The sequence below is a fragment of the Mauremys reevesii genome, linkage group 9, assembly GCF_016161935.1.
Source record: "Mauremys reevesii isolate NIE-2019 linkage group 9, ASM1616193v1, whole genome shotgun sequence".
Lineage (NCBI taxonomy): Eukaryota > Metazoa > Chordata > Testudines > Geoemydidae > Mauremys > Mauremys reevesii.
Genome location: NC_052631.1, coordinates 20,617,603 through 20,905,960, shown reverse-complemented (window position 1 = coordinate 20,905,960; position 288,358 = coordinate 20,617,603). Strand labels below are relative to the sequence as shown.

The 288,358-nt window shown below is 41.5% G+C and overlaps 4 protein-coding genes, 1 long non-coding RNA gene, 1 other non-coding gene and 1 pseudogene across 43 annotated transcripts in view; 2 read left to right on the top strand and 5 right to left on the bottom strand.

Moving 5' to 3' along the window:
* The window catches only part of KPNA4 (karyopherin subunit alpha 4), a 102,306-nt gene extending 23,780 nt beyond the window's left edge, over nucleotides 1–78,526 (bottom strand). For 2 of the 11 annotated variants that reach the window (XM_039488666.1, XM_039488671.1), the window contains exons 1-13: nucleotides 64,352–64,455; nucleotides 45,213–45,334; nucleotides 23,139–23,183; nucleotides 20,820–20,909; nucleotides 20,702–20,731; nucleotides 20,563–20,615; nucleotides 16,916–17,011; nucleotides 16,641–16,726; nucleotides 10,807–10,893; nucleotides 9,050–9,219; nucleotides 8,898–8,942; nucleotides 5,315–5,446; nucleotides 4,914–5,042 (exon numbers count right to left, since the gene is read on the bottom strand). In XM_039488666.1, coding sequence (XP_039344600.1) covers nucleotides 4,914–5,042; nucleotides 5,315–5,446; nucleotides 8,898–8,942; nucleotides 9,050–9,219; nucleotides 10,807–10,893; nucleotides 16,641–16,726; nucleotides 16,916–17,011; nucleotides 20,563–20,615; nucleotides 20,702–20,731; nucleotides 20,820–20,909; nucleotides 23,139–23,183; nucleotides 45,213–45,290 — 1,041 coding nt within the window. In that variant the 5' untranslated portion in view covers nucleotides 45,291–45,334; nucleotides 64,352–64,455. The other 9 variants (XM_039488669.1, XM_039488668.1, XM_039488674.1 and 6 more) reach the window with 9 other exon arrangements.
* Nucleotides 561–873, bottom strand: LOC120372748. Its single transcript, XR_005585168.1, has one exon.
* Nucleotides 10,603–10,715, bottom strand: LOC120372720 (annotated as a pseudogene).
* On the top strand, nucleotides 34,783–48,127 carry LOC120372024. 3 transcript variants are annotated; one of them, XR_005584704.1, is made up of 6 exons: nucleotides 34,783–35,167; nucleotides 40,234–40,316; nucleotides 40,455–40,616; nucleotides 42,354–42,478; nucleotides 47,426–47,625; nucleotides 47,759–48,127. It is a non-coding gene; the product is annotated as an uncharacterized LOC120372024 (long non-coding RNA). The 3 variants fall into 3 exon arrangements; XR_005584705.1 differs by having other exon boundaries at nucleotides 47,423–47,625; XR_005584706.1 differs by lacking the exons at nucleotides 47,426–47,625; nucleotides 47,759–48,127 and adding an exon at nucleotides 46,362–47,088.
* ARL14 (ADP ribosylation factor like GTPase 14) lies at nucleotides 75,751–83,579 on the bottom strand. 4 transcript variants are annotated; one of them, XM_039488703.1, is made up of 3 exons: nucleotides 83,566–83,579; nucleotides 78,410–78,524; nucleotides 75,751–77,933 (listed from the first exon to the last, which is right to left on the bottom strand). In XM_039488703.1, exon 3 carries the CDS (start codon nucleotides 77,704–77,706, stop codon nucleotides 77,119–77,121), a length of 588 nt encoding a protein of 195 aa, XP_039344637.1. In that variant the 5' UTR covers nucleotides 77,707–77,933; nucleotides 78,410–78,524; nucleotides 83,566–83,579; the 3' UTR covers nucleotides 75,751–77,118. The 4 variants fall into 4 exon arrangements, with proteins under 4 accessions (XP_039344637.1, XP_039344634.1, XP_039344635.1 ...); XM_039488700.1 differs by lacking the exon at nucleotides 83,566–83,579 and adding an exon at nucleotides 82,781–82,809 and having other exon boundaries at nucleotides 78,414–78,524; XM_039488701.1 differs by lacking the exon at nucleotides 83,566–83,579 and adding an exon at nucleotides 82,781–82,801.
* On the top strand, nucleotides 83,421–101,939 carry B3GALNT1 (beta-1,3-N-acetylgalactosaminyltransferase 1 (globoside blood group)). 22 transcript variants are annotated; one of them, XR_005584700.1, is made up of 6 exons: nucleotides 83,546–83,682; nucleotides 87,457–87,611; nucleotides 90,709–90,849; nucleotides 91,251–91,390; nucleotides 97,409–97,496; nucleotides 98,787–101,939. XR_005584700.1 is itself a non-coding variant. In XM_039488691.1 (6 exons), exon 6 carries the CDS (start codon nucleotides 97,503–97,505, stop codon nucleotides 98,463–98,465), a length of 963 nt encoding a protein of 320 aa, XP_039344625.1. In that variant the 5' UTR covers nucleotides 83,546–83,682; nucleotides 87,457–87,611; nucleotides 90,263–90,362; nucleotides 90,751–90,849; nucleotides 91,251–91,390; nucleotides 97,409–97,502; the 3' UTR covers nucleotides 98,466–101,939. The 22 variants fall into 22 exon arrangements, 18 of the variants coding, with proteins under 18 accessions (XP_039344614.1, XP_039344630.1, XP_039344625.1 ...); XM_039488691.1 differs by adding an exon at nucleotides 90,263–90,362 and having other exon boundaries at nucleotides 90,751–90,849; nucleotides 97,409–101,939; XM_039488685.1 differs by adding an exon at nucleotides 90,263–90,362 and having other exon boundaries at nucleotides 97,409–101,939.
* A 7,225-nt stretch (nucleotides 101,940–109,164) lies between these two features.
* PPM1L (protein phosphatase, Mg2+/Mn2+ dependent 1L) lies at nucleotides 109,165–272,092 on the bottom strand. Of its 2 annotated transcripts, none has more exons than XM_039489823.1 (4): nucleotides 271,827–272,092; nucleotides 159,997–160,171; nucleotides 118,513–118,674; nucleotides 109,165–110,638 (listed from the first exon to the last, which is right to left on the bottom strand). In XM_039489823.1, the coding sequence occupies exons 2-4, from the start codon at nucleotides 160,031–160,033 to the stop codon at nucleotides 110,292–110,294; spliced, it is 546 nt and encodes a 181-aa protein (XP_039345757.1). In that variant the 5' UTR covers nucleotides 160,034–160,171; nucleotides 271,827–272,092; the 3' UTR covers nucleotides 109,165–110,291. The 2 variants fall into 2 exon arrangements, with proteins under 2 accessions (XP_039345757.1, XP_039345756.1); XM_039489822.1 differs by having other exon boundaries at nucleotides 270,885–272,091.
* Nucleotides 272,093–288,358: the final 16,266 nt, after the last annotated feature.

The following is a 288,358-nucleotide window of genomic DNA, read 5'->3' as shown; positions in this document are numbered from 1 at the left end:
TGATTATCCTCCTACTTTCAGTGAAGTCAGCAGAAGTTTGTCGTCGTTAACATGAACAAGAACAGGCCCCCCATATACAGATGCAGACACTTTAGTTCATAAGCAGCAATTTTACTTTACATTAAGTATCGACACTCAACCCAACCAAGCTGAGTGCCCAATGTGGTATAGTTACAGTTATGTTAAACACTGTCACATAAAACCCTCCATAAGAAAGAAGATTGCAGATGACAGTCACAAGAATTACAATGTAGGCTCAAACGTTCATGCAGCTTCAAGATTTAAGCCACTAGGACACCCAAAGTCAGAATGCTTTACCAAACTTTATTCAAGGTAACTATTAGTCCAGCAGAAGCAATAATTTTGTAGATAAGTCATTAAACTGAGGACTACCATCATTATTATGGTTACCCATGAGCTATACCGGTTACTTTAAATAAACTCTTCATTTTATGTATCTTGGTGCGATAATTTCATTGGAAGCTGCTTATTCAACTTAAGAGCATGGAACAGGGTAAATGTGACTTGCAGATTTTCTGACTTAACATTCTGCTGAACTCTTGGATCAAATCATGGGATCATTTATGTCAATGAACTTGTTAGAGATCTTTAGATCGTCTATATTCAGCTGGTGAGCTTATTTTGGGCACTTATCACTGGCAATGTGCAAAACAAAACAACACCCTTCTCAAAATTTCAACATGCCTCAGATGCACTCTAAAATCAGCATTTTATCAGTGCCCCCATGTAGCCTTTGTACATTCCTCTCTCTCAAAAACACATTATAAAACATTATTAAGTGTTAAATTAGAATGTTTCCAATCACACAAACACCCCCTCAAACAAACATCCAATTACCTTTCATAATTTCCAAGAGTCAGTTCAATCAACTCTATTCCAAGTTGACGTTACTTTTATTAACACACAAAACAGCATTACAGTGTTTTTAATTTTTAATGTAAACACAGAAGACCATTTATTTCATAGGTAAACAAGCCTAATGCTTACAGACAGGGATGACGTGGTATTTACCAGGGGTGGTTTTTACTAGGTAAAATCATGATTTTTACCATCCTAGGAAAAAACAGTTAGAAAATGCCTTAAACTGGGATTAATTTGAAAACTGTTTCATTAATATACACCACATTACACTTAGTTTTAGTTACATATTTAATTTGTGATTATGTAAGGCAGTAAATTTGTAGATTAATTTAGGGTTGTACAAATAAATTAAACTGCAGTAGGAATACTACTAATATGTAATTATAATACTGAACACTGGAATATCTGTATACATTTTGGTTTGTTATTTTCTCAAGGATGTTATAAATGTCAGAACTCATTTCAGTTTCCAATACTGTATAAACGAATGTAAAGAAAAACTGATTATATGAAAACAATAATACAGAGTTGTAGGATTGAACCATCAAGCAATCAGAAGCATAGATTACCAGTCCAGGTCCATTTGGCCATGTAACATTTTGTAGCAGAAAATCAACTTTGATGTAATGGATAGACCAAGCCTATAGGATTTCATTTAGTCCTAAGTGGAGCCCAGGATCTGGTCCAAGAGCTGGACTGCCTGGTAATAGAGACCATAATATAATTCAATTTAATATCCCTGAGGCAGGAAAAACACCACAGTGGCCCAATACTGTAGCATTTAATTTCAGAAAGGAGAACTACACACACGAGGAGGTTAGTTAAAACAGAAATTAAAGGGTACAGTGCCAAAAGTGAAATCTCTGCAAGCTGCAAGGAAACTTTTTAAAGACACCATAATAGAGGCTCAACTTAAATGTATACCCCAAATTAAAAAACAAAGTAAGAGAACCAAAAAAGAGCCACCGTGGCTCAACAAAAGTAAAAGAAGCAGTAAGAGGCAAAAAGGCATCCTTTAAAAAGTGGAAGTTAAATCCTAGTGAGGAAAATAGAAAGGAGCATAAACACTGGCAAATGAAGTGTAAAAATACAATTAGGAAGGCCAAAAAAGAATTTGAGGAACAGTAAGCCAAAGACTCAAAAAGAAATAGCAATTTTTTTTTTTTTTTTTTAAACAGTACATCAGAAGCAGGAAGCCTGCTAAACAACTAGTGGGGCCACTGGACGATCAAGGTGCTAAAGGAGCACTCAAGGACGATAAGGCCATTGCGGAGAAACTAAATGAATTCTTTGCATTGGTCTTCACAGCTGAGGAAGATTCCCAAACCAGAGCCAGTCTTTTTAAGTGACAGATCTGAGGAACTGTCCCAGATTGAGGTATTAGAGGTGGTTTTGGAACAAATTGATAAATTAAACAGCAGTAAGTCACCAGGACCAGATGGTATTCACCCCAGAGTTCTGAAGGAACTCAAATGTGAAATTGCAGAACTACTAACTGTATTCTGTAATCTATCATTTAAATCAGCTTCTGTACCAAATGACTAGAGGATAGCTAATGTGACGCTAATTTTTAAAAAGGGCTCCAGAGGTGATCCTGGCAATTACAGGCCTGTAAGCCTGACTTCAATACCGGACAAACTGGTTGAAACTATTAAAAAAAAAATACTGTCAGACATAGACGAACATAATTTGTTGAAGAAGAGTCAACATGATTTTAGTAAAGGGAAATCATGCCTCACCAATCTACTAGAATTCTTTGAGGGGGTCAACAAGCATGTGGACCAAGGGGATCCAGTGGATATACCGAACTTAGATTTTCAGAAAGCCTTTGACAAGGTCCCTCACCAAAGGCTCTTACACAAAGTAAGATGCCACGGGATAAGAGGGAAAGTGCTCTCATGGATTGGTAACTTGTTAAAAGATAGGAAACAAAGGGTAGGTATAAATAGTCAGTTTTCAGAATGGAGAGAGGTAAATAGTGGTGTCCCCCAGGCGTCTGTTCTGGGACCAGTCCTATTCAACATATTCATAAATAATCTGGAAAAATGGGTAAACAGTGAGGTGGCAAAATTCGCCAATGATACAAAACTACTCAAGATAGTTAAGACCCAGGCAGACTGCGAAGAGCTACAAAATAATCTCTCAAAACTGGGTGACTGGGCAACAAAATGGCAGATGAAATTTAATGCTGACATACTCGTTCATTAGCCTGTTCGTTTATAAGCTGACCCCCCCAAAATGGAGAGGTAAAAATAGCAAAAACTGTATGACCCTTTCATAAGCTGACCCTATATTTCAGGGGTTGGAAAAAACTTTGGCTCCCGGCCCTTCAGGGTAAGCTGCTGGTGCATTGGGACTTGTGTTTACCTGGAGCGTTCACAGGCACGGAGCCCCTCAGCTCCAAGTGGCTGCGGTTTGCCGTTCCCAGCCAATGGGAGCTGCGGAAAGTGTCGCCACTTCCTGCAGCTCTCATTGGCTGGGAACGGCGAACCGTGGCCACTGGGAGCTGAGGGGCTCCAGGCCTGCAGATGCTCCAGGTAAACAAAACAACAATGTATTAGATATTCAATTACATGATTTCATAGAGTTTAAAATCATCACCCGTTTATAAGCCGACCCCTGCTCTTTGATGCATCACGTTTTTACCAAAAATATTCGACTTATGAACGAGTATATATGGTAATGCACATTGGAAAGCATAATCCTAACCATACATATAAAATGATGGGGTCTGAATTAGCTGTTACCACTCAAGAAAGATCTTGGAGTCACTGTGGATAGTTCTCTGAAAACATCCACTAGGACTTTTCAGCTTGGAAAAAAAGCAAACAGAATGCTGGATGGTACGCCCACATCTGAATGCTGTGTGTGTGTGTGGTTGCCCCATCTCAAAAAAAAATATTTAATTTGGAAAAAAAAAGAAAAAATGGCAACAATAAATTATTAGGTGTATTGAATGGCTTCGGTACGAGGAGAGATTAATAAGACTAGGACTTTTCAGCTTGGAAAAGAGACGGCTAAGGGGAGATATGATTGAGGTCTATAAAATCATGACAGGTGTAGAGAAAGTAGATAAGGAAGTGTTATGAGAAGGAGTAAACAACACAAGAACTAGTGGTCACCAAATTAAATTAATAGGCAGCAGATTTAAAACAAACAAAAGGAAGTATTTTTTCACACAACGCACAGTCAACCTTTGAAACTCCTTGCCAGAGGATGTTGTCAAGGCCAAGACAATAACAAGGTTCAAAAAAGAACTAGATAAATTCATGGAGGATAGGTCCATCAATGGCTATTGGGCAGGAATCGTGTCCCTAGCCTCTGTCTGCCAGAAGCTGGGAATGAGCGACAGGGGACGGATCACTTGATGATTACTTGTTCTGTTCATTCCCTCTGGGGCACCTGGCACTGGCCACTGTTGGAAGACAGGATACTGGGCTAGATGGACCTTTGGTCTGACCCAGTAGGGACAGTCTTATGTTCTTATTCCTCAGATTTCAATGATATACCCAAAGTTTGAAAAGATTCATTCTATATTTGCTGAACACTGATGCAATTATTTTTCCCAGTTTAAACCAAGTTTAAGCCGGTATTTACCAGTGCCCTGACCTACATTAGTTTTCCCTGGGAAATTGCCAACCTTGCAGCACAAAATAAAGATCAAATTTCATACAAGGTCAAGAACTCATTGCCATATAAACCAGTATTCATCAATCTGTAATCCCAGCATTCTGGAATGCCCAGATATTGATGAAGTTATTACAAAGAATTACTATATTTGATAAGGATATCTATGAAGTTCGTTAGATTCTTTTAGGATACTAATGGCTTAATTTAAATAAGTAACGGAAAATATAGCAAGATCAAGACTTGTCAGCAAGAAACTGGTATTGCAACAAAGACGTATTATCAGGTTACATTATTTGGGAAAAACAGTGTCATACTGACATTTGTTCAATAATATTTACAATACAGGGCAAATAACTAACTATTCCTATGGGTAAATTTCACCCCAAAATGTATTTACATACCTTATTAATTTTTTCTTTGGGATGTGTCAGCAGTGCTGGGAAGTGTGAAAGAGCTTCACAATTCAGAACTACTTGTGTCTGTTCATCAGTACCAGTAACAATGTTGCCTACAGCTCTGAGTGCAGCAGTCTGAAACAACACACTGTATTTCAAGACTTGAACATTGAGAAAAAAAGTTAAGCATAAAAACAGTGAACACAGCAAAATATTATTTCATTCAAATGTTACCACAAATTAGATAAGTGAATTTTGATAACCTAAGTATTTTGCAAATAAATGTTTGCTGATAAACCTTTAGCCAATTATCAAAGTGATAACTAAACTATTTAAAAAGTAAGCCACTTCAGTACTGTATATTACCATATTTTGAAATAAATTAAGATATTGCTAACTAAACTTACTTGCACTTTAACTTCTTGGTGGCTGAGAAGGGGAACCAAATAAGGGACTATTCCAGAGTCTATCACCATCTGGATCTGTTCATTGCCAGCATCCGTTAGGTAGGAGAGGGCCCAGACTGTATCTACCAATATCTAACATTTAAAAAAAAATACAGTGTTAAACCCATTAAGAGAGAAAGGTCTAAATAAGATGTGCCGAGATCTATGTTATAAGGCTATTATATTTAAAGATAGGTTTTTTGTTCAAGACTTGCTGTTAGAGTCCATTTAAATGTTTCTAGTTTTGTAACTGTCTCAAGGCAAGGGTTTTTACATTGAGAGGATTTTGTTGTTTAACATCTTATAAATTAGAAGGAAACTATTCTGCTGTTTGACATATTCACTTTAAGAAGTCTAAAATGCAGCCACTTCGTAATTTGTTCCTTGCACCTTCGTCTGCTGCCTTCCAGGTAGCTAGAACATAGGACAAAATATCATTTATAACCATAGTCAAGAATATGAAGGATACAATGGTCAAACATCATACCTGTCCTCATGAGAATCTTTAAATTAAAGTGGACAATATGAGAAAAAATAAAGATTGATTGTTGGGGTGACAACACTTCAGGGAACACAGAATAGGCAGCCTCAGAATGATGGTTCACATTTCACAGGAGACTAACTACTCTCATTCACAAAGCAGAGTTCCTTCACAGAACTTTAAAAAGCGTAAAAGCGTTTGAAAGGTACTTAGTGGAAACTAGAGGCAATAGCACTGCATGCTGAAATAACTAATTTTTTAGTAGCACATTTGAACCGCATAAAAAGTATATTAATACAATACAATACGTAAATACAAGATGTAAATTTATTAATGCCAGAAAATACATTGAAAGCAGTCTATCTGAAAAAAGAAAACTAACAGTTCAGATGCATGATTACAAAAATATAAGCAATTCGCAGAGAATTAAGAGGTTCACAATCATTTCAGCTACAAGTGTGAATGAATTGATCTATAGATAGAGAAGTTTCAAGAAACTCCACGTAAGTTTTGAGTTAAAGGACAGGCCTCATCTACATTGGACAGTTATATCAGTACAAGTTAAAATGTGAATTTAAACTGGTATAGTTATAATGGATATCAAAGTGGACATACTCCAGCAAAAGTGTGCTTTTTTTCAGTTTGCCTTAGACCCCTTTCCAAGCGACATTAGCTAAACCAGAAAAAAAGGACACATACCACAATAAAAATGTTCACACAAGGGGTTATGCTAATATAACCATACTGGTATTGCCAGTAAAATCTTCCTGTATAGACAATGCCTCAAAAGAGATCCAATGGTGTAGGTCACCACAGTTTCTCATTTAACAATATGTGGAGAGTCACCAGAATGGCCCTTTGTATTCACATAAAAGATAAACAAGAATCAATAATTCAAACCTTCCTTTAACTCTTCCAAAAGTAAACAGGTGAAATATATGAAAAGATCTCCACTAAAAAATAAATCAATCACTACTGCAATTCTCTTTGATTTTTACTCTTACAGTCATTTAGTCAAGAATAATATTGTAGTCCACAATTTTGATTCTGAGCCAAAAGGATCATTGCTTCAATGTTGCTGTTATCATGGAGCAGATTCTAAAACCAGAGCTATTCTGGGCATACAAGTACCAACATTAAACATTTAGGACACAACTCAATACACTTTGGACATCCTATAATACCAAACCCCTGATGCCAGGGACAGCTATAATACAAGTATTCAAATAAAACAGGATTAGGACGAACAACAAATGAAAAGAACTGATTAGTAATACACCTGCACAAACATCTACTTTATTCCTGGGGTAAGCCCACTTGACTTCTAATTGTAGTCAATGTCATAGATCAAGTTGGCCGAATATATATTTTAACCATTAGCAATATACAGTAGAACCACAGAGTTATGAATACTACAGTTACGAATTGAACAGTCCACCACACACCTCATTTGCAACCGCAAGTAAACTATCAGGCAGCAGCAGAGACACGCACAGAAAAACAAAACAAAACAAGAAGAAGCAAACAGTTAAACTAAACTACTAAAAAAAAACAAAGGGAAAGCAGCATTTTTCCTCTGCATAGTAAATTTAAAGCTGTATTAAGTCAATGTTCAGATGTAAACATTTGAAAGACAACCATAACGTTCTGTTCAGAGTTATGAACATTTCAGAATTACGAACAATCTCCATTCCCAAGGTGTTTGTAACTCTGAGTGTCTACTGTAGGTAAATTTCACTCGATATAGCCTATTTTAACCATGAAGCAAAGCGTTGATACATTCATATTGCAAGATATTTAAATACAACTAGTTAACAAGTCTTATTTTATACTTTTTAAGTCATTTGTCTGTAGCTGGACATAGTAGAAATTGCTACTTTTCTCCATTTGCTCTTCCACTTTCTTACAAAAACAACTAAAACCCCAAAACACTTCAGGTACACAAAAGGACCAATAAAAGAAGTATGTTTGATTTTGCCTATCATTTATAAAGGGCCAAAAGTATGTTCACTGATATGCTGAACAGAGAGGGGACAAAAGCAACTCAGATTACTGTTACAGTGAAATATAGTCACCTCCTACTTAGTTATCTAGTGAGACACAGGCATTGGCGAGACCTATTTGGAAATTTTCAAACAAACCTTTATTTACTTGTAAAATGTCAATTTGCTGGACTGAAATTTTTCACAAAGTTTACTGCAGATTTGAAGAAATTTTTACCGAAACACAGACCGCTTTTCACAGGAAGTTTGTTGGTGTTCCAGGTACAAAACGCCACAGCAGAAAGCCTGCAAGCTCCAGACACCCCGGCGAAAGCTGGGGTTGCTAGGTTTCCCATTCTGTAGCAAATAGCCTGCCAGCTCCCACAGCCCTAGCTGAAGTCAGGATACTCAGGACTGGTAGGCTCCCTGCTATGCAACAAACTCCCCAAGCACACTGCCCCAGGGCCAGATCCAGTACTTTCAGGGTCAATGGCTCCAGGGAGGTACCACCATGCCAGAACTTCCAGTCTCCCCACTGTAGAGCCAGGAGCCTGGAATCCCTGGGACACTTAACTGGAGCCAACAAACTGCTGCAAGAGCCAGGAAGTCATAGGATGGGCTGGGCTCTCAAGGTCTGGGACTCCAGGCAGCCCTGCATATGGACTGACCCAAGAATCTGGGAAACCCTGGTGTCCCTGACCCCAGACCCTGACATCCACAGCAGATGCTGAGTACTCTGGTCCTGGGGAGCAATTTTAGAAACACCATCTGGTGATAGGTCTGAAACAAAATATTTCAGGTTCTCTCTTTTGGAGAAAAAACCTGAAAAAAAAAATCCAGTTTTGGTTCAATCCAAACTAATTTTTTTCCTTCTGACTTTTCAGTTTGGTCCTCAAACAAAAAAAATAAAATAAAATAAATCAATTATTCACTCATATGTGCTTATGGATAAGGCTACGTTTTAGTCATTGATATTTTTAGTAAGTCATGGACAGGTTATGGGCAGTAAACAAAAATTCACGGCCCATGACCTGTCCATGACTTGATCACAAAATAATTGGTGGAAAATGTTTTTACTCACATTTACATCTGTGTGGTGAATTAAAACACAGAGGGCTGGAAGGATCTGGGGGGAGAGACACAGAGTGTTAATATTAAATAGAAATACTCAAGATATTTAACAATTCAACTTGTTTAATTTAATTAAATTTATAAATGAATAATTTAATTCACCTCCTGAATGGTTTCCATCGGTGGAGGTGGGTCTTTGTGACGGCATAAGTTGACCATGACCCAAGTAACATTCCTTAAGAATGTTATGGGAATAGATGGACTGATGAAGGACAGCAGAGGTTTCACCACTCCAAGACTAATAACATAATCTCGACACTGGGGTCCATCACCTGTGTAAACATTAAATGATTTTATGAAGATAAAAACTATTTACAAGGGATAGTGTTGTAGAACCACGTTCCCATGTTAAATAACCAAAAGGGCCTAGTTGTTAAATGACCCAAATGACTACTCTTCCAGTTTCCCCAAGCACAATTTGGGCATGAGGTTGGGCCTCAGTTCAGCTGTAAATCTGGTACCAGGAGTATAACATTGATTTCTACACACCTCCAAAAGGAAAACATCTCAGAACAGACAGTTTCCCCAATAGCCACTGTTTAGTATTATTAAATTGTTCAGTGATCTGAGTAGAAGGTAGTCAAGAAACTATGAGTAACTTCTTTACATGCTACTTTTGTCAATGCAGAGACTAGCTCATCCAATGTTCAACATCCTGGCAAGTGACAAAGTCAGCTTTCCAGCATGTCTTCATTTTTGTAAATTTAAACCCTTCACTATTAAGATTTATGTAAAAATGTCTAAGCCTTTGGATGCAATAGACACCATTAGTCAAAATGTGACTTGCCAACACCTGACTGTACAAGAAACACCTCATTCAACATGCAGTAAGTAACTGCTCCCCTTTCTGATTCACATTAAACATACTTCGTGCTAGCAAAAAGTGATTTGCTGAATTCTGAAGAGGTAGTTATCCATGATTAAGAACACATGAAAAAGATAGCGATTAATGACCATGAGGACAAGGTATAATGGAGGCCCATCAATCATAACAGGTTACTGATCCAGACAAAATACTCTGTGACAAGTTCTATTCAGTTTCAAGAAATATGGAACATTTTCAGTTTATTATGATATCCCCACAGTTTGATGCGTATTGCATCCACTTAGATACTTATACGGTCCTCAGCATTGTCGTATCCAAGCTGTATTGTTAACAGGGAAGGAACAGCGTCACTCCTAGGTCCAAATAACAATACCGTACGAATATTTTAAGAAAAACTAGAATCAGAGTTTTTGAAAACTTAGCTTATTGTCAAACTAAGCAATATCTAAACCCACAACATTTCAGTAATTTAAGACATGGTGGGGCGGACATTTTTAAACTACACTCACCACTATGATATTTGAATATCTCTGTGGTGTATCACTTACAACAATAATCAAGAAGAGAAACGAAAGTTTTAGGTTAGCCAAAAGCTTGGCCAGAAAGATTAAATGTGTACTATGAAAGCTCTGGTGACTGAAGTGCGAGCTCTGATGGCGATCCAGAGCCTTTATAATGAAAACTGTTTTTCATTATAACATTATGCATGTGATTTGTTTGCCAGACATTGTTTCCTTTTCTTGTACCTGGATTGAAAGATGTACATGTTAGAGGAGGAGCAAGAGAGAAAGCAGAAAGAATTAAGCAAAGGGCATTTTGAGGGAAATGAACTCCATGTATTTGAGCCAATCCCATTGCTCTTGTAGTTAAGCAAGGTCAGACACTTTCAACCACACTTCTCTAGTTACAAACTATAGAAATGATCCCTGAAAGTATAGTTTATTATTTAAAAAAAACCAACAGAATCCAAATTGGTTTATTAATTTGATTTCAAAAGAAACTTTTGAATTTTTATATTAAGAGTAACACAAACCTATGATATTGCCTAAAGCCCATACTGCTTGCTCACACACATTTTGATGGGGTGAATGCAGCAGCCTCAGAAAAAGTGGCACAGCATCTGAAAAATAAAGCATCTGTTACTCAAAAAGTCTTAGTTTTAAAGTGATGTGCTCATTATTATAGTTAGCTCTTAAGTTAAAAGCTGACATTCCATTACCCTATGATATGAAGATTTTCTCCGGCTATGTGTTTATTCTGGTTAATGAAACTTCACTCTTTTTCCAGATGATGTTCAAATATAAACATAGATCATAATACAACTTTTCCTTTCATACCATTCTTTCACAGAAGGGTCTGCACTTCAGACCAATATAATGAGAACAAAAGATTTAAGGTAGTTATTTTTATATAACTTTGTATGACAAGTTTAAATTATAAGTAATTATTCTTAATACATGGTTAATGTTGAAATTCCATATTTAATTCTACTAATTACCATTGAATTTCAACTGTTTTATCTATGTAGTTATCACTAGAGCTGTCTGAAATGGAATTTCAACACTTTAATGTCAACCCAACAAGCACAATTAGTGACTTTTTTCAAATTAACTAATCATCATTAAGTAGTTCTATATTTTCTACATTCTTTTCCATCACTGGTTATTAATAGAAGTTTTAGTTAGCAACTTTTAATAGGCAAAATCTTGAAAATTCTTGACGTATTTGTACAGCAACATAAGCTGTCACCTATATATCCTGTCTTCTCTTCCTAGCTCTTGAAAGTTTTAGATAAAAGGGGCAATCCAACTGATTACCACAAAAGAGATTCCGATGTTTCAAATACTGTCAATGAATGACTGGCAAAAAGAGCAAATTGATCTGTAAGGAAGGGGTTTAACAAAAATCACTCACCAAGAATAAGATACTTACATCCCTGCCTCATATATGGGAACATTAGGAGCAGGAGGCAGCTCCCAAGCACAGTCACTGCTGAGTCAACATTTAACATTGTGATATTATCTGGAAGATGCTCTTAACTCCTACTCTTACAACTCAAAAGCTAAGGGACTTGTGCAACACCGCCTGAAGAAGCTTGGTTGGGAGGAAGGACTCAATACTCGTTAACGCTGAAGGACCTGTTTACTTTAATTACTTGGTCCCCAATTTACTGGGTTTAGGATTTTACTGAATTTACATTAATTTGGGGGGCATAGAGGAGAAGGTTTCATTTATAATTTGATTTTATAATCAAACTGTTTTCTAAGCAGACACATCACACCACTATCCCTCATGACGCATAACGGGTCAAATATTGGTTTAATTCTTAAAACATGTTTATTAGCCACTGACCTTATTCAATATTAAACAAGAGGATTTACAAAGCGAGTGTAATAATAGGTAAAATACCCCAGGCAATTACAATGGCTGGAAGTTTTGGAGAGATGTTAATAGGCCATCTTCTTCATTCAAATAAATTACAAGAGAGTACCCATACTTGCATAACATTTGAGTACAGAGTAACTTCAATGAAACTAGGTGTGTTTACGTTGTTTCTAATCTAAGTCCATCAGTAGAAAAATCTGAACTGCCAGACTCAATCCTGGCTTTTGATTCATTGAAAAGTTAGCTTTAATATAGCAGAAATAAAATGATTCTAATTAGGGCTGTCAAACAACTGAAAAAGTTAATCTTGATTAACCACGCTGTTAGAGTTTAACAGAATACCATTTATTTAAACATTTTTGGATGCTTTACACATTTTCAAATATATTGATTTCAATTACAACACAGAATACAAAGTACACAGTGCTCACTTTATATTTATTTTTTATTACAAATATTTGAATTGTAAAAAACAAAAGATAGTATTTTTCAATTCATTTAATATAAGTACTGTAGTGCATTTTTTTTATCATGAAAATTGAACTTACTAATGTAGTTATGTAAAAAACCTGCATTCAAAAACAAAACAATGTAAAACTTCAGACCCTACAAGTCCACTCAGTCCTACTTCAGCCAATCTCTCAGACAAACAAGTCTGGTTATAATTTGCAGGATATAATGCTGCCTGCTTCTTATTTACAATGTCACCTGAAAATGAGAACAGGCGTTCACATGGCACTGTTGTAGCCGGTTTCACAAGATATTTACGTGCCAGATGCGTTAAAGATTCATATGTCCCTTCATGCATCTACCACCATCTCAGAACACAGGCATCCATGATGATGGTGGGTTCTGCTCGATAACAATCCAAAGGAAAGCGGACTGATGCATGTTCATTTTCATCATCTGAGTCAGATGCCACCAGCAGGTGGATTTTCTTATTTGGTGGTTCCGATTCTGTAGTTTCTGCATCTGAGTGTTGCTCTTTTAAGACTTGAGAAAGCATCCTCCACAGATTTTGGACAGCACTTCAGATACTTAAACCTTGGGTCGAGAGCTGTAGCTATTTTTAGAAATCTCACATTGGTACCTTGTGTTTTGTCAAATCTGCTGTGAAAGTGTTCTTAAAATGAACTTGTGCTGGGTCATCATCCAAGACTGCTATAACATGAAACATATGGCAGAATGTGGGTAAAACAGAACTGGAGACATAATCTTTCCCCAAGGAATTCAGTCACAAATTTAATTAATGCATTATTTTTTTAACGAGCATCATCAGCATGGAAGCATGTCCTCTGGAATGGTAGCTGAAGCATGAAGGGGCATATGAATGTTTAGCATATCTGGCATGTAAATACCTTGCAACGCCAGCTACAAAAGTGCCATGCGAATGCCTGTTCTCATTTCCAGGTGACAGTACTGCCTGCTTCTTATTTACAGTATCTCCTGTAAATGTAAACAAACTTGTTTGTCTTAGTGATTGGCTGAACGAGAAGTAGAACTGAGTGGACTCAAACGTTTTACATTGTTTTGTTTTTGAGTGCAGTTATGTAATAAATAAGCATTTATAAATTACACTTCCACGATAAAGAGACTACACTACAATACTTGTATGAGGTGAATTGAAAAATACTATTTCTTTTGTTTATCATTTTTACAGGACAAATATTTGTCATAAAAATAATAATATAAAGTGAGCACTGTACACTCTGTATTCTGTGTGGTAACATACAAAACTGAACCTAGATACACTTGCAGCAATCTAAATTGTATCGAGAGGGGGCATATCAATATTAGAGAAAACTGCTCTTTGACAGTTCAACCCAACTGCTTTGAACTCAATAGGATCCTACATTGATTTCAGTGGACTTTAACAATGCCCCAAAAGAGAAGGATAATGAATTTTGTAACCAACTGCTATTTCACAACACAGATTCATTTTCTGATTAAACACAAACTCTCTCAGATGAAGAGCTGAAGACAAAGTAAAAAATTTGTTTAAAGATCTGGGATCTTTACACTGGTTAATTCTGTGAAATATTTGCCTTGGATTTGCTTACGTAGTACTTTAAAATTTGAAATTCAGGATTAATCTATTACTTCTATGGAAAGATCTTTTTTGCCCTCCAGCATTTTCTCGGCTTTTTGTTAGCTCTCAGCTTCCCAGACCAAGAAGTTGGCTCTAAATTTTGCTACGAAATTCATATTAACAAACAAACAAACTTTAAATAAAATCCATTTTAATTTTGTATTTTAAAAGCAAATCCATTAGTTAACAGATTATGTTATTGTCAAGTGGTCACAGATTTATCATAATAAAGAAGGATTTTATTTCTATCAAAAGATAAAGCAAATAAAAAATTAAATTAGAATTATCTATGCCTGTGTCAACCTAGTCATCAAGCGAACATATTAATTTCATCACTCAAACCAGACTGTAGAGTTTCAGCACAGTACTTTCCCTTATTGCAGCGGTTTTCAAACTTTTTAGGCTGTGTACCCGTTTCCAAATAATATAGTCCAGTGATTCTCAAACTTCTGTATTGGTGACCCCCAAAGCCGTCCCTAGGGTACAGTGAATCAGGGCGACCACTCCAGGCCCCACGGGCCAGCATACATGGGCATTGTGTGAACTGCTGGCTGGGGGAGGCTAGCCCCCAGCTATGCCCCTTCCACCCGAGAGCACACTGGGAGGGAGAGCTTGCGATGGCACCACCCTAACCCCAGGGTCCCAGCCCCCTGGAGCCCAGCGGCACTGCCAAAGGGAGGTCGGGGGGGAGCGCGCGCGTGGAGTCACGCATGGCTGTTTGGGGAGGCATAAGACCTCCCCTACCTGGCAGCCGGTGCAGTGGGTCCCAGACGTAACTGATTCGTCACTTCCCCGCAGGCCCCGAACCGCCCTAGGGATGGCCCTGGTGACCCCTTTCACACAGCAAGCCTCTGAGTGCAACCCCCCTTATAAATTAAAAAGCACTTTCTAAAATATTTAACTATTATAAATGCTAGAGGCGAAGCAGGGTTTGGGGTGGAGGCTGACAGCTCGCAATCCCCAAGTAATAACCTTGTGACCCACTGAGTGGTCACGATCCTCAGTTTGAGAACCCTTAAGTAGTCTATTGCATAGTTGGGATTGGTCCTGCTTTGAGCAAGGGGTTGGACTAGAGTACCTCCTGAGGTCTCTTCCAACCCTAATCTTCTAGGATACCCCCATCTGACACTGGGTCATAATATAGCTATGAAAACAGCCAGAGGGGTGGGGTGGGGGCAGGGAAGGGAAATGGGAGAGAGAAGGCGGTCTGTAAGGGATAACACATTATCCACCATTACAGGATTTTTCTTGCGTACCCCAATGAGAGCTCATGTGTACCCCAGTTTGAAAACCACTGCCACACTGAGTCAATTCTACATTTTGATTAAATATTTAAGAATAAAAACAGTTTTTAATGTGGGGTTTTCACACATTAAATTTCTTGAGTGGAAAAGTTTCCCCTGCCCTTTCACACTGTTGGCAATTCAGCATCTCCAGCATTCACAGTTTATAGTGCAGTAAAATTTGATCACATTGTCTCTGGATTTCAATAATATTTTGATACTTCCTGTTCTGTTTCTTAGTTGTGTGGACTTCGTTTTTTTCCTTGTCTGTTTATAACAACCTTTTCCTTATTTACAATAGCAGATCCATGAGGAATTAGAAGAGAATAGGAAGTATATTTGATTCAACTACAAAAATTTGCTTTAACATGGCAGTGATTCTATATTCAGATCTCAAGCAGCACAATTATTTTATTTGGCAAATTCAAAACTAGAGAAGAGCCCTGTTCTCACAAGTTGATGTTCAAGTAGATTTAAAAGAAATATGTAGGGCACAGAACCATAAAACAATTTTCTGTTTCATCTGGCAACATGGATTGCAAGTACAAAAAACTTCCTAACTTCAGTTTCCCAAACATATGGACACCATTTTATCTTGTGTGAGATCTTGGACGTAAATTCCCTCAGAGGCACCCTCTGGACTTGGACTGTACCTTTTGCTCCTCCTTCAAAATTAGGTAGGGAATCCCTCTTAATTGTGAAGAAAAGTTAAAAAATAGCGTTTGAAAACTGGAAAACCAGCAGATATTAACTCTGCTAAAATAGTGTGAGTTCCCACAAGAGATTACTCACCATCAGGAAACCCAAATGAATATAAAATCTGAGAAAATGAAGAACAAAAGCAGATGTGTGCTTCAACTGATGCTGCTTGCCAGAGAAGGGGTAGAATTTCTGGCAGGAGACTTCCTGGGCAGGTCCTTCCGCGATGTGCCTGTGATTGACAATTCAGTTTCAACCATCCTGACTATCATATAAAAGTACCAGACCTACATAGTGTAGATTGGTGAATATTTGAGGTGTAGGTGCTTTTTAAATCATCACTTGAGCTTCATATTTTTGAAGAAATTATAGCGTGCACATGAAATGCATCATCAAAACTGATCAACTTACTAGATTGAACTACAGCCTGTGTTTGTTCAGAGGTTCCAGATGCAATGTTTGTCAAAGCCCATGCAGCTTCAAACTGTAAAGAAGGACTACAAATAAAAGTGTAAAGTTAGAAAATGTTCTGTATTACAATAAAACTATCTGAATCTAACACAGTATCTTAACATGAGCACTTGCAAATGCTTGCATCAATTGTTTTGTCAAAGGATTTCTATGAAATCATCCCAAAACAATTAACTTTTCCTACCAGTACTTTCTTTTAAAAAAGTAACACTCACTTGTCATCTCTTTCAAGACAGTGCACTAAAATAGGTAGTATTCCAGATTTTATTAAGTCATCAATCGGTGGATTGCGATCACTGGAAAGAAGCTTCCTGTTTAGGAACAAAGAAAATATGAAATTTGCAGACAAATCCCCTAAAGTCAAATAGGAGTTTTTAAAAATGAGTGAATTTAGCACTGCTGAAAAGTTGTGTACTTAGCTACTATTTCAGCCAATCCCACCACCTCTTCTGCTACTACTCTAAAGAGTATGACTGTTGAGTTGAACATCTGTTTTGTCCTCCTGGTAAACCCATGACAAGAGTAAGTCAGTCATCCACATGTCCCTCCCCTGCATTATCTTCCCAGCTGGAGCAGAGGATAAGAGGCAAGGTATTAGCTGCCAGAACATGCTCACCTCCCTCTTCCTCACTAAAGAGTCAGTGTGTGGGGGATAAAAATTAGGGCAGTCATGCAATTAAAATAAATTAACCGCACAATTAAAAAAATAGAATACCATTTATTTTAATATTTTTGAATGTTTTCTACATTAAAATATATTGATTTCAATTACAACACACTTTATATTTATTTTTGATTACGAGTATTTGCACTGTAAAAAACCCAAAAGAAACAGTATTTTTCAATTCACCTCATACAAGTACTGTAGTGCAATCTCTCATGAAAGTTGAATTTATAAATGTAGAATTATGTACAAAAAACTACAATAAAACAATGTAAAATTTTAGAGCTTGCAAGTCCACTCAGTCCTACTTCTTGTTCACCCAATCGTTCAGACAAACAACTTTGTTTACATTTGCAGGAGATAATGCTGCTGGCTTCTTGTTTACAATGTCATCTGAAAGTCCGAACAGGCATTCTCATGTCGTAGCCGGTGTCGCAAGATATTTACGCGCCAGATGCACTAAAGATTCGTATGTCCCTTCATGCTTCAATCACCATTCCCAGAGGACAGGCATCCATGCTGATGACGGGTTCTGTTCGATAACAATCCAAAGCAGCGCGAACCGACGCATGTTCATTTTCATTATCTGAGTCAGATGCCACCAGCAGAAGCTTGATTTTCTTTTTTGGTGGTTCTGGTTCTGTAGTTTCCGCATTGGAGTGATGCTCTTTTAAGACTTCTGAAAGCATGCTCTGCACCTCGTCTCTCTCAGATTCTGGAAGGCACTTCAGATTCTTAAACCTGGGGTCAAGTGCTGTAGCTATCTTTAGGAAATGCACATTGGTACCTTCTTTGCGTTTTGTCAAATAAGCAGTGAAAGCATTCTTAAAGAACAACATGTGCTGGGTCATCATCCGAGTCTGCTATAACATGAAATATATGGCAGAATGCACGTTAAACCGAGCAGGGGACATACAATTATCCTCCAAAGAGTTCAGTCACAAATTTAATTAAGGCTTTTTTTTTTTTTAAACGAGTGTCATCAGCATGGAAACATGTCCTCTGGAATGGGTGGCTGAAGCATGGAAGGGCATATGAATGTTTAGCATATCTGGCACATAAATACCTTGCAATGCCAGCTACAGAAGTACCATGCAAATGCCTGTCCTCACTTTCTGGTGTCATTGTAAATAAGGAGAGGGCAGCATTATCTTCCATAAATGTAAACAAACTTGTTTGTCTTAGCGGTTGGCTGAACAAGTAGGACTGAGTGGACTTGTAGGCTCTGAAGTTTTACATTGTTTTTGAGTGTAGTTATAGAACCAAAAAAAATAAAAATAAAAAAAATCTACATTTGTAAATTGCACTTTCATGACAAAGATTGCACTACAGTACTTGTATGAGGCGAATCAAAAATACTATTTTTTATAATTTTTAGTGAAAATATTTATAATAAGAAATAATATATACTTTGATTTCAATTACAACACAGAATACAATATATATGAAAATGTAGAAAAACATCCAAAATATTTAATAAATTTCAGTTGGTATTCTATTGTTTAACAGTGCAATTAAAACTGTGATTAATCACGATTAATTTTTTTTGAGTTAATCACATGAGTTAACTGCGATTAATCAACAGCCCTAGTACAAATGCACATGCTGCTAGGAAGGAGGGAGTACAAACCCACTTGAACTTTAACTCCTTCAACCTCCCTTTTCAATACCCATGAGGTGAGCGAAGGCGGCCTGTAGGGAACCCAAGTGGGACTGCTTCAGACAAACAAAGGGGGGGAGGGGATATCAGAAGCACATTCCTTTCCTCATGTCCCAGCCCACACCAAACTGTCTCCCTAGAGGGGGACCGTGGACATGCTAGACAAGAAAGTAGCTGTGACTGACTGCTGCTGCTTCCAATCCTGAACACTACCAGTGGACACTGCCTTAAACTGGCAAGTAAAAAGTCTGCACAGTGAAAATATCTTAATACAACCTGGTCAGGGGCTTTGAATATTTAAAGTCTGTAAATGCTGTTTGATGTTACTGCAGATGTATATTTATATTGCCAACTAAGAAGAAAAGCTTCCTTTTTAGGAGAGATGTAGATGGTCAGACAAGATATTAATAAGTTATCCTAGGATTGATTACAATACATACCCCTAGTTCCTACAAAAAACCACCAATATTCACTCTTTCAATGGCAAAATACAGCTCAGTTTAGGTTTACTCAAAAACTACAACAAATTTATTTTCTGTCCTCTCAGGTAACTCATGACCCTGGCTCCAAGAATCAGTTAACTCCAATTATTTGTAACTGCTTCTGTTCAAACAATGCTCTGTCCTTGCCATGTGTTTCAGGAAATTACAGGTAGATCACAACCTCCCTTCTGCTCAAGCTTCAGATGCTGTCTAAGGTGGCAAAGCAGTATAAGAGAAAAAACTAAATAGCTTTCACACCTTATTTTAACATTAAAAGGACCTCTGCTTGTAGGCCTTGTCCACATGCACAAGTTGCACTAAATTAACTTTAAATTGTTTCTAAACCAATTTAATCAGTGCAAAAGACTACGTGGACTGCCTTATTTCCATTTAAACCAGTCATGTTTCAGTTTACTTCAAATACATTCCTTCTCTGGTTTAAACTGAATAAGTGTCCATACAGCCATGCACCAGTTTAACTAAATAGATTTTAAAAATCACCAAGTTAAACTGGTGCAACTTTCTCATGTAGACAAGACTTTACAGTAAACAGCTCAAAAACTGCTACTTGACTGGTTAAGAGGTTCAAAGGTATCATTACATTAAAGTGTCTTCAAGTATTTGCCAATTAGTCTAACTTGTTAGGAATCTGGTAGTCTTGTAATGATTTAAACACCTTCTCGGAGAAGATGTTCTCCGCCTTATTTAAATTACAGGCAAATTGTGTCCAATGACTACTTATACATATGAAATCAATTAGGATCTTTACTCCATTTTTTTTTTTGAAAGTCAGGAGTATGGCATTTACTAAAATCCTAGAGTTCACATGAATATTTATTAAGAGAATTCAACCTTAATATCTACATTATGTCAGTTTGGTTTAATAAAGTTTATACACAGGTTATTTTATTGCATCACTAATATTTGGTGAACTTGATCCATAGAGGACATCATCATTCTATCTACTAGTGCAAGGATTCACGATTTTCTTAATTTAATAGCACTATATAAGCTGCAAGGGTAGAAACAACAAAGCTGAATAAACTGTGCTCTTACCTTGCAGCCTGCACTGCACTTAACTGGATACCCTGGTTGTCACTTGAAGCATTCTACAATAAAATCAATAACTTAGAATTCAGCCATTTTACATTTGTCATTAAGCCAAAAAAGTTCAGAGAAAAATAAATATTTTTACCTGAACTATTGCCTCCAATGAGGTGTTTTGCTGGGGGGTGAAAAAAAACCAGTTAGATTTATTTCTTAACTTTTTAAAAAAAGTATAGAAATAAACTTCAGACAGTGTTAATTCTTACCACTCTGAAATCGCCATCTATATCTGAATCTTCACAGATATCTTCATGGGGTACATTTCTTCTCTTTAACAGGTGTTCATCTCTCTTATTCTTTAAAGAAAAATAAATTTTCTGGGTTTTGCAGCTTTATTTTATTTTTTTCCCTGCAAAAGCTGAGATGACACTTTTTTTTAAGTTGTAAAAGTAAAAAAAGTAAAAGTAATTCACTGGTACTATTAATGCTCAGACATTCAAGCCAAGCATCGAAGTATGTGACTAAGATGATCGCTCCCCATTTATACCTTCCCAAGGAACAGGACAGCCATCTCTTGATTATTGCTACAGCCATGTAAGATTTTACTATATGTGACATGACCTATATACAACTCATTTGTCTATATTCATCACTGAAACCACTAAATTCACTGCATTTAATTTTCTATTAATCTTAAAACTAGTACATTTTGTCCTAAGATTTTTTTCCCCTCAGAGCTCTAATGGCTTATACTCCCCCAGTCCCAACATCCAGAGTTTTAGCTTCTACACCTTTTGCTTCATCTAACATTATACTAAACTGAACACTATTTTTATTTTGTTCCAAACTTGGCACTTATTGCTCTCGTACAGAAGGAATTTGAAGACTTTCCTCCCAGCATCAAAATCTTTGTGGAAATGCTGTTCACATTTCATAGCAAACAAATCAGTAGTCTGGTATTGCAAAATATGTCATGACTATAATGGAGCATCATGGGGTTTGAGAGCCCGAAAATATGGATTCAAGTGTTGAAAAAGCAAAGCTTGGCAAATACTAGTATTCCACTTGAAAAAAGACTTAGACATCTTAAATTCATTTCCATGCTTAAGTGAAAGTTAACATACTTTCCAAAACATATTTCACTATCCCAATGCTGTGTAAACATTCTGCATTTTCACAGCAGCTACTTAACAAAACAAAAAAAATAAATCCATGTATTTTTCAATGTATGGTTTCAAATCTTTTGCTGTCACCCGCTAAAAAATATTTTATAAGCTTGACTGCTTTCCTAATTTTTTTCCATCATATATTAGCTTATTGTAAGATGCTCATTCTAGTTTTAATTTTTTAATACCTGCTAACCGCAACAGGACAATGTTGTTGCCATCCTCCTTTCCTCACCATGTCCAAGTTCTAGGTACCCTAACAGCCCTGATCCATGGGTGTGATGCTTGCCAGTTCAGTACACTGGTCTCCAGGGCTGCCCAGAGGATTCAGGGGGCCTGGGGCAAAGCAATTTTGGGGGCGCCTTCCATAAAAAAAAGTTGCAATACTATAGAATACTATATTCTCATGGGGGCCCCTGTGGGGCCCGGGGAAAATTCCCCCCCTCCCCCCCCCCGGGCAGCCCTGCTGGTCTCCTCCCCAAGTGGGAAGACAAAATAGTGTACACATTTCTATCACTAAAAGGTCACCCCAGCCATTTCTCCCATAGTGATTTTATTTTGCTTAAGTGGCAACAATATATGTTGAAGGATTACAGCTTTTAACTCTTGCCTCCCTGTATGTTTTGGGCTACAGATGACTGCTGATGTCAGGAATATCTTTCCTCGCTATAGAATATGGACATTTTAGGATTTTTTGCCCTTCCCATAAGCATATAGTAGGTTTGACTTGATTATCTATTTGCAAGTGTTAAGGAAAAGCTCTGATCCTTGGTAAGTTACAAGTAAAAAGAGTCCACTGTCATTCTTGAGAATTATTAGGACCAAAGCTTATCCAAATCTTAAGACAAGGAGGAGTGAGATCAGGATTCACAGTGAGTATTGGTAGAGGATGATTTCAGCAACACAGAGATTGAAATATTCCTTAAAGCCCTAATTCTTCATGTGAGGAAGAAACCAAAATTAATTCGCCTATGTCACTGAAACCCAGTAGATGGGACGGGGCTAGTGGGAACAGCCCAGTGATTAGTATTATTACGGACAGGAAGCAAATAAAAGGTAATGCAGGGACTGGTTATCAGTGAGGCAACATCCAAGGGGATGTTTCAACTAAAAGATCTTTGTGTAACTAGTTTAAATGAAATGAAGTTAGTCATTTATTTGTAGATAAATAACTAATGTGCATTTTAGTTCCTGACTTGGTAGCATCTGCTTTGAAGCTTCCCTCCCCACCAAAAATGTGAGTGTCTCTAAACAGACCCTGAAAAGACAAATAATATTTGACAACATCCTTTTAAATGGTCTATAAAAAAAGCATGCACTATGATTGTCTTTGCCTCATACACAAAAAACTTCTGTAATTTCTACTCAAATGCCCGAGACACAGAAGTTATATTTAGTAAAAACACTAATCCATCTTACCTTTCTTAACTCCACGACAACTTCATTTCGTTGTCTTCTCATAGTCTGAAAAGTTTAAGATAAAATAATTACAGCATATTCCTAATCTGGACCAAGTCATTGTGATGTGATTTAACATGCTTCGACAGCTTTCTAAATATTTTACTTTTAGAAGACATCTTTAATTTTTAAAAAAAATGTAAAAAGAGACTAAGTAACTACTTTCAATTCATCAGTCTGGGATTTTATTTTGAAATAGAAAACTAGCATTAAATACTGATATCTCTCTGTTTCTATTACTTAATACAATACCTACATTATTTTTGCTGTATAATATCTGCTCAACACTTGCATAAATTTCCTCAGTCCTATTTCTCCAAAACACAAACTAATAAAGGGACGATCCAACAACAGGGAAAGTATATGGAAACAAAGGAATAAATTACGTAAGGGAGGAAGTGAGGGGAATAAATTGTTTATATCAGAAAACATAACAAAACCCCATTCTTATAAATATCATTACATGCCAATAAAGAGTATGATAATTCTGTACAGAGCCTTTTAATTTATTTCACAATTTTCCAGATAGAAATGTATAGCCCTTTCTGGGTTTGGGTTTTCAGAATACGTTTATTTCAGAGTTAAACTGGACTAGTTGTATTAAAATATTCTAATGTTAAGTTACACTTGTGAAAACTGATGTACCACTTGTAATTATTCACCAGTACTCAAAGAGGCACTTAAAGATTTACAGTAGTTCTTGGGACAAAAAGACTAATATAACACGGGGAAATAGCTGTTTAAATCAGAGGCTATATCTATGCTACAAGCACTACAGAAGCACAATTATGGTGCTGCAGCTAACAGCATTGTGGCGCTGTAGTGCAGACATTTGTTTCAGTAAGGGAAGGGTTTTTTCCATTGCTGTAGTAAATCCACCTCCTTGAGAGGTGGTAGCTAGGTCAATGAAAGAACTCTTCCCATCGACCTAGCAGTGTTTATATCAGGGCATAGGACAGCTTAACTACGTATCTCTGAGCTGTGAACTTTTTATACCCTTGAGTGACATAGCTATGTTTTAGAGCAGATCAGGCCTGAGCTTTAATTTCTTTGGTTGTGCCATGAATACAGCACCTGGTAATTTCTCAGGAACAATACTTATAAATAATTGTATATAATTACAAAATGGTGTGCTTGACACTTTTCTGATTTACCGATGGCATTAAACAACAGACAACATTTGAAAGTTTAAGTTGCAAATGGAATCACTCAAATGTCAGGCAATGCAAATGTTGAGGTTGCTGACACAACTTTAACTATCCTCTTGTGCATATGCATTATGTTTTTATTATAGTATTGATACTATAATTCAACACCTTGAACATACCTTGGATGGTACATTGTGAATGAGACAAAAATTCTACTTAACTTTCTACTAATCCCTGCTTCACTCACTATACATTGTCCAGCCTGTGCAGTGTCCAAACCTACTTTGTTACTGATTTCACAGCTGTGTAAGTCCATCAATTCAGTGGATCTATTTCTAATTTATATTGCGGAAATGGTAAATAAAATTTGATCCATACTTAACTATCTGAAGGACTGTACTATGTTTTTTTATTATGTACACCTTCACTATACAGATACTATTACATATGTAGAATGTCTGCCTTGTTGAATATATAGATTGGCAGATGATTGTGTAATTAAAATACTAGCATACACACAGAGGTAAAAGTGAAGGTTGTGCAGGCAACCTCAGCATTAGCTTTTCCTGGCCAGAATGCTTCACTTTGCAACCTTAATGATTTATCAAGATTTTAGTAAAGTAAAAATAGAGATTTTTAAAAAGAAAAACAAATTTTGTAATATAGATCTATTTATTAGACAGAAGTAGAATGTTCTGTCCTGATAGATACTTGGCTGAGGCCAGGGCTCCTGTAGACCAGGCATAGCCTGAGTGCATGCAAAGGCTTCAAAGGAGCCTGCATCTTTCAATATGTATTTGTGAATGTGTCAGATTTTTCCAGATGTTTAAAGTAAAAATTCAAAATTTCACACACTTGTGCATAAACAGATATTAGCATAGGAGATTATTAAGTAGTTTGGTTATTAAATTACTGCACACATGAACAGTTTAGAATAAAGGGCATTGACAAATATTCAACTTAGAAAAAACATTTGTCTGAAAATGGTTTACAAATACATTACAAATACAACTGAAATTACTATACTAGAATGATTAGAGAAATTATTTTCAGTTTACTTTGAGCATTCAATCAGTACTTTGTGTGTAGTCAGTTTCACCACATTTCCTGATAAGTCAATTCCTTGTTTCTTTGCATCTTTCACACAGTCACAGAGGAGAGAAACAGTTGAAAATAGAAAATGTGATTGTAAAATTACAGAAATTGGCAGGATGATCTAGGTGCTAATGCAGTACCTGAAAATACTTGTAACTCTTCATTTCATGTTGAATGTCACTAACTATAGCTACATATTTTATAAGATCTAGCAAAAATGACAAGATATCAGTTTTTGTTTCTTTCTGTAATGAGATCTCAAGCTGTTTAACAATTTGTTTCTACGATGAATTAGAAAAGGAGAATTGAGAACTGTTTTAAATGAGAGAATTGAATGAAGAAAGAATGGTTGACTTGCTCAAGAAGCTGAAGACTTCCAAGCATAAGAACAGAGTGGAAAAGGAGAAGGAAACCATTGGGAGTAAGGTTTATGCAGAGCACAGGAACTGCCAAAGCTTTAAAGACAAGGACTTGAAGTTTGAATGAGACAGATACAGGTGATTATGGTTTGTATTCTTGGAAAAATAATACGTTTCACTATAATGTACAACTATTTCAGAAGAGCTGGGTATGACACATGACTCAGTTTGTCACCTGTTACTGCTACAGAATGACTTTTCCTTTTTGGCCAGCCAGATGAACAAAACAACGGGGAAGAAAAAATTGCATCACTATTTCCTTCCCATTCCAAGACAATATAATCAAGATCTCTTTGGCCTTTGGATGATTCTTTCATTGCCTGTGGACCAATTCAGAATGAGGCACACAATGAGACGCAAAAAGCAAAAATCATATCTAATGCAATTAAACCATTTGTTCTATTCCCTGCTTCAACTCTCAGTTAAGTATGTTACAAAATGTTGTGTTTAAAAAAAAAAAGATTTTACAAGGAGGTAGAACATAGGAAAGTTATTTTACATATTTGTGTACAAGAAATGAACACTGATAAGAGCATAACAGACATCGGACAAGGATTCAGAAACTATATTGGCTTAATATATCAAAAACACAGCAGAAGACCCTCTGGAGTGCAGCTGCATCACCCAGCACAACTGAACAAGAGCCACAGTCTATAAGTACACTGTGTCCTACAACATAAAAGCACCATAGTCTAGGAACAGCAAGTAGGCAGTATATATTTAGAAAGCTTTAAACATATAATAGGGCAATCAATTAAAAACAAGGATTTTTATACTGAAGTTACTAAAATAACTGAATAGGAAATCCAGTTGTACAGCATGGATTTATAGAAGAGTTGATGTGGCAATCCTCAAGGTTAAGCCTACAAAAATGCAATGCCCTATAAAAATAGACCAACAATAATATTTGACCTTTAACACTACCACTACACTGAAAAAGGATGCTAATTTCAGGAATATATACTTATTAAATAACTCCAGCTCTACTATCGAAATAAGCTTTTCTCAGCTATTCCACATGACATTAAATGGTAAAGAGAACCAAAGGAAACTGTCTAAAGCATACTGCAAATAGAGTAAAAGAAGGTGACACCTCAATGTGTTTTGAGAACATGAAGCAACAACTTTACTGGACATGTAATACTACTGATAAATTAGCATATGTAAACAATAGTTAGAATTCCGTAACATGACCTAGTAAGCGGAAAGACAAGAAACAACTGTCAGTTTGACAAAGAATTTGGGATTCTCTTCTACATCTGAACTGGTGACAAATTAAAACAACATACAGGATGAGGAAGAATTATAATCATCCATTTACATGCTTTTATGGGAATATATGCACAATAGTTGTGAATCAAATATAAGTGATAGCTGATTAAAACTTAGAAAATATATACAGTGTTTAGTAGTTTGTAACAGTTTTAATTCAAATTTCTTTATTGACATGACATGATACACAGGCATTGACAAAAGTTTCTCTTACAAATACAATCATTTGTTAAACTGATACTAGCACTAATGCAGGTGTCCTCGTCTGGTGGTACATCTCAAACTATAGCTTTCAAACATGCCAATCACTATGGTATCTAGGTGCCAAATTCCTCCCTGATTTGCAGATGTACACCTTCTGTGATATTAGCATTACTCTGCTCTCCTGCAGCTCTATTACGTCTGTTGGAAAGCCAAGACTATACAAGTGATCTCAGGCAGAAGCAGTGCAGCAGACTTTGAGTTCAGGAAATTGGAGGCCAGATCCTCCTGTCGAGTCACTTTATGCCACACCATTGACAAATTACAGACTTAAAGAAGGCATAATTGAGGGAAGGGGGCAACCTTATTTCATGCTGATCCCCAGCAACTATAGCTAATGGAATTTAGAGTAGTTTGCTTTAAGCTAAATTATGGGACTGACCCAGTTCAGAACACAAAAGCCACCTTTGCAGTCCCTTCCTTAACTGTGTGCTTCTAGGCTGCAGCACAGGATCTGGGACTGAAAGTTCAATCTCCAATTTGGGGAACATTTTTAATTTTTTATTGCATATACTTACATATTAGTAAGAAGCAAACAGACATCTTAAAAGGAAAGAAATTTGCCTCTGATGGTTCCCTGATGCCTGCTCCAAATCCAGGATTCAGTTTCCCCATCCCTGGCATCTGCCTCCTACAGACTTTTGCCTGCACTCTCTGTAGCATACTCAGGATTAATGTCACTCTGAGGGTGTGCTATGATGGACAATCCCCTACTATCCTCTTGTAATTAGCCAGTTTTCCCCCTCTCAGCCTCAGATATCAGTATTTCATGGGCAAATTATTTATCTGTGTTCAAGATGCTGCTGTCTATCCAGAGATAAGACAGGCAAATAAAAAAAAAATCACAAGTACTTGCACTGACAAATCTTACACTTAGAGGCAATAGTGGCACCGCTAGATCACACCTCACAGACATGTTCAGACAGCATGATCCCAACACTGATGCCTGACAATTTAAGAGGTTCTTCCTCAAACAAAGGCGACACAATCTTGCCCATTTGATAAGAGCTCCAGCTGTCATTTAACAAGCTAAATACCAATCAAGATCCTACAGGCAGGTGATTATAAAATTCTGGGGTCTTCTTGACAAGAGATCAGGGAAATTTCCATCCATACTCTAAACCACGGATTTCAAAACAACACAGTCTCCCTATGATCTCATTGGGACTGTTAATAGTTACAATTCGCTCTATGTGCATAATAATAAATTAGGTCCTACAAACTAACCAAAGCAATGCTACATTGCAGGAAGAATAGTATCATTATCCAGAGTTGGATACTGTCAACAATTCCAACACTGGCTTACTGTCACCAACTTGGAGTAAGACCCAATATGTAGTTTCAAGAAATACAGGGCTGTACACTGTAGGAGTATCCTCTACAAACGAAGAATTACGAAGGGTCTAAATAGCTCATCCAATACCACCATTAGGAGAGAGGAACTTAAAGCTTTGTTTGGATCTAACCAGTTTATTGTTGAAAGACTCTCAGGTCTTGTCTACAGTCAGTCTGAAACAGTTTAATGCTATTGTGGACAGTGGACTCTGCGATAGCACAAATAGCTCAAACTTTTCTATTACCTATTTTATTATTGTCCCTCAGTAAACCACTGACTTTCAAAATTTTCCACAAACCACCAATTCTGGAAACTGCCACAGCTGCTTACAGCAGTGGTCTGAGTGGGGTTTCTTTTGTTTCTGCGCTTGGGGTGGCAAAAATGGTAGACAGAGCCCTGCGGCGCGGCAGGAGGTGCGTGCGCTAAAATTTTTTACTGATAGAGGTGCGCGATCCAAAAAGTTTGGAGACCACTCACTTAGAGAGCAATGCAACTGTGCTAGCACAGAGTGGACAAAACTGTAGGGGGTTAAAACATGAATCAACAGAGCTAGCATGGAGACACTGAACTATTTGTACTTAACCTGGTTCTAGACCACTGGTTTAATCCTTTAGGGAATACACAGCCTCAAAATGGTATTAATGGGGTAAGACCCAACGTTTGGTTTCAAGGCTTACAGAGCTACATCCAGAGGAAGTGCCAGAAATAGAATAGGCTGGTATTTCATCTATACTCACAGTAAATGGAAAAGCAGCTCACCTCTCTGACTCAAAGAAAGCATAAAAGAAAAAAAAAAAAGAACAGGCATATGACCCATGCTTCCAGTACAAAAGGCAGGATGACAAGACTAAGGAAGAAGCTTATGTACTGGTTTTACCCGGCTTCCCATTTCATTCCTGGCAGATAGACATACACAGTATATATATATATATATATATAGTTTTGTTAACACGGCTATGGAGAAAAAAAGATCAGTGTGATAAAGCTTGCTTTTCTGTGAAGGCTGACTTCTTCCTGTAATTTTAAATATTGTCTGCACAGATCCAACTTAACATTTAATAAGCTTTTTCAAGATTTAGGAATTATCGATTTATTATACTTTGTACAGTACTCTATTACATATGGCTAATATTGAGACGGTATGCACAAGTAAGAGCTAATATGCTATGACCTCTTTCAGTGGACTGATTTTGAGAAGAGAGATAAGGATGACATTGACAGCAGACTAACTGGAGGAAACAAGCAGGCATAAGTAAAAATCTGTGCAAAGATGCATTTTAGACACTTTCTGAACAATAACAGTGTTATGCATTACTCCTTACAGTCACTAGAACTTCAGCTGAATATGTAAACTGCACGTTTTGAATCAACATCATACATGCATGCTTGTATATGAAGGACTTTATGAAAGTTTACAAAACACAAATAAAAACCTAGTGCCAACTAATTTTCTGTAGTACTTGAAGTTCATAGGTATAAGGAGCACATGGTTGTGTAACATATGTACACATGTAAGCATGTGAATTAGATATTTTAAAGTTTTCTTTTATTGTCTATCTAAAACACAAAAATGCTATAAATAAGAAGCCTGTAACTTAAAACTTTCCAATTAAATACAGTCTAAAGTTACTGGGGATTAACAGCTGTACCAATGTGCGACTCTGAACAGAACAAAAGCACAAACTTTTGAAACTGAATCACAAATAATCTTTATTCTCTATTCTTTCCACTACTACATCCTGAACGGTACTTATTCCTTTAGTGGTCTCTACACCTACCTATTAATCTGGCATTCACTGAAACAAATGCAAAAGGTAGTTGTGCAATCTGCACAAAACTTTTGGATGTCTTTTTTTGGGTGTTCTACTACGGGACAGAAGACAGACTGAAATTCTGTAATAAAGAAACTAATGGATAAACGGCTAACTGTAGCAGGGGACTACAGTATTGGAATAATCAAATCATTTCTGATGTGAAGAGATGTTTTTCTGCTAAAAACAATGCAACATCAAATATCAATAAGAACGGCCGTACCAGGTCAGACCAAAGGTCCATCTAGCCCAGTATGCTGTTTACCGACAGTGGCCAATGCCAGGTCCTCAGAGGGAATGGACCTAACAGGCAATGATCAAGTGATCTCTCTCCTGCCATCTATCTCCATCCTCTGACAAACAGAGGCTATGGGCACCATTCCTTACCCATCCTGGCTAGTAGCCATTAATGGACTTAACCACCATTAATTTATCCAGTTATCTGTTAAATGCTGTTATAGTCCTAGCCTTCACAACCTCCTCAGGTAAGGAGTTCCACACATTGACTGTGCGCTGCGTGAAGAACTTCCTTGTATTTGTTTTAAACCTGCTGCCTATTAATTTCATTTGGTGAGCCCTAGTTCTTGTATTATGGGAATAAGTAAATAACTTTTCCTTATCGACTTTCTCCACATCAATCATCATTTTATATACCTCTATCATATCCCCCCCCCCCCAGTCTCCTCTTTTCCAAGCTGAAGACTCCTAGCCTCTTTAATCTCTCCTCATATGGGACCCGTTCCAAACCCCTAATCATTTTAGTCGCCCTTTTCTGAACCTTTTCTAGTGCCAGTATTTCTTTTTTGAGATGAGGAGACCACATCTGTACACAGTATTCGAGATGTGGGCATACCATGGATTTATATAAGGGCAATAATATATTCTCAGTCTTATTCTCTATCCCCTTTTTAATGATTCCTAACATCCTGTTTGCTTTTTAGATTGCCTCTGCACACTGCGTGGACATCTTCAGAGAACTATCCACGATGACTTCAAGATCTTTTTCCTGACTTGCTGTAGCTAAATTAGCCCCCATCATATTCTTGTATAGTTGGGGTTATTTTTTCCCAATGTGCATTACTTTATATTTATCCACATTAAATTTCATTTGACATTTTGTTGCCCAATCACTTAGTTTTGTCAGACTTTTTTGAAGTTTGTCACAGTCTGCTTCGGTCTTAACTATCTTGAGCAGTTTAGTATCATCTGCAGACTTTGCCACTTCACTGTTTGCCCCTTTCTCCAAAACTAGGTCCAAAAAAACCCATCAACAGTTGCTAAAGCAGTTGCAGCCATTACCAACATTTCACGCTGTAACGAAAAAATGTGATGTATAAACAGTTAATAAATAAGAATGATAGTCACAAGCCTGAGCTATTGTATGAAAAATGATCATCCACAGCAGTTATTTTAAGTACTGAGCATATGTTCCAAGATTTGCTAGAGAGATGTCAGTCTCTAAAATTTAACAAGACTTAACAGCTTAACAATGTTTTCATTTTGCACAAGACTACTTTAACAGTAGATTAAAAAAAACCTCCATCACACTAATGGCACAGTCTACCTGAAATTAATAATTTTTAAACTATTTTTAAACTCTGTACAGTATTACACATCTCACTAAGTCCCTCTGCCAATTTTTGTGGTTTTACAAATTTTCCTAATTTAAAATGTTTCTCTCTCAAAGAAGAAAAACAGTGTTAAATTATTATAAAATGCCGAAAACAAACAAGCTAGAAGAAATATTTTCCTCTAAACGCTTTCAATAACAGAAATCTTACTGGTTACTTGAAACAAATATAGGTCAAAAGTTTTCCAACAAGACGGTGATCTTTAAATTGATGCGTCTCCAAGATTTAATCAATAACTAAAACTAGACAGGCTATCACATTCTATTTCTGTGTATTATCCAAATTATAAAGGCCTATGATTTTTGTGGGAAGGATTCAAGACTAACATATGTACAATACGACTTGAGAGAATCAACATTAAGATGCAATGTTTAGGCATCAAAAGTAGTAGTGATTTAAGAGAACTCTGAATTATACTTTTTCATACTAAACATACAGAAGAGAATGAAACACATGTGGTTTGTTTGTTTTAAATAAAAACCTTCACAACAACACTTCTGGAATTATAATACAGGTGTGTGTGTGTGTGTGTGTGTGTGTGTGTGTGTGTGTGTGTGTGTGTGTGTGTGTGTGTGTGTGTGTGTGTGTGTGTGTGTGTGTGTGTGTGTGTGGAGCAACCAGTGAACACCTCATTGGGGAAGGTACTTTCTACACAAAGACAGCAGAACCCCATTTTCTGAATCCCTTAATATTAAACTAATCATTTATTCCCTGAATGCTTTACACTCAATTATTTCATTATTTGACATCCCCAAACATTTCACTTAAACAAAAAAGTACAAAATTATATTGGCATATTTCATTGAGTTCAAAATCTAGACATTATTGGATCCTACCTCCTACAGTCCTACCCATGCCTTTGTGTCATTTCAACATTAGATTATGCTATGCTCTACCACACGTTGAGCCCATTCAGAAAGTTAGGGCAGAGAACAGATGCCCACTCATGTGGTGTTTCATGCAGATAAGATGCCAGAACACTGCCATAATGTTAACTGGCTCCCAATAGTTTCTGTGTGGCGTTCATAAAGCATTCTCTATTAAAATCAGCTCCTTGAAAAAACCCTGAATTGCTTAGGACTGGCTTACTTGACTAATTGTCTGTGTCCCATATGATACTGATGCAGCAGCTCCCATAGCTTAAACAAGGATCACCAACGGCAGGACAATAATAAGGGTCTTCGTTGGTCTTCACTACCCAAACTGGGAAAAGCCATATCCTGAATTTGTTAGCCAAACTGTAAATCAGAACTGCTTTCATCACTGTCTGGGAAGGGGATGGACTGATATCCAGATGGTACTTGACACAAATCATAACAGTGCCAAACCAACGTGAGGCTGTACAAAATATATTTCACTGTACTTTAACTGTTTCCATAGTGCTGTAGCTGAACCTGTGTTAGGGCAACGAACAGTTTATAAATAATATTTTGTATTTTAACTATGCACTGCCCTGTTGATACTACACAAATACATTAAATATTGAAACAACTCGGCTGCCGCGCTGGCTGAAGCCTTCCCTCGGGTATATCGCATGTTGACAAGGAGCAGTAAAATAAAGTACGCGAAGCCTGAAGCAAAGACATAACACGCGCACTAGGCAGAGCTAAGAGTCAGAGCAACTCTCTCCGTGTCAGCGGCTACCAGCTTCTTACAGAGAGAAGGACGAGAAAGGTGTCTCCCCCCCCACCCCCATATCCACACACCCGTCAGCACCCGCCCTGTTCCTCTCCCTGGTGTACAGCAAAGGGAGACACCCAGGGAAGGGAAATGCCGAAAGGCGTTAACTCCCCTGTCAGCGCAGACACTCCCCACTCCGGGCAGCCACCCTCAGCCCCACAGCTGTCCGGGTGAGGAGGGGAAGACAAGCCCGTTCCCGGCTGGGGAAGCGAAGGGCTCAGCCCGTCCGCGCCCACCCCACCTCAGTAGCTTCCCTTCGCTCGTGAGGAGAAAGGGGAAGACACCCCCGCCCCTCCTCAGCCGGCAGCGCAGGCCTCAGCCCCAGAGCAGGCCCTCGGCTGATGCAGCAGCAGCAGGGAGGCGGTGGTGCCGGGCGCGGGATTAGGAGAGACGCCAGAGCACAGCGGCCCAGTCCCGCCGCCATGCCCGGCCCCTCCCGCAGGGTGCTGTGGGAACTACCTCCAGGTCGCGGCCTTTGTTCTTGAAGTTCTTCAGCCGTTGGTTATCCAGTTTCTCGTTGTCGGCCATGGCGGGAGAGAAGGAGCGCGGCCTCCTCCCGGGCCTGCCGGGATCCCCTGCCCGGCGCCGCCGCCGCCGCCTCGCTCGCTCGTTCACTCACACTCCCTTCCCGTCCGCGCTGCGGCCTGCGCCACTAGGCCGCCGCTGCCACTGCCGCCTCCGCACTTCCTGGCTTCCTTCCGGCCGCTCGCTAGCTTCGGCTGCCTGGGCGGCGAAATGTGCCGGTAACCAGCAAAGCGACAGAGCCGAGGGGGGAGGGACGAGGGGAGGGGAGGGGAAAGGAAAGGAGGAGGTAGCCTCGATCTAGCCGGCCGAGGCTACGCCCACCCCTACCGACCGCGCCCTCTGATTGGCTGTGGAGGCAGGGGCCGGCGGCGAATGGGAGAGAAGAACTTGGGGGGAGGGAGCTGAGTTGTGGGAGGGGAGGAGGGAGCGGTGGAGGAAGAGCGGTTGTGACGGGACAAGGCGCTCGATGTGGGGAGCGAGGGAGGCGGAGACCCGCAGGGGGAAGGCACCGAGGGCGAGAAGGGAGAGGGAGCGAGTGCTTCTGTCACAGCAGCCAGCGGGGGTTCCCACTAAGCCAGACAGCCATTTTGAGCCCCAGATTTTTAGAGGTGGGGGCGCGGGGTCCCCTACTCCTCCAGCAGCTGCTTCTTCCGTTGTTGGCACAAGTAAAAGTCAACAACATCATCCTTCCCGCCCCACTCCGCTGCTGCGCGCGTACCTTGGGAGCTGCGGAGGCTTCTCCCTCTGTCTCTAGCCTGTGGGGCAAGAGACTGTGTGGCACCCGCTGCTGAGGGGGAGGAGGCAGATAAGCGGTTAGTAGCTGCTGGTTTTTATTATTTATTAACTGTTACAAAACTTTTCACTATGTTTTCTAAATAATCACAGGACAAAACTGTGTCTTTTGCTTATTCTAGCCCTGCGTTTGTGCAGAAACCAGCACTTGGGGATGACTGGGTACTGGGGCTCTCAGCTTTCACTGTTTCACTTATTTTTTCCCAACTGAGTCACTTCCTCTACTTCCATCCAACTCCCCTTTACCCTCCATCAAATTTGCACCTCCCTGTTGTTGCCGGCACAGAGGCGACAGCAACAGTGGTTCGTTGCCCGGAGTGCCTCGCTCCAATAGACACACCAGGGTGGAGAAGCAAAAAAAGGTTTATTTGAGCCCAAATAAGGTGCAAGGGAGACATAGCAATCTCAAATCCTGCACACAGATACAAGCGGTTTTCCTCTCTTTATACATAACTTCAGCTAAGCATTCCCATCACCCCCACACTCCTCCTCTCCCCCCACCTTTCATTCCCATGCAGCAAATACACTTTGCAATAGCAATTACGTTAAGCAGTTAAGTCATACTTGGCAAAAACCACTTTAGCTCGTTAGTAACTCTTCTGTGAACAGTTATCTTGTTTTATTTCTTTGATCTGTTATTCTGCCCCCCTCCCTTAGCCAGGTGTAAGCAGGCCCCATCATTATCTCCTGGCAGTACCACAGTTGAGCTAGCTGTTGTACATTCCATTCTCGGTTACTGGCCTGCTAGGTTGATTAAAGTTCAAGCATAAACATGGAAGCGCTTTGGTCAGACATGGAGTGACTTTAGTTCATTCAGGCCTACTACAGAAGGCTTTATTGACACTTATGGCTTTCCACCCTCCTGAGTTACCTAGGGTTATGCCTAGTGACACCAACACTGTCTACCTCCTTCTGTCACAGTGGGATTAGTTTGAGACAGAAGTCAACAGTAGCTTCTTTGGAATCAGTGGATTCAATCTCTTAGCAGGTTTTCAGTGTGTGCAACCTTCAGTAGTGTGAAAAGTGAACTAAATTTTTGGCAAAAATGGAGCAGACCTGAATCCTTCAGTTTGGAACAGAAATTAGCTAAAAAGTCTCTGAGGTTAAGTCTACATTACAGTTCAGAAATGGGATTCCCATTTCCCATACACACATTTGCATGTGAGCTAGCATGCTAAAAGTAGCAGTGAAATCTTAGTGGCGTGGCACCGCAGGCTAGTCTCCCTGAATACAAATGCATCTGAACCCCATGGTTACATGCTCAGAGTGGCTGGCCTGTGCTGCCACTTCCCCAGTTATGCAACTAGTTTTAGAGTGGTAGGGTAGCTCCAATGAGAACTAGTGCAGGTATGCCTACTCAAAATGGGAATCAGACCCTAAGGTTGTAGTGCAGATATACAGAGTTATTCCCAAATAGGGCCTCTCTTCCTCAGGATAGACAGACAGCAGGGAAGTAAATTGAGGGTAGCTCATACTAGTTAATTCTATAGCACAGACATGTCTACACTGCAGGTGTAAAGTGTGATTGAGCATGGACATACTTTATCTAGCAGAGCTAACACTAGCAGTTTAGACATAGTGGCATGGTTTTCATTACAGAGTATCAGCGCTGGGTATGTTCGCTGGTTGCTATTTCATGCTGAAGCCTGTGCCACTACTTCTACACTACTCTTGTTATCTGTGCTAGTTAGATTAAAGCAAGCATGGGTATGCCTGTGCTCAGGTTCACCTTTCGCCTGCAGTGTAGACATGTCCATGCTACAGAATTAACTAGAGTGATCTATCCTCAAGTTACTTCCCTTGTATCAGCCTAGCATAAGCGAAGAGAGGCCACACTGGAGAATAAGAGTGGAGGGCTGGGGCTCTTGCTATAATAGTCTCAGGGCTTAAATTCAGCCGGAGTTGTCAGGAGCAGAAGGTGAGCAGCAGTAGGCAGAGAACTTCTGCATTAGCAAGGCCACATTCCTGAAGCTGCATGAGGAATTCTCTCCAGCCTTTCAATAGCAGGAAATGAGGAGGAGAGGGACCATACCAGTCCACAAGAAGGATGCTATTGTCCTCTGGAAGCTAGCTACCCAAGATCGTCAGATCTGTGTCTAATCCATTCAGTATTGGCAAGTCAACTAGATTCTGTAGTGATGAATTTGTCAGACAATGATTACTATGGTTCATCCGCAGGTGGCGAAGGTGGGCAGTGCCCCTAAAAAAAACTGCAAGCTTTCAGTAAATGGGCTTCCTGAACTGGGGTGGGATCATCAATAGCACATGTGTTCATTATCTGCCTCTCCACTCCCATGGTTCACATGAGTATATAAACAGAAAAGTCTATTATTCATTCATTATGCAGGACATGGTGGACCATAGAAGGAGGCTAATGGATACCTACGTTGGCTGCACTGGCACAGTGTGCAAAAACAGGTTATTCTGGAGATGTGGTCTATTTGAATATGGACAAGCAAGTAGTTTGTGCCCAAGAAATAATGATACCAAGAGGGTGTCTGTCCCCCTCACCATTACTATTTTGGAAGACTCAGCCTATCCTCTGCTTCCCTAGAACATGCTTCCTATTTGCAAACACCTGGGAAAAATAAGGTTTAACTAAATACATAATAGGTGTTAGGATAGTCATGGAATGTGCCTTCAGTTTATTGAAAGCAAGATGGTATGTGCACAGAACTGTTTGGATAAAGTGTGTCTAATACAATTCCATTTAATAATATTCTCCATAAGAATAATGGAGATTGGTCATTAGCTGGTAAACCACCACCCCCTTAAAGTACAATATCCTCCATAACAATAATAGAAAATAGTGGCATGGATCTTTCCAGGCTGCAATAATCATTCCTCCACTGTGTCCATGCTGAACTGTTCTGCCACTTGGGTCTCATCTTCAAAATAGGTCCTGTTACTGCAGGCTAAGCTTGGACTCGCTAGATGCAAAAGCTGGCTCCTATTGCTTCAGTTTGCTGTTCTCTGACTCTATTCACTTCCTGTTGTCCATCCAACCCGCAACCCTGCCTGGATCTCTAAAAACATCCAGTATGAAATCAGGGTCTGTATTTGGGGTCCTGCTAATTATGTGATCCATCTTGGTATAGTATGAGTACATTCTTGGGAAATTACTGTACTGGGATTTATGGTACTTGATCTTCTGGTAGAGCATCTTAATTCCTCTAATTTTTCTCCAAGTGCTGAGGTTCTATTCACTGGAGTCCCTGTTCGGTCAGCCAGTTTGAAATATCATGGCATTTCAGTTCTTGCTCCCAAAATCATGGTCCCTACTAACATTGCACCACAGATCCACCAGTACCTTGGTGTTGGCTTCTAGCTAGCTGGTATTATACAGAAGCAATGTTTCTTGGGGGTGGGGGCTGTTCTAAAAAAACCACAGAGCTCTGGGCCCGAGATGGAGGAGTACAATTACCGGTACTGGAAACCACATACCAATGTAAGAAATGAATGCTGAGTAGCCCTATATGCAGAGGTAGGTGACTTCTGGTCAGGAAACAGGTAATATATAGATGGCAAGAAAAGTCCACATGGTGTGGGGCCTGCAGATATTGGGGGAAGGCAATGGAGGATTGGCGACCTGGATTGGTGAACTTTATGGCCTGAGGGCCACATCTGGTAAGGAAATTGTAAGGCGGGTCATGAATGCCTGGTGATGGAGGGGGACTTTATAGAGTGTGGCATGGGGGGCTCTATAAGGGATGTTACTGAGGTGGGGGAAAGGGGAGCTCATGGGGTGTGGCGTGGAGGGGCGCTACCAGGGACTCCTAGGGGCCCTGCTGGTAGTGACACCAAGGCAGCCATATCAGGCACTGCCACGGGCGGAGGCACCCTAGCCGGGATGGGTGCAGCCTCTGGGCAATTTTGAGGCTCTTGAGGGTGTGGCCATAGGAGATCAGGAGGGGATTGGGTGCACTGCTGGGTGTGTGTGTGTGAGGGGGGGCTGCCATGTAGGGGTGTGATTCCAATCCCAGAAACAGCATGGTGAAGTTGCGCCTGCGCAGTTTGGCCCTGCATGCCAGAAGATGGTGCTCATCAAGGGAATTGTGAATCAGGCTCGGGAGCACCAGGCGAGCAGAGCAGGGCAAGCCAAGCCATGCTTCCTGGCAGGAGCTCAAGGGATGGATAAAAATATCTGACAGACCGGAAGCGGCCAGCGGGCCATAGTTTGCCCACCCCTGAGTTAGAAGCTGTTGAGGGAAGTTCATTTGAGGTCTGCCCTATTCACTAAGTCACGCCAGCCAACTCAAGTTACTAGTGCTAGCAGACTCAAGTGATGGTTTTTGTATCAGGAGTCCAGGACAGATTTGAAATTTGATTCTCTGTTCACTAGGGAGATAATGTTGAGTAGTGGTGGGCAACCTGCGGCCTGCAGGAATATGATGGTCACCGCTTCCTGCAGCTCCCATGGGTTGGGAACAGCGCACTGTGGCCACTGGGAGCTGCGGCTGGTCGTGCAAATGTAAACAAAATGTCTGGCGGCCACCAGCGGACTACCCTGATGGGCCACAGGTTGCCCATCACTGATGTAGAGAGAACAGCACTGGGATGATGGGCTCATAAGAACCTGTGTTGTTAACTAGATACGTGTTTGCATTTTGTATGGGTTGGAGCTTTTTCAAAATAAGTGGTATTTATTCCTACGTACTAATAGTTGTACTAATCATGTTTAACTGTCACAAATGTGTGGATGACGAGTGCTGCTGAATCACACTTAAAAGAGTTGTTTTCTTTTCACGACTATTAACAGATTAGAGAGAAAATATTTGTATTTAGTTTCCATTATTTATGCAGGTGTTTGCTACAGGAATGGCCTAGAAAAAAAATAGGACAGTGATTGTAAAACCACAAGAAAAGGGCAGCTCTCAGAGCTTATTTTTTAAAAGCGATTAAATTTCAAACTGATGTTTTCCATTTTGAGTCAGAGAAACAAGAGACTCCATCAGTGTTTTCAGTTCTAGCTCATTTTTGCACTGTTTCTGCTGAGAACAATCATAAGCTGAACAATTAGAATGTGGCTGCATCATTCGAATAGGAAAAGGTCAATGAGTAACAGTGCTTTTTCTTTCTTTGCTAGTGTGGAAAGTTCCTCCCTTGTTTTTGCTGAAGCTTCTGCTGCTGAGTTTCTTGTACGAAGCCCGCTGTTCATACACAGAACAGGTTAAGTCTCTGAAAGAAGTCTCTCTCAGTTTGTTTTAATTTTCAGACAGATTTTAAAGCCTCCTATTGTGATTAAGGATTGTGTTGCATGTTTCAATGGTACACTTACAATTCCTCACACTCTTCCCCTCTTTCAAGTTGTCCTAGCTTAAAATGTCATAATCACACACATTGACATGATGGAAAGAAGATTGCACTGGCAACTATATTCAGGGACTTAAGACACTCAGGGTACGTCCGAACGGCGGTGGCGGAGTCGACGGGGGAGCCGCGGACATTGATCCCGCGCCGTGAGGATGGGTAAGTAGTTCAAACTAAGGTAGTTAGACTTCAGCTACACTATTCGCGTAGTTGCGTACCTTAGTTCGACCCCCCCCCCCAGTGTAGACCAGGCCTCAGATGTGCAATTATTGCCCACTGTGTACCAGGAGGGCAGAATACAGAAAAAGTTATCTAAACAAATCAAAAGTGTGACTAAAGGCCATGGTAGCAAAAGACTGAAGACTTCAATCATACTGCCTTGATAATGTAGTTAGTATATTTAAAGTTCCAGTGTTTCAGAGTTATTGTTCACTGAAAAGGCCAACATCTGAAAATTTTAGAGAGTGAAAAAGAAAATTTATGGAAGAAGCTTTACAATCTTAACCATAATATCTATCTGTACAAATACTACAAAACATGGAAGAGTTACCACTATAACACCAAGGCAATAGTCTCATAACTTAAAGGGAAGGCACTTAAAAGCACATTATTATAAATAGTTCTGTATAAGTGCTTCCTAGTCACTCCCCTTGTGCACCTGGGAGATCTGGGAAGCAGTGTGCAGAATATTTCTTGGAGTTGTGCAGCTCCAAAAAGCCTTCAATATGGGCCAGTGTCTTAAAGCACAATTGAGCCCCCCCTTGACTGGCAGAATGCAATTATCTTTACTGAAATTTATTTATTGAAATTGAAAATATTGGGGTTTAACTCACATTTTACAGACAACGTCCTGAGATTAAATGATCACAAATGGTCAGGCCCTTGACTGATGGTAGTGGAAGGGGAAAAGCAAAATTATATGGTCTAGGACCCAATGGGAGCCTGAGGAAAGAACACCTTGCTCCCTCCTTACTCTCTCCTGCTGCTGTACTGCCCTTTTCATTTCTCATCCAAACACATGAGAGCTGAATCCCTCTCTTCCAATTTTCACCACCACAATTAAGCTCTGACCTAGGATCAAATAACCTGTGGGTGTGAGAAGAAGGGTAGGGGGGAAAATAAGCCAATATCTGTACCAACCCCAATGTAGATGCATTAGCCCCACATCTACCCCTCAACCAGTACCAATAACCTATAATAGCCCTACAGAAAGTCTTCCCACTCCACTGCCCTGCAGCACCCAAAACTCTCCCACTGTTGCTTCCTATGACCTTAATCCCACATTATTTTGCAACAAACTGAGATATGGAGGACTGTGCAATAATTTTTCCATCATTTTGTGACTTGCAGTTTGAAAATTGAGAACCACAGATCTAGTGTTCCCTGGAGGATTCCCATTCAATCCAGACCTGTCCTGAACTTTCAAAGCTTCTAAAATTGTCGGATCTAGCATAACATTCTTATGGGTGTATTTTTTTCCCCCATGAATCACATTCTTAGCTCCCACTAAATTGTGTGTTCATAGAAAGGAGCTTGTCCTTCAATAGTCTTTGATGTGTCTTTCTGGTCTGTTATCATTTGGAGAATAATTCACAGAGGACATAGTCATGCTTATTGTAACTCCACTGACTTCAATTGAGACATCAGGAATGAAGCAGGTCTATTATGTTTAACTGCAGTCTAATTTATCTAGCTGTCAGAGATACCATGGTAATTGTATTTATTTCTTCATGAGGGCACTATGGAGAGTATTTGCAATAGTGTTAAAGAGTAGCACAAGTAGCCATTCCACGTATGATAACCATAACTAAAGCAAGGAACTTAAAAGGTCACTATCAGTGATTTCTTCAAGCAGTTTCTCACTCTTCCTCACCATTAACTTCATTTTACCCTCAGAGCAGCACTGCTGATAGCCAAATACTTAGAAGAAATTATGGATTTGAAGGATTGACAGCAGACTCCCTTTTAAATTGTTGGTTTCCTGGCATTATGCCATCTTCCAAAAAAGTCCAGAGACTCAGGTACTTTTAGTTTCTCCAAAAAGGGTGTACTTGGATGGAAGTATTTCCAGCATAAAAAAATATGTACATTACACAAGTTTAATAGGTATGATATATTCTGGGATGATATATGTGATGTGTACAAAACTATGGCTTTAATATATTTGCCCTTCTCTCAGAGTGGAGTTCTAAATGCAAATGCCCAGAGACATGGAACTAGAGCCTAGTCTATATTCCATCCATTGTTGCATTGCTCAAACAGGGGACTGTGAGCTGGTTTAAACAGTCTTTAGGTGGCATGAGGTCATTGGACATGGCTCTACACTACTCACTTATGAAGTGGCCTGCCTGGTCCTTGATGTAAGTTAAACCACCCTCAAGGTTACTCCAACTTATGCCCTGCTTCCCATGCCCCTCCCCCCCCAATGGGTCCCAGGAATCATCAGAAGCTGTAGAGTAGTGCAATACAGTTCACTGTACTCTGGCCACACCCCAACATCTCCCTACCTCCATCCATCCCTGAGGGCTTGGAGTGGGGCCAATGTAGAGCCCTTCCACCAGCACATACACTGCCTCAGAGGGCCTGCTCCTGCACAGGAGATATTCTCAGGAAACAGTTTCTGCCCACTTTAAAGCACCTTTACTCTGCAAGAATGGTGTAGAGGGACCTTAGTGTATCTGAGAATCAGGCCCCAATATTTTTTAAATGTTAGATTATGTACAAATACTTTCTTTAGCTGATAAATTCCCATTATAAAAATGTGTACTTTTTATTTCCAGGCAATCTACTAAGTTTGCAAATGGGTTCTTGTTCATCATTTTATAGATTTTTGCACTGTAACTTAACTTAATGGTTGATTAGCAAGATGTTGATGTCTTAAAACCCTCTTTCAGATAAGCCCATAAAGTGATTTAACTCCCTCTAACTTTCAGCAGGTGCTCATGTTTATGGTATTTTTTCCAAATGTGCACTGATGTACAATGATTTACTGAAAATGGATTTTCAGATCCAGTAAACCTAGCCCTCATTTTATAAAAAATAAATAAAAAATTACATTTTAAACTGAGAAGATAAAAATTATCTGCAAAAATACTCATTAATCCTGGGGTTTATATGCCATTTCAGACTTGAAATGGAACACCTAGAATTAAAAAAGTGGATTGTGGGTAGGATATTTTATGATCTTTCATCTGGTATATTATAATATACCAGATGAAAGATATAGCTATATAGGTAGATATACACACAGAGATTTGTTTTAATTTTACACCGAGTGTCCGAGCCTTGGAACCCAACTAGTCTTGCTGACACTGGCCATATCAAATATCTAAAGTTGGTATCAAAACACAAAAACCAATAAATATATTAAATTGAGTTATGTACAGTATAACAAGGTGCAATATTTAAAAGATTCCCATGATCATTTTCTAAGAAGAAAATGTATTTACTAGGACAGCCCCACAACAAGCTATAAGCTTTATTAAAAAGGACTATGGCCCCACTGTAATACCCAAAAAATTCAGTGTGCAACCTTATCTTTCCCCACTCTTCTCCCACCCCCCGGTACCCCTCCTCCCCTCGCTCTGCCATGGCAAGCAGGTGAGTTTGGAAACATCAATGATATATTTCTATGAAGCGTTAGTGAAGTGTGAGTGGAGGTTTGCTGTTAGATGGAAGGATGGAGGAGTCTGCAACGTGCTCATGTCAGGACTGATGAGCCAGTGGAGATATGATTCCAAGGCAAGTCAGCACAGAACTCTCAACACAGTGAAGCTCAAATTCTATACCATACAGAAATAGATCATGACGAGTGCAAAAAAAAAAAAAGTCTAACATTTCCTTGGTGGTGTAATAACAACAGAGTTGGCTTCAGTGGAGTTAATCTGGATTCACATGTACGCAACTAAGATCACAGTTTATATGGTTAAACCTAGGGAAAACAAAAGCAAAAAAGCCACCTTGATTTCTATCTACAGAATACCAGGGTGTCCCTTTTTAATCACACCTGCCCTCCAATGTTCATGTGTTGGAACTGTCATGGTTCTGCTGTATCATTGAGCTACTCCAACCTCCAGGATTTCACCATTAAGGGTGGGGCTTGCTTTAAGACAAGCCTCTTCATCCTCTTCTGCAGTTTTATTTTCCCCTGTACCGTTTGAATCAGATTCTCACTTTTGCTTATTTAAAAATGAAAATGTTCCCACAAAGCAGGTGGTCATCTTTCCTGGGCTATTTGCTGTTGATGTTGCCTCGCTGGCCAATGCTAAGCCACTGGTTTAGATTTTCTCTGCTTGTTGTCAGCTTGTTTTCAAATAAAAGGCTGTGCACTCTGAGCATCTGCTCCCGCCACAGCAGCAAAGTCTCCATGTGAGCTCCTGCCAGAGCTCCCACATCCATCCTTACTGAGGTCTGTATACTTGAAGGAAGCAACATGATGGAATATGCATTGAAGATGCAGACCATCCCATTTGAGCTAGAAATGCATTTTAATTTTTTTTGCACCTTAGAGGAGTTTTCTGCTCTGAGCCCCAAACCCTCTGATCCTCCAAATTTAATTTTTAAGAGAATTTTAATCTTCTAGAACAAAAATTGACATTTAAACTGATGTTTAAAATTTGAATTCCATATTCTTACATAAAGTTACCAGACCAAATTAATCCTTGATGTAATTTAGCTATGGATGATGGGGATACAATGGGGATGATTTGACCCTTGGTCTCTAATGTTAATTAAAATAGTTTCAAAGTAAATTACCTTTGTCAAGTGTCCTTCATCACATGCCTGTCTTCTTTCCCCTAACTGCCCCAAGCACAGATGTCTCTGCTGCTCCATGGTGGGTAACAGGTAGGAGTCTGGGGTGGATTCTGATAAATAACCTTTATTTAAAAGAGAGCATAGCCCAAGTAAACTGTAGTAGCAGCTACTGCTGGTTATGAGTAGAACTAATATTCAGGGTTCCTTCCTGAGGTACAGCTCACAGACCTAATGCAGTATTACCAACCTCAAGAAATCAAAATCAAATGGGATTGGGGCCAAAAATCATGAGGTTTTTTTAAAAATAAAAATAATGCTTTTAGTCTGTCTTTTGATTTTAATTCTCCTCTACTTCTCTGCCAGAGTATTTGGGAGAATTTCAGGTTGAAAAACGAAAAAACCCAAAACAACCTTTAATGCACACAAAAATGCATGCCTTTCTGTGGCTGCTCAGATGGAGACTCCACTCTACCATCCCCTCACCCCTAAGATAGGGGAACTGCCAACCCTATGCTCTTACTGTGTTGACCCTTTCCCCTCCTAGTTTATTTCCTTTGATAACAGAAGGGGTGGATAGTAAATAATTTGAGAACCACTGACCTAATATATCATGATTCACACTCATACATGGAAATTATATTACCTTTTAGAGTTGATAAGATATAGATATACATATTAAAGAACTTTAAACTTATAGCAATCATTTTATATCAGGGGTTCTCAAACTTCATTGCATCGCAACCCCCTTCTGACAACAACAATTACTACATGACCCTAGGAGGGGAGAACCAAAGCTTGAGCCCACCCGAGCCTCACTGGCTTGTGGGGGGAAGACAGGGGGCAGAAACAAAAGCCCAAGCCCCACCACCCCAGGGCAGGGAAGCCAAAATCCAAGAGTTTCAGCCCCAGGTGGAGATCCTGTGACCTGAGCCCTGCCACCCAGGGCAGAAGCCCTCTGGCTTTGGCCCCAGGTGGTGGGGCTTGGGGTTCACCTGCAGCCCCAGTTCCCAGCAAGTCTAAGGCCAGCCCTGGCAACCCCATTAAAATTGGGTTGTGACTCACTTTGGGGTCCCAACCCACAGTTTGAGAACCCTTGATTTATGTAAATAATTGCTATGTCACAATAAAAACAACATGGAATTGATTTAGTCTTTCACAAGGAGTAATGCTTCCTCGACACCCTGCCTCCCCCTCTCCCCAACAACTTCTCTGGCCAAGACTGGATTGCACTCCCCTCCTGCACTGCTCTCCTGCCTCCTACAGCTCTGGCTTGGCCAGGAGGTAGGGACTTGTAAGGGGCAAGGCCTTGTGGCTCCCCCATTTTTAAGGAGAATCCATTGCCCCTGCCCCTGATGCACACTTGCCTCTGCACCAGAGGAGCTTGGTGCTGGCTGGTGAGACCCCCCTAGAGCTAGCTGCTACCTATGGAGCCTGGCTGCCATAATATGCTCCCAGAGGAGCAACCTGAAGTACTCATGCCCCTTGGCCACCTGCCTCTCAGCAGCTTGGTCACACCATGTTTGCCACCTAGGGATCTGCCATTGAAGCTGGGTCACTCTCCCTATGGTCCCTACACACAGAGTGGAGCTGCTCCTTGCTCCCCTTGGCTGCTCTGCCCCAACTCTGTGGCTGACAGGCTTACAGTCGCACAGCCCGAGTTCTGCCATGTGAGCCCAGAACCCAGTCCAGGTGCTGGGGGCAGGCAGCTGCTGCTGACAGACAGACTCACTCCTGCCAGCTCCGGAAACCCAGGCCATGAGAATACATGCCTCTGCTCAGGCCCATGGTCAGGCAGCTGGCAGCACTCAGTGCTCTGCCTACCTGCTGCCACCATGGTCCTAGCATAGCAGGGAGAGCTTGCTTTGGCCAGGGTCACTGGTACCAATCCTGCCAGGGGCCCCACTGAGCACCCTGGGCTCTGGCTGATGCTACTGGGCCCAATCCTGCATGGAGGAGATAGGGCTGAGTACCCTCTGCTCTGGCTGATGCCACTGGGGCTGATCCTTCACTGCCCCATTTTTCCCACCACTACTGGCTTTGTGCCCTGGGCTGCTGTCCCATTCGACCTGCCCTAGTTATGGTCCAGGCAGAAGGTGACAGAAGCCCTCACTGGCCTGGATGAACCCCAGAGTGTTACATCATTCTATACCAGTTTTAGTATTGCTAATATATAACAACTTTGTTATCCGGTCTATGGCCGTCCCAAACAGCAGAAATAAGATGCAACCCTGTTTCGCACTACTGCTAACGTGGCTGTGAGAGCTGGCGATCTACCAAAAGATTAGACCAAAAATTAGACAACTGCTAAATAGAGTGCCTACGAAAAGATCCTGGGCATTGGATGGAAAGACTTAATTACCAACAAAGATCCAAGAAATGACCATCCAACAGCTTGCCTCCACTAGAATCAGAAGTAAGTACAATACATACAGTCAAACCATGTTTATCAGATCTTCCCTTACCCATCTCTCTGCAAACCCCAGAAGCTGGTGCTCTCTCCTTTGGCCACTAGATGGCACTGCAGCATCTAATTTTCCCATTCTCAGATTTATCTCTAGTATCTGATCTGGCAATTAGACTGGATAAATGGAGTTCTACTGTATTTGGGGCATGTACTCTGGATGCCAACAGAGAGATATTCCCATATAAAGTCATCAAGTGGAAGCCAACTGGTGTGAGGAAACAAAGGCACCCAAAAGAAACCTTAAGAACCCCCCTTTGTTGGGAGAGATTGATCTCAACACCATACAACAGATGGAAGCAACAGCAAATTACAGAGAAGAATGGAAGATACTAATGTTGGTGCACATTACAGAAATTGATTCAGGAAGGATGTGAAAACCCAAATCAAAACAAACCCCACCTCTCGATCATTTTTGCTTGTCTCTTATACTGATTAAACAGCTTGAGCCAGATTCTCATTTTTTATCATTTTACTGACCTTATTTTCTAACCTTACATGCCTCTGCTATTGCTACCACTGCTTGGGCAGGGAAGGGATTTTTGTTTCCACTTAATGGCAGGAGCAGTAGGGAGAATTTCCTCTTTTTAAATAACTGCCTTTTATCAGTAAGAATGGTGTTCAAAAGTCACTTTCCAGCAGCTCAGCTCTGCAAATTAATAAGCTACATGAAATTGAAAAATTATTGGATAAATCCTAAAATATCCACAGCCTCAGGGGATTTAATGCCTTTCCACTTATAGTGTTGAAACTATGTTGTACTAGCCACTGGAGTCACTGAAAGATGTTCTTGAACATTGCTTCAATACATACTCAAGATACTGATAAAGCCAAAGGTCTATTGATGTCACTGCATCAGTTTAGTTTTGTTGCTGAAACCAGGCTTCCCTCCCAACTCCCTCCCTTCATATTGAGTCCCTAAGGATTTTGTTTTCCAAGATTTCTCTTCTTTTTGTATCCCTGAACTCGTGGCCAACATTTTTCTATCAACAATGCACTAGATTGAAAAGGGAAACTATCTATTAATATCACTCCATAATTAGCTATAAAGTAATGCAAGGTACTCCCTCGCTTACTGCATATAACGTATTCCCCAAAGTCTGCCTTCACAGGGAGTAAAACACTGTATGCCAGATCCTCTGATGGCATAATGGAGTTGCACTATTTTGACTTCTATGGAGCATTGCTGATTTACACCAGCGGAGGATCTAGTCCTCTGATTGGAAACCAAACCCATATCTCCCACATCACTGTGCAGAATGAGGTCTACCATGAAGTCCTGTTCTAATACATTACCATGCTTTCTAAGTTTTGGTTTTTTTTTTTTTTTTTTTTTTTAAAGAGTATTGGGTTGAATTCTGATCTCATGGACACTGGCTTAATGCTATCACCCCATTTAACTTCATTGGAGTTGTTCCCGATTTACACTGGTGTAAGAGAAATCACAACTGGAGTATTATGTCCCCACTGGGGTTTGCACTGATCATTGACTATGCCATGATGCAAGTAACTGTAGAAGGCAAATGAGGAATTTTATGGACAAATTATAAAGTACAGTTGGATGAACTTGTTTTTGCTGGTAACATTGTCCTGCTTAGTTCAACACATCATTTAATGGAATTGGTTTGTTTATCAACAAAGAGCCATATATTTTGTCTTCTATCAATGTCCTAAAAGAAATCACAGTAGACAGAGAAACGCTAATAGTAAGTCATTTTACTTATTTAGGGAGCTGTGCATTGGTTATGACATGCTAATGTCAAGTGAAGAATATCAAAAGCAGCAAACAACTTGTGTAAACTTGAAAAGATTTTTAAAAGTAGCATGATTGGCACTGAAACAAAAATATGATTTTTTAACATGGCATTATGTCTATCCTTTATGGAGACGAGTAATGGAAATCTACAGCGGAAATTTATAAGATCAGCTCATTCCAAAGTAATGCCTGTGGAAGATGTTCAAAGTATTACATCTTTTAGGAACTGCCAGGCCCCTTTGACTTCTTTTCTTCCTAATTGGTCTTTCCATGGGACTTTGCCTACTATTTCTCTGAGTTGTTTGAAATCTGCCTTTCTGAAGTCCAGTGTCCTTGTTTTGCTGTTATTTTGTTTTGATAGGTGCTGAGTGCCCTCATCTACAACTGACTTTAAAAGGAGCTGAAGATGCTCATCATCAGAACAATGTTGCCAAGTCTGTGGAATGCCTGCTGCAGTATTTTTTGAGAAGTCATGGGTTGTGGTATTTTGGGCTAGTTTGTTTATAGGCTGTTACATTTTGGGCTGCCTCAGCTGTGTCCCCCAGCTGCCCTGGAGCCGCAGAGCCTGGGAGCTCAGTGCCCTACAGGCCCAGCCACAGACTGAGGGGGTAAGAGCGGCCCCTGGTTGCATCCCACCATGCGTATGATGGGAGGGGGCTGGCACACAGGGAGCCCATTCCCCTGTTGGAGACTCCAGGACTGAGTCTCCCTGCCCTGGTCAGTGGGTGGCAGAAAGGGAGGCCTCCCAGGAGCTTTGCTCCCTCTGCCCCCCACAACTTGTGGGTACTCAGCCGTTGCCTCTCTGCACCCCAGCTGCCAAGGTGCTGTGAGCACAGAGTAGGCTGTGGCTGAGCTGGGGAGCAGCAGCCCCCTGCACACATGACACCTCCCTGTTTCAGTGCTGGAGTCATGGCCTTGCTCAAAGAGCTCTTTCCAGCACAGCTACTCAGTGGATTCACGAGAGGGTAATGGCCTCAGTCTCTCGCCGAGGCCTCCACTGAAGCTGCTTTATCCAGACACCCCCTAGCAGCGCATGGAGCGGTAGAACTCTTACTAAGGTTTTGTGGTCAGCATGGGCACATCAATGCTGAGATCCTGATCACAGTGTGACTGCTGCATGCATGTGCAGCTCCAGTGCAATCTGCCGGGCTCTGCAGGGGTTCAGTAGGCTGCCTGTGTACAGCAAAGTGCTTTCATCCAGACCACATCACACAATCCATTGTCTACAGCCAAGCCCTAAAATACAACCGCATTTGCTTCAATCCCTCAGACAGAGACTAACACCTACAGGATCTCTGTCAAGTGTTCTTAAAACTACAATACCCACCTGGGGAAGTGAAAAAACAGACTGATAGAGCCAGAAGGGTACCCAGAAGTCACCCACTACAGGCCAGGCCCAATGAAGAAAGCAAAAACACCACTAGCCATCACCTACAGCCCCCAACTAAAACCTCTCCAGCACATCAAGGATCTACAACCTATCCTGAAGGATAATCCTCACTCTCACAGACCTTAGGAGACAGGCCAGTCCTCGCTTATAGACAGCCCCCACCAAGCTGAAGCAGATACTCACCAGCAACTACACCACACAACAGAAGCACTAACTCAGGAACCAATCCCTGCAACAAACCCCGTTGCCAACTCTATCCGCATATCTATTCAAGGGACCTAACCATCACAGGACCTAACTGTGATGGTTAGGACCTAACACCTAACAGGACCTAACACCTTCAGGGGCTTGTTCACCTGCACATCTACCAAGGTAATATATGCAATCATGTGCCAGCAATGCCCCTCTGCCATGTACATTGGCCAAACAGGACAGTTTCTATGCAAAAGAATAAATGGATGCAAATCAGACATCAAGAATTGTAACATTCAAAAACCAGTAGGAGAGCACTTCATTCTCCCTGGACACTCAACAACAACAACAAAAAACCTTCAAAAACAGACTTCAAGAAGAAACTACAGAACTGGAATTAATTTGAAAACTTGACACCATCAAATTAGGCTTGAATAAAGACTACGAGTGGCTGGGTCACTACAAAAAATAATCTTCCCTCTGTTGATACTCTCAGCTTTTTGTCAACTGTTGGGAATGGACTACATCCACCATGACTGAATTGGCCTCATTAGCACTGACCTCCCACTTGGTAAGGCAACTCTCATCTTTTCATGTGCTGTATAATTTATACCTGCCTACTTTTTTTCACTCCATGCATCTGATGAAGTGGGTAATAGCCCACGAAAGCTTATGCCCAAATAAATTTGTTAGTCTCTAAGGTCCCACAAGGACTCCTCATTGTTTTTGCGGATACAGACTAACATGGATACTCCTCTGAAGCAGAGTGCTGGACTCTCATCCAGTTCCCCTCTTGGTCTCCTCCTCTTTGCCTTTAACTTCCCTACCCTTGAGCTCACTAAACCCTCTCTTCCACTCCCTGCTAATCTAAGAACTGATCACAGAGCCCTTTAAGGGACACAACTAACATGGTGCTCACCGTAGGCTCCCAAAAGAACAATATTAAAGTGTGCATTTATTACTTTCCTTCTCTAGGGCTACTTTACTGCCCATTATTATTTCAGTGGGGAAGGTAGAAATTGCTTGTTTCATTCAATAATAGAAGTGAGGGGTGTGTATTGAAGAGTAGAGAATGGGGAAGAGAGACTGTTTTTTTGTGATGGTGGTCAAAGAGCTCCAGGCTCTGGCTGGTTGGGTGAGGTAGTTCTAGTTTAGGGTGTGTGGAGTTCCTGCTCCTGCCAGGCCTCAGCCTGCTGCAAACACACTTCTTGTTTTGGAATCAGAGTCAGATGGAGATTAGGCCTCAAAGGAAGGAAAAAGCAGAAGTGGTGAAGGGTCTGATTTTGAAACCCAGTGTTACTATTACTGACAAAGGGAAATGTTTATATAGAATGACATGCTAATGAAGACTTCTGGTTTTTGGATGGGTCTTTGGAAGCAAGAATTGATGTCACCAGGGGAATGACTAACTGTTAGCAAATAACTACATTAAGTTAGGCCTAAATTATGTGATACATGCTGAATAGGACATCTATACTTTTTCTAAAGGAGAGCTCCTGGGTACAAGTCCCACTGCTTTCAAGTTACTTTTAGGGCAACTTCTGGAGTTGTAAAAATGCACATATTTGAAGCAGTCTTTATTCAAATAGAAAATCAAGAAAGTTAAGTGAAGTTTGTTTTAATGTCTCAAATCTCTACGGGAAACATTTCTTTAATGCTGGAGCAACTTCATTATTGGTATGGTATTATTGGTATTGACACGAGAGCAGAACATAAAGGAATACATACTTAAGTAGGATGGGATAAATTCAGTCTGACCCATTTTTATTTTCCTTCCCCCCCACCCCTTAGCAAAGGGTTTGTGTTTTTAAGTCAAGTCAAATACCCAAATATGACAATTTATGAAAAACACAGTTGTTTCAAGTATGTTTAGTTCTATTTCTCCTTTTTAATATTTTTTGAAGCTTGTAAACTCCTGTCTTTATTTTTAATTTACAAATGTTTGATCACAACATGATCTTCATCTTCATAGATAGCAAATTGAGTCTTCCATCTCCAGCTTAAGTGCACTGCTTTAGTTTAGTAAAATCTCTACTTTTTCTAGAGTGATAGGATTAAGGTCTGTTAAACCTTGTAACAGATTTGATTTTTAAAGAGTGACTATCATTTGTACTATGAATTTAATGAAAGCTCTCATTTGTTATTTGATGTACAGACCAATGAGTTAAGGAAACTTTGTTTCAATAAACAGAGTGGGCTACTTTTGAGCTAGTTTATGTGCCTTTGGACTATTAATGCAGTAGAAATCTAGTAACCCTACTGTACATCATTTGAGCCCATCTCTAGATTAAGCTATAGTTTTTCCCCTCTTGCTTACTGATTCTGCACTGAAGCTAGAGTACTGAAAGTGTCACACACAATAGCACTTATTTCTCTGGCAATAGAGTACATTGTCATACACATCAGATTATGATTTCACTACAGCCTCAAGCTGAGGCAGAAAAAATTTGGAAGGGAAAAAATGCTTATTTGTGCACAAATTTCAGTAACACTCTAAACTACAGGAAAAATAATTTCTACTTTGCATAAGTGTTCTTTCTTTCAAATTTGTCCTAATGTGGAAGTCCCTTTTAAAGTTACAGGCAATCACAAAGTCTAGCACAAGTGTTAGGGATTTATAGAAGCTCTTTCATCTGATAAAATATGAACTATTACCCTTTTCTTAAGAACATAAGAATGGCTATACTGGGTCAGACCAAAGGTCCATCTAGCCCAGTATCCTGTCTTCCGACAGCGGCCAATGCCAGGTGCCCCAGAGGGAATGAACAGAACAGGTAATCAAGTGATCCATCCCCTGTCGCCCATTCCTGGCTTCTGACGAATAGAGACTAGGGATACCATCCCTGCCCATCCTGTCTAATAGCCATTGATACACCTATCCTCCATGAATTTATCTAGCTCTTTTTTGAACCCTGTTATAGTCTTGGCCTTCACAACCACCTCTGGCAAGAAGTTCCACAGGTTGACTGTGCATTGTGTGAAGAAATACTTCCTTTTGTTTGTTTTAAACCTGCTGCCTATTAATTTCATTTGGTGACCACTAGTTCTTGTGTTATGAGAAGGCGTAAACAACAGTGATCTACTTTCTTCACACTTGTCATGATTTTATAGACCTCTATCATATCCCCCCTTAGTCAGCTCTTTTCCAAGCTGAAAAGTCCCAATGTTATTACTCTCTCCTCATATGGCAGCTGTTCCATACCCCTAATCATTTTTGTTGCTCTTTTCTGACTTCCCATGCAACTTTTTTGAGGTGACCACATCTGCACGCCCTATTCAAGATGTGGGCATATCATGGATTTATAGAGAGGCAATATAATATTTTCTGTCCTATTATCTGTCCCTTATGACAGAACTGGTCATTTGACATAGGGTTGACTGCTCTCAGTCACTCCATTACAGCTCCTGGAAGAGGGGTATTCCAGAAGCACAGTTGGGATAGGATAGACATGTTGTGGGAATCAAGAGGGTGTTGCCAAGTCAGGTGGCATGTTTTGGAAACAGAGGGAGTGTGGCTAGAGTGCACTGCAATCTGTCTGGTGGTTTCCAAGATGCTGGAGCCACTGCAGTAGAGCAAGTTAGAGTAGCCTCATGGGCTGATCTAACATCTGCCCCAGAATTTGGGAGGTGTCAAGGTGATATAAAAGCAACTTTGCCCAACTTCCTTTGCGTTCTGGCTTGATGAGAACACAATCGAAGTTCTCAAATACACCAGTTTTACACAGGTATAACTTCACTGACTTGAGGTTACTAATTTAAAATTTTATGAGATCAGAATCACACACAATAATCAAATTCAGCAGAGCCATGAAAAGTTATGCTACTAAAAAAAGTATACTTTTGCTCACCACTGAAGTCACTGGAACTATTTGCAGAGTAGAGTACTATTCATTATGAGTCAGGGTGATAGAATCAGGCTCAGAGTGACTAACATTTAAAATGAGAAAAAAGGCAGTTACTCACCGTAGTAACTGGTGTTCTTCGAGATGTGTTGCTCCTATCCATTCCATGTAGGTGTGCGCGCCGCGCGTGCACGGCTCTTCGGAACATTTTTACCCTAGCAACTCCGGCGGGCCGGCTGGCGCCCCCTGGAGTGGCGCCGCTATGGCGGCTGTTATATACCCCAGCCGGCCCGTCCGCTCCTCAGTTCCTTCTTGCCAGCTATTCCGACAGTGGGGAAGGAGGGTGGGTCTGGAATGGATAGGAGCAACACATCTCGAAGAACACCAGTTACTACGGTGAGTAACCACCTTTTCTTCTTCGAGTGATTGCTCCTATGCATTCCATGTAGGTGATTCCCAAGCCTTACCTAGGCGGTGGGGTCGGAATGAGACGTGGTGGAGTGTAATACCGCGGAGCCGAAGGCTGCATCGTCTCGAGACTGCTGCACCAACGCGTAGTGGGAAGCGAAGGTGTGGACTGAAGACCAGGTGGCTGCTCTACAGATGTCCTGGATGGGAACATGGGCCAGGAAGGCGGCCGACGAGGCGTGCACCCTCGTCGAGTGTGCGGTGAGTCGGCACGGGGGGACGCGAGCAAGCTCGTAGCACGCTCGTATGCAGGACGTCACCCAGGATGAAATCCGTTGTGAGGAAACCGGCTCGCCTTTCATCCGGTCGGCAATTGCCACAAAGAGCTGGGAGGAACGCCGGAAGGGCTTCGTCCGGTCGATGTAGAAAGCGAGGGTCCTGCAGACGTCCAGCGTGTGGAGCTGTTGCTCACGAGGTGAGGCGTGCGGCTTTGGAAAGAAGACCGGGAGGAAGATCTCCTGGTTGAGATGGAAGGCTGACACCAAAGGCCGGGTGCGGTCGAAGCTGCACTTTGTCCCCGTGGAAGATGGTATACGGGGGACCCTCCGTCAGGGCGCGGAGTTCCGAGACTCGTCTGGCGGATGTGATCGCCACGAGGAAGGCCGTCTTCCAGGTGAGATGGAGCAGAGAGCACGTGGCCAGGGGCTCGAAGGGTGGGCCCATCATCTGGGCGAGAACCAGGTTTAGATCCCAAGTCAGAGCAGGAGGACGCACTTGAGGGTAGAGACGGTCTAACCCTTTAAGGAAGCGGGCTACCATTGGGTTGGAGAAGACAGAGCGACCTCCTATAGCGGGTCGAAAGGCTGACAGAGCCGCCAGGTGCACCCTCAAGGACGAGATCGCGAGACCTTGACCTTTCAGGTACCAGAGGTAATCAAGGACGGTCTGGATGGGGGCCGAGAATGGGTTAAGACCTCGCTGGTCGCACCAGAGCGCGAAGCGTTTCCACTTCGCGAGGTAGGTAGAGCGCGTCGAAGGCTTCCTGCTTTCCAGCAGAACTTGTTGCACCGCTGCCGAACAACCCCTCTCTGCGTCGGTCAGCCACTCAGGAACCAAGCTGTAAGATGCAGCGAGTGCAGGTTCGGGTGACAAAGCCTGCCGAGGTCCTGAGTGATGAGGTCCGGCCATAACGGAAGGGGAATGGGCTCCCGAACCGACAGCTCGAGCAGCAGGGTATACCAGTGCTGTCTTGGCCAGGCCGGAGCGACGAGTATTACGCGGGCCCTGTCCCTCCGAAGCTTGAGTAACACTCGGTGGACGAGCGGAAACGGGGGGAACGCGAAGAGGAGGGACTCCGTCCATGGCAGGAGAAACGCATCCGAGAGGGATCCTGGAGCTTGACCCTGGAAGGAGCAGAACCTGTGGCACTTCCTGTTGGCCCGGGAGGTGAAGAGGTCTATCTGGGGAAACCCCCACCTCTGGAAGATTGTGTAAGCCACATCTGGGCGAAGGGACCACTCGTGGGAGGCGAAGGACCTGCTCAGACGGTCGGCCAACGTGTTCTGCACTCCTGGTAGAAAAAACGCTTCGAGGCGAATCGAGTGGGTCATGCAAAGATCCCAGAGGAGCATTGCCTCCTTGCAAAGCGGGGAGGATCGAGCTCCGCCCTGCTTGTTGACATAGAACATGGCTGTGGTGTTGTCCGTGTACACCGCTACACAGCGGTCCTGAAGGTGGGTCCGAAAGGCGAGACACGCCAGACGGATCGCTCTCAGCTCCCGGACGTTGATATGGAGGGAGAGCTCCTGGGCTGACCAGAGACCCTGGGTGTGCAGGTCTCCTATGTGAGCCCCCCATCCAAGCGCCGACGCGTCTGTGGTCAGGGTGATCGACGGTCGAGGAGGGCGGAACGGAACCCCTGCGCAGACTGTCTCCGGATCCAGCCACCAGGTGAGCGTCTGGAGAGTGGGTCTCGGCACCGCCACCACCATATCCATGGGGTCGCGATGAGGGCGGTACACCGATGCCAGCCACATTTGGAACGGGCGAAGTCGCAGCCTTGCGTGCGCGGTCACAAACGTACACGCTGCCATGTGACCTAGGAGACGTAGGCAGGACCGCACCATTGTTGTTGGAAAGGCCTGCAGTGTCCGTATGAGGGAGGCCAACGTCTCGTGCCGAGCACGAGGGAGGCAGGCTCTGGCCAGATTGGAGTCGAGGACTGCCCCTATGAATTCCACTCTTTGCGCTGGAACGAAGTGGGACTTTTCGGCGTTGATAAGTAGGCCGAGAGACCGGAACAGATGCAGTATCTCGGACACCTGAGCCGCCACCAGCTCTTGGGTGCGGCCACGAATCAGCCAGTCGTCGAGATATGGGTACACATGAATTCGACGACGACGGAGGGCTGCGGCCACGACCGCCATGCATTTGGTGAATACCCTCAGTGCGGTGGAGAGGCCGAAGGGCAACACCGCAAACTGGTAGTGGGCCTCGTTGACCATGAAGCGCAGGTAGCGTCTGTGGGGGGGATAAATTGCCACATGAAAGTAAGCATCCTTCATGTCGAGGGCGGCAAACCAGTCTCCCGGATCCAAGGAAGGGATAATGGTCCCCAAGGTTACCATCCGAAACTTGAGCTTGCAGAGGTACTTGTTGAGCTCGCGGAGGTCTAATATGGGACGAAGACCTCCTTTCACCTTGGGGATGAGAAAATATCTGGAGTATAATCCCCTGCCCCGCCTGCAGGGAGGCACCTCCTCGATGGCACCCACGCTCAACAGAGACTGGACCTCCTGTAAGAGGACTTGCTCGTGAGAGGGGTCCCTGAAGAGGGACGGGGAAGGTGGGTGGGAGGGAGGGGGCGAAATAAACTGTAGGCGGTAGCCGTGCTGGACGGTGTTGAGTGCGGGACACTCACCGGCATGGGCCGCTGGTAAGCCACGCAGGGCTTGAATCCCGGTGCTCCGGGCATAAGCCCGCACCGGGGCGGAAGAAGAGGGCTAACCCCTCTAATTCCCTAACTACTATATTATACAACTAACTATACAACTATAACAAGAAACTTAACAAATTACTAACAACTATATACACTAAATCTATGGAGAACGCTAGGGCTGTGGAGGTAAGGGAGCACTCCACTGTTCCTACTAGCCGTCACGGGCGGAAAGAAGGAACTGAGGAGCGGACGGGCCGGCTGGGGTATATAACAGCCACCATAGTGGCGCCACTCCAGGGGGCGCCAGCCGGCCCGCCGGAGTTGCTAGGGTAAAAATGTTCCGAAGAGCCGTGCACGCGCGGCGCGCACACCTACATGGAATGCATAGGAGCAATCACTCGAAGAAGAACTACCAGTGTAACTAACAATGAAGTGTTCCGTAAGCCAAATTCTACCTTGCATATATGTGTACAATTCCCATTAATTTAAGTGGGAGCCTCAGGCACATTCACCCATTGTTTTTTATTCCTGGCCCATTATTCAAATTAATCTACCCTTGATACAAGAATTCTCACTCCAATTTGAATAGTGTGAAGGGATTCTCCTGAGAAATAAACACAGTACTTAGTTCTTTCAGTATGTATTCATAATACAGTAAATCAACCCAGAAGATATTTATCTATAACCTTAGGCTATGTCTATACTACAGACCGTACAGCGGTAGCTGTAAGGTCTCCCATGTAGCCACTGTATGCTGATGGGATAGAGCTCTCCTGATAGTATAATTAAACTACCCCCAATGAGCTGCGGTGGATATGACAGCGGGAGAGCATCTCCCACTGACATAGCACTGTCCACACTGGCATTGGTGGTGAAACTTATGTCGGTCAGGGGGGTGTTTTTTCACACCCCGACCAACAAAAGTTTTGCTGACAAAAGTGCAAGGGTAGATAAAGCTTTAGTCAGTGTTCTTGTGTGGTGTGATATATATTTGAATATCCCAAAAGATTTTAATGGGATTTTATTAAAATATGTACAAAAGATCTCTCTGCCCTCCTGGTTAGTAGCGTTCAGTCAGTGTAGAAAAAAACAAAGGTTCAGCAGGTCCCACCTACCAGGGATTCACTGAGAACACAGGACCAACCACACAGAAGAACAAAATAGAAACTTTTGGAAACGTTATAGGGCAGATTCTCTGGTGTTAGTATAGGGAGTTGTAAATTACACCTCCCTGTACCAACAAAGCCCCCTTGAGGAGAATTCTCCCCAAGAGGGCACACTTACCTTCCCTGGAATTTCTGTTGGATTATGAATAGAAGCCCCATGAACAAAAGTTGGCAGACAACCAAGAGGAAAGTTAATGCAGCCAAAAGCTGTATTAATATAGTGTGGACTGGAGCCTCCTCTGCACTGAGGACCCTTTTTGAATGGCGAGAGACCATGTGCAAGTATTGGTAAGGGAATCCTTGACAGTGCAGCTTCAAACAGAACCACATACAGGGAAAGCTGCAGGAGGCTGAGAGGTGGTGCAGAGATACAGGACTTCTCAGTGAATTCCTGATATTTGGAGGCTGCTGGACCTGCGTCATCCTTCACATGGAATAAACCATTGTTCATCCTTCCCCACCCCTCCCAAAAATTAGAAGAAATTCTACAAGAAAAGTCAATTTCCTGGCCCATCTGTGATTACTTCCACACGGGGAAATGATCTGGCCTCTAGTTTGTATTTAATTCTGACTCAGACTAAAGTCCTAAAGAAACTAATGGGAGTTCTGCCTGAGTAGGGCCTGATTATAGCTGACCAAGGATTTGGTCCTACAGCTGTCTTCAGTTACTCTGGCATTTTGTGGCCTTGTCTATGCAAAAGAACTTTTGTAAAAGTTTCACAGTGTTAACAGAATATTAGCTCCACAGGTGGAAACAAAGTTGGGAGCCTTACTACAGACAGGGTCTCAGTTCCCACTGACATTTTAGGCACTATGTTACCTAAAACTTTAGAGCAGACCTAATTGATGTGCTTAAAAGGGTGGCACAGCAGCTGGCAGCCTATCACACTGGCCCCTTTCCCAACATTGGTAATGCTGGTGAAGCTGAACTGGGAGTGGCAACAAAAGGAAATTTTTGCAAAAATTGTCTACAGGGCTTGTGAAACGATAGAATGGTTATGTTGCTACAAGCGAAGTTCTCTGTACCTTCATAGATCAATCAGGAAGAACTGGTTGGAAAAAAACTATTGATGACTTAGGTTTCACAATACTTGTCAAAAGAACTTTTTAAAATGTCACTTTCAGGTCAAGGTCACATGTATACTGTGTACAATACAACCCTGTCTTTCTAAAGATAATATGTACCAACCAAACTAGTGACTGATTCCAGATTCAACATATAATAAAACAAAACACAAAGCACAGCAAATCTTCACATTACCATACAAAATTACAATAAAATAAACAGATCTAAAAAATTAGTTTCTATTTTTTTCTCATTTGAGTGATCTCAGCACAAGCAAAATGTAGTTACCAGAACATGACTATATAGAGTAAAGATTAAAGGTAAACTATAAAGCAGGAAACAAAACAAAGTGCCTTTTTTTGCCTCTTTATCCTGAATAGTGAAGCCAAAGAGTTTTTGGTTTTCTGCATGTTTTCTACATTAGAAATTTTTTAAAAAGTCTTGACTTCCCAGTTTTTGGTGGCAATGATACTCTCAAAGGCAGTTGTTCATTTGTCAGATTCAAATGCGGCATTTCTATATTTAGGGAGAGAACTTCTCAGCTGTAGATGTTTAAAACAGTGGGCCTGGGGTGGAGTATACTATCTCTTGAGCGCCTTAAATGTCAGTCAGGTAAAGTGAGATAGCCAGGACCTCATGTCATAGGCTTGTTCACACTTTAATGGCCTGTCTAAACAGAACATTTAGCTTAATTATAAATAGACTAATTTTAGAGAGGAACTTTTGGTTAAGGTGTCTCAAGTATGTCATTCAAAAACTGAAACAAGTGTACACTTTTTGAAAAGTTACACTTAAAGGTCATAGAAAGCCTTTGACAGAATCAGGACTAGAATCCAGAACTCTAAAGTCTGGATCAACCAGAACAAAAACACAAACAAAATCCTCCCACCTGTAATGATAACTGACTAGAGCATTAGCAGGTAGAATTGGTTGGGAATTTTCCATTGGAAAATCATTTCAATGGAAAATTCACTTTCTACATCACCATAATTTTGACTTTTTCATCAGGAAAATTTAAATATTTCATTTTAGTTTTCTAGACAGAAAATCCAAAATATGAAATTTCATTTCAGATCAGTTTAACCTGAATCATAATATTTCATTTTATGAACTGACCCAAAACCTTTCATTTTCAATCAGTTCAACAAAACATTTCTTTATCATGGCACATTACCTTATGGAAGTTGTAGTTTGGGCCAATGTCTTCTATATGGGTTATATATATGGACTACATCTCCCATTAGGCAATATAGATTTCCATCTGACTGAGCTCTCCAGCTGGGCCACTAAGTAGTTCAGATCTCCTTCTGGGGTTTACATTGTACAATTGTAGACCACTTGCCCAGTGGGCTACAGGGGTGGGAAGGGGGGAAGACTTAGGCTCACCCGCTACTCCAGGTCCCCATCCAAGGACCCTAAGAATTGCAGCCACACACATCCACATCATGTAACAAAACTGCTTTCAGTTCCCTGGGCCATATCCTCACAGGCCCAGCCTTCACTAAAGCTTCACCCCTACCTCAGGGGTCTTTTATGTTAGGTCTAGCAGCCAGCCAGGAGCTCTTCCTTGCTCCCCTGGTCCCTGCCAGCACTGAGCTGTACATGCTGCAGTTCCCTTCATCCAGCCAGGGACCCTCTTTGGCTCCAGCAAGAAACTGACTGTTGCTAGTGCTGCAGCTCCTTTTTATAAGGCCATACTGGGCCCTGATTGGCTGCTCCCTACAGCGTTTGATTGTTTGCTTCCCTTGCAGCCTCCCCTCCTGATTGGCTGCTTCCCACACATCCTCTCTAGGTTGCTTGGAGAACTTAGCTCCCGTACTCTTTTCCTGGGATGGGTGTATCAGGACCTTGAGGCCTCCAGAAGGGGGCCTCTGGGCCTAGTCTATCCTGTCACACAGACAATCATTATCTTGGACCATGGTATTTTGGTTAGACACAGAGTATACAACCTAAATACATGGTTTTGCTTCTTATTGAAGGTGAACTGCAAAGCAAAAATGAAAGTGGAGTTAAGCCCAGATTGCCTGCCAACCCAAATTAGATTGTGGTTGACATTCAGCATAGAAGTTTCAATTTAACTACTGTTTAAAAGAAAAAGAAAAGCCCTCTGTGAAAATATCTTGTTTTTCCCAGTTTACAGAAGATATCCAGAATGTCACATCACAAATACCAGTAGTCTTGCTAATTATAAATACAGAAGTCTTAGTAATTAATTGAAACCACAATATGTGTAATGTCATAGAATTATGCCTTATTGAATATTGTCAGTGAAGCTAGAAATACCAAAAGGATTAATGCAGGGTTAGTTGAAATTTGTTTTGGTGCTGAAATCTTTTTCATAGCCAATTTGGTGGGGACATGTAGTACATCAATTTGAGCTAGATTATGGTGCGAGGCACAGCATTGTGTAAACGGGAAGGAATTTTCCTCCAGGGCAGATTGGCAGAAGCCCTGGGATTTTTGCCTTCCTCTGCAGCATGGGGCATGGGTCACTTGCTGGAAGATTCTCTGCACCTTGAAGTCTTTAAACTATGATTTGAGGACTTCAGTGGCTCAGACACAGGTTTGATACAGGAGTGGGTGGGTGAGATTCTGTGGCCTGCATTGTGCAGGAGGTCAGACTAGATGATCATAATGGTCCCTTCTGACCTTCAAATCTATGAATCTATTTCAAACTAGAGTGACCAGATGTCCTGATTTTATAGGAACAGTCCCTATTTTGGGGTCTTTTTTCTTATATAGGCTCCTATTACTCCCTACCCCCTGTCCCGATTTTTCACATTTGCTGTCTGGTCACCCTATTTCAAACATACAGATAAGCCCATCCTGGCCCTTTCTATCCAGGGAGACGATCCTAACTTCCAAACTCAAATGGCTCCCACTACATAGAATAATAATAATCATAATTATATAAATGTAGGGCTGGAAGGAACTTCAAGAAGATATCTTAGCCCTGTTCTTGTAAACCTCTAATGATGGGGATGCCACAACCCTCCCTTGGAAGCCTGTTCCAGTGCTTAACTATCCTTATGTATCTAGTTCAGTAGTGCTATATGTTATATTTTAAAAATATGTATGGCTTCAAAATTGCTCTCCATGGAGCAGTAATGATTTTTACAGCACTATTTTTCTTTCAGCAGTGCCATTTTTATTTACATACACCTTGCGGCATTCACTGAATAAAATGAAGCCTATTTGTAAAAATCGTTGTTTAAAGTTACTGCAAGAATTTACTCTGTTCCTATATTTTGTACAGTACCTGTCTGCTAATGTTGCACTTTGCTATTTGAGATCCAGTCCTGCTAACATACACGAGTAATTTTCTTCATGTATGTATATAGTTCCATATGTGAGAATGTCTGTACCAGCAAACTCTTACATTTAACAGTAAGGTTTACTAAAACGAAAAGCTTGCAGTGCAAATGACAAAGTTACATGCATATAGTCACTGACAGAAATGTGATGTTATGATTTTCCCCAATCAAAAGACTTTTTTTTTGTACATTTAAAAGATGAATTTGACCAAATCTCTTATTGAACCCCAGCTAGAATATCATGTCAAAAAGCTGGAAACAAACAACTATCCACTCTGTTCCTGTGAACTACATTAAGAAAGATTAAATTCAGGGCCTCATTTTCTACTACATGGATTACTGCCATACACTGGAGTGGAACTCCTAGAGGTTCCTTCTACTTCTTTCTTCAACCCCCTCAATTCCTTGTGCTTTCTTCCTCCAGCAATTCTAATCCAAGTCCCTTATTCTATATCAGTCCTTTCATTATCCTTTTACTTGTCATTCCTTCCCTATTTTGATATTGTAACTTTCCCTTTTCTTACTATTCTCCTACAATATATTCTTTCCCCATGCCACTCCATACTCCATCTTCTGCCTGTTTCCTTACTGTAGTTTCTCTCTCACCTGATAAGGTTCTCAGCCCAGAATATTCATCTGCCCAACATTCAAATCAACAGATACTCAAGGTGTGGTGGAGAGAACTTTTCAAAGTGCTGCTTGTTTGTGTTGTTGAATGCTTTTATATATGTTGACATCATCGCTGCATCATAATAAATTGGGACTTGGTATTTCCGATGGTTGGGAAAAGGAAGAAGAGGTGAAATTACAAACTGTATATACAACTTAGAGTCAATTAAAAAAGGAAATAAAATGTGAGGCAGTGTATAACATTTGTTGTACTTAGAACAATTTTCATTCTTCTATCTCTAGCTTTAATTTTTCTCCTAACTGACAGTGGACCCTCCCTATTATGATTTATTTTCAAGGTGATTACTTATTGGTGCAAAAAGAGAGCAAACATTTCAGTGCAGATTTACAGGAGTTGTGTCAAAATCAAAACGGTGGCATTGTTTTACTTGATGTCTGGGGCGGCTCTAGACATTTCGCTGCCCCAAGCATGGCGGCATGCCGCGGGGGGCGCTCTGCTTCCATCGAAGCCGCGGGACCAGCGGACCCTCCACAGGCACACCTGCGGGGAGGTCCACCGGAGCCGCGGGACCAGCGGACCCTCCACAGGCATGCCGCTGAAGGCTGGCTGCCTGCCGCCCTCCCGGCGACCAGCAGAGCGCTCCCTGCAGCATGCCGCCCCAAGCACGCGCTTGGCATGCTGGGGCCTGGAGCCGCCCCTGCTTGATGTCAACTGAAGGGACAACGTTAATCTTTCCTTATTTAAAAAATTAAGATACCGTTAAAAAGGAAGGTAGAAGCTAGTTTTTTTTCTGATTCAGTCTCTTCTACTGATATTGGCTCAGGGGGAGGAGGACCTCATCTGAACCAGAACAAAATAAACCTAAGAAAAAGATTGCTTAGAGATTGAAAACCATGAAAAAATGGTGCTGCATAGAGGGAGGTTGGTCTGCCAGCCTGAGTAGTACTGAAAGACAAAGGAATCCTCTCTCATAAGCCAGGGAGTCACAGTAGAACTGTTCTGCTGCAACTGTAGCCTACTGGCAATAATGGTCTCAATTGTCCTTGTCCCTGGAAATCCACAGAGAGGTGTGGTGATTCACTAGGCGGTGATAGCAATCATACTCTTTTTCTTTCAGAGTGGTAGCCATGTTAGTCTGTATCAGCAAAAACAAGGAGGAGTACTTGTGGCACCTTAGAGACTAACAAATTTATTTGAGCATAAGCTTTCGTGGGCTAAAACCCACTTCATTGGATGCATGCATAAATTTGTTACTATCTAAGGTGCCACAAGTACTCTTCGTTCTTTTTACTCTTTTTCTTGGTTCTTCAGGTCATTATTGTTGTCTGTATGGCTGAATAAACATAGGGAAACTGCAGGTGACAGATTTCTAATTAAGGTTATGCTTAACCATAGTAGGCAAATAATGTGACATATTTGCAGTTCATGTATAGTTTTAATTCCATTTGTCAGAGTTCTCCTTAAATTCTAACATCATAGTTTCATTAGACTGTAATGCAAAAAGTTAATGGCTACAGGGAAATGTTCTAAGGTGAAAGTAATTGCAGATATGTATTTCTAAGTAGGTAGCTGATGAACAGAAATATATGACCTGATTCTGCTCTTAAGTATACCACTTTTGCACTCCAGTAATTCCACAGACTCCAGTAGAGTCACTCCATATTTACACTGTGAGAATTAGTGGAGAATCAAGAGGAGAATCAGGCTCAGGGAATGCAGCGAAAGTATGGGTGAATGATGGAGGAAATATCAGTATTAATTGAGCATTATTAATCAAAATAAAGACAAGGAGTTTGATTCTGTTCTTACGTCTTGTCTAGATGAGAAAGTGGCAAGTGAGAAAGTTTAAACTAGCTCAAAATAAGCCACTCTGAACAAAAATAAAAATGTCCACACAGGGTTTGTATTGGTTTAACTGAATTGATTTAAAAAACAATTTAAGTTAAACTGGTGGGACTAGTGGCAGGCAGGATGAATGCACCCCTTGTGCAAGCTTCAGGAAATTAGGCTTCATCTGAGTACTAGAACCACCCCAGCACAGTTAGGGTATTTTGTGCCTTTGTGGTCACAGAGGAAGGGGCAAGACTCACTCCTTTGAGCATTTTTGCCTGATTTCTGCCCATTTTGTTGAACAGGTTGCGAACTTTAATGAGATAGAGTATGTTTAGTGGTTGAAGAAGGAGGCAGGGAGATGGATTATCTGGCTTCTATTTGAGCGCCCCAACTGATCTTATGATCTCAGACAAGTCACTTAAAGAAGCTGAAACACAGATGGATTATTTGTAAAATGGGCATAATAATCCCTTATTAAAGAAAGTCTGTAGTATACTACAGTAATAATTTGGAGACTGCATTTTACAATACTGATACTTCAGAATTGGGAGGGGCTGGAGGAGGGGGTGTTAGTGGTTACTGTAGTGTAGAACACTGTAGTATTTATATAAGGGTTACCTTCAACCCAGGGGGGTTGTAAGGTTTAATTATTGGTTGTAAACCACTTTGAGACCTTGGATGCCTCAGAAGTACAAAATTATGAGCTGAGAGATTAATTTCAAATACAATAGTTAAGTATAGGCAAAATGTCATTTTTTAAAATGTGTATGACTTGCATCAGTATCACATGATAGGCTCTTGTGTGAATTGACTGCAGCCCTCAATACAAACATGGCTTCCCAGAACGATAAATCAGAATGAAAACCTTGGGAGACTAACATTTTTTAGTATTTAATTTATGTGCCCTAGATAAAAATATAACTGAAAAGTATTGATTAAGGCATGATTGTCCATAAACAGTCAAACACAAATATTGTAGGCAGATTACCTTTCCTTCTGTTGGAATCAGTGAAGTTGCTGCAATATTCCTCAACAAATGCCAAGTATAACAAATCATACTTGTTAGAAAGAACATACAGCGTTCCATTTTCAGAAGCAGAAGTTGAAAGCATCTCAATTGTATGTGAAAGGTTTTGAATGCCCATTTTTAGGTGCCCCAGTACATTTGGATTGATGCATAGTTTGTTTTAATTCTAGGCACTCAAATTTAGAGGTTGGGTTTTGTCATTGTTTCATAAGTTTAGGGAACCACCACTGCATTAGGTGCTAGGACCAACATTTTCAACAGGGGCCACTAGTTCAGGCCACTGAGACACCTAATGACATGATTCTCTTCTAACTTACACAGGTATACATCAACCATATGTGTAACTCCATTGAAATCAATGAATGCACATTGGTGTAAAAATGGTTTATGTGCAAGGAGAAACAATCCAGAGATGTCTCACAATGAGCAACCAAAATCAGTGGCCACTTTTGAAAATGTTGGCCTACACCTATTGCCTCTCATATATAAGGTGTAGAGAGGGTTCGTCCCTCTCTGGGGCAGTAGGGAACCACACTGCCTCCCTTAGTCCTTGCATGGCCCCTTGGGGAATCAGTTGGGCCGCAGGAGTCCTGGCTCAAGCTGTCCGGCAGGGGGCTGAGTACACACAGGTAACAATTAACAGATAACAAGCCCAGGCTCTGGGTCAGGGCGGGGCAGCAAAGAGTCCAAGGCTCAGGCCCTCAGGCAGGGGCTGAGCAACCACAGGTAAGTAGCACACCCAGGCTTCAGGCTCCAAGCGGCCTGGGAGAGGGGGAGACTGCCACCCACACATTGGGTGGCAGGGGGGGCACAGGCCCTCCCACTCCACTGCGTCCCAGCCCGGGGCCCTAGCAGCAGCCACAGGCCTGCTGCTGTGTCAGTGGGGATCCTGGCCGGAACACACTGACATGGGTTCCGGCTGTTTTGTAGCCAGACTCGGATCAGCTGCCACGCGGCTACTTCCTAACTCCCCTTCTGGAGGTACCTGAGTTGAGGTGGTATCCTCAGGGGGGGTCGATCACCACTGGAGCTTTGGGGTAGCTGGTGAGGGGTAGGCTCAGCGCCTCTTCTGAGTAGCTGGTGAGGGGTAGGCGTGGCAACTCTCCCACACGCTGGCCCACATCAAGTGTCAGCCAGTCAGGCAGTCTCCAGGTCCGTTGCTGGAGTCTCTCTAGGGGGAGCTGGGCCGGAGGTGTCTGGCCTCTCCAGCGGCTGCCTCCCAAGTGAGCTCTGGGGTTGAGCTCTTATACTTCCTGTCTGGCATCTGACCCTCTGGGGGGCAGGCTTGGAGTGTTCTGGCTCCGCGCACTCTCATGTCCGGCCCAGCTCGTCCCTCTCTGGAACACCGGGGAACCACACTGCCTCCCTACATAGGGTCTGATCCTGCTTCCACTAAATGAATGGCAAAACTCCATTTGAGTTAATTAGAAGCAGGATTGGGTCCACAGAATCCTGGGAGTTTTTAGTCTGCAGAGAATGCCAGATCAAGGCTATAATACTTTAAAGTTGAATTTTTTGGACTAGTTTTATAAATAGTTTGTTGAATCAGGAGTTTTTAAAGGATCATTTGGGATTTAATAAAATGTTGTAAGTGTAATCAAGCATAAAATTTAACTATAAATAAAATGTTCATAGTACTAATCTACTTTTGTGAACTTGAAATCAAAAGACAATCACTGACACAAAGAAACAAAAATGTTCTCTAGTGAGAACCAAACAATAATCTTTGGACATTGATTTCAGCAGGAGGGCTCCTTTGAAATTTCCACAAATGAGGAAGGTAGGCACTGGGACCAGAACAGAAGTGGATGGCTGTGAAAGAAGTCTACTGTTAAAAAGATGAAGAGGAGCTTGTAGTGGCCTGTGATACAGGGACAGAAAACTTAAACTCCATAGAGAATTAGTGTATTATTTTCACAGTAATCTTAGTATGATGCTGTTCAAGCTCCAAGTCACATGGTACAGGGGCACCAGCAGTATCCCTCCCGCATTACAGTCTATCCCTGGTGGAGCGGGACACTCTAGGAATACAGTACCCTGAAATGTCTGGGTTGGCAGCATTTTCTGACCTGGCCCTCCCTAGGTTCCTTTAAGTATTGTACAGCATAGAAAAAACAAAAAATAATTACTTATGTTGCAGACTATCAAGTGATGAGAATCACAGATAATTTCTTATTCTTTGACTACAGCTTTAAGGAAGACATTTTCCTCAAATCAGTTTCAGTGTGTCATTTTGTCTAATTAGAGAAATCAGTGCTAGGGTGACCAGATGTCCCGATTTTATAAGGACAGTCCCGATATTTGGGGCTTTGTCTTATATAGGCTCCTATTACCCTCCAATCCCTGTCCCGATTTTTCACACTTGATGTCTGGTCACCCTAATCAGTGCACTTATTAAAAGCAATGTCAGTAGGAGCAAATGTCCCTGAGGAGGTCCTCAGTCTACTGAACTAGATTAAGGTTTATAAAATCAACATGTAATTAGATTAAGGTAAATGCCAATAGTTTATACAATGGGAGAATTAAACGTATGTCAAATGCACTTACAAATACTTATAAAGCTCTCCATCTGGAATGTTACATTCTTTCTCTATTTAACATTTATTGGGATCACATTAGAAAAAAGAAAGCTTCTGCTTCTCATTTCTCAGCATGATTGGATCAGAACCTGACATGGCACTTAAAAGGACTGGGCCAGACCCTAAAAGGGCCTGAAAACTTGCAAGTCTCTGCGTGTAGAAATGCAAATGTTCAGCATGACTCAGGATCTGGCCCACTATCATTAGTATAAGTTTTAATAGAAAGTTCTGTTAAGAAACCCTCTTCTGTTTACCTTGGTGACTTTTCTTGAATATTTGTTGAATGAGTCAACATGTTATTGCTGGATGCTTTCCTTCTTGCTTAGCACTTGTGAAATCTGATATTCCAAAGGTCCTGTAGTTCTACCTGTTTTCATGGTAACTTACATGTAGGAAGAACTGAAATAATCTTTTACACATGAATTACTTAGTGCATAAATTTTGCCACTGGGGAAAACAGGCACATTGAAATTGGCAGTAGCTTTCTCAGAAGGGGCTGTAGGGAAGTACATTTTATCAGTGGGGAACAGAAGCACAAAGAGACTAAGGGTTTGGCTACACTTGTGAGTTACAGTGCATTAAAGCAGCCCTGGGCGCACTAGCTTACTCCCTGTCCACACTGGCAAGGCACTTAGAGTGCTCTGACTCCGTGGCTACAGCGCTGCTGGTACTCCACCTCGGCGAGTGGAATAATGTTTGCTGCGCCCCTGCTGGAGCACCGCAGTGTCAGTGTGGACGAGGTGTTGCATTACTGCACTCTGATTGACCTCCGGAAACAGCCCATAATCCCCTTAAGTCAAGTAGCCACTCTTCTCATTGTTTTGAACTTGCTGTAGGAATGCCGATATGCCATTTGAAAGCTCCGTTTCAGACAGCCGGCTGATTATCTGCTCCGAGACAGATTAGTGTGGAATGCTGTGTGTGTGGGAAAGAGGCAGGGGAGTGGTGGGGGGTCTGCTGCTGTCTGAACTTACAGCATGCTGACATGCCCCAAAAACCCACTCTCTCTCCCCCCACATACATACAACACACTCCCTGTCACACTCCACCCCATTTGAAAAGCACGTTGCAGTCACTTGCATGCTGGGATAGCTGCCCATAATGCACCCCTCCCAATGCTGCTGCAAGTGCCACAAATGTGGCCATGCCAGTGTGCAAGCAGCTGTCAGTGTGGACAGACTTCAGCACTTTCCCTACTGCACTCTCCGAAGGCGGGTTTAACTCACAATGCTCTACATCTGCAAGTGTAGCCATGCCCAAAGTGACTTGCTCATGGTCTGAGAAGCCTATGGTAGAAACAGGGAAATGAAACCCACCTCTCCTGGGTCCAAAGCAAGCACCTTAATCACTGGGCTATCCTTCCTTTCCTCCGACAGGGCTGCAGATTGCTCAAAAGGGCTGGGAATGTAACATTATTTAACCTATAAATGGGCTGGGGTTACTGCTGGAAATATAGGAATAATAATCTCATTATGCCTCTTCTCCCTGCTGACAAGGCAAGTTACCCATGTAAAATGTCTAGCATAAATTAAATCTGTCACAGGCACCATTACTTTTTTTAGCCTTAGAAGTAAATGATGTTAAATTCACAACATTGGGGAAAGGGTGATTTCAACTATTATTGTTTTAATTGAGTATCTATCTTGAATTTTTAACTGGTTTGGCCATGGAGGATTATGGATTCAATGAAAAAAATCAAGCTTTACTTTGCTCCAGTTATCAAATTGTTAACATTCCCTTACTGGAATCCCCAAAGGTAAAAGTACATAAGAAAAAGATACTTGACTGTGCTTGTGTTCTTTATTATGTTATTTATGTCTTCAGTAAGGATTCCTGCTATGTATTCCAATAAAGTGTGAATGGGAGATTCTATGATCAAGTGGCATTTTATATCTTTAGTGAGTGTATGTATATAACAAATATATGCTGTAATAAAATATATAGAGAAAAATCATAACATTTTTCAATGGCTGGGCAATTAGTTATCTGCATTAAAAAATTAGATCTTGTTAGTTCCATGGCAGATTTTAAATGTGTCCTGAAGAAGCATCATTATATAATATGCTACAGTGTAGCGATGGGTCCTAATAAAAAAACCAAGCTCTAAATGCCTCCAAACTTTTTGGAAGATTGTATCTAGATCCAAATGTGACAGACTTGTCACATTTCTACTATTTAAGGTTTTGGTGCTTAATCAAAATTGCTGTGTCAGAAATTAGGCCTAATTGGTTAACAAACTAATGCGGGGATGGGCTAGTCCACCCATTGCTCTCTTTTGAGTTTTTGTTTGTTTTTAAAGGCTTTGGTCAAAATTTGAGGATGTATGTGGGCACTTGCTAACTAAAAAGCAAGAAAAGGGGAAGGAGTGAGATTCACCCTCATGCCTGTCTTCCCACCGTCTCCTGGGACCCACTATGACATCACTGAGTCTTCAGCATCCTAATTCCAAGAAAAGTCCTGACCAGACTGGGCCAAAGAAAGAGACTTTGTGACATTGCCACCTCCACCAGCTCTGCCAAAATCCTAAACACCATCTGGGATGTGATACTTTGTCACACACTGCTCACCCCATGTGTCTTTTTCTTTTATCACCTTATTTCTTTTCTTTCCTGTCCCTCTTCTTTTGCCTTCTGTCTAGTACAAGTTTGGCTTAGCAATCTTGGATGATATAGTTTGCAACACTGCTGTAAGCCCATGACCAGACAAACCAATAAAAACAGTATCAGTATCAGGCTGCTTAGAGCAAGACTGGTGAGTCTTGAAGTGTCTAATAAGACCATGGGCTGTGCCTTTATTTCTCCAGCAGTAAGGCTACAAGTAAGACTTTGTCTACATTGGCAAATGAAAGACAAAACTTTTGTCATTCAGAGGTGTTAAACCCCCCCTCCCCCAAAGACAAAAGTTGTGTCGACCACAAACACTGGTGTGAACAGTGCTTTATAGGCAGTAGAGCTCTCTCCTAGCAACAAACAGCGGCTACACTGTGCGCCTTTTAGTGGCACGGCTGTATTGGCACAGCCGTGTTGCTGAAAACTGCGTAGAGTAGACATAGCCTAAGGGTACGTCTACACTACGGGACTATTCTGAATTTGCATAAACCGGTTTTGTAAAACAGATTGTATAAAATCGAGTGTGCGCGGCCACACTAAACACATTAAATCGGTGGTGTGCGTCCACGGTCCGAGGCTAGCATCGACTTCTGGAGCGTTGCACTGTGGGTAGCTATTCCGTAGCTATCCCACAGTTCCCGCAGCCTCCCCCACCCCTTGGAATTTCCGGGTTGAGATCCCAGTGCCTGATGGGGCAAAAATCATTGTCGCGGGTGGTTCTGGGTAAATGTCGTCCGTCACTCCTTCCTCTGGGAAAGCAACGGCAGACAAGCATTTCGCGCCTTTTTTCCCTGGATTGCCCTGGCAGATGCCATAGCATGGCAATCATGGAGCCTGTTTTGCCTTTTGTGACTGTCACCGTATGTGTACTAGATGCCGCTGACAGAGGCGATTCAGCAGCGCTACACAGCAGCATGCTTTTGCTTTTGCATGACAGCAGAGATGGTTACCAGCCATACTGCACCATCTACCAATCCATAAATTGGTAAAAAGATGATCATGGCTACCAGTCGTTTTGCACCATTTGCTGCTGTCATAAGTGCCCCTGGCTGCTCTTAGCCAGGGGTGCAAAAGCCAAAATTGGGAATGACTCCCTGAGTCAATCCCTCCTTTTTGGTATCTAAAAATAGAATCAGGCCTGCCTAGAAGATGGGCAAGTGTACTAGAGAACCACTGTATCAGAGAGCACAGCTGCTCTGTGTCAGATCCTGCAGAAATGATGAGCTGTATGCTATTCACAGGGGGTACTCATGCAACAACCCCACCTGTTGATTCTGTTCTTCCCCCAGCCTTCCTGGGCTACTGTAGCATTGTCCCCCCACTTGTGTGATGAAGTAATAAAGAATGCAGGAATAAGACACACTGACTTGTTAGTGAGAAATGAGTGGAAGGCAGCCTCCAGCTGCTATGATAGTCCAGACAGGACAGTAAGGAGTGTGTAGGAGAGGAGCCCAGCAGCCCTCTGCTAGTGCAGGGGCAATTGAATCTTTTTTTTACACATGAAGGGTGGGGGCTGACAGAGCTCAGCCCCCTGTTGCTATGACGATGATGGTCATCAGCCATACTGCACCATCTACCAGGAAAAATTAGGGCCAGGCACCCTTGATAGACCTCACCGATGCTAGTCTGCATGGTTACCACTCCTTTTGCACTGCCCCATGTGCCAATAGGCTGATGACGAGGACGGATACCAGTCATAGTGTACCATCAGCCACCCATGGCGGGGGGGAGCAAGGATGTTGGTGTTGAGTGCTGCAGCATCGGGTCTATCTGCAGCATTCAGTAAAGATAGGGTGACATGTTAAAGAGTCAAGAGAGGATTGTTTTCCCTTTCACTTCTGGGGGTGGGGGGGGGGTGCGTAAATTGCCGAGCTATGCCCTGACCCACCGCGGACACTGTGTTTGACCCTAGAAGCATTTGGAGCTCAGCCAAGAATGCAAATACTTTTCGGAGACTGCAGGAACTGTGGGATAGCTTGAGTCCTCCAGTCCATGAGCGTCCATTTGATTCTTTGGCTTTCCGTTACATTTGTCACGCAGCAGTGCGCTGAGCCCCTGCTATGGCGTCTGTCTGGAGATTTTTTAAAAATGATTTTGAATTTCGTCTTCTGTAACGGAGCGCTGATAGAACAGATTTGCCTGCCCTTACATCGATCACATCCGCATGGTCCATGCAGGAGCTCTTTCTTTATTTTGATTTTTAACTGCATCGCCACACGTGCTGATCTGAGCTCCACGCTAGGCAAACAGGAAATATTCAAAAGTTCATGGGGCTTTTCCTGTCTACCTGGCCACTGCATCTGAGTTCAGATTGCTGTCCAGAGCAGTCAGTGGTGCACTGTGGGATACCGCCCGGAGGCCAATACCGTCGATCTGTGGCCACACTAACCCTAATCCGATATGATAATTCCGATAGTAGCGCTACTCCTCTCATTAGGGAGGAGTACAGAAACCGGTTTAAAGAGCCCTTTATACCGATATAAAGGGCCTCTCAGTGTGGACGGGTGTGGCGTTAAATCGGTTTTACGCTCCTAAAACCGGTTTAAACGCCTAGTGTAGACCAGGCCTAAGAGTCAACACCAGAGACAGAAGGTGCATTTTTCTGTCTTTGCTGTTGTATTCTCTCCCCCATGTGCGTTTTGTTTTTTAGGAAATGGCATTGGATTTTAACAACAGCTCTACCCCATCCCAACTAATTTCTTCTATTTTTTCCCAAAAAGATAAAGTTATTGCCATCTTTAATACCATCTCAAAGACTATCAGACAAGGGGTTTTCCTTACAAAAACTATCTACATCTATAGGGAAAGGGAATGAGGGTTATGGTTAACATAAAAGCCTTACTTAATGCTTTACATTTAAAATGTTTTAACCGTTTTTCCTGTCTTTTCTGTATCTGTAATACAAAGTTTAAAAGATTTTTAATAATGTGTTTGCCGTGGCTAAAGTCTCTGTATACCAAACCCTGAACTTTGTGTTATGGTAGACAGTTTCAGGGTCAAGTTAACACCTTTGACTCTTTGGGCTCCTTTATTCCTTCTAAATTAATAGAACATGACCTACAGTATCAGAGCTGCAATACACAAAGCAAAAATTATGCACACAGCAAGGATAGCCATGACTAAGGCCAGTGTTTTCTAGCAACAAAAACAGAGTAATTTCTGATTTTCAAAGATTTATATTTTGAAAATTTCAGATATGCATTATATTAATATTAAAATATGTATAGACAAACATGGGCAATATGTAATCCTTTACAGCATAAAAATGCAGTAGTCTACATTATTTTACATCTGAAATTGTCAGTTTTAGAACATAAACATGTATTAAGTGATCACAAAACAAGTCTGACTGCTGCTGGGTCTCTGCTTCAAGCTGGGCTGCCACCCAGGCTTCCCACTGGGAGTCTTGCTGCCCCCCAGGATCCTGGATTCCCGCTTCCTACCAGGAGCATGGCAGCTGACCCAGGCTCCAGAGGCGGATCTCCCTGGGTGGCTTCCCGCCTGCTCCCGACTGGGAGTGGGAAGGCAAGAAGCCCCAGGGGGCAGCTGGATCCCTGTGGGGGGCTGTAGGGAGCTGAGAGCCCTGGCTCTCTGTCCCATATACTACCCCTCTTCAGTCGTGGAAACGCTCCTGGTGAGGACACGTATCACTGACAGAAGGAGGTTATTGTGGTCATCAGCCACTGCAGTAATTAATGTGTTGACTGTTAAGTCAACCTAACATAAGTCGACTTAAGATTGTACTGTAGACATAGCCTAAGTCTTGGCAAATGTTTGTCCATGCTTTCCAAAAACAGGAGAGAGAAATTTCATTGGTACTAGGAAGTTCATTTACAATGTTCAAGTAAACTGCCCACTAACCTTCAAGGTACAGAACTCAGCAGAACTCTGTTCGTAGTCACTGAAGTTGTGGGAGACTATACAAACTTGATTGGGATGAAGGATTCTCACATCACAAAAAAATCTATATACTGGCTGTTTGTCTGTATTTAAGTACCCCTGCAGGTGTTCTGCACAGCTTTGAAAAACTTGACATTTGAGATTGTCCAGTGCATTCTGTTCTTTGTACTCAAGTCTTGCCAGCAGATCAGATGCAATGTTGTACACTTCTGTTAGTAATGTCAACTGTGATTCAAAGTACTTGTTTAAGTACTGTCTAAACAAGTGGAGTTGCTTTTAAGTATTGGTAAAATGATATGAGTTAAAAATAAATTAGCTATCAAAATTACTTTCTAGTGTAAGAATTTATATATGCCTGTATAATCAATATATTCACAAAGCACTTACAAATACAGTATGTTATGTAATATGAAATAATGTTTTTTACTTTTTCTTTGCTTGCTCAATGACCCATTTATCTCAGCTCTTGTACATTTTGTGTAATTAAACAAGCATAAATAAAATGACTGTAATACATTTAAAATGTTTAAATGCACCTTTTTACTATTATATCATGCAGTTTAACACTGCCAAATATCTGGACTTAGGCTACATATATGCCATTTAATTAAAATGCTGTGAAACAGTAGTTCTGAAAGAGTATGCAAATGTAACAACATAGTAATTTAGCTTGCTCTAACTACATTTTGCTATATAATAGTCTTTTAAAAGATCTGCAGAATTCAGTATGCAGATTTAATTCCCATAATAAACTCTCCATGTTAGCTTTCCCCAGATTGGGCTAATGAAGACTCTTACAACTTTTCATCTTGCTTGAAAATTGTAAAAGCTTCTTCTCTTGATTTTTTGCAGTTTTTTGCAAATGCTGTTATTCTCTGGAATGCTTCTGCCAGACCTTCCCCAGTGATCGCACAACAAGGCTGTACATACCAATTTCTATCACTGCAATGTTTGTGCATGTTGAATTTCCTGGTTATTTCCTCAGCGTTCAAAGCTCCAGGAAGATCCTGCTTGTTAGCTAACAAAACAATAGGCACATTCTTTACAAATTCATTCTTTAAGAGAAGTTCAAATTCTTTCTTTGAGTCTTCCAGACGTTGCTTATCAGTGCTGTCCACAACGTACACTAGGCCATCTGCATTTTCAAAGTAATTGCACCAAAATGTCCTCATTTTCTGTTGCCCTCCAACATCCCAGATTGTTATAGCAATATTTTGCCCTGTTTCAATCATCTCCACGTTAAAACCGATTGTTGGGAGTGTTAGGAAAACATCATTAAACTTTAACTTGTACAATAGTGTAGATTTCCCGGCTGAATCGAGTCCCAGCATTAATACCTTAGCTGGTTTGACTTTGGAGTGTTTGGAACTCAGCAGACCCATTCTTGCTGTAATTATCCGTATTATGTCTTAAAGATGTTTAGGGTGATTTTTGTCAGAAAGCCCTTCTTTCTCCATAAGATGAAGCAAAAAAAGTAAAAGAAGAGGAAGTGGAGAAGAGGCTTTGTGCTATGAAGAAAGAATACGCCTTTGTGTATTTATATAGAGTCCTTATCAGCTTGATAATAGGCAAACAGTATTTTATGAAGGTGTAATGTTCACTGCCTAGCCTATGGGTGGAGCAGACATGAGAATATAACAATTAGTCATGGAGCCCAAAGGTTACAGTATTTCTGAACATGCTGAACAGTGGCAATACCATACTTATATAAAAAGCCTGCTCTGGTGGTTTATGGGCTATTTATACATTATAAGAGGAGGAGGGCTAGCTCAGTGGTTTGAGCATTGGCCTGCTAAACACAGGGTTATGAGTTCAATCCTTAAGGGGGCCGTTTGGGAACTGGGGTAAATAGCTGTCTGGAGATGGGTCCTACTTTGAGCAAGGGGTTGGACTAGATGACCTCCTGAGGTCCCTTCCAACCCTGATATTCTATAACCACATATAACAGTGCTCTAGGGTATATGCTTGAAAATCACCAATTTTGGAGTTCTAATCCTGACTCACTGTGTGGCCATGAGAAAAAACACTTAACCTCTCTACCTCAATTTCCCTTTCTGTGAAACATGGATAATAATTCTTACTTACTTACCTCATGGGTGGGTAGGAGTGTTGCATGGATTTCTGATCATTTCAAAAGTACAAGATGACAAAGTTCCTGGTCTGATCATGCAAACCTTCCTTATTTGAGTTGTCCCATGACCTAGAATAAGACATAACACAATGAGTGATAATCACAGACAATGAGGGTTATAAGTACAACAAATACATTGACTTACTAGTTAATGTTTGTATGGCACATTGAATGTTTATGGCTTGATCTTCAACAGTGCTCAGCACTCACAACTCTCACTAATGTTAATAAGAGTTGTAGGTGCTTGGCAAGTCAAAAGAAGAGTCATAAAGTGGTATATCCATGATATTATTAATAGTTATTAGAAGGAAAGCATTTTACAGAGGATTTTCAGGCCCTAACTGCACTGGCCTTTAAAATCAGTATGGATGTGTGTCAACTCTTTTACACACTGTTTCACCTCAACTGGTTTCTAATATAATTTATCAGGCTATAGCAGCAAAGAGTCCTGTGGCACCTTATAGACTAACAGATGTATTGGCGCATCAGCTTTTGTGGGTGAATACCCACTTTGTCGGATGCTCCAATACGTCTGTTAGTCTATAAGATGCCACAGGACTCTTTGCTGCTTTTACAGATCCAGACTAACACGACTACCCCTTTGATACTTATCAGGCTATGTTGACCAATTCAAACCATAATAGCCTAAAGCAGGGGTGGGCAAACATTCTGGCCCAAGGGCCACATTGGGTTGCAAAACTGTATGGAGGGCCAAGTAGGGAAGGCTGTGCCTTCCCAAACAGACTGGCCCTCACCCCACCCCCCATCTGACCCCTCCCACTTCCCACCCCCTGACTGCTCCCCTCAGAACCCTCGACCCATCCAACCCCCCCACCTCGCTCCTTGTCCCCTAACTGCCCCCTCCTGGGATCCCCTGCCCCTAACCACCCCCAGGACCCCACCCCCTATCCAACTCCCCTGCTCCCAGTCCCCTGACTGCTCTGACCCCTATCCACACCCCCACCCCCTGACAGGCCCCCCCCGGGACTCCCATGCTTATCCAACCCCCATCCCCTGATTGCCCCCCCCAGAACCTCCACCCCATCCAACTGCCCCCTGCTTCCTGTACCCTGACTGCCCCTGGGGACCCCCTGCCCCTTATCCAACCCCCCCAGCCCTGGCCTGCTTACTATGCCACTCAGAACAACATGTCTGGCAGCCAAGCTGCCCAGTTGGAGCTAGACACGCTGCTGTACTACCTGGCAGAAGCGCGCAACCTGGTTGCCCAGAGCACTGCCCACGTGGCGGCATGGCTGTGGGGGAGGGGAGACAGCGGGGGAGAGGCCGGAGGCTAGCCTCCCCAGCTGGGATCTCAAGGGCTGGGCAGGACGGTCTTGCGGGCTGGATGTAGCCTGCAGGCCGTGGTTTGCCCACCTCTGGCCTCAAGAAACATATTTTTAGTTCAGTCATTTACTCCTGCTTATTCATTACCTGAAGGCATCGTCTTTCATTGTAACATCAGCATTGGTTGCTGAGGAAGTTATAATCACAAACAGCAAATTTGTTATGTTTGTGTCTAATTGTTTATAAAGGTGCTCTGCCTCTCAGAGTCAGCATACATACATTCTGATACAGCCCTTGATAAGATGCAACTTTGCCTGAAATCATAATCCTCTGTTTGTTTCTGTATAATCACGCCCACAGCAACAAGTTGTGATGGTACAACAAATAAAGATTTTGTTTTTGCACCAATATGCTAGGCAACGGAACGAGGTGGGGGAGGGGAGCGAAAGGAAATCAAGATAGTCTAATTGTTTCTAAACAGTATGACACTCATAGTTTTCCAGAACTTTCTGTGGCTTTACATAGGGATCAAGCCTTCAGCGACCTTCCCCGGGGCTCTTTTAAATGTTGCAATAATTTAAAACTATATTGAACACCCAGAAGTATTATTAGTTAGGGTTACCATTTATCTCCACCTAAGTAACATACAATACAGAATCACTAGTTTTCTTTTACAAATGTTCTGTGTTTTCATTATTAGTGGAATTGGGACTCAAATGCAATCTCAAAACTGGACAGAGCCTATTTTCCAAATCTGGTTCAGATACAGGCCAAGGTGACAGAAATCTCTCAAGAACAGTTTGTGAGATTTTGGTGCTGTCAAATATAAACCCAAATCCTAGCCATGGGATAGCTGCATGTTGATGAGCAGCCTATGTTCAATGCAAATACCACCTCCTTGGCCCAAAGCTAATTATTATTTACATAGAAAATTCCAGAGCTTGGGCTACACCCTTTTCAGCTAACTCTGAGCCTGGTCTTGTAATGTGCTGAGCACCCTCAGTTATGAAGTCTGTTGCATATGTTAGGGTTCCCACTACCTTTCAGAAGACGTCAACGCCTCAGAGGATCAGGCCTATGTTTCCATTTAGAATTAAACAATTTTGTGGTGTCTTACTACTTTCAAATAAATAAAACTTTGATTCTCAGGTCCTAATAGACAAAGCAAGTCCTAGTTTTTCCTTATAATTTCTTTTAAATTACAGAGACACTCAAGGTGATAGTCCTAAAATGTTACATATGATTAATTTATTTTGATTCATTAACATGAAAAGGACCTATCCATTGCCCTAGACATAATTGTAAATACATTTGTTATTACAGCTCCTTTTATTATGATCCTTACTCCAGTAATTATGCCAGACCCTTAACTGTCAACAGGCAGCCAAAATAAAGATTGAAAGAAATTGCTCCCTCTTCCACCACTAACCGCTGTCATAATGCTCATCCCTCTTCAAAACCTAGAGAGAGAGCAGAACAGCTTTGTAGCTGGGCAGTGAATTTAAAGTGAAGGGGCCTTCATAGAAAACATCTAGTAAGCAGAGGAGAATTCTGTGAGAATTCTAAAGCACAGTGAGACAGAAACTTAGGGCATGTCTACACTTACCTCCGAAGCAGTCGATCCAGCAGGGGTCGATTTATTGTGTCTAGTGAAGACACGATAAATCGACCGCCAAGCGCTCTACTGTCGACTCCGGTACAGTAACTCCTCGCTTAATGTTGTAGTTATGTGTCTAAAAATGTGACTTTAAGTGAAACGATGTTAAACGAATCCAATTTCCCCATAAGAATTAATGTAAATGGGGTGGGGAGGAGGGGTTAGGTTCCAGGGAAATTTTTTTCACCAGACAAAAGACTATATTTTATATACACAGTCTATATACACAGTGTAAGTTTTAAACAAACAGTTTAATACTGCACACAGAAATAATGATTGTGAAGCTTGGTTGAGGTGGTGAAGTCAGAGGGTGGAAGAGGGTGGGATATTTCCCAGGGAATGCCTTAGTGCTAAATGATGAACTAGCACTCGGCTGAGCCATCAAGGGTTAACACATTGTTGTTAATGTAGCCTCACACTCTACAAGGCAGCACAAATGGAGGGAGAAGAGACAGCATGGCAGACAAACAGAAACACACCGTGTGTGAGAGAGAGAGAGATGTGCATTGCCCCTTTAAGAACGCTGACGCCACTCTAAGTACATTGCCCTTTTAAGTAAATCAGCAAGTTGAGACAGCAGCTGCTGCCGCAAGCTCCCTCCATCCTGAGCCCTGTCGTGTGTCGTCCCTCCCCCACACTATTCCATAGCGCAATAGTTAGGTCACTCCCCTAAGAGATGGCAGCTCTCTGTTCAAATCTCTTTTTCCACTCAGATGGAGGGGAAACTTGAACAAGGGTGAGTGCCCTAACCACTGGGCTAAAAGTTATGGGCATCCTCTCCATCACAGCTGTTTGGGTGACCTTGTGTACAGGGCCCAATCCCATAAGCAGGCGCCGAGGCTGCTTACCATATTGGGCCCCAAAGCCAAGTTAGGTGAAGGAGTACGTATCTTCCCCTGGTTTGTCCATTGCACTGGAACGTAGGCATCCAGACACATAGAGTGATTCTGCAGTATGTATGTTCAGAGGCAGAAACCGAGGTACCTACCGGGTTTCTGAATACCAATGGCATCTGATTTTGGGATTTAAGCATCTAGGACAGTGATGGGCAACCTGTGGCCCATCAAGGTAATCCGCCGGTGGGCCGTGAGACAGTTTGTTTACATTGACTGTCCTTCAGGCACGGCTGCCCGCAGCTCCCATTGGCTGGGAACAGCGAACCACAGCTACTGGGAGCTGTGAGCGGCTGTGCCTGCGGGACAGTTAATGTAAACAAACTGTCTCACGGCCCACCAGCGGATTACCTTGACGGGCCGCAGGTTGCCCACCACTGATCTAGGGCCTTTCGTGAATCTAGCCTATAGTTCCTAGGCCACTTAGGGCTTTTTAGGTCTACTTAATTGCCTTTAGCTCTAAGCAACATTTATTAAAAGATGACAAGTACCTTGGTGTCCTTTTAGCTATGAGTCCAAGATGTAAAGTTTGGCTCTGAGCCAAATTTCCCCCAAATTTGAGGGTCTTCGTATTCAGAAATGTGGTTAAGCCCATTAAACAGATAGTGCTGTACAGAAAGAGATAGGAGACAGTTGCAAAACTGAGATCCAGATGTGAATCCAAGTGACTCAATGTTTGGCTCTGGGCCTTTGTTCAGACCGCTCTATTATGGTTTAGCAGTGAGATGTGAGATTTTGGTAAATAGGAGCCACTGTTTTTCTCTAAACACATTTTAGAATAAAACACACCTGTTAGTACTCTAACTTTGGGACTAAGCCTTCAGACACTACTTAGTCTCAGGAGTGCTTACTAACATGGGAAGTCAATGTCATACTCGTATTAAGTCACACGCGGAGCCTGGAAATAAAGTCGGTGGAGCTATGCAGGCTAGTGAGCACTATGGGGTAGGTCCGCACTGGAACAGAGGCGTCTAACGGGGCAGTTGGGCATCTACGTCCAACACCGAGATTCTCAAGTTCCCCATAGAGCTGCGGGCGGGCGGGCGAGCGGGGGTAGGGGATGGGGGGCCCGGCGCCGCGCTGGGAGGAGGTGCGGGGCTTCGGGCGGAAGGGGCGGACCAGCGGCCTAGACTCCCGGATGTGGGGTGGAGGGTTCACCCGCCGCCCATGCGCGGGGTTGAGGTCAGCGGGCGGCCCGAAGGTGGGTAGCCGCAAGGGATGATAGTAGCCGCAAGGGATCAGCTTCTTTGGCGGGGGATGAGGACTGGGGGCTCACCCGCCCTTGAGCGCGGGCTGGCGGCGCGTGCGGCTTGGGACGTGTGAGCGCTGGGGAGGGTTGCGCCGTCACTCCCGCTCCGGTTACCGTGGTGTCCGGGCAGTTATTCCCTAGAAGGTTAGTGCGCATGCTCAGTAACGTCTGCCTAAGCCTCCCCTTACTGGCCCTGAGAACAGCTGCTGCTCTGGAGCGGGGCTAAGGGGTGCAGCTTGCCCCCGGGGTGGAAGGAGGGGGCAGGAGCTGGGGGGTAACAATGGTGGCGATGGGGTGACAGGGAGGGGACACCTGCAGAGTGGTTTGAAGTGACCATGGATGGGGTGAGCCACCTGCAGTGGTTGCCAGAGGGGCAGGTGTTCCTGGCTGGCTGTGCCGCCTCAGCGCCTCTGCCCCAGGGTTGTGGCCTTAGAAGTGCAGTGTAGCCCTATGCCGAGGTGTTGCAGCTCATCAGTCTGAAACGAGGTACTGAATGGCCAAAAGAAAGTTGGTTCCGTGACACATCTGACATGTTCACCACCCTAAAACTGGTAACAATGCTGCCTGGGTTTGTGTGAGGAGAACGCCTCTGCAGGGGTAACATGTCTGTAAGGAGCCTTACAGCAGTGCCAGGTTTGGCTGAGCTACCATACGCTGTGCCTGCCTGGGACTCCATTTCATGTTACCCACTGTAAGTGGTGCATCTTACTATTTATTTTACTTATTTGGTTTTAAAATGGTATTTTATTACTAATTGCCCTTAGCACACAATCCCTTCCCTTGAATAACTCTATTCAGATGCATGTCATTGTTTACCTGTAACTAAGTTGTGCACTGTATCACGTCATAGCTCCAGTTCCACTTCTTTTTTCCTGTTCAAATGGTTTACCTGTGCCAATGTAGCAGCAACATTGCAAACTTCTAGTGTCTTTGTAATACACTATAGATCATCATGACCTTTAAAAACCGGCAGACTGTGAACTGCAGCAGATCAAGCTTACAATATCTTTACTAGCAGCAAAGAGTCTTGTGGCACCTTATAGACTAACAGACGTTTTGGAGCATGAGCTTTCGTGGGTGAATACCCACTTCGTCGGATGCATGTAGAGGGGTAGCCGTGTTAGTCTGGATCTGTAAAAGCAGCAAAGCAGCAAAAGCAGCTGCTTTTACAGATCCAGACTAACACGGCTACCCCTCTGATACTTAATATCTTTACTAGGGCGTTTTCACTGATGTGTCTATTGTCGGTGTATGAAACATAGATCCAAAAATAGGCCTACTAACTGAGTGATTAGAAAAGATTAATATTTTATTGGAGCTGCAGCAGTATAGCTGCACCATAACAACATGTTAGTGTGGAAAAATTAAGCTAAATAATAAATACTTTGAGATGTACAAGTTGTCAACCAATGATTTAAAATTATAGTAACTTATCCTCCCTTAGACAAATTGCTTCGCATTACAGATTAAATTTTTTATATATTTCCTATATAATTGACCATCTAAATAAGACTGGATGTTTCCAATGAATAATTGTCTTAGAGCAACTTCATATTACAGGTAAAAATGTAAGGAAAAAAATCATTAAGGTTAAATCATGCTGCCTCCTGCAGTGAGGAGGGTGCTCCAGACTTGCCCTTCCCCATGCTGCTGCTGCTGGTAAAGGAAGAGGGGGAGGTCAGAGTTGTGCAGGGAAGTATGGGGTGCATAGGAGGGGTCCATACATGCCCTCCATATTTATTTTCCTTCAAAAAATAGGTCTGACTCCATGTTAGTTCCTGCATCCTCTTCCCAGCTTCTTAACTTGCAGGACCTCTGCTGCTGTCTGTTCTGGCATGGGGAGCAGGTAAGACCAATCTGCTGAACAGGCAGAGAGACAGGAGGCCCCTGAGCTGGGGTGATGATGTTGGACAGTAAAGGAATTAACATGCAAATTGTCTTCGGTGACTGTGGTAATCATCAGGTAGTCAGAGGCTGTGGAGAGGGGTACCTGGGTTATGGAGATGCTGAGAAATTATTTATTTAAAAAGAAGAAAAAAAATAAAACCAAGCCCAAGGAAATTAACTGCCTAAAAACTTTGTTAATACAGAATTAAGGTTGCCCAGTGCTGCTTCATGCCCTTCCAGAGTGCAGAGAGCAGCTAAACTTAAACCTCTAAAAACATGAAGTACAAAATTAAGGTAGCAAAGACTCTTGTGGTACCTTATAGACTAACAGACGTCTTGGAGCATGAGCTTTCGTGGGTGAATACCCACTTCGTCGGATGCATGTGGATGCAAATTAAGGTATGTGCCACCCTTGCAATGTGACCTTAACTTTCCTCCCTTTTAGCAATGCCCAATAACACACATACACCTCTACCTCGTTATAACGCTGTCCTCAGGAGCAAAAAAATCTTATCGCGTTATAGGTGAAACCGCGTTATATCGAACTTGCTTTGATTCACCGGAGTGTGCAGCCCTGCTGCCCCTGGAGCACTGCTTTACCACGTTATATCCGAATTCATGTTATATCGGGTCGCATTATATCGAGGTAGAGGTGTACTGTCACTTTATCCTTAGAGATGCTGCAGCACACTTTGGGAACGCAGCACATGAGCATTATATAACAAAGTCTAACTCTTTCTCTTTGCTACAGCAAAACATGGGCTTAGGTTCAGCTAAACAAACTGGAGCTACCCACACTTAGACACTGAGCCTGCTCCACATAAACCATCCCAGACTGACAAAACATACAGAACTCAGTGCTGAAATGAGACATATTTGAGATCCCTCAAGGTACATATGCATCTCTCATATCACAGACACAGCTCTGCAATTCAATAAAGTTAAATCTAACACAATTAATGGCAGCTGGAGTGCATGCAGATAAGTGCTGGAATTTGAATCTGTAGAACACAACACAAACAATGGCTCAGTCTCTTAGTCGTGCCTCATGTCTGCTTATTATGGCAGCACTGTTACTGAAGCATTGCCAGTGGCTATTGCTAGCTCCACGGGGCAGCATTAAATCAAATTTTATTCAAAACTGACATCACAAGGATGGGGAAAAGTGAGGACCAGCAAATTCTGACAAAGACAACCCTCCTATTATAATTTGCTGCTTCTGGACCAGGGGAATGAGAAAGGTGAAGGAAGCAAATTTTGCCTCGCGTCAGCTTTTGCTACAGGTAGCAGTTTCTGACTCTGCTCTTGAGTGTTGCTGGCCCTTAGCTTTGGTATAGAGGTTGTATGCCCTCGAGCATTGGTGGGGTTAAATTTTAGAGTGGATGATGTGTTTCCATGCTGGTATGGTTTTGCCATTGAAAGGTGTGTGCTTGCACACAAGGTAGTTTCCAGGTTTCTAATATATAGAGCAGGGGTAGGCAACCTATGGCACAGGTGCCAAAGGCGGCACGCGAGCTGATTTTCAGTGGCACTCACACTGCCCGGGTCCTGGCCACTGGTCTGGGGGAGCTCTGCATTTTAATTTAATTTTAAATGAAACTTCTTAAACATTTTAAAAACCTTATTTACTTTACATACAACAATAGTTTAGTTATATATTATAGACTTATAGAGAGAGACCTTCTAAAAAGGTTAAAATGTATTACTGGCATATGAAACCTTCAATTAGACTGAATAAATGAAGACTTGGCACACCGCTTCTGAAAGGGTGACCGCTGATATAGAGAGACCGGTAGCTCTGTTGCAGCTCCTTCTTTCTCCTGAAGCAAGCCCATTCCATGTTGTCCCTTCATAACTCTCTGAAGAGGGAAAGAAAGGAGGAGTCTCAGAGGGCTGTGTAGACTTGATTGCAGGGTTGATAACATTTGTGGCTTCTGGATGGTGTGTATTTAAGCCAGGATAGGGTGTGAAGAGGAAACAAGTGAGGGTGTTTGTTTAGATGCTCCTACTTCTGCATTTCTATTCCCTTAGGGAAGAAGAGGAGATGGAGTTGGGGGCCTCTTCATCCTCCACCTCATCATTACCAAAAGCAGAAGAAGATCACTCCTATGCTAGGCCATGAAAACTGTCTTCCTCTTCCCATCTGTCACTGGTGGTGAGAGTAATCTGGAATTAACATCACAATGGTAGGTTTGGGGATGTTTTCTATGTTCCACATATGTTCCTTGGACGAGCTAGTAGGGATCCACAGTCTAGCTTGCTGTTGTGACTTACAACAATCTTGTGATACTTGGTATCTTTTTTAAAGTACCTAGGGTCATGTGATTACATGAGAATCTCAGCTGTCATTTAAAAAAATAAGTTTCTAGCCCTTGTACTTGTGAACAAAAGCTCAAAAAGGCCCCAAAACTAGGAGGCCAACAAATAGCACTGTAAACTTATTTTTTTAAAATCTCATGATTTTTGAACATTTGGAGTTGCCAATACCGTTGTGCCAGTTTAAGGTGGGGGTCCAAATTGCTGTCATGATTACATTTAATATATCAATCCTATCCTGGAGCCCCTGTTTGCATTTTTTTTAGGAGGAGAATGGTACATGCATTTCCAACATCCTGAGCCTGGATCCAGGGTTGGATCCAGGCAGTGGTTTTATCACATGGAGGGAGAACATGTCACTGACATCCAACCATGATTGCCTACACACACTCCCTTTTAAATAGGGGAATAAACCAGGTTCTCCTTCTAAAATACGGTTTTACATTTCTTATAACTATATTAAATGATACACAGAGTGTCAGTGAAAAGCAACTGCCTCTGAAGTGAAAGGGAACATCCAGGCATATAGCACATCTTATGAGGTGGGCAAGGGGAAATTCCATATGAACTATAATGTCCATATAAGAGAAGACTGAATAAGATCTTGCTGTAAATAGGAAGAGTGATTGAACTTCCCAAGATGTAGTGAATCTGATTAGTTTGGTAATGCCATACCATTACTTATTAGCAGGAATCCCAGTTTTCTGTGGAACCCCCCACCCCTCCAAATGCTCTGATAAAATCCATATATCTGTGTCTTTCTGCAATTAAAATGAAACGCTCAACTTTAGTTTCCCTAGCCACAATATATACAGAAATCAGGTGAACACAATGTTTATCCAAGCCTCCATTATCCAACTAATTGTATTAGCTGAACCACCAGCTGCCCGAGGCCGACTGCCCAAGCCCCCCATCTTAAAATAAGGGATAGAAAGCTCTTTGCCCTTTCTTCTGATTATCAAAATTTTTGATTATCCGATTTGTCCCTGATCTCAATTAGATCGGATAAATCAGGGTTTCACTGTGTGTGTTTTTATTTTTTCACAAAATGTAAAAACTAAAGATTCTCTGTTAAAAACAAATTCCGTGTTTTTCTTTGGCAAACAGATTTCTAGGATTCCTGCTTATTAGCAATAGCTCAAAACTGAACACATTAGAACGTGTTTATTTGGGAATACCTAATCTCTTGTATGGTGCAGATGGGCATATTTCATCTTTTTTTTTAAGTGCTTTCCATGGATACCATTTCTAATCATATTGGGGTAGCGATTTTTGCACATTGAGCTTTGTTAACACTGCCACTGCTGTAGCATAACTGCCAGCACTCATTATGTTAATGATTATATTGTGTGAAATTCTGTGTCAACTTTGGGAGACTACTCTGAGAGAATGGATCAGCTGGGGTGCGTGTGTGCGTATACATTTCAGATTGCTAGCTTGTATCTTCTACTCTCTGTGCTGCTATCTTCCTCCAATTCTTACATTATCTGTAAAGCAACCAACCAGTAGAAACAGAAGGGATAGGTTTCAGAGTAGCAGCCGTGTTAGTCTGTATCCGCAAAAAGAACAGGAGTACTTGTGGCACCTTAGAGACTAACAAATTTATTTCAGCATGAGCTTTCGTGAGCTACAGCTCACTTCTTCAGATGCATAGTAAGGATAGGTTGTAGATCTTTGATGATGCGCTGGAGAGGTTTTAGTTGGGGGCTATAGGTGATGGCTAGTGGCATTCTGTTATTTTCTTTGTTGGGCCTGTCCTGTAGTAGGTGGCTTCTGGGTATTCTTCTGGCTCTGTCAATCTGTTTTTTCACTTCAGCAGGTGGGTATTGTAGTTTTAAGAATGCTTGATAGAGATCTTGTAGGTGTTTATCTCTGTCTGAGGGATTGGAGCAAATACGGTTGTATCTTAGAGCTTAGCTGTAGACAATGGATCGTGTGGTGTGTCCTGGATGGAAGCTGGAGGCATGTAGGTAAGTATAGCGGTCAGTGGGTTTCCGGTATAGGGTGGTGTTTATGTGACCATTGCTTATTAGCACGGTAGTGTCTAGGAAATGGACCGCTTGTGTGGATTGGTCTAGGCTGAGGTTGATGGTGGGATGGAAATTGTTAAAATCACAGTGGAATTCCTCGAGGGCTTCTTTTCCATGAGTCCAGATGATGAAGATGTCATCAATGTAGCACAAGTAGAGTAGGGGCATTAGGGAACGAGAGCTAAGGAAGCGTTGTTCTAAGTCTGCCATAAAGATGTTGGCATACTGTGGGGCCATGTGGGTACGAAGGGATAGGGTTAGTCCTGCTCCCATTATAGTTGATAGCAAGACTCCAGTTGACTGCAGTGAGAATAGAATCAGGCCTGTAGTCTGTATTCTGGAATGGGATTCATATGTATTTTCTGTTGAATGGCATTGCTGTTCATGGCAGTGTGTTGCTCTGATAGCTTGAGTCACATGCTGCTTGGTAGTTTGTGATGATATGGCGTAAGCTTTACTTTGTTTACTGACTGACACTTCCTTCCTTTCAGGATAAGACATACTTGGCTCTTCCTGTCCATAGAAGGAGGAATTGCTAGTTGGGATATGACATCCCCTAAGAGGTTTCCTGCTGTCCTCTGAGGCCCAGGAGTAAGGGCATCTGTTACTAATAAACTCAGCAGAATAAAAATGTCTTTGGTAACTGCCTTTTTCATCACAGCTTCCTCAGTTTGTTCTGCTTCTTGGGGCTAATTCCTCTTTTCCTTGCTTGGTGAAAAATCTCATTGACTTCATTGGAGTTTTGAGTAAGGGGATCAGGATTCTTAGTGCTATCAACTGCATTCCCCTGCTGTATTTGATTAATTTCATCTGTGTTTTTTTTTTTTTGGGGGGGGGGGGGGGAAGGGGGTTTGTACAGTTTTTTTGGTTTTAGGTCTGCAATGGAATTCAATATTTTCCTCTTTCATAATGAAGTAAAAGATCTTAAATTTCTTAGACAGTGAGGTCTAACAGCAACATACTTTGATGACATCTCCAGGGCATTATCAGAAGAGAAATGTTCACAGAAACTTTTCCTGTGTAGTGGATGAATAAGAGGATGAAGGAATACTACAAAGAGCAGCAATATAGTTGACAGGTAAACATTCTCTCTCTTTAGTGCTCTGAAACATATCATTATGCCAAAGTAATTTTTAATTGGAAAGTTAAACTGCTGTAATATGAAAGCAAAGTATACATAGATAATTTCTAATTTGCAAAATTGGAGATTCAAAATATCTTTCCATAACACTTAGAATGTCTTTCAAAAATACTCATTATGTAAGCACCTAAATAATGCACATAGAAGCACATGCTAAATTGCAGCGACACAGTTTTGTATATGTTGAAGCCACATAATATTGCATGTAGTTATTAGGATATTCTGGCTTGACCAGACTATCCTAAAAGTCATAGTACACAAAAATATGTATTAGAAAGTCAATATACTAGAATTCTTTTAATAGTGAGTAGTATCACTTCTCTCCCCTTCTCCCTCAGAGTCCCCTTTCCCTTGGATAACTTCACTGTAAGCAGAACTGTGGTACCATTGCAAAAGTGAAGTGTGCTGAAGTAGGTTGGGACACTTGCACAAACTCACTATAAAGGAAATTCCAAGACAAAAATATATTGAAATGGAGGTAAAGTTGAAAGTACATATCAGTAACTTAAGTAAAATACACTTCAGCTATTACAAACCCAGGAATTCAGATTTAAGGTTACGTTTAAGAGAAATCCAAACACGTTAAGGTATGGCAAACAACCTTAACTGTGCCCTGTAGTGAGTCTGCACAATACCAATGGATTATGATTCAGGTTAGATTAAGCTGATTTTTAAAGATCAGTTTATTTTAATATTTTTCTGAGTTTTAACACTTTTTTTGTTTTGTTTTTACAAAAAATACATATTGTGCTGAAAACTAGTTAAGTGTCCAGTTATATTATGTATTCTGGGCTGTGGTCTCATCTGAGTGAGGGTAAAGTGCAGTGCAGAGTGAGAATTTTTATATCACAGTTGTCTTTTTAAATAAAGCAGTCTAAGTCTATTTTTGTTTAATATCAGCAGGGGGCAGTAGATTTCTTTTTTAGTAAGCTAAGCTTTTAGACTCTCTTTGTAGGTCTATAAATACATGCAACGCTGTTTGAAAAAAATTACTCAAGATTGTTGAGACGCTTTTAAAAGATACCAAGTAGTTCTTTGAAGTCTTGTTACAATGTATCTGAATTAAAAGTCTGAGGAAGAGCTCTTTGTAGCTCAAAAACTGGTCTTTCACCAACAGAAGTTCCTCTAATAAAAGATATTAGTTCACCCCCCCTTGTCTCTCTAGCAATCATTATGAGCTAGCATTTTCCAAAGGATGCCTTGTACATGTTCTATTGGTGATCTATGTCCTTCAGGAAAACAAGCAGAAGCAAAGAAATTAGACGTATTTTCAGATAATTTGTGCCTGTTAGCTAGAAAAAGATTGGATTTTTTTCTGTGGTGTTTGTAAGCATCTAGGTTTGAATACCATGGGTTATGAACTTCTGGAGGGGAACCACATTGCGCTATGATTGTATAAGAGATGGTGCAAGCTTGTCAGGGTTGGAAGTCTTAAAAGGTAGTGTAGTGCAGCTTTGCCGCGGTGTGTCCCTCAGCAGGGCTGTGGGGTATCCCACCGCCTCGCTCTAGTCCGCCGGCAGTCTGGGCTCTGCGGCAGTGTGGGACGGCCAGCACACGGTCAGGGGCTCAGACCTTTAAGCAGGGGGCTGAGCCAAGAGTTCAGATAGCCACCCAGGCCCTAGATCAGGGCGGGGCAGCAAACAAACAGTCCAAGACCCAGGCCTTTAGGCAGGGGCTGAGTCAGCAGTTCAATAGCAGCCTGGGCCCTAGGTCAGGGCGGGGCAGCAAACAAATAGTCAGAGACCCAGGCCTTTCCGCAGGGACTGAGTCAATAGTTCCAATATCAGGAGGTCCTAGCCTCTCCAGGCCAGGGAAAAGGGGGGAGTCTGCCACCCAAGGAGTGGGTGGCAGGGGGGATGCAGGCCCTCCCACTCCACTGCGTCCCAGCCCGGGGCCCTAGCAGCAGCAGAAACTCGCTGCTGTCAGTGGGGATCCTGGCTGCAACACACTGACATAGGCTCTGGCAGTGTTGCAGCCAGACTGGGGTTGGCTGCCCCCGGGCTACTTCCACACTCCCCTTCGTAGGGTAACTGAGTCGTCGTAGCATCGCTGGCGGTCTCAAACACTATCGGTTCCTCCGGGTAAGTAGCGGATGGTAGGCTCAGCTGCTCCTCAGGGTAGCTGGCAAGAGGCAGGCTCAGCTCCTCCTTGGGGTAGCTGGAGCGGAGTAGTCTCGGCCAGTCCTCCCCGGGGTAACGAGCGAGGGGTAGGCTCAGCCGGTCCGGTGCGACGTCAGGCCGGCCGCGGCCTTCTGCTGTCTCCCCAGAGGGAGCTCGGTTGCAGACGTCTGGCCTCTCCGGCGGCTGGTTCCCAACTGAGCTCTGCCGGTGAGCTTTTATACTTCCGGGTCTGCGCCGTGACCTCTGAGGGGCGGGCGCAGGACCCAGTGACTCCGCCCACGCTGGTGTTAGGGGAGGTTCGTCCCTCAGCGGGGCTGTGGGGTATCCCACCGCCACGCTACAGGCAGACAAGGGGTGGGTGGAAAAAAATGGTCATTTCTAGTCTTTGTATTGGAGACTGAGGCAGACAGAGATGTGGAGCCAGATCTTGGCACATGTTGAGGCACCTGGTCAAGACTCTCATTTCTGAAGTGCTGAGCACCCAGCTGTTCCCATTGTGAGACTTATAGGCAGACTTCCAAAGTGCTCAGCACCCACTTACTTTGGTGTGTAATTGGCAGCTGACCTCTTTTAAAAATCTGGTCCTGATTGTGAGTGCAGAGTTGTCTTGAAAATCATACCCAAGGTCAGACAGGGAGTCTGAGACAGGGCTGGGAATAGAATTCAGGTCTCCTTAGTCCCAGTCCGATGCTGTAATAACAGGGCCCTCTTCCATCCCATGAGGATTAATTAGTACCATTCCTTTCCAGCTTGTCTGACTGGCACTACTTACACTGAGTCCAAGGTTAACTGGCTCAGAATGCTTGTAATGTTTTAGATTTTTCACATACATTGGCTGCTAGTAATTAGTGGTTCCATCTTGACTCCTTTCTTTTCCCCAGAGCTCTCTTCAGTTCTTGGAGCACGTTGTTCTCCAACCTGTTGTTTAATATTTGGAATCATGTCCCCTGCACTTTTAAGTAAGTAGGGATCCGCCTTGGTAGAACTTGTTCCCTTTCACATCAGGAGTAGGGGAAACTTTCTGGTCTTTGGTTTTTGTTTTGTAAACTTTGGTTGTCAAGCTCTGTGACATGCATACTATGGAGTGCTGTTTACTTAACATGAAGTCTGTATACCAAAGGTGAGGTTATTAGATGATCTGAAGAGCTGTCATCAGAAACAAGCAGCTGTACAAAGTTAGAGTATGAATAGAGGGAAACAGTTTCCCCCGCCCTCTAAGCTGACTATGTATGGGAAGGGGTGGGAATCTTCTGTCAGTTTTGTAATGGGTACCCTAACGACACCTCTACCTCGATACAATGCGACCTGATATAACACGAATTTGGATATAACGCAGTAAAGCAGTGCTCCGGGGGGGGCGGGGCTGTGCACTCTGGTGGATCAAAGCAAGTTCGATATAATGTGGTTTCACCTATAACGCGGTAAGATTTTTCTGGCTCCTGAGGACAGCGTTATATCAAGGTAGAGGTGTAGTTTACAGTCTGGACTGGCTCCCCTATATTTTCTTATGTATTTCTGCCATTGTTTCTTCCTCCCCCTGCCAAACTTCAGCTCCAGATTCACTTTTTAAATATTCTCACTCCTAAGTGATTAACAAATACAGTAAATTAAGTGGCTTTTCATGCAATGTCCTACGCTTCTAGGTATTAGTATGAGCCAGGGAAAGAATTTCATATTTAGTCTTTCTAGGGAATTTTTCTTTTTCCAATTCTTCTAGATTGACTTCAAATCCTATTAGAATTGTATTTTTTCTTTAAATACATTACAGACTAATTCTGTGGGAAAAATCCAGTTTTGAGAGAACAAGTTAGATAGGTGAATGAAAAAATATCCATGTTCAGAAGGGTTAGTCATGGGGCCAGATCCTGCATTCTCCATATAGGCGAAACTCCGGCTGAGTTCAAAGGCAGATCTGTGTTCACAAGGACTGGGCTCCTAACTAGCCAAACTAAACAGCTTTTGCCATCTGTTTTGGGAGGGAGGGAAGGAAGGAGGGGGAAGCAAATAACTCCACGAATGTGCAGTAGATCAGGATTTCATCCCAATAATTAGTGATCTAAGAAATGACAGTATTTTTCTAGTTATCTGTCGTAATGTCTCTCCTGTAAATAACTGCCAAGCACAAAATGGCTTTATGATGTTGCAGGTAATGCATTATACAGCATTGATGAGATAAGGTCCAAAAATATGCAGTAAAAAATCACCTAACTTCAGTCCAGATCTTGTTCCACATCTTGACTCTAGGGCAGCCAAACTGTTGGGAGATAAAGTTCAGACCAATGCTGTAATTCCATATATATGTGCTGGGTGTGGGTTGGTTTTTTTTTTTTTTGTGTGTGTGCTTAAAAACAATTTCTGAAGCGAACTTTTAAAGTCAATTACAGTGAAATCATTCTGTGAAATTAAATCTCTCCCCCCCCTACATAGATTAATTTTTTTGTTGCTATGACCACTTTACATTGCAGGGGTAGATTTTGATGTGTTGAGCATCAGATTAAACTTTTAACTCCCACAAACAGCAATGGAAGTCTTTTGAAAGTACCTCATGTGAGTGTTCCTGTTCCCGTTCATGGACAATAGTAATGATTATGTCATTGCTTGACAGTGTAATGTCTGTTTACAGCTAACCTATTTTTAAATGAAGATGGTAAAGAACAAATGCTGTTGCTTAAGGGGGCAGTATTAGATTAGGAAATTATTTTTAAACACAATCCTTAAAGGTGTTGCTGTTATCACATTAGGTCCCTGATTCTGCAATCAGATTTATATGGGTGGCGTCCACAAGGTTCTACTACGCCTGCATAGATTTGTCTGCAGGATCAGTATCCAAGGGTATATCTGCACTACCCGCCGGAGTGGTGGGTAGCGATCGATCTATTGGGGATCAATTTATTGCGTCTAGTGTAGATGCGATAAAGTCTATCCCCAGTCGCTCTATTGTCGACTCTGGAACTCCACTGAGGCAAGAGGCAGAAGCAGAGTCGACGGGGGGGAGTGGCAGCGGTCGACTTGCCGCCTTCCTCACAGCCAGGTAAATCAACCTAAGATACGCCAACTTCAGCTACGCTATTCGCGTATGACAGCTATTCGCGTAGCTGAAGTTGGGTATCTTAGATCGATTCCCACCTCCCACCCCAGTGTAGCCCTAGCCTAAGTCACTAGCTGAAAGACTTGTACTAACTCTTCACTATTTATGCCAACTGTTCATTATTATTTGCATTTCATGCAGCTTGAACTATGAAAAAGGACTAGTCCATTTCATTTTCTGGCTCTCATGCACTGTCACAGTCTTGCAATATTGGGGTTAGAGACACTGCACGGAAATATTTGAATAGGAACAAACCCTTTCTTCATTAAATCTATTTCATGAGGACAGGGGTATTTTTTGTAGAGGTGTATGTGTTTACATGATAAGCTTGCAAACTTTTCTGGGACAAACCTTAAGGTTTGAACCTGATCTACTTTACAATGGACCAGTCCTGCTCCCATTTAAGTCAATGACAAAGCTGTCTGGCAGGATTGGGTAGATTCTTCCTTTATGTAGTTGGCTAGTTCAATATGTGCATAACTAAACAAATTTGTTTTTATTGTATAGTTGTTCTGTAGGAAATAGCCATTTCTTTGTGTGTTCAGCATATTATAAAGAGCTTGGTCTGTATCACTGAAATATTTATGGATGTAGGCTTGTAATTCTAATATTTGTTTAGTTTGCTTGTATAGAGGTTGACTCTTCACTAGCATATACAGCCAAGAGCAAGCAGTTCATGAGGAGATGAGGCTGTGCTGGGTCTAAAAATGGGACGAGACAGCATATTTGTCTGCACTTGTTTGTGTCTTTTTGTGTTTATATCCTCCTGGTCACTCCTGCTTACATAAAAAACTCAGTAACTACAAATGTAATACAATTATTTACCTCCTTTCCATCAAAAGAAATTGCCAACTGTTACCGGGTTTTGAGCAGTAATTAAAAAAAACACTTTAGTCATCTGTTTTTGTGTGTCACCATCCCTCCAGCATCAAGCTTTAAATGAGTCTAAGACACTGGGCTGATGTGCTGAGAGCCCTCAACTGTCTCTGGAATTAAGGGTGCTCTATATTTCATCCTTTAGTAGATGAGACTCCCAAGGAGAAAGCTGTTCATGAATAAGATCAGTCACCACTCCTCTAGTTACCAGCAAACTTCAATCATAATCAGAATGTGGTGTTCAAAATATAAGTGGTGGCTAAAGAACAGTGTTTAGCAGGGCCAGTGTAGTTTTCCTTTTCTGACCTCATGATATCAAGCCACGTTTTGTAGTTACAATTTTAGGCAGATAATAAAATGAGTACAATTGCATTCTTAATGTACTAACCTTTTCCATCTGCATTTCTTTCAGCAAGAAGCTGGCTCCCAAAAGTTGTGACCCAGGATTTTGTAAGCCTCTTGAAGTTCTGCTGCACACATCTATCTTGTAGCTGCTTCTGGTGAATATGTCTATGAAATACTTAAAATGGAGTTTTTTGGCACTCTCGATGCTTTCTGTCATAATAACGACATGGTACATGACACTTCCTTCGCATACTGTGTTAGAGCATACAAACTGGATGTATTTCTATGAATATGAGCCAGTTTACAAGCAGAACTTCCTCTTCACACTGCGGGAACGTTTGAAATGCAAAGATACAAATCCGTTTCTGGTCATCTTGGTGTCTTCACAACCTATGAATATAGAGGCAAGGCAGGCCATTAGAGTAACATGGGGTTCTAAAAAATCCTGGGGGGACAGTCAGGTTCTAATACTGTTCTTACTAGGACAAGGAGCTGAAAGAGAAGACAGCTTAGCATTATCGATAGAAGATGAAAGCATTCTGTATGGCGACATAATTCGCCAAGATTTTATGGATACTTACGACAATCTTACCTTGAAAACAATCATGGCATTTAGATGGGTGTCTGAGTTTTGTTCAAATACTAAATACGTTATGAAGACTGATTCTGATGTTTTCATCAACGCTGGCAACTTATTAATGTTTCTTCAAAATGTCAATTCTTCAGACAGTTTTTTTACTGGTTACCCTCTAATTGATAACTTTTCCTACAGAGGGTTTTACAAAAAAACATATATTTCTTATGACGAATATCCATTTAAGGTGTATCCTCCCTACTGTAGTGGAATGGGGTATATACTTGATGGAAAACTGGCTCTGAAGATTTATGAAATGATGAGTCATATCAAACCTATTAAATTTGAAGATGTTTATGTTGGCATTTGCTTAAATATACTAAACGTGAACATCCATATTCCAGAAGATACACAACTTTTCTTTTTATACAAAATTAACTTTAACATTTGTAAATATAGACACTTGATTGTGGTACATGGTGTGTCTTCAAGTGAAATGATCAGATTTTGGCAGGATTTATTGACAGACACTTCACTCACTTGCCACTGATCCCAATTAATATAGGTCTGTCAGAAGCTGACTGCTTTGTCCTGGCCTCTTGGTTTGAATTGCACTGTAGAAAGTGTCTAAACTGAGTTTTGTAGAACAAGGAAACGGAAATGGGGTTTTAGAAAGGATCACTCAGGCTTATGGGACCACCCTGATTACGAGATACCATTAAAACAGCAGAATATCTCTATAGAGGGTTTTCAATATGGTGGTTTTCATTTGAGAATGAGACTTTGTTGCACCTTTTTTATTCCAGAATTATTTAGATTATATAGTAACAGTATTCTGCTCACTCTACCCCTCTGCTTCATTTCTGAACAGTCTGCTGCAAGTATGGGGTCATCCTGCCACTTCCCCAGGAATCTGTTGTCCTGGGATTTATGGAACTACAGCAGCAGCATCCCTTTTTTCCTCAAAGAACTCTCCCACAAACCTAGACCCTGGGGCAAACTCCTATCTGTTTTCCTTCATATGGATACCCAGCCCACTCTAGGGAATGTCTCATCCTGTGTCCCCATCAACACATGAACTCCTCCTCTGCACTTCATGATGCTCAAAGTTGCTTGCTTAGTCAACACATGATTCCTTTAGAAATATTGTGCCAAGGTTTTCAAAATTAGGAGCTTAAAATTAAACAGCCATGTTTTCACTGAAGTCAGCAGAATTTCTAGGTACTCAGCATTTCAGAAAATCTGGCTGCTTTTTTTAGGTGCCTATATATGTATTTTATAGAATTGCTTTAATAGCTTCAGATAGCTGCATTATTTTATGTAGTGGTAATTGTGTTCTGAGTATATTAAAGTAGAGGGCCAATCTACTTAGTTCAAATAAACTTACTTTCAAGTTGCTCTGCAATATAGGATAGCAAAATTTATGCACTAATAGGCCCATCTCCACACCTATCAGAATCCAGGCAGGGAGACTAAGCAATGAGATTTGCTGTGAAACTTGCCAGTTTAAATGGCTTTCAAATGCTGAGATCAGCTTCCATTTGCAAAATGAACTCTTTGCTTCAGAGTTTAAAATAAAAATTTGGAAATATTGTTTCTAGACTTTTCTCTAACAGGAATTTTAACAAAAGAAAACAAATGCAATTTCGTATGTAAAGACCAGTATTTTATTGTCTTAGTCATATCAGCAAGGCCATGTTTCCAGTAGTTTACACTTCTGGTAGACAATACAGAATCTGCAATTGCATTATCACAGTTGTTATTCTTGATACATCTAAAATCTATCACATACCAAAGATACAACAGTTACATCCTGTACATCTAGCACTGCCACTTTACTTCTAGTTATACTGTAGCTAATGTTATGATATTTACATTTAATTTGACTTTTAAATAGTCTCTTAGAGACAAATGTAGAATAGGTATAAAAAAACTCCACCACTAATACCAAGAATGAGGTTTCATCAATATTTTTTATGTGCACTATGATCAATGTTGAATTTTGATAACTTTGTAATAATAACAGCTTATTATTTTAAACCTACTATGACTTGAACATTTGTTTATTTTAATAGTGAGTGTTTGCCCCATGAACACTGATATTCAGTATAGCCGGACAGTGGTTAATATTGCTTTAAAAAAAAATACTTTAGGTTGAATCACAAAAAGACTTTGCAGTCTTCACAAAGCTCATGTAAGGCAGACGGCTCCAGCTGAGAAAATAAGTATGACATTAAGAGAAAAGTAACTAACTTTCTCCAAGCAAGGTATTTTTGTGCCTGACAAGGTTCTATGGCCCAGAGTGAGAAACACTGATCAGCGATGGCAGGGCTTTTGCCTTCAGAAATGTAGATTTATACACAGTTTATTCAACCTGAAATTGTAACTTAAAGTGACAAAACTGATCTTTTATTTTGAAACAACCTCTTAGTAACAGACATTTTTCTTGCTTCGCCCATTTCCAAACAGATTTGAATTTATTACTAGAAGCATAAAAATATGTATTGCTGCTTGCCATGCTACTTCAACAGAAATGTTGACTATTTTAAAAAAACAAACCTGATTGTAAGAGGGGAATTTAAAATAATCTTGTGAATTTACACCATCAGTCAATTTTAATGTAGACTACAATTTGGGCCCAGACTATTATGTCCCCTTAACATGTTCTGATAAAAATGAAGTGTAAACTTCAGCCTAAGATTTCTTTATGATCCTGTTTATGAACTTATTGGCCTTGCAAATGATGCAGATGAAGCAGGTCAAACATCCTTCAGGACCATACATATTCTCACAGAGAGAAGTGGTATGCACAAAAATGCCTCAAACAGTGTTTGGTATTTAGAGTTTTATTCTAGTTATTGAAAATAGCATTCACAATGTAAAATTACCACTGTATCTATCACCTGTATAGTCTTCCAGTAGTGTTTGCATATTTAACTGTTTAGACATTTTTACTGAGATTCATTGATTGCGTACCTTCAAATACAAATAGTAAATACTTAACCTGACTAGGTGCATTGCAGGATTAACCATTTTAATGAAGACCACAGACTACATATATTGTTTGCCTGTACCCTATTTTGGCATTGTTTTATGTCTGCCATTTGTACAGTACTAAAAGAAGAAAATGTACAGCAGTATTTACAGCAAATGGTGTTAAATCACCTGTTTCATTTATCTTGGTATAATTAGTTTTTAAAAGTTTGAGTAATTTAAACTGAATTTAATTATGCTTGAAGTCTGTATTCACAGTGTACATAATGTACCACACAAACTTTGAACTAGAAACTGATTGAGGGTAAATTATATAGGATGTGAACATCGAATTCCTAATCTTCTGTCTATATCAGACATGTTACTATATGTTACTTAAATTATAAAACCCAGAAGCTGCAAACGTGGGACTCATGCTGCACTCCTTAGACAAAATTTCCACTGACATCAAGGGGATTGGGGTTGAGTGATGTTTTGGACCCTTATAGGAAAACTGTAGCTCTTCCTGTTCTTGAAATAGAATATATGATTTGGGAGGGATTTGAAATGCGTTCCTCTGAATGCTGCTTGTTAAAGTGATCTACTTGATGCTATATACACACATGCTACATTTCAAAGATTGAAAAATCATGTTTGTATACTAGTAGTAATGTGTGATGGAAGGGAAACAAACACTTTCCACAGGGCAAGGATATATGGCTTTTGTCTTATTTCCATGTGTAGTGGGGTCCATGTTTTCTAAAATATTAAAACTGTAACTTGGTTTATAAATATATATGTTGGGCCTCTGATAATCATAAAGGGATTATATAATCCCTTTATGATTATCAAACAGGCCCCATGTGGTTTTAGATTGTTTTTCTGTAGATGCCTGCTAAGAAGGTATCTTTCTAATCTCTGAGAGAATATAACCTGTGCTGTATTATGGTTGTCTCACCTTCAATTATAGGGCTTTATTTTGCATCCTTAAAACAAGCAAATGCTGCAGTGTATTGAAAATATCAAGTAGAATAAATTAAAGCCAATTGAGCCTAATTGTTGTGTTTTAACTTTATAGCTAAAACCTCACTATCTCTAGCCTTGTGACTGTAGTTACTTATTACATTACTTTCTGCAATCCACATTAATCTGACTGGCTATTAAAAAATCAGACTTTTAAAAGTTCATTTAAGGTATCAATAGTATATACATGCTGACTCACTATGCAAGATATGGAAAATTTAATCTGCTGGCTTGCCCAGGACTCTTTGTAATGCATTGTCTGCAGCGTTCCTTAAAGCTATAGAGAAGACCTTTCTCTCACAACTTAGATTTCTGAAGTAAAAATGCAAACTCTAAATGCTTTTGGTTTTGAATGAAAAGCAACTGCAAACTTTGTAAAGCATAGAGAGGATCTTGGATATGATGATGTAAAATGTTAAACAACACGACTTCCTTAGACAGTGTGGTTTAGTTACTGTCATACATACCTCAGGCTCTGCTCTTATAATGCACAAAATACTGATAGGTTTCTAACAACCCAAACAGCAATCATAAAAAAATGTAAGCATTTTTCCTGAGCGCTCTTCCATATACCAGGGACAGACATGGTTCTACAACCTCTAACTGCAATACTGGTCTTTGTATTATTACTTCTAAAGTAGTCCGCTGCCCACCCCCAACCCCTGCTCCTCATCCCACTACAGTAGTAGAATCACAGGGAATCCTAAAAGTCTCATTATAATAAATTAAAAAGCAAATGGTCATGAAACTAGACAAGAACTAGGTCTTTTTGGTAAAACCTGCCTTGGTAAACCACTGTCTATATTTCACATCTCACACCTGTATAATCTGTGAAGACAGAGGCAAAAAAAGCATTGAGTACACTAGCTTTCTCCACATCCTCCGTCACTAGGTTCCCTCCCTCATTCAGCAAGGGGCCCACACTTTCCTTGACTTTCTTCTTGTTGCTAACATATCTGAAGAAACCCTTCTTGTTACTCCTAACATCTCCGGCTAGCTGCAACTCCAAGTGTGATTTGGCCTTCCTAATTTCACTCCTGCATGCCTGAGCAATACTTTTGTACTCCTCCCTGGTTATTTGTCCAATCTTCCACTTCTTGTAAGCTGTTTTTTTGTGTTTAAGACGAGCAAGGATATCACTTTTGAGCCAAGCTGGTCGCCTGCCATATTTACTTTTCTTCCTACACATCGGGATGGTTTGTTCCTGCAAACTCAATAAGGATTCTTTAAAATACAGCCAGCTTTCCTCCACTCCTTTCCCCGTCATGTTATTCTCCCAGGGGACCTTGCCCATCAGTTCCCTGAGGGAGTCGAAGTCTGCTTTTCTGAAGTCCAGGGTCTCTGTTCTACTGCTCTCCTTTGTTCCTTGTGTCAGGATCCTGAACTCGACCATCTCATGGTCACTGCCTCCCAGGTTGCTGCCATCCACTATTGCTTCCTCTACTATTTCTTCCCTGTTTGTGAGCAACAGGTCAAGAAGAGCTTTTCCCCTAGTTGGTTCCTCCAGCACTTGCACCAGGAAATTGTCCCCTACACTTTCCAGAAACTTCCTGGATTGCCTATGCACTGCTGTATTGCTCTCCCAGCAGATATCGGGGTGATTAAAGTCACTCATGAGACCAGGGCCTGTGATCTAGCAACTTCTGTTAGTTGCTGGAAGAAAGCCTCGTCCACCTCATCCCCCTGGTCCGGTGGTCTGTAGCAGACTCCCACCACGACATCACCCTTGTTGTTCATACTTCTAAATTTAATCCAGAGACTCTCAGGTTTTTCTGCAGTTTCATACTGGAGCTCTGAGCAGTCATACTGCTCTCTTACATACAACGCAACTCCCCCACCTTTTCTGCCCTGCCTGTCCTTCCTGAACAGTTTATATCCATCCATGACAGTACTCCAATCATGTGAGTTATCCCTCTGTATATACTCCATGTTCAGAGGTCCTGCTCAATGAAACTTTTGTATATGACGCACAAAAACCAAGTCCTTCAGTGCTATATAAACAAACCTAGTAATTCAATATACAAAAGTATACTTAAGTTAGAATGTAAATGTCCTATGAGGTTCCAGTATTTAGATTTGGAAAGATAATTATAAACTTAACCACCATTAAAGATTAGCAGCTGTATTACATGTCTGCTAAACCTCAAGATACTAGTCAAATTAATTGCCTGTAGCTTTAATAAAAAACCTGAACCTTCCATTTTTCAAAACTACTTTTTTAAGGGCCTGATCCTAGATGTTACTCTGGACTGGTAGACTGCTGCAGAACAACCTTCAAGATTGAGGCCTAAAACCTATTTTAGAAAATGGAAGGCTGAGGGTTTGTTTTTTTTTTTAAATAAAGAAAAATACAGATTTTTTTTCCTCTCCATGTGAAATAAACACTCATGTATCACCAGTATCTTCCTACTGTTTAGTGCAGTGATATCTTGTCTGTTAAAAGGTAGCTGGTTTCTTGAAAAACTTTTTTTATATTTTCAAAATACAGAGTTAGAACTTATTTAGCAAATATATTGTTACTTCAAGCTGGCCTAACTGCTCTAAAGCAAAGAATTTCTTCTGACTTACTAATAAAGCACCATCAGATAGCTCAAGGGTTGGCAACCTTTCAGGAGCGGTGTGCCAAGTCTTCATTTATTCACTCTAATATAAGGTTTCACGTGCCAGTAATACATTTGAACGTTTTTAGAAGGTCTCTTTCTATAAATCTATAATATATAACTAAACTATTGTTGTATGTACAGTAAATAAGGTTTATAAAATGTTTAAGAAGCTTCATTTAAAATTAAAACGCAGAGCCCTCCGGACTGGTGGCTAGGACCCGGGCAGTGTGCCACTGAAAATCAGCTTGCGTGCCACCTTTGGCATGCGTGCCGGAGGTTGTCTACCCGTGAGATAGCTGTTATACAGAGTGAACACTAAACCTCTTACCCACCACAAGTAGGTTACCATAAAACAAATGTCACTATACAAACAATAACCTAATACTGATTTTACTATTGATCCTTTCACTTAATGACAAATCTTCCACTGACTTCAATGGGAGTAAGATCACTACTCCTGCCCTTTATTTTTAAAAATCATCTTCTGGCGCATTTCACTGACCAGACACTTTCATTTCAAACCCTGTGCTTAATACTAAATGTTACAGGAAAAAAAAGTTACAAAATAAAACAGCTGGTGCTGCCAACCTGGAGACGATCTGTGAATTTCAGAACCTGCATGTTTGGCCACAGTGGCCTGAACAAGCTGTACTGTCACCAAACTTTTGGATGCCACAAACAAACAGTTAAGTTGCTTCAAATGCATTCACTGATACGATAAGGTAAGACAACCATGTTTGGAGAGATCTTGGCAAGAAAGGCCAGGCAAGTTGATGACATGGCTCTAAACAAACAGGTCCTCAAACTTTTTGGTGGCTAAATTCTGCTCTTGGATCTGTATACGTAATAAACCATGGGTGCATATGTCCAGACACCACAATCATCAGTGGAGACTGAATCTGGGACCTTCAGCACTAGTATAAAGTGCACTCCTGTGCAGTGGGTATGCATAGACCTTACACAGGACCTCTGCACTGGGGTAAATTTCATGCATCTTCTGCTTGTGCTAAAGGAGCTACTACAGTAGCACCTCAGAGTTATGACCACCTCAGGAACGGAGGTTGTTCGTAACTCTGAAGAAACTGTTATGGTTGTTCTTTCAAAAGTTTACAACTGAACATTGACTTAATGCAGCTTTGAAACTTTATTATGCAGAAGAAAAATGCTGCTTTTAACCGTCTTAATTTAAATGAAACACAAAGTTTCCGTACCTTGTCAAATCTTTTTTTAAAATGTTCCCTTGTTTTTTTCAGTAGTTTACATTTAACGCAGTACTATACTGTATTTGCCTTTTTTTTTTTGGCGGGGGGCGGAAGGGGTCTACTCCTGCCTGACTGCAGTTCCAAATGAGGTGCGTGGTTGACCAGTCAGTTTGTAACTCTGGTGTTCGTAACTGAGTAACTACTCTATTAACTTTCAGTCAGTAGGCTACTATACTTGGGCAAGACACTAGAGGGAGAGATGATCACACAGAAAGGCAGTGTATTATGCACATCAGGACCTTGCTTACAGACAGAATATGAGGATAGATTATAGCTCTAATTATTAAAGCACAGTCTTTGTGAAGAGTTCACAGTACAGCACTCGTATAACACAACACAGTAAAACTGCAAGGGTCTGCTATAAGAATATGTATAAAAGTGTACTCAGCTAATTTGGCTCTGGAAAATCACCAGTTTAGAATACCATTGCCAATAAGAGCAACATTTTTTTTTAAAGTAAGGGGTAACTACAAGTTTACAATATTTAATAATGAACAATACATATGTTGGACACTGGCACCAGTTTAATATAGCAGCCTCTCTCATCTGGACACAGACTCATGGTTCCAGGTACTTGGAAATGGATACAGCCACTTTAGGCTAGATCCACAAAGGGACTTAGGTGCCTAGCTGCCCCTTTAGATGCTTAAGTCCACACTTAGGTGCCACTGAAATTCTCAAAACCCCTGCTCAGATGCTGCCTAACCCTGCACTCACCTAAGCTCCCCAGGTGCCTAAGTTTCTGCTGCTGGGCATGTGCAAGAGCACCGAAGGTAATACCACCAAGCTGCTCACTGCAACCGAGGCATTCCCTGCCTCTCTTGCCTGTGGTGTCTGAGCCAATAGGTATGTGCTGAGCACCCCTAGCCCCCTTAAAGACAGCTTGGGGCAACCAGATCAGGACATTTTTGGGGGGTAGGGGCAAAGCAATGTGTGTCCACCCCCACCAGGAATACACAATAGGCCAGTGGTTTGGGCATGCAGCTGAGAGACAGGAGGCCTGTTTTCAAATCCCCACTTTGATGTGGAGCTGTGCCTTGGGCCTTGGTTTCCCACCTCCCAGGTGAGTGTCCCAACCACCTGAACATTAAAGGCTTTTATAAGTGAGATGTAGATCATCTTAGTCTTGTCCCTAGTAGGTAGCCGTCCACCTCACAAAATCACTATAGACTTCAGCATGGCTCAATATGACTGGCAGGCTTTACTTAGGAAAGTAGGTTTTTAAGGTAGATGCATTGACAGAGCGTGGGGGCAAATTTGCACAGTCCCTGCCCTCTTCATATACCACTTACTTTAAAGTGAGTCTCTCAGTACCCCTCCGCACATTTTTTTTTTTAAGAATAAAATCCACCAGTCATATCAAACACAGATGGTGGAAGTGAATTTCTTTGGCAAAGGAAGGGAGTTATTGCAATTATTGACAGTGCTATGGCAGACTAGTAAAGCCACAGGTTTCATACACAGTGCATAGCAAAAGAGTTAATGGTCAAGGATCACAATAAAAGGAAAATTCAAGAAAGATAGAACAATAACTAACGCTTTCCCAAATGCAAACACTGAACATAGGCTGAAATAGCTTTGTTCGGGTATCAGACGAGAGTAAGTTCTGAGTATTAATCCTGGAATAAATATGTAGGTCAGTGCCACCCGCAAAGCAATTCTGTGATCCAGTATTGGGTTTCTCAAATGCTTCTGGACTGTGGGAGAGCCCAGCCTTGCAGGAGGACTAGGATCACACAGATCCTGCTGCCATAATAGTGGGAACAGGCTTAAAGAATAGTCCTGTGCAGGGCTCTAGACGGTGGCTCACTGCTAAGGCAACAGTGTCTCATGGATCACCTACCTACCTTCCCAATCACCACCCCACACCTTACCTGTGTCAGCTATGGTACTTGAATTTGTACATGTACAGTTAACAACACAGACAAATCCTTTTTCCTGGGCTCCTGATACAGGTCTAGCTGCTTCACAGTAGGTGAAGTGACTCGAGCTGCACGCCTGTAGAGCTCTGGAGTTCCCTTCTGTGATCTGCTGGCTGAGCTACAGGGAGGGTACAGGGCCTAATCTTAGTACCTGCTTTGAGAAATTCCCTTTAGCTCATGTGGTAGAGGCATAGAGGGGGGTTTTGGTAGCTGAAGGACCGTCATTCTAGTTCCAGATCCCCACCTGTGTATGTATGAAAGACTTAACTGATAACTGATAGATTCATTACAGCAAGATTGTAGCTACAGGCTGAAGTGATTCAGCTTTCTGCTGAAGTACTTGACTGAGATATCTCCAGGGCTATATTCCCTGCTCATGCCTACTGGTTCCTCCTCTACATTTGTAGTGGTCCCTTAGTGGAGTAAACCTCACAGTCTCTCTTTCCCCTAAGCAGCTGTTTCCACAACCATTTGGGTTCTTTTCTGCAAGGAGGGGCCTGTCTGCCTCTCAAATCAGATGGAAAGAGGAAGGTAAAGCTTCACCATGTGACCAGCAAGTGCTCCTTGGAGCCCACTTTGAGAATTCCTGCTCCAGCATTGTACACGGTTTCACACTTAAAAGGACCATCATGAAACCTCTGCAAAACATTCACATCATTTCAGAGTACTCTAACCTGGAAGAGCTTTAGAAATGAGATCAGTGCAATTTAACTGAAGCGTGATCATTAATATTTCCTCTTACCACTTCAGTTTGATTGCAAGGTACAATTAAAAATCCACTAAATTTGATTTTTTTCCCTTAGTACAGCAGTTGGATCTTTTAATTAAATCTTTCACTTAAAGAATCAATTCCATGAAGGTCTCAAAATGACGTAAGAAGCCTGTGCCCACACTCTTCTTTCTGTTTTAGATTTTCTGGTTTTCATTAGTATGTATGACCTATTATTCACAAAGAGAATCCAAGGTTTCTTCTAAGACACTATCTAGTCTCTGTTACTGTTCTGTTTCCAGATCACTATATGATAAAGCAACTAGCAATGCCTAAAATTTCCAGATCTATACCAGATTTGGAAGGTTGCTGTCTATAATAAAATGTACATTATTCACAGATTCCAAATACAATTATTGTTGAAAATCAGAACTTAAAAGTTTTGTGGTTAGAGCAGGGGCGGCTCTAGAAATCGGGCTGCCCCAAGCAGCGCGGAGCGCTGCGCCGCCCTTCCCCGGTCCCGCGGCGGGTCCCCTCTTCCCGCGGCTCCGGTTGAGCTCCCGCCGGCATGCCTGCGGCAGGTCCACCGGAGCCCGGGACGAGCGGACCTGCCGCAGTCATGCCTGCGGGAGCTCAACCGGAGCCGCGGGAAGACGGGACCCGCCGCAGTCATGCCTGCAGCAGGTCCGCTCGTCCCGGGCTCCGGTGGACCTGCCGCAGGCATGCCGGCGGGAGCTCCACCGGAGCCAAATGCCGCCCCCCCGGGAAACGGCCGCCCCAAGCGCCTGCTTGGCGCGCTGGTGTCTAGAGCCGCCCCTGGGTTAGAGTTATGAGAACGTTTCACCACTAAAGCATATTCCCAATAACTTACATGGCAATGGTGGTGTACAGAGTTGAACACTAAGCCTTGTAAATGTTTTAGGTTTTTCTTTCTTGACAAATATTTTGAATTAAGTTTCAGTGTTACTGAAACGCCTTAGAACATCATAAAAAGTTCTGCCTTGCTTGAAAGCATCTTGTATTTTTTTCTCCACTTGTCTCTGAAAATTCTTTGCTAAAAAGCAGAAGAAAGTGTGAATGAATCAATGCCGGGCATTCTTCAACAATGAGAGAACTAGTTCCTTGGTGACTGAAGGCATCAAACCTCAGAATTTGCTGAGGGAGTTTATCAGTTGAATTGAATACAGTATGGCATAGGGGAAGTGTAATGAAAATCATACACGGAATGGATAGTCATATGGATGCAGGGAACTCAATTATTTACCTAATTATGTAGTAGAAAGGGCCTATTTAATTTTAAAAAATGAAGAGCATGGCCAGTTGTGGACTGGCAGAGGCTAGTGTTTAACTTCTCTTTTTCCTTCATGTAAAACACAGACCAATAATTACAAATCTTTTTCAATCCATCACTGCAGATTAGATAAACAAGGATGCGAAGCATTGAAGAGTGCAGTTGTGAGGTTAGTTACATATGTGAGTGAAAAGCAGTGTCATTCCTATCGCTCGCTTATGACTGCTTTACCCCTTCAGTGCCAATCTGAATGCAGCTTCAGCTATTAGAAGGGAAAGTTAAGAAATCATCAGTATTTGAAAAAACCTTAGGCAGGAATTTTAAACCCTAGAATTAACTATAATATGACTCGACCCTTCCATTTCAAAGGAGGGGCAGGTCATGTGAGACAGGACAATGTGGGAAACTTAATTATTATAACTATGCAAAACATACTTGCCGTGTTGTTCTTTTTGTTCAGCAAAGAACAGATCAGATCTTTCCCATTCCTTTTACATACAATCCTAATGATAATTACTAGAACTTTCTACTACATTAAAATGAAAGAGTTTGTTTTAAGTTCATCAGAGAAGAGGGAGAGAGCTGTTATAAATTCACTGTTCTTCTGTTTTGCTGCTATTCCTGAACTTCACCACCATAACTGTTATGTTATCAGGACATCCTCTATAAAATGACTGCAGAACTATACTCTTTGCACCAAAATGTGGTTCATCCAGGCGTTCCTTGATGAATCGAACAGCCTCTTCATTGCTGAAAGCATCCCACAGGCCATCAGATGCTAAGATCATGAACTCCGGCTGTAGTTTGTCCAGATCAAAGGTCAGAATATCTGGGTCAGGGATAACAACATTCAGATTTTTCAGTGGATAATCCCCTAGCGAGCGGGACATGGCCAGAATCCCCTGTACACGCCAGGAGCCATTAAAGCTTATGAAGCCACCTGCAATAAAACACAAACTCTGTTAAATTGCATCTCTCTGACTTACTGCTAGATTCACTGTAAAATCTGTGATATTCCCAGATAGAAACATTACATATCTCAAAATGCAGAAGATGGCTGAAGTAAGATAAACATCAATACAATGCAGTGAAGAGTTAGATTGGGTCTACACATGAGCCAGTGCTATTGAAATACCTGGAACATAACATCACAAACCTCCTTTCAAAATGAAGCACAAAATTGTGTTTTTTACTCAAATGAGTCTGACAAACTGCCGTGAACAGAGGTCTCCCTTATTCCAGTGAGCCTTGGGTCAGTCCTTACACAATACACTGAAAGTGAATCTCTTGATTCTGGTTTTACTAAGCATAATTCATGATCAATGGAGGGGGAAGAGAGGCAAATTATGGTCACACCAAAGTCAACGACAAAATTCCCCTTCTGACTTCAGTGTGGTCAGGCTTTGGTCCTTAAACAATAAGATTTAAAAAGGCAGTTTGTGTGCTAGGTAACTGTATAATGCTCAAGCACAAGGCATGGAACTAACAGATCAAGATTTATTTATATTTTAAGACACTTTTTGTTCTCTTTAAAATATGAGCATTAAAGTTATGGAAGTTCTTCATCCAAAAAAGAAAAATCAGTAAAATTGTCACTTTGTCTTCACTGTGGATGACATATGCATGAAAAATTCACATTTGATAAATGCAGTCATTTTTCATGATTTACAAATTGTCCAGAATTTTTTTTTTACACAAATTTGCTATTCAAACTTATATTTTTTGCCTTGCAAATAAATTCCAGCCTATTATTGCTTTCAAACTATTCACTGCAACTCACAACTGATTATTTGGATTTGCGTGACAGGTCACATGATTCCCCGTTCCCTAGTTGTATGACCTAATCTTTAAACTATTTCTGCTTCCACTTGAAACTGTATTTCAGTTAATGAGTAATTGATTCTTGGTTAAAACCCAAACTAAATTTATGTGAACATCAGTTTGAGCAGAACATTTTTGCCTGAATGTTTGCAAAGTGAATGAGGGGCATGAAGGAAAATTCTATTCAGAAGTCTCAAATATTTGTGCATAATTCTCACTCCCTGCCCACCTCTATTGAAGACTTTTAAAATGGAGTCTCAATATTAAGACATGCACAGTTCCCAACAGTGGGAATTTCTAAGACTGTATTTGAAATACCTTTTCAAACATGCAGTCAACCAAACCCTGGGCAGTTGCTATATGCAATTGTACATTTCTGAGTGGCCTCTTGGAATGACATGTAGCCAGTGCACTTATTTGCCTTTGCAGAAGATCCAAAGGACAAACTGGCGGAAAAAACATGACTACAAGAGAGCAAATAGTCAGAATGTAGTCTTGTGGGTTTTGGGATGATAGGAAAAGGATAAATTTGCAATACATGACAGTTAATTTTAGAGCATGCCATACACCTGTAATTCAAGGAATGCATTGCCTGCATCTTTTATTATGCTGACAGAAAAGACATCTGATGCAACAGACTCATTTTATCTACTTATTCGAATTTTTACAGCCAGAACCAGCAGCGGTTCTAGGCATTTTGCCGCCCCAAGCACGGCAGGCAGGCTGGAGGTACGCCGAAGCCGCGGGACCAGTGGACCCTCCGCAGGCATGCCGCCAAAGGCAGCCTGCCTGCTGCCCTCGCGGCGACTGGCAGAGCGCCCCCTGTGGCTTGCCGCCCCAAGCATGCGCTTGGCGTGCTGGTGCCTGGAGCCGCCCCTGGCCAGAACTGATGGATACAAAATGATTTTTTTGCTGTCTTTGTAAAGCAATGACTGAAGTTTTTCTATGGCACATGTTGTATACCACAGGGCTAGATGAAAAAGTATTTTTACTACTTTTAATGTTTTCTTTGTTCAATCATGCAAACAAAATACTTAAAAATTCTCATTAAAACGAAATATTCTGCATCTCTAACTGTTACTGATGAGGAATAATCCCTATTTACAGAAAAAAGATTTTGGCAACAATACAAAATTTTGCTTTTTAGACAGCTCAGTTCAAAGGATTATAATGTTCAAGCTGAATAACTTGCGTTTACATCAGTGACAGTCAATTTGTGGCTCCAAAATTGCATGTGGCTCTTCACAACCCTAAATGGAATTCTTTGAAGGCAAGCATCTAATTTGATGCTTCGCAGCCGATTCTACTTGGGTCTCTGAGCTTCCATCAACATAGCTAACCGAAAATCCCCTATTCCAACTGAAAATCCCCTTCTGTCAGGCTGTAGTGGTTGTAGACTGCATTTATGCTACAGGGCTATACCACCATAGCTATGCCGGCATAGTCTCCATAGTGTAGACCTCTGGTTCTCAGCTAAGGGTATGCGAACCCTGGGGTACACAGAGGTCTTCCAGAAGGTACATCAACTCATCTAGATATTTGCCTAGTTTTACAACAGGCTACATAAAAAGCACTAGCGAAATCAGTACAAACTAAAATTTCATACAGACAGCGACTTGTTGATACTGCTCTATATTCTATAGACTGAAATGTAAGTACAATATTTATATTCCAATTGATTTATTTTATAATTATAAGGTAAAAAGAAGAAAGTCAGCAATTTTTCAGTAACACTGTGCTGTGACACTTTTGTGTTTTTATGTCTGATTTTGTAAGCAAGTATTTTTTAAGTGAGGTGAAACTTGGGGGTACGCAAGATAACTCAGACTCCTGAAAGGGGTACAGTAGTCTGGAAAGGCTGAGAGCCATTGGTGTAGACATATCCTAAGTTATGATCAAGTTCCTGTGACTTAAGCAAAAGACCCCAGCATTATGCGGTATCTCACTCCCAAAACCCGTTTCTCCCCTCTCCTAGTCCAGTCAGTCTTGTGTTATTTACTTTGGTATTAGATTTAGTTTATTTTAGGCAGCCGCCAAAATTTGTACTTTCAAAGTGCTGCAAGGTTTGTTCTGACAATGAAGAGCAGCAGTGAAGAACTTGTCAGGAGAATATGGAGGTTTCGTTGTTAGGTAGGGAACACCAGGAGGGTTTAGCTCACAGGAAGCTGTGACGTTGTTTTGGGAGCCAGCTGAGGGGTTTGGCATCGGGGAGAGGATTCTTTCCCTTCCGCTTTTGGCTGTGAATAGAGGGGAGTCTACACTGAGTGAGAGGGAGGGGGCTTGAATTCCTCATCCCTCACTCCAGCAACCCTTGACCCACCCCAGTCCTCTCCCACCGCAGTGTCTGCCACTACATACAAAAGTGACAGATCAGGTGATATTTGTCACCTCAGTGTTAACATGCCATTGAGATGCACAGGAAAGTTAACATTTTCTCTGAGCCATTGTTGCAGGCTATTGTTTGCAGACTAAGGCAGAGATTACTGCATCAGTTTATACCAGGTTCACATTCTGATGGTTGTCTTCTCCGCCCCAGGGCTAGGGACTTAATACTAAACCCAGAGTTGGGAGTTCAACTTTTAAGTGAAATCTCATCCTGCAACACAATTATGCAGCTGCATAATTGTATTACACAGGAGGCCCCTGACTGTGATACTGCCTTCTAATGATGGAATGTGATGAGGAAAAACTGTAATTCAGCATCATGATGTGGTTATTTTGTGTCTTTCTGTAATTGCATTTGATAAGACTAACTGTCCACCTCTTCAAAGGTAATATCATGGTTTTAAATCATTATAAATGTATTAGCATAAAAACCTTATGATCAGTTAATGGAAAAATGGAGCAAAGTGGGGGTAACAGATATATTATGGTATTGCTATAGACTTCATAATTACCATTTTAGCACCCTGTGTCTATGTTATATTTATTGTAAATATTAAAATCTCAAGGGTTGTTAAGCAATATGTAAAAGTATCTAGCAGTTGTATGGATTGGTGTCTGCGTTGTTAATAGCACTGTCTACATTATAAAAGCAGAAGGTTATATTAATCATGATAATAAAAATGGGACAACACACACACACTAGAGAGGAAAACACATTAAGTTATTAGGCTACCAAGAGTATTTTTTGTTGAGTGGCAGAGAGCTAGAACATTAATCTTTCTAATGAGACCTGTTCTTCTGAAGATAAGAAAAAAAATCAAGAAGTTCAATGTCCCTGTGTAGACAAGCCCTTAGAGATGATCTAGGCCAAAAACACAGGAACAGGGAATTATCAGAACAGACCTTTAGAGTTTTAAAGTTTATTAGAAATCTTGGCTAGCTCTTGCTTCTGCTCCGTTCTGGAGTTCTGCTCCAAGTAGACTTGCCTAGCATCCAGAGAAAAAAGTATTGGTATAATAACAACAACAATTATAATTATAATAAAATCTGAAAATGAAAGGAACTCCAACCAAAAGGAAATATGTCAGAAAAGCCTAAACTCTCAGCTGATCGTGCTTAGAATAACCACAGTGTGCTCCACTGAAATTCAAGATTGGGGATTAGAAAAGGAAGGCACAGTCTATGGAAACTGATCTTTTATTGCAATACTTTGGTGGAGGACACACTACACAGATGGGTTTGCCATTAAGATCTTCTCAATATCCCCTTATTACTGCCAGATATTTGCCTTTTCTACTGCCATTACTGAGAGAGTGTCCTGCATTTAACATTAGGTATTACTGCTGCTGCAACTGTACTTTGCGGATAAAGAGGACTTTGATATTAACTGGGTTCCCTAAAGGCCCACAATCACAGCCAGTACTGAAAGAAAAGGCATCAGGAGAGAGGGGTCTATTGAAAATAGACCCAGTAGCCCCTGGGAGCACTATGAAATAGGTAAAAGACAAAACAAATCCATAACTAACATTCATCCTCATAAAATGAAAGGAATGGAGAATGCAGATGTCTGGTACACATTTAGAAAAACAGGAATGGGAGGGAACAATAATAAATACAGTGCTAATAGAATCCATTCTGAAATCCCATTTTATGGTGGGAAGTTTCTAGGGGCTTTTTAAGAAGTGGGAAGAGAACGGTCTCAGGAGGCTGCAAGCTCCACTCCCTGGTGATAATACTGAGCACTTACCACAGTTTTAATTCACAGATCTCTAAATGCTTTACAATGGGGATAAGCATTATCATCTCCATTTTACAGACAGAGAAACTAAGGCACAGCACAGAAGTGCTTGTGCTAAGGCCAAACATCAGTTCAGTGATAGCATTTTAGGAACGGAAGCCAGGTCTCCTGACTTCCAGTCTGCTGCTCTGTTAAATGTACTATCCTGCCTCCCTAGGCCACCATAACAAAGATGTGATTGGCTGCCTGTTTAAGATACAAGAGTTACAGGTATGGTAATTTCCTGCAATATTCTTGAAAAACCTTACTGAATTAAGTTTAAGTATCCTTGGAGTCTATTGTATTAAATGAATGATTTATGTATTAGTGTCGGCCAAGACTGTGTGTAACTTCTGTACGGGGTGAGGGAAGGCAATGTGAACTCTGGGAAGTATTATGAACTTCAAAGGACGGTACTGCATAATGTGCCAAACAAAAATGAACTTTTGGACAAAGCGGTGTCAAGAGGTTTGCCTGGGGAATCTCTAAGGGAAGGTGAATGCAAGTTCCCCACTTCCGTTTATGCAAAAGCCCAGCCTTTTGCAGCTATGCCCTGAGAAGGGGACCAATGTCTACTGATTACCTGTTCCTAGAGTCTCAAGTTCAAGGGACCAGCTACATAAAGGAAAGATTGAGCTATTCAGGGGAGTGCTAATTCTCAGCTGGGGTTGGTATGAATTTGTAGCCACAGAAAAACTTCTTAGCGTCTGAAGGACTGACTCCTACCAGAGCCCTTGCTGAAGTTGGGCTGATCTCTGGTAAGCTTATTAGCATATGGGTAGGTTATTTTTTGTTTTTAATGTTTTCTCTGTTATGCTTCCACCATAAGAATAAATGTGCTTGCTTAGGAAGAGCTGTGTAGCTGCAGGCAATTACAGCTGTTCATAGCTTTCCGAAAGGCAGCAAAGTACAGATGCTGGACTGTTTAGGCAGTCTTGCTTACTAGGAGTATCATAGTGTAGGCAGGGAATTGTGCAGCCTGGAAAAATCCCTGGTCAGGAGGGAGAGATGTGGGTTTCCACCCAAGAGAAATGACAGCTGAGGAGCTAGGAGCCTACAGTGGGTGCCCTTGAGAATCCACGGTGGGTGAATACAGGTGCTGTTGCCTTAAACTATGACAATGATAATCGCTAAATGATGGGTGTTGTCTAAGAGCAAAAATTCATCAGAATGAGGCTCTGAGGCTTATTTTTCTTTAAAAGACAAAGGGTTAAGGAAGATGGAAAAGGTAGATTTGAGCAGCACAAATGCTAGAGACAGAGAATGCCGTCATGGGGTCAATGTGACTGGAGGTCTTTCAAGTGCTGAGACATCAGCATCCCTTGTTATAAAACACCACCCCTGGGAAGATGCCTCTGTCATACAGGATGATTATGATATCCCAAGACAGGTGTAAGAGGAGTGGATGACAAGGATAGGAAAGGCACTTTTCTATCAGCAAATTTATTTTCTGCAATTTGTTTATCTAGTCTTCTCAGGTAAGGGATGAGCAATTCCAAGAAGGGGTTATAATGGTTTAAAACAAGCATGTCTACTGTATCTTTGTGAATACTCAAGCGGCTGAAAAACTGTAAGGAGCATCTGCAAGTTTTTGTTTTCTCAGGACAATGAACAAACAAAAAATGCTTGTGCTCATTTACACAGGAATACAGGAATTGGATCAGATCCAAGGTCCATCTAGTTCAGGATCATGTCTCTGACAGTGGCGGCCACCAAATGCTTCAGAAGAACGTAATAATGGCCCACTGGGTCAGACCAGTGGTCCATCTAGCCCAGTATCTTGTCTTCTGACAGTGGCCAGTGCCAGATGTTTCAGAGGGAATGAACTGAACAGGGTAATTATTGAGTGATCCATCCCCTGCTGTCCAGTCACAACTTCTAGCTGTCAGAGGTTCAGGGACGCCCGGAGCATGGGATTGGGAGAAACCCTGCAATAAACAGAGGTGAGACAGTCTGACCCTATGAAGATCTCATTCTAATCCTAATAGTTAGATTGGTTTAAACTCTGAAGCATGTGGTTTTATCTCTATTCCAATACTCTTTGTTAGCATTTAATATTTAGTCCTGCCTTGAGTGCAGGGGACTGGACTAGAAAACATATCGAGTACCCATCCAGTCTACGATCCAATTCTATGATTAACTAATGTAACTGGATATTCTTGTTGTCCATACAAATGTCCAATTCCTCAGTCTTTAATTCTTGGCCTCAAACTACATGTCTACCCTAAAAGAATATATACCACTTACTAAATATGAAACATCTTCCTAAACCCTTCATGACTGTGGTTCAGAACTCAAGTTATTATCACACAAGTGTTATGTTCTGAAACCTCAATTCCAGCTGGCATCCTTGATAGTAGCTTCAGTAGAGGTAGTAAGGTTCAAATAGGTTATGCAGTCTCAACTGCCCTCATTCCTAGAGGTGGTCTCTTGCTGCAAAGGTTGTTGGTGTTGTATGGAGAAGCTTGCACTGCTGCTGCCACTGATTAACCTGTCTGTGGAAGTAAGCAACCAGGTGCATTGGATAGGACACTCAATGGAGTATCAGGAGACTTGGGAGCTATTGCCAGCTTTGCCACTGACTTGCTAAGGAATCCTGGACAAATCGCTGACTCTGCCTCTGTTTCCCCATGTGCACTTTGAGATCTATGGCTGAGAAGTGCTATATAAGTGCTCAATATTCTATACCATGGAAATGTCATTCTCCAAGATGTCAACTTGGCAAACTTTCAGGAGCATACATACATGAAAAAAATAATTGTCTATTATCTACAGAATAAATCATTAAAGAATGCCTTATTTGAACTGACAAGACAAGTTTATAATCTTACCAGCTCTTTTAATCCTCTTTCTCTCCTTCAGTTGATAGGGTTTGTGATCATGTGACAAAGGGATAGCATTTCCATCCTTATCACACAGGACTCCCCGTGAATCACCAACATTGGCCACTGTAAGTTCTTTATCTGACAGCAATGCAATCAAACAGGTAGTACCTGAAAAAGAAGGGGGAGAAAAAGAGGCAAGACAATGAAATAAACATCACCACTAGTTACACTGCAGTGTCCTCCCTTGTTATCTGTACTCAGCAGCCATAGAGAACAGCAGCAGCACATGTATCTGACTGAAACATCTAGTACTTTGATGACAATCTATTTAATGGGATTGATCAAATGTGTCAGTCCATTTTGTCTAACAATATTTTTAGTCTATCAGATTTTAACTCTGATGTACTGGGGGAATGACCCTGTAATCCCAGCCTAGCATCTCTCATCTGCTTTGTCATTTAGACATGTTTAAAATGACTCTATATCATAAAGCTGCTTGGAAACAGAAACTTCTTCCAGGATATAGCTTGTATATTTCTCTCATTGGATGATGGGTAAAATCTCTGTTAAAAAATAAGGTGTCTGTTGCTCAGATCTGATAAAATTCACTAGCAGGAGAATGTGCTCCACATTAAGAAAGGCAGAGAGAAGTTGGGATAGGGGGAAATCAGTTCCCAGTCTAGGCCTGATAGCTGTCTTCTCTTGCTGGTCAAGGAAAGTAATAGAGAAAAGTTCTCTCAGCACAACAGCCTAGTAACAGCCTTACTGAATGGCAGCTACTACTTAAAAAAAACCCGCATTCATAAAATAAATCTGGTCGAAGTATAACCTTCTGGGTGCCTTTACGGAAAGAACAGCTGTCAAATTGGGAGCTTATGTACATCTGGCCTCAGCATTAGATGTAAATAGGTTGTACATCGTCTGCAGGGAGCTATCAGGGTACGAAGTATGATTTAAGATAGTGGTAAGGGCGAACTTGAGGATACGTTGCACTGTATATTCGATGACAAGACAAGAACAAAGTGGCTAAGGTCACTGTTAGTAAATAAGAGATTTGAAGGGTATAGTATGTTGGTTGTTGTATCAAATAAATAAGGATACCCAGGTATTGTGGCTCATTTGTCCATTCAGTAGAAATGAAAATGAAAAAAGGCCAAGTTTAATCAAGCCACTATTTCATGTTTTCCATTTTTCCAGTTTGGAATCTGATTAACTTGATTTTATGTATAAGGTTTTATATACACATTGTATCTTGTATTAGTTTGAGGAAGGCAAAAGCCAAATAATAAAGTCAAACTGAAATAATTGTGTGACCTGGAGGCCCAGACGAGTTATCTATATGAAAAGATGAAGTTTTGTAACAAAAGGTAACTTCAAAATTGTCATTACATTAATGCTTATTGCTTATGGATCACACTTGCACCTGGACAAGATGGTGTAAATGCTCCAAAACACTTAAGAGTCACAGAAATAAAACAAGAATTTGAGTTTATAAAAAGAGCCTGCAAAATAAATAAAAATGAACAACAGTTTGCAGTCATGAACCCCACAACCTAGCTGTGAGCTAGGTAAATATTATATTATCCATTTTTGCACTGTTGCACTTTCAGTTTGGTTTGCACTATTTATTTAAAGGTTTGCTTTTTGTTGCTTAGTCAGATTGTTTTGGTAAATGTATTTTCAAACAAAAAGCAATTGTTAGTTATCCATCAGTTCAATTCAAACCTTATTTCTTGGCTTTGTTACTGTTTCATAATAAAAACCGTTTATAATCCATTTTAGTCTATTATGATTCATCACTGCATGTAATATAAAATCTTTTAAATACAGCTAAAATAATCACACAGTTTTACAAAAATATATAATTTCCCACTTCCACCATCCATAAGCAATACTGCACTGCTCACAATCTACCCCCATCTTTCCCTCCACAGATTAGCATGTTCAAGATAGAGAGACTCAAAATACAAACAATAGACATCCCAAACAATATTCCGCAGGGTCTGAGCGTTCTCTATGGGGCACTTTGCTGTCTGCTTAAATATTGTGGGGTATCAGAGGGAACAATGATGGTAAACATTTTGGAGGTGTATCAGTTGTTTCTGTTCCTGCATTTCTGTCCCTTTTCCCTAAACTCAGTCTCTTGAAATTGGAGGTCAGAAAAAAACCCCAAAACTGATACCTCGTAAGTCATCCTAACTACAAAACATACTTCTCTGCATGACAATTGTTGATAATCCCTTCCCTACTTTCCTTTCTGCACTATTTCAGTATAGCTGGCAAGGATATATGCCTCTCTTCTAGATACCTATTGTGTTTTCATCTCTGGACAATATGACAAATACTCATGTACTAGCAAGTTCTGTTTCAGGCAAGATATATTTTACAGAATACTTCCAGACAAACTGCTCTGTGTAAAGAGAATATCCTCGAATTACTGAATAGTATTTACCTATTTCAGATGCCTATGACATTTATACACACATCAGAAGAAGATTATTTTTAGTACAATGATTTATCAATATAAATAAAATTACTCCAGCAAAAACTAACAATGAAAAAATAGCAGATAAACATTAAAACATCACTGAACAAACCAGCTTTTCTGAGAGAGAGAAGCATGTTCTTGGGGTTTGCTTTAATTCTTGATGAAAGGCCCTATTGTACTGTTAACTGAAAATATCCAATGGACATGGCAGCAAAAGCTGTGATACTTCAAGCCTTCCACAATTTGTGCTTCATACATTGCTGGAGAGAGTGATTATATGGCTAGAACATCCATCAAAACAAATGACAACAATGTAAATCGCCAGTCGGGAACCCAGAGATGCAACAAAGAAATACAGGAAGGCATGGCTATCCACCTTCATCATCAGGCCCAGGGTTCTTAATATTCCTCATCCACTCACACAGGTGATAGTGGTCAATACTGATGTGTCATCCCAGTTCCATCATCTTTTTGAAAATTGAAATGTTATTCATTTCCAATATTTAATTGATAGTACAAAAGCTGCACAAAACTAAAACCAACAAAGAAAACACGTTCTGTTTTTTCTTCTTTTCCATCACTACAATATATTGATGGTCAGATACATTTGAACTCTAGCTTTTTAAAAATATTGCCCTGCTTTAGGGGACTTTAGACTTGCTATCACAATTTAATGAATATTTTAAAGGGGCAAGCAAGCAAACAAGCCTTTTTTAATGTTCATTTACATACTTCCAAAGAAAGTTCCTGACATTTAGCTGAGACTACGGAGTACCGCTGAAATTAATTTAGTTTCACATCAACACAACCCATACTCCAGTATCATTTAACAGTAAATAAAATTAAATTCCATGGTTGCTTTCTTTTTTTTTTTTATCCCAGGTCAAAAAAGTACAAGCTGAATTTTCACCTGTTAGCTAATTTATATCTGATTATTCATAAGAGTGAGGTTTTTAACATCTCACACAACAGAGACTAACAAGGAAAAATAGCGTTAGCTGGGAAAAGACAGGGATGGACGGTACCCAAAATCTTTCATAACTTTTCTGACATGTATTTATTTATCTACATTAGAAGGAGTATGGTGCATAAAGGGATCTCGATAAAAATGGATCTCAGAAAACACAAACCACTTCTACAGCACGTATATGCCCATCCTTATGTGGATCACAGGAAAATAGATAAACCAAACCCTCACAGAAATGGGGCAGGCAAATCAGGAGGGCTGCACATAGGAGAAGCACACGTGCAATTATGGAATTTGCCTGTAGCTTCTAGGATTATTTAAGGTAGATAGCTAATGATGCAGAACCACTGTGTAGCCAAAAGGAGGAGGTGGAGGGGCACAGCTACTCTACATAGCATGTTCCATGGAGAAACCACAACTTAGAACATAAAGCCCATATGTTACTGCTGCACTGTGGTCATATGCGGCCAGTTAGTAGCAGGGAAGCTGCTTCTTGTGAGCAGAGGGCAACAGGATGATCTAGCCATGCTGCCAGTGCCAGGGAGGGGACGGTGGGAGCTGCATGGAGCCAGTAGGTGGGTTATATAAAATGAAGTTCTGCAAGAAGTTCCTGATGGCATGTCCTACAGATGTTGGTCTAGTGGGAATTTGAGATCATAGATTTAGCAATGCTAGCAAGCCTGCTTCACCAAGGGCTCATATCATGGCTTCTCAAGACTACATGGAGTGCTTTCAAAGCAGGATTTCCCCACTTGAATCTTTTTAAACAAAAGATTTTAAACCAAAAATTCAGAGAATTCATCAAACTAGAAGTCCTATACATCCAATTATTAGCAGTGACTTCAGGCCTCTGTGCCTTGACTTCTGCAGAGATGAATAAGGATTTGAGCCTATGTTCTGGGGGTTTTAAATCTAAATCCTTATAATGTCAGTGACTTGCTGTGTGCATGTCCATATCAGAAATTACAGTGTTTCAGTGTTGCAATCCCTGTGTTCATACTTGATAATGTCATGACTGGTATAAGTAAAATATTCTGTTTAGATGCACTGTATTGGTTCTCAAGGATGACTTTTAAAATAAGGGTCTGGTCTGCACAGCTTCAACGTGGAAATATTATAATTTTTTTGCAGCTGACTGAAAGGTTATAAAACTAAGTGGGAACAGCTTCCAGTTTGTTGCTAAGAAAAAAATGTTAATTTTAGTATGATGAGAAGCACAGTCAGGAAAATAACTGAAGTACTTTCCTCACAGGTTGTATTTTCCAAATGGACAACCTACCTAATTCTCAATTACTGAGGGACAATCTCCACGCATTGTTATATTTTGCTTTTCACAAACCAAATCTCTGTACAACTTTTCATGAGTGATGTACCTGAGTATTCGGATTCTAATATCTAAACTGTATTGTTAAATCTAGTCACCTAAATTTGGGTTATTGCTGATTATGTATTCTATGTATCATATGACTTTAAAAACAAACTTTGTATTTGTGGATAATCTAAGCACTATACCCAGATGTACAGACACTCTTTTCTCAAATTATGTACGATATAATTTTTTTTAACAGTTCTAATAACATTTTTGAGAGTTCACCTAATTACAGTATATATAGAGAAGCCTCTCTTATGCAAAAACCCAAGGAGCCAACAAAAATCAGTTGCCTGGCAGAAACATTCTTTAACTAAAAGTCAAACAAAATTGTACTGAAGTCACTGAGTTTATTTAAAATGGACACATTAAAAGGGCCAGTCGTAATCTACGGGATTGAGCACCATGCAACCTGTATTCTATTACCAACTCTGCCACATGCTCACTGCATAGCTTCAACTTATCTGATCTTATCTGTACCAGGTATGAAAAATTTCCCACAAGTGCAGCTGCATTAGTGGTAGCAATGCTGATAGCACTAACACAGACAAGGGCACCAGTGGCTACTAGTGTTACTGTGTTGTATTGACCTGATTTAAGCAGATTTAGAAGACTCTGATTTAAACACCAGCACCTTCTGAGAGCACTGTCTGTACTAGCATTTTCATCATTACTTACCACCAATGGAGATGCACCAGTAACAACAACGGTGGGAATTTTTAAAAAAAAGCCTAGTATGTATACAGTCTTAATGATTCATTTACCTCTATTTGTAAATTAGGGATGATGATCCTTACTCATATTTGTGAAGTTATCTGAGATTTATGAATAAGTGTTCCTGTTAAATATTACTATTATTATTATTACTGCTTAAGATGATAGGGATTTGCCAGCTGGAGCTAGCCCTTAGTATAGGATAAGATTGCTACCTTTCAGGACCCTGGGTAGCAAGCCTGTTAGTCTGCAGTTCAAAATGAAGGATGAAAACTATTTTGGCACAGTGCAGTTGTTCATTCAAACTAAAAAACAACATACAGCAAGTTTGAGGTCACTGAATTCTCTGCCTGAACAACAGTTTATCAGTTTTTCAACTGCACAAAGCTCCTTCTGAATAAGAAAATTAAGGCAGGAGACTACACCCTCATGTGCCCTCATTTACTTCCTGTGACAGAGGTACAAGAAGTAAGTTAAGTGCTGTCCGACTGCAGGGATCTAGAGAGTCCTGAAATCTGGTGACTGCCTTTTTGGATATGCTCCTAAGACCTAACAAAACATATTCTTTTACATTTTTAAAAGCTTTGTTTTCAAGCCAAATATGGTGGAGCAAAGGTAAAGGTCAAATAACCCGCCTGCACTGAAAATAAAGCTGAAAAGGACTCATTGCATCTCAGGAGTGAAATCCAAAATAGCAACCAGATGTAACAAGACTCACAAACAGTACAACAGCTGGTATTATCTGTACATTTGTCACACTTTTACAATTATTTTTACTTTCAGAGTTTCTAGAGTAACACTGGAAAGACATAGTAATTGAAAGGTGAGTGGAGAGCATAAAACCTCAGTTTTTATCCTTAGTTGTCTTCTTAGTTTGACATTTGCAACAGACTCCATTGTCTCTCATGTGAACAAATTTATCTTGATGCTCAGCAAATAACCTTCCCCTTTTCTAGTGATGCTAACAGAACATATATTTTTTCCCATTGACTATGTAAATAAGGTAAAATGAATACCATCAGGTGTACAGAAACCTGAAGAATATACAGGTAAGAAAAATATTACAGATGACACTCTGGAGATCAAGATATTTACAAAGAAAAATATTTCATAAACGTAATTTTTGTTTAGCATTTGTAATTATGGATATAACTATTAATATAGCCTTATGGTATATATGTGCTATGTGAGCGTGAGAGAGAAGACCTGAAGACAGGATATCATTTCCAATTTGATTTATGAAAGTTCAGTAGTTTCAATCTTTACCACACTGCCTGAATGATGGCTGAGTTAGCACTGAATCCCTGACCTCACCATGCACCCTGTCATTGCATGAGAAAGCAAACTTATTTTACTTTGTTTTCTTTTCCATCTATTTTATTTTATTCGTTTAACCTTGTATAGAGGTAAAAAACATTGTGCTCATCAGTTGCATCCAGATTTAATGCAACTGCACAGTGGAAAATTCCCAACATAAAGGGTCTGAAATTGAGAACATGTTGTATTAGTCCCTAGTTACAACCAGCTGTGCAGTTTAAAAAGAAATCACCAGGAAATTGAAACCCTGTAGTATACCGGCTGCATAGACCATTTTTTTTAATGGAATAAGATTTCTACAATTAGAATTTAGAGTTAAAAGTGCAAATGGTAAAAGTCAAGGATGCACTGACTCTACTAGGTTTTACATAATTATTTTGTCTAAAGAAGAAAAATTAATCAGAAAATAAGAGAAACCTGGTTAAAAGTAATTACATAGTACAGGCAAGATCCAACTCCCTTTACAGTCCATTGAAGGATTCCCATTTGCTTCCTTGGGAGTTGGATATGACCCTATATGGGTGTACAAAGTGGGTCAGGGTAGTTGCAACTGGATACAATGCTTTCCATCTTCATCAGGTCATTGGTTTAGTCTCACTCTGATGAATAGTCATTGCCAGCTGAAGGCTGTTCAGTGGGCTATGAAAAATGAGTTGGCGTTGTAAGTCCAGTATCTATTGGACAAACATCCACACAGTTAAATAAATAAAATCAACCACCAGTCAGAACTGGCACAGTGATTAGGAGTCTCAGCAGAAGGGCTACAGTTTGACGGATTCTGTAGATTTCCTCTCAGGACTAGGTTCAGCTTTAGGCATTGTATTTTAGGGGAGAAATGCAAAGAATTGTGCACCAGTGACCTTTCTTGGGAACAAAGTCCTTTTTTTAAAGCACAGAAGTTATACACCCCAGTTTTATACATTTCTTTGCACTGCCACTGCCTGGGTTCTAGGACTTCTATGGCTAAAAAAGAGGACTTTATTCACAATGTATGTCCATGTAGCTTTTTTCATGGACGCTATATTCACCTTATAAAGAAAAATATTGACAAACTAAGACCTTATTTTGTTGTTATGGCAACTAATGTTCCATAAATTACTATAATCAAAGAAATGTTACTGAATAGTTTGCTTTATATTCCCTTTATTGATGCTCTGAACAGTCCTTTTAATTTCCAAATCTGCCGAGGAGGAGCAGCATCAGCACCCGCCATTGTTTCATCGAGGTGAAAAAAATTAACAAAAAAAGAGAGAAAACGAAATTGGGCCATATGGGAAAAAGAATAAAGCAGCATAAGATTGACACAGATAAATATGGAGAAGAGCACAGAGTGAATCTAAAAATAGTTGAAGGTGCCCCCTCTTGCTAACAGGATTTCTCGTTTGGATATATTCACTGAAGGATGTTATGGGGGCAGCTAAGAGATGATGTAGCTGATGCAGGCAGAAAGGGACAAAGTGGAGGTCCGGGACCAACATCTATACACAAAAGTAATTCCAAAGGCTGAATTCAAAAGGAGCAGCGAAGGACTGGAACTTAGTGAATAACAATGTGGACAAGCAGCAAAGAATCCTGTGGCACCTTATAGACTAACAGACGTTTTGCAGCATGAGCTTTCGTGGGTGAATACCCACTTCGTCGGATGCAAGAGTGGAAATTTCCAGGGGCAGGTAAATATAAGCAAGCAAGAAGCAAGCTAGAGATAACGAGGTTAGGTCAATCAGGGAGGATGAGGCCCTGTTCTAGCAGTTGAGGTGTGAAAACCAAGGGAGGAGAAACTGGTTCTGTAGTTGGCAAGCCATTCACAGTCTTTGTTTAATCCTAAACTGATGGTGTCAAATTTGCAGATGAACTGAAGCTCAGCAGTTTCTCTTTGAAGTCTGGTCCTAAAGTTTTTTTGCTGGAGGATGGCCACCTTAAGATCTGTGGACAAGGCTAACACTCATTGACAATCACACAACAGGAAAGTAGATGTAAAATGAGGACTAAGTTCTTTGGGACAGGGACTATCTTTGTTTTGTGGTAGGTGCTGGATAAACATTGAAGTCATGGACCAGGACCCTAAGGCACTACAATAATACAAATAATACCAACCACCACCACCACCACCAAGACTACAGCAACTGTGTAAGGCTGTCCAGACGGCTTTAAATATCAGCTCTTTATTTGATCTGCAGCCCTGGATCAACTTTCTCACTCCCCAAAAGAGCTATTTGCTTTATTTGATCTTCACCAAATGCTGCTCTCTCTCAGATCAATCTGTTGCTGCACTTCTCCTCTCTGACCATAACCACCTTGTTGGAGAGACACAGTGGGTGAGGTAATTTCTTCTATTGGACCAACTTCTGTTGGTGAGAAGGCAAGCTTTTGAGCTTACACATAACTCTTCTTCTAGCTACAAGTGAAGAAGAGCTCTGTGTAGCTTGAAAGCTTGTCTCTCTTACCAATGGAAGATGGGCCAATAAAAGATATTACCTCACCCACCTTGTCTCTCTAATATCCTGGGACCAACACAGCTACAACAACACTGCATACATAACCACCTAGTCTCTTTCAGCATCACCCATCACCCCCAACTTACCCTCTCATGTCACACTTCCATAACTTCCAGTCTGTCAGCATAGATGAACTCTCATTTGCTCTCAGCATTCTCCTCCCTGTGCTCTCTTCTTTCTTCCATTGATATGGTTGTTGATTTTCTCCAGATGTCATTCCTCTCCACCACTGACTCTTTTGCCTCCCTCTCATCCCTTCCACCAACCCCCAGCCTGGCTAACCCGCAATATTCACTTCCCCTGCTCCTGCCTCTCACTCTGTGGAGTGTCTCTGGTGGAAAGCCCGTGACCGTCTCCAACTCAATTGAATCCCACCTGCCTTTTCGCCGCCTTTGACTCAGCCCTGAAGCCCTCCCGATCTTCTGCCTCAACTTCTCTCTGTGCACAGGATCTTGCTGATCTCTTTTCTCTTCTACAACCGTCTCCTCCTTCCCTGTCACAGACATAGACGTTTCTTGTCTGCTCTCCTGTTCTAATGCCTCCACTTGTGTCAGTGACCCCATCCCAACCCATCTCCTCCCTTATTCTTCTCCTTAATCTCTCACTCTCTGCTGGCTCATTCCCTTCACAATAGAAACATTCTTTAGTCTTCTCCATCTTAAAAAACCCAACCTTGACCCCACTTTCCTCTCCAACTACTGCCCCATCTCCCTTTCATCTCTAAGCTTATTGAGTGCACTGTCTATAATAGGGGTAGGCAACCTATGGCACGGGTGCCAAAGGCAGCACACAAGCTGATTTTCAGCAGCACTCACACTGCCTGGGTCCTAGCCACCGGTCCAGGGGGCTCTGCGTTTTAATTTAATTTTAAATGAAGCTTCTTAAACATTCTGAAACCTTATTTACTTTACATACAGCAATAGTTTAGTTACATATTATAGACCTGTAGAAAGAGGCCTTCTAAAAAGGTTAAAATGTATTATTGGCACGCAAAACCTTAAATTAAAGTGAATAAATGAAGACTCGGCACACCACTTCTGAAAGGTTGCCAACTCCTGGTCTATAATCAGTCTGGAATTCCTCTCTGTCAATTCCATCCTAGACCCAATCTAGCTTTCACCCCTTGCACTCAACTGAGCAGCTCTGGCAAAGTCTCTAATGACCTCTTCATAAATAAAGCTCAGAACCAGTACTTCATCCTCATCCTCCTTGACCCGTCAGCCACATTTGACACCATCAGCCATACTCTTCTTCTTGAAATCTTGTCCTCCCTTGACCTCTGTGACTCTGTTTTCTTCTGATTCTACCCTATATCTATAATCACTCCTTTGATGCATCTTTCAGAGGATCGTCCTCATTCTCCCTCCAATTTTTTTGTGGTGATTCCATGGGGCTCTGTCCTTGGTCATCTTCTCTTTTTCCTCCATACCTTAACTCAAGTAATCTCATCCACAAACAAATTCAGCTACTATCTTTATGCTGACAACACATAAATCTGCATCTCTTCTTCAGACCTATCTCCATCTGTCCAAACTAAAGTCTTGGCCCATCTGACATCTCCTCATGTCTAGCTGCCAGCACAAACTCAACATGGCTAAAACAGAACTTTTGGTCTTTCCTCCCAAACTCTCCTCTGCACCTTCTTCTTGATCACTGTGGACACCACCACAATCTTGCCTGTCACTAAGGCCCATAACTGGGACATGGTCTTTCACTTGGAACTCTCTCTCTCTCCAGGTCCTCATTTCAAGGCTATATCTAAGTCTTGCAGATTCTTTCTGCATAACATCTGTAAGATATGGCCTTTCCTATCCATCCACACAGTTTAAATGCTAATCCAGGCTCTCATCATCTCAAGTACTACAACCACCCTTTTTCTGGCTTTGACAAATGCAATCTTACCTCACTCATAACCATTCAGAATGATTCTTCGAAGACCATTTTTCTAACCTGTCCCTTTGACCATGTCATTGAACCCCTTCACCAGCTTCCCCTTCTCTATCGTATCAAACATAAGCTGTGTGTCTTCACTTTCAAGGTTCTTCATAACCTTCCCCCCACCACCTATCATTTCTCACTCACTACTGAGATATGAACTCCTGCCTCTGATTGGCCCGTGGTGGCAGCTTCCATCACCCACTTGCTGAATTTTCAAACAAGCACCTTTGTGCTTTCTCCCATGCAGATCTTTAGGGTTGGGAAGAGCTCCCCATACACCTCACAAACACCTGATTATCCTCCTTCAAACTCTCCTTTGCTATGATTCCTATAAAAATCTTGATACTGGTTAGGCTGCTGGTGTGCCGAGATGACTGCCTACCATGCTTGCCAATACTGTCTCATTGTTTCTTGTTCTTCCTTGTCAGCCTGTCTGTACCCATCTGTTATCTCTTGTCTTATGCTTTGATTGTAACCTGTTTGGGGCAAGGACCATCTTGTTCTGTGTATGCACAGAGCCTAGCAAAATAGGGTTGTGGTCCATGACTAGGGCTCCTAAGCTCTCTGGTAATACAAATAGTAATGAGGGCAGCAAGGCAACAAGACTATAGCAACTGTGTCAAGCTGTCCAGGAGGATTTAAGTCATAGATCGTACAAAACACAGCTCTGGCCTCAAGGTGGACAAGGAGATTGAGAGTACCAGGGTTAGAAGTTAAAAAAAAAAAAAAAAGCACTGATTACCCCCTGCCCCCTCCCACCAAAGGGAAGTTCCAGTACTGTGAATGGGTGGGAGGAACAAATCACTGAAGTTATTTTGGGAGAGGTGGCTGAATATGCGAGGATAGGACTTTTCTCAAGATTTTTCTAAAAACAAGGAGGGTTGGAGGTGGGACAGTGGCCCGTGGGGAAAAAATTGTTTGAGAAGAATTTCTAGGAAGCAAGGTGCTGGCAGAAGCTTTGAAAGCATGTGAAAAACACACCAGCAGCTGTTTGTTATAGTGGCACAGTATGTGAAGGATGAGATAGAAGAAGCAGGGGTGCTGGAACAGGAGGGTCGGGGGCCCATCACTTTTTACCAGCTGCAAGGGCAAGTGATGGGAGAGGAGGGTGTGGAAAGGAGTGAGCAGGAGGGTGAGGCCTTGGGGAAGAGGTGGTGAGTGGGAAGCAGGGCCCTGGTTTGGGTGCCAGTGGCCCCCGACTTTTAGGGAGCTTCTGCTGCTCCTGATGAGAAGAGACAAGGCAAAAGGGAATACATCTGAGAGGTGAGAACCAGGGAGATAAATAGGAGAATAAAGATATGGAGCTAAAAGTGGAGTGGGGCGTTTATATTGGTAGAGAAGGAACAAAGCATAACTTCTTAAAATGTTGTCTGCATTCTAAATTAAACCAGAAAAATGTGTCTGCTGAGCTTGAAATCTATTTAAAATAGAGAACCTCTTTTCATGGGAAGAATCTCTTGGGGCAAATCGTTTACAGAGCTACATTTTCAACAGAAGTAGGTGAAAGTTCTAAATCTGTATCAGTGGGGCACAGCCTAGAACTCCAGAACTGGTACTTGGAATAGACGGAAGCACATCTCCAGTCAAGGAAGGAAGGAATCTGTTTAAAATAAAATTATACCTTGTTGCTCTTGATGTCTGCATTTCACTAGCTGGCTTTCTACTCACTTGCCCTTTGCTGTTACTTGTCTCTTTCACTGCTGTTTTCGGATGGCTAGAGGCTTAAAGAGGCAAAGCGAGAATTGCTTTTGCTCCATTGGTTGCTAAACCTGAATAATAAAATCTGCTAACACTAAATTACTATGCGTGGCTTTACTGCCACTTCAGATTCTTTATTATCACGACATACCTGAATACCCATAGCTATGTTACATAATTAATAATTTTCTGGTTTGCCTACCCAACAACATTGCGATTTAGAAATTAATAAAAATAAAATCTACAACGTGCTGCAGGAATGGAAAATTATTTGGTTTGTGGTTCTGCTCCTCTGAAGATAGCATCAGGCAACATTCTTACTTATGGGTCTTGTGCCTCAGGTGTAAAGCTTTCCTGGTGCTCAAGGTTTTTGACCCTCTGCAGCACAAAACTTGCTCTAATCTCAGAGGCCTCAGAAAATTCAAGCCAGGATCTTTCAAAAGCAGCAGGTAACAGATCCCCATACTTTTAATTACATACAAAATGCAACAATTTTCCACTTCTCTCCTCACTTCTTAATGAAAAAGGGGTCCCAGAAAAGAAAATGGGCAATGGAAAAATGAATATCCAAAAGAGAGACACCTGACACACAACCTCACTATTTTAATCCCCTAACTCTGAGAGGAAGTAGGTGAGAGAAAAATTTTGCCTGATGATATCTTCAGAGGAGAATTACAAGGCAAGTAATTTTCCCTTCTCTAAAGATACTAGCCGTGAAGGACTCTCACTCCTTGAGAGTATGTAACTCAAAGAATGTTGCAGTAAACAATGTGATAATAAATGCAACAATAGACAGTATGAAGAACATATCCAAACAATTGACAAGAGAGGCTGTTTTTTCTTATTTAAGTTAGAAGGGGATAAGATACCTCCTCAGGTATGAGGATTAAATAGAAATGCAATAAAACTCTCAAGAAATGGAGGAATAATGAGCAAGGGAAGCCACCCAAGCTCCAAAACTTACTTTTCAGAGCAAAGGCACCTGGGAAAAGAATTGGCAAATCACCATATCCACTGAGTGCAATTTGCCACAGTAAAATAAAAAGAACAATAGAGCCCTCTTGGCTGTGAAAAGGAGCAAAATCCCTCAATGAAATTACTAGTAAGTGCATTTAAAAATTATAGGCTAGTCAGATCATCCCAAGAGGGAACCCAACCACAAACTAAGTGAGAAAAATTCCTTGCAGTAGAATGTTAATTTATTTTGCTGGGAATTAAGGGGTGGCAGACTGGCAGAGCACACATTGAATTTTCACATGATCATAGCAAAACAGTGGTATTTAATTTTAAAATTAGCAATAGATTGGGAGATTTTGAAAGGCTCCAGAGGACATCCCCCATCACAGCAAGCAGCATGCATGCAGAAAACAGTTCAGAAGGTAGCTTTAAAAAAAAAAAAAAAGAAAAGAAAAAAAAAGATGCTTACCTGAACAAGAAGAATGGCTTGTGGTAAAGAGATTGTAGGTCAAGCAGATTCTCATTAGGACCGGGAATATTGGTGACTGAAAATAGAGACCCTGCCAGCGTTTGTAGTATTAAATGAAGAAGTTTTTGAGCTGGTAATGAAAGAATAACCACGACCAATATAACCAGTTTGCTAAGGATGCGAGTGGATATATGGATGCAGAAACAAATATAGGTACATTGCTTTGAAAAGCACCTGCTGTGGGCTCAAGAACCAGACAGACAATTACAAAAGGTCACAACTCCTCATTCTGCATTCCACTAGAATCATACAGCTGCACGCACCAAGACTGGCAGACGGTGGCTGAATATATTGGGCCAAATTTCTGCTCCCAGCTTCATCTGTGTAACTCCAGAGTATTCTCCTGACTTCAGTGGTTATGTCAGGTGGTCCTCACCTCTTGAAGTCAGGCCACTTATTTAACTAGTGCCTAACTTTAGGCACCCAAGTTAGGAAATTTTGTCTACCGCATACTGACCTGTGCTTTTACCTGTAACCAAATCAGTCCTTTATCCAAACACATTTTATATCCCCCTCATCTTGTTTGACTAATTAATACTTTACTATTCGTGACTTGAGGCTGAATGGTAAGGAAAAAAATCAGCTACATTTGGAAAGTATAGATTCCATTTTGATGCATTTGTTGGTATATAGTTTCTTCACCGCTTCCATGATTTTTGGCACTAGAACGCAAATCCATCATATCCACTGAGTGTAAACGCACACAGAGAGACTGGGAATCAAGTATTCATTTAGCTGGACTGAAAATGAACTTTTCCTGCTTTTATTCAGTGGTGCTCAGGCATGAATTTACACCATAATTAAGCAAGGTTTAATATTTTCAAGCTTAAGTAGTCCAAAGATGATACAATTATTCAAAGCAATTCAAGAGAGTGGAAAAATTGAAACAGATTTATATGTACACTTACACTCTAGTGCCAAACCACAGTACATGTAGTTTCCCTCCTTATTTATAAGCCACATATTTTATCTTGGAAGAATTTTAGCTTATAACTAATAAATGTAGTGTAGTTTCTGGGTCCAGATATGTAATTTTCTCTATTACTGTAGTTCTTATCTTCATCTCCCTTAAACTCAGGTTCTGCCCTAGACTTGCCATGTAGCTCTTGCTGAGTAGCTGCTAGACTGGTGCTCTACATGGGCCTCAGGCAATGTGAGCAAAATGCAGGTCACAGCATGTAGAGCAAGGAGCAAGGCAGTGGATGGGTATGAGGGAATAAAAGAATCTCCTGCCTCTGCTTCCCAATAGCTAGGAGGAGCATGGGATAGAAAGGGGATTAATAATGTTCCATAATCAATGTAACAACATTGCACGTCATGCCACAAACATTACAAAGGAGCAAGTCCATTTGAAGAGAGAGTGGCTCTCCATTTGATCTAGGTTGAATCCCCCCTCTGCTTTAACTTCTTTCCCCACAGTTGTAATTGGCCAAATCTTTTCTAGAGCTGATCTGAAAATGGGTGTTTCTTGCACAGAAAACGTCTATGAAACCCCAAAACAAATGAAGGTTACTTACCCATAACCAGAGTTCTTTCGGATCAGCCTCTCTAGATTCACACTTGTGGGATCAAGGTGCCTGCACTGCAAGCTCCCAGAACCTTGTGTCTGTTGGGATCACTTGCTCCCCTCTTTCCCTTTCACCCTGGAAGGTTCCCAGGGTATGAGAGGGGGAGGGGCCACAACCACCTCTCAGTTCCTTCCACTAATTCAGAAATTCCTAACCTGAGACTCTGAAGAAGTAAGTGGGTGGGCAAGTGGGTGTGGGGAGTGTGAATAAGCAGAATATACAGGAAAGTAACCTTCCTATCTTCAGAGTGTAGTCATGTTAGTCTGTACCAGCAAAAACAAAGAGGAGTCCTTGTGGCACCTTACAGACTAACAAATTTATTTGGGCATAAGCTTTTGTGGGCTAAACCCACTTCATCAGATGCATGGAGTGGAAAATACAGTAGAGAGGTATAAATACATAGCATATGAAAAGATGCGAGTTGCCTTACCTAGTGGGGGGTCAGTGCTAACGAGCCAATTCAATTAAGGTGGAAGTGGGCTATTCTCAACAGTTGATAAGAAGGGAGGGGGAAAAATCACATTTGTAGTGCTAATGAGTTCAGTGTAATCAAGGTGGCCCATTTCAAACAGTTGACAAGAAGGTGTGAGTATCAGCAGGGGGAAAATTACTTTTTGTAGTGACCCATTCACTCCCAGTCTTTATTCAGGCCTAATTTGATGGTGTTCAGTTTGCAAATTAATTCCAGTTCTGCAGTTTCTCGTTGGAATCTGTTTCTGAAGTTTTTTTGTTGAAGAATTGCCACTTTTACATCTGTTATTGAGTGTCCAGGGAGACTGAATTGATTTTTGAATGTTATAATTCTTTATGTCAGATTTGTGTCCATTAATTCTTTTGCGTAGAGACTGTCTGGTTTGGCCAATATACATGGCAGAGGGGCATTGCTGGCACATGATGGCATATATCACATTGGTAGATGTGCAGATGAACAAGCCCCTGATGGTGTGGCTGATGTGGTTAAGTCCTGTGATGGTGTCCCTTGAATAGATATGAGGACAGAGTTGGCACCGGGGTTTGTTGCAGGGTTTGCTTCCTGGGTTATTGTTTTTGTTGTATGGTGTGTAGTTGCTGGTGAAGAACTCCCTGAAGAAGCACAGGAACAAATCCACACAGACACACCCCTAGAGCCCCAACCAGGGGTATTCTATCTGCTACCCAACATCCATAAACCTTGGAATCCTGGTCCACAAGGACTCCTCTTTGTTCTTCCTATCTTCATTGAGTGGCCTCTGCATATTCCCACTTGTGGGATTTAGCAAGCAGTACAACTTCCAGGAAGGTGAGCTGAGGATAATCCCTTCTGACCTTAAAGTCTTTGAGACACCAGAACTGACAAACAAGTATCAGCTCTGGATGCCAGGTCAAGAGTGAATAGAAGCAAATCGATTTTGCTCTCCCAAACAAGTCTTAAAGAAGGAACATTTTTGCTAAAGAACACATTTCACTGCACTGTCAGTCATACAACATGATTAGATGACAATAGCATGAGGGCATTCCATGGATGCTGCCTTTGTCCTACATGAGGACAAACAATTCCAGGAAGCTGAAGCTCTGTCAGGTCATGATAAATGTGAAAATATGCAATATATGGCCAGCACTGAACAGTCAGAGATGTCAGATCCTTATGCTGGCTAGATGCCAAGTAAATGGGATCCATTCTTGGCAACTGTGCTTGGTTGTCCTTTATGTTTGACTTTGGAATCTGGATTCAGGCTCTTCCTGTGGATCCAGATAGATCCAAAGCCATAGACAGTAGTGCACAGTTGTTTTTTTTGTTTGCTTGTTGGTTTTTTTTGTTAACTCTGGATCTGTGTTCTGTTCTGGATCCAGGTTTGCAGCCCCAATCCACGCTAGGCTGCTGGATCAGAATTCCGTGGATCCAGATCCTTTGGAAACTGGAACCAACAGCTAGAGAGCCAGACCCAGTTTAGGCACATAGGTCAACCTGGACAGACCCAGGGAACCATGGCAGTGACTAGCCTGAGATGACTCCCTCATGCAGGGGTGCAAGAGATGGCCAAACCCACTCCTGTGGGACAATCTTTGAAGCTGACACTGAATTTATTCAGTGCCATCCTAATCCACTAAGCCTGTGAGCAGAGGTGCATGAGCTGACTCAACCTGCTCCTGAGGGACAGGTCTCAAAGTAGATGCTGGATATATTCAGTTTCAAATGGTACTATGTTAAAGCTCGTTAGGGAACTTTTAGTGCTCACCAGCAGGATCTTGGTGCTCAATACTTTAGTGCACTTTACAAATCTCACCCCTGTAGCGTGTACTACCACATCACGCAGACATGGCTTTTCTGGGGGCAAGGACAGAATCTAAAAATTGTTGTTTCTCAGGTATGAAAACAACCGTTAGATAACGAAAACCTTCTGGTGACATTAAGGTCTGGTCTACACTGGGAAATTAGGTTGGTATGACTATGGCGCTCAAGACTGAAAAATCCACACCCCTGAGCAATACAGTTAAATCAACCTAACCCCCAGAGTAGACACCCAGGTTCACAGGAGTACCTATGCTGATGGGAGAACCCCTCCTGTTGGCGTAGGCAGTGTCTTCACTGAAGGGCTGCAGTGGTGCAGCAGTACTGCTGTCACATTTTGAGTCTAGACATGCCTTAAGTTTTGGGTGTGAAGTAACGAAAGATAATTACTGGAAAAATTGAACTACTTGTTAACAGCCTCTCCATCTTCTAGACCGTTCACTGTATTGCCTCATCAATACAGTGCAGCTCTCACAGCACAAAAATGGATAGCAATCCAGTACTTCCATCTTCACACCAGTCAAAACCAACGTGATTAATTTCTCTCTTATAAGAGATAATCTGAGTACCAGGGAACTTCATATCAGTTCAAAAATGTTTTTCTTGGCATTGCTCCTAAATTTAGTTTCATAACAGTTTAGTTTACTGGCTAGGAAACTGTTTTGCAGCTAGATATTCTTTTTCTTACTGGTACTAAGAATACCTTGACCCTGGTTGCTGAGAGTCTCATCCCTGGTGCAGTTAACTGAAGTGTTCAGGATGCAGGTGACGTGGTGTGTCAGAGGAGAGGTGGCCTCTGTGATAGCTTAAGCCAAGGCCATTGAAAGGCTTGCTAGATGTTAATCAGCCATTTGAATTTCACCTAGAAAACTGACTAACAGCTAATTCAGAAGACAGGTAAAATATATTTCAACAGATGGGCGACTTGATTCTATGTTAGCAGAATCTTCTAAGTAAAGCCAGACAGGAACTTTACATGGGGCTATTGGCTATTTTAGGGTACTCTCTCATTTTTTCCACATCCTGTTGTGGAACGGAAACAAATGTTAAAACCTTGAAATTTTTTGCAAAATGGAATTCTTGTTTTCTGGCCACCCCTACTTCCAAGGGGTCTTCACTGCACCGTGTTGCAGCAGTCTACTTTGCACGTATCAAAGGAGAGGAAGGCGTTGGCAAGGTCTTCACATGAAAGAAAAGGAAGTCTCTTGCCAAGGCTTCCCTGTGAGCCTTATATTTCTGGAGACTGAAGTAGTAAAATAAATAATCAGTTTACCACAACCACTTATATACGTGCTACAAATATAAATTGTTCTAATTATAAAATCCCTCCAAGCACCAGCAACAAAAATAACCATATACACAGCATTCCCGCTAGCCACATATGCCGCTACTGCTGTTCAGAATTGTATAAAGGTCTTTTATTGACTGTTAAATAACCCAAGCCACTGAACAAACAAAATAAACAAACAAAAGAACTATCTTTATAGTAACATGAATAGTCTGGGTTAGAGTAAAGTTTAAAAAGTAACTAAGCAAAGAACAAACGAACACCCAGCGTCTTTTTTTCCCCCTCAGATTCAGTCCCATTGAGTCTAGTGACAACAGTAAATTTTTGTATTGCTGTTTACTTGTAGTACTGCTGAGCTACCCCACCTGAGAAAGTGCGAGCTGGATTGTAGCAGGGTGGGCTAGCCCATGAAGGGTGGGCCAGCCATCCTTTATTACAGAATAAGGCACACCTGGGTTAAAACAGGTAATTCCGTATAAAGGGCAGCAGGTGGCTGTAATGAAGGGGGAAGCCAGGAGAATGTGGCAGAGTCTGCAGAGGCTCCTGCAGGAAGGGTATGTCTACACTGCAATTAAAAACCTGTGTGGCTGATCTGTGCCAGCTGACTGCAAGGTGGGAGGGTCCCAGAGCTCAGGCTGGAGCCCAAGCCTGGATGTCTACACTGCAATTAAGCAGCCCCTTAACCCAAGCCCGAGGAGCCTGAGTCAGCTGGCATGGACCAGCCACAGGTTTCTAACTGTGGTGTAGACATACCAGGGCAGTTGCCCCAGGCAGAGGGGCCTGGGAGAGACTCTGTCCAAGCAAGAGAGAAACTGAAAAGGCTCAGGCAGGAAGACTTGGAAGGAGGAAAATATCCTATAGTGTGTGGACTTACTAATGGACTTTGTTTGGGATTTTGAGCTTTATATTAATAAACTCAGTCCCCAGGGTGGGGTATTTTTGACCTCCCCCCCCCCCACCAAAAAAAAAAAAAAGCCGGGGTGGAGTCTGATTGGAATGAATGCTCCAAGAGGCGCAACTGAGCCAGGCTGCCTGCAGTGTGACCCTAGGCCACAAAGGGGCACACAGGAAGTGGCTGGCCCACTTCACGGATCAACAAAATTATATCAGTCAAGGGGCAAAGGTACGGCAAGAGTGTCACTGAGTGAGGGGATAATATGGAGACAATGGGATTGCCCAGCTGGAACTGAGGGACTAATGTAGCTTTCCAGAACTTCATTACTGGGAAAAGTCCAGACTGACTCCTAAAAAATAATAAGAATACTTTGAGATCTTCAAATGAGAAGTACTTGATAAATGGAAAGGGTTTCACCAACAATACCTGTGCCTCAGTGCCCCATTTCACAGATGGATAAACTGAGTCAGAGAGCGATTAAAGCCCAAATTTTCAGAAGAGTTGACTAGTTTTGAGTGCCTCCAGTTTCACTGACCACCTTGGGTGAAATCCTGGTTCCTCTAAAATTCCCATTGACTTGAGTGGGACCAGGATTTCACACCTAGAGCCTGCTTTTTTCAGAGGTCCACAAACCCAGTTGCACTCAATAAGAACAGCAGATGCTCAGTACCTCCAAGATTCATGCTCTGGGAGTCTCAAGTTGGACACTCAAAGAATTAGGTACGCAAAATTGGTGGGCTGTTTTTGCAAATGTTGGTGTGACGGCCTTATCCTGGTTCACAGAGTGAGTCCATAGCAGATTTGGGAACACAACCTAGGAGAGTCCAGATTCTGTCTCCTGCTCTCAAAAACAACCACACTGCCTCTCTACAATCCCTACTCACCCAGTCATTAAGGACAGAGTCTGAACCTAAGCTATCAAATAGCATTGCAATAGTAGGCTTAATCAAGTTCTCAGTGGTACTTTAAAACAGATTGGGACTTAATGTAATTTTTGAATGGACAACACATGTTCAAATGGTTAAAGCAGAGGACCAGGAGACCTGGGTTCCATTTTGGCCTTCTCATATATGTTGTGTGAATGTGGGGAAGTCACTTAGCTTCTCTGTGCCTCAGTTTCTCCATCCAAAAGAGTGAGATAATGCCTACTTTGCAGGGTGGTACATACCTGAATTCATTCATATTTGTCAAGGCACTCTGTAGGAACTGCAGCCTTTCAAAAAAAAAAAAAAAGTCTATGTTGAGGATTTTTTCTTCTTTTGATGGGTGACTAAAATATCACTAGTTTATTCATTATCAATCATCAAGGTCAGACAGAGAGAAGATTTTGTGCTTGCACTGATACATTTTCATGACAATTTTGCAAGGCTGAAATTTTATACCACCAAATTCCAGCTTTTTACACTGTGATATTACTAGTTTCAAAGAGCTTTCAGACCACAGTACACTAAACATAAAACCATCTTAGTTTCAGACAATGAATCTACTCTGTGTACCATATGACAAAATAAGTTCCCAAGGTTTCTAATATTTTATTTTTTAAAGAGATAAACAGCTAATGTGTATGGGCAATAACCACTTTCCATGTGACTTAAAATATTCCTTCTACAAAACACCACAAACCAAACAGCCAACATTATAAACAAGAAACCTGTAATACGCTATGCAACAAACAGACAAGAAAGTAACTGTGTAGCATGCAAAAAAAGTGCCTTGAACCACAAAGCTACTGTGGTTTTCCTTTCGTATGTTAAAAAGTACTAAACTAATTAAAATATAATTCAGAAATTCTCCTTATCTTGGCTGAAGTTTGAAATCTTAATTGATAAGTTGAAACAATAGCTGTATAATTGGTTTACAGCAAAAAATGTGTTATATCACTATGATCATACCAAAATGCTCTCTAGAAACAAAATGCTACATTTTGCTAACTGGATTTAATTCAAAAACCTGAATATTCTTTCCTCTTCAATTATTTTGTTAATAATGTATGAAATATGCAGAGTACATTGTCTAATTCCAATTATACGAATAGGCAGTCTCACGCTTTTGTATTAATCAGAAAACAAATGGTTATATATAATGGTACACAAAGGAACATAGAAATAAAAGAAACGAAAAGATTTGTTTTTAGTATTTTTTTGCTCAAAAGTCAGAGCTATATTGTGATCTATGAACTAACATTCACCATTTCTAGCTTAACCTCTAGTTATAGTTCTTACTTCCAACTAGGAATTAAATTGATTTTTCTCAGTCTACTCTTAAATGTGTTTTCTCCTATTCTTACACTAAAGTGCACAGCTAAAGTCTAAGGGCAATTTCATGTTATCTATTTTGATCTGGAGTCACTCTTATAAAGCATCTGTGTAATTTTAACTCAAGTCACTATGCTAAGTGAATTTCACTTTAGTTTGGCAATTGTACTGAATGATCTCAAAGTCTTGATAGACTAGAGTTGATGCCTTTCTATTGGGTCAAAACAGAACATAGTAGAGGAATCAAATGCGCTAATTACCCTTCAATCATAGGAAAATATTGTCTCTCTCTAGACTCAAATGGGGATGGAATAAAATGTACAGGATAAGGGGGTAAGGCATTTAGTGCATCTCATCAGCAACACGGGCTACTGCAAACATATCAAACCTGTCCTTTGCCTTCTAGACTAGCTTCCCATAGAATCTCAAATCAAGTCCAAGGTCTTAATCCTTATCTTCAAAGCACCCCATGGCCTGGTTTCAGGATATCTAAAAGATTGTTTAAAGATCCAAGAGAAAGGTCATGGTTGACAAGTACTCTCCTCTGGCACAATGGAATTCTCAACTATAAAAGTAAAGCTTGTCTGTGCAGGGCACAAACCTTCTCTGGGGGCAGTCTGACTGTGGGACTAACTCCCCCAGTAACTCAGGACCACAACAAACTTCACCACCTTCTGCTTCAATTGCAAAGCACGTTTCTTTGACCTTGCCTTTTCTGACATAAACACATAACAGGTGTATATATTTTTCCCTGTATAAAACAACACTTCAAAAACATGATGCTCCATTGCACAAGCTTCTCCCTCTGGAGAGAGGGTGAGAGAACAAACAACACATGACAGATGTTAGTCATGTGGCTTAAAGGACTACCAAAAGGAACTCAAATACTACAGTGATAAGTGTGATATAAAAACCTATACAGAATAGAATGGAAAAAAATAGGGGTGATTCAGTGAGAATCATAGCAACTTAACTATAGGGAAGAATGGACAGAATTTAAAGAAAAAGCATAAACTAATGAAGGTCTTACAGGATGATAGTATTCAATGTCTTCTATTGAGAGAGATCCCAGACTCAATTAAATGTCTTCATAAAGCTGATGTACCATTGTGGGTTCATTGTGTCTATTGATCCACTAGGAGCTACATCACTGTCAAAAGTTTAGCACTGTTAGTGTTTTCCATGCACTGCAGCTAGAGAAGACAATTGCCGTTTAACATAAATGTTTGATTTCTCACACACACGCGCACACACACACACACACACACACACACACACACACACACACACACACACACACACACACACGGCAGATAGGTGGGTGGAATTTGTTCCACATTCTTCTGGCATTAGGTTAGTCACTAAACCCAGAGCTCACAAGTAATTTAGAAATGTTTCTTCTTCTCCATGCAAATCATCAACAAAGACATTGCTGAATATTTCTCAGGCAACATATTAACTGGGAATCAACAGGAAGACTTATCAGCTGCTAAGCTTTAATGCAGACATTAAATTGAAATAAAGTCATGTATGGATATGAGACATCAAATAAAAAAAATCAAAGCTCTGGCCCACGATACAAAGCTATAGCAGTATCACCAAATTGCCAACAAACTAAAGAATTTCATTAAACCAAAGACTATATTCAAGTATGGAAATAACCCAAACTTAAAAGTAAAACAGAATCTGCAGAGGTGATTTTATCTTTTGGAGTTACCATCATTTTAGTGTTTTCAGACCAACGGCAGATGCTATAACCTCAAAGCCAATAATATTTCAAGATTTGTATTTGTGACACTAATTTGCTTTGAAGAAGTAAATTAGACAATGACCTGCAGCCGAATCAGGGTCTACATTTTAAGCAGAACAGACTGCCTCGGGCAGTATAAGGGCAGTCAAAATGCTTAGTGATTGTGAGTTTTGCTGTGAAATGCAGAAATTTCCCAGAACAGCAAAAATAGCCTAGAGGCAGCCCTGACCTTCAGTATTCCAATATTTGCTCTGTCCTCTTGCAAACAGGCTAACGGCCAGCTTGGTATCCTTTTCAAATGATTTTGGCTATAAAGCTATGTGAACAGGGAGGCTGGACACAACCACAGGTCACTTGTGCCAAAGGCTAAAAATTGAATTAGTGTTCTGTGACTTATAGTAACTGGTTAGAATAACACAGAGAACATGTTTAACTGATTTCAGTTAGTTCAAGTAACTAGACTGGCAATCAAATCAAGACTGAAAATTAAACAGACTAGCAGTCAGTGGAATAGGGAAAACTGGTTGAAAAGTTGAAAACATAAGAAGGATCTTGTTCTCCTCTCATTTGCATCAGGTTTATACCAGTGTAACTCTATTGAGTACCATGGAGTTACTCTTAATTCGCACTATTGTGAGTTAGTGAAGAATTAGGCATAACATATTTAATCTGAAACAAAAAAAATGAACCTGGATTTTCTGGGCTATCTACCTTAATAAGCATCAGCTGTGAGAAAAGTCTCAGCTGGTAGGTACTAAAATCAATTTAAGGGATTTAATTAGAAAATCCATCACAAGAAGTATAAATAACAACTAGTTTATAGATGCTGTGAACATCTGATTGCTCAGTCAGCACTAGCATTAAGAGGACACATCTGTTCCAAAATCCTCTTCAGGATTGGAGATTGCATTTGACAAACTGTTTTTACTACAAGTGCATTATCCATAGGCTCTCACAATCAGGTTTTATGAAGGATTAACAAATATCAGTAGCACAATCATACGTCAGAATGCAGCCAATTTAATTGAGGACCACTGTAAATAACTGTCATGCTTTTCTGCTATCTTAAACATGCTTAAGTGAAAGATCACTCGCATTAACTCCTAACCAAATAAAACTTATTAGCATATAAATGGGGTTTTACAGTAGGTAGGCACTTAAGAATTATTTATTCAGTAGTCAAAGTAGTCTGTTTAAAAAACAAACAGAAAAGATGGATTGTAAACTCTTTGGGTAGGATCCAACATTGGAAATTGTGCCAATGGGAAGAATAAAGGATGTGGAAAAGATGGAGAAAAGAGAGGCTGTAGGGTATAATAACTTTAAGTGGTTATCTAGGCTTGTTTCTGGCACATCTTGATTTACCCACTATGGATACGTCTTCACTGAAGAAGTAACCCAGACTCTTACCCAGGTGATGTCCCCAACCCTCCTACTGTCCACACACAAAAACATCTGACACGAGTTTGGTGGTGATTTAAACCTGGGCTAGCTGGCCAGGCTGGTCATATAGGTTTGAGCCCAGGCTGGTAACCTGCTTACTTTCCACTGAGGACACAGGCTAATGAAGCACAAGTTCTGACAGTCCTCCAATGCCTTCCCACAATTCCATATGGACCATATTTTCTTACTCTCTACCTACTCCCTTCTTCTGCATCAAAAGTCACCTTCCAGTTTCTATAGTGACTGTTTTACGGTTCAGTTAGGACAATCTCTGGCTGGAGTCACGGAACCTCTTTGGGGAGGAGATTGGGGAGCAGAGAGGACACAGAAGAGGAACCAGCATCGCTGTAGCTGGGTAAGACATAAGAACCGCCAAACTGAGTCAGACCAAAGGTCCATCTAGCCCAGTATCCTGTCTTCCAACAATGGACAATGCCGGTTGCTTCAGAAGGAATGAACAGAACAGGTAATCATCAACTGATCCACCCCCTGTTGCCCATTTCCAGCTTCTGGCAAAACTGAGGCTAGGGACACCATCCCTGCCCATCCTGGCTAGTAGCCATTGATGGACCTATCCTCAATTAATTTACCTAGTTCTTTTTTGAACCCTGTTATAGTCTTGCCCTTCATAATATTCTCTAGCAAGGAGTTCCACAAGTTGACCATGCATGGTGTGAAGAAATACTTCTTTTTGTTTGTTTTAAACCTGTTGCCTATTAATTTCATTTGGCGATGCCTAGTTCTCGTGTTATGTGAAGGAGTAAATAGTACTTCTTTATTTTCTCCACACCTGTCATGATTTTATAGACCTCTATCATATCCACCCTTACTCATATCATTTTCGAGATGGGGCAACCACATCTGCATGCAGTATTCAAAATGTGGGCGCACCATGGATTTATACAGAGGCAATATATTTTCTGTCTTATTATCTATCACTTTCTTAATGATTACCAATATTCTGTTAGCTTTTTTGACTGCCGCTGCACATTGAGTGGATGTTTTCAGAGAACTACAATGACTCCAAGATCTTTTTCTCGAATGGTAAAGCTCATTTAGACCCCATCATTTTATATGTATAGTTGGGATTATGTTTTCCAATGTGCATTACTTTGCATTTATCAACATTGAATTTCATCTGCCATTTTGTTGCTTAGGCACCCAGTTTTGTGAGATCTCTTTGTAACTCTTCACAGTCTGCTTTAGACTTAACTATCTTGTGTAGTTTTGTATCATCTGCAAACTTTGCCACCTCATTGTTTACCCCACATTATATGTTGATGTTATGGGAGATATTGCAACGTAAAGGGGGGTGGCTTTGCCTGTTTATGGCCAGTCTCACTACTTTAATGGGGGATATTATGTGCTGTAAGGTGGACTTTGAAGGAACCTCTGTTTTTCCTGCACCCTCTACCTCTCTTCCACCCCCAGCCATGTGCAATCCAAGATGGATTCCAAATGGGGGTGGGAGACAAACATGCAACCAACGATTTAACTTGGCGTGAAATGCTGCATGCATATAAAACGGGGATTATGAGTGCAAGCAGAGTAATCCCTACAGATGGGCGGCACAAACATATAGATGTATATATCTTGCAGCGTGCTTTTTCACATACTGGCACTAGCATTAAAATGTTTTCTGAGGCAGCCTAGATTTTAAGTCTGCTGCATGACAGTATGAAGTCCTAAGCAGTGGCAAAGACCTTCAATACCGCAGTGCAGTGGAGTACCACTGCTCTGGGCGGAAGGAAGGGAGGGTAGAGTGTTACAAAGGCATATCCAGTGGCGATTCTATGCTGCTGCGTCAGCATTCTGTTTACGCTGGCACAAATTTTTGTCCATTCTGCTGCAGAAGAACTTCTCATACAGAAGGAACTCTAATTCTAAATGGTCTGTCAAGTTTCTAGGCAGAGCAAACTTCCCACACCCCAGTTCATAGTTCACTAGAGTTCTCCAGGCATTATTCTCCAAATCAGTCACCAGGCAAAAAAAGATCTCCAAACCACAGATGGATGGCTTTCTATCACAAGCCTGGAACGGGAATTCTTTCTTCCAGTCTGGAATTTCCAGCAAATTGACATCTTCCTATGCCACCACTGCCTGAAATAATGTTAAGATAAGGAGTGCAACCAACATGCTCTGCATGCGTCCACAAGTGTTATTTCTGAAGTCAGACACCTCAACAGTTCATTAAAAGTAAACTGAAAAGGGGGAAAAATTGGGCTTGTGCTTTTTTATTGTGTACAAGTTTGCTTCTTTATGATGTAGAACAGTGGTCCCCAAACTGTGGGGCACACCCCCTCAGGGATGCAGAGGAATGTTTTTTTGGGGGGGGGGCACGTGCAGCAGGGGCCAGGCCAGTCCCCACAGGGAGCAGGGAGAGAGCACCACCCAGCCCGACACTGATCCTGCCCTGCTTCAATCTGCCCCCTGCTCCGCCCCTAGCCACAGCTCCACTCCATCACTTGCCTCTAGCCCCAGCTCCTCCCCCATCCCCAGTTTAGCCCCAAGCTCTGCCTTCAAGCCCAAGCTCCTGTGCTGAGCCAACGTTGCTTGGGGTTTTTTGTTTTGTTTTTTGTTTGTTTTTAACCCATAAAAAAAATCAGGTCTTCTCTACCTTGAAAGATTATGGAGACTGGAGAACTAGTGAAATTATAGCATCACAACAACCTGAAATCTTGGTATTTGAGAGGATTATTAGTCAGACTCTTAATCCTTTTATTCCCTTAACTTCTATGACTAACATACATTTTGAATAAATGTTGTCTGTTATACGTTCAGCAATGCCATTCCTTCAGTTAAGTTGTAGGGTTCACAATTCACATGTATCAAGATTCTGACCTCACCTTCAAGGCCTCAAGCAAAAAAACAACCAGAGAAAATAAACGTTTAGATCCCTTATATTAAAGAGATAAAAAGAAAGCAGAAAATCTCCCAATTTTATTACAAATAAAAAACTTTCAGGCCTTTATTCATAGATCCATAGACTTTAAGGTCAGAGGGGATCATCGTGATTATCTAGTCTGAGCTCCTGCACATCACAGGCCACAGAACTTCACCTGGCTACTCCTGTAATAGACCCATAACCTCTGGCTGAGTTACTGAAGTCCTCAAATCAAGATTTAAAGACTTCAAGTTACAGAGAATCCCCCATTTACTCTAGTTTAAACCAGCAAGTGACCCATGCCCTATACTGCAGACAAAGGCAAAAAACCCCAGGGTCTCTGCCAACCTGATCTGGGGGAAAATTCCTTCCCACCCCAAATATGACAATCACTTAGACCCAGAACATGTCAGCGAGACCCACCAGCCAGACACTTGGGAAATAAATTCTTCTTCAGGTGCTGTCCCTGTGGGTGCTCCACTTTTTCTGTAGTGACCTGTGAGACCTCCCCATCTAGTGTCCCATCTCCAGCCATTGGAGATATTTACTACCAGCAGTCACAGATGTTGTCTAAAACACAGAAATAAATACACCTCATACTTTCGTTTTCATGCCCGTTTCAATTTTTCTCCTGGTTTGCATAATATACTACAGTCCAGAGGTAGGCAACCTATGGCACGCGTGCCGAAGGCGGCACACAAGCTGATTTTTCAGTGGCACTCACACTGCCCGAGTCCTGGCCACCGGTCCGGGGGGCTCTGCATTTTAATTTAATTTTAAATGAAGCTTCTTAAACATTTTAAAAACCTTATTTACTTTACATACAACAATAGTTTAGTTATATATTATAGACTTATAGAAAGAGACCTTCTAAAAATGTTCAAATGTATTACTGGCACACGAAACCTTAAATTAGAGTGAATAAATGAAGACTGGGCACACCAGTTCTGAAAGGTTTTGCCGACCCCTGCTATAGTCAATTTGTCCAAGTGGAACCAGATTGATCTGACCTCACTGGAGCTCTGTAAATGGAAGAGGGATAGCCACACTGCCAGGCCCCAGACCCTCTTCCAAGAGCAACCACATTACCAGGGTCTCTTTTTGTGAGACAGATGGATTTGCCAACCTATCAGACTGACATTTAATCTTGGATGTTTTTGCCTCTCTGTATTTCACTCAGAATGTTGTAGGTGGTTTCTCAACGACCCACAGCATTGGATCCAGGCAGGGACATGCACAAAAAGGGGGCAGGCTCCCTCCCCCCCACGATAATCATCTCTGCCACTGTCTCCAACTTCTGCCCAGCCCCGCCCCATCCCAGGATTCCCACCCCTGAGCCTGTCCTCCTCTCTTTCTTCCAGGGTGGGCGTTAGGCTGAGCACCATCCCTTCCTCACCCGCAGCCTCCGGAAATGTTTGGAGCCCACCTGGGGTGTGCAGAAGGGAGCTCAGGACAATGGGTGGGGGAGGCAGTGAGGCACTGCAGCTAGCGCTCCCTCTGGTGTTTAAGGTGCCCCTCCAAAAGTAGTCACATTTAAATCCCTGTGCACACCCCTGGATCCAGGCAGACTGCCATCAGTCTCCAATCCCAAAGTTTGAGGGAAATCCAGTAATTCTAAACTTGGGCTTGAATGTAGTTTACAGAATGCTGAGTCCTAAAACAATCTTACATAAGGTATGCAGACTAACCATAGGGTGACCAAATGTCCCGATTTTATAGGGACAGTCCTGATTTTTGGGTCTTTTTCTTATATAGGCTCCTACTAACCCCACCCCCCCATCCCGATTTTTCACACTTGCTGTCTGGTCACCCTAGCTAACCAGCACCAGATTGGGTAAGGAGAATCCATCTGACAAGGCCTATTCATCATCTAATCCTGCATGGATTCAGGAGAGACAACAACGCTTTGAGGCGTTTTGTGACTCCTAATGAGGAGAGAATGCACTGATGAGACTGAAGTAGCCAAGGTGTGAAGAGCCCCATTTCATATACAGGTAGTGTAAGATGTACTATGATACTAATGACTGAGGGTACGTCTCCAGTGCAATCAGAAGTGCGACTGCAGCACATGTAGACATAGCATGGGCTGGCTTTAATCTAGCTAGCTCCATTTACAGTAGCAGTAAAGGTGTCAACATGGGCTAGCTGCTCAAGGACATACCCAGGATCCTCAGGGGTGCTTGTACAGGCCGTGCTGCCAAAGGCTTCACTGCTACTGTTATTTGAGCTAGTCATATATCTGATTGCAGCATAGACACATCCAGTGTTGTTCCTCAGTTGAAAGTAACTTTTGTTCCTAAGATCAGAGATTTGGACAGCTAGGGACCTGAGTTGCTAGTGTACAAATGCTCAGTGAGAAAATAAATCTCAGATGTGATTGGTTTCATTTAGCTAGCCACATTGAAAGGGGATTAGAAAGGAAAAAGGCGAGCAAATAGACTAAAAAGCATAATTTGTAAAGCAAAGGACTCTGTATAGGAGAGCAGCTGGCGTGCAGTGTCAGCAACTGAAATAAAATAAAGTTATCTGTTTCCCTCAAATAGGGTATCAGTTCAGATAAACATGCAGAAAGTGATTTGTAGAAATGTGGAGATCAAGCAATCACCTTTCTGCAGTAAAGTGCTTCAGGTGTGTGGACTGAGAGGTAACTCTGACTTAATATTGTTTGTTTTGTGGTAGCACCTAGCAGTCCCAATCAGTGATCAGGACCCCTGTGCGCTAAGCACTGTTCAAACATAAAATAGAAAAAGTACTTAAAATCTTGGCATATGATGAAACAATAGGTGGATAACCCAAACAAATGGGGAGGGAGGAATGGGGCAGACAAGGTAACAGTGAAGCCACCAATAACAATAAAAGTAACCAGCTGCCTCAGCACACTAACAATCTAGCTATTGCCTCAGACAGTTATAATATTTCCAATTATCTTTGAAAGCACAGAGTATACATGCACAGTAGCAGCCATCAGGCTTTAAGACTGCCAGCTCCCACAGACCTCAGGTGATCCCATGCCAAAGGGCTTGCTACAGAGATGCCTTTTACCTATCAGAGATTTAAAAACCACTGCTGAGCTCTGGTCTGGCTGGCACTTTTTGTAGGTGGAAATTACATCACCCAAGTTTCAACATTTTCTGTCGGTCACTTGATGGCAGGGAGTAATTGAGTATCTGGAGTGCCACAGAATGATAGACAAGATACTGAAGTTCCAAAAGCCTTCAGGGTACAAGTCATCAGGTTTTTTTTTTTAAGCTAACCTCATAGGCTGGCGGGGGGGGATATTTTACAAGGATCCCCTATCAGTCTTTGACTAGTATCAGAGGGGTAGCCGTGTTAGTCTGGATCTGTAAAAGCAACAAAGAATCCTGTGGCACCTTATAGACTAACAGATGTTTTGCAGCATGAGCTTTCGTGGGTGAATACCCACTTCTTCGGATGCAAGTGGTGGAAATTTCCAGGGGCAGGTTTATATATGCAAGCCAGAAGCAAGCTAGAGATAACGAGGTTAGTTCAATCAGGGAGGATGAGGCCCTGTTCTAGCAGTTGAGGTGTGAAAACCAAGGGAGGAGAAACTGGTTCTGTAACTGGCAAGCCATTCACAGTCTTTGTTTAATCCTGAGCTGATGGTGTCAAATTTGCAGATGAACTGGAGCTCAGCAGTTTCTCTTTGAAGTCTGGTCCTGAAGTTTTTTTTGCTGCAGGATGGCCACCTTAAGATCTGCTATTGTGTGGCCAGGGAGGTTGAAGTGTTCTCCTACAGGTTTTTGTATATTGCCATTCCTAATATCTGATTTGTGTCCATTTATCCTTTTCCTTAGAGACTGTCCAGTTTGGCCGATGTACATAGCAGAGGGGCATTGCTGGCATATGATGGCATATATTACATTGGTGGACGTGCAGGTGAATGAACCGGTGATGGTGTGGCTGATCTGGTTAGGTCGTGTGATGGTGTTGCTGGTGTAGATATGTGGGCAGAGTTGGCATCGAGGTTTGTTGCATGGGTTGGTTCCTGAGCTAGAGTTACTATGGTGCGGTGTGCAGTTACTGGTGAGAATATGCTTCAGGTTGGCAGGTTGTCTGTGGGCGAGGACTGGCCTGCCACCCAAGGCCTGTGAAAGTGTGGGATCATTCTCCAGGATGGGTTGTAGATCCCTGATGATGTGCTGGAGGGGTTTTAGCTGGGGACTGTATGTGATGGCCAGTGGAGTCCTGTTGGTTTCTTTCTTGGGTTTGTCTTGCAGTAGGAGGCTTCTGGGTACACGTCTGGCTCTGTTGATCTGTCTCCTTATTTCCTCGTATGCGGGTACTGTAGTTTTGAGAATGCTTGGTGGAGATTTTGTAGGTGTTGGTCTCTGTCTGTGGGGTTAGAGCAGATGCGGTTGTACCTCAGTGCTTGGCTGTAGACAATGGATCTTGTGGTGTGCCCGGGATGGAAGCTGGAGGCATGAAGGTAGGCATAGCGGTCGGTAGGTTTTCGGTATAGGGTGGTGTTAATGTGACCATCAATTATTTGCACCGTAGTGTCTAGGAAGTGGACCTCCCGTGTAGATTGGTCCAGGCTGAGGTTGATGGTGGGGTGGAAGCTGTTGAAATCGTGGTGGAATTTTTCCAGAGTCTCCTTCCCATGGGTCCAGATGATGAAGATGTCATCAATGTAGCGTAGGTAGAGAAGGGGCATGAGTGGACGGGAGCTGAGGAAGCGTTGTTCCAGGTCAGCCATAAAAATATTGGCATATTGTGGGGCCATGCGGGTGCCCATAGCGGTGCCACTGATCTGGAGATATATATTGTCATCAAATTTGAAATAGTTGTGTCTGAGGATAAAGGCACAGAGCTCAGCAACCAGTTGTGCTGTGGCATCATCAGGGATACTGTTCCTGACAGCTTGTATTCCATCAGCGTGTGGGATGTTGGTGTAGAGAGTCTCTACATCCATGGTGGCCAGGATGATGTTTTCTGGAAGGTCACCAATGCATTGTAGTTTCCTCAGGAAATCAGTGGTGTCACGGAGATAGCTGGTGGCATAGGGTCTGAGTAGAGAGTCCACATATCCAGACAGTCTTTGACTAGTTTCTGAAAACATACTAAAAAATTCAGTGCCATGATGCCTTAGAAGTAGCCTAATCTTTTATTCGTACAGAATAGATATTAACTGTCCCAGACATTTATAAATGCAGTAAATATAAGAAAGAGGATTATTATTCAATGAAGCTCCAAAGGAAAAAAAGTACCCTTGAACAAAATTAACCCAACCTTAGCTAGTCAAGAATACCATTTTTTGCACTAAGGGATTTAAAGATTATGAGGGGATTTGAACCCATCTGTCACATTTGGCCTGGTTTCATTTTGTGAAGCTTTCTTAGTTAAACTTCACTAAAAAAGCTTGTCAACATATGACTATATGACTATTTTTAGATGATCTCATTTTATATGCTGGCTTTGATGTACTGATTTTCTACAGGGAAAGATTTACAAGGAGAGGCATTAGGAACATTGGCTCTGCTGAAGCTGCAAATGATTAATATAGCATGCTATGGCAAAAAGGCAAAATTAACATGCAAAACTGTACGATAAACCCAAGATCATTTAGCAGGATCTTTTCTAAATACAGTTGTACTTGGCATCTAACAATTTGTTGTTTAACAAGATTTGAATTCTGCAAGGAGAAAAATATTGGAAGTCATTGGAGGGAAGTAATAGCTAATATAAACAGATATTTAAAACCATCTATCTGAGTTTTTTTTTTAAGACATCTATAACTATGCCATCAGAGTGCCGATATCCATGTACTTCTCCTCCAAGGAGTTTACTGGAGTACTGTAAAGGGAAGTGGAGCCTGAAATGTACTTGCTCCTGAGCAGCAGGCAGAAGCTCCACATTAGTCCAGTTTAACCTCAGAGATGGCTGATAAAATTGCTCTCAACGTAAGAATGACAACCAACATTTACTTACTCCACATAAAGAACTAATTTAGATGCTTATCTACCTTTTTGTCTTTGTATGAGTGCAACACCATTAAGGGTAGAGCCTTGTTAAAGCCAATTTCAAAAATGAAGTTTCAGTGTATCAGGTACTTCATATTTTGTAACTTTTCAATATCTCTGGCTGACACTTAACAGAACCCCAGCTGCTTGTGATTACAGATGTTAAGCACTGGAGAGTCAGCCACAAGATACGTTTTGCTGACATCCAGCATACTCTCCAGCTGTTGTAAAAGGACACAACTATATTTTTAAGTGGAATTATAACAATCTCTTTTATTTTAAATTACTGTGTTTGTCACCCCATTCCTGCATTCCATATATACTGGAAATGGTTTGACCTTATTACGTTAAAAGGTGTCTAACATGGCAAAAATACTGCAGTTTTTTTCTTTTATACACAACAGGAGAAGGTGATGGTGCCAATACAATTGCTGTATCACTGAATAGCTGAAGGACTTGCAATTGTGAACATCTGCAGCAATTATTTTTAAGTATACATATTTTGCACTGTACTTGTAATCAGATCGCACTTCAGGAACAGGTAGCATCATTTACTTCTTTTGTAGTAAACAAGTGACTTGATTAGAATGCTAATCCGGCTCCAGCTCAATGTTTTAACCATTAGAGGTATTTCTTCCTGATTGTGGTTCTAAATATTGGTTCTTGGGTTACAATGTGTTGCTCTACGTATTATTTTTAAAATGTATTATACATTGAGAGACTTTTCTTACTTAGATATGTATAGAGTTACTCTGCACAATTGCTTCATTTCAACATTTAAATCCCCAAATATTTGCACAGCCTTCCATTGCACAAACATGTATTTTTCAATACAGGAAAACAATGGGTTTTTTTCTCATCCATCCAACAAGAATTGTCAGTTTTCTCAACTACTTTTTTCTTCTTAACAAATCTCTATGAATCAAAGTGACTAAAAACAGATGACTGTAGGATTGGTATCTTTGTTTTTTTTGTTATAAACTATTTAATATCAACAAGTAATTAACATTTGGGAGAATGGAAGCCCCTGTTAAGACCTCATAATACACATCCTGAGATATCCAAGCTCCTTCAGAGAAACCGAGGAAGACCAAATTGGTCTTTCAGATATTTTTAAAACAGAACACAAGCAGAATTAAAGGCACAATTTAAAAAAAAAATCCTTTGCTGGTCATGTTAAGTACTTTGCCCTTCAAGAACCTAAATATCTTTTTAGTACATAGTATTTATAATCTGCAAATGGTATTGTAATTGAGAGTTTCTGAGATCAAAGTAGTTAAAAAGAATCAGTGGGCAAGTGATCCAGTGGGCAAGAGTATAAACAAAGCAGATGAAGCAAATAAATCTGGCTACTAAAGCGTGAGTACAAAGTTGTAAGAAAAATAATTCAAATGTGTCACTACTGTGTATTTGGTTTTTCCAAAGTTGATTCAATGAAGAGAACCTCAGATGATGGTAATTGTTAGGAGATTATTCAGGTAGATTATTACTGGGTCAAAATCAATTATGGACTTGCCTATATGGAGTCAGCATATTTTCCAGTAAATTACATCCCAATACACTGATGTGCATGCAAAAAAAGAATTTACAAATATCTGAACTAACGCATGATGGATGGTGAAGGAAAAACTAGAAGAGCTAGGGGTTATTTGCGATGTAATCAACGTTTCTAGAATTTGCCAAAAACATTGTGTGACATTTTCACAATGCCTCTACAAATGCATCTGGCATTCATTTTCACCACCTACACCCTACTTTGCTCATATGAGCAAACAATGAGCTCTGCAAAATGAGAGAGTGCATTGGTTGACACTTCCTGAAAATTGGGCCTATGGTGGTAAGGTATAAATTTAAATTCTGTGGGAAAAAGTGTTTCAATCCCTACCTTTAGCATTCATGCTAATCTTTCCCCAGGAAGGATGAAATTAAAAGATTGATGACTCCTCCCCTCCTTCCCCTAACATTCTGTTCCAGTTGGGATTCAAGATTTCAGGTCTCTGTTCTGGGTTATGGTTAAAGGTCTTCTTTAACAAATGGGAAAGAGCAGTTCAGAAATTATTCTAAAAAGATCTACAGTTAGAAAGTCAGGACTATGTTCTTCAAATTTTCTATTATCTTCTCTAATCTGGTGCTGTTTGTGACAGTGCACCCCCTAAAGCTTTATGGAAATATGCTTATGAATGTATATATGACATAACTTGAATACATTTTATGCTACATATGCCATATAACATATCTCTGTAAAGGTTATGAGCTACTGAATCTATTCATCCTATTCGTATGCATGTATTATTTTTGTATTCAAAGTTATGGATATTGGCTCTGAAGTTGCTTGATTTTTAAGTAGCCTTAGTAAAGCATTTGGTCAGCTTCTTGAGAAAGGAATGTGCAAATTAAGTGCCCAATCAGAAACACTTAACGAACAATGGATCTTGGAAGGCTCCAATTCACATGACATATCTTCCTGGAGACATTCAAGATAGCATGTGGGCAATGGCTGCTGCCTGTAAAAACGGAGTCATGCATGGACATGTCACTTGCCCATGTGACTTCAAAACTCCATCTTGGAGCTGGACTTTGCATAGGGGAGAGGAGGGAGTCTCCACACACAAGAGAAAGTCTATTTAAGCTCATGGGAGACCTCTCCATTTTGTCTTCAGCTGGCTCAAGAGATAGCAGCTCCACCCCAAAGAATACCTGAAAGAAACTGGAACAAAGGATAGTAACCACAGGGGGTGTGAGTGACTGCTGGACCCAGACTAGAAGGAGACTAGTCTGTAAAAGGAAGCTTACTGGAACACATCTGAGGGTGAGGTTTTATCTGTATTCAGTTTTCTTACTGTATTAGGCATAGACTTGCATGTTTTATTTTATTTTACTTGGTAATTCACTTTGTTCTGTCTGTTACTACTTGGAACCACTTAAATCCTACTTTCTGTATTTAATAAAGTCACTTTTTACTTATTATTTAACTCAGAGTATGCATTGGAGGGGGGAAAACAGCTGTGCATCTCTCTCTATCAGTGTTATAGAAGGCAAACAATTTATGAGTTTACCCTGTCTAAGCTTTATACAGGGTAAAATGGATTTATTTGGGGTTTGGACCCCATTGGGAGTTGGGCATCTGAGTGTTAAAGACAGGAACTCTTCTTCAGCTGCTTTCAGTTAAGCTTGCAGTTTGTGGGACGTGGTTCAGACCTGGGTCTGTGTTTGTGGATGGCAAGCGTGTCTGGCACAGCCATGCAGGGCTCTGGAGTCCCAAGCTGGGAGGTAAAGTAGGGGCAGAAGTAGTCTTGGCACATCAGTTGGCAGCCCCAAGGGGATTTCTGTGATCCAACCCATCACTCTGTTGATAGATGTAGCCACTTCTTCCTAACTATTCTTTTTTGTGAGAGACTAGACATAAGAGGACTAGATATTGAAAGGAAGGATGGTCTAGTGGGGCGCTTGCCTGGATCTCTGCCACAAGGTTCCTGTGTGACTTTGCGCAAGTCACTTAGGGGCAGAGATACTATTTGTAAAATGAGGAATAACAGTACTTTCCCAACCTTGCAGGGGTCCTGTGAATGTGTATTGCTCAGACACTATGGTAACAGAAACCATATACTTTAGACAGACAGAGGACCTACACAATGAAAGAGTCCAGAGAGGAAAACAATTTAGGAATTGGGGTGGTAGTTCAGAAGCTGCCAGGGCCGGCTCTAGACCCCAGCGCGCCAAGCGCGCGCTTGGGGCGGCCTGTTGCCGGGAGGGCGGCAGGCGGCTCGGGTGGACCTCCCGCAGGCATTCCTGCGGAGGGTCCGCTGGTCCCGCAGCTCGGGTGGACCTCCCGCAGGCATGCCTGCGGATGCTCCACCGGAGCCGTGGGACCAGCAGACCCTCCGCAGGCACGTCTGCAGGAGGTCCACCGGAGCCGCGGGACCAGCAACCGCCAGCGCGCCCCCCGCGGCGCGCTGCCCTGCTTGGGGCGGCGGAATTGCTAGAGCTGCCCCTGGAAGCTGCTCATTAAGAATTCTCTCTCACACTATGAAGAGTCCTTCTCCAATAACCTCTGGGGTTATTTTAATGTGTTTTCTCTACAAATTTCTTCTGCATTATCATGTGCTAGAACCTCCTCACTACCTATGTGACAAAACATTTATTGCAGAGGTTTTTGGGCAGCTAGCACTTCCTGAGTTTGTGGTTCTATTGCTTCACTGGCTACTCTATCAGGCTACGTAAGAAATACCAACAAATCAGTTTAGGTAGACCTGTCACAATGGGCATGAAGTTATTTATGTTGAAATAGATAGATAGTACATCTGGTAGAGGAGAATAAAGGGATTAAAGTCAGCAGAAGCAGGTTAACTTTGAATCAAGAACATATGAATAACAGAACCCTAAAACTGTGACCAGCTATTGATTAACACGGAACATGTGAATACCTCCAAATTCCTACTGCAGCCTGATCTAAGACACCCACATTTTATTTATTATAATTCATATACTAATTAAACCTCCTACAGGAGCAGCAAGGGCCAAATATTCAAGAAGCCATGGAAATAAAAAAAAATCCAAATTAATTTCCCCAATTATGTTCATCTAAACTAAGACAGCTAAAAAAACTGAAAAGCCTAAACTGACATGATACAAGAGTAACAATATAGATGTTAAATAGCTTTGTTCATAAAGGATGGCAAGTTGCTGCAGGCAAGGATATTTTTATGTGAATCTTCCATATCTATGCTTTTTAAAAAACAAAAGGAGTATTAAAAATTGTAGTACACAACCCCGTGTGAAAATGTGCAAACTATTTATTTCCTCACTGAAATTAAGATGGAGGAAAAATATGATCAGGAAGTTTGCTATTTCTTCAATGTCTAACAGACTGCATTTTAATGGCATCTGTAAAAGCAGTTTTAATTAATGTATTTTGTTTAGCATTTAAATTATCCTGCACAAACATTCTTGATTAGTATTATGCAAGTAGTAAATAGTTATTAAGGTTATGTTATTTTCACATGATGTATTATTTACTAATGATGCCATCAAAATACATTTGGGTTTGTAGAAATATATGGTATATTTTTAACACGCACACGTTGAATGAAACCCCATACAAAATCTGCAACACAAAATTGTAATATACACAAAAATGCATACAATGTTCCTAATTCTGCAACTGCATCATTATGGGTAGATCCTTATGTCCAGGCAGAGTCCCAGTGATATCAACAGGACTCTGCACAGGTGCAAGGGTCCATCCTTATAGATTCAACTCTAGGATCGGGGTCTTAAAATATTTGTATATTGGTAGACACGTACATACAAACACCCAACTATTTTAATACTGAAACAAATAAGGTCCCCTTTTATTTGATTCCTTGCTTGTGCAGTAGCATCATTAATGATGTCAGACTAACTATATCAGTTAATAACTGTTGAAACAAGCAGAGTTAAATACGATTTTTTGGATAGCTTACAAAAAAGATGATAGATGGTTTTGATAAGAAAAATTGGGAGATATGAGGACTGGATATAAAACATTCCTTTAAACTCAAATAATATCCTCAGGACAGATGCTCAACTCCCCGGACTAGAATTATGGTTTCAGAGGGTAAAGGTTAGGGTTCCAGAGGGTAGAGCTCCCTGGGTTAGATACATGATGCACACTGATAGCTATTTTTGAAATTTAGCTTCTTTGTATCAGCATGTAAATACTGTACCCAGTTTCCCAAGATGCTTCTTTCCACTCCCTCCCCTGAGCACGCCCCATCTCCACTATTCCCCCTCTCTCCCACCACCTCCTGCACACCATGGAACAGCTGTTCCCTGGCATGCAGGAAGCGCTGGGAGGAAGGGAGAGGAATTGGGGGGGAGGAGTTGATGGGGGGGGCGGCAGACCCTCTGGAGTAGCTTTGTGGGCCCCCAGGAGTCCATGGACCCCAGTTTGAGAAACGTATTTGAAGATTGGATCAAGGACTTAGAATGGAGTGCCTTACCAACTGGATTAAGAAAAGAAGCTAGTAAATAATAACACATATTACAAAATAAACAATAAAGAAATCCTGTTTGAACTATCAAGATGTGCAAATGCCAGAACTGAAGAACCACACAATTGCATTGTTATAAACTCATGTCTTCTGTCACCCCATCACCTCTCTACTCTTGTCTACCCTCCCTTGTCATGTCACATCCAAAATTTAGACTGTGCTGTCCTCAGGAGAGGATCCATGCCTTTCTGTTTTGTTTAGGAAAATGCTTAGCACATTTCTGGTAATATAAAATATAATAATAAGCAGACAACAGTAACAATGTCAAATCTGGGGCTTACAGTTTAGGAACAGTTGCATTATTACTGCAGAAGGCAGCACAGATAAACTGATCTGAACTTCGCTATACAATAGCAAAATTTGGAGATACATTACAAAAGTAAGAGTAGATCAATCAACAACAGTACGTTAAAAAGGACAAAACCATCATTAGCAAAATAGCTGTTCTTCCAGCTACATGGTATTCAACCCTTGAATTAGAGCATTTCCTTGATTTTAGTTGAAGAGATGTCTTACTGAGTCACTTCATAACTTTGAGGCTGAACTTTAAATTTTCCAACACAACCACTAGCTACTTAAAGGAATTTCAAGACTGAAGGAAAGCTGATCCATTTTTAACATTAGTTGCAACATAGAAAGAAATGTGAATATACCTGCTTCATCATAGGATACAGTCAATTTTTCCAGCATTTCTCGGTCAATTGATAGAATTTGCTGTTCCAGGATGGTTTGGTAAGACAACACACTGTTCTCTTTGTCTTTCTCATAGTCTTGAAGATGTTGTTTCAGGACTTCAGGCAGGCGGGACTTCACATATTCTGCTGCTGACTATAAAGAAAAGAACCAAATGCGTCAATTAGCTCTTAGTGCAACTTCTTTTGGACAGATTTATCTACATTCCTCCTAACCTTCCCCACCCCACAAAATCTTTTTAAATTTAAGAGTTAATATTCCTCCAGTATATTTCATCACACTGCAAACACTTTATAGATATAGATTAAAAAAAAAGGAAATTACTTAAGCTAACATTCACACTTAGCACTGCTATCCCCCAAAAGTGCCAAAAACATGAGTCAGGCCCCTAAAAATCATGGTGTTTTTAATATTAAATCATGGTTTTTGGTCTGTGTTCTGATTTTTGAGCTCCCTCTGCCAACCCCCAACGTGAAAGTGAACACCCTATTAACGTGGATTTCTAAATCACACAATTTGGCATGCTCCTTCCAAAAGATAGTGGCCTAAATTACCTGTACATATAGATTTAGTTCCTGGACCATCTTTTTATTTTGTGTTTGTACAGTATCTAAGCATACTATTCTTTATCTTTTAAAATTTATTTGCATAATGGTTTTTTGTAAATGCGATTTTTGTAAAGGCTATAATTGTTAATGTCGTCCAGCGGTCTGAGCGTTGCGGTTGGTAGCTAGGGCAGCTGAGGCCTAGAGCGTTAGCTAGCTCATCCCCCTTCCCCTAGTCCCCCCCTTGATCCCTTCCGCCTCAGATCCTCGTGCCTGATGGAAAAAAAATGGTCAGTGGGTGGTTCTCTAAAAATCAAAAATTGAAAAAATTCTGGGTGGAAAGCCAACGCAGACAAGCATTTTGCGCCTTTTTTTGGCCTGGATTGCCCTGGCTTTGCCCCCCTGGCTGATGCCATGAGGCCACTCTCTCTCAGCTTCTGTTTTGATGTGTGTACTATGCCGCTCCAGATGTAGAGCACACACAGCACACAGGCTTTGATTTTTGCTTTTACATGAGCACCATCTTTTTACCAGCCATGACAGCCAACCCAACCACCCATCAAACTGTCTAAGATGATGATGATCAGTCCTTATGAAGATTGCCATTGCTGCACCAGTCCTTTTGCCCTGGCTGCTGCTAGCCAGGGGCTAAAAGCAAAACGCTCACAGCCCCCAAAAAAAATCCTATTTTTTCTAAATCCTGAGTCAATCCCTCCTTTTCTAATCTAAAATAAGAAAGAGAACTGAACTGTATCATAGAAGTGAGATAGAGCACAGCTCTGAACCAGAGAGCACAGAGCACAGCTGTCTGATGCTGATGAAATTAGAAGCTGTGAGCTGTATCCTATTTCACCCTTTAACAACCCACCTCCCCTTCCTCTTCTTCCCCCCCCCCCACCCCCCACTTGTGTGATGCATTAATAAAGTGTTTGTGTGAAAAAATAAAGTGGAATGAAATGAAAAAGACATAGTGTGAGTGAGATGAGCAGCTGGCAGCCAGCAGCAGACAGGACATTACAGTGTGTAGGAGAGAAGCCTAGCATGCAGCCCAGCATCCAGGGCCTCTGAATCTGTTCTTTCTGGGGGAAGGGTGGGGCTCATGGAAGGTGGGGCTGATGTGCTATGCTGTTGATGGTTACCAGCCATACACCACCCCCCCCCATCCCCCAAAAAAACCCACCCAGGCGCCTGATATCGACCTGATGGATGCTATGGATGGATGCCCAATGCCCCCATGTGCCAATAGGCTGATGAGGGGGTTAAACCAGTCCCTTTACACCCCACCCCCCCCCCACAGCAGGGAGTGAGGGGAGGATGTTGGTGTTGGCATGCAGTCAGCATATATGCAGCATGCAGCATAAAGAATAGGTGTAAGTAAAAAGAGTAAGAGGATTGTTTTCCTTTTTTGGGGGGGGGGGGTGGGGGGGAGTAGATTGCCAAGATGACCCCTGCACCGCACACCTGTGTTGTGTTTTGAGATTTTTGAGCAGAGCCAGCAATGCAAGAATTTAAAGCTTTTGGGGAGGCTGGAGGGATGGGATAGTCAGTCCCTCCAGTCCATGAGCATCCATTTTCTTTTCTTCTTTCTACGCTTGTCACGCCTGCAGCTCGCTGAGTCCTGCTATGGCTCTCTCTCTGGAGATTTTAAAAGGATTTCTGAATTTCTTCTTCTGAGCGGCGCTGATAGACGGGATTTGCTGCCCCTTACAGCGATCACATTCGCATGGTCCCGTGCTGGAGCTCTTTCTTTATTTTGATTTCGACTGCATCGCCTCCAAACAGGAACAATTCAAAAGTTTCAAAAAGTTTTTTTTTCCCTTCTGACCAACCACGGCATCCGACATCCGAGTCCAGCAGCGCAGTCGGTCTGCGCTGCACTGGAGGATAGGCTCGGAGGCCCATACCCGTGATCACACACACACTAACCTAATCGATTAATACAATACGATACTAGCGTTCTCCTCTTCGGAGGAGGACAGAAAAAAAGTTTAAAAGAAAGAAAAATTAATATGGTGTGCCTCCTGCCCTAGTGTGGTTGGCGTTGTATCGGTTTCGTTTTACTAAAAAAACTGGTTTAAACGCCTAGTGTAGACCAGGCTTAATACAATGTGGTAAAGATCAGTGGCAGGAGCTCCTAAGTGCTAAAGTAATGCAATCAAATCAAAGGCAAATTTCAAACTTAACCATGGACAGGCTATGACTCAGCCATAATCAGAGCCTGAAAACACTATATTTAAATGATACACTTGCGCAAAGACTAGTCTGAATACAATAAGGTTGGAATTAAGTATAACACTTTCCTCTGTACTTTTCACTTCCATTAGCGTAACTGGGAGTTACACACATTCGTTGATGGAATGACCCCTAGAAAATTATAGCGAATTAGAGAGATACTGAAGTGACTTGATTCAGCTCCAGTTGAGGCATATTTAAATTCATCACCAGGAAGTTTATGGTGTAACATTTGGGTTCAGTAATTCGGTTACCCATGCTTGACCAGTCATTTACAACAATAGCTAAATTTGCTAATGTACATAGGCGCGCACACACAAAATATTACATCACACAATGAGTAAGTGTGTCTTATGTGAACTTAAAACACCCTTCAAATCACACAAAGCAACCACTTTTCCCACTGTTAAAATGCACTTAGCTCTGGGAAGGAAGGTAGAAGCACCCAGGAACACTATACAACAAAAAACATAAAAGATTACCACAGTATGCCCAAAAAATGCCAGAAAGAAGCAAATTAGCACATGGTGGCATGGCTGTACCAAATTAGGGGGTTTTGAGCTAAAATTTAACTGGCAATCAATAATGACCGAATATGTGTCCACATCACTAAAATAACTGTCAGTATTAAACTAATAGGTACTCTTATCATTAGTATCAGTTACTCTCTTACTATTAGAAGTGGTTCCTTCAGCTGAAGAATGGGATACTTTGTTGAGTCAGTGTGGGGGAAGGCTGTTCTGATACTGCCTTCTGTGGAGAAATACAGGATAGCTTTCTCTTTTCCAGTGCTGGAACCTTTCATGAACACCAGTCAAACAGAAAATCCTTCTCCTCTCTAGGCATGAGATTTTTGCTCCTGTCATACCAACACGGCTGGAAAGGAAAGATGTGGCAAAGGCCATTGCTGAGTGCTTGGGCTTCCCTGCTAGTATCAAAAAAGATGGAAATATTTCAGGCCCAAGACTGATCAGAAGTTACCTCTTTAGTTCTGCACATACACACTTCCCAGGTTTATAGTTAGTATTCCTAAATCAGTTGGTGATTAAATTACACCTTAAAATATCATTGTAGTTGTGTTCAATTTGTCTGCAACCTGGCAGTGCAGAACAAATAACAGTATTCCATAAAATGTAGCACTGGAAAGCCAAAAGATACACCATAAAGTAATTAGCCTCTCCCTGTCAAATTCAGTCATTTACATTTAATTCTTCCTTGAAATAGTTTATGCTTTCTATAAGGATATTTTTGTATTATCCTACTGAGACCATTCTAAAATGAAGGATACAAATAACAGAACTTTGGCCAGAAAACCCTTCTTACAACATACATACATTACATAGTAAATTTATATTTCTCATCAAGATGATACAGTCCCTTCAAAACTTGCCAAGTTGAGATCAGCCATTTCAGTACATGCCATTATAATCTGAAGATACCATAATACTTCAACATTCACTCTTAAACTGGGTACATTTTTGAAAGGTACAGAAAATTATGTGATTTATATTTCCAAACAGATCTCAGGAAACCACTGTCATACTGAGGTATTATACTTAACAGGGAAGAAATTAGACAGTTCTTTAACCTTCTGAAGCCAAGAAAGGCAGACAGACACCACTTGGTTATTTAAACAAGCGATAATATGTACACATGAAAGACTACTTATAGGATGACCTGAAAACAAAATCTGAAGGGAAGACTAAAGTAGAAATTGAAACACTGTTGAAAAAAATCTGTTCAGTCTTTCATGTACAATACATTTTTCTTAAAGAAGAAGAAAAAACACATGCAATCTTGCAGCCCTTACATATTACATCTATGGTAGACATAAAAAAATTAAATAATGAAGACGTCCGATAGATAATCTCTACAGGTTTCAAAAACTAAAATAAGTACTATGACCAGACTAAAAAATTATTTTGATGCAACTACTAAGCACCTGCAGTGGAACTGAATTTGTCATTTAATAAATTAAGAGACAAGGCATCTTAATAGACCAAAACCAACATCTACATGCAACCACTAAGTGAACTGGTCAGATGACATAGACTCAAGTGCCAGCAATATGTAGATGATACACAGCTCTGCCCATCCTTCACCACATAGATAGCTGAACCTGAACAAAACAGAGGTGATGCTGGTGGGCAGAGGAAAGCATTTTGAAGAGTATGGAGCCACTGTGCAGTCTCTTTTGTTTGAAGGCACAGACTCACAATTAATCAATTCAGTCTATAGTCTAAGAGTACTCTTGATTCCTAGCTGATGCTGAGCTCTCAAAGCGTCCACGAGTAACACTTTCTGCCATCTCCAGTTGGCTAGGAGACTCCATCCCATCCTGAAAGATGAAGACCCGACCTCAGTTATTCTTGTCTTCATCACCTCTCGGCTGCACTACAGCAATGTTATATAACTTGGCATGAAGCCTTCAGCACTTTGGAAACTCCAACTAGTACAGACCGTTATAGTGTTCTCAGCAACACAGGCTCCTGTGAACACATCAAACCTGTCCTCTGCTCTCTACGCTGGCCTCCCAGAGGATTTCAAATCAAGTTCAAGGTTTTAGTCCTCATCTTTCATGAGCCCAGGTCCTGGGCCCCAAATATCTAAAAGACTGTCTAAAGCTCTGGGACAAAAACTGTGATCCGGAACAGTAAATGTAAAGCTCATCTGTACAGGAGACCGAACTTTCTCTGGGGGTGGTTGGGACATTATGCAAGGTACAATCTGGACTGATGAACAGCTGTGTCCCCTCAATCTTCCAACCTGGGGTACCTTTTACACTGCTTTGCTGTGAGAACCTCCACTCCTGGTCTGCTCACACACAGCCTCCGGCATGTAAGTTGCTCGCAGTTATATCGTATGAGTGCTATAAGCCAGGCAGTCTTGAATTCCACTGCAGAGCAACACCAGCAAATTCCCAGTCCCGGACTTTCCCGCAGAAATGGGCATCTTGTACTGCCCAGCTCTCTCCTGGACAATAGAAGCTCATATAAAGTCCTTCATTTTATTAATAGAAAATAATATACACAAATCCTGCATAGATCTACAAATCTACAAAGATAGATTTTAAGTGATTACAAGTAATGAGGCATAAAGGTCAGCACTGGTAACAAGAAAATAAAAGTAAAATGCAACTAATGCTTAACTTAACAAGTTAAGTGAACTCAAAGCAAAGTCTCCCTCACCACATGTTCCAACAGTCTTACTGGATTAATTTCTTTCAGTCAGGATCCCTCCCCTAGTTCAATGCTGCTTCCTATGTTTTTTGAAGTGCTGTCGATACCATGAGTAAGGCTGTGAATCTGTCATGGAGGTCACGGATTCTGTGACTTTCCAGGACCTCCATCACTTTTGCAGAAGCGGGTGAGACTGACCACAGGGCCACCCGAGTCCTCTCCCCGAGTACCAGCAGTGGTTTCGGATCGCACACACACACCCCAGCACCAGCCCAGGGCTGCTTAACACTGCTGTCTTCCCCACCCCCAGCAGCACCCCCCGGCCGACCCCTGAGCACCAGTGGTGCGGTGCTCCTCAGTCACCTCCTGCCTCTCTCTGCCAGCACCAGCAGTGCACGCAGACTGCCCCCACACGCCAGTGGCGCCCCCAGAGCCCCAACCTCCAGAGCACCCATGGTGCCCCTGGAGCCCCCAACCTCCAGAGCATCCTCGGTGCCCCCAGAGCCCCCTTCCAGAGCCCCCAAGATTTAGTCAGGGTTATATAATACAAGTCATGGACAGGTCACGGACTGTGAATTTTTGTTTACTACCCATAACCTGTCCATTACTTTTACTAAAAATACCCATGACTAAATCTTAGCCGCAACCATGAGTAGAGAGAAAGGGAGAGCAGACACCCCATGTTCTCTCCCTTCTTATAGTTCTTTCTCTTCTTTGAGAATCACTTCCAGCTGAGGTTCAGGAGACAGAAAGTCTGTGTGGATGGGAACCCCCAGCTGTTTCTTTGTCAAGATGTAGATTTTCACCCACATCCTCTTTCCTGCCAAAGAATGGTCACTTAACCAGTGCATTATGTCCATTTGATTTTGTTGACACCTGGCTGAGGCATCAGCTAGCCTTTTGTCTCTGGGGAAACTGGCTTGTGACTGCTCTCCAGACTTGGAACTTGTCTTAGTAATATCATACAGCAGAATCTTATAATGTTACATACAGTGTTACCACACATAATTTACCAGGACAATAATAATCAGCAAATTATGAGTTTTCAAATGATACCTCACAAGACATACTTTGTACAAACTTTATCATGGTCCTATAAAAGAGGTGAACATAGGGGTACAGACTGCCACAGTGGTCCAAGACAATGACATGAAATACATAGGAATTTAGGACGTTCACAAATCTCACCTCTTTCTGCTCCAACACAAAAATAGCAACAGGCCTATTTATAAAGAAAAACCCAGACCCTACCAAAACAAGACACTCTTCTGCACATGCTTCTCCCTCTGGGGACATGATGAGAGAACAAAACATGTGATAAACATTGCTTCATGCATGACTGGAAGGCACTCAGTTATCAGCGATTAGCATGGTATAGAACAGAATAGTATTTAACTATGATAAACATGATTCCCCATGAAAAAAATCTAAAAAGGTCTTAGGGCTGTTTTCCTAAAGTCAATTCTGGAATCTGAATTTTTCAAATTCCTTTGATTTCATTAAATCACGTTTCCTACTCATTATAAAAACAATTGAAATATGGTTATTTGACCACAGAAATATCTTCATGCTTCATTGAACTCAGTAGGACAATAAATTTTTTCCCAAGGCAGCATTTTATTTATTTTTATTAAGAGAAGCGGGTGGGGAAGAAGTGGCTCTCTCAATGGCATAATAACAACACTTTGTGCTACCTTCTGGGAGCCTATAGATGGACCTTGCGAAGGGAATTAAAACCAATAGTAAAAGGTTTTTTAGCCATATAAATAGGAAGAAAACCAAGAAAGAAGAAGTGGGACCACTTAAAACTGTAAACGGAGTGGAGATTAAGGATAAGCTAGGCATGGCACAATATCTAAACGAACATTTTGCCTCGGTCTTTAATGAGGCTAATGAAGGGCTTAGGAATAGTGGCAGAGTGACTGATGGGAATGAAGGTGCGGGGTTGGAAATTACAGTATCCGAGGTAGAAGCCAAACTTGAACAGCTTAACGGTAGTAAATCAGGCGGCCCGGATAATCTTCATCCTAGAATATTAAAGGAATTGGCGAGTGAAATTGCAAGCCCGTTAGCGATAATTTTTAACGACTCTCTAAACTCGGGGGTTGTACCGTTTGACTGGAGATTAGCTAATATAGTTCCTATTTTCAAGAAGGGGAAAAAAAGTGACCCGGGTAACTACAGGCCTGTTAGTTTAACATCTGTAGTATGTAAAGTCATGGAAAAAATATTAAAGGAGAGAGTAGTTACGGACCTTGAGGTCAATGGCAATTGGGACAAATTACAACATGCTTTTACGAAAGGTAGATCGTGCCAAACCAACCTGATCTCCTTCTTTGAGAAAGTAACAGATTTTTTTAGACAAGGGAAATGCGGTGGATCTAATATATCTTGATTTCAGTAAGGCGTTTGATAACGGTACTGCATGAAGAATTACTGGTTAAATTGGAAAAGATGGGGATCGAAATGAAAATCCAGAGGTGGATAAGGAACTGGTTAAAGGGGAGACTGCAGCGGGTCGTATTGAAAGGTGATCTGTCGGGTTGGAGGGAGGTTACCAGTGGAGTTCCTCAAGGTTCGGTTTTGGGTCCGATCTTATTCAATCTATTTATCACTGACCTTGGAACCAAAAGTAGGAGTGGGCTGATAAAGTTTGCGGATGACACGAAGTTGGGAGGTATTGCCAATTCGGAGAAGGATTGGGATATCCTCCAGGGAGATTTGGATGACCTTGTAAACTGGAGTATTAGTAATAGGATGAAATTCAATAGTGAGAAGTGTAAGGTTATGCATTTGGGGATGACTAACAGGAATTTTAGTTATAAGCTGGGGACGCACCAGTTGGAAGTAACGGAAGAGGAGAAGGACCTCGGAGTCCTGGTTGATCGCAGGATGACTATGAGTCAACAATGTGATGTGGCGTTAAAAAGCTAATGCGGTCTTGGGATGCATTAGGCGAGGTATTTCTAGTAGAGATAAGGAGGTGCTAGTCCCGTTATACAAGGCGTTGGTGAGACCTCATTTGGAGTACTATGTGCAGTTTTGGTCTCCCATGTTTAAGAAGGATGAATTCAAGCTGGAACGGGTACAAAGAAGGGCCACTAGAATGATCCGAGGAATGGAAAGCCTGTCGTATGAAAGGAGACTTGAGGAGCTCGGTTTGTTTTCCTTAACCAAAAGAAGGTTGAGAGGAGATGTGATTGCTCTCTTTAAATATATCAGAGGGATAAATACCAGGAGGGAGAGGAATTATTTCAGCTCAGTACTAATGTGGACACGAGAACAAATGGATATAAATTGGCAGTCAGGAAGTTTAGGCTTGAAATTAGACGAACGTTTCTAACCATCAGGGGAGTGAAATTCTGGAACAGCCTACCGAGGGAAACAGTGGGGGCGAAGGACCTCTCTGGCTTTAAGATTAAGCTTGATAAGTTTATGGAGGGAATGGTTTGATAGGATAACGTGATTTAGTCAATAGGTCAATAACGTGCCGCCACTGGTAATTAGTACCGAGGGTCAATGTTGGGATATTGAAAGTCTTTTTCCTGAGTGTCTGGCTGGAGAGTCTTGCCCACATGCTCGGGGTTCAGCTGATTGCCATATTTGGGGTCGGGAAGGAATTTTCCTCCAGGGTAGATTGGCAGTGGCCCTGGAGGTTTTTCGCCTTCCTCCGCAGCATGGGGCAGGGGTCGCTTGCTGGAGGATTATCTGCTACTTGAAGTCTTTAAATCAGGATTTGGGGACTTCAATAGCTGAGTCAAGGGAGAGAATTATTTCAGGAGTGGGTGGGTCAGCTTTTGTGGCCTGCATCTTGCGGGAGGTCAGACTAGATGATCATAATGGTCCCTTCTGATCTTAAGTTCTATGATTCTATGATTCTATGAGATCAGGAATGGCATTAGGCTTCTACAGAACACCGGTCTTGAAACTGACGGAAGCTCAGCATTTGCCTTTTAAGCACAGGAAAGTGCCAACTGCACCCTCCCATAACAACCAGCAGCAGAAGAGTTCCAGCTCAAAAAAAAAAAATATCAATCAACTACCATTTTAGCTAGAGGACTGCATGATAGCAAAGGGAGTAAGATGAATCCAGGGTACAGCAGTGAAAAGAGAAGAAGAAATAATATTTAAAAAATAATGGGAAATAAGGCTGAATTATGTGCAAAATAATTCAGATCTGCAGGTTCTTCTACCGTGTATACAATTTAAACCCAAGAGAGGTTAAAACAAGCCTCCTGAAACTTTGTCAGCACCTTGCTGTTGCATGAAAGGGTATTTCAGAGGGCTAATATTCTGTCATACTTTTAGCACAGTCAAGGTTTCATTGCCCTTGCAGGAAACTGGATGTACATGACAATCTGGCAGCAGTAACAGCAGCAGCACATACTTTAATTTACTTCTGTCTACCTTGAAATTCATCTTTGTTACAGTAGCATATCATTAAACTTCTGACAACTGCTCTTTGGCTCCAGGCTCCTTGGAAAAACAATGTCAGGATGCATACACTTGCTCAGTAGGGAGGAACTGCAAGGAATTCAATTACAGAACATTAAAATCTGGGTTGGGTTACAGTCTGTTACACTGTGACAGGCAAGCCTTTAGTTGAATTTTTAATAGTACTGACAACAGCACTATGTGCAATTTTATGCTTAAGTCCTTATTAAAAGAAGGGAGAGGTCATTTTCAGTCCCTGAAGAGTTAAAAATGTGAGAGAATATGGTGCTCATGAAATTGAGGGATTATTAAATACTACTAACTGAAACTAGGCACAGTATGGGTAGGAACTGTGTAAAGTTCCATACAGACAGTTCCGCTAATGCACTTTAATCCTGATCAGACACACCCCTATTAATCTAGTCCTGGGTAAAGAGACCAGACAAGACAAGACAGACTCTTCTGATGGTTCTGTGACATAGGCAAGTCTATAAGACTATGATGCAAACAAAAAACACATTTCCATTTGTGTTGATGGGGGGGAGGGATAGCTCAGTGCTTTGAGCATTGGCCTGCTAAACCCAGGGTTGTAAATTCAATCCTTGAGGGGGCCACTTAGGGATTTGGGGCAAAAATCAGTACTTGGTCCTGCTAGTGAAGGCTGGGGGCTGGACTCGATGACCTTTCGAGGTCCCTTCCAGTTCTAGGAACTGATTGGCGCTGCAAGCCTGGGAGGGGGGAGAAGTGGAGCAGCGAGGGCGTGCTCGGGGAGGAGGCGGAGCAGAGTTGAGCTGCGGCGGGGAGTTCCCCTGCATGCTGCTGCCCCCTCCCTTACTTGCTGCAGGCAGCCCTCCCCGTGCCTCCCTGCTGCAGCTCCCTCTGCCTAAATGCCGACGACAGCTGGGGCGGATGAAGATCTGGCCGCTGCGGTTGCCGCCGAAGGACCCGAAATGCCGCCCCCCAAATGCTAGTGCCCTAGGTGACCGCCTAGGTCACCTAATGGGTTGCACCGGCCCTGCCCCTACTAGACTCCTTCAGAACTGGTTTCCCTTCTCTCTGTGTACTGTAGTCCTCGATATTGTGGTTTGTAAAAAAGGAACACACTTCCTTGTCACCAGAAAATGTTAAAATTCAGTCCTACAGTTCCAAATGACTTAAGTGGGAGTCTATGCACATATCCGAGACAAAACTAGACCTTGCAACAGAAAAGAATGGTTCCAGTAGCTTGCCTTGATTCAAATAAATGCATCCATAATAAACCAAATACTTTCTAATCCTGTTTGTGTGTGACATGACAGGTTTTAATTAGTCATACTGTGAGTTAAATGCAATAAATATTCAAGTTCTTGCGGGTTTTGCTAAAACAACTTTCTAGCAACTTTACAGATTTTGCCTCTATCCTGACAGAGGCATTAAGGCTTGATCTTGAGGGAAGCTCAGGTTGTTCAGGGATACAGCTGCACAAGTAGATATATACTGGATTTATAGAATTTTCTCGTACGTTCCTATACAATCTAAGGGTATAGATCAGGTGAAATAGCATTCCGCACTGCAAGTGAGCTGACAAAATATTATCTGTGAAAGGTCACAAGTCTTTGCTTTCTTTTGAAGCATGTGACATACAATACTAAACAATTTATTTCACCATTATCTATGAAACATGACAGATTCCTTTCATAGATCTATAAAATGGTTGGAAGCCACTGAGCATAGGTAAACAATGGTAGTCTTCTTCACAGACAACTTTCCATTCTATATGTACTCTCTACAGTCCACAGTTTATAGCATCTTCACTTCTCATTTAATAGTAAGCTAGAGAAACAAGAAAAATTATGATCTAAAAGAGCCCTGGAGTGAGACTTTGTGATTTGTTTGTTTGAAGTGGTGGAAGATACACCTAGGTGACCAGACAGCAAGTGTGAAAAATCGGGATGGGGGTGGGGGGTAATAGGAGCCATATAAGAAAAAGATCCAAAAATCGGGACTGTCCCTATAAAAATCAGGACATCTGGTCACCCTATCTATCAGAACAATCCTGGAAAGGTCAAATCCTCTATCAGAGCACACATAGCCTGTGGACTCAGGAAACCTGCATTACCTAGCACTTTGATTAATACAGCCTCGATTCTCTCTGTTACATGGATCTGTTTAATTCTGTCCTCAAAACATATAGATGTCTTGACCCTATTTTGACTGCCCCCATGACATTCAACATTGCGACATGAGTTTAGGAAATTCTTATGAATTGGACTGAGCAAGCTGTTGAATTCTGGTAACTTCCTGGTAATGTATTTTGGAGAAATCCACTAACTCCTTCCTCAAACAGATCACTGCTTCAAGAGAATGACTGAGAAATGTAGATTAATGACTCATTTCTAGGCTTATCTATAGTAACCCATCATTTGCTTAGGGGGAGAGGATGTTTCTATCCATTTACTCCCACTACTCAAAAATGCAGCAGCTTGAATTCTCACTAGGTTTACCTCCATTCCTAAATGCCCCTACTCCAATTTACTCAAAAAGTACCTAACTGATTTTAGAGGTGTATATATATCTATATTAGTATAACTTAATTTTTTTTTAAATCATGCAATAAAGAAAGCAGAGGTTATTCACAAAATCATATATTTTCCCTCCATTCACTTTGAATAAACCTATATTAAAATCACATTAGGAAATGTCTCACTCTGTAATAACCTGAATCCCAAGAGTAATTAGCAACCCTCAGCTACATTTTTTTCCATGTCATGTCAGTTTACTTGATGGAGAATCTCTATTTAAACTGAAAGTGCTTGAAAATCCATACTAAGGCTATGTCTACACTAGGAGATCTTAAAGTGGCACCGTTGCCTATTCTAAAAGGCAAGTGGCGACTGGATCAGAGAAAAGTCACCCTGATTTACTATAATAGATGAATTCAAATATCAGTAATGAGGAATTTAGGAAAAGGGCAGCATATCTTATACACCATATATCCTCATATATCACATTTCAGACACTGTACCCATCTTTCATATATTTATGGGTGCTTTCCTGCCTGTCTCTTGCTAGTACTGTAAATTGCTCTTGAGCTGTTTTGGACAATATCTAATACTGCAAATGGTGGGTGAATGGATCTTGGTATTGTCCAAACAGTGACTAAAAATAATCTTCAAATGGAGTCAGGCAGAGATGTAATATACAAGATGAGGAGAGTATCTGATATGTGAAAGACAACTCCATATGTATAGGAAGGTTACATACGTCTTCATTTTTATCACATTCTGCACAGATTGCTAGAGCTCAAAGAATTTTATGGCCTGGAATTACCAATCTGTTCAACCTTTAAAATTCAGAACTTTTCACTGATGCAAATTCACTGACCTTGAATATTTCTCACACATGGAACACTCTGAACCACTTCTCCAGCAGCCTGTGGGGCAATTAAGCAAGTCTCATTAAACCACATATATCAGAATAAAAACTCATCTGTGGCAAATCTTCTCAAACTGACAATGATCTGGGGATCTGCTCATTGCAAACTCTTACTTGCTATCCTCCATCATCACTGACAGATGGTAATGTGAATGCTGAATATAGAGAGCAATTGGGTAGGAGGAATACAACATTTATGTCATCTACTGAATTACATAACTTTCCATACACAATTGAGAGAGCCTCTTTTCCAAAAATCAGAGTAGTTCCAACATCAAAACTGTGAATAAGATGATACTCAAACAGAAGAGACACATCCACAGGCACACTTGTAAATGGTTTCATGTACAAGAACTGATCAAGTTACTTTATTACAAACTGTTTATTAAGAAGGCAAATGCTAAGCAACCCTTCAAAGTCTGTGAAAAACAAGTGCACCATTTTTAATGCAGCAGACAACAGTTATGATAAGCATGCTCACATATAAATCAACTGAAGAATCTAATTACCTGGAAGGGAGGTCATCATTTATAATAAAAATTGATTTCCAATGTAGGGAACTGGCAGAATGAAGAATCCCCGCCCAGTGATTTGCAGGAAACAAAGCTGGAGTACAAACTGATCACCTTTGTACTTTGTAGGCATGCAATTCTGCCCTAGCAGCTGGGTTGAGTGGGGTGAGGCACTGCTTTATTTCTGAATTTTCTTCTGCTACAGTCTAATTATGCACCTTTAGTTGAATGGCTTAAAAACATAACCAAGGTTTTCTCCCCACACCTTTCAGCCTCCTCTTCTTCCTGTATATATTTCTTTCTCTCTCTTTAAATCATAGAATATCAGGGTTGGAAGGGACCTCAGGAGGTCATCTAGTCCAACCCCCTGCTCAAAGCAGGACCAACACCAACTAATTCATCTCAGCCAGGGCTTTGACAAGACTGACCTTAAAAACCTCTAAGGAAGGAGATTCCACCACCTTCCTAGGTAACCCATTCCAGTGCTTCACCAAACATCTAGTGAAAAAGTTTTTCCTAATATCCAACCTAAACTACCCCTTCTCCCCCTCCTCTTCCTGGCTCCACACGAAAGCTGGCTTCTTCCTAGGAGGACTTCTGTTTTCACTATCAGTCCTAGTATCTTTTCTAAGCAATAACTTCACCAGCTACATTAAGCTCTCAGTTTAACTATAAGAGACACAGTTGCCATTAAACAAGACAGAAGCTCACATGATCAAAGGGGAAGAGATATATGTTACAGATGGTCAACTTCAAACTCCCTCCTCCCATACAGGGGTGCCTTTTATCATTTATATTTTTCCAATTTGCATGGTAACATTAAATACTGAACAACAATAAACTCTATTAGGTAAATTATCTGGTTTCATGTTGCCAAATATTATCTAGCCATATTATATAAAGCTCACTTCTGTAAATAATACATTACCACCATATAACTGTACTTGCTTGGTTCTGTACCCAACATTACACCAGGTGCCTATTAGGGTCTGAAATGTCTGTGTATGGTCTGTGCTTGAAAGTGAATTATTATTTTTTTTACAGTTTGAGCAGATTCTTTTAACTGTTTTTAATCAAGAGAGTGAAGTAAAACCAAATCAAAACACTTTTCCTGCAGTAAAAAAATTCTAGAAACAGTTTTCTGAACATGACTACAGCAAAAAAGACAGATTTTGTAGATGAGTTATTCCCTTCTACTCTGTCAGGCACACAAACAGGTCTGCTTCTCTTCTCTTCAGAGATTATTAATAGTTATATGTTATATTATTATCAGTTATAGTTTATCACACAGTTCTTTCTGAGAAGAGATTTTATTCTTAAGGTAAAAGCACTATAGAGAAATACATTAAAAACAAAAGAACCTACATGCTCTGTCTGGGTGTCAGTCCTTCCAGCTCTTCCCAAAGGATTGGGGACCTCCCTAGACTGGAGCATAGGCGCCAACTCCGTGGGTGCTCAGGGGCTGGAGCACCCATGGGGAAAAATTAGTAGGTGCTCGGCACCCACTGGCAGCCAAGCTCCCCACCCCCTCGCCTCCTCTCCTGAGCATGCTGCATCCCCACTCCTCTCTCCCTCCCAGAGCTTGCCGCTGCCAAACAGCTGTTGCAAGCTCCAGCACGGATGGGGGAGGAACGGGAACGTAGCATGCTCAGGGGAGGAGGCGGGGTCAGGGTGGGGATTTGGGGAAGGAGTCAGAATAGAGGCAGGGAGGGGGCGGAGTTGGGGCAGGGACTTTGGGGAAGGGTTGGAATGGGGGTGGGGCAGGGGTGGAGTCAGGGCGGGGCCGGCGGCAGAGGTGGGGTCAAGCACCGACTGGTGCCATTAGAAGTAGGTGCCTATGGACTGGAGGTCCTGTCCCTTTTGGGTATGTCTACACAGCAAAGAAAAACCTACAGCTAGCCCGTGCCAGGCGACTCGGGCCTGTGGGGGCCGGGCTGCAGGGCTGTTTCATGGCTGTGTAGACTTCCGGATCTCCCCACCTTGCAGGGTCCTACAGCTCATGTTTCAGCCCAAGCGTGGAAATCTACACAACCATGAAACAGCCCCCACAGTCTGAGCCCCAGGCAGGGCCGGCTTTAGGCCGATTCGCCCGATTCCCGGGAATCGGGCCCCGCGCCTTTGGCGCCTTTTTAATTTTTTTTTTACTTACCCCGGCTGCGGTCTGCTCTGGGGTCTTCCGTGGCCCCGCTCCCCTGACCAAAGCACCCTTTAAATAGCCCCCAGAGCCCTGGAGTAGCAGGGGGCTCCCACGGCTATTTAAAGGGCCGGGGCTCCAGCTGCCTCTGCCACCCCGGTCCTTTAAATAGCTGCCGGAGCCCAGCTGCCCCCCATGCATTCCCCAGGGCTCCCGCGTCTATTTAAAAGATCTGGGGCGGGGTAGAAGCAGGGGACCCCGGGGCCCTTTAAATAGCCCCCAGAGCCCTGGAATAGCGGGGGGCTTGGGGGCTATTTAAAGGGCCAGGGGTCCAGCTGCCTCTGCTGCACCCCCTGCCCTGCCCGCACCAGCCCCGCCCCCCCTACCTGCAGCCAGCTCTGCACCCTGTGCCCACAGCCAGCCCCTGCCAAAAGCCCCTGCCCTGTCTCCAGCCAACCCCTGCCACACCCCCCTGCAGCCCTGCCCAAAGCCAGCCAGCCCCCCACACACCCCTGACCGCACCAGCCCTGCACTGCCCGCCCTTCCCACACCCAGCCCCGCACCTCCGGCCCTGTCTCCAGCCAACCCCTGCTGCACCCCCATGCCTGAAGCTAGCCAGTCCCGCACTCCTGTGTCTCCAGCCCTGCCAACCCCTGCTGCACCCCCCTGCGGCCCTGCCTGAAGCCAGCCCGCTCCACTCCCCTGTCTCCAGCCAGCCCTGCACCCCTTGCCCTGCCTGCAGCCAGACCCTACCTCCAGTCAGCCCCTGCCCTGCCTCCAACCAGCCCCATGTCCACTGCTGCCCTGCAGTTCCCAGGGCAGTGACCCTGCACACCTGCTTCAATGAGGGGTGCAGGGAGCAGCTGGGACCCACACGTGAGCACACCCCCAGGGAGTGGCGGGGACCCACACATGTGAAACGGCAGTCATTAATAACCAATCAAAAGCATATATGATGCAATGTACATAATATATAATTTATTTATATAGTTATGGAAAGTAAATAATAAATGGAAGAAATGAAAGGCTTTTTTTTTTTTTTACACTTTTTTTTTTAAGTCATCCCTGCCAGGGCTCCGCCGAAAATGTTCGACTTGGGCCCCACACTTCCTAAAGCCGGCCCTGGCCCCAGGAGGCCGAGTCAGCAGTGGCCCGGGCCAGTCACAGGTTTGTTTTTCTGTGTAGACATAGCCTGAGTTTAAGCTGACAAAGGGTATTTATTCAAAAGTCCTTTCTTTGTCTATTGATTTCTAGAGAATCTAGTGTGAACATTTGTAGAAACCATGACTAGATAATCATCCAGACAATAGGACCCTTCCCCTGGGAAGAACTTCAAAGGGCTGATAACCAGAGGAATTACATTAGCATACTCCCTCCTCCTAAAGAAGCTACATACAATCTCACACTAACACAAACAATTGCATTTTAATACAATGGACCCCAAAGGTAATAAACTTAATTCAATAAGGTTTGTCCAGGATATTGCAGGAAATTGTTGCCATCTGTCATAATAACCACGTAGCCAATGAGTATTCCAGAAAGGTTTGCTGTGTTATTCTGGAGAGCTGTGAAGATGCCTTCCATTTTTCCTGTTAGCCTGAAGGCTTGCACATCCAACAATGTGCAGTATTTTAATCCAAAACGAATATCTGATTTCCCTCAAACTAAAGCTTACATATATCCCTAGAGAGAAAACTTTCTATACCTGTGATATATGATAGTGTGCAACAAAACAGAAGTGCAGAGAATTAGAAAACCTGGGAACAAGTGTATTCATGTCATCTTGTTATAATAATTATAGGTGTTGTTCCTTGAGGTAGTGCATCAGCAGCATTGTTCTGTGCTACCATGAAAGTGAGATGACTTGAGGATACCCTCATGATTCTTGTTTCAGTGCAAACTTGGCACTATCTACACTAGAAAGTTTTACCAATAAAACTTTTGCTGGCATGCAGCTGCCAACAGTACCGCACATCCTCACCGAGGGAGGCTGTGTCATCAAAAGACACAGTACATCACAGGTAGGCATCCCAGTGTCCTCTGGGCCACTGTCCAGCACACTGACTTGTGGGGCTTTTTGCACTGTCTTGTGGGATATGAACACTACACTCAGGGAATTACAGGTGCTTTAAATCAAGTTCCCACAATTCACTTTCTTCCATCCCATATGTCCCATAATTTTTGTGCCGTTTTTAAAAAGTTTCCTCATGCCATTTTTCAATCTCAACATTTTGCTAGTAGAAACGTGGACCCTGCACAGATAAGCAGAGTTCACGTGTCTGTTTTAGAGACAGGGCACATAATTCTTCTGTATATTTGCCAAACATCAACAACTATTACTACTCAGAATGCCCCAGTGCTGTGATTAAGATAAGACAACTAAGGACAAATGAATGCATAAAAACCACAAGGTGCTGTAAGCATTCGCTGACCATCTTCACACGGTGGAGCAGCACTTCTGAAATCATGTAATGATGAGCACTTAGTGGTGGGATCATATTGCAGATCTGGGACAATCAGCAGCAGCTGCAGAAATTTCGGATGCAAAAGGTCCAATCCCTTGAGTTGTGTGCCAAGCTTGCTCCAGCTATCCAGTACAGAGACACCATTATGAGAGCTGCTTCAACAGTAGGTGGTGATCATGCTCAGAAATCCAAGCTGCCGACTTCCAATCAGTCCGTGTGCAATTAATTTAGTGCTGGCAAATGCGTGGTGGGGGCAGCTGTCAGCCATTAAGCATCTCCTGCGCACAGGACTGTGACTCTCAGCAACGTTCAGGAAGTAATAGAGGGATTTGAAGCAATGGTCTTCCTGAACTGTGATGGGGTGATAGACAGGACACATATCCAGATTCAACATAAGGGCATAGCAAGCCAGTGTGTGAATCTATAGCACTTAGCTTGCTGTGCAGTAACATTCCGTGTGGACATTGCTACAGTGCACTAAAAGTTCCACAGAGTGCTTTGCCGTTTGAAGCGGGAGTATGCCAAAGTGCATCACAGAACTCTCAGTGAGCTGTTGAAGTGTCCACATGGGACATTACTGCACAACAAGCCAGTGTTCTGTAGTGTCATATGCTAGCTTGATGTGCACTAATGTCCCATGTAGACAAACCCTAAGTACGTAAATAGAAAGGACTATTTTTCCATGGTTATGCAAGCACTGGTGGATCCCCAGGGATGTTTCACTGGCTGGTCAGAGAAGGTGCATGACACTCACATCTTTAGGAACCCAGGACCTTTTGAGAAGATACAAACAGGGTCATTCTTCCCAGACTGGTACACTGACCATGCACAAATTTCTGGCATTTAGAAAGGACAGCAGAAGTTTCAGACACCATGATGGGGAGGGGGAGAAAAAAAAAGTCATGCAGTAATAAATCTATCTGACCTCATTTCCTCTTCCTCACTGGGCTCATTTGGGCCTGCGGTGGGTCCGTCTGGGTACTGAAGAGCTCCTGGCTCTCCATAGGGTCTGCATCCCCCTCCACAATGAGCTTGTCCTTACCGAGGTTCCCTCCCTTGGTCTCGCAAGGCATTCACAGTCATACTGAGTATGGTGGTGGGGTACCCACCTAGTGTAGCACGGAGCTCACCACAGAAGCAGCAAGTATGGGTGGCATGGCCCCAGATTTTCTGTTGGCCTCCTTCATGTGCTGGTATGACTGACATAGCTCCTTTGCCTTCACCCAGCATTCCTTCTCATCCTTTTCATAGCCCAGCTCTTGCACCCCCTTTGCAATGTTCACATAGGCATCTTTATTCCCATGGTTACTCCACAATTGGGTTTATGATGCCCCTTCTCCCCACAGGGGAAGGAGAACCTGGATTTCTTTCCCGGTCCAGACAGCAGCACAATTTTAGCTGAAGCTCATCTTTGAGCAGAGCCATACCTGTCTGCTTGAAGAGGTGGGCTAGTAGCTGTGCTTGCAAAAGAAAACAGGCATTTCCAAAACATGCTAGGGATCTGAAGAGGGGTAGGTTTCTCATCAGTATGAGCCCTGGGCAGAAGAGTTCAAAACTGTGACAGTGACTGCACCGGACACAAGGATAGGGACATTGTAGGACTGTTGCTAAAGGACTATTTTTGCCAGTACAGGTAATGCAGCATCCACTCTGGCATTTTGCCCACAGAAATGTCGGTAGAGGACTTATGTCGTTTGAGAAGATGGTTTTATTTTGGTGAGAGAAAGTCTGGGTTTTGCATCAAATTTGGGTGTGGATGTATGCAAGCTTGTGCTGACAAGACAACTTTTGATAGCAAAACTTTGTAATGTAGACCAGGCCTTAGATTCACTGCAGATAGTACACCTCTACCCCGATATAACGCGACCCAATATAACATGAATTCTGATATAACGTGGTAAAGGAGTGCTCCGGGGGGGCAGGAGGAGGGGAGAGGCAGGGCTGCGCACTCCGGCAGATCACAGCAAGTTCGATATAATGCAGTTTCACCTATAACACGGTAAGATTTTTTGGCTCCTGAGAACAGTGTTATATCGAGGTAGAGGTGTATATCTTCTCAGAATTCTGTGACAGTCTATTCACATTACAATGCAAGAAAAGTTTGTGTTGATTGAAGTAGATATCAAAACTCTGTCTTCAGACACACATGTGCCACTTCAGCTGATTTCAAAGAGTACTGAACACATGTATCTGAGTCCTGAATTTGGCACTAGATATTTAGGATCTGATTGTGCTCTCACACCAGCATGAATCAGGAATAACTCAACTGAAGTCAGTAGAACACTGGTACAAAAACCTCGTGAATAAGAAGATAGGCAGACTCTTAATATACCTATGTAATAGCACAACATAATCGGGGTTGTGAGACCCTAATACAAGACCTCTATATGACATTAGGAGAAGGGTTAGGAATTTGCCCCTTAAAGCAAAGAAACATGTTTTAAAATAGTTATATGCAAAGAAACACTTTAAGAGCATTCCCTTAGTGTGTTACATTTTTGCCATACTTGGTATACTTTTCCTGTTATAAAAAAAAGTAGTACTTTTCCCACAAGAGACTATTCAAGAACACAGTACAATATGTGCATAAGAATTATACCATTTACTGTTGATCACTGTGTAATTTAAAAAACCCTCAAAAACAGTTTTCAGTATTTTAGACTAATAGTAATTCCCAGAAAAAGGATGATGCATGAAAGGTATCCAGAGTTCAAAAATTCTGTTTTATGACACACACAAGATTGAGCACTAACATCATCATTGTCATCCTGCAAACAGTTCACACATGATTCTGCAACAAGAAAAACGTACGCAACATTAGCTTCACAAAGTCTTTAGTCAATTAGAAGTCTCATAATCATGAGAAAATTAACCTGGTTCCAAGGAGACATGTAAAGTTTGAGTTAGTATTCACACTGGATTATCAGGGATATATTAAATCCATAATTACAGTAATCCACAGCTGCTTCAATTGTAGAAAATAATGAACTGCCCAGTGAGAACTGGTGTCCATGAAGTGGAAAGAAAAGGCCATCTGTTGTAGAGCTTTGCTCTGATTTTATGCTTTGAGCACAGCTAGCTTGCTCTTCCTTGACGTAGTCTATATGTGGATGTATGGCTACAAGCGCTTCCAAATAATTACATCACAAAATGGAAAAGGTAAAACTAACAGATAATGCTGATGATTTATGGTTCTAAATTCTGCATTTTAGTTACTTCCCCAAGATGGCACTTTTCACTCTTTAAATAGGTTATTTAAATATCCTAGGATAAGAAGCAAGTAAGTCAACATAATTTGTAACATAAAAGTTATATGCTCTGTTCCCTCCCCCTCTCCAAAAGATTATTCAGATGAACATTTGTTATGTAAGACCAAGCTTATAGCAGAATAGTTGTACGACATTTGTGGAGAAAATAGTATCTGCTTCTGCTCCATGTCTTGGAGCTAGGGTGACCAGACATCCCAATAAAATCGGGACTGTCTTGATTTTTAGGCATTTGTCCCGCGTCCCGGTCGATGTTTGCTCGGGACACAATTTGTCCTGATATTTCACGCTCCTGGGGGTTTTTTTTGTTTTGTTTTGTTCCACCGGCGAGACTCCGCTTTTTTCCTTTCTTTTTTTTTTCCCCTCTCTGCTGGTGTTCTGGTGAAGTGCAATAGAGAAGACGTGTGTTATTTGCATTTTTTCTACCCGTCATAATAGTCATGTCAACCACCCAGCCTAGGTGCAGAATTCTTTCCCCACTTTGTGTATTTTGTGGTCTGAATGCATTTTCAGATTCTGCACCACTTAACCACTCATTAAAAAAAGTTTATAGACTTTTTGCCTATAAAGATATGAACCGCGTGTACATTGAGTTTTCCTGATTATGCAACCAGCGAGAAACAAGAGTTCTGAAAGGTGTGAACACTCTCTAACCTTTTTAAGTTGATTAACTCTAGAACCTAACAACAATTTGCCAAATGTTTAGCACTAACTGTATCATGGGAAGAGGTGGAAGTGAAGTCCACAGAGGAAGGAACTCGAAGTTGATACATGGAAGAAAGTGCAGAGGGAAGAAAGGGGGAGACACACAAAGACAGGAACGGAGGAGAGAACAGAGAAAGGTAGATGGGGAAGGAAGAGGAAAAACAGGCAGAATTAGTAGCAATCCTAGAGATGAGCATTTTTTTCCAGTGAATGATGCAGAACACGATAATTAAGTACTGACCACATAAAAAAAGCAAAGTCCCTATTGCTGCTCAAATAATTATTTTAACTACCAGGATAGTTACTGCATAAAGGATATATTCTACACTTGATCTCCATGCAAACTTCCTTTTGACATTAGTGGCAGATCTGCTATGGATTGAGGACAGTATGCATTCCTAAATTTATACTCCAGCTCACAGCCCATAGGTGAGCAACAGAATCAGTTACTAAATAAATACATTCTGCTAAAAGAAATCAGAATTGTTACCATGGATGACTATTGAGATATCCAGATTTATATAAACATAGGATGAAATCCTGGCCCCAGTGAAGTCAATATAGGTTTGCTATTGATGACTGATGTTAATTTTTATTTTATTCTAATTGTTTTATTGATCCATACCAGTATGGAATCAAGCAAATACCAGTAAATAAATTAGAGAGAGATAACAGAAAAACAGATTAATGTGAGTTTTGAACTCACAAATTTAGATAGAAGTACATGTATCCATTAATATTCAGATTTCATGGGCACATAAATGAACTGTGAATCAAAAAACCTAATTATACATTGACCCAATGATCACTGACGACCAATCATTTTTAGGCAGCCTAAAAATAAGATGACTAGATTACTTTTCAAAATGATGTAGCAAAGAGGCACAACAAGGAAACAAGTAATTTATGATGTCCCAGCTAGCCTAATAATTATGAAACTAAAGCTTATTATAACTAGGGTAATACATCTTTTAAAATCCTGGTACATTCGCAGGCCTAGACTCCTATTTTGCCAAACAAAAAAACCCAAACAATTAGAGACCTTTGGAAGCCAGAGTAGACCTTGCGGATTTAAGCATAGTTGAAACTATCAAGACGAGACTAATATTCTGGTAGTAAACATAGGTACAGCCCTTTGCCAGTATGTATGATTTACACCTAATGGAACATAAGGAAACTTTTTGAATGAGGCACCAAAGAAAGAAAAATAGGAATGTCAAGATTAATCCCAGTTTTACTGATAATTTACTAGCTAAATCCCTTAGAAGTACAATTGACTGTGGTCAACCAGTTACAGAAGCAACTGCACTTGAATCAGCTTCCAGTAATGAGATTAATACATACAAACAATTTAATGAATCATTAGATCAAAAGCTTTCAGTAATTCTGTAAAACAGTTCTAGGACTTGCCCTTTAGCAACTGACAGTGCAATGTCAACACATTGTGAGCACTGTGGTTTCAGGTGATTGCTACGGTACTAACACATTAATAACAATGATAAAGCCTATTTGCTGAGCATCTATACTTTTCTCAATAAACCTTCACCCAGGCAGGAAGAACTGAAGTCAGTTGATATTCTTTATTTACCATCAGTACAACCAGCTTTAAACAATGAGGAATCCAATCAGTGTGCTAATTCAATTTAGGGGAAAATGTACTTATAAACTATTACAAAGCACATGGAAATAGCAAGAAGGGTGTTTTTTCTTTTTGAATTTTCTTCCTTCCTTTCGAACAACAAATTAATGATTATATAGTGATCTTTTGGTCTAAATGGCTTCCTCTGGATCAATGATTTGACAGATCATCTCTTTCATCAATTCCAGTTAGTCTGAAAGCATATTTACTAGGCTGAATCCAAGACAACTAGAATGCTTCAGTTTGAGCTGAGAGATTGTAGAACTGTGTGTGTATGTACATCTATGTATTACAGGCAACGCTCCCTATTATTAAGGTTGCCTAACACTTCCCATTATAAGACTCTGTTTTCAGTTACTTACAACTGTGCCAAAATTAACCATTTGCACTGAAATTCTACATGTCAGGTGTCTGCCTCAGGCTAGCTTTTTTTTTTTTTTTTTTAATATTTCATTTCAGCCAAAAATAGTTCAGTTGTTTCCAAGAATGAGGCTAGGGAAAATAAATTGTTTTTTCCCCCATGTTAAAAAATTCTGGTGACCTTTTCTTTGCACAACATTAGTGCCCCAATACTTCAGAGCATGGACTTCAAATGTGGAAGACAATGACTTTTGTGTCAGGAACGTGCCATTTGCTATCCTGGTGAAAGTCTGCCTAGATGTGGCCAAATTATAAGCCTCTGAAAAACATGCAGTTTGCACTTGCTCAGTAGACACTTCCTTGGTGTTAAACGTTAAACTCTCTGAAGATTCCATACTCACTGAGCATGCTTGAGTCTCTCACATCTCCTTGTGCTGACCAGGCTTTGCATACACCATCCCCACAGAGCATGCTCCCTCCCCTCAAAATGTGATTGGACTGTGCATACGCAGATTGAGCATGCTCCCTCCAGTCCAGGAAAAGAAGGGTGAGCCCAAACTATCCCTATAATGACTGCTCCTCAGCTGCTCTGGCCTGGGGTAGGGCCAGGCACTGGAAAGGGGAGCAGGGAGCCTGTCTTCCCTGTGTGATCAATGCCCCCACCAGTACCCAGGCAGTGTGGAGGAGGAAGCCGTTTGATTAAAAGGCAGAGGAGTCAAAAACTGGACCAGGCAGCACAGAAAGGAGTAGATTGGAACAGAGTCTGCTGAGCGTGGGACTGAAGGGGAGGAAAGAAAATTGTGCCTATGAGTAGCTAGGAAAGGACACTGGGACCGGGAGCCAACGTGGGAGAGGAAACAGGGAATGGGAAACCATGAGGGAAATGGGGGGAGGGGGAGAAAGACTGGGAGCCAGTTCACTGACAGAGAGAACATAGATAGAGTGAGGAATTTGGCAGAAGGGGAGAGTGGAACTGGCTAGACAAGGAGACTTGGACTGGGAAGAAAACGAGGAAGGAGGAACAGATCTGACAAGGAGCTGTGGTCTGGGGGGAGAACTGGGACAATGACAATGAGTCGGTGAAAAGGGGGGAAGATTGAGACTAGATGAGGATCCTAGGAAGGGAGACTAGCACTAGGAGCTAGCAGGGGCAGGAATGGGAGAGAGGGACTGGATGAGGTGCTGGGGCAGGAGAGGAACTAGAACTGCTTGGGCAAGTAGACTGGGGAAGAAGCTTGAGTGGCGGTGACTGAGACTTGGTAGGCAAGAAGACTGGAACTGTGTCCTGAGAATAGGATCCAGGGGTGGGAAAAACAGCACTGGGACAAGGACAGGTTGGACGGAACAGGGTAAAAGGTGGTCAAGCTTGGGGCATGGGCAGAAGAGTGTGTGCCCCTCACCTCTCTGCCAGAAAGGCTCCAAGTAATCTGGTTTCTGCTGCCTTCTCCCCACTTTCTCCTCCCTGGAGGCTTCATGACAGCTGGACACCAGCAGGGTGTACACTCAGAGCTGAACAGTCGATTTCCTTGCCATCAGTGCTGGTGTCACAGGAGCTCCCAGTGGCTGGAAACAGCCACTGCAGAGGAAACCTTGCTCTGTCACTTTAGCCCTGCTGAGAATAAGAGAGGCTGAAAGCAGACATAACATCTCACAGTACACTCCAGACAGCAAATTGCATTTTCTTCTTTCCAAGATTACTAAAGAAGAGAACGCATAAGAGTTCTGACTCCATCAAGATGCTGTTCCCTTCCTCTCCAGTAGACCTGGCTCGGAGTTTGAGAAAGCTTGTACTCTACAGGAGGAGTCTAACACTGAACATACTCCTAAGGAAAATGAAAGGCCCAAACAAATGTCAGATGACCTTAAAAACACTGCATTAAGGAATCCCATTAAAAAACTCTCTATGGTACATCCAGTATTGTAATTAAAAGAAGGTAAGAATAATGAAGATAAACCACTTCAGGATTTTTTTTTAAAAAGAAAAAGTATTTGATGTGGCAGAGCCTAAGGGTTAATCCAGGATCTGCAGATGTGTTCTGCAGTGCCTATCAGTCAGCAGAACATGAGAAATTAATAAGTAGCTAGCGAAACAGCAGCTGGTATCAGCAGTAGTTTTTGGAATCCCCTATTATCTCTCTGATAGCGCTAACAAATACTGGGCATGACCAGTTAAAAGGAAAAATGCAGCCATCTGATCTTTTAAACAAATTTAACACATGGGCCTGATGACATTTTCCTTTAGCAATGGATATGGAAATTAAATATTGTCAAGGTAATGACTTTGAGGATTTAATGAGCTCTATTTAAAATACAATTTTAGCTTTACTGAGGTTCATTCCTCACTAAGTTTTTGAGAAGGCCAATACGTTAACCTATGCTATAAATAATGGGGAAGAAGGTGGTTCAGAAAGTGTAGCATTCACTATTTATGCAAGACTAATTCAGCACCACTCAAGAATGAAATACAGTCCTGTCTCCTGTAACTCTTCTGCAGTGCAGCACCATTCACCCAGAAAAAAAAACACATTTTTCTTGCTTGTCAGATTTGGGGATCATGGTGGATAATCAGCTAAACATGAGCTCATAATGCAACACTGTGCATAAAAGGGCTAATGCGATCCTTGGATGTCTGAACAGGGGAACATCAAGCAGGAGTAGGGAGGTTATATTACCTCTATATCGGGCACTGGTACAACCACTATTGGAATACTGTGTCCAGTTCTGGTGCCCACTTTTCAAGAAGGATGTTGAAAAATTGGAAAGGATTCAGAGAAGAGCCATGAGAATGATTAAAGAATTGGAAAACATGCCTTATAATGATAAACAAAATAGACTGAGCTAATTGAGTCTAACAAAGAGGAGGTTAAGGGGTGACTTGATTACAGTCTACAAATACCTACATGGGAACCAAAAATTTGATAACAGAGAGCTCTTCAGTATAGCAAACAAAGATATAACAAGTTCCAATGGCTGGAAGTTAAAGCTAAATATAGTCAGACTAGCAATAAGGTGCATGTTTTTAACAACAAGGGTGATTAACCATTGGAACAACTTACCCAGGGTTGTGGTGGATTCTTGGATATTTTTCTAAAAGGTATGCGCTAGTTTAACAGCAGCTATTTAAGCAGCAATTAATTCAGGGAAGTCCCATGGCCTGCGGTATGCAGGAAGTCAGTCTAGATGGTCTCTTCTAGACTTAAAAATTCATGAATCAATTGTTTTCTATGACTGAGCTCTGTGAACCCTGGGTCTCTTGTTCCTTAGCTTTCAGAAAGGCAGGAGGTGTCCAAGTAGAAAACAAGATTTTCATGCCCAATCCTTCTCTCTCACAGTTGCCCCATCAATGGGTTCCAAATGGAAAGGTCAAAGGTTAACCTATCATACCCTTCTTTTCACTAGTCACTCAGTCTAGATTCTCTTCACCCAGCATGGGGCAACTGCACTAGCATAGAGAAAATGAAGTTTGACCATACAAGGAAAACTGATAGAGTGAACAAGCTGGATGCAGGAATGGATCAAGTGGGAGAGTTCATAGATAGAAGCTTTCTCTTCCTTCTGAGGACACCTGAAGAAGACAAAGGAAGTTGTATTTCATTAACTCTTGCACTGGAGAGGTAGGCTTTGCGAGAGGCATTGAGGGAAGATAAGGAGGGAAACGTAATTAAGATGGAAAGCAGACACCACCTTGGAAGAAAAACAGGACCAGTGCAGAGAACTAGTTTTTCTTTGTGGATGTTGTCAGCGGGAGGTCAGAGCTGCTAATTCCCTTTTTCTCATGACCAAAGTAATGGTCACTTGGAAGCAAACTTTCTAGAAGACAAAAAGTGAGGAGGAATGCGTTTTAGTACAGTAGAACCTCAGAGTTATTGACAGCAGAGTTACAAATTGATTGGTCAACCACACCCCTCATTTGGAACTGGAAGTAGGCAAACAGGCAACAGCAGAGACAAAAACAAACAAATAAACAACAACAGTAGACTACTGTGGTAAACGTAAACTACTACAAAAGTGAAGGGGAAGCTGCATGTTTCTTCAGCCTAGGAATGTTTCAAAGCTGTATTAAGTCAATGTTCAGTTGTAAACTTTTGAAAGAACAACCCTAAAGTTTTGTTTGGAGTTACAAACAACCTCCATTCCCGAGGTGTTCGTAACTCTGAGGTTCTACTGTAGTCCAAACAGGTCTGAACAGAGGGCTGTTAGGGCTATTGTAAGGATCCAGAGAGGGCCCTGAGGTAGGAAACGCCTTAGGACACTGACCACTAAGGAGTTACACTCCATTAAGTAGCCTTTGAGGGCACTAAGGGCCAATACCTGCACCCAAAGGATGTTAAGTCCTTTTTGAGCCACTCCTGAACAAATTCAAAGACTACAGGGAAGGAAAGAAGAAGGCTATGCTTCCTGTGGAAGGACCCAGACTGCCACAAAATGGAGCACCTGCAATACTCTACTCCGGAGAGACCCTTACACTTCACAATAATTAATATTTATAAATCTTACAGAGGAGCAAATGTAAATGGTCAGCTTAGAAGAATCCTTCAGGTAAAAACATGCCTTGCTGGACAGTACTGAGTCTCTTGGTATATAACTCAAAGTAATCTCTATAATACATGAAATACAGCATAGAGTAGTTCTCTCCCTGACCCTACACCGAGATAAATATTTGATAGCAATTCTTTCCCCTCCCCCACCCCCAACAAAAAGCAGAATGAAGGAAAGAATTGGCAGATCAGCAATACAATGAAACACACAGCCCCAACAATTGCCATGAAAATGTCTTTAATTTAGGATTATTATTTTTTGTCTCCCAAGTTACGGTACTTATCAACTTGCATTAATACAAAAAACACCCTCAAAACATACCCTCCGGTAAGAAACACACAACCATCCAGTGTGTGCAGGATTAATGACAGATAATAATTGCATTATTAATTGAAATAGCTATAACAGCATATAAACTTCATTAAACAAACTCAGACAGGCACTTTTATCAAACTGAAAAGCAGCAAATTAAAATCCATAAACAGAAAAAGATAAAGTCCCCAATGTACCCTCATCTTCTGGAGCCATTATCACCACCATTTCAATATGCAGAAACACTATAAAGCAGCATCCTTAGGGAAAGGCAAGGTATAAGATGCAAGTTGGGTCTCTAGACAGGAAAAACTCAACTATGTTTCATGGTCTCACTTTACAAGGTACATAGTCAAATTAAGTCATATTAAAAAGATTTTCTTGCCTATGTTACCAATGCCTTCTGAGATAACTGAATCCAAAGGCATTTAAACAGATAAGGGCCAAATTTTGTTCTCAGTTATACATATGCAACCCTCACTTAAGAAAATAGCAATTACACATGCACATCTGAGGACAGAATTTGCCCTCTCCCCCTTTTTTGTTTTGTTTAAAACAACCTGTATGTAGGGCCTGACTGAGGGGTAGAGGGCAGGGGGTATCCCATGCCCGCACTTCTCTGGGGGATTCTTTCCTCCATCCCTTTAAAGGGAGGAACAGAGACAGAATAAGGCTGGCCACATTCCTCCTTCCCATGTGGATATCTCCCAGCTGGGAACAGATCAGCAAGGAAGCCTTGTCCACAGCAAGGAGATCTGGGAAAGCCAAAGCTCAGAGACAGCTGCTAGCAGCAGTGAAATTCTCTACAGTTCTCCATAGCCTTCAATTTTACCTTCCAGATGAGTGACACTTTTGTTTGTTTGTGTGGGGATTGTTTGTCCTCCCCTCCCCACACCTTCCCCAGATCTTCACTTGCCATCAATATTGGGTTGTATTGGAGTGTCTAAGCTCTATGCTCACACCTTGGGAGGTAGGGGTTAAAATAGTAGTGTGCCTATCCTTCTAGATACCTATATTGCCACTATCACTTTAGTATCCAAGTTGATGAGGCACAGCAAGATTAAGTAACTTACCTAAGATCATGCAGGGAAAGAAAGGGATAAGGGGAACTAATGGGAGAGAAGGAAAAGAGGAAACAGACACTGAGGACAACACGAAAAAGAAACAAGGAAAACAAAAATAAATTTACAATGGGGTGGAATAAAAGGCAAGGAGAGAAAGGTGTCATGAAAGCGAGGGAGATGAAAGTTACACTTTCAAAGAATGAAAGTTGATTGAAATATGTTATCATTAAATAGAGCAGACAAGACAATACATAACTGTTTAATTTCTTTACATCACAGGAATGTGGCCACAGAGGTATTTTCACCATGACTGGTAGGTTTTGTCCTTAAAATATAAAAGATCAGGTACATTTTTCAAGTCCTGATTCTCCTGATGTAATAGATGGAGCAACTAAGGCAACTAAGGCAATTAAAACTAAGCAATTAAGTGATTTATCCAAGGTTACACAGATACCCTGTGGCAGAGCTAAGATTAGGATTCAGTACTCCAGCAAACTCTTGGTCCTGAGGGTTAGCCACAAAAACATCATTCCTCTGTTATTTAAAAAATTGTGAATAAACCAGAGACAATTAGAATTGAACTATTTCATTTGGGTGAGTGAAAAAATCAGTTCCATTGCACTGTAAGATAAAATAATGAATGAACTAAATAAATTCTGTTAGGTATCCCAAGTTCTGTTGGAGTGATGCTATATGTTCATTGACTGTAATAACAGACACATACCATGAACCTTGAGGTAATATAATTAAAGTGTATGTTGTAATCATCACATTCAGTAGTTTGTACTTTGTATATCATACCACTACACTGTGCTATATCTAACTTAAGTAATTTCATCAGTAAGATTCTGAAGGATACTGACATGACTGGGTTTGCTTCATACTGAAACTGAATGAGCAAACTCTAAAAAGTGAGATTGATTAAATGTTTAAACAGCTTCTTTGTGTTATCGCTTCACTTTGCAATTTCTCACTATTTTAAGAGCAGACACAGCACGCATTAAATGTCCGTGATATCACACCAGAAAACTTCAAAGGCACAACTGGAAATTATTCTGCCTTTCCAGTAGAACCTCCCTGAAAGAGCTCCTGCTCTGAAGAGATAACAGCACAGCTTTGATTTCAAGCCTGTTGTATTGCTCAATATGTTTGTATATTAAAGTGACACAGTCTGAAGTTTTCAGATTTCATAGTGAGTCTTGAGATGATGGAATGCGTGTTCCTTTATTGGAAACATGTTAGCAAAGCAACGGATGGAATATAACTTAACATTTTGGAAAGTTCCCATAAATATTTAACCTTTAGCTTCTAAAAGTTTGAACAGGAATTTAAATAGGGCTGAGCCAATGTTTCTAAATAAGAAAAACAGGTTTGGCATTTGAAGAGCTCAATAAAATGTAGAGCCTGCTTTGTCAAGTGGTTAGGCAGCAGAATAGGGTGTTCCCTGCCTTTCTAGTGAAGCAAGTGCTGGCAGTGACCTCAGAATTGCCACCTCTTTAATCTATGGAGCCTAGGCACGCATAGAAGAGACAATCTGTTTTGAAATTGGTATTGTGAGTGAAGGAAAGAGGGTGAAAGGCTGCCACTCCCACAGCACTGCCTTATGTGCACTCTGTGGAAATAAGTTCTATTAAATTCTCCTGCCGCACACATCAGTCACCATATCTGAGCATCTGAAGGTGAGGAGACATCATTGTCTTTATTTTACAGAAGGGAAACTAAGTCACTGAAAGAAGTGGCTTGCCCTAGATCACACAGGAAGTTAGAGGCAGAGCTGAGATCACAATTCAGATCTTCCAATCCAGAGCCCTAGCCAGTGGACTACATAGCCTCCCAATTAATTGGAAGGCCTTATACTGTGCTTTTATTAGCTTCCTATTAAAATCAGGAAAACTGAACAAGGCAATAATTATAGGCCCCTGATATTAGTTCTTAGCACCAATATCACAATTCTCCCATACTAATTGCTCCCCACACTCCCCAATCTGTCACCCAGCTCCTGACCCCTGACTTTTCCCTTCTATTCCATCTCACCTCCCAAAACTAAATATTAGGCAATAGTGTCTGCAATCATTTAAAATTCAGACGTTAAAAATGTTTTTTTTTAAATCTACCTTTCCCACTTCATTCCCCTTAGCTCTTGACAAAATCTTAACCTTAGCCATTATCCAAATCATTTATGAAGATACTGAATAGAATTGAACCCAAGACAGATCACTGCAGGTCCCCACTCGATATGCCCTTCCAACTTGACCCTGAAGTATTGACAACTATTGATATTCTCCTACTGTGTCTTATAATGTAAGCTTTTTGAGGTAAGGACCATCTTTATGTTCTGTGTTTGCAGAGTACCTAATACACTGGGGGTATTGGGCAAGATCTCTGTCTCCTAGGTGCAACTGCATACAAAAATAAAATAACAATAGAATATTCAGTAGTATAACCCAGGACAGAGTTTTGAAGGTGAAGGGCAGGAAAGTTTGAACTTTATGAGAGTTGGAACCACAGTAAGTATTTAAGAAGGGATAAGCTGTGGTCAGAATAAAAAGGATGGAAAAGAAAATTGTTTTGGTTGCTGTGTCTGCATGGACTGGAATGATGGACATGGGAGAAAGGGTCTTGAGAGTAGAAGGCTGGTGGTGTCAAGAAGTAGACAACTAAGAAATTGGCTAGTTTCTTGGCAACTGAATTTGAAAGATAGGGACACTCTCTAAAGGAAGCAGCAGTACATTTTTACAAGGCAATGAGAGAGGAGAGTCTGAGAGGACCTCAGAGTTGTGAGAATGGTTGACAGGAATGCTGATGCTGATTTTTATGGAGAAGGGATAAAGGACAGGATCTGTGGGTGTTGAGAGAGTTGGGGTGAGGGGATCAGGAGGAAGAAAACCTTAGTTTTGAACACAACAAATGAAACATCCACAGGAAATGTTGGAAAGAGTCAGACACACATGGCTAGATAGAAGGTAGAGAGGAGAAACTGTGTGATATCGAGTGATCCTGGATCACTATAACAGTCTTACCATGGAGTCACAGACAGTCCCTTTAGACCCAGTATATCCAGTCTATTTTGCCACTCAAACTGGGTTTAAAGTGATAAATGGTCACTTAAACCAAAAATCAGACCACATTCAGATTGGCTCCAGTCCCAAGAGACCAGTCACTTACCCCAGATTAATTGGTACCCAAGATGTCTTACAAAGACATTGCCTGTAGCCAATCCTGTAATAAACTATTTAAAGATTATTAACTAGAAAAAAGGAATAAGTTATTTACAGGTTAAAGCAAGCAAACATACACACAAATGAGTTACCATCTAAATCCTAAGAGTGACAGAGCTGAAGTGATCTGTCAATTCAAAGAGTCTTTCAGAGCAGCCCCAGAAGGCATCCCTGGGGATCTCAAGCTTCAATTTAGTCCCTGGCCCTTTAGAGTTCAATCAGCCAAAAAGATGAAAAATCTTCACATCGACTATTTTTATTTCTCTTTTCCAGCATTCAAAACAATGGAATGAGGCCTTCTGCACATACTCCTCTAAGAGTGTGACAGGGCATTAACTAATTCTTTGTATTGCAATGATCCTTGATGGCCCATCTGATTTTCACAAGTTCACAAGTTTAGAACAAGCATTTTCAAAGTTATAAAGCAAAACTTACATATTTTCTTATAGCATGGAATACAGACATTAAAAGTGAGATTAATGCATGCAGCAATTTACAAGTAGTTCATAGAGTCTAAACACTACATACTTTCTTATAATACTAATACCTATTTTGAGCAAAACTAACATACAGATGACCTGGTATGGTCTGGTCTCTAGCTACAAGGCTGTCAGTTCTTAGCTAATGCCTGCAGTCTGGGCAAGAGCTGGCATCTGGCCTGCCATTGTCACAATTCAGATTATTAATTTTTACTATATAATGTTAGAAAATGATAGACACCTTTCTTATTTACTAGATGATTTTTTTTTAAACTTCAGATTTGCGTCAAGCTGCATTTGGATGGAAATTGGAATTCAGTTAAAAATGTACAAAAACAGAATTTTAAAATTCTTATTTGTAAAAAACAAAACTACCCTAAATGTGCTTGATATTTAAAAAAAATTAAGCTTACCAAGACAAATTTTGCATATAAAACTAACTGATTTATTAAAAAGGAAAATATTACCTGTAGTTAAGAAATGGAACTGATTATTACTGGTTACTATGTGCTTCGAGACTTTAAACTAGTAGATCCCATCCACATTTTTAGCCATAGATTAGAAGAGGAAAACAAGCTTTCCTATTTATTCAGCTTCCAGTGAGCTAATCATTGAACTGAAGTAGTTAAACGAATTGAATTGAAGAAAATATTCTCTCTGAATCTAGAGCAGAGACCACGTCTGTCAAAAGCTGGTTTAGCATTCATCAAACTCTGGCTCCAGATGCTTAGCCAGTGACTTCCACCAGTTTAGTGGTCTGACTGTAAAACTTCAGTAGTACGCATGTGCTGCATGAATAGTTTTTTAATTTAATTTAAAATGTTTTTATAATTATAGTAAATTTAGGTCATAACATAGGTTGTCAATTTTAAATTTAATTTTAAATGTTTTATTTTAAAAGGAAAAATTTATTTAATTTAAATATTAAATCTGGTTTAAAATCAAGAAAATCCTATTTAAATAAAACATCCTTTTAAAAAAAATTCATCAATTTTTATCCACCCTGATAATATGTAAAAGGAAAGGCACTGATCAAGGATATTAAAGGCAGCTTTGACTAAAGTAAATGGGAGTTGCTGGTGCTCAGTGCTTTTGGTAATCAGACTACTTATTTAGGTGCCTAAATATGGATTTAGGATTTTTAGGCACTCATTTTTTAAAATCTCTGGTGCTGTAGTTAAGCACACAAAAGATAATCCCACTGCCCCAAATCCATCCTGTACCGTCACAATACATTGGGTGTCCAGTGCACTGAACTGCAGCTGCACACAATTTTCCCCAAAGAGAAAGAAAATCGTGGATCGGAAGTTAATGCTGCTACTAAGAGCATCAGTAAATTCCAAGAGGTTTTCTGCAGACAAATCCCCCAAGTTTCTGACATTATTCAGTGTATTGCTCGACATCAGGGCACTGCATAAACTTAAAGCCTATTGATTCTCTCTTAACAGAGATTATCCCATTTTCAAAAACCAATTTTTCTGAATACAGCTTCTTTGGTTGGGGTGATTGTTGACAAGAAGCTCTAAGCTAGGCTCCCATCAGAAGCAGGAACTTTGCACTCGAAAGTGATGGAAGGTATCTGTGCAAGCCACAGACTAAAAACAAAACAAAAACAAAACACTATGCCAATCCATCTCACAGTGTATATGCCAGCTCAGTACTGCAAAGCCAGATTAGTTTGCCTTGCTTGGCCTTTTTGATTGAATCTTGAATACTTTTAAATCCACCCCCATTACAGAAACAACAACAACAGAAGCGTCTACAAAATAAATACTGGATTGCATGATCCTCATCCTGCAGAGCTACAATTATAAAAGTACATTATAACTGAAGTGTTCTGGAAAGAAAGGGAATCAAACCTTATTAACTAAGAACAAGTCAGCATGACATGGTAAATTTAATTTAAGCATTGTTTATCTACAAAAGTTATACTGTAAAGAAACAATTTTATTTTCCATTTAAGATGCTCTGCAAATGTCAATACCAAATAAATAAGCTTTTTTACTTAAGAAAATTTAATCAAGTCTACTTCTGAACTTCTCATTTCAATTTATGTTATCCATAAAGCCCTCTTTTGAAACACGTATATGCAACACTTATAAACAGAGGATATTACTGAACTGGTCAATCAAATTTGCTGAGCAGTTGCTGTAGGAAATAGTGATAAAAAGCCTCATGTTTGATGCACGTTGGTAGATAAAACCATAAAAACATTTTATTGCTGAGGATTTTTATTGGTTTTTTTTCTGAATTTTGTATTAGACAATTTGAATATGAGCTACAAGTCATAGATGAGGGATGAACGTGACTAAGAAATTCAAAAGATGGAAAGGAAAGGAGACAGAAAAATCTAGACCAAATTATGGAAATAATATAAGGAATAATTATAAGGAAATGGCACATAAAACCTATATACTAAACAATGTGGAATAAACTATGTGAATGTGAGATTGCTGTTCCACAGTGTCATGGGAAAATGTAGAACTTATAGAAATTATAGAAATACAGTCACAAAAGCAATCACAGTTAGTCTGATTGTATTCCACTGCATAAAAGCTATCACACATGGAAATTCTTCATTACATTGTATCATGAATGGACTTCTTGCTTTGTAAAAGTTATTGTAATTGTTTAAAGCTTTACACTAGCTTCCACTTGTAATTGAGGAACTATAAGACATTATCTATTTTCTTGATATTTTACAAGCTTCATTCTTCTATCGCTATTTCTAAATGTCATGTTTTTGTCCTTCTCCCCAACTCTTTGGAAATCTCTTCCTCCCCCTCTCTATTAAATTCTCATTTATTTTAAATCCTGTCTCAAGACACTCTCTTTGTCTTCTTAATGCCATTTCTTCCAACAATTTATTTCCCGTCCCCTTTCTTGTAAGCCTAATGGGGTGATCCTCCCATGTCTAGTTATGCCAACTGTGTGGACAGAATCCATTGGTGGTATGGCACAAAGTGATTTCACTACACTGGTGGATATTAGGAAACACTATTTCACTAGGAGGGTGGTGAAGCACTGGAATGGATGACCTAGGGAGGTGGTGGAATCTCCATCCTTGACAATATAAACCAAAAAGAATGTGCACTCTATGCTACCCTGACAAAACATTGCCTAAATAAGGTACAGGTTGTTTCTTTCTTAAGCAAAGTAACTGACACTTATTTTAAAACTCTTTCTGAAAAAACCTAATAATATTAATGATTTCCACAGTGCTCTGTCAGACTGATAAAATATTCATTTAGTAAATATATTGAGGAAGAAATATGGCAAGGAGTTCAGGGCAATTTTTTTTAAATCACTGGCTCTCAAGCAATTCTGTGGCTGGTTTCCTCTTCACTGTCTATTAAACGATTGTAGCATAAAAAACACATCAGATTTAGCACTTTAATAAAATACCAAATGCTATCATTACACTGATGAGAAACAAAAGCCTGTCTGAAATTATTTCCACAATGATTTAGTTTAATTTATTTGTGTTCTGAAAAGTTCCACCCCCTTACAGCTCTTTGAGTGATCAACTTTGTTTGGATCACAAATCACATACTACAGATCCAATATATGCAAACCTGCATGCTTCAATTCTGCAAGTTGGAGCTAAAAGTTCTGCGTTATAATGAGGTGAAAGGGTGGAATTGGATAGATTTCGCCAAGCACTGACAATAAAAGGAGATAAAATTTTCTTCTATGGACTATGCCAATGGGAACTAAACAAGTGTGCCACTTGTTAGAACTTTGAAAAATTATATACTGTAGTACATGGAAACAACTTTGTATTCCTAGTTACTGACTATTGAGTAGTGTAGACCCATTCCTCTGATTTAAAAAAAAATTAAAAACCCAACCTCTGATTTCTGAAGGACAGGTGGAGGGTAGGGGGGGCTGCAACAATTCAGATAACTCTTAGTTGTAACTGTGTGGAATCACAATTATCCCGTTTCTTAAAAAGGAAGACTGGAAAAATCCATAGCTTGGAGATTTGGCACATAAGGAAAACCCTTTGTGTTGACCCTACTACTTTCTCCAATTTTGAATACAAGTTTTCTTATATTGGATTTAGAAACAGGAAATTTTGGTCAACCCAGGGACTGAAGTATCACAAGCTGCAGCGAGACACTGGTTGTTTGGAGTTTTTTTGAGTAATCACAGGTCACTCTTCCCTCTTTCCAGTGGAGCTCAGTCAAATCATGAAGAAGGTAATGCTGGGCTGTCAGGGAGGTTATAGTGAGGGACTGTCACTTGGGGTATGTCTACACTGCACCTGGCAGCACGCCTCCCTGCCTGGGTAGATAGGCTTGCTTGAGCTAGCATGCTAAAAACAGCAGTGTTGACATTGCGGCTCTGGCAGAGACTCAGGCTAGCCACCCGAGCTCGGACCCAGGCGGCTGGGTAAGCTTGAAAGCCCAGGCCACCACCCAAGCCACAATGCCCACGCTGCTTTTAGCATGCTAGCAGAGCCCTGCTAGAGAGAGCCTGTTGGCTAGGAGGCTTGCTCCCAGCTGCAGTGTAAACATACCCTTGTTGCACAAAGGTCTCCTTGTGACTAATTTAATGGGCAATATTGGAGTCTCTCTTGAAGCTGGAAGAACAACACTATAACTATGGCTATTTACAGAACATGAGGCTGAAAGGAATAACATATCCCACATTAACCCCAAATCCTAGCAAACTTAGGAAACTGCCTTTTCCTATGGCATGTGGTAATGGAGGGAAAGGCAAATGAGGGTGATAGGCTGTAATATTTGGATAATTGACAAGATAATGTGTAAAAGGTTGCTTTCCTACTGTGTAACAGATTCACAGTTAAGGATCCTGGCTAGATTCAAATAGTCTATCTTATTAATATACATTTTTTATGACTCAAAGAGTATATTTTAAGGAGAGCATTTTATTAACAAATTGAGAACACGATGTAATCAAATTCTATATCTTTAGAACTGTATGCTGGTAGACTACTGCAGCTAGATGTAGAACTGGTGCAATAGAAGGAAGATGATCTGTCTGGTTTGACCATTCAGAAATAAATTATTTGCACAAGCTAGTACTTTCACTTTTCTAACATTTTTACACCTTTTTATTTACAAATCAAAATAAAACTCAACTGTTTGCAATTAAGTTTGTGAACCTACAATGCCATATCACTGAAAAAACATACCAGATTTGCAGATACTTTATCAACAACAAAGGCTTGTGAAACATCAGTGAACATTCCTAATACCACAGTCCTACACAAAGCTGTGTTTGGAGGTTTGTTTTGGGTTGGGAAGAAAGGTCCTACAAGATCCCTCTCAATGACTCCTTTGTTAGACTGAGCCATTCCCCAGCTACTGTAGTTTTTAACCACAATTACTTAGTTTGTGAGCGTCTCATGTATTTAAAAGCTGAATTATAGTAACATGGAGCAAGTTACAGCAACTGATGTTCAAAACACATGCTTCTCATCACTCCCCTTCAAATCTGGCCTTATCCACCATGATTTAAAATACTTCCAGGTGAGAGTCACCTGAACTGCTGGACTGAGTAGTCAGATTATAAGTCGTCAGCTTTCTCCCCACTACATGCTTGTCTTGGAAAAGATTTAAAATGTATTGTGTTTTTATGTTCTTTAAGCCAGCTGTTGTATATATTGATTTATGTTCATTTAATTCCCATTTAATTCTGTGTTAATAAATTCTGTATTATCTTGCTTCTTTTACTATGTCATCTCTGCAAGTTTTAAGAAACATTCTTTTCAGATTCATTTGTCATCACTAGATTCAGAAATCCAATAATCAAGAGTTCTCTCTAATATTAATGTTTACAGGTAATCTACATGCTACCTTTAGAAAGAGTTAACATTTCTGCCTAACCATCAGGTGATTTATAACACTTTAAACCTTTCATCTTCACCACTAGTGTTAATACTATTCAGAAGGAGCTCATCACTGGAAATTAAATAGATAGGAAATTATATTTGATCTTTAGTACTGTTCCAAGATACCACTACCTGTATTTGAGCATGCTCAGAATACAGCATTTTCCAAAACCATTTGGCTATGCAAATGATAATAAATAATAGTATTATTTGTTAAGCACCAACTATGCTTTGTGCAAGACAAGATTAAGACAATGTAAATAAGACTCAGCCTCAATATGTGTGTGGGAAAGGGCAATTTGGGGGAGGGAAGGACAGGTTTAGGATGGTGATATGTTCCCTTCTGGTGAAGCACCCTGGGAAAAGTAATTCTGCAGGAGGCAGGGCCGTCCTTAGGATTTATGGTGCCTTAGGCGGGATTATTAAACTGGTGCCCCTGTGCCTGTCTTGCTCTTAGCAACACAAACATAAGCTTACAGTATTGGAAAACTTGCCACATGCATGTTACTAAAACCAGTTTAACTTCATTAAGCACATTGTAATGCTGATGAACTAGCACTAAAAAGTAGCACTATAGAAAAAATTCTGATTAGACAGAATGATGCAAATAATATAATTTTTTTAATTTGTCAACATTTTATTGGAAATTTATATGAAGAGGTATTGAAACAAGGATTAGTTTTTAATTAAAAGCAATCTTTCTGGCTTTTTTGGCTGCAAAATCAGTAATAATGTCATCATATGACAAAGACAAAGTGATATCTTGTTCGATTGCAAGAATAGCAAGACCAGTCAAGTGTTCCTGACTCATTGTAGAGCGGAGATAGTTTTTAATGAGCTTTAGTTTTGAGAAATGTCGTTCTCCTGATGCTACTGTTACAGGAATTGTCAGTAGAATACGAGTGGCAATGTACACATTAGGATAGATATCAACAAGTTTGCTGGTATAAATAAACTGTACAATGTCCATCATCGATTTTGCATGTGGCAACAACTCAATTCTTCGTACAGTTCAAGTCCATTTAAATCAAAATGATCACCGTGCTTCAAGAGGCTCTCTAGGTCAGGGGTCCCCAACGTGGTACCCGCGGGCGCCATGGCGCCCACAGGGGCCTCTCAGTGCACCCGCGTACTGGCTGGAGGACGAGCATCTGCTGAAATGGCGCCAAAATTTCGTGGCATTTCGGCACCGATGCCTCTGGATGACACTGCTTGCCGCCGAATTTCGGCAGCATTTCTGCGGATGCTCATCCGCCACCACGGTCCTTCATCTGGCGCCCGCCAGACGAAAAAGGTTGGGGACCACTGCTCTAGGTTCTTGCACTTTGTCATTAGTTGCTCTTGTTTTCCTATTTCGTTGAATTTAGTCCCACTCAGCCCGCCTGCCAGCTGAGTGTATTGAACCCCAGGCCGACAGCGGGTTGAGTGGCTCAGTCGGGGGTCTCAGCCGCCGGACTGCTCAGCCCACTGCCAGCCTGGGGTTCCTTGGGGGTCCCCAGGCCAGCAGCGAGTGCTGAATGGGGCTGGCGGCCAGGACCCCAGGTGGCAATGAGGCAGCAGCCGGAACCCCAGAGCAGTGGTGGGCAGAGCCGCTCAGCCCGCTGCTGCGTGCCATCAAAAATCAGCTCACATGCCACCTTTGGCACATGTGCCGTAGATTGCCGACCCCTGCTCTATACACTAGTAAGGAGATGAGCATATTACAGTTGTTCTATTTAGCAGTAACAGGCTATAGGAAAGTCAGTCAACATTTTTTGTTTCTCTGATGAAAACTGGCCCACTCCCTTCCCCATACCAAACTTGTCACAAATAATTGTCAACAACTTTATTTTCTGTTTTTGGCTAAGATATTGATTTAAAAAAAATTGAAACTGAATTCAGGATTGTTAGTAAGCATTTTTGGCAAACAAATTTGCTCAATGACAATCAAAATGGCAACACAGTACTGCTTTCATGCTTGGCTCACCCCCGCAGCCTGCTGGTTCAACAGCTGCAGTAGAGGAGGAGATAGGTGGAAAATTGCAGGACCCCAAAATCCACCTCTTGGGGTGCAGAGTGGCAACAGCAGCAAACCCTCAGGTCCGATCACACGCCAATGGGCACCACTGCCAGCCCAATGGACCATGGTGAAGTTAGCACAGCATCTGATCTCAGGGACGGGGCACCCATGGAGCCACAGCAGCTCATCCTGCCCTGTGCAGCTCCCCCCGGATGAGATGGATTGCTGCCAGCCCGGGGGAGAGACGCGCTCCCCAGCAAGGGTGACCAGGTCCAGATGTCCTCATTTTATACGGCCAGTCCCGATATTTGGGGCGTTGTCTTATATAGGCACCAATTACCCCCACCTAGAGTGACCAGACAGCAAATGTGAAAAATCAGGATGGGAGGTAGGGGGCAATAGGAGCCTATATAAGAAAAAAACCCAAAAATTGGGACTGTCCCTATAAAAGTGGGACATCTGCTCACCCTACCCCAACCCCCTGTCCTGATTTTTCGCACATGCTATCTGGCTATGCCCAGCCCTGTGCGACCATTCCAATCCTGGCTGCCTGTGAGGAAGGGAGTTACTTTCACTGTCATTCCTCAGCAGGTAGGCAGCCAGCCTCACCTCCCCACCAGCACCTCACCCAACACAGCCCTGACAGCCCTCACGCCGGGGGAAAGAGTCACACTCAGAGGTGAGTTCCTTCCCCCACCCCTTCCCAGAGACTTCCCAGCAGCCAATCCCCTCCCTCAGACTGTGCTGCATTCAGCTCTCTAGGTCCCAGCAGCCCTGCTCTTACATTCTCCACTGCTTCCCGTCTGTCTGGGCTCCCGGCAGAGCAGTGCCCCCAGACCTAGTGGTGCCCTAGGCGGCTGCCTGTTCTGCCTATGGCTAAGGACGGCCCTGCCAGGAGGGCCTTGAAAGTGCGGAGGGCTGTTGCTTAGTTAATTGGGAAGTCAAAGATTTGGGAGTGAGAGAAGGAAATGAACAGGTCATTGCTGGCAGAGCGCAGAGGGAGAGGATCAGAGGTGTGGTCTGAAGAGTATTTGTATAGGGCCTGGAAGGAAAGGACAAAAAGGTTAAATCTGATGTGGTGGAAAACAGGAAGCCAGAATGAGGATGAATTTACTACAAAACACCCACTGCTTGATAAGGATGAAGAAAGCCCACTGGATTCATAACTTGCTTAGCTGAGCATTCTATTACAAGTCAAAACTGCCACCTTATATATCAGAAATTATTAAAAACTCTCTTCCCATAATAAAATATATATGAACTGGAAGTGGAAGTCATGTAGGTCACCAACAGCACAAGAATGGACTGGAAAAATGTCACAACATCTGCCCCCCTCCCAAATTCTTGGCCTGTTAGTTCAGAAATAGTTAAAAAAAATCTCTCAATGCTTGGACTGATCAAATCACAGCACTTTTCTGACTTGCTAAAGGATTTACGTACCTCTGCTATCTGCAACAGAAACAAACATATTAGCACATTTTTGTAGTATCAGAAATCCACTATTTATGTATATTTTTAAAAATTAAACAGAAGATTCAGTTAATAAAATGTGTTTTTAATGCTTGAGAATAATTTATCTAGCAGGTAAGGAGGTTATTGACATCTGGAAAATCTTAGCTTGTAAAGCTCAAATATTTTCTAGAACTGCCATACTATTGGATTGCTGATGCATGAAAGAGCCTGAAAATGCCTGTGTTAAACTAAGCTGTCAATAGGTTTCAAAACGTTCTGGTATTTGTGAGTAATAGGTTTTTCTTTAAAATATTCTTTCATAGGAGATTCCACTCTTACATTCCTAAATGAAACCAGAACCTTGCTCCAGTTCTAAGTTTCTATCTATTTAACTGCTGCTGCTACCTTTCTACTGGCCTCAACTGTTACTGCAATGCACTTATGGGTCGATCAATTTTACATAGTATTTAAAACACTAATCTTTCACCATAGGGATCCAAAATCCAATCCTTGTTTATATTACAAGTGAACATGTGTTTGATAGGCTCATCATAGTCTTAATTTTTGCATACCACAAAACCAGGACACTGTCAGAGATGATTGGCGTTCTACACTCAAGACAGGCACAGAACTGGACTACAAAGCGTGTCATAGGTCAGAGATGATTTTTGAAGTTCTAAGCTTGCTGTAAGGAACACAAACCAAGCAGAGTAATTAGTGCTTTACTTTCAGGAGCACTAAATCAATCAACAATTTGTTATTAAAAGAAAAATTTTAAAGAGGAACAGTTACCAACAGGAGATATCCTTTCTTGTGAAGAATTTGGAAAGAGGGATGTGATCATACTAAGAATGAATTCTTTAAAAAAGAGCATGAAAGAGAACCACTGATTTTAAATAGCAAAATGTTAGGATTGATAAGTATTAAATACTATGCACTGGTCTTGTAACATCTAAATTAATTTAACTGCAATTACAGAACATAAAATTATAACTAAGCACTAATCACAATGGCTCATTACACATGATCCAATTAAAAATGAAATTATTTTACTTTATCTGTATCCACAGTGAATATTTTCCAACAACTGAGCTAAAATCCCATATGTTAAAAAGCTCATTTAGACACCATTCCCATGTGGCTGGCAGAAATGGCCAAAGTTCAAAATAGTTACAAATATAGCACTTACAAAAATCTCTTATGGCTGAGATTTTAGTAAATGTCACATCAATCTGACAAACACAAAGGCTACGAAAAGCAGGTATCTGCTAACTAAATTATCCCAAACCTTTCTGAGGTGTCTGAGTTATTTTGAAAAAGCGTGCAAACTTCAATCTGAATGTACTTGGAGAAGAAATAATGCCTTTACTATGCTTCGGTGAGTGATTTCTTATACTAGAGTATATGAAGTAACATTCATACTCTGTATCGGCAGTCATAACTCAATGGGTTGTGATACTGTCCAATTTCCCAAACTATGAAGGATCAATATTTAGATGGGAGACCTCCAAAAAAAACTCCCACAGGATACTGCAGAAACTGGTGTTTGGGAGAACTAGAATGGCACTCTTCCCTTCAAACAGCACATTAGAGGTCATTAGCTTAAGTACCATCTTTTGGGTGAAATACAAAATCTAAGTCCTAAGCATTTATAGTCACTGAAAAAATCATGGGATTTTTTCATACCAGAGTTGTTATCCTTGTGTCCTGGACAAATTTCTTTGGGTAGTCACATCTGAATTCCCCATCTGTTTTAACTCGATAGAGTATATTCTTCCCTCTTTCGTGCGATATGTAGAATTACTGTACACTTGTTACAAGAACTGCTGCTTTCCACTCTGGGGAGACTACCTTTCACTAAGGTGGCCACTCATGCATCCCCAGAATACTGGACATTCCAGCACTTCCAGGAATAGAATTGGCCCACCCCCACCAGTGTGACCTCAACTGCACCATGTGCGCTCAGTCATCCCACATGGAGATGCCATTTTGAACTGTATGCCACCCTGCCACCACCAGTGTGATCTCGCATGTAGTCACGCTAGTGTGGGTGAGGTAGCATACTCTTCAAAATAGCATCCCACCTCACACTGGACAAAGCCATATCCAGTTTTCTCTCAGTACCCAATGGGGGACAAACCTTAGAAAAGCAGGACTCTCCGTCTTAAAACCGGATGAATGGCCTGCCTACATTTCGTTGACAGGTGAAGACATTCCAGTGTGGCTAGTTTATGAAGTACTTGGGATGAAAGGTGCTACATTATTGATACTAGTGTATTAATATAATATGACTTATTTTTGTCTTGTCCATGATAAGCATTTTCAGAAAACACAGAGCTCATTTTCCAGATGTGAACACCCTGACAAGATATCCAAATCTTGTAGCCGTAAAGAGGAAGCATGGTCCAGTGATTACAACACTAGCCTAGAGCTTGGGAAACCACAGATTTCCTGCTCCACCACAGATTTCCTGTGTGACCTTAGGCAAGTCACCTAACCTCTCTCTGTACCTCAGTTCCCATCTGTAAAATGGGATTATGCTAGCACTTTCCTACCTCATAGGGGTGTTCTGAGGATAAAACCATTAAAGACTGTGAGGCATTCAGATACTACAGTGATGGGCTGATCTAAGTAGGATAGACAGAAATTAAAATTGGCATTCATATACTTGAGTACTGACCCGAGCACCCACACGTGGGATGTGGATGACTTATTAGGTTGCTCACAACTGAAAACTTGGCTCAGTGTATGCTAAACAAACAGCATTGCAAGTCACTTGTAATATTTTAAATACACATTTTTTGAAATTTTAACTCAATATCTGAAACCTGGTCAAAATAAGACAATATATTTTTTAAATCAAACACATGAGTCTACACCTGAATAATCTGGAAATCACTTAAAGTGTAGAAATATATAGATACTTCAGAAATATTTACTACAAGCATAAAAAGCTCATCCTCTTTTCATAGTTCCATATTATCACAAACTAGGTCAATCACAGGATTAGATTCTGGCATCTGGATTTAAGGTTTGCTAATAATTCATATATTTATGTCCTGAACTTGGCAGGGGAGATTTCTACAAGTTTATGAGCTTCCATAAAAGGAGATAAGGAAATTGTTGGATGCCGACAAGAGAGATTTTTGTTTACGTGACTGCTGAAGCATCTCCCTGGCACAGTTCCAAAAACTGCACAGAAATGCACCTCTATTTTTGGACATATTCAAGGTCAAGCAGAGCAATAAAAGATGAAAGCAGAGGGATTTCATGACAATAGTTTGAGAAGGAAAAGACCCAAAAGGCAAACCTCCTCCAACAGAAACACTTCAGGAAAACAGCTGTGTTTTTGGAAGGAAATTCCCAATAGGTGGCAGGGGTAGTAGGAAGCTGCACCATTTGATGTTATTTTACCTTTGTTGAAACTGCACCCCTACAAAAAACGTTATATCCAACATCCTAGGGTTTTTCCACAATAGCTTTCAACAATCCATGGTTGTAAACATTTTGTACATTTTTATTTAGTGCAGTAAGGACAAGGTGATAATTAGAGGCCAGTGTAAGGCAATTCAAGTCATGGGCACAATGCACATACCCAAACTCACAAAGAGCTGTGAAAACACAAGTTACCCAAAAGGAAGCACGTGCACATGCACGCGCACACACATCTATAGCATTTCACTACCACCTCTGAACAACACTCCTATAAAAAGAATCATGGACCAACTATAATAAACCTCTGGGAGGCTGGTCTCTAGAATTACAGATCAGTTCTGTGTTTCCTAAAACTAAAACCTGGTGCTACACAGGACAGCTTTAGGTTAGTTTCCACACTTTAAAAAACAAACAAAAAAAACCCCCGACTACTACACTACCATTATATACAGTTTAAATGTGACTTGATTCCTGTGAAAACTGTGATCAAAGGACCGGGCAAGATTTAAAGTGAGACTCCCAGAAGCAAATGGGGACGGATGTTGTCACTGAGCTCTGTCATGGACACAGACAGGTCCTGTGGGAATATCTAAAAAAGCTTGGACCTTCCCCTCTTCCAGGGAATGGTAAGTCTTAAGCCTGGTCTACACTAGGCGTTTAAATCGGTTTTAGGAGCTTAAAACCGATTTAACGCCAAAACCGTCCACACTAGGAGGCACCTTATATCGATTTTAATGGCTCTTTAAACCGGTTTCTGTACTCCTCCCTAACGAGAGGAGTAACGCCAGTATCGGTATTAACATATCGGATTAGGGTTAGTGTGGACGCTGATCGACGGTATTGGCCTCCGGGAGCTATCCCACAGTGCACCACTGACCGCTCTGGACCGCAATCTGAACTCGGATGCAGTGGTCAGGTAAACAGGAAAAGCCCCGCGAACTTTTGAATATTTCCTGTTTGCCCAGCGTGGAGCTCCGATCAGCACGGGTGGCGATGCAGTCCAAATCAAACTAAAAGAGCTCCGCATGGACCATGCGGATGTGATCGCTGTAAGGGCAGGCAAATCCGTTCTATCAGCGCTCCGTTACAGAAGATGAAATTCAGAATCCTTTTTTAAAAATCTCCAGACAGACGCCATAGCAGGGACTCAGCGCACTGCAGCGTGACAAGTGTAACGGAAAGCCAAAGAATCAAATGGACGCTCATGGACTGGAGGACTGAAGCTATCCCACAGTTCCTGCAGCCTCTGAAAATTATTTGCATTCTTGGCTGAGCTCCAAATGCTTCTAGGGTCAAACACAGTGCCCGCGGTCAGGGCATAGCTTGGCAATCTACTCACCCACCCCCACCCACCCCAGAAGCGAAAGGTAAAACAATCCTCTGACTCTTTTACATGTCACCCTATCTTTACTGAATGCTGCAGAGAGACGCGATAGTGCAGCAGTCAACACCAACATCCTTGCTCCCCCGCCATGGGCGGCTGATGGTACAATATGATGGAAATCCATCCTCATCATCAGCATCAGCTGATCATGCAAAAAGCTGGAAATCCATCCTCATGATCAGCTTCAGCTGATGGGACAAAAGGACTGGTAACCGTCCTCGTCATCAGCCTATTGGCCCTAATTTTTTCTGGTGGATGGATGGTGCAATATGGCTGGTAACCATCCTCATCATAGCAACAGGGGGCTGAGCTCCATCAGCCCCCACCCTTCATGTGTAAAGAAAAGATTCAGTTGCCCCTGGACTAGCAGTGGGATGCTGGGCTTCTCTCCTACACACTGCTTAATGTCCTGTCTGGACTATCATAGCAGCTGGAGGCTGCCTTCCACTCATTTCTCACTAACAAGTCAGTGTGTCTTATTCCTGCATTCTTTATTAATTCATCACACAAGTGGGGGGACAATGCTACGGTAGCCAAGAAAGGCTGGGGGAAGAACGGAATCAACAGGTGGGGTTGTTACAGGAGCACCCCCTGTGAATAGCATACAGATAATTTCTGCAGGCTCTGACACAGAGCAGCTGTGCTCTCTGGTTCTATGATACGGTGGTTCTCTAGCACACTTGCCTATATTAGGCAGCACTGATTCTATTTTTAGATACCAAAAAGGTATCTAAAAGGTATCGGTTCTATCCGTTCTATCAGCGCTCCGTTAGAATCCTTTTTTAAAAATCTCCAGACAGACGCCATAGCAGGGACTCAGCGCACTGCAGCGTGACAAGCGTAACGGAAAGCCAAAGAATCAAATGGACGCGCATGGACTGGAGGACTGAAGCTATCCCACAGTTCCTGCAGCCTCCTAAAATTATTTGCATTCTTGGCTGAGCTCCAAATTCTTCTAGGGTCAAACACAGTGCCCGCGGGTCAGGGCATAGCTTGGCAATCTACTCACCCACCCCCCACCCACCCCCAGAAGCGAAAGGTAAAACAATCCTCTGACTCTTTTACATGTCACCCTATCTTTACTGAATGCTGCAGATAGACGCGATAGTGCAGCAGTCAACACCAACATCCTTGCTTCCCCCCCCCGTCATGGGCGGCTGATGGTACAAAAAGATGGAAATCCATCCTCATCATCAGCATAAGCTGATCGTGCAAAATGATGGAAATCCATCCTCATGATCAGCTTCAGCTGATGGGACAAAAGGACTGGTAACCGTCCTCGTCATCAGCCTATTAGCCCTAATTTTTTCTGGTGGATGGATGGTGCAATATGGTAACCATCCTCATCATAGCAACAGGGGGCTGAGCTCCATCAGCCCCCACCCTTCATGTGTAAAGAAAAGATTCAGTTGCCCCTGGACTAGCAGTGGGATGCTGGGCTTCTCTCCTACACACTGCTTAATGTCCTGTCTGGACTATCATAGCAGCTGGAGGCTGCCTTCCACTCATTTCTCACTAACAAGTCAGTGTGTCTTATTCCTGCATTCTTTATTAATTCATCACACAAGTGGGGACAATGCTACGGTAGCCAAGAAAGGCTGGGGGAAGAACGGAATCAACAGGTGGGGTTGTTACAGGAGCACCCCCTGTGAATAGCATACAGATAATTTCTGCGGGCTCTGACACAGAGCAGGTGGTTCTCTAGCACACTTGCCTATATTAGGCAGCACAGATTCTATTTTTAGATACCAAAAAGGAGGGATTGACTCAGGGAGTCATTCCCAATTTTTGCTTTTGCGCCCCTGGCTGATCGGCCAGGGGCACTTATGACAGCAGCCAATGGTACAAAACGATGGAAGGTGCAATATGGCTAGCAACCACTCTTGGCTTTTGCACCCCTGGCTGATTGACCAGGGGCACTAGCAGCAAATGGTACAAAAGGACTGGTAGCCATGATCATCCTCAGTTCCAATTTATGGAAGGGTTTGGATGGTGCAATATGGCTAGTAACCATCTCTGCTGTCATGCAAAAGCAAAAGCATGCTTCTGTGTAGCGCTGCTGAATCGCCTCTGTGAGCGGCATCTAGTACACATACGGTGAGAGTCACAAACGGCAAAACAAGCTCCATGGTTGCCATGCTATGGCATCTGCCAGGGCAATCCAGGGAAAAAAGGCGTCTGCCGTTGCTTTCCCAGACGAAGGAGTGACTGACGACATTTACCCAGAACCACCAGCGACAATGATTTTTGCCCCATCAGGCACTGGGATCTCAACCCGGAAGTTCCAAGGGGCGGGGGAGGCTGCGGGAACTATGGGATAGCTAGGGAATAGCTACCCACAGTGCAACGCTCCAGAAATCGACGCTAGCCTCGGACCATGGACGCACACCACCGATTTAATGTGTTTAGTGTGGCCGCGCGCACTCGATTTTATAAAATCTGTTTTACAAAACCGGTTTATGCAAATTCGGAATAGTCCCGTAGTGTAGACGTACCCTTAGGGGAAGACATGCAAGCACATAGACTGGTTCATTGTTTTAAATATCTGTTTTTTCTTAAATGCTTTTGTTCTAATAAATATTCCATTGCTCTGAGAAGGGTGTCTTGTCACTGGGTACCACTGTCATTGCTCCTGGAGAAAATAAAAATAGTTGCTTACCATACAGTAACTGTAGTTCTTTGAGATGTAGTCAGTGCGGGTTCTACTGTAGGCACACATGAGGCACATGCATACTTTCATGTACTCAAAGAACAACTACAGGTACTGAACAGAAGTCAGACGTGCTGAGGTAATCACAGCTGAAACAAAGGAGGGTTTAGTCTCAGAACAGACGAACAGTGTGATTCCATCATGAGAAAGGTGATACTTGAGGCCTACAACCTGAAAAAGGGTGCACTCAAAGAGACAAGGTGGACTCAGAGGTGCAGTTAGCCTGGTAACTGTGACAGTGAGCTCCACAGGGTGAGGCACTTTTACTATCATGAAACAAAGAAAACTAAAGATATGACCCAAAACAATGTCTTAAAATAAAACGTTTCATGTCTAAGTTGGAGCTCACTTTGAAATGTGATGAGTCCTCAGCTGAAAAATAACAAATGGGCTTTTATCCAATGGCAGATCATCAAGGCCCCACTTAACTGGCAATACTGCAGAAATTGCACAATCCGCAATATTAGGCTTCCACCACAGTTTTGACAGCGGGATCCCGGCCGGGCGCGGGGCTGAAAGTGGGAAACTGGCCAGCAGCTGTCAGCTCCAAACAGTCAATAGCAGGATCCCCTATTTTTAGCCCATGTTCCTGCTGTCAGCCCCAGGCCCCCGCTTTCAGCCCCATGAGGCCGACAGCAGAAAATCACAGAAAAGTAATAATGGACTTTATTACCACAAATAATGTCAGTTACTACTTTTCCGCAGTTTTCTATGGCTTGTCTGCAACTCAGCCACAAATTTTTGACAATCATCCTGCAATTCAAGTAGGGCCTTACACATCATTCATAAGGGATGGTAAGGGGTTTCTGAGGATATGTTTGCACTGCAATCGGAGGGGTGACTGCCACTTGGACAGGCACACCCGTGCTAGCTTTAATCTCACTAACACTGCTAAAAAACAACAACAGTGAAAATGTGGTGGTGCCGGTTTCAGCACAGGATAACAATGTAAGTAGGCATCCAGGGTTCTGATCAGGCTTAGCCTGAAGCCCATGCCCCATACCTTCACTGCTGTTTTTAGCATGCTACCTACAGGAGACTAAAAGAGATTGGCTTGTTTAGTGTAGCAAAACAAAGGCCAAGAGGGAATTTGATTGCTCTCTAAATACTTCAGGGGGAGTAAACACCAGGGAGGGTGAATATTTAAGCTAAAGGACAATGTTGGCACAAGAACACATTGGTATAAACTGGTTATGAATACATTTAGGTTGTAAAATAGAAAAAAGTTTCTGACCATCAGAGTGAGGTTCTGAAATAACTTCCCAATAGGAGTTGTGGGGGCAAACAACTTAACTACTTTTAAGAGAGAGCTTGATAAATTTATGAGTGGGATTGTATGATAGGCTGCTTGTGGTGCTGGGGAGCAGGGTATAGCAGCCCTGGTAGTCCCTTCCACTTCATGTCTTATGTTCCTAAAATCTCATGCTTCAGAGCTTTAGCTGGTCTGTGAGGGTCAGGAAGAAATTTCTCCCCTCCACACCTACCCCCATTTTATTCTGGGTTTGTTGTGTCTCCTACCTCTGAAACATCAGAGATGGCCACAGGATGCATCTGGTCAGAGATGAGACACAGGATGGGGTGCTCTCAGATGGCACTGAGAATTCCTTCTCTCAGGTGTTTGGCTGGTTTGTTCTTGGTCACGTGCTCAGGTTCTAACTGATCACCATATGTGGGATGGGGAAGGAATTTTCCCCCCAGGACAGATTGGTAGTGATGTTGAGGTTTCTTCCACTGCCCTCTGCAGTTACAGGTTACTTGCTAGGATCACCTGGCTATCTCTCACTTCATAGATTCCCTTTCTTCACAGGGGCCTGAGGCACTAGTATCTTTTGGTCCCTCCTGTTCTACTGTGTGCCACAGGCAGAGTTTAGTCTCCTGTAGGCTGTAATACTTTGGTCTAGTTCCAGTTGCTGGGATTAGTGTGTGGGTGACTGGGTGGGGCTAGAGGCCTGTGGTGTAAACGAGGTCAGCCTCAGTGATCTGATCATCCCTTCTGTCTTTACACTCAATGACTCTCAGATTAAAGCTAAAATATGTGTGCCTACATGAGCTGCAATCACACTTCCAATCGCAGCGTAGGCATACCCTGACAAACACACAAGGAACATGCTGAAATTGCTTGATTTTTCTGCTTAAAATCAAGGGCAACACACACTTTGGATTACTACAAATTCCAGTTTAGGTCCAACTGTTTGTCTCTTAAACAGCCATCCATTTGGGGGAGGAGGGGCGGTAAAAACCAGGGAACATTGTTTTTCAAGCCGCTAGAGGGCAAAGGGAATGGAAAGGTGTGTGTGTGGCGGGGTGGGGGTGGGGGGGGAGCTGGAGCCTCTTGTATCTATAGGCAACTAGCATAAAGACAGACAACTACAAGTTGCACATGACAGCACTCAGTCCATAGAAAAAGATTTTCTTTAAATAAGAAGATCAAGAAAAGATATCTGTTGGTAAAAATGCCACATAATTCATGATAAGTCACAAAAATGCTCTGATCTGTCATGACCTCCCTAAAATTAACAGTTCTTCATTGTCAAGGTACCTGTTCAGACATTTCTGGATTTGTTCTGAAATAGTACACAGCTCTTTCTTGACCACATACCTACAGAAAGCCGGGGATATTGCTTTTTAAATATTCAGGCATCTGATCTACCCACTAGTAGCTGCATTTGAATTCTGTTTCAAAGGAGCTGGCCTGCAGGAATTCATACCTGAGAACTCCTCCATATTCTTCTTCTTAATCCTCCACAATTTCATACATCTTGCCCAACGCAGAGTGCTTGAGGAGATGCTTTCAAAACATTTCTACAGATGAGAGGGCCCACATAAATTTCTTTTATTTTAAAAGAAAAATATTTTGCCATTTGCTATGAGGTGTACTAATTCTACCAGATGATTCTTTTGTTTACAGAATACACCAAAAACACACAAGACACTTGACTGAGCACACTAGAGATTGTACCACTTTAATTATTTTGGTAAAAAGAAACCACCCATCTAACAGAAATAACTAAAATCAGTACAAAAACTGTGTATAGACCAGTATTCTGGAATACAAGGTCACACTGATTTTCATTGGGATCTGTCCTCCGAAATTACTTAGGTGGCCTGGAAAAATCCCACCACATCTAATATATTTTGGATCCTACTGCAACACAATTAATAATAAGGAACTATTCTTTGGAAAATAAAAAGGAGGGAGAAACTTCTGTTTAAAAAGAAATATACACAAGCAATCTATCCCCACATCTCAAAATTGTTATTCCCCTCACGCATTCCCTTTCACAGTTTATTGAAATTCATATATTGTCTCTGCCGTAGAAGAAAGGTTGGAAAAATAATTACAGAAAATGAAAAATGAAACAGATTACATCCAACATGTAGCCGTAAACCAAAAATTAATGGCTTCTTTATATCTAATGTTCTGAGATATTTTTAAGACTAGAAAGGTTAGAGGTTAATTCAATAAACATGAAACTGTTTGTCAGTTTTAGAATCCATGCAACATCGCCCTTAAATACACTACAGACCCACAACATCTACAGACAAAATTTAATTTATATTAATGAAGGGAGAAACATGCTTAAGGCTTTTCTAGAGATTGCTCTGGTTCCAGTTAATGATCTGACTTGCATGAAAAGGATTTTGAACATATTAGCAATTCAGGCTTGCTTAAATTAAATAGCTGTTTAATTGTAAAGAATCAACTGAGCTCCTACACTGTCATGTGTACTATACTGTCAGCTACGAGACACAAATTTTAAAACTGATGTAGGGTTCAGTTTGGACACTCCTAGGTTGGTCACAGCAGTAAGTGACATGTTTAGATTACTAACTTGCTTTGTTGGCTCCACCTCATCACATTGTGAATTATTCAGATTGGTCTCATACACTTTTCCTGGCTAGTCAGGGCAACTGTAGTTCTTTAGGGAATTACCCTGTCTTCTGATCTTAGGAAACAAAATCTGCACAAGCAAAATTATGGCTCTTATTCCTTATCCTGTACTTTATTTAATAAGAACTATAATCAAAGGAATAAAAAGAGTTCCTGGGGGAATTCTGTACCAAAAAATTAAAAATTCTACAAAATTCTGTATATTTTATTTGTCAAAATAACAATATAATCATGCCAGTTTCAATTATTTCAGTAATTTATTTCAAAATACCTGTCAGCAAGTATGCTGGAACAATACAGACACACACAAAAGAGATTCAGGTAATTTATTTTTTTTGACAAATAGATTCCTGACTAGGCATATTAATATAGAACTTCGAGTAATTCATTTAAACTACAATACAGAAACATATTTCCCGCACCCCTCAGAAGCAGTGCAAAGGCTTGGGGAAGTCAGAGGTAATGGAGGAGCTGAAAGAGAGGGAAGGAGCCTGGGAGTGAACCTGGAGGGTTGTGTGGTTGGGAGAAATATGGATCAGGGTTTTTTTGGTGGAAGGGGATTATTAGGGAGTTGGGGAGCCTCCCCCATGCCGACCGCAAGCCTCTCCCATTCAATCAGGCACATCTCCTTGTCCCCATGTGTCCCCCCCACCCTCACCCCTGTCCCTATGTGGCCCTGCAGCACCCCTCCCATTCAGCCCCTGGCTCAATGCTGTCACTCCACTAGCTCCTGAGCCTGCACCTCAGTCTGTCCCCCAACTAGCCCTTCTGAACCCCAGTCTGTGACCCCCCCAGCAGCCCCATGTGCCCCACTCTGTCTATCCTAACCTGGCTCCGCAGGCAGGGTGCTGTGATGAATACAACTGGCTGTTCTGGCACCACAGTAGCCTCTGGTGGGTGAAAAGTGGAACTGCAGCACTTCATGGGGAGAATGTATTTTCTGCAGGGAAAAAAAATTCTGCGCCAGACATGAATTGTGCGCATGAACACTGATGCAGAATTCCCCCAGGAATAAAACAACCTTCAGTATAAGCACCATTAAGATCAATTATAGCACCAGCCTTCACAGCAGAGGTTACTAGCTGCCCCTCATGCTTGTGAGGTATTTCCTGTAAACATCCCCAAAGCCACTTCATTATTCTCCTTCAAATCTTTCCTTAATACTCTCCTTTGCCATGATGCCCACACAAAAAATTGACAACAGGTTAGCTGCTGGTGCTAAAACCACAACCTATCATGCTGACCAGTATTATCTCACTGTTTCCTTGTACTCCTGTCATTTGGTCTGTATCAATCTGTGTCTCTCGCCTTATACATAGATTGCAAAATCTTTAGGGCAGGGACTATCTTTTTCTTCTGTGTTTGTATGGTACCTAGCACAATGGGGTCCTTGTCCATTATTAGAATGTCTCAGTGCTATGATAATACAAATAATAAATAACCATAGCAGAGCCAAAAAAATGAGAAGGAGAAAAATACAAAATTAACTGGCCCAAGATATACCTATGGGCAAAGATGATTATTATTAAACATTTATATTGCAGTCATGCCTGAATGTTCCAGCCAGGCCGGGCCTCATTGTGCTAGGCACTGTGCAAACATATAATAAATGAGAGCTTACAGTCTAATACATTAAGCTTGCAATCTAAATAATTTGCCTCTATGAAGTGCTGGCATCAGATCTCAAAATGCTCTACGGCTGGATAAACTTAGACAAAAATGTACAGTATTTTACTTGGACAAGGTCACACTACAAGTCAGTGGCAGAACGGTTCATAGAGGTTCAACTACCCCGGTTTATTTTCAGCTTTGGGTTTGAATTTTAATGAAAATTAAAAGCAAAAAGCAAACTGATTCTGCCAAGATTCAGCTGGTTTGGACATTGTGTAATTAAAATTTTACAGGGCTCCAGTTTTAATACTAGAAAGCATGCAACCTGTAAACTCCTTTTTAAATCCTATGATTAATAAGTGGCCAAATGGTCTCCAACATATGCCTTATACTTCAGCTTTCTCCCCTGATTTTCAGATTTTCTTCCCAGCTATCACTACTTAAACGCCTAAGAAATATCTTTTGTAGTGGAACAGTTATGAGATCCTAAACAGAGAATCAGGGAAAGTACCACAGTGCTGGGATTTGAGTTTCAGGGGCAATTTTGTTCTGGATGTGAATGCAAAAACATTTACCAAGATATAATCATTTTATGTTTAAAGAAAGCTATTTATGAGTTAGCTGTATAGAGATAACAGCTCTAAATACAATGATACTTCTCTCATAAACGTCAAAGAAAGTGTTCTAAAACCTGTAAGTTATTCAAACATTTAACATATTTAAAAACACTGACACAAACTGAAGATACAAGTAAACAAATCTTCCACTTCAAAATAAATGAACTGGATTCACAATACATGAATTCCCACCCTCCTCTGCCACACCCTTGAGGTATAATACATTTCACTGACATTTAGACAGTATGGCAGTGAACATGGCATAACCTATTGTTATCTGTTTGGATTCCTTCTTAAGCACTTAACGATAACCTGTGTATAATGTCTCCCTCATGCAATAGTGAATGAACATCAATCCTGTATTTTGTTATTGTTGATTTAAAAAAAATACAGGATACCTAGGAATATATGTAGCACAATAGTCTGTGCCATTGCAAAAAATAATAGAGAAATGCATCATGAGCTAATAAGAACGCTGTGGTGAACCTGCATCTTCAGTATATCATAAACTGAGAATAGGGCCTATTGCTGCAAAATGTGGAATCTTTTTAACAGACTATACACATTTTTGTTTAATGAGAAGTGTAAATGGAGCCCTGGCCTCCAGATTGCTTTACTTGCATAGTGATATCCACAGAGAGGTGAAGAGTCTGAAGCTTAAATGTTTCAGTTGCTGATAACATGCACAGTTGTTTAAAAAAGTTCAAAAGGATTTGTTTCTGCTTTAGAAATCCTTCATGCTTTGGAAATCGTACAGTATAATACTAGCATTGATTATGGCCCTGTTTTGAAAATAAAATATGACTGAGAGGGAGATTGAGCAGCTCAGAGAAGCTGACATCTAGGTGGAAGTTCACACACAATTCAGGTTGGTCAAAGCTTACTCCTGAGGGAATTCTGCGCCACTGCGCAATGCAGAATTTTGCAGAAATTCATGGTTTTTGCGCAGATTTTCCTTTCCCCCCACAGAAATGGGCTGCAGTGCTGCTGGCTGCACTAAGGACCACAGGACCAGGCAGAGCACAGCTCACACACAGAAGACACTGCAGTGGGGGGAGGAGGGAGAGTAGCAAGTTCCTAGCAGCTGCAGTTCTCCACATGCCCTGAGGGAAGGAGACGGCAGCACGCAGGAAACTCCACACAAGCCTGGGACTGATCATCAGGCTGTTTTTCCCTCTGGATCCCTGGGCTCTGAGGAGTAGGGGACAGGTGTCTGGACTGGGGGGCCAAGGCTGGGCCCTAGGAGGGAAGGGAGCAGGTGTATGGGCGGGGGGGGGGACGGGACTGCAGCTGGGCTCTCGGGGGGGTGCAGGTGTATGGGGTTAGGGGGTCCTAGCAACTGGGCTCTGGGGGCGGTAAGGAGGGTGGTGTCTGGGCTGGGGGGGGCACAACTGAGGAGGGGTTGTGGGTGTCTGGCCCCCTGACTGGGCTTGGGGGGTGGGTGGGAAGGGGGTAGAGAAACAGGAACTGGATTGTCATAGGGATTTCTTTAACTCTCTACTCCTGGGGGAATTTTTGTGTGTGTGTATACTGTCACAGGCATACTTGCTGACAGGTATTTTGAAATAAATTACAAAAATAATTGAAACTGCCGTAACTATGTAGTGTTATGTTGACAAATAAAATGTGCAGAATTTTGCAGAATTTTTATTTTTTTGGCGCAGAACTCCCCCAGAAGTAAAAGCTGTTTCCAGTCTACTCTACGTGAACTGAGTTGGTGGCCTTTGTTCAGCTATTACTAGACAAGTGTCCTCATCGTGAAATCACCATTACAGACGGCACTCTAGTTGGCAGACGCAGCAGAGACATCAAGAAATTAGCTATCTTGTATACTGAGGACTTGTCTACACTTGAAGATTAAGGTAGGGTATGAATCTAAAGCATAATAGCACAATGTCAACATGAATTCAACCCAAAGGTAAAGTGGGAGGACGGGAGACTCCTACTACATCTTATGAAAGTTATTAAAATCCAACCCACATAAGGAAAGTGATGCTAGTGCTAAGCCGAGACAAGAAGGACCAACATATAATAGAACACTGAATCAGAAGATAATTCTGTACTACTGTTCTCTATAAACTCTGAAGATAACATCTGAAAAATGACACTCCAGAAAGATTAATGTGAACTATGGAATCTGATTCAGAGGATTTAGAACAAAAACAAGTTAAATAGAATTCCTGTCTTACAAAAGTAAAAAGGTTTACTATGACTGGTTTGTCGACTCAAGTGCATTCTTCAGAATAAAAGAAGACCCTAGCCTACTGACTGTCATCTATTTTGTACTCAGTCACCATAGTTGCCGGGGGCATGGCGTGGAGTCTTCTAATCTGTTCATGTAGTGAGACAGTGCAGTTCATATTCAGTCATGCATTTCATGGATTAGATATGAAGGCATTTCTGGCAGGCAAAAGGTCATCAGTGCTAAAAGGAAAACATCTTTTGCCACACTGTAAATTGCTAGAAACTAGGGCTGTCGATTAATCACGGTTAACTCACGCAATTAACTCAAAAAAAGTAATTGTGATTAAAAAAATTAACTGTGATTAATCGCAGGTTTAATCGCACTGTTAAACAAGAGTACCAATTGAAATGTGTTAAGTATTTTTGAATGTATTTCTACGTTTTCAAATATATTGATTTAAATTACAACACAGAATACAAAGTGTACACTGCTCACCTTATATTATTTTTATTACAAATATTTGCACTGTAAAAATGATAAACAAAAGAAATAATATTTTTCAATTCACCTCATACAAGTACTATAGTGCAATCTCTTTATCATGAAAGTGCAACTTACAAATGTAGTTTTTTTTGTTACAAAACTGCACTCAAAAACAAAATAACGTAAAACTTTAGAGCCTACAAGTCCACTCAGTCCTACTTCTTGTTCAGCCAATCGCTAAGAGAAAAAAGTTTGTTTACATTTACGGGAGATAATGCTGTCCACTTCTTATTTACAGTGTCACATGAAAGTGAGTACAGAAATTCAGCATAGCACTTTTGTAGCCAGCACTGCAAGGTATTTACATGCCAGATACAACTTTAGATAATGTTTCCACCCCTCAGCCATAAGGCCGAGAAGCGATAAAAATAAAAACCAACACATTCGTTTGTCCCTTTATACTTTGGCCACCATTCCAGAGGACATGCTTCCATGCTGATGATGCTTGTTAAAAAAGTAATACATTAATTAAATTTGTGACTGAATTCCTTGGGGAAGAACTGTAGATCTCCTGCTCTGTTTTTTACCCACATTCTGCCATATATTTCATGTTATAGCAGTCTCAGATGAGAACACAGCAAGTTGTTTGTTTTAAGAACACTTTAGCTGCAGATTTGACAAAACACAAAGGTGATACCAGTGTGAGATTTCTAAAGATAGTACAGCACTCAACTCAAGGTTTAAGAATCTGAAGTGCCTTCCAAAATCTGAGAGGGATGAGGTATAGAGCATGCTTTTAGAAGTCTTAAAAGAGCAAAACTCCAATGCAGAAACTACAGAACCAACCACCAAAAAAGAAAATCACCTTCTGCTGGTGGCATCTGACTTAGATGGTGAAAATGAAAATGAGTCGAGTCTGCACTGCTTTGGATCGTTATTGAGCAGAATCCCCCATCAGCATTGACGCATATCCTCTGGAATGGTAGTTGAAGCATGAAGGGACATATGAATCTTTAGCGCATCTGGCACGTAAATATCTTGCAACGCCAGCTACACCAGTGCCATACAAATGCCTATTCTCACTTTTAAGTGATACTGTAAACAAGAAACGGGCAGCATTATCTCCTGCAAATGTAAACAAACTTGTTTGTCTGAGAGATTGGCTGAACAAGAAGTAGGACTGAGTGGACTTGTAGACTCTAAAGTTTTACATTGTTTTATTTTTGAATGCAGTTATTTTTTGTACATAATTCTACATTTGTAAGTTCAACTTTCATGATAATGAGATTGCACTACAGTACTTGTATTAAGTGAACTGAAAAATACTATTGCTTTTATTCTTACAATGCTAATATTTATAATAAAAAATAACTAAAAAGTGAGGACTGTACACTTTGTATTCTGTGTTGTAATTTAAATCAATATATTTGAAAATGTGGAAAACATCCACAAATATTTATATAAATGGTACTGTATTATTCTTTAGCAGCACAATCAATCGCTCAATTAATCATGGTTAATTTTCTTAATTGCTTGACATCCCTACTAGAAACCTATTTTTTATAATGCTGCTTTGGAGGTTTGCTGTTTGTAAATGAAAGTCAAAGTTCACCTCACCCCACACCAAGCTTGAGTACATGGTGGTATGGGAAAGTGGGTAGATTTACAGCTCATCTGCACATAGGTGCTGGAATTAGGGGTCTTGGGGGTTCTGCCGCAACCTCTGGCTTGAAGTGATTTCATTATATATAGGGTTTGCAGTTTGGTTTAATAGCTCGCAGCATTCCCACTATAAAAATTGTTCCAGCATCCCTGCATCTGCGAGGGGCTGGGGGCTGGGGGAGGAGAGAGAATGAAGAAAGGGGTTTGGGCTGGACTTCTAAATGTGTGCAACTGAGGATCTGATATTCCTTCCTTCATTTCACTCCATGATTCATAGCCCCTTCCACCACATGCATGGAGTTCTGGCTGCTCTGCCACAAGGAGGGTTAAAATGATGGAGCAGGCCTATACCAACCCTCCATGGGTGAATGAATTTCACTTCTGGTGAATAAAGAAGTTTGTTTACGCTAATTTAATGCAGAGTTTAGTAGTCATAGTGAAGTTTATTCTAGCCTTTTCTAGCAGCCACAACATTAGTTCTGCCAAGTTGCACATACACCTCTACTTTGATATAACACTGTCCTTGGGAGCCAAAAAATCTTACCGCGTTATAGGTGAAACCACGTTATATCGAAGTTGATTTGATCCACCAGAGCGCACAGTCCCGCCCCCGCGGAGCGCTGCTTTACGGCGTTATATCCGAATTCATGTTATATCAGGTGGCGTTATATCGGGGTAGAGGTGTATGTAGCTCTTCTGTTCCTGTTTTCCTTATGAAATGTAAACCTGTACATATTACTGTGTGTGTTTAATGTTTAAAATTGAAATACACACATACATGCACCATGTGTATGTGGCAGACTTAAGGATACAGCAGAAATGTTCTTTTTGGAACGTCCCAACTTTTAAGTGCTTGATTCCTCAACCTTAACAAATGCACGAATGCTAAAGTTTATAGTTAATAAAACAGGATGCAGCTTTCATTGACTCAGAAATGAAGTGTCAAATATTTAGACATGTCTGGATAAGACTGTAATGAAGTGATACCTATATCAGTACAGCGATGACTGTCAGTATTTCCATAATAAACAGAGCTTTCAAAAAGTTTTATGAAGTGGAGTGTAACTTTTCCTGTGGGCTTCAGCACAGAAGACCCCAGTTTCCAAGCCAAAAGCTATTTTATTGAACATTCCCTATTAAAGATTTTACAAAGATGTTCATTCCGGAAATATTATCAACATCTCTTGTGACATGTCCACTGAATGTTCCTGCTCTGAACAATTTGATTCCTTTTTTTTTCTTGCACAAATTAAACAGTTCTTTTCAAGACTATATCCCAATAGAACATACATTCTACCTATGAATCTTATCACCGTAGTAAGAAATTAAGAATTCCCATCCTTTCTTCAGTGTTTTCTGCTCTTTTACTCTGGCATAACCACCATGCTTCTACATGCTAATTGTCTTGGCTGAAGGCATCAGCCAGGAGCTGAATCAGTCCCCTTTAAAGGTCCAGAGTTTATATAATATTCATAACTCATTCTAAAATTAATTCTACTCTACGAAATATGAATTATAGAGAGATTAAAATCCAATCTGTCACAGATATACAAAGACTGAGTGTAAATCAAGTCAAGATTCAAGGGAGGTAAATATCTAAAGAAGCGTTCCTGAGGACTTGTTGCAGTGAGGTGGGAATGGAAGATGCAGTAATGGAGGGAGGGTAAGGTGAAAGGATTGTAATGTAATACTATGCTAAAGGAAAATAAAGAGTTTAAAAAAAGATCTGAAAGGTGGGAACAATCTGATGCTTCCATAGGCCTGTCTACACTAGAGGAAAAAGCAGTGTTTGAAAACTATATTTAAGCATAGCTCTCTGACCATTTCTCAACTGAAACTGAAAATGACGAGGCAGCCTGTGTAGACTGGGTCAAATCGTGCTCAACATCTAATTGTACATTTTCTGAATCAGGCTAAATTGCAGGAGGGCGATAACCCAAATAGAGGGGGCAGCTGCAGTGTAAGTAAAAGAGTAAGGCCCAGCCAAAGAGACTACTCAGAGGAAGGAAAGATCCAAATTCTGCATTCAGTTTTCACGTACAAATCCCACTGAAGTCCCTTCCTATCAGTCTATGAAAAACAAACATTCAAAGAGTGTAATTTTTTCTTTTAGACCCACAAGAAGAGGTGAAGAAAGTTAGAAGAAATAGAGTTGCCTTGTTTTGTATTTATAGTGAATCCTTAAATCACAAAGAAAGATTTAATCTGATGATAGCTTCCTTTTTGAAAATTTGGACTTACATTGTGCTGAAAACCCAGCAGGGAAAATAACAGATGAAAATTAAATATTAAATAATATTTGGTACTTGTTCTGGGGACATCATTTAACAAAAATGGGAACATAGTCTTTGACAAGCTTCACTGAAAGCAAACAGTACACTCCAAAGAATTTATGATAGTTTTAACATCATTACATTGCTGTAAATAAAGATAACATATATTCCTTTTAGGCATTTCCCTTTATTAGCCCTTTGCCTTAAATACACTACAACAACTTTATCCAACACCAACTTAAGGAAAAAGCACTGCTTTAAAATCAGTGTCAGAAGAAGTGTTTTAGTTTTGCAGTTTAAAGATTAGATAGCTCACATATCTAGTTTAAGTGTTGTAATGGAGAGAGGAGGAGGAGCTCCGTCATGTATTAAGAATCTGAATGTTTTTTGTTTGCATGATGGCATGGCAACATGTTTAAAATGAAATAACTTAATAAAACTTGTTTCTAAAGAAGGCCGGGTATCCTGCATTATTAATAGGCTGATGCAGATATAAAACCCACAATGATTGCAGAGGAGATATGATTTGTCATCACAAGAATAAAGTAACATGATTAAATGTTCTCAGCATCACTGCAAGGAGGATTTCATTTCTGGTTATATAGTTTAAATTTACAATACATCTCACCACAGAAAAGATACTTTATGATCCTCCACAGTGATCAAGAGAGGCATCATACACAAGAGTAGAGGTTCTCAACCTTTTTCTTTCTGAGACCCTCTCCACCCAAACACGCTATGAAAACTCTATGGCCCACCTGTGCCACAACTATTGGTTTTCTGCATATAAAAGCCAGGGTCGGTGTTGGGCGGTAGCAAGCCAGGCAATTGCCTGGGGCCCCATGCCACAGGGGCCCCTGCAAAACTACATTGCTCAGACTTCAGCTTCAGCCCTGGGTGGCAGGGCTCAGGGTCCTGGGCTTCAGTGCAGTGGGGCTTTGGCTTTCTACTATGGGCCCCAGCGAGTCTAATGCTGGCCCTGCTTGGCAGCCACCTGAAACCTGCTCACAGTCCCCCAGCTCCCAGTGGCCGTGGTTTGCTGTTCCCGGCCAATGGGAGCCACAGGGGCCTGTGCTTGCGGATGGTCACCATAAACAAAATATCTCACGGCCTGCCAGCGGATTACCCTGATGGACTGCGTGCCGAAGGTTGCCGACCTCTGTATTATATCCTCTTTTTAAATGGGGTTTTATGCTTGAGAAAGGCTAACAGCTCTGGCAATTTAAGTTCTGTTTATTTAAGGGATATGTACAGCCTGGGCAACAACACTGCAAGTTTCCCAAAATCCTGACAATTTGCCTCAACCCTCACCTGGTGAATAATCCTCTCTAGGGGTGAGGACAATTCTGTCTCCATGCTCATTCCATCCTTAGACACTCTGCTAAGGCTGCCCATAAAGTTGCCAGTTAGCATCTATGTGGCGGTGGCGGCAATTCTAAAAGGAGATGTGCGCAAGTGTGATTGGGCTCAGAATGAGACTCACTTCTCTTAACACAGCGTACAGGCATCAGAGGGTAACTACTCTTTACCACTAACAACCTGATTTGGTTTTACATAGCTGCATAATTAAACAGGACCGCAGGCAAGTCACAGATCCATCATGACTAGAATGGTTCGATGACAACTTTTCCACCTCTGCTATATATATATATATATATATATATATTTAACAAATATCAAGAATGAAAGAAACTTCTCACCCCACCCTTATTTGTACCTTGACCAAAGCAGTCCTCTCCTCCTTGAACAGCATTTACAATGGCAACACGTCTTCTGTGCTTACACTGGAGACATAGCGGATAATTTATTCACAGCCCAATTCTGTTAGGTGTTTACTTACAAAGAATATGCACGTGTTTTTACTAAGAAAATTAATAAGATGACTTTATATTAGATCCAAGAGTATCAATCACTCTGATTACAGCAGTACCACACATACTGTACATCACTATTGAGGTTGTATTTTCTTACAGATTAAAGTTTTTTAAAGTTTATTATTTCTTTTCTAAACTCAGAAGAGCCTTCTCCATCCTATGTTGCACTTTGAATGACTATAGAGTTCAAAAAGCAAAACTCTATTTCCGCATTCCTTCTCCCCTGGGCTGATAAAACAATGTTTCACAGAAGAAACCCACTCATGCCTAGCCAATTCCAAGATATATGGTAACATAGTATAAAATATTACTAAAATCCATGAGTAAAATTGAAGTGAATGGAGCTTTGAGTCTGCACATTCTAAATATAATTCATATGTATATTATGCTATGAATAATTCCTCAGTTCAGGAATACTGGAGTGCCTGTTTAATTTTCTACTGCAAATCTGTAATCTGGGCAAATGATTTTGCTGGAGGCTCTTCTCTTTAGAAAGAATATCCTAAAATAATTTCTCCCTTAACCGTGTAGTTGCCAATGCTCCATTTTCCACTATAACCAGCCTTGACTGATACAGCATTTTACATACAGGGAGCACCAATGGCATGCTTTCCCCTCAAAACATGGTTTCCACATGACCATTAGGCAACCCTGGGTCAGCAGAGAACAATCATTCCATGATGACAATCTTTTCTATAAGTATGTAAATGATTTTATGAAATGTGAACAAGCCTCTTGCATACTTAATGGCCATTTCAAAAAGCATAATCTTCTAGAACACAATCAAATAGGACTGTTTATCTTCTCTTCAAGTTTCTCTTCGCTTCCCCAAAACAAGAGGAGGCAGTATTTTCTACAGGCTAAAGCAAGGATTGGGAGTCTGGACTCCTATTTTCTTTTACAGACTCCTTGACTGACTCACTGGAAAACCTTTGGCAAGTGACTTGGGCCTGAATTTTCTGACATGCCCACTAATTCTGGACTCCTCAGTTTTATAGATGTCCAACTTGAGACACCTAAAGCCTGTTTTGCAGAGGTACTGAGCACTCACAACTCTTTCAAGTCAACAGGAACTATGGAAATTGGGCCTTAGGTGTCTCAGCTGGACAGCCAAAAACTGAGGCCTTCACCTTCATGAACTTCCATCTGCAAAACCAGAAGAATATTTACCACTTCACACAATTTTTTGAGGCTTACTTAATGTTTATAAAATGCTTTGGGATTCTGTGGATGAAAGAGGTGCTATGTAAGTACTGTTACTAGTTAGAAATCATTATTTTAGTGTATGGTAGAAATAAATCTATACTTGAAAGTCTTTGTCAAATTTAAAAGGGGGTGGGAAGAAATCGAGAAATTTACGTTATTCATATAGTTAATTAGGAATTTGTTTTACTTGCAACAGCTGCATATTGATCATAGTCATTACTGTTGATGAAGTTTGAGAGGTGCTTTTAAGCATGAAACAGATAGTAATAAGCATGTCATTTATCTTTCATAAGGCTGACTGCTGTCAAAACAAATGCCTTTTTAAAACAAGGTTTAGGTGCTGCTAGCTGAATACTTGTTTTGACAAACATGCTGGGTTCATAGCTACTCATCATAAAAGGTACAATTAAAGCAGAATGAACATACATCATTTAATTAACAGGTTAGTGACCAATGAATTGATGGTTTCAATACATGTGAAAATGCCACAGCACTTTAACAATGAAAAGATACAGAAGAAGGCTACAATTACTTTAAGCTGAACAGAAAAAAAAATCACTAACTTACAGAACCATGGAAATGTAGAGCAGGAAGGGACTTTGAGAGGTCATCTAGTGCAGGCCCCATACTGAATCAGGATCAAGTAAACCTAGACCATCCCTGACAGGGGTGTCTAACCTGTTCTTAAAATCCCCAAATGACAGAGATTACATACCACCTTTGGAAACCTATACCTGAGCTTAAGTATTCTTATAGCTAGACAGTTTTTCCCAATTAATCCCATTACTTCTTGTCCTGTCTTCAGAGAACACGGAAAACAATTGATCACCAGCGTCTTTATAAGAGCCCCTTAACATATTTGAAGACTCAGCAAAGAATCCTGTGGCACCTTATAGACTAACAGAAGTTTTGCAGCATGAGCTTTCGTGGGTGAATACCCACTTCTTCGGATGCAAGCAGTGGAAATTTCCAGGGGCAGGTGTGTATATATTTGAAGACTGTCATCAGCCCCCTCCGCCTCATCCTCCTTTTCTCAGAACTAAACATACCTAGGTTTTTTTTTAAACCTTTCCTCATAGGTAGGGCCCTACCAAATTCATGGTTCATTTTGGTAAATTTCACAGTCATAGAATTTTTAAAATTGTGAATTTCATAAGTTCATCTATTTAAATATGAAATTTCACGGTGTTGTAATTGTAGAGGTCCTGACCCAAAAAGGAGTTTGGGGGGTTATTGAATGGGTGGTTGCAGTACTGCTACTTTTACTTTTGTGCTGGTGAAGGCGGCGGCGCTGCCTTCAGAGCTGGGCAGCTGGAAAGAAGTGGCAGACGGCCAGGATCCCAGCTCTGAAGGCAGAGTTGCTGCCAGCAGCAGAGCAAAAGTAAGGATGGCATGGTATGGTATTTCCACCCTTACTTCGCGATGCTGCCTGCAGAGCTGGGCCCTCAGTCAGCAGCTGCCACTCTCCAGCCACGCATCTCTGAAGACAGCAATGCAGAAGTAAGGGTGACATGGTATGTTATTGCTACCCTTACTTCTGTGATGCTGCTGGCAGGGCGCCACCTTCAGAGCTGGGCACTCGGCCAACAGCCATCGCTCTCTGGCCACTCAGCTTTGAAGGCAGCGCAGAAGTAATGGTGGTGATACCATGACCGCCCTAAAATAACCCTGCAACTCTTTTGCATCACTACCCCCAATTTGAGAAATGCTGGTCTCCCTGTGAAATCTGTACCGTATAGGGTGAAAGCACACAAAAAACCAGATTTCACAGGGGGGGGGGGGGGACCACCAGATTTCATGGTCCGTGATTTGTTTTTCATTGCCGTGAATTTGGTTGGGTCCTACTCATAGGTCAGGTTTTCTAAACCATTTATAATTTTTACAGCCCTCCTCTGGACTCTCTCCAATTTGTTCACCTCTTTCCTAAAGTATGGCACTCAAACCTGGATGCAGTACTCTAGCTGAACACAATACAACAGTAACCAATTAGAACCAGACAATTATCTCCCGTGTGTGACATATGACACTCCTGTGAATACACCCCAGAATGATATTAGCCTTTTCACAACTGCATCACATTATTGCCTCATATTCAATTTGTGATCCACTATAATTCCCAGCTCCTTTTCCACAGTACTACTGCCTAGCCAGTTATTCCCTATTTTGTATTTGTGCCATTGATTAGTCCTTCCTAGATGAAGTACTTTGCACTTGTCTTGAATGAAATTCATTTTGTTGATTTCAGACCAGTTCTCCAACTTGTCAAGGTCATTTTGAATTCTAATCCTCATCCAAACCCCTCCCAGCATGGTGTCATCTTTAAATTTCACAAGCATACTCTCCACTCCATTATCCAAGTCATTAAGGAGAATATTAAATAGTACTAGATCCAGGACTGACTGCTGCAGGACACCACTGAAGTCCTTCCAGTTTGATAACAAACCAGTGATAACTACTCTAACTACAGTTTTTCAACCAGATGGTGAGCTTGTGTCGCATTTACACTCTGACTTTAGGGCTCAAAGAATAAGACTCAAAAGTGCTCATAAAAAAAATGAAATATAGGTGCTCTATTTTAGATGACCAAAAGCCAACCAACCAAAAAAACCCACATATACCCTGGGATGGGTTGGATCACAGAAACCCCCTTGAGGCTGCCATCTGATGTGCCAAGACTACTTCTGCCCTTGCCTTCTCTGCCAGCTTGGGACTCCAGCACCCTGTCTTGCTGAGCCAGACACACCAGTCTGCTCCAACACAGACCAAGGGTCTGAACCATGTGCCCCTGTCATAAACAGATAGTTAAGGGTTAAAGTCTCTTTTACCTGTAAAGGGTTAACAAGCTCAGTAACCTGATGAACACCTGACCAGAGGACCAATCAAGGGACAAGATAATTTCAAATCTCTGTGGAGGGAAGCCTTTGTCTGTGTTCTTTGTTTTGAGTTCGTTCTCTCTTGGATTTAAGGGAGGCCAGACATATTCTTCAAGTTCTCCAAAGTTTCCTGAAGTATTTTCTTCTATTCAGTATAGTGAGTATTAGAAAGGCGAATTAGTCTTATAATTAATTTCTGCATTTACAGTTGTGTGTTTGCGGGAGAAATATCTTTATTTCTGTTTGCTGTTACTTTGATTATTCTGAGGAGGAGGGAGGGGAAGTCTCTCCAGTTTTTATAAGTTAGACCCTGTAATTTTTTCCATCCTGGTATTACAGAGATAGTGTACTTTCTTTCTTTCTTTTAATAAAATCTTTTCTTTTTAGAACTTGATTGATTCAAGGAATTTTAATCCAGGTATCTCTCCTAAGGACTTGGAGAGGGGAGGGGGGAATGGATTATTTCCCTTTGTGTTAAGATTCAAGGAGCTTGGATCTGTGTTCCCAGGGAAGGTTTGGGAGGAATGGAAAGTGTACCAAAACACTATATTTTTGGTTGGTGGCAGCTTTACCAGATCTAAACTAGCATTTTAGTTTAGAGGAGTCCATGCAGGTCCCCATCTTGTGAACGCTAAAGTTCAAAGTGGGGAATAAACCTATGACAGCCCCAAAGCTACAGACTTAACTGAAAGCAACTTAAGAAGTGTTCCTGTCTTCAACACTCAGATGCCCAACTCCCAGTGGGGGCCAAACCCCAAATAAATCCACTTTACCCTGTATAAAGCTTATACAGCAGTGTAAAGTGAAGCAATTTACTAGTTAGGGTCCAGACTGTGATGTAAGGCTGCTCCTGAATCAAAGAACTATTGCCAGGAACCTGCCCTGCTGAAAATGTTTTTATTTGAAAGGAAATATAGGGCATTTATTCCTATAGTGCCAGTTCCTTCAGTTTTTTAATACAAGAGGAGATTATCAGACAGACAGAGAAAAATAAACAACTGAAGTGTTTCAGGGGGAAAGGCAGATTTGTATTAATCAATGGGAGTCAAACAGTAGCAAAACACACCAAAGGTCAGATTTGAAAATGAATATACAAGAATGCATGAGACATAAAGTGCTGCATCATTTTTAGTACAAAGAGGTTTCAAAACTGCTTCAGAAATGAATGAATCACAGCACCTACAGTCAATCATAATGATTAAAGAACATACATTTTCCTTGAAAGGATATTTTTCATAGAATATCAGGGTTGGAAGGGACCTCAGGAGATCATCTAGTCCAACCCGCTGCTTAAAGCAGGACAAATCCTCAGACAATTTGTTTTTTTTTACCCTGTTCCCTAAATGGCCCCCTTAAGGATTGAACTCATAATGCTGGGTTTAGTAGGCCAGTGCTCAAACCACTGAGATATCCCTCCCCCCATCCTGGTTAGCCATCTTTATCAGAGGATAACATATTCTTACAAGAGAAGTATTTTAAGCTAGAACATGTGCGAATAGTTTCCAATAGTAATGATATAGCATGGCACCATTTAGAAGGCATTCAGAAGGAAATGGGGGCTTCGAGGTACTGGCTAATCAATAATGGTGTGTTTAAGGATTACAACTTTTCACAGATGCTTGTCTAACCTGCTCTTAAAAATCTCTTAGTAATGAAGATTCCACAACCTCCCTAGGCAATTTATTCTAGTATTTAACCACCGTGACAGTTAGGAAAAACTTCCTAATGTCTAAACTAAACTACCCTTGCTGCAATTTAAGCCCATTACTTCCTCTCCTATCCTCAGAGGTTAATGAGAACCATTTTTCTCCCTCCTCTTTGTAACAACCTTTTATGTACTTGAAAATGGTTAGGTCCTCTCTCAGTCTTCTCTTCTTCAGGCTAAACAAACCCAATTTTTTCAATCTTCCCCCATAAGTCATGTTTTCTAGACCTTTAACTATTATTGTTATTCTCCTTTGAACTTTCTCCAGTTTGTCCACATCTTTCCTGGAATATGGTGCCCAGAACTGGACACAATACTCCAGTTCAGGGCTAATCAGCATGGAGTAGAGCAGAAAAATTACTTCTTGTGTCTTGCTTATAAAGTTCCTGCTAATACTTCCCAGAATGATGTTCGCTTTTTTTTGCAACAATGTTACACTGTTGATTCATATATTTAGCTTGTGATCTATTATGACTCCGAGATCCCTTGATGCAGTACTCCTTCCTAGGCAGTCATTTCCCATTTTGTATGTGTGCAACTGATTGTTCCTTCTTAAGTGGAGAACTTTGCATTTGTGCTTAATGAATTTCATCCTATTTTCTTCAGACCATTTCTCTGGTTTGTCCTCACCATTTTGAATTTTAATCCTCTCCTCCAAAACACTTGCAACCCCTCCCAGCTTGGTATTGTCAACAAACTTTATAAGTGTACTCTCTACACCATTATCTAAATCACTGATGAAGATATTGAACAGAATTGGACCCAGAATTGATCGCTGCAGGACCGCACTCAATATGCCCTTCCAGCTTGATTGTGAACCACTGATGATTACTCTCTGGGAACAGTTTTCTAAGCAGTTATGCACTCACCTTATAGTAGCTCCATCTAGGTTGTATTTCCGTAGTTTGTTTATGAGAAGGTCATGTGAGATAGTATCAAAAGCCTTACTAAAGTCAAGATAGACTACATCTACTGCTTTCCCCCCCATCCACAAAGCTTGTTACCCTGTCAAAGAAAGCCATTAGGTTGGTTTGACATGATTTGTTCTTGAGAAATCCATGCTGTTCCTTCCACCTTATTATTGTCTAGATGTTTGCAAAATGGTTGCTTAATTATTTGCTCCATTTTCTTTCTGGGTATTGAAGTTAAGCTGACTGGTTTGTAATTTCCCAGGTTGTCCTTATTTCTTTTTTTTTTTTTTAAATAAATCTTTCCTCCTCCGGACTGTTTATTTCCAGCCAATTCTTACAGTGTTAGCATACCATCTGATCTCTTGCTTTGTGAAACATTTGCCATACCTACTAAAAGCATCATTCATTACTCAAAAAATATCTTAACTAATCTTCAGTTACCTCCAGCATTTAGAGTTTGACCCTGAGAGAGAAACAGAATAGACTACATTTGTAACACATTTAAAACTGGGTGCTTCTTAAAACACTGCAACTTGCAGAGCTCTATAATTAGTCATTCATCAAAATCATTCAATAAATTCACTCTGTACAGACATCAACCAACTCCTGAACTTGCAGTCAGTTTGACCTGGACCACAATCTGAAGCAAGAGACAAAACCAGTATGTATCTAGCTAAATCTGTTGTCTTCTGTGCTGTAGATTAAGGACTCTTCATTCAGGACCACAGCCAACATGGAAAATGCAATAACCATTTGGACTGGCTCCTTCAGATCAATAAGTTATCAATGGCAGAGACATGTAGAAATCCACGAGATTGTCATTTTATTTAAAATAGAAACTTGAGACTTGTCCTATAAAGTTCACAGAAAGCTATGTTAAAATCAGTGAGGATGTCAGTTAGAGACATGGAGAGATTCTCTCCTGAATCTAGGTTCATTTTGGTTCTGGTTCTCTGTATGGCTGCACCTATGCACAGGGCTAAGCTCCCAACCCTACAAGATACTATCTGCCAACTGGAAATTGCTGGAGCACTTTGGCCAGTCCCGGTCCCTGCTACCAAGCTACACTTTCTGGGGAATATGGAGCAAATGGCATAAAAACTGGCTCCACATTTCCTGTAAAACTGCTCCTTGCCTAGGGAATCCTCAGCTAGGGGTTTGCAGTCAGTTGCCATGCTCTTTGTGCCACCTAAGCAGCATAGAGAGAGCAGAGAATCTGCATAAGGCCTAGGGCCGGATTTAGCCATGGATACACCCTTGAATAGCAAGAGCCATTACATGGCTAAATTTCCCTGCACCACTTTGAAAACTTAAGAGGGGCTAACTAGCCACAGCTCACTAACAGGAACCAACATTTTAAAGAAAGCGTGATCTACAGCAGATGTCCAAAATCACCTGGATTTTTATTTTAGAATCATGAGGAAAGTACATGGACATAACTAATACAGAGTAGAGAGTAATACAAAACATGCATTTTGAACAACTACATTGAGTGAAGAGATAGATGTTCTTTAGGAAAGAAAAACTAATTATCAATTTCTGAACATTTTGGTCTATTGAAATGAAGTCATGGAGAATGTAAACACACATGAAAGAATTATATTCCTATTAATGAGGTATGACTTGCTACATGTCTACCTTCCAATCCAATGTTCAAAAAGTCACTCTAATGAAACTGTATAATGAGCAGTAGAAAATATTTTTAAACAATCAGAATTTCATGCACAGGCAATAATTTGGATACTGTCACACTGATGCTGAATTTTTGTTTATTTATTTGGCTAGGAAAAAGCAGACAGGCAATTTTATTTACATTGATGTTGATTTAAAGTCTTGTAAAGATACACAGGACCGGATTTTTCATTTATTTAGTTCCTACTTCAGCAACAATGGGGGGGGGGGGGAAGATGACTACGGCACTTTTGTAATCCCTGTATGCTAGGGCAATGTAGGGAGCCTGCTCCTCTCCAGGCACAGAACTGTTCTGATTTATACTCTCTTCCACAGCCCCCTTTGGGCATTGGGACACAGAAAATAGCCATAGTGAAGTGCACTCTGGCATGCCCCTCATAGGCCCATTAGGCTGTGGACTAGAAGCAGGGACAGCGTAGAGCTCTTATGATAGCTTTCCTCTAGGAGGCATGGAGTAATTTCCATCTACTTTAAGACCTGTTTATGCTGCAAAAGATGCATCAAAAGCTGTTAGCCTAACTGAGATCCAGGCCCACTCTGTTCAAGTTTCTTTCCTATTCCAATTATGCTTTCCTTTGCAAGATTTTTTTTTTTCATTTTGGGCTGAATTTAATAAAATATTATTATTCCTGAAAGTAAGAAGTCCTTAGCATGAGCTCGTGCCAAGCACACAGCAGGAGGACTCTGCACCAACTTTTCCTACCACACCTGCCAATAGAAGCCTGACCTTCAACATTCCCATTCTTTCAGCGCTGTACTTCTCCCAAATGCTTACTGCCACTTGTGCCGAATTGTGTGGTCATTTCAAGAAGGGAACAACACTGACTACAGAACAAATCATTTTCACTTGAACCCTGTATGTTCAAATTTGAAGCCAGATCTTCAAAGATCCAGAACAAAAGCATAATCTACACAGACATACACTATGTAAACCTTCAGACTTTGTACTTTTTATTTTAAATTCTATTTCCACCAATTCTCCATACATTATATGCATTACATTCCTTTTTGTGCAAGACAAAGCAAAATATATGCTCAATTGTGCTTGTGCAGGTCTTCTAAAAGACTTTCACACTCACTGAAGGAGAAGCAATAGGTTTAATATTTGCAACTAGATTTCTGTTCTTCCTGTAAAGAAAACATGATTATATTATATGCAGTGGGTTGTGAAAAGAAAGGAGATGAAAATAACCTTCTTCTAGGACTCTGCCAAATGTGTATGCAGAAAGTTGTATTTCTCAAATTCTTATGGTACCTCTCTGAGAATATCACCTCATTTTAAAGCTCTTAATACATTTAAGTAGGTTTACACAACTGTTATGTTCACATTTGTCACATTTATTTGTATGATAATTTTGCTATTTTGGACAAACAAGAGTTACTTGTTTGTTTAACTCAAGAACGCCAATCTAAAATATAGAACTGAGTGCTGTATTTTTATTGATGGATTTATTTAATCTGCCACTACATTATTTTTTCAGACTTGGATAACTCAATATTTTCACTACAACTGAAACATTTGGATTATATGCACTCCTATTAGCATATGCAGCTATGTATTTAATTTCAGTGGAATTGATGAGCCAGCAAGTAAACTAGAGAAGGGGAGCACTGTAATATCATTTGACTGGTGCCTTAAGCTGCCCCATATGTTCAGGGAGGAGTCCCATCTCATATGTAAGGAGATGGGCTCCAAATACCTTGGGTATATGACTACCACAGAATTCCCAGTTTTAAAGAATTATGGACAGAGAAGGGTGAGCCAAAGATTTACACTTGGAGAGAATGAACATGCGGAACCAATTTTTTTAAAAAATAATTCTTTGCTTTTAGAACATCAATCACCCAATGTCAGCTTCACCAATTTTAGGAAAATAAAATCTCATTAAAAAAATCACTGAAGGCATGTGAAAAATACAAAAGCAGCACAGTAGACAGTCTTTGCATGTCATTTGTACTAACAACCCAATAAAACAATTACATATTGGAAAGTAGGATTAATACCTCTTCCTATTTACATAAGTATTATTATTGAGACATTTATGTGTAACTTATGCCAAGCTAGCAGTCATAAGGCTAAACATTAAAAAAAAAAAAAGCAGTTCTTCATTAAACGACAACTAAACCAAGCCACAGAATTCACTATAGGAAGTGTCCTTTTAAAAAAAAAGATATATTAGCTTAACCCTCCTGATGATCTTGAATCCTCTCTCCCAGCTTTCCATGGTCATGACTTTCATGAGTTAGCCAACTGTGGTTACATAGTATTTAAAACTTAACAGTCTAGAAGTTAAACAGGAAGTGTTTCAAGCTCATAGCATAGCTCTGAATAAAAAAGGATACAAGCGTGGAAGCATTTAAATGAGACAGACATGGGTCTGTGATCACCTACTTTAAGTTTGAAAACCTTTAGGTATTTCATTTTTTCTACCAGTTCCCGGGGAGCTGTTCACGTGACTAGATCCCAGCATCTGATTTTATTTTCTCTAAGTATAGAGGATGCACATCCTAGGGAAATGCTGAGAAAGAAGGAACTCCATCCCTAAGACTGTCTACACTACAGACCTTACACCGGCACAGCTGTATTGCTAAAGAGAGCTCTCCTGCTGGCATAATTAAGCCACCTCCAATGAACAGCATTAACTATGTCTGCAGAAAAGCCTCTCCTGCCAACATAGCACTGTCCACACCAGCACTTTTGTCAGTGAAACTTATGTTGGACTGGGTGTGTAAACAAAGCCTAAGCAAGGCTGAGGGACCAGCTACAAGAGGGTTTTTCAGTACCTAGACAAGCCAAAAGTGTTTGCCCTTCACATCCTGTAGCCATTTACACACACTTAGAAGTCACTATGCAATTTTCTGGCCCTAATGTTTTACTGCTTATGCCAGAGAGTATCTAATCCACGTCTGTCTGCCACACATCAGTTAGGGCCTAATCCAAAACCCACTGAAGTCAGTGAAAAACCTTTCCATTATCTTCACAAAACTTTGGATGAGACACCTAATGAAAAGCACTGATGGAGCTCCAGAGGAAGTATTGTGCTCAGCTGGAAAGTGAATGGCTGACATGATTAGGAAACTGAAAAGCAGGAGTAAAGGACTGGTGAAAAAGAGTGGGGGGTAAGGGGTAGCTAAGGCATAGGGAACCCACCAAAATCATCCGACACTGGCTGAATATTTAATTTATTGGCACTCAATGCTGAAGCACTACACAGCTTTTTCTCTGTTTACATTCTGTACCTCTCTCAAAAACTCTGCTATCTGTATAAGAATCAGAACTAAAAAGAGATAGCACTGGATTTATTTACTGTGATTAAAAGACAAAAGTAAGTGATGTTAGGAAGAATTCATTCCAAATACTAAGGTAAAAATCAGTTAAAAAAAAGATCTGGCAACCAAAAACATTTGTGAATGCAAATAAATAAATAAAAAGCCCTTTTGTCAAAACAGCATACCCTGCTTCAGAGTAGGCACTGCCATTCCTGCAAGAGAATAAGGAAGCCAACAGAGTAGAAAGCTTTCAAAGGAACAATTGCCTTCTATTAGGAAAGCATGCGAAGTAGGGAGATTTTTATTTTTTTTGCACAATCCATCATTGTTCTTCTCTATTTTCTTTACTTCCCATACCCCCAGCACAATTGTTGTCTCTTTGGGATTGGGTGGGAGGGAAATTATGTCCCTGTACTAAAACCACACATTTTGTTCAGTTATCTGCAGAATCACAGCCTCTTCATCAAATTAGCATATCTCTATTTACAGCTGATAATTCTGTATGGGTGATCAAAATGAGAAACCCATAGAATGACAGAGCACTGTCAGAGTCAACTTTGCTCTTTTCCCAGCTGAGAATTGTACTAGACAGTCAGCTGTTTAATTGTAAGAGGTTCAACCATGATGCAAAAAATGTTCATTTTAAGTGTCTGCAAACATGGAATTTTAAAGGTAACGCTACTCATTCAACATTACGAGTGACAAATTTAACTATACCTTTTTTCTAGGTTGTGTTTCAGATTTGTATTCCTAAATGGGAAAGCAATACAATTAGGCACAGAATTATGTCTCTGCCACTGGAAAGTATCTGAAAATGTTCTGATGTGACTTCTTTTCTTACTGTCAGGTAACTACTTTCATATCAAACCCTGTAATGTTTGTAACTGTGCCCCAGCAACCCTGGAAGTGTGATCACTCTATAACAGCCCAGAACCTCTGTGAATGAGCACTGCAAACCTCCTCCCTGCTAAAAAGCCATTATAATTTGGGCAAAAAATACAGCTTCTCCTTTAAGAAGGGAGGAGGGACAGAGCATTTGGAATGCAGGCTGATTTCCCAGAAATGAAGGGAAACAGGTAGAGAAAGGAAGTAGGATGCTGATGGTTCCTCAAAAGGAACCCTCAAAGAGGTAAAAGGGCTCAGTGTTAACATATTTAGGAAAGAGGGGAGGTTCAGAATACATTAATTGGTGTGCGCGCACTGGAAGGGGTGCCAAATTATTTGGGGGAGGAGGGAAGCAGAATTCATTCATTGATTTGGGACCTTTGATGTGACCACGTAAAGCATGGCTCAGGTAGTGGAGAATTATGGCAGTGCAGGAAGTTTTCATCTCGGCTGGTAGGCTTGGTCCTCAGACAAGCAAATGTCAAGAAGCACTACAATAGTAATAGCGCAAGAGGATCAGAGTTAGACAAGAATTCTGACATTTTAGTTTGGATGAAGGGAAACCAGGCCAGAGCATGAAGTTGGTAGTGTCTGCCATGTTTAGGTGTAGAAGGAGAACAGGAGCCAAGATCAGAACCCTGGGAGACTCCCACAAAAAGAGGAAGAGAAGGACCCACCAAACAAGCCACTGAAGCAATCCAAAACAGAGGAGGAGAACCAGAACCAGGAGATGATGCAGTCATAAAAGCCCAGGGATGACAGGATTTCAAGTCAAGTATGATCAATACTACAAAAAGGCAGACAGACAGACCAGATCAAGGAGCAGGATGAGGTATGGACCCTGAAATCTGGCCAGTAAAAGGTCATTATAGGTCTTAGTGGAATGATTTGGGGAAACCGTCTGTACAACTTATGATTTCTGACTGATACTATAGTTATACAATTGGTGCATCAGAGAATGCCTCTATGTGGATGTGAGATCCACCATTTGTTGATATGGGCTGCAGCACGTACCCACCAGACCAGGGAAGATGGAAAGTTGCTAACGTTACGTTAACAACTGTACTCTGACCAAAACAATGAGCATGTTAAGAAGACTGGCTGCAGCTAGTTCCAACAACTTGTCTGCGGGGAGAGGGAAGTATAGAAAGTAGAAAATTCCCAAACAGGACAGAGGAAGACAGGTGACAATGAAAGGGTTTAAAAAGGACTCACGGGGGAACAGGTGAATGCTTTTGAAGGGATAGGAAGTTTGGGGCAGGCAACAGAAAGAGATGGGCAGGATTTTGCAGCAGGAGGAGTTTGGACTTTGGTTTAATTGCTTGACCAGCCAAGGTCAGAAAAGCTAGCTGAGTTGGAAAAGCTTCATGATTCTAAAGAGCAGCCACGAACTGCAGACAAAAGGACCCTTGACAAGTTAGAAGACTCTACCCAAGCCCAAAGAACCCTTATCAGTTGTGAGGATCCTGAGACAGAGAAACGCATATCGGTATGTTTATTATTTTGTATAAATCTGTGTTCTGCTAAGTTAAGAGCAATTTAAAATTCTGTGCAAAGTCTGTGTGTCTGTTGGCCTTCACTGTCAAATGTCCCCGAAGAGGTAAACAGTAAACCACAAGGCTCACACATCTCATGGGATTCTAGGGAACATGCAAGAGCCTCTAGGGAGACAGCACTAGTTCCAGGGCCTAGGCAATTGGACCATGCGGTCCTGTGATGGGGTGTTCACCCCACACTTGCCCTGAAAAGGTTAATGCAGTCTGAGAAGAGGCTAATTAACCCAACAGACCACAGCTGAGAGTAATCAGGTGGCTAAGCAATCTCCTGATTGAATGAGGAAGCTCAGCTGAGGAGGAAGGAGCTGGGCTGGGATTATAAAGGCAGGAAATTGGCAGCAGAAGGGGGCTGCTGGGAAAGTCTGCAGTCACTCCAGTCTGGGAGGAGGGAGAAGCCAGGAAGGTAGGACAGGGCTCAGGGAAAGGCAGTAAAAGTCTAGAAGGGAACAGGCCTTGACTGCTGGCTAGAGGATCCCTGAGCCAGAACCTGGAGTAGAGGGTGGGCTGCTCTTAGATTTAAAGTTCAGTCTTGCCAGTGTAAACTGAACCAAATTGTTTTAGACAGACAAAACAATTTGCAGGGCTGTAGTAAAATTTGGAAAGAAACACTTAAGTTTGTTTAGTCTCATCTACACTGACAAATGAACAATATAACCTGGTCCCCCAACACAGTAATGTTACAGTATAGAGTGGAACTGTATAATCAACTGGATTTTGAAGTAGCTTCCATATCAAATCACTTTGCTGAATTCTGTGCATCAGAATGTGTCCCTATTCCAGAGGAGACTGTGCTACATGCTGACACATAAAACAATAATTACAATTTTTGATGCAAACAGATACTTCATTAATTACAGGACTGAGAAGAGCTTCTTCTCTATGGCAAACTTTTTAAAAAGAAACATTTATATATGTATTAAGCAGATCAAATTTTCCTTCACATAGTTATAGTAATTAAGAAGTCTTAAGAAGTAACTGTTTTCGGCCCTCAGGTTTTGTTCCTATTTTGTACTGCACTATATTTCGTTTCTGGAGTTTGAACTCCAATAGTTTAGCTGAATTCCCCAATCTCTGAAATTTTTATAAAATGGTGCCATTTATAGTACACATGCTACTTAAATCTCTATTTACAAGCAAGTAATAATAAAAAAAAGATTTTATTTCTAGTAGTCATAGCTGAAAAGTAAAGCAGCTATTAAAAGGAAAAACCTAGAAACTAAAAAAAAAAGGTACTAGGATTTATGAACTCACTAGTCTTTTAAAAAGGGGAAAATGTGCAAAAGAAGAATCAATAGTAAAATTAGAATTATTTTGCTATTTTTACCATTTAAAAATGTGTTCTATATAATTTTGAATGTATGCTAACAAAATAGCCCCTCTAGTTAAAAATATGCCTTTGGGAGTACTTGAATCTGTAATATCTTTGTAATTTTCTAGCCAATAAACTAGCCTCTTGAAACACCTTTCAATGCATACAAGAGATTTTTCTCACCTTGTTTATCCATTTCTTCCTGTCTAACAGCTGGACCACCTTATGTCACACAACATGAATTTAACACAAATCCCACTCATTTGTAACTATGGTAATCAAACAGATGGGAGTAGAAAGTCATTTTTAGTCTGATCTCTCTGCTTTCCAAGGCTCTCCAATATGTTAAAGCAAAACGCTGAGAAGTTAACATATTGATACTCCTGTACACTTTGGGGATAGGGTTTCTGTCTTCATATTCATCCATAAAGCATCTAGCCAACCATGGGTACTTTTTAATTTAAGTAAATTCACAATTTAAAAATGAATATGAATATTTATTTTCACCTGGTTATGTTCACCTGCCTTTTTTTAATTATTATTATTATTAAACAAAGTCAAATAGTGATGCCTCTTCAGGGGCAGATTACACATACTAGCTTCACAGAAGACATGCTCCAAAGAGAGTTCACTGAAGCCTTTTAAGAATGCCATATACTGAATTTTCCATCTTTTTATATTGCTGTTTGTCACCATTCAGTTTTACCATACCTTAATGGCCTTATAAACCTCACATCTCAAATAAGAAAAACTGAAAATCAATATTATGTGGCACTCTAATTCATAATGGTTTTCAAATTATCTTGCCAGGCTAAAAATGTGTTACTGTGTTTATTTTTCTGACTGAATCCTTGAACTGAAAATACCAAGTAAGTAAATACTTCTGCAGACTGAGATCTTAATCCTAAACCAATACACTGGAAGGCTGCCACTGTCTCGGGCTACAGCCATAACCACTTTCAATATGATTCTATATTTGGAGAGACAAATGATAGAAAAGGAGACGTATGAATATTCATCTAGCATTGTAATAAACACATATAAACTAATTTTAAAATATTTTTCTTCAGCCAGTTTCTGAAATCAAACTTTAATTTGAAAAAAATCTCTTTAAAAACGTTAAAACACAAATTAAGAAGCGATAAAAAGCAAGTCAGTTTATTTTTCTCCAAGAAAAGCAACAAAAAATGCTACCATTATGAAGATTTTAAAGACCTGAACCAGTATTATAAGTTTTCCTAACAGAAACTTTCAATTAAGCTTATTTAAACTTTTTTTTCCAGTTTCAAAATTTAAATGGTTTTCCTTTCATTTTATGTTGTGTATCTCCTTAAAACAGCGCTCCCAACCATATTAAGCAATCAACGGAGTTTAGCCACAACAGGAGAGCGGTTTGCTGCCCAACAATGTTAAGTTCAGGCAATTACATTGAAGGGGAAGGTTTATGAGATTAAAAAACAAATAACCCTAGAATTTATTCTAGCCTAAGAGGGTTCTTTTTTATATTTAAAAGAAAATACCATTTCTACAGTCTTACCCCACCCAGGCAAACCTGTGTCAGAATACAGTCAAGTAACTGCCACAAGTCAGTTGCTTGTGTAGAGTAGAAAGAACATTAACCCACCTTCAATTCCCATAAGGGATGAGCAAATACACTGCTATCCCAATACAACGCGACCCGATATAACACGAATTTGGATATAACGCGGTAAAGCAGTGCTCCGGGCGGGCGGGGGCTGTGCACTCCCGTGGATCAAAGCAAGTTTGATATAACGCGGTTTCACCTATAAAACGGTGAAATTTTTTGGCTCCTGAGGACAGTGTTATATCAAGGTAGAGGTGTATTAAGTTTACAAATATGATTTGATTTTCCTCTAACTTAAAGTTTAGAGGAAAGTCACTTAGAAAGGAAACGACAGCTAACATCAAAAGTAGACCTACTTTTGGAGTGGTTTATTAAAGTCTAGATTCGTTATAATTTAAAAGATGACTGAAAAACAGTGCAAGCTGTCAAGATGCATGAAAGCTAATTTGGGCAAATGGACATTTTTATTACATTATAAAAATGAGCCATAATAAGAACTTGTAAGATATACTCAACAATGAGGCCAAGACGAGACTGTCTATGAGCTGTCTGCTGATAGGACCAATAGCTGTCAAACCAAAGGCAAACTGTTCAACACGGGTCCTCATGTTGTTTTTGAAGCGCCTCAGCCTTATACGTACATTCCAAATTCATGCAGTCAATTCCAATGGTTTATTGTTGCTTCCATAATCACAGCTGAAGTTATGACGATGTCGCAATGCATCTTTGCCATTTTTTGTAGTCCCAATGTGCCAGACACTTATGTAAGACATCACAACAAACATCCCACATCAGAGAACTTTTAATTCTGTATTTAAAAATGAGAATTCAAATAATAAGCAAGTCTATATATCACACATATGCAGCTGCAACCAATTACTGAAGCAAATCAAACACTTGCAAAATTTACTGGTAACTATCTGACAGAGTTCTTTTAAGTCTGTAGCCATTCAATCAGCATGTTTCCATAAACTACATTTCTAATTTTAATGGAAATAGGATTGTCTCAGGCACACTTCCTTTCAGAGAAAGTGAATTAGGTCGCACATATCTATGTCCCTTAGTGGTGAAATGGGCATGACATTTCTGATATGACCAAATAATTTCTCCCCTCTCGCCAAAAACAACCAAATACTCCTTGACAAGTGGAAATGTTTAAAATTAAGATTTTTCCATATATTTATGTTCAATGAGACTAGAAGAGGAGTATTCTTAATCTCATATATAAATTTAGATTAGCTAAAGCACAACTAAAGAATCAAGGAGAGAAGCATATTTCTGTTTTTGTAATCAAGTCTCAGGGAGCTCATTTTTTTGGTTTACGAGAGAGATAGTTTTTTCAGTCTCCTGAAGTCAAAGAGCTGAATGCAGAATCAACTCTCTGTCATCAAGGGGACTCTTACAGTAAGATAATAGATTTTCTATTATTATCTCAACTACAAATAGACTACAACAAGGATAATACATAGTCAAGGACATAATTCAGTGCAAGGGAAGTGGGTGGGTGGAGGGTGGCATGCAAACGGAATGAGGAAGAAAAAAAATGTCTCCACACCGTAGACAGCCAAAAGTAGCTTGCAATAAACTTCATCTGTGAGCCAACCTCCTACAGCCATCCCTATTTACGTATTCAAAGGAAAAAGTCTCCACAGGAAGCTTTCAAATAAACCAGGGGTAGGCAACCTATGGCACGGGTGCCGAAGGCGGAACGCGAGCTGATTTTCAGTGGCACTTGCACTGCCCAGGTCCTGGCCACTGGTCCGGAGGGCTCTGCATTTTAATTCAATTTTAAATGAAGCTTCTTAAACATTTAAAAAACTTTATTTACTTTACATACAACAATAGTTTAGTTATATATTATAGACTTATAGAAAGAAACCTTCTAAAAACGTTAAAATGTATTACTGGCATGCGAAACCTTAAGTCAGAGTGAATAAATGAAGACTCGGCACACCACTTCTGAAAGGTTGCCAACCCCTGAAATAACCCAATGTATATGGAGAATTTTAGAACAGTTTGATTGAGGTTATAAATTGATGTCAGATTAAATAAATATTTCCAGTACTACAAAGATATAGATCCAAAGCACCCTATTGAATGCCTTTCTACATCCAATACTGTAAGGCAGTTTCCTTTGTTTGTTTAGTGTGAAGAGTGTTTAATGTTCATTAAAGTATTATGATTTATGGCTTTCCCTAGAATAAAATCCAGATTAGTCAATGTGAATTAGTAATGATGGGGTTAGAAGTAGCTGGTTTAAAATTATTTGTCTGAGTTACTGAAGTCCTCAAATTGTCGTTTGAAGACCTCAAGCTGCAGAGAATCCTCCAGCAAGTGACTGGACACCAGACACTCTGGTGGAAAGCATGAGATAACTTTTTCTTATCTATAATGATTGAATAAACCACAAAAGTAAGTTTGTGTATGTTAATATTCCTATTCCTATTCCATGAGAAATATAGTATAGAGAAAATGATTATTCCACCCTATCTTTTTGCAATTGGTTATATTCAAAAATAGTAAGATCCACTCCTCAGTTAGGAAGACTGATACAACTGATGGAACTTAAGCAGCCCCTTCCCAAGGGACACCTTTGTTTGGTAACTTCCTAACCCCCACCAATTCTCCCTTCTGCAGGGTTGCCCTCTTACAGGAAGTTTCCCCCCAGCATATCTTTCTGGGTTAGCTCTAAGTTTGAAAGGGCCAAGCAGCTACAGCTCTCAACTGAACATTTTGCAATGAGCTACCATTTACTGCATCGTTCTTTCAGCTGGTGAAGTACCTGCTACATTCCCTCCCTCCCCACCACATTTTTCCCTTCTTTTTGCTAAGGAAGTATGTTCTCACAGAGCAATTTCCACCCTCCTTTTAAGAAACAAATGGACTTCTTATTAAACAATCAACATAGATAGAACAAAGGTTGAATAATTAAAGTTATCGCAGAAACATCCAGTAATAGCCTACTGGTTCCTGTCTGATTTACAATTACGAAAGAATATAATAAAGTAACAGACATTCTCTCTCTCTTTTTTTTTAAATACCCAGGTTATAATATTCATAGGAGATGGAGTTTTTCAAGCACTATTAAGTTTGCTGAGCCTGTATAATAGTAAATGAAATTAATCATGACAAACTTTGAATTATATCATTCAACACTTTTTAGTTGGTTGTCTTCAATCAATGCGAGAGGAAGGAGGGGGAAGGTGCCTACAGTTCCTGGAAAACAAGATCACCCACTCAGAGGATAATGCTGAAGATACTGGAAATGGAATCTATAGTTTTTCAAATAGAATTTCTGCTGATTTTCAAAAATGCCAAAACACTCAGCACTTTTGAAAGTCAAGCAGGTGCCTACACAAATTTAGGAGCCTAACTTTAGGCTTCAATTTTTGAAAATCTTGGGCCTTCAAGGCTGCTGGGTAGAAAGTAAGATATCTGACACATTGAGTAGAGTCCCTGATGGCTGAATGTAGTTCCCTGCCTTTTATTTTATTTTTTTATTTCTTTCCCCTCTCCCCTTTTTATAGACCCATAGACTTTAAGGTCAGAAGGGACCATTATGATCTTCTAGTCAGGAGGTCAGACTAGAAGATCATAATGGTCCCTTCTGACCTTAAAGTCTATGGGTCTATAAAAAGGGGAGAGGGGGAAAAAAAACAGGAAAAAATGAGAGTTTCCCCTTTTGAGTATGATCCCTCTCATGGCAGCCTGTAAAATGGATTCCTTGTCTTTAAAGCGCTGAAAGCCAGTAAGTGCAGGTGCAGTGCTAAGTCTGTTTTTCTTAGCCATTCCTGGTGTCTGATTAGTTTTACTTTAAATTTTATTACCTTTTACATAGTAGCTTTGGGATCCATTTTGGAAAAAGCTCACTCGATTGGCGTTTTCCACTCCTTCATGGAAACCAACTTGTTTAGTGAGTCTGCAGCCTCAGTTTCCAATATTACAGTTATGTGATCTACGGAGATACTACTTTCCAGGAGCTGCAGGCAGGTGTTTGAGCGGCTTCAGATGCCACTTCTCTTTGTCCCACTGTTAGATGATTTTGAAATCCACCCGCTATCTGCCAACCACCCCAACGTGCATAGCCTCCAATAACAGCCTCAGGGAACACTGCTCTAGAAGTACTGAATTGTGGGGAAAATAGTCTTTGAGGATGGTGGGGTGGGGAGGTGTCCTGCACTTTTCTGCCCCTTCTCATTTTCAGTATATCACACTTCACATATTTCCTCTGCTCCATGGCCATTATTCTCCTCCATGCTTGAGGAACACAACACCTTCCCACCTTCAAAGCCAGTCAATACCAGTTCTTAATCAAGCTGAGTGAGACTGCAGTTCATGCAAGGAAATCACCTGTACCCAGTGAGTGCTCTCCATGCAGCATTTCTAACCCCTATTGATCCAAGGAGTCAGATTAGGACAGAAAGTCCAATCTGGGCTGGTAACAAGAAGTACTCAGCACTATCCCTAAGCCTCCTACCAAATAAAAAAATTAATCAAAATCAAGACAACAAGCTGTAGGACCTTTTTCTTCTCTCCCCCCCTACCCCCTCACCCCACCACCTCTTTCTTTACGTATACAGGATCTGGTAAATCTCAATTTAGATTTTCATTTTATTCCCATGTCATATGCCTTGATAGTTTACAGCTGGAACAGTCTTAGAGAACTTTAATCTATAGTGGGGAAGGCACAGGCTTTAACCCAAGGAGAAATAAATTATTCAGCAAACATACAGCTGCAATTTTTACCGTGTGGGTGATGTAAAATATTTATGAACTTCACTTTTTGGGCAGCTCTAAGCAACCTTTCTAAAGTGGGAGCAAAATAATATTTCACTGTATTCTTCATTCATTTCCTTTAAGTCAAATCTACGTGCACAAGAAAAGGATATCGTTTAACCAACTTCTGTAAATTAAAACACCCACAAATAAACAAACTACATGGAAATCAATGAGGATATAGAAGTATCATTGATCTTACATGCATAGGAAGGCAAGAACAGCTCTCACTCCAAACACAGACACTCATCTTAGCAGTTAAAATTTCCTACTAAATAGATTTTCAAGGTACAAACCATGTTTACAGTGATATCTGCTCTCAGCCTTACAAGAACTTCTAAGCATGATCGCACATTTATTACTCCTGGGGGAATTCTGCACCACTACGCATGCACAAAATTTATGTCCCCCACAGTTTTCTTTGCTTTCCCACAGAAAAATGACTTTCAGATGGGGAAGCAAATGGAAGCCACAAGAGCAGTCATGCGACTCTCCCCAGCAGTATGTTTTGGGTGCCCAGGAAAAGCCGTGAGCGAGGTAAATCACTATGGGGCATGCGGCGGGACTGGGGAAGACCTGGCTGATGGCTCCTACCCTGTGCCAGGCTCAGCTGGTAGTCCGGGCTCGGGAGGACGGGACTGCCTCTTCTCCTGGATGGCATCTGGGGCTGGGTCAAACCCATCCCCTGATTTCTCCCCCAGCTGCAGGAAGCTTTGCAAACTCCCCCACCCCCCCTTTTCTGCACCCATTGCTCCTCAGCTGTAGGGGGAGGGATCCCTGTACAGGGAGCTGCTCCCCCATCCACCCAACCCTGTGCATCCAGACACCCTCAAACCCAGACCCTCCCACTGAGCCTCACCCCGCCACACTCAGAATCCTCCCGATGAGCCCCACTCCGCCTGCACATGGATCACCCCAACGAGCCACCCGCACCTGGATCCCCACCCTACTGAGCCCCAACCAACCGCACCTGGATCCCCACCCCACTGAGCCTCACTCCCCCAGCATCTGGACACCCCCCCACGGAGCTGCCCACACCCAGACCCCCACTGCTGAAACCTATCCCCCTCTGCTTAGCCCAAACTACTTTCACTTGGACTCCTTGCAGAGTCCCATTACCACTGCATCCACCCCTCCCCCGCAACAAGCCCCTGTGCATCCAGATCCCCCCCACACCCAGATCCCCCACTGAGCCACTTGCATCCAGACTACCCCACATAGAACCCTCTCAACCAACACCTGGATCCCCCCACACTAAGCCCCTTCACACTTGGATCCTGCCTTGCTGAGCCTGCCTGCCCGCACCTGGCATGGAGGGGCAGGGTCCTTGCATTGTCTCAGGTTTGGGTGCAGCCTCACAGCTAATGCCCCCAGAAGTAAAAATTTATGCATGCACCATGACCCTATCATGAAATAAATGTAGATTTTTTTTACTCCACCTCCTCAATGAACTAAACACTTGTGTGTATTTGGTGTGAATGAAAAGGAAGGCTCAATGTCACTGACTAGATCCCAGTACAGTGCAGGGAGGTACTGTGCAAGCTCTTCCAATGCACCTCAATCCTGACCTCCAATGTTCATTTGGAGTGCGATTTTAAGTACTGCCTAAGGGAAACAGGTGCCCAACTGACAGCTATATGGGGACCACTGCCTCATCTCCAGCAGCAAGTCTCCCTCAGCACCACTGGCCACCACAAATATATCAAACTTGTCCTGCACTCCCTACACTGGCTTCCTACAGACTATCTAATCAAGTTCGAAGTCTTGATCTTTATCTTCAAGCCACTCAATGGCTTAGGCCTTGGGTACTGAAAAGATCATCTAAACTTTAAAACTCCAGGGTGAAGAGTGTTCAGGAACCATTGCTCCTATGGCACAACAGAACTTCTTACAATAATGGTAAAGCTTCTTTATGCAGAAGACAGAGCTTTCTCAGGGGCCAAAAACGGACAGAAATTCCCAAAGGAACTAAGAGACTCGCAAACTTCACGACCTTCTCAAACATATTCATAGTGCCATGCGTTTGTAACTGTGTAAGAAAATAAATTAACAACACTTCATACACTTCTGCCTCTGGGGAGTGGAGGAGAAGACAAACATATAACAGATGTAAGTCATGTGGCTTAATGCACAATTGGAAGGTACTTAGATACAGCCATGAGCATAGTGTCAGAACCTATATAGAACAGAGTGGCTGGGTCAGCCCTTCCAGGGGCTTTTTCCTCAGTGACTGATTGGCGGAAAACCATGGAGAAGAGCACCAAATATTCACTCCTCTATGGCTATCAAAGATTATATTTAAGTAGTTAAAGATTACGATTTGCTTTTCAGGAAATAAAGAGGGATCAAGCAGGAGTGAAGGAGGTGGCTGCATCTCCAAATATTCATAAACTGACACTATTCTGTATTCTATACCTCTATTTCTCTCTTCTTAAGGAAGATTTAAAGTGCAATCCAATATCCATTAAAGCTTCAGGGTTGTGCACAAGATGCTCTTTTCCTTGATTAGATGTTGCATCAGAGAGCAAGACTTGGCTCTTTGCAAACCTTTAAGCACATTATCAATATTAAGGTGCATTGCAATTAGTGTGCAACCTATTCATCTCTAATACGGCTATACTGGCAACAGACCTTTAAAATTGCATCTGAAATTTTATTTTTGCATCTGCCATCCATCTACGTTCTTATACTATATCAATCATTATAATATCATAATAGCCCAGTAATATGAAGCGCACCCAAAAGATATCCAGAGCTCCTGTGGCTCTCAAAATGGATTGCCCAGAATGCTACTCCTTTTCATTAGTATGCACTAAACAACTCATACACGAACGGATAGCTTTTGTAAAAAACTGGGGACAAATGGAAACTGATGAAGACCTCAGAAAACTCAGGAACTGGCTTGAAGAACGTGTTGGAGAAAAGCTACAACCTGTCTGCCGAAACCAGCCACATAAACTGTAATGCTTGAATGCTAAGTTAAAAACTATACAACAGTTCAGCCAGACAGACAGAGTAGGATACTTGCAAATTACAATAAAGTTTGTCATGTTTCAGTTTTATTTTGTTTATACACTAGCATCCTTCACTGCAGTCATGCATTATGTGGCAGATGTTAGAAGATCAACAGTAATTGCAGCTATATGATGCTGCTAAGCATAACTTTTTTAGTGTTCTGTATAGGATTTCAAATTGTCATATAGTTACTGACTTCATGCCCTGCAGCCATGATTACAGATTAAATTAGCAGTACAAGCACCAGAACTTCAAGTTTCTTCTTCCCTGTAACTCTGTCAAATGATATTGCTTTTCTGTGAGTTTGTCACTCTTTCCATTTCAGTATTTAGAATTACAACTGAGGAATTCCATGAAAATTGTGAGTAAAAGGTTAGGATCTAAGGTCAAGTCTGCAGTACATTTTTTCCTAAAAATTGCCCTATGGTTGCAGCTCCATCATTTGTAGCCATTATCGAAACATTAATGTAGACAGGATGCAGGCAACACAACAAATATTCCACCAAAGTCAGAAAACAAACACTGTTACTGCAACAGTGTGCATATGAACTTCAACTGGCCCATGAAGAGGTTTAAGCACATTTTTTGTGAGTTTGTTTTAAAAAAAAGATGTGTTTGTAGCAATCATCTCTCTGGCACTTTGGCTGTTCTCTCCCCTATTAAAAAAGTCTTTCAACACTTCTGACAACACCAACTTCTACATCTCACTCAACTCAACAGGTCCTTCTGGGAACATTTCAAAACTGAAACGACAGCTTTAGCCTCTATTCCTAAAAGGGAATAAATCCCACTTCTTTGGGAATCATACCAAGAAAACAGTCTGCAGTGCCTACAAATCTGGAGATTTTACTTGTGCTGAAATGAAATGTGAAGCAAACAAATTTATTTTTGCCTTTTAGCATTTCATTATGGTGAATAAAATTGATTTTTTTTAAAAAAGGAAGCTCTTATGAACGTTTGTTTTGTTTCCTACCCACGTGCGCATATTTTGGAAGTATCAGGCCCTCATTTCCCATTCTTTGCTATATCAGGCTCTTTGTAGGGCCTGAATTGTGGTGTCACACAAGGCTGTAACCTCAGCTAGTGAAATGAAGAGCTGCTAATTAGACAACCTGAGAATCATTATCCTCTCTCAACCAGACAGTTGGTGATTGCAGAGGGAGGTACATACTGCTCAGTTACAATTTCCTAGGACATTTTAATTCAGATTCTTCAGGAAAGAGGATGTAAAACACAACTAGATTTTAAAAACGTCTTACAGACGATGTTTATAAAAAATCAGTTCAAGTAAAAAATAAATGTTTTGTTTGAACTTCACAGTTTCTCTTATTCATTTCATACTAACCCCCCTTAATTTAAGGTATCTGGCTCTCTTTAAAATGACAAAAGGGCCAGGATATAAATGCAATTCTAATTTGAAAAATAGGGCTGTCAAGCAATTAAAAAATTTAATCGCAATTAATCACACTGTTAAACAATAGAATACCATTTATTTAAATATTTTTGGATGTTTTCTACATTTTTCAAATACAAATACATTGATTTCAATTACAACACAGAATACGAAGTGTATAGTACTCACTTTATATTTTTACAGTGAAAATATTTGTAATAAAAAATAGTATATTTCAATTCACCTAATACAAGTACTGTAGTGCAATCTCTTCATAATGAAAGTTGAACTTATAAATGTAGTATTATGTACAAAAAAAAGAGTCTGCATTCAAAAATAAAACAATGTAAAACTTTAGAACCTACAAGTCCACTCAGTCCTACTTCAGCCAATCGCTCAAACAAGTTTGGTTACAATTTGCAGAAGATAATGGTGCCCTCTTCTTATTTACAATGTCACCTGAAAGTGAGAACAGGCATTTGCATGGCACTTTTGTAGCCAGTGTTGCAAGATATTTATGTGCCAGATGCACTAAAGATTCATATGTCTCTTCATGCTTCAACCACCAGTCCAGAAGACATTCGTCCATGCTGATAACAGGTTCTGCTTGATAATGATCCAAAGCAGAGCAGACCGACGTATGTTCATTTTCATCATCATGAGTCAGATGCCACCAGTAGAAGGTTGATTTTCTTTTTTGGTGGTTCGGGTTCTGTAGTTTCTGCATCAGAATGTTGCTCTTTTAAGACTTCTAAAAGCATGCTATATGCTCATCCCTCTCAGATTTTGGAAGGCACTTCAGATTCTTAAACCTTGGGTCGAGTGCTGTATCTATCCTTAGAAATCCCACATTGGTACCTTCTTTGCATTTTGTCAAATCTGCTGTGAAAGTGTTCTTAAAACTAAGATGTGCTGGGTAGTCATCTCAAACTACTATACCATGAACTATATGGCAGAATGTGGGTAAAACAGAACAGGAGACATACAATTCTCCCCCAAGGAGTTCAGTCACAAATTTAATTAACACATTTTTTTTTAAATGAGCATCATCAGCATGGAAGCATGTCCTCTGGAATGGTGGTCAAAGCATAAAGGGGCATATGAATGTTTAGCATATCTGGCATGTAAATACCTTGCAATTCTGGCTACAAAAGTGCCATGTGAATGAATGCCTGTTCTCACTTTCAGGTGACATTGTAAATAAGAAGCAGTCTGCAGTATATCCTGTAAATGTAAACAAACTTGTTTGTCTAAGCAATTGGCTGAACAAAAAGTAGGACTGAGTGGACTTGTAGGCTCTAAAGTTTTACATTGTTTTGTTTTTGAATGCAGTTATGTAACAATAAAAATCTACATTTGTAAGTTGCACTTTCATGATAAAGAGATTGCACTACAGTACTTGTATAAGGTGAATTGAAAAATACTATTTCTTTCATCATTTTTACAGTGCAAATATTTGTAATAAAAATAATATAAGGTGAGCAGTGTACACTTTGTATTCTGTGTTGTAATTGAAATCAATATATTTGAAAACGTAGAAATACATTCAAAAATATTTAATACATTTAAATTGGTATTCTATTGTTTGACAGTGCAATTAATCATGATTTTTATAATAGCAGTTAATTTTTTTTAGTTAATCGTGTGAGTTAACTGCTGTCAAGGCTCATTCCCCACTCTGGCACTTTGAGTGCAGAAGGTGGGGGCCTGAAAGAATTCTAAAAATTAATACTGGCCACTAAGGCTTGTATTAAACTTACAGGTTACAGCTTTTTTCTGATCTTGGATGGGTAGATTATGCCACCACACAAGTGCAAAAAAACCCCTTTTGAGAACCTAAGAAGGTGCACTTGGGAATTCCTTCCTGTGGGGTACCCTCCAGCCCTTTCACCCTGCTCTGGGGAAGAGCTGAGAAAGAAAACAAAGGAAATCAGCTATTGCCACAAGCTAATCAAATAACATATGCACAAACCTCTGAGGGACACAAAAATCCAATCCTGTTCTTTAAAAAAAAAGTACATTTATTAAAACAAAAAGCAAGAAATACATTTGGAATTTAGGCTTTTTGCTAGGTTTTAAAAAAACAATTAGAAGGATTAAGCATCAAGATAGCTTCTTGAAGTCCAGTTTAAGGATTACAAGCAAAACAAAAGCACCTGGGGTTAGCACAGAGGTGTCCACAAGCTATAAAGAAATAAAAGAGATAAACCTAATCATGTCTTCCTAGATATTCCCTGACCTACTTATAGATCTGGGGTTTCAAATGAGCAGTTTCTAGGTATAATCTGATGATGTTCATACTTGTCCCAAAGCTTTTTACAGCATCACTGCTCTGTCCCCTCTCTCTGGAGAACCACAGACAGACAGACAAAGGGAAGTCCTCCCACCCCCATTTTAAAAAGGTCTAGCCTTCCCATTGGCTCTTTTGGTCAGGTGCCCACTACCTTCCTTTTACCTATGGACTTTTTAACCCTTTACAGGTAAAGCAAGTAGAGAACAGGTACTAACAGGGATTTTATAGCTAACTGGCTGGCTGGGTGTCCATAAAAGGGAGTTACACCTCCCCCCCCCCTTCATTAATCACAACTGCAATTAATCGACAGACCTACAGAAAAACTATTACAAAAATCTAACCCTAAATATCTGCTCACCAGTGGACATTTGGAGACTACTCTAACTTTAGTGATAGCAAAAAGAACAGGAGTACTTGTGGCACCTTAGAGACTAACAAATTTATTTCAGCATGAGCTTTCATTCAAGCAGATCATCAAGCATTTCTTGGGAGGCAGCAGGAGACAGAAAGTGCTTTCTGTCCCAGAGCTCACTTCTTCGGATGCATAGAATGGAACACACAGACAGGAGATATTTATACATACGGAGAACATGAAAAGGTGGAAGTATGCATACCAACAGGAAGAGTCTAATCAATTGAGATGAGCTATCATCAGCAGGAGAAAAAAAACTTTTGAAGTGATAATTAAGATGACCCATAGAAGAGCTTGGTGCCTGGACAACAGCCACCGCTCTCTGGCCGCCCAGCTCTGAAGGCAGTGCACAAGGAAGGGTGGCAATACTGAGACCCCCCTAAAATAACTTAGTGAACCCCCAGCAACTCCCTTTTGGGTCAGGACCCCCAATTTGAGAAACGATGGTCTCCTCTGTGAAATCTGTATAGTACAGAATAAAAGCACATAAAAGACCAGATTTCAAGGTCCATAAAGTGTTTTTCATGGCCATTAATTTGGTAGGGCCCTATTCATCTGTGTTTTAATCATAATGGGTTTTAGGATATGCCCTTTCCTGTTGTTCAGCAACATGGTTTTAAAACAGCTGGCTATGAAGGAAGACTTATTTAAGAGATGTATACTCCACCTGCCAAAAAAGCTTTTAAATCTCTTTGGAGAAACCAGTGCAGGTCAAGGCCAGCCTCTTAAGAAGTTGCTGGTACTCTGCATGCATTTTCATTTGATTCTTCTTTCATGATGTTATAAATTGAAAATGCAGTTTAGTTTATCTGAAACAGCTATAAGAATCTCCAGTCTAGTTCAGAAACAAGTTTACATTAACTTATGTTTAAGAATTTGTAAGCTTCAATCCAAGCAACTGAAAAAAAAAAGGAAAGAACAATTATAATGAAGACTTCAGGTGCACTCTGCATATTCTCCCGGTGAAGTAATTCAAAGACTGATGCTTGAGTAAAGCTGGTTTTGAAGACAACTCATGTAGAACTCTGCAACCACATCCAACATGCAACTGCCATCTTGAAGTAATACTTAAACAACTATTTTATATTCAAGCAGATCATCAAGCATTTCTTGGGAGGCAGCAGGAGACAGAAAGTGCTTCTGTCCCAGAGCTTTAAAAACATCATTATTACCTTTAAAAAATGTATTATTCCAATGCACTATTGTTTTTGGCTCTTACATGCAATGTTCATCCAAAGGGGATTCAATCACTCTGAATGGTCTGCTATTTCTTCCAATATCACAGCTGTAATTACAGGCAAGTCTTAACTTAGGCGGCGGTTCCGTTCCGCGGTTATCGCGTAAAGCAAAAACCGCATATAGTTGAAATTGTATCCCCAAGCCCTTTAAACTCCGCCCGCAGCTCTGGCGGCCGGGCCAGGAGGGCATTTAAAGGGCGGCGGGGAGCCCAGTGGAGCCCTTTAAATGCCCCCCCAGACCCTACCACCGGAGCTTTAGCAGCCAGGCTGGGGCTGGCATTTAAAGGGCCCGGAGCTCCACGGTGGCTGGAGCCTCGGGCCCTTTAGTTAGCCACAGGGGCTATCAGCCACCTCTGCAACTGGGAGCCCCCTGGGTGATTTAAAGGCCCTGGGGCTACCAGCCACAGCTGGTGCCCCAGGACCTTTAAATCTTGAGGCCACGACCCCCACTTGAGGCCACACCCCCCACTCCAGCCGTACGCGTAAAGTTGAAATCGCGCATATTAAATGCGCGTAAGTTGCGAGAGACCTGTAGTAGGCTTGAGACAAGTTCTATTCAGTAGCCATGTAGTTCACTTATTCGTACAAATAAGATGTTCTAACACTCATTTTCAATGTTACATAGCAATCCCATCTTGATTATGAGGAACTGAACTGTATTAAGTTAAGTATCAGAGGGGTAGCCGTGTTAGTCTGGATCTGTAAAAAGCAACAAAGAGTCCGTGGGTATTCATCCACAAAAGCTTATGCTCCAATACATCTGTTAGTTTTTAAGGTGCCACAGGACTCTTTGTTGTATTAACTTAGCTACGTGTTGACTTCATTTGTATTAAAAACACATCTTTTTGCACTGTTTTGTTTTCTCCCTATTGCGTATAAGACTCTTTCAAAAGTCAACATTTAGGATACGTCCATACTTATCGCCGGGTCGACGGGCAGCGTTCGACTTCTCGGAGTTCGAACTATCGCATCTAATCTAGACGCGATAGTTCGAACTCCGAACGCGCTCCCGTCGAACGGCGGTGGCGGAGTCGACGGGGGAGCCGCGGACTTCAATCCCATGGCGTCTGGACAGGTAAGAAGTTCGAACTAAGGTAGTTCGACTTCAGCTATGCTATTCACGTAGCTGAAGTCGCGTACGTTAGTTCAACCCCCCACCCTAGCGTAGACCAGGCCTTAGAACACTTATTTACCTCTCTTCCAAAAGGAGAAATTAACATGCCCATATTTGTTTATAAACTTAAGTAGCATCTTATGTTAGTATTTCTTTTTAGAATAGAAGCAACATTAAAGGCCACACAGTTCTGGGAATTGTGACACCCCGTCAACTGCTACTGCAAAACATTCAGACGGAAAACAAAATACTGAGCCAAGCCCTGAGTCATGAGTATAGGCACATGCCAACAAACTGATGGCCAGCAGTAGGAGCACAGAGCAAAAGTTAGCTTCCCTGATTCTGGACATTTGCACTGGAAATGCTGGTCCCTAGGCCTTCCATGCAGGGACGTTGCCAAAGTGTCTGGGGCATGGTCTGCAAGTTGACAAATGTTCCCTCAGTAATGGCTGCTATGCCAACACCTCCTTCTGCCCTCGACTATTCTGTCTCTTTCTTGAAATATAATGGTAGTATGGCAAGCTTGCTAGTAGCCTATGTACAGGTTCATGTTAAACGCTGCTTACAATAGCACACATATCCACTTATGGAGGAAGAGAGGGTAGCTACACCACTTTTCATGCTCTTGACAGAAAGCGGTCCATCGTTTTTGTCATGGTTCAGTGCCAGTTGCACCATAGACCTTTCCCTTGTCTCTGCAACCCTCCCCCACGTATTAGGCCTCTTGTCTTCACCTGTCCTGGGAAAGAGAGCCTTATGTTTCTCCCACTCTTAGGGAGTGTCTCTACGCTGCCCTGCTGTAGGACTAACGGGGATGGGGGCTAAATATCAGTATGTACCAAAGTAACTCCCCTATGTGGATGCTGCAGTCACAAACTAAAACATTCCTACTTCACGTTAATACAGCCCTGTTTGAAGTGGATTACATTAATGCAAACTGGGAACCTGGTAGTTTGCACCCACAGCATCCACGTGAGGGAGTAACTGCGCAGCACTTCAGTATGCACTGCTATTCACACCCGCATGTGTGCCAACTCAATACTCAGCAGGTCTGATGAGGTTTGACACCTTTTGGTGTTGTGACCACTAGTGAAAATAGCTTTCTCAAAACAAAATAGTTTAATCCCAGAGGTAGAAACACTACATCATAAAAGAAAAAGGTTTTAACAAAACCATCTTACCAAAGGTTTAGGTGGGCCTAGTTTCCCAGGCTCCAGAGGTGGGGGTTTCAGTCCTTGCCTCTCTTCCACACACACCCTGAGCCCCACTTCAGGGTTGTGCTTTTAATCCCTCCTAAAGTTCTTTGTTACAGTTTCTGCCTGGATCCATCTCATCACCCCTGTACCAAGCCAGGATGTTGAAATCAGCATGTTCAGAGTAAACTTCAGAAAGCAAATGACACCTCCGTGGTCCATTCAGTGAACGGTGCTGTCTTGAGACTACTGACTACTTTCCTGCCTGCCTGGAATTAACCCTTGTAATCAATACAACAAATGAGACAACAACAGTCAAACAGATGAACCTATTCATAAAACATTTCAAGGATCTCCCACATCCCTCACAGTTTTGTTCAATTTCCTATAAAAAGATCTTTTTTAAAAATTAGAGAGACTCCAGAGGGTTTTTATGTCAAATTATAACATTTGAATCAAAATTCAGGTCTAAAAATCATATCTTACTAAAAAAAAAAATTCCCCTCACTAAGATTCCATGCCACATTCACAGAACCCTGAATTTATATTTTACATAACATTTAATCATTACCAGTTATCCCAATACAATTACCTCACTGGTTTGGGAGAAGAGATTTAGGCAATTTCAATTTAGTGATCCATCTAGATTACCTACAAGTTAACATGCTCATTTAAATGCAAGGCTTGTGTGTTTTGTTTCATTTTTTTTTAAATGGTATGTGACCTCGGATGGATCAGAGAACTACACTATGGGATATGCACTTTCACTTATCAGAAGAAATGCTTTAATGCCTTCAAGCAGTTTTATAACTGGTTGAAAATGAAAAAGTAAAGACATTTATTTCATTAAAAAGTTTATTGGTTGAACGCAGCACTGACAGACAGTCTATGCTATTAAAAACAGAATTTTATTAAATTAATGTTTATCCCTAAGGGGGATTTTGTTTAAAAAAAACAAAAAGATTTGCCAAGATTAATGATGACTAGAAAATTTGCAAGGAACAACAGAAATTTTAACATTGAAAGTAAATGCAAATAAATATTCATTTCTCCAGGGGAGCTTTGAGGTTTGCCGACACGAGGTGCAGTGGATAATTGCATTGTGGTTTAGCAGTTACAACACGTACTTTGATTGTCTGGCTGGAGATGTCAGCTGCTCACACAGCTGTGAATCAGACAAGGTCGGAGATGATGAGAGCTGGCAGTGTTTCAGCATCATAATAATCAATTTGTATCATCAGCAGTATGATTGGTACTCCATGCTGTCATGCAGCTCTCTCACTGAAGTTCATTAAGGCTCCCAAGAAGAATAATTATGCTGCTGCTTCTTCACCCTGCCCCAATTCATTGTATTACCTGACAATCCTGGGGCTTCTCTACTCAGTTAGCGGCTTTGTCCCACCTGGGCACCTCTCAGCCTTGAGCTACTTTCCTAGAATAAAAATTCATTATTTCATAGAAAATGCAATCAGAATATTTTATGGCCTCTTTGTTATTCTAGACCTGAAATCCTACCAGTCATTACAAGTATTTGTTTTATTTCATGGACTAACTTATTGAACAGATAAACAGTCTGCAATAGCACCATCTATACATCTATCTAAAAAGAGCTGTGCCATTCTACAATACTTTATGGCAGTGGTCGCCAGACGAAGGACCGTGGTGGTGGTGGAGCATCCGCCAAAATGCCGCCGAATTTCTGCGGTATTTCGGCGGCGATGCCTCTCGATGACGTCACTTGTCAGCGGCAAGCAGCGTCATTGAGAAGCGTCGCCGCCGAAATGCTGCAGAAATTAGGCGGCATTTCGGCAGATGCTCCACCGCCGGCCAGGACGCAGGCACATTTAGATGGTGCCCACGGGCACCGCATTGGGGACCCCTGCATTATGGTATAATGGACAGCTTACAAACTGCTATTAAAAAGCATAAAACATTTCAAGGATCTCCCACATCACTCACAGTTTTCTTCAATGTCCTATAAAATGACCTTTTTTTAAATTAGAGAGAATCCAGAGGGTTTCTCTCTCTCTCCTCTGTTCATTCAATAAATTAAATTATTTGCTAATATTCTGATAAATTGCAGGAAAAAGTATCTGTAGGCATGTCAGAATTTAAGTTTTCTATACTGTACTTTTCTGATCACGTCTTTACATTTGACAGTAAGCATTAAAATCCTTTAATAACAACAGTCTAAAGGATGTGAAAACCAGAAGGGTGCTCATACAGTGTACTCAGTACATTCGATCAAAGGGCTTGAAAAATCTGCTCAGAGAATAGGAGAAGCCTTCTCTGGCAAGTGTGGGGGCATAAGTCATCAGTGTTAAAAATCTTAAAAATGAAAGTTTTTAAATTATTTAAAGTTATTACTTAGCCTTTCTAGATGCAAAGGATCTTCCTAACAAGAACCAATGTAAACTGATGATACAATGCTGCCTTCCTACAGCAGCAGTGCCTCTACTGGTACACAGGTTTACAAGTCAATTGAGTGAAATTAACAGGACATTGGTCAGTTTCACTAGCGGCTATTTAGACCCTTATGGGAAGCAATGAGACTTAAGAATCATGTCAATTTCCTGTTGCTGTTTGAGCTTTGAGTGAAGCAGAAGACTGGAGTGATTTATGGAGGAGTAAAGCAACTACAAAAAGGCTGGGAGGGGAAATGAATTTGAGAGTAAGAGCATCATCCGTCTTGTAATATCCAGGCAACACTGGAAGAGGGAGAAAAGATAAAGCTTCTTCTCTTACCCAACAGCTAGAAGCAGAACACTCCAGCCCTGCGCTGGACTAATTTTTTAATCCCCGTCCCATCCCGCTCCACAATACCCACTCCCACCCGCTTCTGCATTGTTTCTTGCATTTTTATTCTGCTCCCACCCACAAAAACCTTAGATCCCACAAATCCTGCAAGAGAGAGAGCTTCACCATGCCACTAAAAATAAATAGGGTCCGTTATCATATAAACGGACTTCAGACAATTTTTACTACTAAAAGAATAAAACAAATCTTGCTTAAACCTTGTTATAATACACACCAAATTTCTTTCTATCCCATGCTTAAATTTAAGTATTTAAATCTTTCTTTAAAAACAAATGGCTGAAATTCTATTTATGACAAACTGAGAAAAGATTTAGTGTTTTCCTGCAAATTACCAGAGTCTGGGTTTTTTTTGCCCATCCAATCCCACCCACAACAAAGTACATTTTACCTGCTTCGGCTGTTATCCCAGTCCCACTGCAGGGCTCTACAGAACACCACTTCTACAAGCCACAGACTAGTTTGAAAAGTCAAGCCTCCAGAGTCCAGAAAATTTCAGTTATTCATTTTGACTAAATAAGAAAAAGTGTCAAAATCTCTCAAGCCAATACTACATAGTCATAAAGGAGTACTGAAGAGATGTGAACCAAGATAAATCTACAGTGCCTTGTGGGGTCACCAAAACCTTAAGTCACATAAGTACACACATCTAGCTTCTTGAATTATATCTTATCTAGTATCAGAGAGGTAGCCGTGTTAGTCTGGTTCTGTAAAAGCAGCAAAGAATCCTGTGGCACCTTATAGACTAACAGACGTTTTGCAGCATGAGCTTTCGTGGGTGAATACCCACTTCGTCGGATGCAAGTAGTGGAAATTTCCAGGGGCAGGTATATATAAGCAAGCAAGAAGCAAGCTAGAGATAACGAGATTAGATCAATCAGGGAGGATGAGGCCCTGTTCTAGCAGTTGAGGTGTGAAAACCAAGGGAGGAGAAACTGGTTCTGTAGGGCGTCCAGGATTTCCGGGTTTGTGGATCTTGGGTAGTAGATAGAATAACCCTGGTTGGGGCTCTAAGGGTATGTTGATTTGTTCTGGTGTTAGTGTAGGGAGTGTCCTGAGTAGATGGTGCAGTTTCTTAGTGTATTCCTCAGTGGGATCTGAGGGAAGCAGCCTGTAAAATTTGGTATTGGAGAGTTGTCTGGCGGCCTCCTTTTGGTAGTCAGACCTGTTCATGATGACAACAGCACCTCCTTTATCAGCCTCTTTGACTATAATGTCAGGATGGTTTCTGAGGCTGTGGATGGCATTGCGTTCTGCACGACTTAGGTTGTGAGGCAAGCGATGTTTTTCCACAATTTCTGCCTGTGCACGTCGGCGGAAGCATTCAATGTATAGGTCCAGACTGTCATTTCGACCCTCAGGAGGACTCCATGTGGAGTTCTTCTTCTTGTGCTGTTGGTGGGAGGGTAACTGTGTATCAGTGCGCTGTTCAGTGGTGTCCTGAAAGTATTCTTTGAGTCGGAGATGGCAAAAGTAGGCTGCCAGATCGCCGCAGAACTGTATCATGTTAGTGGGGGTGGCAGGGCAGAAAGAGAGTCCCCGAGATAGGACAGACTGTTCTTCTGGGCTGAGTGTGTGGTTGGATAGATTGACGATATTGCTGGGTGAGTTAGGGGTACCACGGTTGTGGCCCCATGTGGCAGGTAGGAGTTTAGACAGCTTACAGTCCTTTTTCCTTTGTAGAGAGGTGAAGTGAGTAATGTAAACTGCACCATCTACTCAGGACACTCCCTACACTAACACCGGAACAAATCAACATACCCTTAGAGCCCCGACCAGGGGTATTTTATCTACTACCCAAGATCCACAAACCCGGAAATCCTGGACGCCCCATCATCTCGGGCATTGGAACTCTCACTGAAGGACTGTCTGGATATGTAGACTCTCTACTCAGACCCTATGTTACCAGCACTCTCAGCTATCTCCGTGACACCACAGATTTCCTGAGGAAACTACAATGCATTGGTGACCTTCCAGAAAACACCATCCTAGCCACCATGGATGTAGAGGCTCTCTACACAAACATCCCACACACTGATGGAATACAAGCTGTCAGGAACAGTATCCCTGATGATGCCACAGCACAACTGGTTGCTGAGCTCTGTGCCTTTATCCTCACACACAACTATTTCAAATTTAATGACAATATACTGGTATATCTCCAGATCAGTGGCACCGCTATGGGCACCCGCATGGCCCCACAATATGCCAATATTTTTATGGCCGACCTGGAACAACGCTTCCTCAGCTCCTGTCCACTCATGCCCCTTCTCTATCTACGCTACATTGATGACATCTTCATCATCTGGACCCATGGGAAGGAGACTCTGGAAAAATTCCACCACGATTTCAACAGCTTCCACCCCTCTATCAACCTCAGCCTGGACCAATCTACACGGGAGGTCCACTTCCTAGACACCACGGTGCAAATAAGTGATGGTCACATTAACACCACCCTATACCGAAAACCTACCGACCGCTATGCCTACCTTCATGCCTCCAGCTTCCATCCCGGACACACCACAAGATCCATTGTCTACAGCCAAGCACTGAGGTACAACCGTATCTGCTCTAACCCCGCAGACAGAGACCAACACCTACAAAATCTCCACCAAGCATTCTCAAGACTACAGTACCCACACGAGGAAATAAGGAAACAGATCAACAGAGCCAGACATGTACCCAGAAGCCTCCTACTGCAAGACAAACCCAAGAAAGAAACCAACAGGACTCCACTGGCCATCACATACAGTCCCCAGCTCAAACCCCTCCAACGCATCATCAGGGATCTACAACCCATCCTGGACAATGATCTCACACTTTCACAGGCCTTGGGTGGCAGGCCAGTCCTCGCCCACAGACAACCTGCCAACCTGAAGCATATTCTCACCAGCAACTGCACACCGCACCATAGTAACTCTAGCTCAGGAACCAATCCATGCAACAAACCTCGATGCCAACTCTGCCCACATATCTACACCAGCAACACCATCACAGGACCTAACCAGATCAGCCACACCATCACCGGTTCATTCACCTGCACGTCCACCAATGTAATATATATGCCATCATATGCCAGCAATGCCCCTCTGCTATGTACATCAGCCAAACTGGACAGTCTCTAAGGAAAAGGATAAATGGACACAAATCAGATATTAGGACTGGCAATATACAAAAACCTGTAGGAGAACACTTCAACCTCCCTGGCCACACAATAGCAGATCTTAAGGTGGCCATCCTGCTGCAAAAAAACTTTAGGACCAGACTTCAAAGAGAAACTGCTGAGCTTCAGTTCATCTGCAAATTTGACACCATCAGCTCAGGATTAAACAAAGACTGTGAATGGCTTGCCAACTACAGAACCAGTTTCTCCTCCCTTGGTTTTCACACCTCAACTGCTAGAACAGGGCCTCATCCTCCCTGATTGATCTAATCTCGTTATCTCTAACTTGCTTCTTGCTTGCTTATATATACCTGCCCCTGGAAATTTCCACTACTTGCATCCGACGAAGTGGGTATTCACCCACGAAAGCTCATGCTGCAAAACGTCTGTTAGTCTATAAGGTGCCACAGGATTCTTTGCATATTTTATCTACTATACTTGATGGAAGACAGTTTGTTAATCATTTCTGTTCCTCTAGTCTACTACATTACTGAACTATAATTGCATTTGTCAAAAGAGAAATAGAAAAAGTTCTACTGTATACAGACTAAAAGTTTAAAACGTTCTGAACTGCTGCATTAACTCCATCATCATTATCTGGACTGGGAAAATGAGTAGTAGGGTTAACCATAACCAGCTAACATATTTCTACCACTAGATGCCAAATGTTTTAAAACATATTACCATAATTTATGTTAACGAACATATTAGAACACCATTCATTTCCCAGTGTATACAAGCCCTTGGCAGGGATTTAACTAAAAGCATGTGTTTAAATTGATTTAGTTAAACCAATGCAAGTCCCCATATGGACACACTTATCTGTTTAAAATCATTTATCCCAGTTTGGCTTGCACCGTAAATTTACCAGCGCAAACTAAACAGATAAGCCAGGTTTAAAAATGAAATTAAGGGTCTACATACGGTTTTGACCAGTTTAACTAAATTGGCTTAAATATCATACCTTTAGCTTAACTGCAGCAAGCTTGTGTATACAGCAGGTATTAATCAGAATGATATAAGAGTTATTTTGCAATGTAGGAAGTGTAGCTCTCTGACATCATACCTGTGAGCTAAGACTGTTTTACTATCCAACATAGTTTTCAGAGGAGTAGCCGTGCTAGTCTGTATCAGTAAAAACAACGAGGAGTCCTTGTGGCACCTTAGAGACTAACATATTTATTTGGGCATAAGCTTTCATGGGCTGTAACCCACTTCATCAGATGCATAGAGTGGAAAATACAGTAAGCAGGTATAAATAACAAGAAATTGCAGAACTGGAATTAATTTTCAAACTTGACACCATCAAATTAGGCCTGAATAAAGGCTGGGAGTGGCTGGGTCACTACAAAAAATTATTTTCCCACTGTTGATACTCACACCTTCTTGTCAACTGTTGAGAATGGGTCACATCCACCCTAAATGAATTGGCCTCGTTAGCACTGACCCCCCCCCCACCCCACACACACATTTGGTAAGGCAACTCCCATCTTTTCATGTGCTGTATATTTATACCTGCTTACTGTATTTTCCACTTCATGCATCAGATGAAGTGGGTTATAGCCCATGAAAGCTTATGCCCAAATAAATATGTTAGTCTCTAAATTGCCACAAGGACTCCTCATTGTTTTTAATCCAACAATAGAAATTTTGCTATATTTCATTTTATTTTTGGGGGGGGTTCTTTCGGCAAATAGAGATCTGAGACTCATGTATCAACATAACCCCTTCCCTGTAAATATTTATTCAAAACATTAAGTGCTTTGCAAAGGATCCCAGATTGAGGAATGAAGTAAGTTACTATAAAAGGAAAACCATTAGTAACCATACTGACTCCTTGTGCTTATATGAACTCTGATTGACTTGGAAAATGTACATTAAAAATAATAGTGTTATCTGGCAAATTAAAAAATTAAAGCTCATTTCCTTTACTTCCTTCAGACGTAATTTAAGTTAAAATTCTTCTAAAATGCAAGAGTAAAGTCTGCAGATAGGAACCTTTAATGTCAATTAATCAAATCAGCCCAAGATGAGTTTTTTGTTTTTTTTAATGCTAGTGATGAAACTTTATCTTCAGTGTTACAGGAAATAAACAATTACCTCTGTGTCAGGTAAAAAGTTTTGATAAGCTCTGTGTTCAATAGATACCAATAAAGGCAAAACAACTGATCAGCCTGTTTTCTTCCTTATAACACACTGCACTAAAAGCTCTAATTATCAAGATAAAAATTAATACTTGGGGGGGGGGTTGAGGGGGGTGTTTCCATCAAAAAGGCAAAAGCAACCACTATTTTCCTTCCAGCAGTCAGCCATCATCTCTAGTTGGTTTAGTGAGCACAGAATTTAAGAAAGTTTTTACAATATTTGCAAAAAGCTGGAAGGGCAGGGTGACCTACATACACTACATTCCTGACAACATTAGTAAGGACTCTACACTGTTATCTGCTGGCCACTGCTCTCCCCCCGCCCACTTTATATATTGCAGCACCAACTAAGTTAATCAATTATCAGCATCTCCCACTGATTACTTAAGACATTAATTTCTAGATCTTCTGGCACAAAAGGTCTGCAAGTATTTTAAATAAATAAACCATTAACTTTTTATTTGGTGAATGTCTTCCGCCCTCTCCCTTTTGCAAGACCCCAAAAAAGTTGAAAAGAACATTCAACATTCTTAGCATTTAAACAGGCCAATATGACATGAATTACAAAATGCTCCTTTTACTCTAGTTATTGGGAGCATCCAGTATGTAACTACTTACTGAATTTTTTAAAGTTTTCCTTACCATATTGTTAAGAAAGGCCAACTATATACAATACAGCTATAAATTTAAGATTATCAGTGTTAAAGTCTGACTAAACATCTCTTCCTCTTTCAGTTGGTCTGTTTTTATGCTTCTGGTTTGTTATTTTACAATTTAACTAAATTTCTATTCCTCATACTCTTCCAGTCTATATAGGACCTAACTTTCTTTTAAAAAATGCTTAAACAGCCTTTCAGGCCTTTTTTATATCCTGAAGAAACTAAAAAAGGCACCAACCAGTTTTTTTACCCCCATTTGCAGATCACCTTTAAGAGAACTGTCCAAAGTCACACCATAAAGTGTCAGACAATCTGATTCCATATCTTCTTCAGCCCAGTTATCTACCCTAACCATTAAAACACACACACTGTAAGAACAGTTCATATTGCTCTTCAAGAAATAGTCAAATCATTTTTACCCAAAGAAAGTTTGCACTACACACGATATTATAATGTATCAAGTTTTATTCCCCAAAGTAATTTTCCTTTTAACTTTTATAACTGCAGTAGCTAACCAGACCCTTAACTAGAACATATGCCACTAATATTTATTCTTGACTGTCTACTTATTGTCTAGGCAGCCATCAAAATTTGCAGTGGGTGGCTACTGACCATTCAGACTAAAGGTTTCCTCTCTTGTCTTGTAATTCTCACATTAACAACAGAATTACTTATGCAAAACTAACAATATTAAAACACTTACAATGTTCACAAATTAACAGCAATTAATATTACTTGGCTGATGCTTCTCTGTCCTTTACCTGATGTGGCAACAGATAATGGTAAGGGAGAATTAATTCAGCATTTTATATTTTCAGTGCTCTTTGTTAAGAAAAACAAAATCTGCCTCATGTATTGTTCCACATATAACTCAGGGATTGCCATTCACTTGTCCTTTGCTTGCAAGATGAGAGGTTTTATAGAAGCTACTTAGCCCAAAAAAACAAACAAACAAACAAACAACTTTATTACATGTTTAGGCACAGTATTCCAAGGAGCCATTGACCTTGTTTTAGACTCCCAAGATATCCAGAAAAAAATTTAAAGGTAAGACTCAAAAATGAGACAAATATTTTGCATGCAGTAGAAGCAAGCATTGTGCTACTCTGTTCAAATCAACAAGGCATATGTAGATAAAATTAACTGTTATGCAAACACACTGTTTAATGTAATGCGCACAGGCCAGGCACTCTCATTTTCTTTTATGAAACACCACAAAAACAGAAAACCATTTATGTATGAAGCACTTAGACACTTGCTTTTTAAGAAAAGTAGAGAATCTGTATTTTAAGACATTAGCTTGAGTGAAGTTTGGAGAGATCTATTAAAGCCCTCAAAATTAGAGCTTTTTATTTTTAACACCACCCTACACTGTCAATCAAGTAGAACAAATTCTCAGAGGCACCAGCAGCAGGTGGATATTAGTATAGAAGGTAAACGAGGTTTGCAGAGATATAAAGTTATTTGTTGAATATATCACATGTATATAGTGTTAGAATCTGAGGTTAGACCTATGTTTATTAAGAGTGAAAGTTCTTGTATTAATATTTTTGTTATTTAACTGCACTTTCTAATCTTACATAATTTAGTATCTTCAGCTTTAGAAACAAGTGCCTAGATTTCCTCTAGCACCTCCCGTCCCCACAGAGGAGGTGGCAGAACATAAATATGATGCAGTTGAATGAGACACACAATCACTATTGTGTACTATGCCAAGGGCTGAGTGCTTGTACTATGTATTTGTCTACATTGGGCTTTTTAAATCAAATTCAATGTTGTTCCAGACACAGTTTGACTGGTGTATACAAGGAAAATTGTTTAGCGTTTTCAAAAAACAATTTAAAACTTAGATTTCTACTCCACATTCTGTTTTCAGACATGGATCAAAGGGCAGAGCAGTTCAGACGTGATCTTTATGAGGTTTGTGGAAGGCAGGGCAGGTATGAATTTGTGCTTTATACAAATTAACTGCCACTTGTTGGAGGATGGCTAAGAAACTAGCACTGCCATGCACCCCTCCTTCCAATCCAGGAGGGAAAATATGGTATTGGTCATAAGCAAGTCTAAAAACCTGACAAAAGCCTTTAATAACCAAAGTGTTAATAGGTTATCACTGAGGTGATAAAATCCTAACCAAGGCAAGACAATAGTAATGCAGATCTCAATCAGATTGTCTGAAGTGAGATAAAGGCAATTTTCTCCCATCTGTCCAATGCATGGGATTTAGAAACAGCAGATTTAGGTTTAGAAGGGCAGCAGCTGCTGTCCTTGTGTGTTCCCTGAGTGCCTGATCTGTGTCAGAACTTTTCCAGGAAGATAACCTTGGCTGCTTGATATGTGAGAGCAGCTGAAGGAAATCCAAAGCAGTCATGCCACAGCACAGTAACACACAAACAAACAAGCTCTTCAGCTGGTGAGAAGAAATTTTAACATGCATCTCTTCTCCAACTCCTCCCCTAATCATACACAAACCTGATACTGTACACATAACAGGGCTGAACCTAGGATATCATAAAGGGACCTTCCCTCTAAATTTCCTTTCCACTCTGAAAAATAAGCCACAGTTACAAGAACTTGCTCTTTGTGTGCAACGCAAACAGCTGAAGGGTAGCTTTGTATTCCTAGATAGAGGAAAAAAAGCTAAAGAAGGTTTTCACAGCTACTGTTTGAGGTAAAGATGCATCTCATCAAGTAATAATATAAGCCACAGAAAACAATGTGAAAAAAAAGGAAAAAAACTTCCTTGGCTGTGAAATCAGAAGTTTAGCACAAGCAGAAAAATTTAGTGGCAACAGGAATTTCCCTGGCTTTCCCCTCAAAAGGAGAAACAAATCATCAACAGGAGAGATGCAAGAGAAGAAGAGAAATGCTGTGGGCTTCTCTTGCCTTGACCAAGAGGGTGGGGTACTGAGGGAGATAAAGCTTCTTCCCATGTATGAAAATTTAGGGTTGTTCATATTAATTCTTAAAAAAAAAAAAAAGTTTATTCTGTGTAGTCTCCCCCTAGACCAGGGGTCGGCAACCTTTCAGAAGCAGTGCGCCGAGTCTTCATTTATTCAGTCTAATTTAAGGTTTCGCGTGCCAGTAATACATTTTAATGTTTTTAGAAGGTCTCTGTCTATAATATATAACGAAACTATTGTTGTATGTAAAGTAAATAAGGTTTTTTAAATGTTTAAGAAGCTTCATTTAAAATTAAATTAAAATGCAGAGCCCCCCAGACTGGTGGCCAGGACCCGGGCAGTGTGAGTGCCACTGAAAATCAGCTCGCGTGCCGCCTTCGGCACGCGTGCCATAGGTTGCCTACCCCTGCCCTAGACTAACTCCTGTTGCTGTTGCTGAGCCCAGTCCCTCACAGAATGAGGAGCCCAGACCACACCATTCCCTAACAAAAGATTATCCAGGCAGTCTGTATTAATTATTCTGCAAGGCAGAATCCACCTCCTGGAGCTTTTACTGACCAAACAATTCCCTGTTGTAAAGCATGTCAATGCACGGATTCTCCCCGCTTCCTCCAAGAGCTCTGATACTGGAGGACAAGGGAGACCCAAGACTTAGTCCTCTCCCGAGCCTAGGAATTCTCTGTTGGGATTAAAAAATAAATTAAAAAAAAAAAAAGATGTGAACACCTGGCCCAAAAGAACCCTCAGAAATGGGGACTCATCCATTCATTCCCCCTTGTGAGCATTAATCACCCCACAAACTTGCCTCTCCTCCATGCCCATCAAATATTCCGAAGATAGAGGGATGGGTCCTGTTGATTAGGTCCGTGATCACTTCGAACCTGTCCTCCATGTGGTCCCTTCGCCCTTGGATGGAGTAGACAGCCACATTGTGGCTCTTGAACTCCCAGGTCTTGGAGAACTCCGCATCCAGCACATCCAGCCCGCCGAACCTGTCATTCTGCATGATCTCGGCCACTTTGCCCTTCACCATCTTCACAGCATCCCTGCTGGACTTGACGATGGTTTTCACCTCATCTGTGTGGAAGAAGTAACTCCAAAGGGCCAGGCTGATGCACAACAGGAACAGGGTCTCCGGTCTTAGCAAGAAGTAACGCATGATCCGGCCCAGCAGAGACAGCAAAGTCATTGTATCCTCTATCATTTATTATAGAGACAGTGTATCTCCCACACCATGCACCACGCACCCCGATGGCTGGGATGGGTCTAAGACAAGGCAGCAAATCAATGCATGCTGTGCTAATGCAAGCCCAGTGAGGGCAGGGCTAGCGGCAGCCTCTTGCTCCTGCTGCTGCTTCAAGTGGGGCTCACTCACTCACACGGCTGGGATGGGTTTGATGCAAGGTAGAGATCAGCGCATGTTGGTGCTACAAAATAACCCAACCAGGGCAGGGTTGGTTAGCCGCCCCCTCCTCTTGCTGCTGCTTCAGCCAGCTCCCATAGGGATAGATCTGGTGTGAGACAGCAAAGACCAGTGCACGCTCTGTTAGTGCAACCAACGAAGGGCAGGGTTATTCTGATGCTACAGCGGGATGTCCGCGGCCCGATGACACCATGCTCTGCTGTTGAGAGGCAAGGTCGGGTTCCTCCGGCGGCGCTGCTGCGGGGGCCTCACACAGGGAGGGCTGCGGGGCAGCAACCCGACTGGTGTTTTGTTCTACTAACGCGAACCCCAAGGGCAACCTACCCCGCTCCAGCGTCAGTGCGGGCCACCCTGCCCGGGGGCTAGGACCGCGCACAATGCAAACCCGACAGCAGCGGGGCTCCGGCTGCGTTACTACGGCCAAGCCGGGGGCCGGGTCCCGCTCACGCGGGCAGCGGCTGCCTCAGGCCTGGGCGGCTGGGGCACACACCCCGTTCTCCCGCCTCACCCCTGCCCGGCCCCGGCGCCAGCGGTCCGGCTGCAGCAGCGACGGCACCGGCAGGGCCGCGCGCAGGTACCAACCTGCCTCTCGCCCCCCGCCTCCCCACGTCTTGCGCCTGTCCCTCCCCCGGCCGGGGCGGGGCTCAGCCGCCTCCTCCCCTCCGGAGCCCCAGAGGGAACCAGCCGCCTACAAGCCCCAGCAGCCTGTGCGCTTCCGCCTCGCTTGTGATTGGCAGGAACCAGCACAAAGGCTGCTGGGGCCTGTAGTCTGGGGAGCTTTCTGGCGGATTCTCTGCAGCTTGAGGTCTTCAAACCGCAATTTGGGGACTTTCGATAACTCAGACATAGGCTAGGGGGTTGTTATATAAGTGGGTGGGTGAGATTCTGTGGCCTGTGTTGTGCAGGAGGTCAGACTAGATGATCATAATGGTCCCTTCTGACCTTAAAGTCTATGAGCAGGCTAGACGAGGGCTGAAGACTCCTGGCCCCGGCCTAGCAGCGGGCTGGACCCTGGACAAGGACTGAAAACGCCTGGCCCGGCCTAGAGAGGGTCTGTGCGAGAGGGGTGGGTGACTTGGCCAACCATGGGCTGGGCACAAAACAGGAATTGGGTTGGAGAGGAATGAAGGTTTCCAGATCTGTTCCCAGTCCGGTCAGAAGGAAATCAAGACCTTGCACCTTTTCTTGTGGAAGGAGGGAGGGAGGGAGAGAGAGTCCAGCCCAGGACAGCCAGGGTGTCTGGCATTCAGCTCACCTGGGATGGGGTCACATCTCTCACTGCCCGCTTCAGAACAGGGACTTCAGCCTCCATCTTCCCTATGCAGAAATGTTGACTTTGGGGTGGTCTGGTCCCTTTCGGATCAGAAATTCCATCCTAGGCTTGAGAAATCTATGCAGAGGAAATTTCATCAAAACTGTGAGGTTGAGGTTTTCAGATGAAAAAATGTGGGGTTGAAAAATTCCCAGCCAGCTCTCGTTCCTTCCAGCCTCCATCTGCAACTCCTTTATGAGACAGGGAGAGGTGTCAGGCCTGGCAATAGGCTTTGCAAGGGTCCATCAAGCTAAGGCTGGGTTCCCCATCCCTCCAGGACCCCACACATGGTCTTTATTTTGGAGGACTTTATCCATACCTTCATTCCACCCAAAGTTGATGTTCCTTCACTTTTGCTATTGAAAACTCTTTACATCAGAAGTAAAGAATCAAATGAAGGTTATAGAAGGTTATTAATGTTACAAGAAGGAATCAACATTCTGAATATCTTCATTAAGCTTTTCGAAAGGGTGGAGGGGCTCCTTCCTTTGGATCTTTGTTACACATTTGGGTCTTGGTGGGTTGAGTAAATCTCTTAATGTGAGGGGTGGGAATGGTTTCACAATGCTTGTGAAGCTGGCCAGTATAAAGGCTACAACACATTTCCTGGTGACTAAAATACACATCCAGCGGGCAGCCCAGAGCCCTTTGAATCCCGCCTGCGGCTCCGGTGGCCGGGCTGGGGCCTGAGTTAAAGGGCTCAGAGCTCGTGCGGCTGCGGGGAGCCCGGAGCCCTTTAAATCCCGCCTGCGGCTCCGGCAGCCGGAGCTGCGGTGGGGATTTAAAGGGCCCAGAGCTGCGCGGTGGCTAGAGCCCAGGCCCTTTAATTTGCCCCTGAGCCCCAGGGGCTTCTAGCCACCTCTGCAGCTGGGAGCCCCGGGTTGATTTAAAGGCCCTGGGGCTCCCAGCCACAGCCCCAGGGCCTTTAAATCTTGAGAGGCACCGCCTCTTCTGGTTGAGGCCACACCCCCTCAGGACTCCGGCAGTACCAGTAAATCCTGTAAGTTACTTTCACCCCTGCCTTTTTAGTTTCTGAACACTTGTTCTGTGGCTTTGTGACTTACCTTGTCATCTGCAGCCAGCTCTGTTCATAGGAGAGAAGACAGATACTGTCAGACAAGTGGTCAGCTCTCTTTGAAGAGGTAGAGGCCAAAAATATATATTTTAAAATAATGCATTTAAAAGAAAGGACATGGAAGTGAAGATGGATGCACACTGCTAGATGAGACTATACTACAGCTTTGATATTACAGATTTTCCAGACTCTTCCTCATCTCAGCAGGAAGTGGCATCAGAAGAACATGGCAGTGAAAGCATAAGCTCAGCTCAGACTGAAGATGAATATTTCTAAATCCAATGGCAGCAACTCCTAGTATGATCTTACTGGGTCAAGATCTAATGAAGTTAAAAAACAAAACTGATAAATTTGGATCTGAAGGGAGTTCATTATTAATATTTTTGGATGAGCCTGGTAATTGGTCCTAAATATTCATATTCACAGACAGGTAGAGGAATTAAGGTAGCAGATTTTCAGTTTCCAAATGATTAAACTACTAGTAGAGCTGGTTAGCATTTCCATCCAGATGACTTTTTAATAGAAAATAAAACACAATTTTTTGAAAATGTTTTGTTTGTTGACTAACTTTAGCCAATAGATGTGTGTCTACTAATTAGAAACCAGTGAAAGACACCACATCATGACTGTATTGCAGAGAACATTGCTGGAAGAATAATGACACTATATTGTTTCTGTTGCAGATGATTTTCAGCTAGCTGACTGATGGTGCTTTTAAAAACTGACCAAATTTATGACAGCTGACATAACCCCCACCAACACAAGTGTGGCTGGAAAATTAATCAGAGAACCACAAGAGACAAGAAAACCAGTCAACAATTCAAACTGAAAAACATCATAGAATGCCTTTTGGCCAACACTCAGTGTTTAGGGATATGTCTTCCAAGTCTACCAGCAAGCCTTCCCTTCCTCATACATTTTTGTCAGTTAGAAGGAAATATCCAAGCACTAGATTTCTTAGCTTATTTTGCAAAGATCAGTTTAAGCACAGTATGTCAAACAGCTTAACCTAATGATAACCAGAAACACCTGTTATCTGACTCACACATCCAGGCATCAAAAGCAGGAAAGTTAAGGTCTACTGCTGGGTATGAAGAAACTGAATTGTAACATTCATGCAGCACTTTTAATTCAAGTATCTCAAAGCACCTATGCAAGGTTTGGTATTATATTCATGGGGAAACGGAGAAACACTGTATTGCTGTGTGTCCTTGAGAAAATCTTTTAGGCCTACATTTTCAGGAGCCTCCATTAATTTTGAGTGCCTCAGCTGGTGACACCTAGTGAGGTCAGTAGAGTTACATTGCTGTGTAAGTGAAGAAATGGAATGGTAAATCAGGTCCCTCATTTTCAGCGGTGCTAAACACCGGCAACTCCTCTTGAAATGTATTAGCATTAAGGGTGCTCAGCACTTCAAAGTCAGGCCCTAAGTATCTCAAGTTGGGCACCCAAAATTAGTAGACACTTTGGACAGAGTAGTATCAGAACCCAGGTTATCTGATGCCTAGATCCATTCTTTAATCACTACTCTATGCTGCCTCCCTACAGAGGGCACAATCCATATGCTATTCAGGGGGAGGGGGAGAACAGTTAGTAGCTGATCAGATTATATTGTTTTAGTGCTGACCAGATGAAAAGGCATATTGCAGATTTTACCAATGTTCTAATGTAACTTCCCATTGATAAAGACATTCCCACCTTTTCTCCTCTCCCCCAGCACCCCACCCACACTATTCCAAAGCTCAGCCCAACCTTTTGGATTCTGAGCCGTTTGAAGTGAGCTCAGTTCACGTTTTCAGGATTTTCTCTACAGTCACAAGAGCTAGAAACAAACAAGTTGAGATTCTCTTGTAATCACTTCCCTGTAGTACCAGGACTTTGTATAAACACCAATATTTCAAAACTCACATCAGTTTTTCTCTATAAGTACTTTTCCATTACAAGGGACATGTCTTTCATTTAATACAGGAATATCACCACTAGACTTACATAAAATGTCTCCAATAAATGCTTTATTTACCTTCAGCTCAGGATCAAAAGGAAACTAAACAATTTTCCAAATTAAGGTTGTCCTCTTGTCTCAGCAAAGAATTGATATTAACATATCCTCTTTGCCCTTTTTATAAATCTTCCAATATATTTAAACACAAACTACATTTCTTGCCTTTTGAGACAACCAATGCAGTTCTGTCAATATGTATAGTCTCATAATAAAAGCAGTTACAGGAAGGCCACAATTTGTTGTATAGTATAGTAAGAGAATACTCCAAAAGTATTCTCAGGGCAACCAGCATTTCTATTGGGAGGGTCATCTACTTCATATATACAGTTCAGACCTCCCCGCTGCACTGGGCTGCAAGCTTTCTAGCTGCAGTCCAAGATTTGGACCCAGAGTTTTGCAATGTGATTGCAATACAGGCCTTAAGTATCAGAGGGGTAGCCTTGTTAGTCTGGATCTGTAAAAGCAGCAAAGAGTCCTGTGGCACCTTATAGACTAACAAACGTTTTGGAGCATGAGCTTTCGTGGGTGAATACCCACTTCATCGGATGCCTTGTTTACACTAGTGTTCTACTGGTAGAGTTCTACCAGCAAGCTCAGTCTTTCAGGGTATGTCTACACTATGGAACTTACAGCGACACAGCTGTACTGCTACACTGCTGTGAGATCTCCTGTGCAGCTGTTCTATGCCAGTGGGAGAGAGCTAGGGTGACCAGATGACAAAGGTGAAATATCAGGACACGGATGGGGCAGAGCCAAAAAAAAAAAAAAAAAGCCGCCGGAGGCCCCCACCCCCACACCAGCTCGCCTTCTCTCTGCCTCCTCCCATAGGGGAAGGTGCCCAGCTGGTGCAATCCCTCCCACTCAGACAGCAGCATTTCAGGCGGGCGACAGCTCTGCCCTGCAGCACAGAGCACCCCGGGATTAGGAAGTGAGCAGCTGGGGCGTGCTCCAAATCCCTTCTAAAAACATTAAAATGTATTACTGGCACGCGAAACCTTAAATTAGACTGAATAAATGAAGACTCGGCACACTGCTTCTGCTCCAAGCAATTTTGTCCTCCCCAAATCCCTGCCCTGGCCCTACCTTCTTCATGGCCAAGCCACACATGCTGGTGTCACCCCCTCCCTCCAGCGCTTGCGCCACCATACAACTGATCAGCTCAAGCCTGGGAGGGAGGAGGAATGCGGCGTGCTTGGGGAAGAGGCGGGTCCAGGGCAGGAATTTGGGGAGGGATCCAATGGGGGAAGGAGGGGTCCGAGTCGGGGTGGGGGGGCATGAGCCCCTCCAGGCTCCACCTGTGTGCCGGAGCGGAGGACAAAATTGCTTGTTTGTCCAGTGTCCAGAACATAAGTTGGGATGCAGGACAAACAAGCAAATATTGGGACAGTCCCAATAAAATCAGGACGTCTGGTCACCCTAGAGAGAACTCTTCCACCAGCATAATTAACCATCCCACCCAACGAGTGGTGGTAGCTATGTCGGCAGGAGACACTCTCCCGCTTACATAGCGCTGTCCACACTGGTACTTTTGTCGGTGAAACTTGTGTCCATCAGGGGTGGTTTGTTTTTTTCACACCCCTGACAAACAAAAGTTTTGACAGTGGGAGGCAGAAGAGGAGGCACAGGAGACAGGGAAAAGGGGGAACCAGGAGGACAAGGAAGATAGGAATAAGGGGGGCTTGCAACCAGGGGGAGGGAGGGATAAAGGGGGGGAGAGGGGGAGCGAGGGATAGGGGCAGGGGGACGAGGGGATAGGTTAGAGGCCTGTGACCAGGAGAGGCCACGAGGACAGGGAAGGTCAGAGAACCAGGGCTGGTGCAGGAGAAGGTGTGACACTACCGGGTGCAGACTCAGGCGGAAAAAGGATCCTAAAGGGTGCGGTGCTAAGTGGAAAGGCGAGTGGTGGAGGAGCCCTAAAGATGGAGGCAGATCTTCATGAGAGATCTAGGATAGGGAGGATCACAGCACAGATAGGCCAGGAGATTGGAGGCGAGGAGGGGTGACTCTCAGGGGAGGTCTACCTGGGCCTGCTGGGAAGGGAAGGGAGGTGTGAGATGAAGTGAGGTGTGAGGGGCTGGCTTAGAAGGGAAGTGAGGAGGAGGGAGGAGATGGGAGGGGACTGGGAGCTTTTTGGGGACAGACAACTGTTGTCAAGGGATGGGGGGATGGGATGTGGGAAGGTAGGGGAGAGCTTTCTAGAGGACAACTGTTCTCAAGGGATGGGCTTAGGCTAAAGTAGACTGGGGGGGAGGGAGAGAGAGGGGAGCTCCCTCAGATTAAAAGAGCCATTTGAGGACATTGAGAGGAGAGACACGTATAGGAAGAGGGAGTAACAGATAACAAGAGAGGGATAAGGAGAGAGGAGAACAAGATCTAAAAAAGTAGGGCCATACTAGGGGGTTACAAGTCATAGAGTGAGTACTGGAAACCTAAGAGGTTGGTGGAAGAGAAGGAAATGTTAGGTGAAAAAAATTAGGACAAAATGGAGGATGTGGAGCTAAAAATAATGAAATGGGGGAACAAAAGCCGATGGTGGAGGGTGAAACGTAGTGGAGAGCAGGGATAAACTGGAATAACAGGATGGGTATAGGAGGGTATGAAAATGGGGTGTACAGGTAAAGGCTGGTAGGAGAAGATGGGTATGGAAGTAAGGGTGAAATGTAATGAGATAACTAGCAAGGAAATGGACAATACAAATGTTTGGGCAATGGTCACATTGGGGAAGAAACAGTGCCAGAGCCTCACATGGGGGATGGGATGAAAAACTACCAGAGGGGGACCGGGATAGTGATTGGGGTCTGCAGATAGGCATTGAGGATTAGAGAAAGGGCTGTGCTTATGGCTTTTTATATTTTTAGCTTATAATCATGATAAGGAGCTCTTTGATGGGAACTAGTAGATATAATAATAATAATTCATAATGCTCATAAATATAATAATAATTGATATTTTTAATAGGTATGAGTGAGTGAATTCCTTCCTTCATGTAGCTTGCTTTGGTGAGATTTGAGGGATGCCATTGAGGATTTGATTGTTGGGGACGTGGTTTTATTGAGGACTAGGGGACAACAGAGCCAACCTTGTAGCCATTCAATCAATAGCTGGTTACTTACAAATAAGTGGGATTTCAAAGGGAGGGAATATACTCAATGGGTTTATTTCAAGAGCTAAAAGAACTAAAGGTTTAATTTTGGACAAGGAAGAAGGCTATTGGGGTCTGGAAGGCTTAGGGATTAGGGAAGTGGAGGTTAATATAGGTTTAGGGGTTGAAGCAGCTTGAGAGTAGCTTATCTGAGAAGGGCGAAGCAAAGAGTCGTAGAGGCATGGGCCTAGAGAAGGGAGGATGAAGCAGAGTAGAAAGAGGGAGGAAGAAAACAAGAGAGAGCCTTAGAGGGGTGGGAGGATGCAAAAAGAAACCTACCTTATTGAGAGGAGAGAGGGAGGGAAGCAGAAGGGCAGGGAGGCTGTGAATAGATTAGAGAAAAACTAGAAAAAAAATAGGAAGAGCGGTTTTTTTAGCCATAAGAGGGAGAAAACCAAGAAAAAAGAGAACAAGGACCGCTTAAAAAAAAGGAGATTAGGGAGGTGAGATAATCTTGGAATGGCACAATATCTGAGAGAATACTTTGCCTCGGTCTTTAATGGGGGATACGAAAAAATGGGGAATAGTGATATGGGAATGATGGGAATGAATGTAGGGGGAACGACATCGGTAGTAGGTAGAAGAGAAGCCATGAAGGAACAGCTTAACGGGAGTAAATCGGGGATAATCTAATTCCTATCCTAGAAGGAAAAATAAGGGGATATTGGATAATTAGCATTTTTAGAAATTAAATCTTAAAAAAATCTGATTGTGGGGACTGACTCTATGTACTTCTAATTTCCTAAGTTAGTTCTGGGGAAAAAAAAAAAAAGTGACCGGTAGGCCTGTTAGTCTAACATCTGTAGTACCCAAAAAAAGAGAAAAAAAAAGAAAAAGAGAGTGGTTCCGGAGCATGAGGGAGAGTTTGGGCAAGAGGGATGAGCATGGATTTTACGAAAAACCAAGAGAGTCAACAAAACTGATCTGATTCTTCTTTTAAGAAGAGATTTTTTTTTTAGACAAGGGGATTTGGTGGATATCTAATTTTCATTAAGCGAAGATTAATGATAATGGGAAAGATGAAGACAGTCAATGAAAATCCAATGGATGGGGAGGAATGAAAAAAGAAGGAAATAGAGAGGTGAAGGAAGAGGAGGGAGGAGGAAGTAGTATTGAAGGGGAAAGTGGGGTTGGAGGGGAGGTCGATTTTAGTTCCTCAAGGTATTGTTTACATTTTAATTTTATGCTGTATATTTATTGCTGACCTGGGGATGGGGAGGAGGGGTGCTATGCCAATTCGGAAATGACAGGGATATGGGACAGTTGGAAGGATATGAGATTGGAGGAGAGGACCAGGAGAACTGGATGGATATAGAGTAACAGAAAACAGTAGTATTGAATTAGTGAATATAACAAACAATGGATTTAGGGATGCATTTAGAAGTGTAAGAATAAGGGTTTAGAGCTGAAGGACTTAGAGGAGTGGAGAAGGGATGAGGAGAAGGAGAGAGGAGTCCTGGTTGAGTGAGGATGCAGGATGACTAAATGATTGATGTATTATTTAATTAGGCTATTTGGGGATTAGGCGTATAAGGGTTGGTAGGGTAGGTATTAGGTAGGGAGTAGAGGTGCTATATAAGGAGATATTATGTTTGAGTTGTGTGCAGTTTTGGTCTCCAATGTTTTTTGTCTCTCATGTTTAAGAAGGATGAAAGAAAACTGAGGAACTAGAAAAAGAATACAAAGAAGAATGGAGGAATGAGAGGAGACTTGAGAAGAGGATCTTGAAAAAGGGTTTGAAGGATAAGACCAAATAGAGGATAAGAAGAGATAGATAAATATATATATAATATAAATTTAGGGATAAGAAGGATTAAGGCCAGGGACAGAGAAGGACAAGTCAGAGTGCTGGATATAAGGGTCAGATCAAGCATTCAAATCAAACCATCAGAAATTCATTCAGGCTTGAAATTCAGGCAGAACTATCAGGGAAGGCAACACAGGACTGAAGTGGCCTAATGAGGGAAACAGTAAGGACCTTAAAGCTAGATGATTTTATGGAGGATGATATTATGGGAGGATGGGCTGATATAATAGGTCAGTTAAATAGTCAACACACATTATAAGTACAATGGGGGTCAATGGTATGATATAACCTTTCCAGAGGGTTTTCCAGAGAGTCTTGCCTGCATGCTCGGTTCAGCTGCCGGTTTGACATGGGGGTCGTCGGGAAGAATTTTTCCTCCAGGAAAGATGGGGCAATGGCCTGGTTTTTGCCTTCCTCCTCCGCATGGGGGGGGGTGGCTTGCTGAGGTGGAGGTGGGGATCATGTGGCCTGCATCTTGCAGGAGGTCAGACTAGATGATCATAATGGTCCCTTCTGATCTTGAATTCTATGATTCTATGAAAAGAGTTAGTGTAGATATAGCCTCAGACTGGAAGGTCAAAAGGGACCATCATAATAATCTAGTCTGACTTCCTGCACATTGCAGGCCACAGAACCTCAACCCACCCACTCCTGTAATAGACCCCTGAGCCCTGACCAAAATAAGCTGTACATGGGTGGCAGGTCAAGCTTCCCCTGGGGGAGGCTAGCTCTGTCCCACCTCTTTCACATGCGGCCCTGCCCCAGACCCCTTCTCTCTTCCACACACCCTTCCCTGCAAGGCCCCCCACTCGCTGCTCCCCGCATCCCTCCTCTCCTCCATTTCCATCTTCCCGTTAGCCCCCCAGCCCACCACTCCCCACATCCCTCCTCTCCTCCAAACTCCCCTCCCCCATGAGACCCCCACCACCTGCAACTCCCTTCCACTCCTTCCTCTCCTACCCCCTTCCCCCACAAGGCCCTCACCACCCACAGGGACGTGGCAAGTTGGGGGGAGTTTGTTGGGGAGAAGAGAGGAGAGACACGGGGAGTGGTGGGGGCCTCTGGAAAGGAGGGGTGGAGTAGAGGATAGGAGGGACTCACCAGGTAGTGGTGGGGGCATCACAGGAGAGGGGGGTGGAGGAGAGGAGGAATGTGAGGCGGTGGGGGCCTTGCAGCGGAGGGGGGTGGAGGAGAGGAGGGACCCAGTGAGCAGTGAGGACCTCCTGGGGTTGTGTGGAGTGGAGGCGGGTGGCAGGGACTTGGGGAAAGGACGGAGCACAGGCAAGGACACCACGGCGCAGGTGCTGGCAGCTGCACCAGGGGAGGCTAAGCCTCCCCTGGCCTATTATACCTGCTGCCAATTAAGTTATACAAGCAAAAGGACTTTTTTGGAAGGTTTAACTGTCTATAAGGAGGCTTTTGCCAGGACAGCTAGGGTAACCAGATGTCCCACTTTTAAAGGGACAGTCCTGATTTTTGGGTCTTTTTCTTATAGACTCATAGACTTTAAGGTCAGAAGGGACCATTATGATCATCTAGTCTGTTATAGGCTCCTATTACCCCCCACCCCCATCCCAATTTTTCACATTTGCTGTCTGGTCACCCTAAGTACAGCTATGTCAGTTAGGATTGTGGTGGTGGTGGGGGAATCACACCCTAATAGACATAAGTATGCCAGCAAAATTTTTAAGTGTAGACCAGGCTACTGTTTAGCCCCGTCTAAACAGGCAAACTGTTATAACACAATCCCCTGGCAGTCTATTTGCCTGTGTTGCTGGGCCCTCAGAGAGCCAATTGTTTCTTCCTGGCTTTTTGCTGTATCTGCTGCAGTAACTTCTTTTTGAAATGTTGTATTATATTAACTGGATAGCCTTATGTGAGAGATGCCTGCGTCTGCTACAGCAACTTTTGTTCCATAATGTTTTTAGTAACTGCTGTATTATTGCTTCTCTCCTTAACATCTACTTCTGTTTATTTTTGTGTTTAAAGATTTAACATACATTTTAAAATGTAGAGAATATCATTCGCTACAACCAAAGTAATTCATTGCACATTTAATTATCACTGTCATAAAATAAAAATGTATATGGTATCCTGTGGGTACCACTGCTTGTATTAAAGTTGTGTTTCATGGACAGTTTTAGTTCAGGCTGTAGTAGGATTTACAAAGTGAACCAGAATGATTCCATCCTGGATAATGTGTGAGTCATGCATCTTGCAATAGTGGTTCCTAGCCACCAGTACGCGACCCAGTATTGGTATTTCAGGTTGGGTGACTGGTATTCTACATATTTATCTAGAGGCCTGATTCAGCGAGGTGCTGAGTACCCTCAACTCCCATTCAGTCCTATGGGAGTAGAAGGTGCTCCAACCATGCTGATTCTGGCCATTAATGACAACACACTGTTGCCTGCCTCTTTTTGAATTGTGCATGTTCTAACCTGCCAGTGAGCTCGAATTGTTACAAACTCATCTTTGTTGGAATGCTCTGGAATCCAAACTGTAGATTAGATTAGAGCATGTACAACTGAATGGGAAGCAAGGGAAACTACAGCGAACAGACCAGATCAGAATCTGCTAAATTGGTACAATTGAAAAGTTTGGGAAAGAAGTTGCAATAGAAACAGAAGCATCTTCAGAGTATGCTGTACATGTACTACAGAGCCCTATCTTCTTCCATTCAGCACCACTTCAAATGGAACTGTCCAATAGTTAAAATGGAACAATCTGAGCACAAATTCCACAGCTAGGCACCTTACATGCAAAGTTATGGAATTCAGAAGGAATGTTCAGTCAGACCAATGATCTGAGCCGGCATGAATAACTGAACACCTAAGTGTTTTACAGGGCATTCTTTGGGTTCAGTCCTGCACAGCTCATTCAGGAAAGACACCTTCCTGTAGTAGTGAGGTAAATGGAAAGACACTGGCAGGATCCTATACTACCCATGCCAATGCTGCAAATTGATAGTGAATTCATAAGGTTTTTTGGGTTGTTGTTTTTTTGGGGAGCATTTTGTTTGTTTCTCAACATGAACCATAATTGAATTAACTCCATAAATTAATAGTCTCCACTACACTGATAGTAGTAGTTATTACATAATGACCTTTGAAAATGTAAAGGCATTTCTTGCTCAACAGCTCCTTCTACTGCTTACAAAGTACCACGGAATACTAAGGTTGTTGACTCCATTTGCTTTAGGTGTTAGTTGTAACAGCAAATTAGCTGTTACTATAAATCAACATTCAGAAACTATGGTGATGAGTAGAACATAGAGAGATTAGATATATACTGCATAGGGTGATGGAGTAATCATTTGGGGCCTTCGGAATTCAGTTTTAAAATGTTTTTATTCTGAAAAAAATGCAATGCATGATTTTCATTTGTCAGTAATTTCCATGGTAACCAGAATTCAAAAATTAATGTTGGGAAAGTAATTTGCTGTGGGGTAATTTACACAGCACTGTTAATGCTGTAATTTCTTGCTTGTAATGACAAGAAGTTTTTATTCTCAGAATATGTAATTATATAAATACATGTATAAGGCACATTTAAATAATAATCAAGCTATAATTCTATTTAATTTACTCTGGATGCTGATTGAGTGTATCATTATTTCACCCTGGGGATGGATTGTGAAAAGGTGGTTCCGTAATTCTGCAATCTGCCTAGTAAATGTTAAAGTGTCATTTAGGATTCAGTTTGATGGAAGTTTGCTTGTAATAGTCCTAACTAAATTCTATAACATATATATTTTATAATATTCTCTGACACAAAGATTTTGAGACAAGTTTTCTTCTCAGTTACCTTGGGGTACATTTAGAGTGATACAAATGGAGTCAATTCCAGATTTACACCAACATAGCTCAATGGAGAATTAGGCCCTCTATCTGTAGGAAAAAATATTGGATTGTATGTATTAAAATCATTAAAGAACCTTACAAGATATTTTCCCCTTTCTTCTACTGACGAACATATAAATTAGCCAAAAGTAGTAACAGAAAATCCAATATCAGTGCTAACTATAAAACCATTTTTTTAAGTCTTTCAGATAAGGAAGAGCACCTTTTTGGGGGGTATAACTCCTGCTGATTTATGATTATTGCTTATTATTTCTGATAGTTAAAGAACCAAATCTGAGAACATTCAGAGTGTTCTCTAGCCAGGACAAAGAAAAGAATATCTCCAGAGGAATTACAGCACTACAAGATATTAAATTGTCTTGTACCATTGCTTTCACAATAGGAAACTAGAGCCTAAGTTTTCTTGTCAGAACTTTCTCTTTTCTTTTGATCTCAAAGTTAAAAATCATCAAAGCTTTTAGAATATTGTTTTCAGAATGAAAACCTTGTAGTGAATGGCAGGTATCTCAGTGTGGAATCTTCCTTGTCTCACTTAACCCCACCAAGGGAATTTGCTGTAGAGATGTTGCAAACAATACGCACTGTAATATGGATAAAAGTAATATCTGGGAGCAAAGGCTATAGGCCATATGCACAGGAAGGGGGAAATCTATGCTGGGAAGCAGTGACTCTGAAAAAGATTTGGGGGTCATGGTGGATAATCAGATGAACATGAACTCCCAGCATGACACTTTGGCTAAAAGAGCTAATGCAATTCTAAGGTGCATAAGCAGGGGAATCTCAAGTAGAGGTAGAGAGGTTATTTTACCTCTGAATTTGGTACTTGTAGGACTGCTGCTGGAATACCGTGTCCAGTTCTGGTGTCCACAATTCAAGAAGGATGTTGATAAATTGGAGAGGGTTCAGAGAAGAGCCACAAGCATGATTAAAGGATTAGAAGAAATGTATCATAGTGATGACTGCAAGGAGCTCAATCTATTTAGTTTAACAATGAGAAGGGATAACTTGATTACAGTCTGTAAGTACATATATGGGGAACAAATATTTAATAATTAACTCTTCAATCTAGCACAGAAAGGTATAATATGATCCAATGGCTAGAAGCTAGAGAAATTCAGACTGGAAATAAGGCATACATTTTTAACAGAGAGTAATTAACCACTGGAACAGTTCAGCAAGGTTATTGTGGCTTCTACATCACTTAAATCAGGATTGGATGTTTTTCAAAAAATATGCTCTAGGATTTATTTTGGGAATGTTCCATGGTCTGTGTTATATGCAGTCAGATTAAGATTTCATGGGGCCCTGGGCCAGAGCAAGTGCGGGACCCCTCACCACTCCTTCTACCTGCAGTCCTGTCCCAGTTCTGACCCTTCCCCTGCCCCTTTCCACACACACAATCAGGCCCATTCTGCCCCCCCCACTGCAGCCCCGCAACCTTGTTCCTTTCTCCCCTCCCCCCCACATTGAGGCCCCAAAACTGGAGAAGCTCTGTCCCCTTCCCCCCCTCATGACCCCGGGTCACAGCAGGGAGACCTCCCCCAGCCCTGAGGCCGCAGCAGGGAGCTAGAGCTCCTCCAGTCCTGGGGCCATAGGTGTAGTTTGACTGCTATATTTGGGGAGGCAAAGCGTGCACATGCACACTGAAGCCAGTCCCCTTGGTTCACTGGCTCTCTCACCACACCTACAATGGTACCTGGGCTGTGGGTGCTGTGGGGGATGGAACGGCATAATGGGGGAGTCCCAGCTGCTACTGGCAACCCCTCCAGCACTGGCTGCTGCAGTGATGTCACTGCTCTAGTGCTGTTGCAGTTGCCTCCCTGCTGGGGCTGCTGCTGCCCAGGGAATGCTACATGCTGGGCTCCTGCTTCCCCAACCCATTCCCATATCCCCTTCTCTTCTCCTCACCCCACCTCCCTTGCTGTATGCCCCTGACCCCCGCACTCATGTTTGTGGAGGAAACAGACAGGCACTAGGACCCAGGAGGCGGCATCCAGCTGCTGGGCAGAACCCTGAGCACAGGGGAAAAGCTGCTCCCTCTTGCTCTGTCCCGTGCCCACAAGCAAAAACATGGGAGTGGGGGATGCAGCATGGGAATGACAAAGTCCCTTCCCCCCCAGGGCAAATAGACCCAGAGTTGGGGCACAGAGTGCCCATTTTTCCAGTCCCCCACAACTGGCCAGGGCCCCTGAACACAGCCCATAGGGCCAGTGGCTAATCTGCCACTGGTTATACAGGAGGTCAGACTAGATGATCACAATGGTCCCTTCTGGCCTTAGAATCTATGAAACTTTGAAACTGAGCTAGGCCAAATGCTATAGGATTCAAAAAGATTTCAACCAACTATTTGCTTTGAGCCACTCTACTCTGTTCTCTGTGCTTCTCAGTTTCCCTTCCCTCATAATAGGCTACATTTTGTGCCCAAATACATAGTTTCTGATTCTCATGCTCTGGCAGTGTAAGGGGGCCTAAGCCTCAGGCCTGTAGTGTATATCGATGAATGACTGACAGTGATTTCCTGGGACAAGAAAGTGGTGCTTTAACAGCATCTTTCCCGTAAATCCCCATTTGGCAAAATTCTGCTTTTGGGTTTACATACATATGGTGAGACAAATACAGATGAATAAAAACAAAGGGCTGGAGGGGTAAAGATAAAATAATGGCAAATAGAGGGATTTACACATAGAACAAGTTATTTTTCTCATCTCCAAACACAAGTTAAAAAGCCAAAATGATTTATCTTGGGATTGACTTCACTCCTAAATACCAAGGACCATATCTTTAGCTGGTGTATATAAGCATAGCTCCATTATATCAGCAAAGGATCTGGTCCCAGGGCTGCAACATGATTTGGTCTTGTCTAGGTCAACCAATGTAGTAATACAGTTGGGGTACTGTTTCGTGACCCAAATGTTGGCCTGCAGATTGGATCCAGCCTGCAGGATGATTCTGTCTGGTCCCTGAATGCATCCACCCCGACATCAGACCTGGCAAGATGGCATACTCCATATGGGGTAACCTTTCACCCAGGGGTGAAAGTAAGCTGGTACAGGCTGGTACAGTATACCGGTAAAAAGCGGCCGCTGGTACTGGCAGCACTTTAATGTCATTGCCCATTTCCCCCACCCCTGGGCTGCCAGAGCCCCAGGCCCTTTAAATCGCTTCTGGAGCCCCAGGTAGCGCAGGCCAGGCAGCACAGATCAGCTGCCTGGGCCACGCTGACCTCCAGCCCTACCCCTTCTGGTAAGTGTTAAATGGTTCTTTCACCCCTGCTTGCACCCACCATACATGTGAGATTATGCTGCATGGGGGAGTCCTTTTTGTTGAGCATGTATTTCTGTATGTGGCCTGTGGAAAACTAGCATCCAAATCACAGCACTGAAAAGGTTGGACCACCAATTTTGAACCAGCCAGTTTGGCTGTAGAGGCAGACTTAAGATTTAAAGTTAGAAATTGTTCTTGCTAGACAGGTGTTATGTCAAATTCTGAGATACAGAGGAACAAACAGCTGAGTCTATTATAGTTTATCCTATAGATTATACAGAATGTATTACATTGTTAAATTCTGTCTACGCTGGGATTAGAAACAGTAAGCTTTTTCAGCATGGTTCATACCAACATGGGTACATAGTACATGGGTTACTTTATACATATA

Coding starts and splice junctions, on each gene's coding strand:
- ARL14 (XM_039488703.1), bottom strand. CDS start 77,706: ATGGGTCTGCTGAGTTCCAAACACTCCAAAGTCAAACCAGCTAAGGTA.
- B3GALNT1 (XM_039488680.1), top strand. CDS start 97,503: ATGTCTATGAAATACTTAAAATGGAGTTTTTTGGCACTCTCGATGCTT.
- PPM1L (XM_039489822.1), bottom strand. CDS start 271,283: ATGATAGAGGATACAATGACTTTGCTGTCTCTGCTGGGCCGGATCATG. Junction 160,172..270,884: donor TTGATGGGCATGGAGGAGAG/GCAAGTTTGTGG, acceptor TTTTCTTTATAG/TCAGCAGCAGAATATGTGAA. Junction 110,639..118,512: donor AAAGAGGATTAAAAGAGCTG/GTAAGATTATAA, acceptor GTTTTATTGCAG/GTGGCTTCATAAGCTTTAAT.